Genomic DNA, 229,945 nt, shown 5'->3' on the forward strand with positions numbered 1-229,945 from the left:
AGAGTTTCTCAACCTCATGTTCGCAGTGTTTGCTGAAATCTCTGGCACACATGTGTGAGGACCAGGAAACCTCATTACACAGAGTTTGACTTTTGATCCATCCGGCTCAGTATTTCCTACTCCAGCCGGCAGCAGCCATGCAGGATCTCAGGCAAGATGTCTTTCCCAGCCCTATGTGTTGACAATGGGGACTAAAAATGGAACCTCCTGTATGCTAAGCAGAAAACAAATAAAAATCCTAGTCCTCATGGTTCTGGGGAAAAAAGGGCTGATTTAAACAGAAACATAAGAAGTTGCATTGTAACAAGTCAGGGGGCTATGTAATGTCTGCACTGACTGGCAGCAGCTCCCATAGGTTTCAGGCAGGGAACGTGCCCTGGAGATAGATGCTGGAGATTGAACCTGCAGCCTTCTGCATGTATATTATTATTATTATTATTATTATTATTATTATTATTATTATTACTTGCCCATCTGGCTGGGTTTCCCCAGCCACTCTGGGCGGCTCCAAACAGAATATTAATAACACGATAAAACATCAAACATTAAAAACTTCCTTAAACAGGGTTGCCTTCAGATGTCTTTTATAAGTCAGATAGTTGTTTATTTCCTTGACATCTGGTGGGAGGGCATTCTGCAGGTCGGGCGCCACTACCGAGAAGACCTTATGCTTGGTTTCCTGTAACCTCACTTTTCGCAATGAGGGAACTGCCAGAAGGCCCTTGGCGCTGGATCTCAGTGTCTGGGCTGAGCGATGGGGGTGGAGACGCTCCTTCAGGTATGCAGGGCCGAGGCCGTTTACGGCTTTCATGGTCAGCACCAACACTTTGAATTGTGCTCAGAAATGTACTGGGAGTGCTGCCCCCAGTCGCCTGTCTAGCTGCTGCATTCTGGATTAGTTGCAGTTTCTGAGTCACCTTCAAAGGTAGCCCCACGTAGAGCGCATTGCAGTAGTCCAAGCGGGAGATAACCAGAGCATGCACCACTCTGGCGAGACAGTCCACGGGCAAATAGGGTCTCAGCCTCCGTACCAGATGGAGCTAGTAGACAGCTGCCCTGGACATAGAATTTACCTGCGCCTCCGTGGACAGCTGTGAGTCTAAAATGACTCCCAGGCTGTGCACCTGGTCCTTCAGGGGCACAGTTACCCTATTCAGGACCAGGGAGTCCCCACACCAGCCTGCCCCCTGCCCCCCCAAAACAGTACTTCTGTCTTGTCAGGATTGAACCTCAGAAAGTGGTGGACTCTCCTTCCTTGGAGGTTTTTAAGGAGAGATTGGATGGCCATCTGCCATGGATGTTTTAGTTGTGTTTTCCTGCATTTCAGGGGGTTGGACTAGATGAGCTTTGGTGTCCCTTCCAACTCTACAATCCTATGATTCTATACTGCCTCCCTCCTCCCTTCCACACATGCAGCTGCTTAAACTTAGCACTATATAATCCTGTAATAACCCACCATGAGATGACAGAGTGAAGGGTAGCCTGTAAGTGCAAGCAGGCAGGCAGGCAGGCAGGTAGGTAGGTAGGTAGGTATGTGGTGGTGGTGGGGAGAGAGATTTGCTGCAACAGAACTGCTCATGTGCATAAGAAATACATAAACTAAACAATTAGAGGCCCAGCAAAGTCTGAAGTACCGTATTTTTCGCTCTATAAGACGCACCAGACCACAAGACGCACCTAGTTTTTGGAAGAGGAAAACAAGAAAAAAAATATTCTGAATCTCAGAAGCCAGAACACCAAGAGGGATCGCTGCGCAGTGAAAGCAGCAACCCCTCTTGCTGTTCTGGCTTCTGGGATAGCTGCGCAGCCTGCATCCGCTCCATAAGACGCACACACATTTCCCCTTACTTTCTAGGAGGGAAAAAGTGAGTCTCATAGAGCAAAAAATACGGTAAGTGCTCTCCCCACTCAGCTAGCCACCCACTGTGCCTCTAGATGCCCTGGGCTCCTTCCAAACAGTGAAAATACTCAGAATAGTGACTCACACAGAAACACAGAGCAATTCTGACGCTTTCACACTCAAAAGCCTTTTCAGGTGCAAGGGAGAAATGTGTGTCCAGTTTTAATTCAGGGGGGTGGAATAGCATGATTCAAATCCCTGATATTTTGGCAAATTCTGCATTATAGAATAGCATAAGTGAAAAATATAGTTCTCCGCACTTGAGGAGCTTACAGTTTTTTAAATAGATCTGCAAAGGGTCCAGAGTAAAGGAGTCTGGCTCTGGTTTATTTGGAACAGCTTCCACCTCCATGTGTGTCTGTCTGTGTGTGTCCCTTCCCAGCTAATGAAAACAAAACAGCTCTTTCCAAGGCGTGTGAAGGCAGCTCTCAGATCTCTCCTACTCCACTGGACCACGGTGGCATAATTCACTTTACTGCTCCGCTCTCTTGGCCTCCAAAGGCCAAGTTAAATCAAGAGCAGCCCCTCCCTCCTCTCCCTCCGCTTGCCAATTTTGTGCCTCCCTTGCCAGCTTTTCACAGGTGCGGGAGCTGGGGATGGCCAGTGACATTTCAGTGCTCAAGGCAGAAAACCCAGAGCATCCCTTCCTATGGAGACAATCCCTCAAGGGCATTCTCCTGTGGCAGCCGCCTTGAAATAAATGGCCAGCAGGGAAGGAAAGGGAACCAAGAAATGATGTTAAAAAAGGATGCTGCGGAGGACTGGGGTGGGGGGTGGGCTGGTGGATACGTGTATGGAATGGTGGGCTCTAGGGTGGGGGAGATGATTCAGTCCTGAGCCAGATCACAGGGACTTGTCACTTAGCAACCATGCGGAACTAGGGTGCCCAATGTGGGTTGCACTGCTGGAAGCATCTAAATCAAGCACAAACGAGGAGATGGAATGGGGAGGGCCTACCGGGGGAGAGGCATTGCAAGCAGGGCCAACCAATCCCCTTAGACCGGGGGTGGGGAAATGTATGTCCTCCAGATATTGTTCAACTCCGGCTCCCATCAGCCCCAGCCAGCATGACCAATGGTCAGGGAAGACGGGAGCTGAATTGAACAACACCCCCCACCCCATAAATGGCTGGTTGCTGTTCCAAGTTTCCTGGTCAGAAGGCAGGTATGAGAGTCGGATGCAGCAGTCAGGCTCCCCTTCACAGAGGGTTTGCCAATGATGAGATAATGCGGAGGTGAATTTCAACACTTCAGGAAAAAAATTAAAGCCCCAAGATTTAAGATAAACCAATAAAGAGTTTTAAAGCAAGTGTAGCAGAGAAAACAGTTGACTGTAACTATCATAAAGCCACCAGAATTCAGGGTTTTCCTAAACGCCAATACACATTTCCTTGGGCAGGGCATTCCAAAATATGAGCCCATCACAAAATATCTGTCTGGAAGAATGCTAGACTCAATGGACCTTAGTTTAATCTAGTCAGGCAATCCTTATGAAAATTGTATCCATAATCCTGCCCACCCCCCAAGCTACCAATTCCACTCCACTGGATAAGAAGAACTCTGTGTAGCTCAAAAGCTCTAAAAGCCCTAAACCACAGAGCCTAGGACTTGCTGATCAGAAGGTCGGTAGTTTGAATCCCCGCAACGGGGTGAGCTCCCATTGCTCGGTCCCTGCTCCTGCCAATCTAGCAGTTCGAAAGCATGTCAAAGTGCAAGTAGATAAATAGGTACCACTCTGGCGGGAAGGTAAACAGCATTTCCATGCCTTGCTCTGGTTCGCCAGAAGCAGCTTAGTCATGACCCACATTACCCGGAAGCTCCCTCGGCCAGTAAAGCGAGATGAGCGCCGCAACCCCAGAGTTGTCCGCGACTGGACCTAACAGTCAGGGGTTCCTTTACCTTTACTTTACTTGTTCTGTTGGCTGGGTAACATAACTTAACGTGCTTCCAGTTAGGAGCTTAATATGACAAGGGCAACAGGTTTGGGTTTGGGTTTTTGTTTTTATAAAAAAAAACCTTATTGGATTTTCAGTGGAAAATGTATATGGGATTAAATGGGGCGGCGGGGGGGATTAGAATGCAGGCTGGCATTTTGATGCCCACAATACCACGTGGATGCTATGAAAAACCTGTATGCGTGAGGAGCACCAATCCCACAATAAACACCTTTCCGGCAGCACCCTTAAACCCAATTATTTGGAAATGTGGGAGAGAAACCTTAGGTGTCATTCCTTAGACCACCAGTACCACCTTGTGGCCAAGTAGGAATGCACTTTTACTACTTCTTAATTAAAGGGTGGATGAGTTCAGCAGGCAAAAGTTGGAGGTTCTCCCATGACCCTAGGTTCTATGCCATGGGCTGTTATTCTCAGTGAAGCAGCTTGGCTGTCCATAACCCTCATCATTAATTCAACTATCTTGCTGTCTTATTCATTTAACAAAATTTATATACTGTTCGATTGTAAGAAAACCTCTACCACTGAGCTTCTGCACCACCCTGATAGACGCTTCTTTCTCATCCTGTCCAAACAACCCCCCCCCCATAATCTTGCATCGTCTTCCCCAACCAGATGTTTTGAATGACATAACATGCTGGCTGGGGCTGATGGGAGCCAGAGACCGAAACATCTGGGAGGCACCAGGTTGCGACTCTTAGCAAGATGAAAAAACTGGCAGTTATTTATATGGCATTTATATCCCACCTTTCCCCCCAAGGAGTTCAAGGTGGTGTACCTGGTTCTGTGCCCTCCCTGTTTTATCTTCAAAACAACCCTGCAAGGTTGGCCAGGCTGAGACACCCTGTTTGGCTCAAAGACCACCCTCACACCATGCATTCAAAGCGCTATGGTGCCACTTTAAACAGTATTGACTGCTCCCAAAGAATCCCGTCAACCTGTTAAGGGAGCTGAGAATTGTTAGAAGCCCCTCTCTCTGCCCCCCCCTCAAATAACAGCCAATCCTTCTTCTCAAGGAATTCTGGGTGGGGGAGACCATAGTGGCTCCTTAATGGTATGCCATAAAAAAAAGCTTTGGGCCTCCTCTGGTCTAGTCCCAAGAACAAAAGGTAGAAGATCTGGCCTTCTGTGACAATTGACTAGACCATCTCTAGCGCTGGAGTTTGTAATGCTGGGCTGCCTGCCTGCTTTCTACTTGCCCTCTTAATCTGTGAATAGATATCAAGCTGATAACGTGGGGTGGGGGACCTTTCCCTTCTGTAAACAGCTGGATTCCATGGGGGTGTCGTATGCAGTGCCAAAGCCAGCTGCTGCTATGGGCTGCTGGGGCCACTTTTACAGAGGGCAAATGGGACCCTGCCCCACCCACCCCAGCCTGCCCTCGCTTAGCCTCCACTTCCTTTTATTACTTGCAGCCTGGGGGGAGTTGCCAGTCAGCTTCCTCCTCCTTAGTCTCTGGACTCGTCCACCCTTGCCCCAGGCCTGGCAAGCCGTTTCCCACTTGCCTCGTGCTTTCTATGAATGGCCCTGCCGCTTCCCCCCACAAAACCTGCTATTTTGTGCTTAATCGGAAAAAATGTCACACTGGAGAAAACGCGACAACGCTTGCTCCAATTCAGCAGTGGGCATTGTCCTTTGAGGATGGGCTGGGCATTGTAACTGCCAACTGCAGGTTCTGTGCATCAATCATTCTAGGCTGAGAGGCAGCACTTGCTAGCACAGGGTCTGATCCTGAAATACTTTTTTGCTTGGCACCAATAAGAACTTGCTTCTCTCCAAGGCCTAGAAGGGCTTGGTGCAGGAGGGCCCTTCAGAGCAGATTTGGGGGTGCACAGGGGGAGGAGAGGAAGAGGGAGTCCCCCTGCGCCAGCAGAGCTGCATGTGTGGAGTATTGGACAGACATTCTGGATGACAACTCTCATGAGGGCTGATGGAGCTGGGACTGGGCCAAGTTGGCTGTACTGGGGGTGGGGAGGAGAGAGGATTTCATAATCAGAGAGTTGCATTTCCAAAAAGACCTGAGCTGCACCATCTCTTTGCACCCCTGGCAGGAGACTGGCTAGCCTTTTCCCCATACCAAGCTGCCTCAGGACAGGGGTCGGGAGAAGCTGCAGCCTTCCAGATGCTGCTGGACCCCTATGTCCCGCCGCCCTGACCCACTGGCTGTGCCAGCTGAGTCCAAGGGGGGTTGTAGCCCTGTAGCACCAGGAGGACACTGGGTTGGGGAAGGCTGGGATAAGAAACAAGCAAACCTCTGCATTGTTCTTCAATAAACCAAGTGAAGCAGCAGTAGCAATTCTCCATGGTCACAAAGAGGACACTTACAGCTTGACTCCTTTATTTAACTCCTGGTTTACAAAGAGATCAGAGCACAGCCCCGTGCAAGGGGAGCAACCAGGCAGAAGAGAGTCAAAGAGCCAGACTGCCGATAAACCACCAGCTTAAGAAGAACCAGACTTTGCCCAGTCCGGCCTAAATGGAGCACCTCGCCCTCTCCGCAAACCACAGCAGCAAAGCCCAGAGTGCTTCCTCTTGGGAGAGGAGTCGACTGGCCTAAAATCCATCCCAGAGAGGAATCCAGTTTCTTTTGAGGAGCTTTGGAGCGGTGTGTGTGTCTCTTGAGCGTGCATGGGTGCCTTTCCTGCCCTAGCTGAGCCCTGCTTCACTGCCGCTGTCCTCATCGAGCGGAGTGGAGTTCCTTTCCATGTCCCCTTTCTCCACAAAGTTGAGGATGCGCCGGTTGGCTTGGATCAGGTACTGCTGCTGGCGAAAGTAGACCTTCAGGGCTCCCTTCAGGGCCACAAAAGCAATGCCCCCCTGGCAGGGAAACAGAGAAAAGGAGGGGTAGGTGAAGTTAAGAGCCTCAAACCACCTCTTTTGCCTTCTGAGCATTGGAGAGGCAGGTCCATGTGAACCACCACTCGGTATGGCGAGGAGAGAGCAGTTCCCTCAAGCCCCTTCCTGAGAGGAGTCTGATTGACAGAGGGAAGCAGCCAGATCATCATTATCTGCTCCAGTCCAGGATTTCCTTTTCCTTTAGAACATTTAGACACGGCTCTTCGGCCAGAAGACTCCAGGGTTAAAGCAACCAGTTAAAACAAAACAGCCCTTACCCCCACAGGCTTACGATCTAAAAGGCACAGCACAAAAGAAAAAAGGGCCAGGGAGGGAAGAAGAAAAAAGAAAACATGGGGGCCAATTCTTAAAGTAAAATTGTGGTTCTTATAATGACCAGCTTGAATGGAAACAGTTCTGAGGTGGAAGGTGCCAGGTGTATCTGGTCTTCCATGCTGAGAGGGTGCAATGAGCCCCCTTGCCCATCTCTGCCATGGAGGCAGCCTACCAGGTGAGAGCCTACCAGGTGGAAGCCTAGGATCGAGCACTTTCAGTGGCGCTGTAGGAAGGAGCCCTCTCTCCCACTGAGGCAGCAGAAGCATCACCTGAGGGGGATACCAGAGGGGACTGGCCTTCTGTAACAGCCAACATGGTGCCCTCCCAGTGCTGTGAGACTCCAGCTCCCACCAGCCCCCATCCCCATGGCCAGTGGTTGGGGATGATAGGAGCTGGTGTCTCTCCAAAAATATCTGGGGGACGCAGGTTGGTGACTCCTGGCTTAAGACAAAAGGGATCTACAGGCTTCCTCCAGGTTCTGCAGTATGGAGGCCTCCCCCTGCCCCCTCAGACTGAAAACAACTGTGCTAACATATGTTTTCAAGCCACCTAAAAAAAGAGGGAAGACCTAAATGATGGAGAGGCAGGATATAAATCCAGAAAGAAAAGTGGAAATGTGGAGCTCCTTCTATCGAGTCAGACCATTATTGTTACTTATTAAATTTATATACCACCCTCCATCTGAAGATCACAGTATAAAAACACATGGATAACATAATAATAAACAAAGCAATAACCCCCCACAGTTTAAAACGCTGTATATCGTTCAATTGGCCAAAGGCCAGGGAGAAGAGGCATGTTCTTGCCTGGTGCCTAAAGATATGCAATGAAAGTGCCAGGCAAGCCTCCTTGGCGAGAGCATCCCACAAACAGGTCCATCGGTCCATCTGGCCCAGCACCTTGGCGGCTGCATGCCTTCCTGATGGACTGAACTGCAACTTTCACCAGCCTCAACCAGCACAGCCATATGGCGCCAGGCTGGTGGGAGTTGTAGTCCAAAACTTCTGGAGGGCACCAGGTTGGAGAAGCTGAGTCTAATCCAATGGGCATCATCTCCAACAAAGGTCCTTCCCAGCCTGGCTGTTTGAGATCCTTTTACCCAGAGGTGCCAGTGCACCAAACCTTCTGCATATGAACTATGTGCTGTGCCAGCTAACCCGAGGGCTGTCCCAGCCTTGCCACCATGGCTAGCAGCATTAGGGTGCTGTGGCAGGGATGCTACATCGAACCAAGAATGGGAGTGATTCCTTCAAATACTTGAATTCTGACCCAAGTATTGCACCCAGTTGACTCCAGAGTTCCTATCCCCAGTCTCTCCACTCACCAGGATGGTACGCTGGAGGCTGGAGTTCACCCTGCGGAAGGTGACTCTGCCAACTAGGTTGGCAATGGTGGGGAAGACCAGGGCCCCGCACAGCGTGCGCGAGATGGAGAGGTGGTCACTCTGGTAGCGCGACTCGGCAAGAGGGATGTGCGGAACAGGGCAGCTGATCCCTGAGGATGCAAGAGAGATTAGGAAAAACATGGTGAGAGCTAAAAATCTGTTTAATAAAAATAAGAACAGCTGCAGAATAAAAAAATGCAAACATGAATATTTAGCATGATTTGGACAGACAGCAAACTTTGCTTGGTGCAAATTTGTTGCTGTTGTTGATTACTATTATTCTGCACAATGGAGGAACATGCCTTGCCTCTGCCCTTCCTTCCACTGCATCCTGGCCAAATGCACATGGATTAGAGGGATCAGTTCATGCTGCAGCTCATGGCAATTGCAGTTACTTGTTGTGTGTGCTGCTGTTGCCAAGCAGAACAGTCCATAACTCCAGATGCCATTCAACTCCCACTGGCAAAGCTATGTATACAGGTAGGCTCTTGGCTTACAAAAAGGACAAGGAATGGAGGATCTGTTTTTTTTGTCCTGCTGCCCCAGATGCAGAGCTGTGCTCTGCCCAGTAACTAGTCTGGAAGTAGGATGGCTGTGAGAAATCCATATTCTTGTGAATTCCATGAATAGTTCAGCTTTGTCCAACCTGGTGCCCTCCCACTGCTTCTGACTACAATTCCCACCAGCTGGCTGAGGCCAATGGGAATTGTAGTCAAAAACAGTGGGAGGGCAGCGGCACCAAGTTGGACAAAGCTGTCCTAGGGTGCTGCCAATTGCCACTGTTTTGTAGGAGGGATTCATCCGCATACCATAAATTTTGGTTGGCCCACCTTTCCTTCCAAATGCAGAGTCCAGGGGAAGCCTGCCTCATGCTGGTCTCCCAGCCCATCAACTTCAGGCCAATGCCCAGGCCAGGAGGAGTGAGCGGAGGGTGGCACTCACCTGGCACCAAGGCCTGCAGGGCTTGGAGCTTGCTGGAGTATTTCCGCCACACCCGCAGCACGTAGTCTTCCCAGCGGATCATCTTGCCCAGCACCAGCATGACAGGGATGGTGGGGAGCCCCATGAGCAAGAAAAGGGGGTCTGCCCGCTCCATCACATCCAGGCCCTTTTTATGACCAACAACCTGCCAAAGGAGAAGAGACTGATCAGCAATGCAGTGGGGCGAGCCGGGTGGCTTCTGCCTTCATCAGCGAGGAGAATAAAACTCCATTCACATAACCCAAATGGTCAGATTCTTACTGGCTAGCTTCAGATTCCTAGCACAGCACCGTCTGAAGTACTATGATATCACATTAAACAGTCATTGCTTCCCCCAAAGAATTCTGGAAGTTTTAGTTTGTTAATTTCTCTCACAGAGCTCCAAAGTGGACAGAGTTACATGTGAAGAGGAACTGACTGTTTAACCATGCTAGGAATGGTAGCTCTGGGAACAGGGGTCTCCTAAAAACTCTTAACAACTGACAGTTCCCAGAATTCTTTGCAGGAAACCATGATTGTTTAAGGTGGTATCATAGTGTGAATGCACCCCCCCCTTTTATCCCACTGATTAATCAGTCATAACCTTTGTCAATTCTGATTAAACCATGCAGCCTCATTAAGCTTTCTTGCATATGATTTTATTTCACAAATTTTCTCCACTGCTCGATTATAATAAAATTTCCAAGTGACTTTCAAAGCTACTGACTGAGCTGAAGGCCATCTGATTCATTCTTTCCCTGCACCCCTTTGCTTTACCTGCATGACAGTGACAGCCCCATACGTCACAGCCGACCAGTAGAGTGTCCCCACGACAATGCCAGCTGCAGCGAAGGGGCTCACTTTGGATAAAATTCGGTCCACTTGTTGCAAGAAATACACCAAGGGTCCTACAAAGGAAGGACAGCAGAAACTCAGTGTTGCAGGCACTCAGCTTGGGCTCTCAACAGCCACCAGGATCATGGCCTAGGCATTCAGGCCCCTTCAGAGGTGTCACATCCCTCAGCCACTGAGATGCCATTGAAAGAGGGGTGTGGGTGTGAAATCCCAAGACAGAAGGAAAAGGGAACAGGAAGGGGTCTATCCGCTTCCTTGGTATTCTGGCCCCTTCTGCTCCTGGCTTCTCAAAGTTCCTGCCAATGAGCCCAAATGAGTTCAGTAACCAACAGATGGTAAGTGATTGATTCTTTTTAATTTTTTTCTTAAAATCTAACTTACTTTATTAAAACCAGCTCATAACATATTAGACTACTTCAGGTTTCTGCTATACATTTTAAGCACTATGATACTACTTAAAACGGTCATAGGTAAAGATAAAGGTAAAGGAACCCCTGACCATTAGGTCCAGTCGTGACCAACTCTGGGGTTGCGGTGCTCATCTCACTTTATTGGCCGAGGGAGCCGGCATACAGCTTCCGGGTCATGTGGCCAGCATGACTAAGCCACTTCTGGCGAACCAGAGCAGAACATGGAAACGCCATTTACCTTCCCACCGGAGCGGTACCTAGGAACAGCTACACAACTGCTATGTTGCTGCCTGGCTGTTTTGTTGTTGGCATCCATCTCTCTCAAAAGAAAATGAAATGTGCTTCCAGAGGCAAAGTCAACCATTGTAGCATCACAGCGCCTGCTGTGGCTGAAGACGACAAGACCCCCTCTTGGCCTTGCTGATGTGGTCCAAAGGAAAGCAGAGCAATCCATTTGGCCTCAAGGATTTGAGACCCATTGGCTCCCCTCACCTGGTTTAGCCAGCCAGTGGAAGCCATTCCTGGGGTGTGACTGCTGTTGCCTGCTAGGAGCCAAAGGTGAGAGCTCATCGCAGGGTGGGGACCAAGGGTGGGCAAACTACCGTATTTTTTGCTCTTTAAGACTCACTTTTTCCCTTTTAAAAAGTAAGGGGAAATGTGTGTGCATCTTATGGAGCGAATGCAGGCTGCGCAGCTATCACAGAAGCCAGAACAGCAAGAGGGATTGCTACTTTCACTGTGCAGCGATCCCTCTTGCTGTTCTGGCTTCTGAGATTCAGAATATTTTTTTTCTTGTTTTCCTCCTCCAAAAACTAGGTGCGTCTTGTGGTCTGGTGCGTCTTATAGAGCGAAAAATACAGTACTTCAGAAAGAGTACTGTGTGTCCCCTAGCCCAGTGGAAATCCTTGGCTGGACAGCTCACCTGCTGCTTAAACACACCTTGCCTTGAACCTGGCTTTGCTGGGCAGCTCCACAACTTTGCTAGGGACTCAATCTAGCTACACCAGGGAATGGGGCTAGCCAGGCCACCCCTACAACTCACCTAGTTTGGGGAAGACAATGCGATACTCCGTTCCACACTGTGGGCAGCTCACACTGCCTGTGCTGTTGCCTTTCTGCTTCTCATCCAGCCACCGCTGGAGGCAGGCCTGGTGGATCCATTTGGTGGAGCCTTTGCAGCGGCAGGGGCAGACCCACTCAGCTGAGCGGTCATCGCTCTCTGTGCCAAAACAGACCCAGCAGTGCCTGGGGGGGCGGGAGAGAGAGAGCATAGCTGTCACTTGTTCCACCAGTTTGAAGGGCAAGGTAAGGTTTTAAACTCCCTAAATCATAAGAGTGATATGTGATAGGATTGAGGTAGTATGGAAGGAGGATAAAATTATAAAGGAATTAAATAATTTTAAAAAGTTGAAATCTGTGTTACAAGTAAATGAGAGTTGGAAGATGAAGGTTGTCTTTGCAAGAGTACCATGAGAGCATGTAAGCAAGAGATTGTTATAACTGTTGTAGCCACAGAGATAAGAAAGTTGCAATGCCCCATGGTTAAACCAGTAGAAGCCAGTCTTGCCATATATTGACGTAACTGCCGCCATTGCTTGTGTGTAAATCAGTGGCTCTGAAAGGGTGTGGCAGGAGATGGCAAGTGTGGCAGGAAGATTCAAGAACAAAGAAAATTTAAACATTTCAGAATAGTATAGGATAGTATTAGTGCAACGTAGTGCGCATGCACGCACGCGCGCACACACACACACACACACACACAGAGTGGTACTTCGGGTTACATACGCTTCCAGTTACATCCACTTCAGGTTACAGACTCCGCTAACCCAGAAATAATACCTTGGGTTAAGAACTTTGCTTCAGGATGAGAACAGAAATCGTGCGGCGGCAGCAGGAGGCCCCATTAGCTAAAGTGGTTCTTCAGGTTAAGAACAGTTTCAGGTTAAGAACGGACCTCCAGAACAAATTAAGTACATAACCAGAGGTACCACTGTAAATGAATATGGGTAGATATGAGAGCAAGAGCATCAAACAACTCTCACCTATCATTCAGTTTCTATACATACTTAAGGTACATTTGTAAGAGGCTTGCTTATAATTCTACTTTGGGAATGATTTGTGCTCTTATGTAGCTGCACTATTTTATAATTTCTGGATCATACAGTATTATAAAGTGGATGTCTTCTATGTTATAAATCAAGCACTGCCAGGAGTTGCTTTTTTTTTTGTTTTCCAATATATTTCTTATCAATAAAAGAGCATGTTTTTATTCTGAAAGTCTGGCCCAGAGAAAAGAGCTTGAGAACCACTGGAATACAGGGTAGGCCAGGCTGTGTTTTCCAGGCTCAAGACCAGGACAGAGAACCTTCCCCCGACTTTTATTTCCCTGGGAGAAGTGGGTGGGCCGGGACGGGGCTGCCTATCAGTAGTGCACAGGGCCAAAACTCACAAGCACCATCCATACCACCAGCATGGGCACAGACATGCCCTCTCCTTGCACAGCCCACAACCCACATTCTTCTTCCTTGGGTAGCTTGGGGACAGGGCTCAGCCACACACCCCAGTCTCCACTGCAGAGCTGTTTCCGGGGCTCAGCTGATCAGCTTGAGAGCAGGACACAGGATGGGGAGCTTTAACCACACTGCTCACCTGATTTGAAAGAAAGGTGAGCATCAAGAAGAAATGGCTGGGGCCTTGGAAGGGGCCAGGGGTTCAGATCAGGAGACGCACTGGGACCCATCCCTGCTCTAAAAGGAAAGCCATGGGAAGACAAAAGGGATTTCCCAGAGTCCAGCAGGTACTTGGGCTACAGGATGCTTTCCACATCGTTCAGGAATGTCTCCCTCTGACCACAGCCTGGACAGGAGCCTGTGGTCCCTGTTGGTTCCCCAGTGGTTTCCAAGACTATACCATCAGCCACGGTAATCTTTCTGCACTAGTGCTGAAAACAGGTCCTGAGACATGCCTGAGGCACAGGTGTAGTGCAGGCCGGCACACCCAGCGTGTCCCAGTTACAGCACACAGAGTTTGAGTGTGTAAAGTGCTTTGATAAGACTTCTAGTGGCCCTGTAATGTGATACTGCAGATGAAAGCATGAGGCTTGGGAAAGAACAGGAGCAAATATAGGAGTACGCAAGATCTAAATGTAGGACTTCCTGATTTGTGGCTCCTTGTTCTCAGTCACCTTGACATGATAGCTCACAAGACTCGTTCCCCACAGCTTGGCCATCAACCCCACGATCCTATGCATTTCTGCTCCGACATACCTGGGATTTCCTCCAGCCCAGCTATGTTTATAGCAGGGATGGGGAAACGGTAGGCCTCAAGATGTTGCTGGACTACAACTCCCAGCATCCATGGCAACATCTGTATAATAAAGGGTTACAGCTGAAGGGTTGTATGCAATGCTAGGTCATCTTGGACCCACTGAAATCAGTGGATTCACGGCCATTGGTTACAATGTGTTTACTCGGAGCAGAACTCACAATGGAGACAACCCTTATCGATCTGGATTTCTGCTGCTTGTCCTGAGTGAGACTGTGGAACTTCAGACATCTTTTATATAAGAGGTGCTCAACTGACAACATTTTCTGGGATGGGAAGCTTGCTTTAGACTCACCCTGATGTCTTCCCTCAGCACCAGGCAGCTGAAGGGCATTTCATTTCACCAATTTAGATTTAACATAGGATTGCTTTGATGTGGCTCTTACACCCTACTGTTTAATTACTCTAGTCTTTTATTTATTCTGTTTCTTTTCATTTATTTTATTTTATTTTATTGTAAGCCACATTTGGTATCTATCAGAGGGCAGCATTACCTTTTTATTAATATAAATACGGACAATCAAGCCGGTTTTTCTAAATGTGTGGAAAACCGATTAGAGAGAGGCCTGGGTTCCTAAAAGAGCCTTCCCCAACCTGACGCCCTCCAGATGTTTTGGACTACAACACTCATGCGGTGGCAGTTGGGAGAGAAACTTGGGAAAGGCTGTCCTACGATCTGCTGTAGAGACGCTCATTTGTCTTTCCGGACAAAAAAGCGCTGCGAGGCTTTAAAGAAAATTGGGAGTTTAAATTTCCGTTTCACCCGAGCCCTTTCTGCCCAAGAAGCGCCCGTGGGGCCGAAGCCCACGGAAGGGGCCCTTGGAGCAGCCCCTCTCTCTCGGCCGAGCCGGCTTTCCGGGGCTGCGGCGAAGCAAAGATGGAGGGGCGGCGGAGGAGAGAGCAAGGCCTCTTTCGGCTCTCGGGAAACGAAACCCGAAGCAGCCGCGGAGCCTCTTGGGGGCTTCCAAAGCGGCAGCCCGGCGGCCCCGCCACCTTCGTGCCCGAAGGGCAAGAGAGGCTTGACATCCAAGATGCCCCCCCAACACCCACCTGGGCTATCCCTAGAAGGGGCTGAGGCGGGGGGGGGGAGAAGGGGCGGCCATTGGCACGAGCCCCCCCCCCCGGCCTGGCGCGCCGAGCCCAGCCTACCTCTCCGAGGCTTCCCCGGGGGCTGCCGCGTCTGCCATCAGCCCGGAGATGCGGCCCAGCGGCCGAGGCCTGGCCCGGCTTCCCGCTCCTGCTGGCCTCCGCCTGTGGCCGCGACTGCACACGCAGCAGCTCGGCCGCGCCCGGCTCTTCTCCGCTCGCCAGGAGGAGCTTCACCTCGCCGCCAGGCCCCGAGACGCGCCCAAGGCCGGCTGAAGGCGGCGGGACTCGCTCCCCGGTGAGTGAATGGGGCGAGAATCGCAGCCCAGCCCCGCAGCGGCCGGAACACAGGGATTGTGCCGCTCCTTTGAGTTTCTCCAGGAAAGTCCCCACTCGGCCTTGGTACTCCAGGGGTTGACCTTGGCGAGGATGGACTAGCCCAAGCCTCCTCCTGGAAGGCTTAAAACTGGGCCACGGGGCAGAGTACTTCCCCATTTTTCTTTCTTTTTGTTTCGTGCACCCGTCTAGTCACCTCAAAATAGGCTTTCCAGGTCTCCTGCTTTGACTCAGGACAGTCCTCTTTTGAAGGGCTGCCAGTCCTCTAGGTAAAAGCATCCTTCATTTTTCCAGCACCTGAAGAGCAGACCTTGCAGCACTCAGCTCTCCTGGCCACTCTTTCCCTTCTAGGGAGAGAGTTATTGTATTTAAGATTACTTTTTTCTAATTCTAATTAAAGGTAAAGGGACCCCTGACCATTAGGTCCAGTCGTGACTGACTCTGGGGTTGCGGCGCTCATCTCGCTTTACTGGCCGAGGGAGCCGGCGTACAGCTTCCGGGTCATGTGGCCAGCAGGACTAAGCCGCTTCTGGCAAACCAGAGCAGCGCACAGAAACGCCGTTTACCTTCCCACAGAAGTGGTACCTATTTATCTACTTGCACTTTGATGTGCTTTCGAACTGCTAGGTTGGCAGGAGCAGGGACCGAGCAACTTTTATGCAAAGCATGCTCTCCCTTTTGGATGTGTAAGTGGGGCGCCCTACCTCAAAAGCCCCCTAGAGCAGGCATGGGGAACCTGTTGCCCTCCAGAGGTTACGGATGTTTTAATCTGTTGGACGCCACCCAGAGTGGCTGGGGCAACCTAGTCAGATGGGTGGCATATAAATAATAATTTAGTATTAGTATTAGTAGTATTGGGCTGCAGCGCTCATCTTCCCAGATCATTAGCCACTCTATCTTTGCCCCCAAAAGAGAGCCTTCCAGTAACCCGGGGGCGGCGGCTTTTGGCCCTCCAGATGTTGCTGAACGACTCCTCTAATCAGCTCCAGCATAGCTAACAGCCAGGAAGAAGAGAAGAGTTTGGATTTGATATCCCACTTTATCACTGCCCTAAGAAGTCTCAAAGCAGCTAACATTCTCCTTCCTCCCCCACAACAAACACTCTGTGAGGTGAGTGGGGCTGAGAGACTTCAAAGAAGTGTGACTAGTCCAAGGTCACCCAGCAGCTGCAGGTGGAGGAGTGGAAATGTAAACCCGGTGCACCAGATTACAAGTCTACCGCTCTTAACCACACTGGAAGAATGGGAGTTGTCCTTCAGCAACATCTGGAGGGCCAAAGTTCCCTAGCACCTGCAATAAACCTACCTGGGAATCAAATGAACATTGCAACTCTCATTCCAACCTTGCTTGCTTATTCCTTCTATTGACATTTTATTTGGTTGGAGTTTCTTCCTGGCCCCTCCTTTTTTGTGGATACACATAAATTAAATGGCATTGTTGCACATTCAGAATAGAAAGATGAAAGGTCAGAAAGAATCACAAGCTATCTAAATGTAGAGTGCTGAGATCCAGTGCAGAGTATTGCTCTTGGGCTGGAGAGGCCTAGATTTAAATCCTTGCTCCCAAATTCACTGGTGATTTTGCATGGATCACCATCAATCTGCTGAACCTCCTACACAGATTTGTTGTGAAGGTGGAATGTGGGGAAAGGACATTTAGGCTGCCCTGAACTGTTGGGAGGAGTGCCAGCCTGCAAATGTAGGGAACTCCCTTGCTCCACAGGGCCACCCGCCACTGTGGGAAAGATCCCAGGAGAAGACACCCGTGGGCTAGCTCCTCTCCTCTCTCTACCATCAGCTGCCCAGAGGGAAAGATCCTGATGAGTTTTAGAGTGGATACTGTGAAATGTGGCTATAAAACACACACATTTTAATGTTATTTTTCCATTGCCTGGGAAATATTCATATCCTAAAAGAAGGGATATCAATGACTATACTAGATAAGTATGCTGAATAAAATGGATTCTGGAAGACATGATGGTGATTATTATTTATTATGTTTGTTCACAACTTTTTACAAGACATCTCATAGCAACTTACCGTGAAGGGCGTTTGCCAGGTTTGAAGTGGACTCTGGTCCCCAAAGGCTTATGCCAAAAGAAATTTATTAATAACTGGTCCATACAGAAACGCCGTTTGCCTTCCCACCGCAGTGGTACCTATTTATCTACTTGCGCCAGTGTGCTTTCGAGTGTGCAGGAGCTGGGACAGAGCAACGGGAGCTCACCCTGTCGCGGGGATTCGAACCACCGACCTTCCGATCGGCAAGCCCAAGAGGCTCAGTGGTTTAGACCACAGCGCCACCCGCGTCCCAGGTGAAGCAGAGGCTGTCCCTGCACTCCTGCTGATCTTTGCAGCGCCAATGATCAAGATGGCACTGACTTGTGAGGCCTGGCACAAAGACTGCACTTTATTTACTTGTGATCAGTGAAGAGGCCTCACCAACACTTTGGCATCACAGGCTGCTAGCATTTTTCATCCCCCTGCTCAGTTTTGCCAGGATCCAACTGCCCCCTCGCCCTCCACCCCACCCAAAGCTTTACATCTCCTGTTTCCACCTCCAGTCTCTGGGAGAGGCAGAGAGAAGGCCCCAGGTTCAGCTCCTCCATAGCATCCCCAAGTAAGGATCCCCTCCCCAAAAAAACCAGTCTGAAACTGGGGCCACAGCCAGCCAGTGTAGGCCACATTGAGGTGACGGACCCCTGCTCTGTCGCATTCACTCACCATGCCCTGCCAGAGGAGAAGCCCATTTGCTGAGTTGGTGCGCACTTCCAGCTCGATCGTCTCCGGTGAGTCCGGGAGGCTGCAACCAAGCCAGGTGGAAAAATCAAAATTGGAAACAGAACTGTTAGATCCCAAAACCAAGACTTTGTCAAGGATGTATAACTTGCTGTTGAAATGGAACACGCAGGATGAAACGGTGAAATCTGCTATGATTAAGTGGGCTCAAGATGTTGGACACAATATGATGGCTGACTGGGAACAGTTATGGGCCACAGGTATGAAGTTTACGGCATGCAATGCCTTAAGAGGGAATATTATGAAAATGATATACAGGTGGTTCATGACCCCAGTCAAGCTTGCCCAAGGATTAAGGCTTTTTGGGAGATGATATATAATGAAATGAAAAAGGTATTTAAATATACCTTTCTGAAGAAACCAGAGGCCTTTCTTCTGGGCATGGTCGGCCAATTGGTGTCAAAGAAGGACAGAACTTTTTTTATGTATGCTACAACAGCAGCGAGAATACTTATTGCAAAGTACTGGAAGACACAAGAATGGCAGATGAAGTTGATAGACTATATGGAGTTGGCGGAAATGACCGGCAGAATTCGAGACCAGGGAGAAGAGTTGGTGGAAGAAGATTGGGGAAAATTTAAAGTATATTTACAGAAATATTGTAAAATTAATGAATGTTAGGAGGTTGTTGGAAAGAAGGTATTGGGCTTTCGTAGAAATGTTACTAAGAATTAAGTAAGAAATAGATCGACTATGGTTAAAGTGTAAAATTTAAGGCTAAATTGCGTTAAGAAAAAGTTGGGATTTAAATTGGTGAAAAAGGGAAAGGACTTGCTGAAATAATTAATTGAACTGGAATGCAAAGAGGGAGGTTTGAGGAAGTCAAGGAAATAAGCAAATGTAAAATAAGGATATGAAAACATGGGTTTTTTCTTTTTCTTTTTTAAATGTTTGTGTTTTTAAAATGTTTTTGTCTTTTTGCTGTTTTTGCTTTTCTTTTTCTATATTTTTTTCTTTCTTTTTTATTGTATCTTTTTATTGTTTGTTCCTTGTTTTTTTTGTATTTGTTAAAACTTTAATAAATATTTATTAAAAAAAAGAAGAAGAAGTTTCCACAGTCTGTGTTGATTTGGGGAGCCATGTCATAGCTGTGATCTATTTCTGTGATACAGCGGCATATAATTTATTTTTTAAAATAAATGCATAAAAACATACCGTATTGGCCTGAATATAAGCCGCACCTGAATATAATCCGCACCTTTTAAACTGGGGGGGGATACCTGAATATAAGCTGCTCCCTTCCTCGCTGTTCCTGGGTGCATACTAGGCGGGGAGAGGTGCACTGCGTTGCTGGCGGCCTTCCACTTTCTTCGCTGTCTTCCTTTGGGGGAGAGGATGGGGTACTTCCTTTGGGGTACTCCTGGCTGCACACCGTAAGGTTGTGCGTATAAACTTCACTTTAACTTTTCACGGTCAGAATTTGGGGGGGAAATGTGGCTCATATTCAGGCCAATACGGAGAAAACAGCAAAGACCTGATGAAGAGAGCACAGCAGAGGGTATATTTTCTGAGAATCTTCTGGAAAAACAATCTCTCAAAGGACCTGTTGATGGCATTTTACCATTGTACTGTTGAGAGTGTATTAACTTATGGTCTGTGTGTGTGGTTTTGGAGCTGCATGGTCAGGGGAAAAACAATGCTATCCAGGGTTGTAAAGACTGCGGAGAGAATAACTGGGTGCACTCTTCCCACCTTGGATCAAATCTACGCTTCCAGGTGCCATAAGAAAGCTGCAGAGATAGTGCAGGATAGTGCACACCCTGGAAATGATCAGCTTCGGCCTTCTGGAAAAAGGTCCAGGGTTATAAAGACTAGGACTAGCCGCCTGAGAAACAGTTTCTACCCAATTGCGATTTTGGTTTTAAACGCATTGTAAGGAGTCTGTATGGGAGTATATTGTATTTAAAAATGGGGTATCAGAGTTTTTAGGGGGCTTTCAAGGAGCAGGCAGAGGGTGTTGCTCTTGTGCTGGTGTCCTGCTCCCTGGTTTCCCACGGGCACCTGCTTGGCCACTGAGTAGGGGATGCTGGACTAGATGGATGGGCCATTGGTCTGGTGCAGCAGATTCTTATGTTTATTTTTTTTTGCGGGGGGGGGGCGGGGCGGACACGAACACTGGATGACCTGCTTCTTAGCCATGGCAACCTCTTTTTTGTGAGAGTGCGACCTGTCGCTGACCTCCTTTATCATCTATACTTTGTCAAGGGCTGCATCAACACCTTCATTTTCTGACACGTAACGTGTGAGTGCGTCGCCGGTAAAGCAGTAGCTCACTCGACTGCCCATTCACAATCCTGACCTCAGCATATTTCCATGAAAGCAAACCCTTATGTTTCCCCCCGTGATTTACTTCCGAGGAGGCAGCCGCGACACCCAGCGCGGACTCGCCTCGGGCAGCTCAGGGCGGGGAGCAAAGCGACGCCTCTGGCCCTTTAAGAGCCGCGCTATGACATCACTCCCCCTTCCCCGCTCCCTCCCGCAGCGTGCCCGCTCCACTAAGCTTGATGCGGAAGACCCGCCCCTCGCAGCCGAGCGGGCCAATAGCTTGGCAGCTGTCAAGGCCGGAGCCGCACCCGGGCAGGCGCATCTCCGGCTTGTTGGTGGCTGTCGGGGGTTCTGATTAGGCGAGGGAGCGTGAAGCGGCGCTTGGTCCCGCCTCCCTCCGCGGCGGACACAGGCAGCGGGCTGGGTTGCGCCGCACTGGGTGGTGGTTCCCGGGCCACGGCAGCGGCGGCGGCGCATCGCGGAGTCCTGGGCCCGGCTTGGCCCCGCGGCGGCGGCCCCGGCCATGGAGTCCTACGATATCATCGCCAACCAGCCCGTGGTGATTGACAACGTAAGCGGGGCGGCGGGGCCGGGAGCGCGGGCGCCGGAGGAGGAGCCGGGTCCGGGTGGGGCCTGGGGGCCTGCGCTGGCGGACGCGCCCCGCCCGGCCCCGATCCCGGCGAGGCCCAGGCGCCCTGCTCCCTTGAGTCGGCTGGACGAGCCCGGCTTCCGAAAGGCCAGCGCGGGCCTGAAACCCCCTCAGCCTGGGAGAAGGAGCGGGCCATCGGGTCACGTTAAAAAGAAAAGGCGCTGTTCGCAGCCCGGGCTGTTGTTATTCAATGCCCGTTGTGAGGTGGGGGTGGGGGGCCTTGTTGCTGCTGCTGCCCGAAGAGAGCATCGCCAAGGAGAGCAGGAGCCGAGGACGTTTCCCGCTCGGGAGGATCGGGGCCCCGCTTCCCTCCCGCTGCCGGGGGGGGGGGGGAGCCGCTGCCCGCCAGACTTAAGAACAGCAGCAGCAGCATCTGCTAGATCAGGCCCAGGGCCTCTCTGGGGAGGGGGAAAGGGGATGTTGTGGGACTGCAACTCCCATCAGGCCAGACCATTTGCGGGTAAGGGCTGATAGGAGGTGTAGTCAACAATGTCTGAGGGAACCGCCTTTTTGGCTGCCCCCGGCTTTTCTATTCAAGCCAACAAGCAAGTCATGAAGGGACTAGCTCTCCTGTTCTCCAGTGCTGAAGAGTTTAGGGGACTCAGATCCTGAAAATGGCATATAGCCATCATGGTCATGTAACATAACAAAAAATAGTTTTAGATGTTTTCAAGGTAAGGATTGCAAAGCAATGTACATAAAATCATTAAAACAGTAAATTGCATTTATAGTGTTGGGAAACCCCTTGCTTTGCATGCATTCTTTAAAACCAGGTTTGAATTCCTGTTAAAAGGATCAAGTTAGCAAATGATTGGAAAGGGTCTCTGCCTGAAAGTCTGGAGAGAGAGAATTGGACTAAGAAGGATCTAGGATTTTTGTCTTCACAACTGGAACTCCAATATCTGCTATGGGAATTGAATCTGGAGGATTGTCATGGCACTTCTGTTAGTTTTACAAAATAATACTTAAGTCTGAATTGTATTAACAATCATTACTAAACCATTCCTTATAGTGCTATTGTTGCCGTTATTGCTGTTGTACAGCACATTCTATTAAGAAGTTATCATGCTTAGTTATTAAGTTGTGTAATAACTTTGTTGTTGATACTAGCTTTTGGTGATTAGGACTAAAAGTAACATTAGGTCCAGTCACAATCAACTCTGGGGTTGCGGCGCTCATCTCGCTTTATTGGCCAAGGGAGCTGGCATACAGCTTCGTAGTAGTAGTAATAATTTTATTATTTATACCCCACCCATCTGGCTGGGGTTCCTCAGCCACTCTTGGCGGCTTACAGCACATAAAAAATTGTAAAACATTAGACATAAAAATTTTCCCTAAGCAGAACTGCCTTCGGATGTCTTCTAAAAGTCAGATAGTTGTTTATTTCCTTGACATCCGATGGGAGGGCGTTCCACAGGGCGGACGCAACTACCAAGAAAGCCCTCTGCCTGGTTCTCTGTAACTTCATTTCTCGCAATGAAGGAAACGTCAGAAGGCCCTTGGTGCTAGACCTCAGTGTCCGGGCAGAATGATAGGGGTGGAGATGCTCCTTCAGGTATGCAGGACCGAGGCCATTTAGAGCTTTAAAGGTCAGCACCAACACTTTGTAAGAATATAGTGGGTGGAACCCAACATTGTGGGAGTGGACTTCCACTCATGCAGTGGGAATTTATCCTTTTCCCACCTCCTCAACCCTCCAAACACTGCTGTAGTCATCCAGAGCAGATTTTGAGGGCACATGGGAGACAAGTGGAGAGGAGAAGAAGGTGAAGCCCCATTGCTTGAGCAGCATCCGATGTCACATCCCACAATATAAACGGCAGCTGAAAATCTGCCACTTAGGTAGGTCACCTCAGCCAGCTTACTTGAAGGCTTAACTATATTGTCACTTACTACTCTTGCATTCACCGTTTGTAGGAATCATAATATGTAAAAAATAAAGAAGGAAAACAAGTGCAAAAAAATAATGATACCATACCTTGTATACCATACCATGCCCTTTATTTACTTATTTTTGTTTAAAATGATATTTATTAAGAATTTAAAATTACAGAAAAAAAGGAAAGAGAAAAAAGAGATTAAACAGTACAAGTCAATAAAAAGAAATCAGGGCTTCTCAGTAGTGGCCCCTCCTTGTGGAATGCCCCCCCCATCAGATGTCAAAGAAATAAACAATTATATGACTTTTAGAAGACATCTGCAGGCAGCCCTGTATAGGGAATTTTTAAATGTTCGATGTTTTACTGTGTTTTATGTTTTGTTGAAAGCCGCCCAGAGTGGCTGGAGCAACTCAAGTCAGATGGGTGGATGATGATGATTATTATATTTGCAGTTATCATCTATTCATTATTGCTAAATACCTTATGAATAGAAAATGTACCCCAGAAAAATAAAGATTGGAAATATTTTCAGAAAATTTTCCAGTTTGGATTTGTTTTCACAGAAAATTTTCCGCTGCATATGCATGTCATGTATGGAGAAAAATTGTGTAGGTATTGAATCTTGTCAGAGGTGGAGATGCGATGTAATGCTGTGGCAAAACTGTGGACGTCCTCTTTTTTGTCTGATGGCTGTCTAGCGATGGTTTCCAACACTATAAAGGCAAATTTTGCCTGAAAGAATCCTTATATATACTGACCGAACTCTGGATTTTCCAAAGTACTGCCATCTGGAGTCCATTCTTCAGCTTTGAGATGACATGTGCTCACTAGCTGTACTTTCCAGAAACAATGGAAGACATTTTTGTTTTGAAAAGTTTTCCAGGTAGACAAAAAGCTCTCTGCCTTCGGTATTAATTTTGTAGTTATTGTTTTTAAACTTGTTTTCTGTACTCTTTTAAAAACTATTTTTAGCTGTTTGGGGGTATGTTTGTTGAAGATATAACTTGTAGGAGCGTTCATAGTCTTGGGAATGGAAAGGTGCCTGGAGAATTCCCTGTCTGCAATGTTTCCAGGCTCCCCATGTTCCTTTTGGATAAAAGTACAAGTACAAGAAGAGGGCAAGTACAAGAAGAGGAACACAGAAGAAGTGTCTGGCATTGGATTTTCTAGGAAAGTGACTTTGCTGATGGCTCTTGTCTTCCGATAGCTCTTGTCTTCGGACTGTTTTCCGTGTAAAGGTCTTTGGCCTGTTTATGCTCATTGCTGGGGTGTGCCTGTGAAAGAGACTTGCTTATTCATGCTGCGAAGAAATAATTAGGAACAGGAATGAGAGCAGCCCAGCCTCATAGCTGCTTTTGGAGGCTGGCAAGACTAGTCAGCTGAGCTGCTACATGATCCTCCAGGATGGGCACAGTAGGGTTTTTCACTGACTGCTATTCACTTTTGGGGGGGCACTTGTTCTCTTTTCATTCATAGAAGGTGCTGAATCGTGGACCTTGTCACTAGGCCGGGGTGGGGGGACTGGCTGCCTTTCTACACAGCCATCGGGAATCTTTGTCATTGGCCTGGAGAACTAAGAGGCAGATCTTGTGACTGAAAGAAAATCAGGCTCAACTTCTATTCTTGGTTTGGATTCTTGCGCCATGGGAAGTTATTTCCCTGCACTCCCTCTGCCTTGGCTTCCACATTTCTGAGATGAAGCCGTGATTTTGACCCTTTGGGAGTGGGGCCAGAGGGCCATCTAATCAGGGTCTTAAACTCAGCTTTCCAGGGTTTTGGAGGCAGACCTCTGATCTGAGATCTCTTAATCTTGTCTGCAGCCCTTCCTCTTTTAATTGCCTTTAATTTGGCTTGGAGGAAGCTGTGGGCGGCCACAGTCTATGCCCCCATGGGGTTGTAATTGGTATGGGCCTTGGCCTTGGTTTTACAGAGTGGTTTGGTTTTACCAGCAGGTTAGGAATTTTGGTACTAAGCCCTACTCATGAAAAACATATGATGCTACCTCATACCCCGTGTATCCCAGAACTGTCATCTCTGACTAGTAATGTTCTCTGGATTCTCAGGCCATGATCATCCCCAGCCTTTTGCATAACTGGAGATGCCAGGGACTTCAGCATGCTGTGTGAAGCATGGAGTCAGTCACTGAGTTATGGTCCTTCCCATTGGTAATGTTGGAAGGAAAGGACTTATGTGAGGCATTTGTATGCCTCAAGTGCTTTGCAAGTTATGTGCATGTTATCTTTCAATCTGTGGTGACTCAGGAAGTACCGGTAAATAGAAGCTGAAAGGTGACTTAAACCCAAAAGAGGAACGGAGGTCATGGTGTAAGTTTTGAAGTAATGGCTGCTGGTCAGTCCTCATGAGTTTTAGGAAATGTTTCTCAGAATTTGTCTTTTCCCTTTCTCTCTTAACTGGTTTTTCTTCTTTCTTCAGGGTTCCGGTGTGGTGAAGGCTGGTTTTGCTGGAGATCAGATCCCCAAATACTGCTTCCCAAACTAGTGAGTGTTGCTGTGATATTTGATTGATTGCCTCATCAATAATAAAGTGTGGTAGTTTTTGAAGACAATATGTGCTTAGTGAGGCTGTGTTTTTGTTTTGTTTTAATTTCACTTGCCATGGTTCATAACACTCAACCTGGCAGTGTAGACAGATAATCAGGCTCTTTTTTCTTGTCAGTGTGGGCCGTCCAAAACATGTCCGGGTTATGGCTGGGGCGCTGGAAGGAGACCTTTTCATTGGACCCAAAGCAGAGGTAAAGTCCACCTTGCCTCTGTGTGTGTTTGGGGGGAGGGGGGGTGTTGACTCCCTATTTTGTGTGTGTTCCCTTTGCGTTTGACAGAAACATTTTGTAGCCGTCATCCTGTAGGGTTGTAGCTAACAAAGTCCCACTTAAAGTAGAAAGATCATTAAGAACATAGATAATTGATCGTGGGATGGATATGCATGCCTGCCTGCTGCAAAGGTTGTGGGTGTTGCACATTGCCTAGATAGCCTAGTAGAGAGTGCTGGGGAGGAGCTAGTGGCGCATGTTGGTATTAATAACATGGGGAAATGTAGTCATGAGATCCTGGAAGCCAAATTTAGGTCGCTGGTAGGATGCTGGAGGCTGGGACCTCCAAGGTAACTTTCTCTGAAATGCTACTGGTTCCATGTGCAGGACTAACTTTGTAGTTTCAATGAGTGGATGAGTCAGTGGTGTCGAGAGGAGGAGTTGGATTTGTTGGGCATTGGGGAATATTGTGAGGGAAGCCAGGCCTGTACAAAAGGGACAGGCTCCACTTGAGCCAGGATAGAAACAGACTGCTGGTGCCCAAAATGAAAAAAAAAAAGGTGGCAGAGCAGTTTTAAAACTGATTGGCATTGTGTGGTGGGGGGCTGACAGGAGCGGAGGAGGGTCTGGCTCAGAACAAATCTCCCTTAGGATGAAGAAGATAAAATTGATGAAAATTTAAAGGGGGGTGGCATAGAACAAGGCACTGTGAGTACAGGGGCACAGGATGGCAGCTCAGAGAGACCAAAGCACCACAGTTAAAATGCAAGAGACTTGGAAGAGAGAGACTGGCCAGATATGTGCAAGCTCTAAGGTTAGAAGGCTCCTGGCCAAGATGGGCAAACTAGAGTGCTAGGTCTTAGCAGACAGCACTGGTATAGTGGGGATAACGGCATCCTGGTGGAGTGCAGAGAACCAGGAGGACACAGTTACCTCCACATGTAAACTCTATAGGAAAGACATACCGGAGGGAGTGTCACTCTGTATGTCAAAGAAGGCATTGAGTCCCAGCAAGCTAGAAATCCCCAAAGGGGCAGGCTCCCCCACAGAAGCATCGTGGGTTGTGATACTGCACCCCAAAGCCATTGAGTACCGGGGACATGCCATTATCCTCCTGATCAAAATGCTCTTGCTCCAACATCTTGCTTACTCTTTCCTTGCGCAGGAGCATAGAGGATTGTTATCTATCCGGTATCCCATGGAACACGGCATTGTCCGGGACTGGAATGACATGGAGAGGATCTGGCAGTATGTTTATTCCAAAGATCAGCTGCAGACGTTCTCAGAAGAGGTAATAGTTGCAAGAACAATGCTTCTAGCCAGCCTTTGAATATTAGCATTAGGTGGGGGGCTGGGAAATTGCATTTGCTGTACCTTTATGTGACACTTCCCCTTAGCTGCTGTTTTAGACAGTTACAATGCAGGCAGTCCAGGGGTGAGGTGTGGATTTCATTAAGGAAATCTACATCCCCCCTCCTCATAGTAAGTTGAGTACTGCTGCTTTGGCTTGTGATTCTCTTGCTTGCTTCCCAGTTCGGAGCCTGGTCAAGTGCCAAAAGGAAACATGAGTGATGATGCTCTCAGACTCTCCTCCTGCCAAAATAGGGTCATGGGAAACATGGTGGAAATCCCTTTCACCTGTAAGCTGTGAGCCTGCACAATCTCTGAGGCAAAAGGCAGCCTTGGGATAGATGTGGCTGGAAGGTGACTATCTTCCACTGTCAGTCCTGGAGAGTGTTATTACTAATCCATTGGGTGACCTTCACAGTCTGATCCTTCATGCCCTGAGGAGGACCTTCTTCTCCGGCCACAGGAGGCCTTGAGGAGGCAGTCTTGCTCACGTTGGGGACGGAGGACTGCTTGATGAGCATTCAAAGTCCAGCTTCTTTCTGCATCAGCAATGTGGTGGTCCCTCTGGGAGCTTGGCAGGGCATGCCTGTTTTTTTCAAGGCCTATGACTGTTAACCCTTCCTAGGAAAATAGTTTCTGGCTGGTGTTTTTTTGGTGCCTGTCAAGGAGACGCCAAATTTCTTAATTTTCTGTGTTTAACATGTGGACTTTTAATCTCTTTAACTCAAGGGGAAAAGAACTAGAGGCATATCTTAACAGATAATTAAACGTTCACCCTATCCCTGGAAAGATGTTTGTCGTTCCCTGCAAGTTGATTCTCAGAAGGAAACCTTGAATTCCTTCTGGGGTGGGCAGATATGAAGGCGTTTCACCCTCTGGGTCCTTGTGCTGGTTCTTTACTAATCCTGAAGAAAGGCAGCAGCCACACCTCTGGCTGTTGTGATGCAGGTCTGCTGGGAAGTTGAGGAGACTTGGAGGGAGGGACACTGTATTCCGCAACATCAGTGGATCAAATTATTCCTGGAGAAGAGTAGTTTGATAGAAAGGTCAACAGAACATTTAACAGTTCCCTCGGTTTTAATGGATGTGCTGCATTTAGCATTTTAATGTGTGTATCATTTTAGGAGCCAACAGCTTCTAGTAGTAAAACCAGAGCATCACTTCCTGAAGGGGCTTCTGTGAGGGCAGCTTAGCAGAACTTGGAGCAGGCTACCAGGAAAGAGTGTGTGGACCTCCTCCAGTGAATAGCATGTGGGCATTCAGCCAGTTTTCCCCACGACTGTCACTTTCTGCTTTCCTTCCAGCATCCAGTTCTCCTGACAGAAGCCCCGCTAAACCCCAGCAAAAATCGAGAGAAGGCCGCCGAGGTTTTCTTTGAGACTTTCAACGTTCCAGCTCTTTTCATCTCCATGCAAGCTGTCCTCAGCCTGTGAGTATCCAGCCTGCTGGAAGGTTGGGGAGGTGGTTGCTTCTGGCATTGCTTCACTGTGATGACCAGAAGACTTCGGATACTTTTCTCTTCTGAGCCTAATCTGTTTCCTGTGCTCTGGAGGGCCATGGCCAGACATAGGAAAAGCCTGTCTGTTGGATCAGGCCAAAGGCCCATTTAGTCATTTTGTAGCTCCCAGCATACTGCCTCCGACGGTGGCAGTAGAAAGCTGTTATGGCTAGTTGCCATTCATAGCCGTGTCCGTCATGAATTTGTCTAATTCCCTTTTCTACCCATCCAAATTGGTGGCCATTACTGCATCTTGTGAGAGCGCATGCCATAGTTGTTTGAAGAAGTCCTGAACTAATTACCCTTCTTGTTTCCCTCTTCTCTCTCTCTCTCTCTCTCTCTCTCTCTCTAAGCTACGCCACTGGCCGCACTACAGGGGTGGTGCTGGACGCAGGGGATGGAGTGACACATGCGGTCCCCATCTACGAGGGCTTTGCCATGCCTCACTCGATCATGCGCGTAGACATTGCTGGGCGAGACGTCTCCCGTTACCTCCGCCTGCTGCTACGGAAAGAGGGCTATGACTTCCACACCTCAGCTGAGTTTGAAGTCGTGAAGACAATAAAGGAGGTGAGGTTGGGGCAGATGGATACATGCCTGCCATGGAGGGGGGGCAATATCCTGCTCCTGCCGAGAGACAGTCCTAGGATTTAAATAAGGTGTTTTTGGTTACTGAGCAGCACACTGGACTAGACCTCTAAATCGTTAAAAATCTAGTTCCAGGTGACCCCTGTTAAAAACACTCCTCTGTAGAATTGGAGCAGTAACTGGCTGATTGATTCAGAGAATGTTCCATAAGAGCCTTGTAAATCAGAAAGAGGATATGGTTGAGCAGCGCTATGACAGTCTTCCCAGCTAGATGGTGCCAAGTCTGGTTCTTAAACTAGTGCATTTTCAGTTTACATCTGAGGTCGCAATGATCTTAAAAGAGAAAAGTTCTGATGAACCAGGGGCTTCTTTTTGACATTTCCATCATATACTGAAGAGGCAAGCAACTCTTGAGTTTAATGAGTCAAAGCTGTGTGCTTCTTAAGCAGTGCGACCGCCTGTAGTCAATTTTTCACACATTCTGTATCCATCCTCAGGTATATGTATACAGCTTTTCAGAGCTGTAGCCATGGAAGACAAATGCAGGAGCTAGGAAGTTCTTGAAGCAATTTGCTACATGCTGTCCATAAAATAAGAGAATGTGGTTGTCTGCAGAGAGCAAGAAAACCAGGATAGTTCACTAATTTGGGTGAACTATCCTGGATTGGGTTGTAGTATGAGATTGTGCAAGATAACTGGTCTATGTCATGATCGAAGGTGCATCTGCAGAGGGGAGGCTTGAATTCTGGCCCTCTGTCCAGTTAGCTTGCTGTGGGCCTGGGCGGGTGGAGCTGCTAGGAGTTCTTGTAGCAAGTGGCTTCCAGTACCCAGCTGCCTCACATGCTGCCTTCCTCCTTGCAGAGAGCTTGTTACTTGTCCATCAACCCTCAGAAGGATGAGGCCCTGGAGACAGAGAAGGTGCAGTACACGCTGCCTGATGGAAGCACTTTAGATGTAAGTTTTTGAACTGGAAAAGGGGACTTTCCCCTGGGAGGTGTCAGCAGGAAATCTTGAGGTTTGCATTTTGCAGTAGAGGTGTTTGCAATTATTTCTGGAGAAGTTTTGCAATATTCATGCTGTGTACAAGAAGGTGGTTGACACAAACTTCTCACAGTCATGCAGAACCCCCAAGTGACAAAAAAGACTGTCTTTTGAATGCTGTAGCTGTTGTGGGTTGAAGTAGAGCTTATTTGTCCCCTTGCCCTACTTTGATTGGCACTGTGGCTTTCCTGGCAGGTTGGTCCATCCCGGTTCCGAGCCCCTGAGCTGCTGTTCCAGCCGGACTTAATAGGAGATGAAAGCGAGGGGATCCATGAAGTGCTAGCATTTGCTATTCAGAAATCTGACATGGACCTGCGGCGGACATTATTTGGGAATATTGTTCTGTCTGGAGGATCTACACTTTTTAAAGGTATGGGGGCTCCCCAGAAGAGGTAGAGAGCTTGTTTGTCTTATAAGAGGAGGCTGCTTCACACCATGAATTGTCAGGTAGTCCAACTAGCTGCATATGGTCTATTCTTACTGGGAGAGGCCTGAATGAAAGGTTCTCAGCCTGTGAATGAACTCTGGTTGAGACTGTGGAGAACCATTTCCAGTCAGATCCTGCATGAGATCTGTTTTAGCTGAGGAATGCTAGGAATGGAACTGGGACCTTGTGTATGTAAAGCATGTACCATTCCAGTGAGCTCTTGATATGTGTAGGAGACAAAGTGCTGGTATTAAGAGGCTGGGTTTCTGACAATAGTCTTCCTCTGTGCCCTCTCTTGCTGCCCTGTTTTGTGTGAAAGCTTCAAAGCTTGCACTGTTAAAACCTCTGCCACACCCAGTCTCATGCCCTGCTTTCAGCTGAGCATGTAACTCTTGGGATGAGTCTCTGCTTCTTCCTGTGTCAGTACATATCCAAGTCCCCTCTGCACTTCCCAGTCCTCTGGAGGACCATTTTTGCCCTGAAAAACAGGTGTTCATTGCAGACGATCAAGCACCAGGATCTTGGAACCCTTCAGGCAAGATGACTTCAGGAAGATGTATTAACCTGGAAGAGGGAGGGGTGTTAAAAACTACAATTTTACTGGTCTACCCCCAATTTATTTGGCGTTTCCTACAAATCAAGAATAGTGTTGGTATTGTGAGGAGCCCTAGCAATTACTTAACACTCTTGATAAAGGAGTCCTGTTCCAAACACTCAAAGGTGGTGGTGAGGAGGAGCATATGGAGGCTAATTGTGAATAACTTCTGGGACTCAAAAAGCTTCCCACCCGCTTCCCCAGAGTGAGTTGTCTTATAGCAGAATCTGCCAACACAGCAGTTAAATTGGAGATTCGTAGATCTTCATGGGCACCCGAGCTGCTAAATGGGGCAGGGTATACAGTATATCCAAAGTGTGCAGGGATACTAGATAAGTATCTAAATATTAGTACATGAATAGGAATGAATATGCACACAATACAAACAAGCAGACAAACTTGGATCAGGATTCTACAGTCTATTTCATCTAACTGCATGTGAATCAATGTTAAGGCAAGGCAAGAAGTGTGTAATTGCCCCAAGCAGAGGGCAGTGTCCCTATTACAATATTAATATTTTTTGTGGGATTCAGGGAAGTGATTACCAGAAACGCCATCCAGGCTTTCTCTGGCTTTTGTGTCTTAGGCAAATACTGCCTTAGTTTTTCTTTTCCCTTTCTGAAAGCCAGAGAGTGAATGGCTTTTTTATTTTAACGAAACAAGTTCAATGTCATATTTGGGAATCTGAATTGTGGCTTCCCCCAGGCCCTGTTCTCTACAGATTCCGAGTGCGTTTACTTTATTTATACAATACCTATTCTACTTTTTATACAACACATTCAGAGTGATTCATGAGAATATCAGAACAAAGGATTAAAACAGTTTCTAAAGGATGGGAGGTGGAACAAAGAATAAAAAAGAGCCATAAAATAGCAGAAAGCAATCATCGAAAGCAGTTTGCATCCATCACTCACCAAGAGCCTCAGAGAATAAGGTCTTCACTTGAGCTTTAGACAAGAAGAGTTTGTGCCTGCCAAACCTGGCCAGGGAAACAAAAGTTGTTGCCACCACCACCACCTGGCCTCTGAAGGGGCGGAAGGACGGGGACATTTCTGCTGTGAAGAGATGCTGAAAAGCTAACTGTGTCCAGTCCTTTTTGGGATTAGCATTGGAACGATGAGGCACTGATGTTTGGGATGTACCAACATGAAATGTAGTCGATACTTTACCTCTATGGTACAGCGCCTTGAACTCTAAGCTTCCTCACTTGTCTCTCAACTCCTCAGGTTTTGGAGACCGGCTGCTCAGCGAGGTGAAGAAACTTGCTCCAAAAGATGTCAAAATTAAGGTGAGGCTTTGGAGGAACTCCGGGCCCCAAGGCAGTTTGTGTGCAGTGACCATGGTGGGTGGAGGAGGAGCAGAGTGATCTGGTTTCCAATACACTCTCCATAACGAAGGCTGGCAACTCGCTCTTTAAAGGGAAACACAAAGTGTCTGAATTTTCTTAAGTTGCTAAGCTCTGTACTGGAGGATGCATTCTCTTATTACAAAGGCAAGGATCTCCAGATGTTTGAAATAATGTGTTTCCTGCATCTTAGCAGGTGATGTTCCAGTGGAAGGAGGGGTTGGGCTCTGGTGCTCAGAAGGGCAGTTCCTGTGTGCGCATGTACCCTTGTTCCCCGGAGGCTGTGTCTCTGATTTGTGCTTTCTTCCTTGCAGATCTCTGCACCTCAGGAGAGATTATACTCTACGTGGATTGGGTAAGAGCATTCTGCAGGGAGGGATAAAAACAACCCCTGACCCCTCTGGCACCTCGCATCAGGTGCTCCTATGGGGATTAACAAAATTGGTCAAGTTGTCCTTAGTGCACTGAGGCCTCCACAGAAACAGAGGGCTGTGATGTAGAGGCTTTTTCTCAGCACAGGGAGCCTGATACTGCAGCATGAACTTGGGTTGGGTGAGGCAGCTCCTCCTGTTCTTCCATCTGGAAAGTTCTCCTGTGCTTGGGTTAGTTTCAGAAAATGAACTGGCTGCAAGTTGTGAGTGGCAGTGGAGCCGTATGTCCTGGATCAGGAGCGAGGGTTATACCATCTCTGGTGGGCATTCTCTGTGCAGCAATTGCATTCATTTCTCCTCTGTTTGCATGCCTTGCTTCCTTTGGCCAGGCCTGATGATTCTGTGCTCTGTCCCCCACAGTGGCTCCATTCTCGCCTCCCTGGACACGTTCAAGAAGATGTGGGTGTCCAAGAAGGAGTATGAAGAGGACGGGAGCCGGGCCATCCATCGGAAGACATTCTAGGGCAGGGGCGGGGGGGCAGGGCAGCAGCAAGGCAGCTGGTGCCTGTGGGCGACTCATCCAGGTTGTGTCTTTTCTTCTCTTAACCCTTTCTTGTCCAGGGCTGCTGCATCCCTGCTGGCTAGGGCCAATTCCTGCCTTCCTCCCAGGCCTCACGCTTTCCTGTCTTAGTGCCCTGTCCGATGCATGTTGCTAGCACGCACGCCCTTGGGAGGGAGGTGCAGCTGTATTTTGAGGCCTTGGCTGTGGTGGAGGAGGGCAGCAGCCCCAGCCAGGAAGGAAACTCAAGCTCCATTCCACTTTCTAATCTGTTTCATGAGCCTCACTGCTGCTTTGACCTGGTGCTCATTGTGCCTGTCAGCTGGTAGGAAGGCTGGTTTTTTTCCTGAGCAGGGAGCTGTTGTGCGGCCTCTGGCTGCCCTGCCCTGGGGGAAAGTTGCCTGCCTGCCTGCTCCACGGTTTGTTGCGGAAATCTCAAACGTTCAGATGCCCCCCAAAAGGAATAAGTCAGTTTCTTGATGTGACTGTCTGGGGCAGCTGCATTGCCTGCCTAAAGCATAGGAAAGGTGTAGGCCAGGAGGTGCTATCGTCCCCCTCAAGTTCCCCTGCCTTTTGAGTGGCCGTGTCTGCCAAGCAGTCTTCAGCCTGCTTCTCAGAGAGGTCCTCCTGGCAGGGCCTCACTCAGGGCTGTCAGTGCCAAGGTGTTTCAAGGAGTGCTGAGGAACTCTTGCCTCAGTGCAACCCACCCGCCCCGCTCTCATGGACTGCCAGATTTGGTGAGAAAGAGGATCTTGGTTACCTCTTGGAGGAAGAGGTATAGGAAGGGAAATAGGGCAGGGGTCTCTCCCCACCGTCTCTGCCCTGTCCAGTCCCAGGGGAGTAGGGTCAGCATGCTGTTAGTTTCGGTTAGAAGTCTGTGAGGCAACAGGAGATAGAAGAGTCCAGCTGTGACATCTTCTGGGCCTGGTGGCTTCTGCAGTGTGGCCTAGCCAGCTTTGAAGGGACTATCTGTGATGGCAGAGGAGGAGGAAGATTGTCTGTGCTTCCCCCTTCTGAGAGTTGATCTGCTCATGTAATGCAAGAGAATGTTGTGAACTGGCTATTGGACAAGACAGGATGGGATGACCGCAGTTGGAGGGGCCTGCAAATCCTTTCTCCAGGCCTAGCACTCTGCTGGAGTCCGAGTCAGGGGGCAGATAAGGAGGAATACTCTCACCTGTCTGTCTTTTAAGCTACCACACTTACAGGTGCGCCCTGCATCTCCAGCTTGCCCCTCTTGGGAGTGCCTGCTCCTCTCGCTGGGCTGTACTCCCCTCTCCCTGCACCCCTTTTATCCTTCTGCTCCCTGTAGGAAACGGTGGCTGGGCCTCCTTGTTCACGGACTCTCTGATGTGCATAGGCTTGACCTAAGGTCCCGATTCTGCTGCTGTTCCATTAAAAATTGCCAGGCCATGCTGGGTATGTAGAGAATCGCACTGGGTGGGATTGCAGAACATGGGAGGAGGACTGTCCTGTGGCAGCCAAAGTATATACAAGAGCTAAGATGATGGGAAGCTACTCAGCTGCCTTCTGCTGACTCCAGGTGCATTGCAAAGATAGATGCTCTTTGTAGCCTTGGACTGGAAAGGGTTAAAAACTTTTTTTTTATTAAGGAAATGAATTAATTTAAGAGACCCCCTGTTGACTGGTGGGCCCATGGCTCCACCTCTCCAAGTGTGTGTATATTGGCTTCTCCATCTTATCGACCTATCGTGATCTTATACCAAATGGAGGCAAGAGCAAAGCCCCCCACCCTCCAAAAAACTATAACCCCCCCCCCCCGGGCTGCAATGTACAATAACTTAACACAGTTGCCTGTATTTTTATTTTGTAAATTCATTATAGTAATAATTATAAATTAACAGCCAGTGGCTTTGCATGGGTCTGAGACTGCTGTCATTGCTCAAAGGTGGTGTGGTGTCTTTACTGTGACTAATTGGGAGCAGTGCATACAAGAAAGCAGACTTCTGTGGACCCCAATATGCACTAGGAACACATAGGGCTAAATTTACCAGTGCATGTTTTTGAAAAGGTGAAGGGTTAGAGCAAGGACTGAGGTCAAGAGATAGGTGGCTAATGGACAAAATGGCTCTACAGATATCCGATACTGAACCCTCTGCCTTTTCAGTAGACATTGCACGCAAAACAGGTAAAAAGCTGCTTTGAACTGCTGAAGAGAAAGCAAGGTGAAAATACAACCATATGTGTAGACAAAAGCCTCGTCTACACATTTGAAAGGTGTGTTTTGGTGTAAACTGCTTAAAAGTACGTTTCCCAGTACGTTTCCGAGCACAATTCAAAGTGCTGGTGTTGACCTTTAAAGCCCTAAACGGCCTCAGCCCAGTATACCTGAAGGAGCGTCTCCACCCCCATCGTTCTGCCCGGACGCTGAGGTCCAGCGCCGAGGGCCTTCTGGCGGTTCCCTGATTGCGAGAAGCAAAGCTACAGGGAACCAGGCATAGGGCCTTCTCGATAGTGGCGCCCGCCCTGTGGAACGCCCTCCCATCAGATGTCAAAGTGATAAACAACTACCTAACATTCAGAAGACATCTTAAGGCAGCCCTATTCAGGGAACTTTTTAATGTGTGATATTTTAGTGTATTTTTGTTTTCTGTGGAAGCCGCCCAGAGTGGCTGGGGAAACGCAGCCAAATGGGCGGGGTACAAATAATAAATTATTATTATTATTATTATAAATTATTATTAAAAGGGGTTCATGCTTGTCAGCAGCTTCGTAGGCTACTGTATGTGGAAAACATGCTGGGGATCCAGAATCTCTTACAGCTGTGATAGGCTATATGCAGTTTCAAACCAAGCTGCACAGATTGTATTGTGGCAGATGGAGATGTTCACATGGGCAAAAATGCCTAAAAACCCTTTACTGGGAAAAGGAAACTAGGAACAAATGAGGAAAATTGTGCTAGACAAGATACATCCTCTGCTTTTGTGGTTCTGGAAGAATTCTAATGAAGACACAAAGAGGGAGGGTTGCTTGAAGGAAAGGAACCTGTATTTTCATGGAGCTTTAGAAAGATTACTTAACAGCTTAAGATTTCTTCATAAGTAATGGGAGAGGGGCTTCTCCGAGACATGCATGAGCCATGGGAACCTCTCTTTTGTAGGGGTGGTAATGTGGCCTTCCTGGAACAGCCCAGCTGAATACTGCAGGGAACTTGATGCAGGACTAGGGTCTGAGCAATCCCTACAAGACAATGGCTTGTACTGTTAATGTGACCAACAGCAAGTTTCCACATGCTTGGCCAAGAACCCAATCTTAATGAAGAATGTTTTCAATCTTCCATAGGGACTGCTTAAGTATGTCATAATTTTGGAGAATGTTCTCTGAAGCAAGAGAGGAGGGGAAATGGCTTGAGCTTAAGATATATTGCTGGATGCCAAAGTGCAACCATCTACCCACGCAAACCTAAGTTGCTCTTTCAAGCAGCATCAGCAATGACTCTTCCAACTAATCTGTTCCCTTGAAGCCATGGGTCACTTTCCCACCAAGTTTTGCTTGCTTCCCAGCCTTGGATCAGTTAGCTAGCACATTTTCTCCTCCTGGTTCCTGGAGGCTAGGCTAAATTGGTCTGTAAGGTAAAAGTAAAGGTAAAGGACCCCTAGATGTTTAAGTCCAGTTAAAGGCAACTACGGGGCATGGTACTCATCTCGCTTTCAGGCCGAAGAAGCCAGTGTTTGTCCATAGACAGCTTTCTGGGTCGTGGCCAGCAGGACTAAACCGCTTCTGGTGCAAAGGGACACTGACAAGCCAGAGCACATGGAAACGTGGTTTAATTTCCTGCCACAGTGGTACCTATTTATCTACTTGCATTAGTGTGCTATCAAACTGGTTGTAAGTAGTGTCTGTTCAGCTTTAGAATGCTAAAAATTAGAAAGCTCACATATCGAGAGATAAAAGAACTATGGTCGCTGGTAGATTTGTATAGCTGCCCTTTCAAGAGAAGTGACACCCACTTTCCTCCCAGAAGAGCTGTACCTCACTCAAAAAAAGGAGGGAGGAATACCACCACCCTCTTCTGCTCCAGCACAAGAGGAGCTACAGTAAAGAAAAAAAGCTCCAAGGCACACACAGCTAGTTTTAGCAGCTGGGTTAGACCATAAAGAGAGAATTCATTCACACAATGAGTCAAAGACTTTATTAGGTTTCAAGGAATGTGATACATCGTGGGAAAAAACAGCTACGTAGCTCAGCCCTGTATCCAGAAATCATAAATGGAGAGCTCAGCAAAGCTTTGAAGCCAAATCAGGGCAATTGGTAGCCAACCAACTTGTAATGGGCTCCACAGGAGGGGCAGCGCTGGGGATTTCCCTTGTGCAGCCAGAACCAGATCACAGTGCTGTTGTCCTCTTCACCTGCAATGTGTGGGATAAAGTAGATTAGGCAAGATACTGCAGACACATTGGCAAAATGTACATAGGAATGATGACAGGGGGTTGCATCTAGGCAATACAAGTTGATTCAATAAAAGAGCAAGCACAAAGAAAAAGTTGATTAATAAACTAAATCACCAAGAGTGAATTTAATAGCCACTCAAGCTATTACAGAAACTAGGCAGAGGCCATTTATGAGGCTTGTTTTGTTACACTGATCATGTCTAAAGAGTTCAGCTGCATCTGCAGGCAAGCCAACAATTTGCCTTCACAAATTTTGCAGATGTTCCAACTCAAACATGTCACATCTTCAGCCATATTCTTCCTGCCTACACAAAGGAAGTTCAACACAAATGAGATGCTTCCCCCCCCCAGGCAACACTGATTTCACATACAGATAAATGACTGCACAAGAAAGTTCCCTTGAAATGTGAACAAACAGCACTGAGCCAGAAGCTATTTCTGTATTTAAGAGAGACTTACAGATGCAGCCCACAAGCCTCTTGTCTGTAATTGAAGGGACTATGTTGGGGTCTTCCTTTGTTCCAGCATATCGTTTGGGTGGTAGCATGTTGTAAGGATCCTACAAGCAGCAGGAGAGTTGAAGACCACTTTAGAAACCAAAAAAAATTACTGCACATGTTCCCAGTAACTATTTGCCTTTCCCACCCCTGAGGTTTGTGGCAGCAAATCAGCTTGCAGCCGAATGCCCTAGACATCTCCCCCCCCCTCCAGCCAGTTATTCTATTTGTATCATTTTGTCACTAAAATACCTGATTTCCAAGCCAAGATATGAACTCAACCACACCCAGCCCAGCAAACCTGACAGTTTCTCAGATTCAGTTCAAGTACTGTACTATGGAGCAGATAAAAACCAGTCTCTATCTCTCATTTGATGGAAGCACCAGAATGTTATTTATTTATAAAATGTTCTATACTGCTGTATCATAAAGATATATTGCAGTGGTTTACAACATTGTAAAACAATAGAGTAAAATAATAAAAAATCAGATACAAAAGGGAAAAAACTAAAAACGAGCACCTGTAAATTATTGTGGGGGATCTACTCAATTGATTTCCATTTAGCTGAATACTGAATAAAGAGAGAAAATGTTTAGTGGGACAGGCTGTTGCTGCTACCTAATAAATTCATTTTTAAGCCTAAAGTATTCTAAGTGATCCAATTACAGTGGTATCTTGGTTTAAGAACAGCTTAGTTTATTAACAACTTGGCGCTGCAAACCCGGAAGTAGGTGTTTTGGTTTGTGACCTTTGCCTTGGAAGCAGAACATGTTCCGCTTCCTGTTGAGTATGTTCCATTTGTAAACTGAGTCCCCCGCTGCTATGGGAAAGCATGCTTTGGTTAAAGAACACTTCGGTTTAAGAACGGACTTCCGGAACGGATTAAGTTCGTAAACCAAGGTACCACTGTAAAAGTGCCAGTGTTCTGGGGGAAGTTACCAGTTTTTTACCATTTATACTAAAGGAGCACAATCACAACACAGTTTTATCAATAAAGGTCATTTTCCTTGCTTGTTTTTACTCACCAGCCCCTTCTCTAAAGCTTTCATGGTTTTCCTCTCCATTCCTGTAGCCTGTTCTTCATCACTGGGAATACCTAGGATAGAGAACAACAGTGAACTGTTGGGGATGAAAGAGTCTTCCCTATGTCAGGGAAGACACAAAGTATTTGTTTTACTACCAGTGAGCCTCTTGGCATCTGTGCCCCTGGCATTTACCACTTTGTCCAGTCCATGTCAAGTGATCCAATGACTTTTACCATACCATTTTAAATTGCTTTCCGTTTCTGTTTCCTAAAAGTAGTGTAAGAGAAGGCCCTATATCTGTTTTGAGATCCCAAGTTGAAATTTTGCAGGAAGCTCTTTGAAATATTAATACATTTGGAGGGGGGTGCATTTTTAACCATATTGATTTTTAAATCATTTTTTTAAGTATAAATTTTGTAACTTAACTTAGTGTGCCAAATCATATTAAAACCTATGAAGTTCTGAAGAGATTGGTATTTTTAGTTTTGAAACATCTCAGTTCTGGACTGAGCCATGTTTAAGGTTTTTGTGCAGTCCGGCAAATCCCCCCAATATTAAAAACGGAGAGCTGGGACTTTCTCTTCTACTGTATTACTTTTAGGAAACTGAAAACGGAAGCAATATAAAACGGCAAGGTAAAAGTCACTGGGTCCCTTGGCAGGGAGGCGACCCTGGAGAAGAGTGGAGGCTCCTCCCTGTTTCTGCTCTCCTGAAACGTCCCTCCAACGCGGCCCGCATTCCCCTCGCATCTTCCCGCCACGCCCGGGGAGCCCAAGACGGACAGGCCAGGGCGGCCCCTGCCCTCCGCGCAGCCCCCGTGGCAGTCGCGGCCGCGGCGGGGGAAGGGGCTGGCGGCCGAGAGACCCCCAGCAAGGTCCCCCCGCGCCTCCTCCGCCCGCCGCTCACCTCCGGCGCCCATGGAGCGGGCGGCCCCCGTCAGGCGCAGCGGCCCCCGGCCCAGGGGACTCCGGCCCGCGCTGAGGCCTCGCAGGGCCCCGCACACCCGCAGTAACCTTGACGCCATGGCAACCCTCAGAGCAGAGCGGGAGAGAGGCGCAGAGAGGCAACCTCCCAACAGGATCTCTTCCGCTTCCTGCCCTTCACTTCGCCGCCTAAGACGCCCGCCCACCTAGTTCCGGTGTTAAAAATAAAACAAAGCCCCCATTGGTCGTGACCCCCTGTGGGCGGGCCCAGGGCAGCAGCGCCCTCGCGAGAATGGCCGGGCGGGAGAAAGCGCCGGGCCGAAGAGGCCGCGGGCGGGAGCTGCCATCTTGAAGCCAGAGGCCGTTCCTTGGGAGTGGTCAGCCCGGCCGTAGCAGAGCGCGGCTTGCTCCCCGGGAAGCTCCAGCTGCTCTCCCAAACAAAATGCCCAGCAGCCCAGATGGGAGGGGAGTCCAACACGTGTGAGGAGATCACAGCCCGAGTCTTGACACGCCTTCATTTCTGACAGGCTCACATAGGGCTGCCGTGCGTCCCGACTTTCCCGGACAAAAAGTGATGTCAAGGGCGGGGTTTACGTCCTGGATCTTAGACAAATCAGTCGACAAATCGCGGTGTTTTGTGGCGTTTTTGTATAGAGAAGAAGAAAAGCTCAACAATGTTGGGGTCTTCCTTAAAAAAGCTCCACAACAACTTTTTTCGGGGGTGCAGGTTTTTACTTTTTGAAACATGGCACCCCTCTGCTCACACCAAAGACGCATTTTTCCTTGAGCCCCACACGCCATGTGAGGAGGTTCCCCATCCTGCGCTGGGCGGAGGTAAACCCAGCCAGCCTCCCTCCCTTCCCTCTGACAGAGCCTGGCGCCCCAGCACAGCACTCCGCCCCAGGCAGGGCAGCTGCTCCCGGACTCTGGCCTTGGGCTTCTGCCTCTGCCTCAGTGTCCCCCTTCCTTCCATGGGGCACGTGGGGCAACACATCAGAAATGCCTGCGTGGTTTGGGTGCCTCTGTGTCCGCGTGGCGTGTGAGCGCGTTTACTGGCCTCGCACCGGATTTCTGGCCTGTTTCCAAACATGCTGTGGCTGTCCCTCTGGTTGACTGTTTTTGTATTTCTGTTTTAAAATATATTTCCCCTCTATGCCTGGGCTGAATATAAGAGGAAACACCTAGAATTTCACCATGTCTGTTAGATAATTGCTGCAATTCAGGATTATATATGCCAGCCTTCTTAGGGTCCCCAGCATGGTGCCTGTGGGCAGCAGTGTACCTACCAGTATCTCTTACAGCACCTGTGAAAGGTCTCAGTAAATATCCCCTCACAAATCCAAAATGTATGAAAGACTTTTGCTCTTCCTGCTCAGTTCTTGTTACATTGAACTCTCACCACTCCAAACATGTCCACTTTGCAGTGGGTGACAGGAGTGGATGCCCACTTTCTCTTCTGAACAAAGGGGAGGTGCACAGGGCTTCTCTTTCAGAGCAAGTGAAGTGGGGGGGGGGGTGGCAGGTGTAGTTCCCTTTCTCTCTCACTGGTGAGGGTGGCTGATGCAGGGGCATGCCTGCAACATTTTGTGCACCAATTTCTCTGCTCTTTAAGATGTGGCAGCCATTCTGTGTTATGCAGCACTCCAGTCCTGGCACCCACTTTGTGACTGGCATCCACAGCACTCTCTCAAAATCCCATGTGCTCACTGCTATTCAGGACAACTTGCAAGTAAAACATTAGAAATGCAATGAAATGACATCAAAGTAATAGAAGATGAAGAAAGGTTCAACAAATAAAGCAAATACATTAGGTAGGAAATTATTTATTTGGTAAAACAAAGGAATAGGTAAAGGTAAAGGGGACCATTAGGTCCAGTCGTGGCTGACTCTGGGGTTGCGGCGCTCATCTCGCTTTCTTGGCCGAGGGAGCCGGCGTACAGCTTCCAGGTCATGTGGCCAGCATGACTAAGCCGCTTCTGGCGAACCAGAGCAGCGCTTGGAAACACCGTTTACCTTCCCGCTGGAGCGGTTCCTATTTATCTACTTGCACTTTGACGTGCTTTCGAACTGCTAGGTGGGCAGGAGCAGGGACCGAGCAACGGGAGCTCACCCCGTTGCGGGGATTCCAACCGCCAACCTTCTGATCGGCAAGCCCTAGGCTCTGTGGTTTAACCTACAGCTTGAATTAAAAAAAACCTCTTTACCATCTGATGAAAGAACAAGTGAGGGAGCCAGTTAAGCTTTCTAGGACCAATAATTCCATTATATTTGCTGCAGAAACCCTTCCATATCAACCTGCCCTTACTCTAAGATCAGCAACTGAGGCCCTCCTGGAGGCCCATCCTCAGTATCAGATACCTGGTGTGCTCTCCTGGGCCCAACTCTATATAGTTTTAGGTGGCTAGTTAAGATGCTTCTTTTTGATGGGCACTTAAGGAGAAAAGCTGCAACTACTGCATTAGCAATGATTTGTTGTTGTTGTTTATTAAATTTCTATATCGTCCTTCCTCTGAAGATCACAGGGTGTTTTACAGTATAAAAACACAAAAATACCATAATGACAAACAAAAACAATAACTCCAAACCCACAGTTTAAAAGGCCAAAGATTGTTTAATTTGCCAAAGGCCTGGGAGAAGAGAAATGTTTTTGCCCCTCCAGGAAAGGCTCACTCTCATGTTGCAATTCTCTGGATCTCGTGGAGGAGGTGCACGAAGAAGGGCCTCAGATGATGGTTGCAGAGTCCAGGTAGCTTCGTAGGGGAAAGATGACCCTTGAGGTACTGCTGTTTAACACTTTATTGGGACAAAAAACAGCACTTTGAATTGGGCTCGGAAACTAATTGGCAGCCACTGCAGTTGGATCAGTGTTGTCTGCTCAAACCGTCTTGCCCCAGTGAGCAACCAGGGCCCCAAATTCTGCACCAGTTGAAGTTTCCCAGGTGTCTTCAGAGGTAGCCCAATGTAAAACATTGCAGTTATTTAACCCAGAGGCTACTAGAGCATAGATAACAGAAATTAGGCCATCCCTGTCCTTTGATGTCGTTACATGTTTTTAAAGGCTTGTGTCATTTTGTGGGTTTTTATGGATTTGCCTGTTGGAAACAATCCTGTGCTCTTTCAGATGCCATTCCAATAATAATTTGTACATTTTAGATAATATTTTAAATCTATTATTTAATAACTCCAATTCAAATTTGATTTTGTATATCCAAATCCATTTTTTCTTTTTATCCTCTTTAAACATTTTGTTGACTTGAAGATAATGCAACCAATCATTCACCAAATCTTTTACATCTTCATATGGTTTTAGCTTCCATTGGTTCTCCATCTCTGTTACTAATTGCTCATAGGTGGCCCAATTTTTACCCATGTTTATCTTATTTACACTCATTGCCTCAAGAGGCGAAAGCCATCATGGTGTCTTGCATTGTAATAGATTTTTATATCTGTCCCACACCTCATACAATGACTTTTGAAATACAGTCATACCTCATGTTACGTTTGCTTCAGGTTGAGCGTTTTCAGGTTGCGTCCCGCGGCGACCCAGGAAGTACCGGAAAGGGTTACTTCCGGGTTTCGCCACTCGCGTATGCACAGACGCGCAAAATGACGTCACGCGCAGAAGCAGTGAATCGCGACCCGCGCACTCGCAGGTTGCATTCTGCTCATGTTGCAAACGGGGCTCCGGAATGGATCCCGTTCGCAATCCGAGGCACCACTGTATGTGGTTTCCAAATCCTTTATGAACTTTTACTTTATCATACCAAAGATATGCGTGCTATCTGAATCTGTTGCCAAATCCTTCCAGATCCAAAAGGTCTCTTTTCTCCAACATCCAATCCCTTAACCGACAAAGGCATGATGCTTGCTTTTCTCACTCAGCAAGAAAGCAGCCACAGAAGGACGTGCATCTCCACTGGATGCCCCACGGACTGCGGCTTGATGCACCCCCACCCCCTCCCACGCAAACCACGCAGTGTTTTAGCAGGTGGAGGTGGCATCTTGGAGCCGCATCTCATGAATCCGCTCCAGGCAATTTAAAGCACCCCTTCCTGCAACGGAAAGAATCCTGGGAACTATGGTCTACCCCTCAGGGCCTACAATGCGCAGTACCCTTAAACCACAGTTCCCCGCATTCCGGAGGGGTGGGGTGCCTGTAAGCTTAGGATCGGGCTGCGCGCGCGGAAAGGACCCCTTCTCCCTCCCGAGCCCTCGAGGCGACCACGTGGCTGGCTTGGGATCCCCGCTTGCTGATTGGCTGTCCTTGGCTGGCGCCCCGGGCGACCGAGGGATGGAGCGTTCGGGCTGATTTTTGAATCGGGCTGAAGCAGGTGGGAGTTGGGCGGCGGCAGAAGCGGCCGGAGGAGTTTTTTCGCAGGTAGAGAGCGGGGTGCAGCCTCCCTCCGAGTGCAGCCCCTTCCCAGTTCTCGGGGTCCTTTTCCTCCCCTCTTTTTCGAGGTCTTCGTTCTTGCATCCTTCGCTGGGATCAACCTTCCTCTCCCACGCCTGCCTCCCAAGGCGGTGCAGTTCCCACGGTCAAGCTGCGGCAAAGCAAAACGCCGCTATCGCAAGGTGGCCTCATCCCTGAATGCCCGCTGCCTTCCAGGGTTGCGATGCATTGGCAACGACCTGCCTGCTTGTAATATCAAAGTACTTGGTGAGGTGCAGAAAAGGTGCAAAGATACTGGATCTTGCATGCTGTGGCCTCTAAGTACCACCACCACCTCCTCCTCCTCTTCCTGCTGCTGCTGCTGCTTTGTGCTAGATGCCACTGCTTTTAGCCACGATTCTGAGTTAGCCCCTATAGTAACCCTCTTCCTACCTATAGTTACTCAGAGCATGATATATCACACACATAAAATATCAACACACATATGTTGTTCTCTTCCAGTGGTTCCCAAAATGAGTGGTAGTGCCCCCTGGAGGATTTACCTTGGGGGAGCTAAGAGGCAAGGGGGACCATGGGCGGGTGCTGGAGGTGTAAAGGACCACCAGACTTTGAAAAACTGGTATCTGTGGATCAAGTTCATCCCTTTTGTCAACTTAATTAAACTGAATAGTTTGAACAAATGTGCAATTAATTGCTACTGGTTTGAATTCTATTGTGTTACCTTCCTTGGTGGGTTGTGCAAATTGTTGTTCCAAAAATGCTTGTTCTAGAACAGGGTGGCAGGAGCACTGGGGATGAGTTTATGGAACTAAGGGCATGATGGCTCAAAAAAGTTTTGTAACCACTGTTCTAGTCCTACACCAGCAAGTTATCATCTGAAAGCTGTTTTCACATATTTGTTCCTTAATAAATCTTTAAAAATTTGCGAACTTGCCTGATCTGTCACTGCCTGGCTCCAATGGTGGGTGGATTCTCAAGGACCCCAGAAATGAATGCTTTGGAACAGTAGGGCTCTGACCTTGCTGAGAGATGCTGGAGCCACATTTTAAGCTGTCAGTACAAAATCCTACAGCGGTGCAGAGTGAAAGACCTTGGGACTTTTTAAGAGCAACAAGCAATTGTTGCTGCTTCTTGCGTGTAGATAAGACTCACAGACTCAACTTTCAAAAAGCGGAGGCTGTGTGCGGCAAAATAACCGCCCTATGGTAACTTTTTTCTTCTCGCATTGCCATGATCATTTTTTGATGGAAGGCTTTGCAATGAGGTGGTGGAGGCTTTCAGCCCTGCTGCCACTGTATTCTGGTCATTCAAGTCTAATGCACATGAGTGAGAAGCAGGCCCCCTCCAGACTGGCGTTCTGCCACAGTGTGTTCTGAAAGTCCTTGTGTGCTGCTGCTTCCTGTAATGCAACTGTCACAGAATCGTATAATGGTAGAGTGGGAAGGAGCCCAAAGGGTTAGCTAGTCCAACCCCTGCAATGCAGGTTCCTGGAGTTAGTCCTCAGCCCCTCCAGACAGGTGTTTCATTGAGGTGTATTCTGCAGCGTGTTCTTGCTGACATGATCACAGTACATTAGTGATGGATTTATTCTGCAATGTTTCCTTAGTGCTGCCACATTACTGCTGCTGAGAGAGGCTATAGTGCAACATAAGTGGGACAGCCCACCCCCAACATTTGGGTTATGAAAAGTTAAGGGATTTCAGCAGAAACTTAAAGGACATGCACTGATTGGAAACAAGCAGGATGTCCGCCCCCAAACTTTGCAGACACAAATAGTATTGAAAGTGGGATCACGTATGACTGTCCCAATAGCATCATGAGCACAAAGCAGCATGAATGAGCAATAAAATGACCTCTGGAGATGCCTGCAATGAGGAATAGTCTATTCTGTCTTCCTGAGTGATTCACAAGAGCGAAAACTTTTATTTGTGCTGTAGGTACAAGAATAAAACAAGACGCCCACATTGGGGTGGGGAAGCCTGTAGGCCTCCAGATTGGCTGGACTGCCGTTCTCATCACCCCTGACCCCTGGCCATGCTGGCTGTTGCTCCTGGGATTCATCTGGCGTGTTGGGAGTTTGGGTGCAACTCAGCTTGGAGGAGTTAAGACAAGAGAGGGTAGGCACCCACATTCCTGTACTATCCCTGCCCCTTTCACCTATCAGCTGACTTCTCTATCTCCTTCTTGCTTAGACTGACATGTCTTGGGTTGCATCCTGTTTACCACTTCCTCCTCAGGCTTCTATCTCAGACTTCAAGATGAGAAGTCATCTTTAACTCTTCTATGAGAGAACAAAGGAGCAAGCGTGGCTTTCTTGTTCTTCTCTGGACTAGCTGGATAGAAGTTTCTAGTTCTAGTTTCAGTTATGTATTTCCTGCAATAAACAACTTTACTATTTTCTTCTCTGCAAGCATTTATCTCTGCGTGATTGTGACAGGCAATGTCTCTTCTCTAACCAAGGTTTCACTGGATACCGAAAGGGTTTCAATAAGTCATTCACCAAGTTATCCCAATCAATAGTATTGTTAATGAGTGGCAAAAAATGCTTTAATAAATAAAATAAAGTAGCTTAAGCACCAGACAGATGATGACTGCAATAAGCCACCAAATTGGGGGTGGGGTGGGATCTATTCTTTGTAGCAAGAAGATAAATATTGTTTGCCTCCCTTTCCCTCACTCCAGGTGGCTGGAGGCCTTCCAGAAAGCAGGAGATAAGGCTGCTTTCCCCAGCTGCTGAACTCATTCCTTTAAGAAACTCCAGAGAGCAGGCAGAACAAGCTGGAGGAGACATCAGCAGAGTTAGCCATGAAGAAGGCAGGGAAGCAAAGCCCTGGAGGCTCCTCTTCATCCAGTGACCCGCAGGGGACATCCAGGGATGCATCAGAGCAGATGTGCCCTAACCCACCTTCCCAGGAGGACACCGTCAGAGTCACTTCACTTCCCCACCCAAAACAGCCATCCTACAGCATGGAGCTGTTTAACCCCAACCCCTGGCAGGACCTTCGGTGGTACCAGATCCCCTTGTCATCTTCAAGGAGGCCCAAAGCAGGCCTCTTCAGCTTTACATTCCAGTCCAGCCTGGAGGAGTACCAGCAGCTCCGGAGGTCCAAGAATCTGAAAATCGGCCGGCCCTTCTCCATGCCGCCTCCTTCTTCTGCTCCCTTGATGCTCACTGATGGCTCCCAGGAAGCACCACACAAGAGGGTGAGTAATCCCTGGCCAAACGCGAAGCTAGAATTTGGGGCTTGGGAGGGAGGCGTGTGCTCATGGATTGACTCCTGGGGCTGGCGTGTACTGTTGCCTTTGTTGTCAGTCCAAATAGATATATGTGCAAATAAGTATTATTTTTAGAGTGTCCGAAAGGCACATGTCCTGCCCTTAGGCTTAGACTCTGAGAGGGCAGAAGACCGTCTTGCCCAATGCCTCTTGGAAGCCTCCGGCAAGAGTCTCTCCCATCCCTGCCAAGGGAAGAGGCACTGCTCAGTGGCAGACGGTCCCAGCTTCAGTCCTTAGTATCTGCAGGTAAGGCTGGGAACCTTCCTTGTTTATAATGCTAGAAAACCTCTGCCAGTCAGTGTGGACAATACCAAGCTTGTTACTGAGCAGATGGACCAAGGATCCAACCCTGTGGAAGGCAGCTTTCCATGTAGAGAAATGGTAGAGGGGGAGGGATCCGTTTGGCAATGCTAGGATGCAGAGAGTCCATCCTGCTGGAACCGCAATGTTCTTTACTTGCTGGTGGTCTTGCTGTGATGGAGGTGAAGGGGCTACCCAGCAGCTTGCGATAGGAGCCAGTCCTTCTTCGGCTTGTGATAGGAGCCAGCCATTTCCCTTCCCCAGCTCTCTGCAGCTACGTGGCAACAGCAACTAATAGTCGCAGCAGAGGTCTTTCTGGAGAGTGTGGGGAGGAGAAAGCAAACTCCCTGCAGCTGTTGCGGTTGCCTAGATGGGATCAGGCTGCTCTTTCCCTAGATGTTTTCCTTGGGAGGGAGACCTCCCAAGAACCCTTGGTCATCCTCGGCTGGTAGATACCTCGAGTTACAAACGCCTCAGGTTACAAACTCCGCTAACCTGGAAGAGTTACCTCAAGTTGAGAACTTTGCCCCAGGATGAGAACGGAAATTGTGTGTCGGTGGCGCAGCAGCAGCTAGAGGCCCCATTAGCGAAAGTACGCCTCTGGTTAAGAACAGTTTCAGGTTAAGAATGGACCTCTGGAACGAATTAAGTTCGTAACTAGAGGTACCGCTGTACATCGTGCCACAAATGTCCCAGTACAAATTCTAATTCCCAAGCACCCTGCATTACCATGAGATCTCTGTAAGCATGAATGGGGTCCTATCAGTTTTGTCCCCAGCACAGACAGCCAAACTGCACACACAAGACAGTAGTGCAAAAGCCACAGAAAGCGCTGATGAAGTTGCTGCAGAGAGGCTTCCTTTGGATAATGACACACCTTGAACGGATGTCCCTTTTGTCCTACAGCAAGACGGCCGCAGGCGCTCAAGAGCTGGTGAAGCCAAACGTGGCAAATCCCTCTCCTATATCAAAGGTAATATTTTAAAACAGGGGTGGGCAAGACTTAAGGCTTGTTGGATCTACGCTTCACTTTTCGCTAGAGCCCTGAGATTTATCAAGGAGAACCAGGTGCAAAAGGCACCCAGTTTGAATGAAAGAGCAGGGAGCCTCTGAGCTGAGAGGTAGGTCTTCAGGACTGGGAATGAACTGAGCTCACACAGTCCTCCCCCCCCCCCCCCATTAGCTCTTTACATTTCAGCAGCCTGATTTAAGTTGGATTTCTTTTTCATTGCCCCTGAGTCATGTTGATCTGCTGCAAATCATTCGGAGATCCACCATTATATTTTGATCTACCTTCTTCCCACCCTTGATCCAAAATGTCAGCAGTGACTTTGGCAGTGCAAAGGGATTGCTTCTGGCAGGGGAATCCCCTAAGTTCCTGCTTCAAAGACAGCTCTGCTTTGCTGGACCTTACACCAGGGCAATTAATGGATACCCTTTGCTTTTCCAGAGGCAATGCTAAAAGCACAACAATGGCCGTAGTTGGCCATCCTTTTGCTGTCAGTGTGATGAAGGAGGGTTTAGGGATTCTCACAAATGGTTGGTGGCAGGGGAGTTCACCTGGGTGGTTCTTCAGTGCTCTGGCCCCTCAGTCAGACTAGGCTTGGTGGATCAAGGGTTCCCCCCAACAGGCCAGCTAGGAAACACTGTCTTATGAAACCATCCAATCCATGTCAGCTCCTCATTCTGGGGTTGCTTCCAGATTTGCTTTCACAGAATTTCTGCAGAGGTTTATGCTATCACCACCAAGTGGCTCATGAATGTGTATTTAGCACTTGCTATTTATTGCAATGTTCTTGCCTTTTTTGTAGGATCTCAGCTAAAGCATCCATGGCAGATGGCCATCCAATCTCTGCTGTGGGTTGTGATCCCATGGAGATAGTTGAAAGGGAGGAGTGGATCATACGTCTGATAAATGCAGGCGTAACTCAATTTCTTTCTCAAAATGTAATGCCCCAACAATTCAAAAAGTGTTTTGCATTGGCTTTAAAAATAAATCCAGCCAGCAGAAAAAGATCCATATCCAGTCTGGCAGTCCCAGGCTCTGTTGAAAGGGAAAGTTTTGATGCACAATGTAAGGCCAGGGTAATGCAGTGGTTATACTGTTGGACTAGGAGCTGGGAGACCAGGGTTCAAATCCCCACTCAGCTATTATGCTTGCTGAGTGACCCTGGGACAGTCACTGTCTCTTAGCCTGACCTACCTCACAGGTTTGTTGTGAGAATACAGATGAGGAGGGGGAAAGCCATGTCTGCCACCTTGAGCTCCTTACAGGGAAATGTGAGATGTAAATAAAATTAAATTAAATGTGTTGAAGAGCCATGAAGCTGTGAGTCCCACCACAGATAAAGCCCTCATCTGAGCAGCCTCTGGTTGTACTTTGGATGGCAAGGACACCCCAAGCAGGTCCTTCTCCTTTCCTAAGACATTCTAAGCAAGGTGGGAGGAGGCGCTCACTCCGTTATCCTTGACTGCACCAACTGCCCCTAATCCTGGGGGTCCTCACCTTACTCGTCTTTCATTCTCAGCCCCCACCCATAATATGGAGGGTAGTATTTATTTTAGGACATAAGAAAAGCCCTGCTGGACCAGACCAAAGGCCTGTCTTGTCTGTCTTGTCTTCCCTTCTGCTTCACACAATGGACAACCTGATGCCTGTGAGAAGCCTGCCAGCAGGACCTGGGGCAGCAGGGCTCTCCTGATCTTGGTGCCCTTTGAGAGATTTATCTCCCTGCGGCGTTTGCCTAATCTCCTTTTAGAGCTGTCCATGCTGGGGGCCTGCAGTTCCTTACCCATAGATTTGAGGATTACAGTGGTAAAATTTGTAATCTCAAGCACTTTCTATGCTAAACCACATCCTCTTGGAATGCAGTCTACAGAATCAAACCACATCCTCTTGGAACGCAGCCTACAGAATAGTGATATTTAAAGCACGTGAAACTGGTAGTGCAGCTGTTTTGATGTGGTCAACAGTGGGCCCCTTCAAATGTCCTTTATATTGTCCATTCACAATAAAATTATTTGTGCTCAAGATGGTATTGGGACAATTATATGCAATCCCATGTTCAAGTTTTGGGGGCAGACATAGCGACATTTTTCCACCTTTGCCCCATCAAGCAGTTGGTCCCTTACCTTTCCCGCCCTGACCTGGCCACAGTGATCCATGCGATGGTCACCTCCAGGCTTGACTACTGTAATTCGCTCTATGTGGGGCTGCCCTTGAAGCTGTCCCAGAAACTCCAGCGGGAGCAGAATGCTGCAGCGAGGCTCCTCACGGGGTCTCTGCCATGGGAGCATATTCACCCAGTGCTTTTCCAGCTGCACTGGCTCCCGGTGGAGTATAGGGTCAGATTTAAGGTGTTGATTTTGACCTTTAAAGCCTAGGACCCTCATACCTACGGGACCGCCTCTCCCGGTATGCCCCACGGAGAGCCTCAAGGTCCATAAATAGCAACACCCTAGAGGTCCCGGGCCCTAAGGAAGTCAGATTAGCCTCAACCAGAGCCAGGGCCTTCTCAACACTGGCTCGGCCTGGTAGAACGCTCTGTCTCATGAGACCAGGGCCCTGCAGGATCTGATTTCTTTCTGCAGGGCCTGTAAGACTGAGTTCATAGAATCATAGAATCATAGAGTTGGAATAGACCACAAGGGCCATCGAGTCCAACCCCCTGCCAAGCAGGAAACACCATCAGAGCACTCCTGACATATGGTTGTCAAGCCTCTGCCTAAAGACCTCTAAAGAAGGAGACTCCACCACACTCCTTGGCAGCAAATTCCACTGTTGAACAGCTCTTACTGTCAGGAAGTTCTTCCTAATGTTTAGGTGGAATCTTCTTTCTTGTAGTTTGGATCTATTGCTCCGTGTCCGCTTCTCTGGAGCAGCAGAAAACAACCTTTCTCCCTCCTCTATATGACATCCTTTTATATATTTGAACATGGCTATCATATCACCCCTTAACCTCCTCTTCTCCAGGCTAAACATGCCCAGCTCCCTTAGCCGTTCCTCATAAGGCATCATTTCCAGGCCTTTGACCATTTTGGTTGCCCTCCTCTGGACACGTTCCAGTTTGTCAGTGTCCTTCTTGAACTGTGGTGCCCAGAACTGGACACAGTACTCCAGGTGAGGTCTGACCAGAGCAGAATACAGTGGCACTATTACTTCCCTTGATCTAGATGCTATACTCCTATTGATGCAGCCCAGAATTGCATTGGATTTTTTAGCTGCTGCGTCACACTGTTGGCTCATGTCAAGTTTGTGGTCAACCAAGACTCCTAGATCCTTTTCACGTGTACTGCTCTCAAGCCAGGTGTCACCCATCTTGTATTTGTGCCTCTCATTTTTTTTGCCCAAGTGCAATACTTTACATTTCTCCCTGTTAAAGTTCATCTTGTTTGTTTTGGCCCAGTTCTCTAATCTGTCAAGGTCGTTTTGAAGTGTGATCCTGTCCTCTGGGGTGTTAGCCACCCCTCCCAGTTTGGTGTCATCTGCAAATTTGATCAGGATGCCTTTGAGTCCATCATCCAAGTCGTTGATAAAGATGTTGAATAAGACCGGGCCCAAGACAGAACCCTGTGGCACCCCACTAGTCACTCTTCTCCAGGATGAGTTGTTCCGCCTGGCCTTTGGCTTGGAGCCAATTTGATTCCCTCCCTCTCTTTCTTTTTCCTTTCACCTCCTGTGAAGAGGCTGCATCCTAATGTTTTAATGTTGTATTTTAATCTTTTTAAAATTGTATTTTAATCAACTTGTTTTTATTATTGGTTGTTAGCCGCCCTGAGCCCGGTCTTGGCTGGGGAGGGCGGGGTATAAATATAAATTTATTATTATTATTATTTGTTTCCAGTCAGTGCACCCCCCCCCCCCCGTTGGTAATAATGCAATAGGATTGGGGAAGGCTGGCAGAATGGAGTAGAGTGATATGTGTGGACGGTTCAGGATGAATCCACCAGTCATGCACTGTTATTGCATCAAGCACATGTTGCAGAATAAGCCCACCAGTCTGGTTTGCGAAGTAAACGTCTGCATGGCAGTGGAGGGAAGCAACGCCAAGGGAAACACTTATCTTCTTGGACTGCAGGAGTCAGCAGAGGGCGCTTTCCCCTTGAAAATGGTACTTAATCCCAGGAGTTTTTCACTAAATGAAAGTTGTATTTTTCACAGGTCAGAAAGCCCCTTCTCTCAAAAGATGCGCCTGCCCTTAGAAGCACCAGTCTAGTGGAACGATATAGTAGCATTTCTGAAACTTCTTACAACTGGTCTCCATCAGTACAAATGTGTATAGGTCTGAAGCCGAAACAACTTAGTTAAGGGGTTGGATCTTGACTCAGGAGCGCTGAATATTCCAGCTAAACATTAGGAAGAACTTTCTGACGCTAAGAGCTGTTTGACTGTGAATCAGGCTTCCTCTAAAGGTGGTGGACTCTCCTTCCTTGGAAGTTTTTTAACAGTTTGAATGGCCGTCTGTCAGGGATTCTTGAGCTGCGATTCCTGCATTGCAAAGGGTTGGACTAGATGACCCCTGGGGTCTCTTGCATCTCTACAGTTCTGTTTCTAATCTTTAGGAAGGTTCTTTGAGACCTTCACTTAACAGGTGGGGTCTGTTTGCATCCTGGGCTTATGCAAACCCCTCAAGGTCCTGTGTCAGCATTAACCCAACGTCTACCAGAGCCTTGCCTTGTGAAGGGGCAAGGAACTTAGCAGGGCACAGAAGTCCTGCCCTTTGGCCACAGAAATCTTATCCATCCACTCCTCCGGTGGCTTCTGACTTCTTATCTGACACTGTCCAGGCACTTCCAGTTATATATTTGCAGCCTTTAGGGCCAGATTCTATACACACACACCAAAATAAACGCGAAATTCTTAGAAAGTTGAATTCTGTGCTCAGTCCTCCCTGCCCATTGCGCCTTTTGTTTGTTTGTTCCCCTGTGGCATTGTAGCATGCTAATTGCCAGAGCATTAACTCCTCTCTCTCTCTCTCTTTCTCCCTGTCTTCGGCAGAGCCCCAGGCCGCTTTGCGGCAGATGCAAAAAAGGTCCCAGAAATGCAGGTCATCAGCAGCCCGCTTTTTGTCCAAGAGAGACACAGGCTTCTTGGGAGCTCCCAGCCAGGGACAGAAGAAGGGGCCTGGGGGCAGCTGCAGCAACAATGTGGGGCAGCAAGGCCTCTCTTTGTATGAGCACGGCCTCCCTAATTTGTTTCCCTCTGCACATCCCCTGGAAGAGGCATCCCACAGCAGCCACAGCTCCAGCCTGTGGGGCAACCCAGACTCTCCGCTGGAGGAAGATCAAGAGGACGCCATGTTCCCTCCAGACTGGTCCCCACCCCGGATTGAATTCCTGTACAATGACGAACTGCTGCCCTTGAGCCCTGCCCCAGACCCCGCATCTGAGTACCAAAGCTCGGAGGAGATGCCTGATATCACCCAAGAGCCTGCTGAGCTGCACATGATGGAGTCCACACCCAAGGCCTCTTCCCCCGCTGGGGACCACCCACAGTTCCTAGAAGAGCCTGTGGTCCTGCAGCCAAAGAATGCAACTCTTCAGGAGGCAGAGAGAGTTGGTCCCGTGCTCCCCATGGCCAGTGTCTTTCACATGGCAAGTGAGCAGCTGGAAGGAGCCCCGCTTGAGGGCCAAACCCAGACAAGCACCCAGAGGGCCTTAGAGCTGGAGTCTCCTTTCTTACCCTCTCCTAGCCATCCATTGGCCACACCACCTGCCACCTACCTTAGAAGCAGTGCCTCGACATCCTCCAGTGAGCTTGCTGGGGACCCAGTGAGGCTGCCCTACGATTCAGACCAAGAGGAAGACCCAGGCCCAGAGCATCCCTCTTTTCCCACCCCTGCCCATTTCCCGACGACATCCTCCAGCATCTCAGCCTCCCCAGATGAGCTTTCAGGTGACCCAAGGAGACTGGCTGTAGGCTCAGACATGGATGAAGACACTGATGACCTTGTGTCTCTTGGAGACCTCCTGCAGATGAGCAGTTCAGATCCGGGCTCTGAGGACCTTTACACAGTAGGTAACACTCTGTGGACTAGAGGTTTGGAACAGTGGCGTAGCGTGGGGGGTGCAGGGGGGGTCGGCCGCACCGGGCGCAACATCTGGGGTTAGGGCAAATCCATGGGTTAGGGGGCGCAAATTACTTGCCTTGCCCCGGGTGCTGACAACCCACGCTACGCCGCTGGTTTGGAATGTAATGGCATAGAGTTGGCTTAGTTTGGTTCAGTAGCCCATCTTCCTTACCAGTGTGACTTCGGAGAGGTAGCACCCCACAAGGTCCCTGGACCCCGTCAAGGGCAGCAGGCCGGGTGTCTGATGCAGACTACGCCCCATAGAAATGCACAAAGAGAGACTGCAAAGCTGAAGGCAGGGAGAATAACGCACAGCCCGTGGGTTGTGTGGCCGGGCCAATTCTCAATTTAAAGGGAGAGGTAGTTCCCGTATTTTTTGCTCTATAAGACTCACTTTTTCCCTCCTAAAACGGGGAAATGTGTGTGCGTCTTACGGAGTGAATGCAGGCTGCGCAGCTATCCCAGAAGCCAGAACAGCAAGAGTGATTGCTTGCTTTCACTGTGCAGCGATCCCTCTTGCTCTTCTGGCTTCTGAGATTCAGAATATTTTTTTTCTTGTTTTCCTCCTCCAAAAACTAGGTGCGTCTTGTGGTCTGGTGCGTCTAATAGAGCGAAAAATACAGTAAATGCCCTCTGGTGGACCCCCCCTCCTATGTTGATGGAGCCCCCTGGTGGCAGCAGTGGACACAGTACTGCTTTTTATGATGCAATCTGCCTGCCGCTTAAATTATCTACAATGCTTTCGATGTAGCATTGCTCCGGGGCAAAAATGGTGGCCTGCATGGGCAGCATTGAGATCCCGTTGCTGCCACATGTCATGTGTGTGTCCCTACTGGGTCCTTGGCAGCTGCCCCAGAATGCCAGGTGCCAACACCAGCCTTGTTTAGTAGTTGTGCAGCACTGCTCTGTCCTCGTCTGCTAAAATGACACATTTCTCCTCCACCTGTGCATCCAGATCCTTTCTTCAGAGCCAGACGGTTATCTCAGCAGCCTTGACAAGTTCCTTGAGAAAAGGTAAGGCTCACCCAGGGATGGAACTCCACTGGTGCACGTTGTGTCTTGCAGCTACACCTTGAAGCAACCTGCGCATGCCATGTGTTCATTGCTGCGTGGGTCCCTCCATTCAGGTTTATTGGTGTGTCCTCTGCAGTGGACCCACCCACACATCAGTCTGTTCCCCCCATGTTATCCCCCTTATTGCCACATGGGGGGGGGGCTCCTGGGCTGTAGCAGAACAGAGGCGGGGCAAAAAAACTGGGACACCTGAGGTATGAAAAGGGACAGAATTTCAGCAGAAAGTTACAGGACATGGACTGAGTGGAAAAGAAGCAGTAGGTCCGTCCCAAAATTTCTGCAGGTGCAGTTGAAAGTGGGATTGTGTATAATTGCCCCAATAAAGTCATGTACTCAGGTAATTTTACTGGGAAAGGGGAATCATGTCTAGCACCCCAATACCATCGTGAGGACAAGTCATCAGGAATGCCCAATGAGAGGGGCCCTGCCGTCAGGACACAGGAAGAGACTGGGCTTGGCACATCTCAGAGCCCACTTGCTGTGGGTGGTTCCATGAAGCATCCATCTCTGGAGAGCCCCAGGAGAGCTGCCAGAGAGCTTTTCTGTTTCAGTGCTGCTTTTATTGTAACTTTATGGAATCCTATCATTGGAGGCTGTGATATAAACCAAAGGTGGCTGGGCTTCTGGCTTTCAGGATCTCCTTGGTTTTTACCCAGAACCTCAAGGCTCAGCTGGGTGGACATAGGCTAGCCTTTAGGCCCCAAATTTCTGAAAGAGCACCTCCACCCATACAGACCTTATTGGGTGTTTCTTGATAGAATTCTGCCCCCCCCCTCAGAAGTATGGGGTGAAGAAGAAGTATGGGGAGGAGTGAAATGCTAACATCGGGATTGGTAGCTTGGAAGAGGGCATTCTCTGGGGCAGCCCCTCACTTTTGGAACTCCATCCCCACAGAGGTGCATGCTGAAGATGAAACTTTCTGCCCTGCTCTTCTGATTTCAAATGGTTTAAACTGACTTATTACATTTTTGTATTGTTTATAACCTGCTCTGTGGCCTTGTGGTGAAGGGTGGGTAAGAAATTGAAATAACAGTAAAGGAACTGGGTTCCTCTGAACACATGTTCAGCTCAGGAATTTTTATTCAGTACCAGGATCAAACTCACAATTTCTTTCATGAAAAAAGCCACTCATTTTTTTCACCCAAGCATTCTTTTTTAGCAACCTTAAGGGAGTGAAGGAGGTTTCCCCCCCTCCAGTTGCTGCCACTGTTAAACAATTGGGAGGGAGAAATCCTGGCCAGCCACTCAGCTCTACAAAAGCAGATCCCAGCTTGCCTTTCCCCACTCTTGTTCTATATGCACACCCTTCTCCATGCACTGGCCAAACCTTCCACTGGGATTTCCAGGTTGTTGCAGCCTAGATAACATCCATATTCCTCTAAGTCAGATTGGGGAATGTGTGGCCTTTCAGGTGTTGCTGGACTACATCTCCCACCATCCCTGTCTGCTGGCCATGGTGGCAGAGGATGATGGGAGTCCAGCAACATCCGTAGGGCCACAGGCTCCCCTACGGTCTTGGTGTCTCAAGACTCAGTCAAGAACATAAGAAGACCCTGTTGGATCAGGGCACTGGCCCATCTAGTCCAGCATCCTAAAATCCTAGAATTGTAGAGTTGGAAGGGACACCAAGGATCATCTAGCCCACCCCCTGCAATGTGGGAATCACAGACAGAGAATCCCTGACTGGTGGCCGCCTAGCCTTGGCTTAAGAACCTCCAACCTCTTGAGACTGTCCCACTGTTGAACAGCTCCTACTGTCAGAAAGTTCTTCCTGATGTTTAGTTGGAATCTTCTTTCTTGGTTTGAGTCCTACCCTCCAGAGCAGGAGAAAACAAGCTTGCTCTCTCTTCCATGTGACAGCCCTTGAGATATTTGAAGATGGCTCTCATATCTCCTCTCAGTCTCCTCTTTTCCGGGCTCAACATACCAAGCTCCTTCAACCGTTCCTCATAAGGCTTGGTTTCCAGACCTTCCTCTGCACATGTTTGTCAACATCTTAAACTGTGGTGCCCAGAACTGGATGCAGTTGTATTCCAGGTGTGGTCTGACCAAGGCAGAATAGAGCGGTGCTATTACTTCCCTTGATCTGGACACTAGACTTCTGTTAATGCAGCCTAGAATAGCATGAGCATTTTTATTTTTTATTTTTTGCTCCTGCATCACACTGTTGACTCATGTTAAGCTTGTGGTCCACTAAGACCCCTAGATCCTTTTCACAGGTACTGCTAGTGTCCCCCATCCTATCTTTGGGCATCTGGTTCTTCCTGCCTAAGTGCAGAACCTCACATTTGCCCCTATTGAAATTTATTTTGTTAGTTTGGGCCAAGTTCTCCAATCTGTTGAGGTCCTCTTGAATCTCAGTTCTGTCTTCAGTGGCATTGGCTACGTCTCCCAGTTTGGTGTTATCTGCAAATTTGATGAGCATCCCTCAACACCTTCATCCAACTTGTTTATACAGATGTTGAATGGCCGGGTGGCTCCCTGTGGCACCCCACTTGTCACTTTTTCCCAGGATGACAAAGAACCATTAATGAGCACTCTTTGGGTTTGGTCAGTCATCAAACTACAAATCCACTTAAGAGTAACCTCATCCAGTCCACATTTTCCAGCTTCTCTGAAAGACAATCATGGGAGACTTGGTTGAAAGCCTTATTGAAACCAAGATACATTACATCCACAGCATTCCCCTAGTCCATCCAGGTTGTAACTCTTATCAAAAAAAGAAATAAAATTAGTCTTGCATGCCTTGCTTTTAAGAAACCCATGCTGGCGCTTACTAATCACAGCATCTTTTTCTAATTGCTCACAGACCGACTGTTTAATTATCTGTTCTAGGCCTTTTCCTGGTATGGACGTCAACCAGACTGACCGGTAGTTGCCTGGGCCCTCTCCCCCCCACTTTGAAGATGGGGACAACATTTGCTCATCTCAAGTCCACAGGGACCTCACATGTTCTCCAAGAAGTCTCACATATTATATTCAGAGGCTCTGAGATTGCATCTGCAAGTTCCTGTCCTCACTGTGGCCAGCCAGATGCCTCTCCCTCCTCTGGTTTCCAGCATCTTGTATTCTGAAGCATTACTCCTGAATGTGAAGGCAGAGCTTAGCAGCCTCCACGGCTAGTAGCCACTGATAGCTTTCTCCCCCATGATTTCTGCCATGCTTCCACCCCCTGGTCTGCTTTGCAGTGCACCTGGAGCCCTGCTCCTTGCAGCAGGTGGCAGAAGAGAGCTGATGGAGCAGGACTAGGTGAAGAAAGGGTGGGCAGAACTGCAGCCTCTTCTTGCTTCACTGGGGAGTTAACAGCTGCAGAGCATATTTCTGGGTTGCAGCTTGGCAGCATTGCTTTCCGCGCATCCTGTCGTTGGTAATCTGTACTGTCTGCTCATTGTGTCACAGTCGAAGATGTGCACAGCCGGAAGGTGGCACCTGTTAAGAAAATAGCTCTGGCTGGTTCATGATAGTGAGCCAAGCCACATCTTGTGCTGTGGAGCCCAGAGTTGCTAGCCAGTTTGGCTAGAGGGATTTTGAAGTTGGATTCTCCCACTACTTTTAAAAAACATCCAGACGTTAATACAGCAGAGAAAGAGAACTGAGAATCTAGAATCACAACAGAAACACCCCCCTCAAGTAATTCCCTCTAATAAATATATACCAATTTTATACCAGTTAATAAATTTATACCAATTTTAATAAAAAGTGTCAAATTTCTTGCCCATCCATTTTTCTAGAAACATGGGTTACTAATTTGTCTATCAGAATTAAATCCCAAAGTTGAGACCCAAACAAGTTTGTGTTCAATGTTTTCCTGTACTTGACAATGGTTAGTTTTGCTGCAGTCATTGGGTGGGTGATGGGGTGCTCTTGGGTGGCCACAGAGCAGGATAAAAGGGCAATTTGGGATCAAGGAAGAGTCTGTTCTGCAGTGAGGCTTGCCTCATGAAACACCTTTATCCAAAAAGAAGAAGCACAGCATCACCACCACCACATATGACTAAATGAATCAGTTACATAGCAGTTTATCCAACAGAGTGTTGAGGTTTTTTGGTTATTTTGCTTAAAGGAAGTGGGTGCCTATATCAGCTATGAGCAAGTTCTCCATCATCTGTGCTGAGGTAGATTTAAAAGCCCCCCCCCCCCCGCATTCGTCAGGACCTTTGGCCATGGCCACTCCAGCACTCTCACCATGGCACCACCCAGGCTCTCCAGCTTCAGCCTTCCCTAAGCTGAGGCCTCCAGTCTGGATGTTTTGGACCACAACTCCCATCAGCATGCTATTGCCATGCTAGCCTGGGGCTGATGGAAGCTGTAGTTGAGAGCCAGTGGTGTAACGGTTAGAGTATTAGACTATGGCCTGGGGGACCAGAGTTCAGATCACTACTTGGTCATGAAGCTCCCTGGGTGACCTTGGGCCAGCCACCGTCTCTTAGCTTAGCCATCTCACAGGGTTGTTGGGAGGAGAACAATGTGTGCCACCTTGAGCTCTTTGGAGAAAAGGTGTGATATAAATGTAATAATAAATAAGCAGGCCATCAGGACTGGAGGTTGGCAGCGGGGGCAAAGCTGCTCCACTGATCCTTATGAAGCCTACATATCCCACTCAATCCTCTGCCCGCTGCCCCTATTCTCATGCTGCTGCTGTGGCTTTCTAGGGAACAATCCTGTGCGGATGAGGAGCTGGAAAGAAGCCTGGGGGGGAAACTGCTGCTCTCCAACTCGTTCAGTTTGGTGGAGGCAACGGAAGAGAATGCAGCCTTGTCTCCTGAGGCCCGCAGGTAATGAGCAGCTGGGCAGCAGGGAGTGGGAAGGGCTCAGCGCTTAGAGAAGGGTGGCCCTGGTTTTGGCGCCTTGAGCACTTCAGGTGTTGGGCAGCATCTTCCGAGGACTAGCTGAATGACTGCGGAAAGATAAGATGAGCAGACTGTTGAAAGTCGATAGTGAGAGCAGTTGCTGCTGCTGGGGGCCCACAGAGCATCTGGCTTGCAGACCGAAAGTTCCCAGTTCAATCCCTGGCCTCTCCAGATAGGAAAGGGAGAGCTCCCCTGCCTGAAACCCTGGAGAGGGGCTGCCAGTCAGTGTAGGCAGTGCAGAGCTCAATGGGCCCCATGGTCTAAGCATAACATGAGAAGGAATATACTACCCAGAACGTACAGAACTCAGAGGCTCTGGCTGTCTTCACATTCCCGTTTTACTGTGCACTCCATGGACTGCTCTGGGTTTTTAATCCGTGTTCACACAAGCCCATTATCCTGAATGCATATGTATACTGTACTTTGTTACAAAATACTGCTGTTTGACGTTATTTCTCAAACCAGCTTTGCAGCAACTGGAGTCCTTAAGCTGTTCTTTATTTGTTTCTAGCCAAGACGTGTTCACCTCCTCATATGGTAGAGACATCCTTGGCCCATCATTGGGGGGCAGCAGGGGGACAGCAACTTCACTGTGCTGTAAGCGGCTCATGTGAACACAGCCAGAGCTGAAAAGGAAGCTGGGCACCCACAGCAAAAATTTTGTGGGTGCCGGGGTCCCCAGGAGTTTGCACCAGTGGGCCTGTATATCTTGGGCCAGGGGTTGAATGCTCGCCCAAAGGTCAAACTCCTGTTTGAAAAAAAGGAAAGACTCAGTGGCAAACCCTAGGCTTCCTTAGTTGCCCTGTGATGTTTCCCCAGTGTTACTGCATTGTGGATGTCTGGAGGGGTCACTCTTGCACTGCAGCACAGCAGAAGCAGGACAAAAAATTGACACATAAAAAGTTAACAGGAAATCAGCAGGAAACTGTGAGACACAGCTGGAAGCAAAGCAGTATGTCCGCCCCAAAACTTTTGCAGGGGCAAACAGCTTTGAAAGGGGAATGTGCACAGCTGCCCCAAATCCTACTAAGTTCAAAATGAAAAGGTGCCTGGAGGGACCTGTTGTCTAACTTCCATGTAAGCTTTGTGTGAGCAAGTCAGGATGAGTGCTGATTAAATGGGTCACCCGGAGGAGCCCAAAGAAGCTTTGTGGGCCACATTTGCAGAGAAAGGCTTTCTGTCTACACCCTCCATTTCTCCTCCTATGAAGTTGTTTTCCTGCCCCCATAGGAATGATTGGCTCCATTAGTTCTGACGGGGGGCGGGGCGCAAAATCAGAGGGCAGTGGCTGAAGGCCCCTCTCTTCCCTTGCAGGGCATTCTGGTGGGAAGGGGCTTTCAGATCCCACTTTCCCATTTCGCTCTGGAAGAGTCTTGAGCATTTTGTGCACTGAGTGATGGATTCAACCTCTGTCCTCCATCTTTGGCTTTGATATTCAAGATGGCCACTGAAATGGGCCCGATTCTTTTTCAGACCTTGGCCGGCCCCATTATGTCCCAGACAGAGGCCTTTCTTTCCCAGCCCTGCTGCTAACTGCTGGCCTTCATAGCTTCACCTGCCGCTGGATAATCGAGACCAGGCCTTTCTGCCGTTGACCCACATGAAACACACTCTGCTTGGATTGCTGACCTCAGGCAGAAGTCTTTTCTGGGTGGATGCTGGGGTTTTTGCCTTCTGTATGCAAAACAAAACAAACTCTCTTCCACTGAGCTGAAGGCTTCAGTTCCTTTCATGTTGTATTGCTGCAAATCGAGTTTAGACAACAATTGCAAAGAATGCAGGCACACAACCCCCCGCTTGATGGTAGGAGCTGAACTGGGGGGAAATGTGGGGAACCAGGTTTATGGGCCCCTCTGTACCCTCTTTCAGGAGCCATTGGGTGCCATCCTAAAGCAACCCATCCTGGTGCCCACTCAGCACCAGGGTTGGAGGGCAGTTGCTTTGCAGTTGCCCTTTGCCAGGCAGGCTGCTTGATTGAACCTGGGGAGTGATCCCCTAGGAGCCATGGCAGCAAGGCGGGTGTGCCAGCTCCCCACCCAGCTCTTGGCACTGCAGCAGCAGTCCAATCTTGACGTCTCTTTTGGGGGAACAAATGGCTCTGCATCGGTGGTTGTCGCTCATTATCCCAGCAAGGGAGGTGGGCAATTATCCGGAGACCTGGCAGAAGAGTTATTAGTCTGTCAGGCTGCAGTCAAAGAAAAAGTGGGGGGAAGAAGAGGGGAGGAAGGCAGGAATTCGCAGTTCCTGAGATCAAAAGCAATTAACCCCTTGTGGGATGAGAGTGGCTGCCATTCCCACAGAATGCAGTGAGATGCAGAATAATAATAATAATAATAATAATAATAATAATAATAATAATAATAATAATAATAATAATAATTTATTATTTGTACCCCGCCCATCTGGCTGGGTTTCCCCAGCCACTCTGGGCGGCTTCCAACAAAGATAAAAAATACACTAAAATGTCACATATTAAAAACTTCCCTGAACAGGGCTGCCTTCAGATGTCTTCTGAATGTCAGGTAGTTGTTTATCGCTTTGACATCTGATGGGAGGGCGTTCCACAGGACGGGCGCCACTATCGAGAAGGCCCTCTGCCTGGTTCCCTGTAACTTGACCTCTCGTAGTGAGGGAACCGCCAGAAGGCCCTCGGAGCTGGACCTCAGTGTCCGGGCAGAACGATGGGGGTGGAGACGCTCCTTCAGATATACTGGACCAAGGCCGTTTAGGGCTTTAAAGGTCAGCACCAACACTTTGAATTGTGCTCGGAAACTTACTGGGAGCCAATGTAGGTCTTTCAAGACCGGTGTTATATGGTCTCGGCGGCCGCACCCAGTCATGCTGAATGCAGTAGCCGTTTCCTCAAAACAATAATTTAAAAAGAGACGGATGACAAAGGAGGGACCTGTGAGGAGTGGAAGGTCTTAGGAGCTCTCTACCAGGTCTGGCTATTTCTCCGCCTAACCCAGTGCTGTCTACTCTGACTGGCAGAGGCGCTTCCGTGCCTCAGGCAATGAGAAATCTTTGCTGTTGCCTGCTGCTAGCAAGACAGGAAGATGCCAAATGTTTAAAGCACACTTAAAACACATGGCTTCCCTCAAATAATTCTGGGAACTGTGGTTTGTTAAGAGTGCTGGGAATTGTATCTCTGTAGGGAATAAACTGCAGTTCCCAGGATTTTTCCTTTTGGCTGGGGGAGCAAGACAAGAACCCCCTCTTCTTTTCAGGAGATACCCCTCTTCTGGAATAGTTCTCCTCAGGGAGGTTTGCCTTTATTTGCGGCACCAGCTGAGGACATTTCTCCTCTCCCAGGCTTTTGCGTGTTAATTCCTGTGGCAGCTAGTGGTGCTTTTCTGGGGGATTCCTTGGTGGTGAAGCCTCTGGGGTTTTGGAGGGCTTTGATCATAGACTCCCAATCTGCAAGCACCCTTGGTCCACCTGGCTCTGTGCTGGCACCACACTGACGGGCTGTGGCTCTCCGGGGCATCCGTCTCCCCCAGCCCTCTCCGGAGGCACCCGGATTTCAACCTGGGACCTTCTGCCTGCAGCGCATGATCTCTGTCACAGAGCTGTGGCCCATCCCTGTCCTTTTGTGGGTGGATAGGTGGGGGTGCCCCTTCATGGATCCTGCCTTGTCATGGCAAAGGGGCTTGAATAACTCAGAGAAGCTGTGCGCCATGCCGTTCAAGGCCACAAAAGACGGACAGGTCATAGTCGAGAGTTTAGACTAAATGTGATCCACCTGGAGAAGGAACTGGCAAACCACTCCAGTATTTTGCCAAGAAAACTCCATGGACATAAAAAAAGGAGAAGCTTTGAGAAGAAAGTGAGAGTTTCCAAGGCATGCTCTGGTTCATGGGGTCATGGAGAGTCGAACATGACTAAGACGACTAAGCAACAATGTGGGGGTGGGCTTGCTGCTAGAGGTCAGTGCAGCAGGAGTGCTTGCTGGGGTTTAGGCCCCGCAAAGGGCCTGCAGAGTTGAGCTCCAGAGTTTTTCTCCATGGGGGGGGGGGCAAGGGCAGAGGCTGCCAGCACTGAGCAGGTTTAGTGTTTCCCACTCTGTTTCCCACTGCAGAGGACTTTCCAGTGGGGATGAATGGGGGTGCTATGGAACTTGGGCACACAATAATAATAATAATAAATAATAATAAATTTTATTTATATCCTGCCCTCCCCAGCCGAAGCCGGGCTCAGGGCGGCTAACAACAATACAGTAGTTGTTTATCGTAGGAAGTAAAAGACCTGCATAGAAAAGTTTCCAGTTGTAACCAAGCTAACTGATCTAGAGAAGTGAAAGTCAGCCATGCTTTGCTGCCTCTGTTCTCAGAGGATGGATCCAGGATGGCCTCTCATCTTGAGATCTGAGAGAGGTGTCAGGAGGGGGAAGTTGCAAACAGGATGCCTCCTAAGACATATCCATCTAAATTTTAAAAGCTAGGGAGGTCAGCACAGAGGCAGAAGGTATAGGAGTAGCCTGGGAATCTGGGAGGACTTCCGGGGTGGCGCCATCGGTAATGGCGGATTCCCTCTGACCGGAGGGACTAGCTCCACGGAAAACGGGTCTGTTCCGCTACGGCGAAGCGGGGACCCTTTAAAAAATCACAGGCAGATGAAGCCTGTGACCATGGGACTCGGTGGGCACCTTTCGCCCCCCCCAATCCGTAAAGGAACTCAATTACAGGTTCCGGAGTGAAGAGGGGCAAGTGGCGCGGTGCTGAGAGCCAACTGCTTCTTCCGTGGAGCGAAGCCGCATAGCCGTTGCCGGAGAGCGCTGCCTTTTTCCTGGGACAATTTGGCTACAGAAACAACTACCCGTGAGTAGATTAAATTTGGATAATTGGACTTTAAACAACAAGTGAGCAGAAGGGAAAATTGGATTGAGAGAAATTTTTCTTAAATTGGCACTGAAGCGGGAAGGTCTAAACAGGAAGTCAGCCTTCCGTTTCTTGTAGATAGATTAAAGCAAAGACATGGGAAACTAGAGTTTAAAAAATCGTTTGTAAAGGATCAACTTTCATCATTTAAAAGTACTGAACCCCCTTCGGAAGCAGGAGAAGAGGGGGGATCTTTTCCGGATTGTTAAAACCTGCAGAAGAGAGTGTAAAGAAAAGTAATTTTCCACTGTCTTGAACCTGGGAGCGGGGTGTCAGGACAGAAGTTTTTGGGAAGTTCATTGACTACAGGCAAACGTTTGTGACAGATAGTTAAAAGAAGAGAAACACAGTGATTCCATTGTTCTTCGCATGTTAAAGGAACAAATATTGACAAAATATTTGAAAAAGGAAACTTTGTTGTTAAATCTGCCTTTGAAAAAAGGAAAAAAAGAGATGGGATACAAAGAGAAGTTTTTCCCCTAGAGGGAGCTTGTGAAACTGTTACGAAATTTGAGCTGGGGAGCTTTACAGCTGCAACAGATTAAGACCGTGGGAACTGACTTCTGACCTTGCATAACAATGTATTCAGAGGCTTTGGTGTGTGCTTTCTGTAAGACAAATGCTTTACTGGAACAGCTACATGAGGAGACGGAACAGCTACATGAGAAGACGGATTTGTTGACTGTTGCGATTAGAAATTTTGGATAGGCAGTGGGTATCTATATAGAATCCACTCAGGAACCAACTTGTGCTCTGATAGATCAGATGAGGGAGGATATTGTTGGACCTCGGGTGGCAGAGATGGAGGGAGTTGTGGCCCAGCAGGAACATGAGTTGTTGGATCTGACAAATGAACTTGGAAAAAGCCAGATTTGGAGAGATAGAGTGGTATATGGTTTGGAGATGGGAGGCTGGATAGACCCCCCTATGCAGGGATGTTTTGACTTTTCAAGTCTGGCAATGGGCCGTGGGGAGTTTGGGGTTGTGGGGGTCCTCAACTCTGGAGGGGGTTTGAAACATGTTTTTAAAAATCACATGGAGTTCAGTGTGGGCTATGGAAAAGGGGCTGATCTGTCGAGAAGGGACAAAAATATTGTTAAATTGGAGTTTCCATGAGTGAAAGGAGCAGGAGAAGAAGATCTGCGGAAGGGACATGGAAGAGACTTAAGGGCCTCGGACATAAGATTACCAGGTTAATGAACTAGATGGATGGGATAGAAAGGACTGACTAAACCCGGGACCAGGAGGAAGAGACGTTGGATGAAGATTGGAAGAAAGTTGTTTGTTTTTTTTTTAAATTTATTTAGAATTGTTCTGGAAAATTAATTAATATTAGAAAAATGTTGGAATGAAACTATTTGGCTTTAGCATAAATGTTAAAAAGAACTTTGCAAGAATATGCTATGGTTAGGAGAAATTGGTATAAATAAGATTTAAGTTTTAAATTTTAGGGTTTTTTATGTAATACAGTGGTGCCTCGCAAGACGAAATTAATTCGTTCCACAAGTTTTGTCGTCTTGCGATTTTTTCATCTTGCGAAGCACGGTTTTCCATAGGAATGCATTGAAAATCAATCAATGCGTTCCTATGGAAACCGCCTTCAGACCAGGTCCGGGGACAGTCTGTCCCCCGACCTCTTCTGAAGGCTGGGGGGGGGGCTTTTCTTCCCACCCCCAGCATTTTAAAAAACCCCGGGACAGCGGAGCAGCCTTCCGAAGCCTGGCGGAGGGGCAGACAGACCTCCCCCCCCCCGCCAGGCTTCGGAGCAGCCTTCTGAAGCCTGGCGGAGGGGCGGACAGACCTTCTCCCCCCGCCAGGCTTCAGAGCATCCTTCCGAAGCCTGGCGGCGGGAGGAGGTCTCTCCGCCCCCCTGCCAGGCTTCGGAGCATCCTTCCAAAGGCTGGCAGCGGGAGGAGGTCTCTCCGCCCCACCACCAGCCTTCAGAGGAGGTCCGAGGACAGTGGGGAAGACGCGCTGCGCTTCCCCGCTGTCCCGGAGATTTCCCTATGGGCTTTCGTCTTGCGAAGGAAGCCCATAGGGAAATTCGTTTTGCGAAGCGCCTCCGCGACGGAAAATCATTTCGTCTAGCGGGTTTTCCGTCTTGCGAGGCGTTCGTCTTGCGGGGCACCACTGTGTAGGTCAAAATAGATTAAGGTAATTTAATGACAGGATATTATGAAAAATGGAAAGGATTTGCTGTTATAATTAACAACTAGAATACAAAAAAGGGAGGTTTGAGGAGGTCGATGAAATAAGGTCATGACAGTTAAGAATTTGGGAATATTGGATCTGTTTTTAAATTTTAAATTTTTGTGGTTTATTCTTGTTTTTGATGTGATATGTTTTTTGTTTTTTGTTTTTGATTTTGATTTTAATCGATTTGTATTGTTTGATTGCTGTTTGTCTTTTTATTGTTTTTTTGTTCTTTTCTTTACTTCTTTTTTTCTCTATTTCTTTGTAATCTTTAAATTCTTAATAAATATCATTTAAAAAAAAAAAAAGGAGTAGCCTGAGAATCTGGAGGCCTCTTGCTCTATCTGGTTTTAACCTCATGCAACCCCGTTTCTGCAAGCTGAGTTGCACCCAAATTTCCATCCACAAAGCATGACTGTGGAAAGTTCAGAGGCAGCTGCTTCACCACTTTGAAAGTGGGGTGTTCCCTTCCTCCCCCCCCCCCCCCCATCCCTGGAGTCGTGTCATGGGAACAGGGGACAGCGCTGAACATGAGACGGACAGGCCCGTTTGTGTCGCGTGCCCCAAGACAGAGATGAAATCAGGAGCCTTCTTCCTTTATCCCTCATCTGGGCCAGGATAGACAAGGATAACTGAGCGCAATTGTCCATGCTTATCCGTGTTAGACCACCGCAATGTGTTCTGAAGCTGCTTTTGAGGGCTCCTTGAAGTCTGTTCAACTGCCAGGTTGCTGAACAGGATACATATGAGCTCCACTCATATCAAGCTGGGTCTTCCCAGTTCTGACACCTGCTCCATCCATCCATCCATTCCTCTGACCATTTGCTTGGGCACCCAAGACTTTATTTTGGTGCCCAAGAGCCAGACTTGACATGACGTGGAAGATCTGCGACTGGACCTCCCCATGGGAATGGAAGAGTCCTGGGAGAGAGATTTAATGGTGCTTAATGGTGGGGCTGGCCCCATGCTCTCCCCTCCACCAAACCTTCTTCCCCGCCTCCTCTGTTTTGGCTCTGCACAGGATTGGAGAGGGAAGGCCGCAGGGTCCCTCGCTTAAAGCCACAGTTCTCCTTCCAGGCGAGGCCCCCTGTATCTGGTAGTTTATTGCACCGGCACAGATCTGCAATCGCAACCTGTCAGTGGAGTTGTTTTCTGCATGCAGTCATTGTCCTACTTCTCTTGTGAGTGTTGCTTCAAAACTCTTCAGTTCAGGAGCCCTGCTGGGGCCAGAGATTAAAGGAGAAATCAATCCAGTGGTTTGCTGTTAATCTTCCTCACTTACTCCAGAATTCCAGCCAGAGAAATGCTGGTCAGCACTTTAGGCTAATGGGAAAGCGAACCCGAGCAAAATTGTTTGGTCTTTTTAGCTGCATCATATCATTCCTTTGCCTAGTGCTTTTAAGCCTTGCTACACTTGCTTGGAAAAAAAATCTGTTGTTTTCAGTGGGATTTACTTGCCGGAAAATACGCTCAGTTCAATGCATCTGCTTTTACCGATGGAGCCCTGAGGCTTGCCAAAAGCCAATCAGGGAGGGCATTCTGGTCACAGTTTTCGTATGGATCATTGTTACTACATGCCAACAAACTCTGCCTGCTGGCTTAGAATCTAGACAAGGGCAAGGGACACCCGAGCAATTTGTTTAAAGCATTTATACTCCCAGAGTGGCATGCAGGCAGGCAGGCAGGCAGGCAGGCAGGCAGGCAGGCAGGCAGGCAGATAAACAGATGATAACTCCTCAGCAGCAGAGCATCTGCTTGGCATGCAGAAGGTTGCCGGTTGAATTCCTGGCATCTCCAGGTAAGGCTGGGAATGGTTTCCTGTCTGAAACCCAGGAGAGCTGCTGCCAGTCAGTGTTGGAAAAGCTGTGCTTGATGGACCAATGGCCTGACTGCATTAAGCCTCTTCTGATGTTTCCATACCCAAAAGGACACCCCCCCCCCCGAACTAGAATTTGCAGCCTTTGATCTTTTTGAGTTGCTTAAACATTCATGGCCACCATCCTGCTCTTCTTTTAAGGATGTGCCGGGCAAGGCAGATGCAATGGCGTAGCAAGTGGTACCTGGTGCAGAAACTTTCTTGTGTCCCCCCCACATTGAAATTATTAAAGGAAGGAAAAATAAGATGCTTACAGTTGCAAGTGTTGTTTTCTGGTTTATTTACTTAACATGGTAAGCATAAGCACTTAAAACCATTTCCCCCCTAATTTTGTTCTCTGCAAATTTTGAAATTGCATCGTCAAAATCAGTTCCTTTCGCTACTTGGTTTTCAGTTGACAAGATGGCTAAGCCAGAGAGCCGAGCTTGGCTCACAGTGGACCTAAGATAACTCTTGGCTGAGCATTTTACCCTTACAACATCAACCTTGTGAGGCAGCTTAGACTGAGAGTGAGAGGCCTGCCCAAGGTCACCCAGTAAATTTCTTGGCTGAATGGGGATTTGAATTCTGGTCTCTCAACCAGGTCCTAGCCCTTCACTCAAAGCACTACTGGACCATACTTTTGTTTAGCCGTAGTCTCCTAGAGTGAGCTCCAGCCAAGCCTCATTGGCAACGGCTGTAAAATGGAACCAAGTCCCCTTGCATGTAGTGTGCAGCAGAAAACTCAGGGCAGGGATGCTGCAGCCTATTGTGGCTCTTATCTGAAGAGCACACCTGCCTGAAACATGCATTTCCAAAACCCACCCCAGCCTTACATTTCCCAGTGTACACTTTGCAAAACCCTGAAACCTAACTTTCACTCATCCTAACTGCACTCTGTGTGTTGCCATTGGCTGTCTCTTTAAGAAGCCGGCAGAACCCAAGCCAAGAAGGAGGGATAAGGAAGTTGGGGGGGGGAAACACTTTTTATTAAGTGTAGACTGTTGTATTAGAGAGGCACATCTTTGCTACTCATAAAAAATGTATTCCCACGTCTCTTGAAAACACATAATTGAAGGGGGAGGAAATTAAATCAATGGACTCTTGTGGGGTTTCTGGCAGAGGCAAGGGTTGGGGGCTCTCTCTGTCCAGATAAGAATTGCAGTTGATTTCTTTGCATAAACTGGGTTTTTTTTTGTTTTTTAATGCTGTTAATCATGGAGGCCACTTGGTCCTCCAGTGACAATGCCAGATCCAAGAGCACTCTCAGATTACAAACCTGACCCCTTTAGGCCAGGGTGGTGTAACCTGCTCCAGAATAGGCTGAACACTAGGAGGCTGGACGAGACAAACCACCAACAAATCTCCTTTTTGTCAGGTTTATTGACTATCACAGGGTATGCCAAAGCACAACACAGCCCTTTGTGCTACGTTTCCAACGCCGGGTGAGCAGGGTGGATTTGATTTAAATCACAATTTAGACCACAATTTAAATCACTAGTCAGTAAGACTCAATTTAAATCACTTTTTTTTTTTTTTTACAGAAAGACTCATTCTTGCTGGTATAATCTTAATTTTTACAACCGGATGAAGGTTTCATTTTTGGAACAATAAATGCTACCTACACGGAGGGGAGATGGGGGGCAAAGGGGAGGCCAGCCTGCCAAGCGCCCAGGGCGGCGCTGTGCTGCTCCTCCCAGTGCCACGTGTGGGCAAAATGGGGCTGGTGCCATTGTCCCGCGTGCTCCACTTTCGGAGGCAGCAGGGGCTTCTCGGAGCGAGATCAGGGCCCAAAGGGGGCGTGCGGGACAGGCAGTGTCCTTGGCCTCAGCAGGCCGCTGCAGCGGACTGGAAAGTCGGTCTGGAGGGGAACAAAATGAGACTGGGCTGAGCAGCACCGGCCCTTTCCTTTCCTTCACCTGGCCCCCAGCCTGCAGCCAATTGGCCAGTTGGGTTGGGGGCAGGGCGACGACCCCAAGGCAAGGAGGGTGGCGTCAGGGACCTGGGAAGCCCCGCGCCAGGTTGCAAACCCTGCCTACCTCTTGGAGGGGAGGGCGTTAATTGTTGATAATTTTGTCACACCCCTCAGGGTTGACACCCAGGGCGGCCTGCCCCACTGCCACCCCCTTCCTACGCCTCTGTGCTGGTGAGGAGAGGCGTCCTGTATCCGTGACCCTGTGCCTTGGAGCTCAGTGGCAGAGCACCTGATGAGCATACAGACACCCAGGTTTGATCCCCGCATCTCCAGCCGCAGCTGGGAAGGGGTCTCTGGGAAAGCCTGAAACCCTGGAGACCTGCTACCAGCATAGAGTGCTGTGCTCGAGGGACACAAGGGCCTAAGAAGAGCCTGCAGGATCAGGCCCATGGCCCCTCTAGCCCAGCATCCTGTTCTGACAGTGGCCAACCAGGTGCCTGTGGGAAACCAGGGAGCAGAACCTGAGCCCAAGAGCGGCCCTCTCCCCTCTCGTGGTTTCCAGCAAGTGGTATTTGGGAGCCGAGTCATCATGGCTGGTAGCTGCCGATAGCTCTCTCCTCCAGGATCTGAGTCAGTACAAGCCAGCTTCCTATGTTCCTGCCTCACAGTTTCCCATTTGAAAGCCAGTGTAATTATTTCCTTCTTGCAGCTGTTTCTAAAAGGCTGGTTTTCCTCCTCTTCCCAGGTTCCTCCTGGAGCAGTTCCTTGTCAGCCAGGCCACAATCCCAGCTGTTCATCCCGGCGAATGCATCTTCGTGTTGCCTCCCTACCTGAGGACGGCTTTGACTCTTGACACTGTTCGGCTGAAACCACAGAATCAGCTAGAAAGATATTTCTTTGGGTGAGTTCTCTGTTCAACTGGAAGGTAAAGACTATATTGTGGGCCTCAAGGAAGTCACGGCTTCAGGCCAGAGGGTGCAGGAGGCCTGTTGATGTAGGTCTGGTGTTCACTGAGAGGGTCAAACCTGTCCCTGGTCTGTACCATTTCAGCCTGAAGGTCAGTGAATAGCTGAATGCTCCTCTTTATTAAAAAGAGTATGCCAGGGAGAGGAGATCCTGCCTAGACTTCTCTTTGACATGCTAGCTTTCTGTGTGCAGGGATTCCCACCCAACCCTCCCCAAAGAGAAGAAGAAGAAGAGAAGAGTTTGGATTTGATATCCCTCTTTATCACTACCCAAAGGAGTCTCAAAGCGGCTAACATTCTCCTTTCCCTTCCTCCCCCACAACAAGCACTCTGTGAGGTGAGTGGGGCTGAGAAACTTCAGAGAAGTGTGACTGGCCCAAGGTCACCCAGCAGCTGCAGGTGGAGGAGCGGAGACGCGAACCCGGTTCCCCAGATTACGAGACTACCGCTCTTAACCACTACACCACACTGGCTCTCAGTGTGGCTTCCATCATATTATCCTTCTGCCTGCAGTCTGAAATGGTGTAACTCAGGCACAAGTTGATCACCTCAGTGAGAACTAGGCCAGTCCCTTAGTCCACTCTTGCAAAATTCAGGGGATTCTATTTCTGAATCCACCTCTGGGGAGCAGTATACATTGGTATGGTACTGGAGATTTCGCCATGGCCTTGATCCAGGACTCCTTGGAGTTAGAGTCCTCTAGTCACTGCCACTCCAAAGAGGAGATGGATTCATTACCTGGCCCTCCCCCCGTGTCGGTCTACGGACATCAGAGCCTGTCTCCATTCCCCCAACCCCCCAAAGAGACACACAGACTCCTTGGGGGACCAAGAGAGCCCTTTGGAAAGACCCTCGCAGCTGGGAACCCCATTATCCCGAAGGAGCCCATGGCTGCAGATGTCAATGCTGGTCCTGTGGCTGATCAGGAGGCAGTAGGGCGGGTCCTTCAGTAAGCGACTTCCTAGCTTTGATATAAAGCTCAGCCTATGGCTGCAGGACCTTGCTGAGACAACGTGAATGTAAGGCCTCAGTTGCAGGAGCACTAGCCATGGTCCTGAATCCACATGTTGACCTCCCCCAAAGATGCCTTGCCTTGGGAACCAGAAATGCCCACCCTTCCTTTGCTCAGACCTTCGCCCCTCCTCAAGAGTGAGCACAGATCCCGACATGCTTATTGTGGAAGTAGAAGCTGGAGGAAGATCACCTGTGGATCTTGGGGACATGAGCCTGGAACTTCCTTGACTGAAACATCTCTCCGCTGAGGAACACTGCCTCTTACTGATCACATGGCCTGACCCCTCATCTTTCGCAGCCTCCCGTGGGGCAGAAGTAGCTCTCGTCTCTTGCAGGAGAAGCCTCCTGTCCCCCCCGCCTGCCTGCCAGTTGCTGAGCATTTTACTCGCTCGAGTGAGTGATTTGAACGATGTGGACACAGATGATCTTCCCAGGTCAATGTTGCTTTCCCAGTCACTGGAAATGGGGGGCCTGCGGCCACCGTGATAATTGGCTTCAAAACAGCTTAGGTTTGCTTCCGCTTCTCTTGCCTCTGTGTCGCCAGCCAGCATATTATTTCAGCATCAGAATGAATAACTAATGGCCCTCTGCTTTGCTGGGGCAGCAGTGAGGCCTGGATCCTGGTGAACACATTAAGCCTTGGTGAAATTTGGAAGCAGTGAGGAATTGGGCAGAAGTGAGAATCCGAGTGGCCTCCACCAAGAACGCGGATTCATACTTTCAGTTTGCAAAGATGGGGAGTTTTTCTTTCCTTCTTCCTTCAGTGGAGGAACTGAATCTTTCCAGCTGTGGTGTGGCCCCCCCCTTAAAACCTGGTCCTCTTTTAGGTAGCCCCCAAGGCCCTGGTGGAAACAGAGGAAAATGCTAAGAGTTTATTTTGCTCTTTAAAGTTTTCACCATATGCAGAAGAGGCAGCCAACTTTTAAGAAGCACCTTGCCTCTTCAGTAACACTGCTGTGCAACTGTGTTCTGCAGGGGCCATGGGGCATATGAAATTGCAAGTCCGTGGGTTTCCATGTCAGTGTGATGGTGATTCACATACCAAATAGTCTTGTTTCTGGAGTTGTAAAGGACCTTTTCAGACAATTGAGACAGGAAAATGGCAGAAGCAGACTTAATCTACTGTCAGTTTAGCTTGGTCTATTAATGCAACAAGAACTGTTCAAATCAAAGAACTGGCTAGCCTGGTGTTTTGCCTCTGACAGTGGCCAGCCACTATTGGAGCACACAGTTCGAGTTCAGTTCCCATCGTTCTCTGCAAAGAAGGATTGATTGACAAACCACTCTGAAAACGTAGCTCTGTGAAGGGAGAAGCTGTCTCCGAACACCTCTCAGCACCTTTAAGAACTGCACTTCCCAGGCGTCTCTGGGGAAACCCACAACTGCTGAATGTGGCAGGGTGCCTCTTGAAATGCGTAGTGCAGCTGGGACCTGATTCCTTCCACGGGGGTTTTGCCCAGGGAAGTGGCTGGCATTTCCTTTGCTGCTTTTGTGGGTAGAAATGGCATTAGTGCCTGTCTGCGGATGTTCCTGATTCAGGGTGTGCATCTCTCTGCCCTCCCTCTGTCAACCACGCAACTCCCCTCTTGTCTGACATCCTTGCAATTCCGCTTCCAACAGTGCCGTGCAGCTCCTCCAATTAGCAGAGCCAATGCGCTAATTACTGTCAGAATCTCGTTCAGTGCAGTGGTTTCCAACCCCCCCCCCCGCCCCCCGCCACCACCCTGCTTGGTTGGAGCTGAGCAAAGCAGTCACTTCATTGTTATTCTGGCACAGGCTCCACTATGCTCTGGGGGCGGGGGGGCGGCTCTCAATTGCCATTTATCATAGGGATGCTGTGCGTTACAGGTAACCTACTTTTGCAGCTCTGCTAGAATATTCACGAGTTTGTGCTGCACATATTCCCATACAAATGAGCACATGGGCAAGGCACATGTATGAAACACGCATGTAGAGTGAAATGAAGCACTTTGGTTGCAGTCCATCCTGCCCATAGTGTGCTTCCAGGTGGGGCTCAGTGTTGCCAGCAGGCGTTCTTAATTTTCTGTAGAAAGGATAAATCTGGCTTATATGAGGGGGAAACTACGGGCTGCCACATTGAAGCCAATGGCGTCACATGGGCACTGCAGAAAACCTGTGCCATCCTGTCTCAAAGCTCCTGTGCAATCAAAGGCACAAGCATATTGTCTCTGCATGCGATGAAGATGGAGCCAAGAGATGGACGGATCCATCTGTGTCAGTTTCACATGTGCTCATTCATATAAGCCTGTGCTGTCGTTTTTCTGCAGGGAACTGTTGCTGTGGCAGCAGACCAAGGTGTTCTGGATTAACTAATCCAGAATAAAGATTGTCTTGCTTCAGTGTTCACTGTGTCTTTCTCAGATTAAATTCCCAATCCTGCAAAGGTCTACCCGGCAGTAAACCCCACTGGGTTTGATGGGGTCACACTTGAGTATACAGAGGATTTTTTCATATTTGTATTTTTTGATACAACAGAGCAAAATTGCTCCAGTGCTAGAAAACAAGTGAAGGTAATTCCCTTATGGCTTCGCTGAGCTGTACACACCCACACATATATATGTCGGAAGCCTACCAATTTGTTCTCAGACAGCTGGGGAGAAATTTCTTTTTCTCGTCATGCAACCCAGAAAGAGGTAAAAAGAAAGAAAGAAAATGCAACACGCTGATTTATTTTTATCAAATAAAATACTGCCAATCATTCTAAAATTACATAGGAAGAGGTAAAAAAAGAAGATTTTAAAAAGAAAATAAGCCAAGGAGTAAGGAGAAAATTTACAGGAAGGAAGGAACTGTGATAGGATGCAAGAACAGGGCAGTTTCAGAAGGTCTTGGGGGCAGCATAAAATTAGGTTGAGTGTGGATGTGGCCGCCAGGTTGTAGGCTAGATTGCTGTACTTCCTGGACCATCCTCAGTGGCATTTCCGGTTCACGTTCCCTTCTTCCAGTGATAATCTGTCTCTTACCACACAGGAGCTTCAGCAGCATCTGAGAGAACTTGGACAGAGACTGAGCTTGTCTGTCACTGTCAGGCTCCAGCCAAACCATCAGCACTTTCCAAACTGTGTGTTGCGACATGTTAATGTGTTGGCTGTAGTGTGTAGGTGTGTTGCGCAAAAGCTCCCCATGCTCCTGCCAGGGTTGCAAAGGGGTTAGTTTAAACTCTGGTTTGCTAGTGTAGCAGGAACCCCCCACCCCAATCATTCAGTTTGTACAAACTTCACACACACTCACACTCACACACTACATACACCACGCTTCTGTTATAAATTCATAGAAAAATCAACCATACATCGGATTTGCACTGTTCCACTTTTATTTGACTCCATGAAGGAAGGACTACAAAATGGGGAAGGTTTGATACAGGCCAGCCATAATCCCTTCACCATCCCAGCACATCCACAGGAGCCCTGCCCAGTTGCTATGCCAACCCTGATGATCCCAGACAGAAGACAATCAAGATCACAAAGAACATTGCATGGCTCTCACAAACCTTTCTGGTGCTCCTATACCAAGAAATTAAGGAGCTTTTGCCACTTTGCAACTAAACCAAGTTTTACTGCCTGTGCAGACTTCCGGTTCTGGTCGCGGACGGAGAGGGAGCGCGGAAAAACACGCTAGAGGTTTTTCCGAGTAGCTCAGAGAAAAGGGGGTGTCGCAAGGGCACTGCGCCCCTCAAAAAGTGAAAGCCCAGGGGGGGAACCCCTGGGGGAAGGTTTCCCAGCAGCGCTGGAACGGTGTTTCATCTCCGCGGGTCCTCCCGCCTTTTGCGGAGAGGAGAGACAGGGCGGAGCCGCAGGCGCATAACAAGGGAGAGCGCCGTCTCTGAGCTACGATGCCTCAAGCTCCCACCGAGAAAGGCGACGAACCACTACAGATGTAAGAACGGAATCCCCATCGTGAACGGGTCCAAACAGCACCAAAGAGAAGACACTTAGATGGGTGAGTCCGGGTAGTAGTTGTTTTTATGTATGGTCACCACCCGACGGAGAGCAGAAAGGACGCAGGTTTGGAACTCGCGGCTAGTTAAAAATGCGGAATAACTCATAACGGCCGTGCTGTGTAGGCTCAGAAGGAGGAGGGCTTTCTTTTGCTTTTGGCTAAATAAATTGAGTTAAAAGAACTCTCACTTTTGGAAAGCCAAACGAGCCAAAAGAACTTTCAATTACAGAAAGACTTAAGACGGTTTGCCTGAGTTGGAGGTACTTTCGTCAGGAATCTAAGGTAGACCCACGAATGGATTTTACGTTTGGATTTTTACCGTGGAACATTGCCTAAGGTTTTGGCGACTCTCTATCGGCAATCTATTAAACTCACGTAGCAGTAAAGAACACAGGAAAAACTTTAAGAGGACAGGAGGAGCATAGAGGGGGCAGAGAAAAAAGCCACCACGGCTGCTCCTGAAGACACTTACTGCTGAGAGTTTGTATTGATCCCACACTACGGCTTTTGTTCTATTAAGGACATTGGAGACATTTATTAAGGTCATTGGAGACATTTATTAAGGACATTGGAGACACTTATTGAGAACATTTGAGACATTTGGGACTTTATGAACATATGTAAGAATGCTATGTGAACGGTGAGAAAGATGTTAAAGACAAACAGTCATCGGCACTAGACCGATTAATAACTCCGATTTATTACCGATCAAGACCGATTACTGTTTAAGGTTTTTCTTCCTCCCTTGTGGTCTCCCCCCCTCCCCCTCCCACTCCCGGCCTCCCTCCCTTCCCCTCCCCTTCCCACCCCCAACTAACTTAGTAATAGTTTTGGATCTCTTATAATCACAGCTACATCTGTCTAGCTGCCCTCCTGTTTCCTCTATCTGCTCTTTTTACTTGACGTGTAATATTCATATACCCAACCCATATGGTTCCCCTCCTTCCCCTGTTTTCCTGCTGAATAACCTCCATTTGGTATTTATGTGATATGTTGTCCTGCTAAGCTTCAAACGGTAAGCAGGAAAAGGGGCAACACATCACGATAAGGACTCTCTTGCTGGATTGAAAGAGGTGGAAGAGGCTACATCAGAATCTGAACTCTTCATCTAGGACAACTATTTTAATTATTTGAGCGTACAGATTAGAACCCGTTTGTCTTTCCCTTTTGGTCACCTGGGAATGCGTTAGAACCTTACCCCTACCCCAGTCTTTCTTCAATCGTTATTTAAACGTTAATCAGAGCTTAACTCTAGGGGGTGGAAACTACAACACTCGGGACAAAAGGGCGAGGAGTGCCCGGCATAGAAGTGGTTTGCTGTAGTTTCTGACTGCTCCCTAGTGGTAATTAAGCAGATTATTTGGGAAAAGCTGAACAGAGTGGGGGGGGGGGAAAGGAGATTGTGAGCCCTTAAAGGGAGAGATTAGCCTCGAAGAACATAACGAATAACTAGGATTAAAATGCAGGGGAAGAATGGGAAAAGGGGAGGGGGGACCCCAGGTGAGAGGAAAGTTTCCAGACAAGAAGAAATCAAAGATTTGGATTTTCTGTGGCTTAAAATCAAAGAGGAGCTTAAACAGAACGAAAATCATATAGAAAATAAATTGGAGGAAATGCAAGAAAGAATAGATAAAAGAATAGAGGGAGCCATAGGAGAGCTTGGGAAGAAAGTTCAAGAGTTAACGGTTAAAGCAAAGACATTCGAGGAAACCAATAAAAGAATTCAAAAAGATATGAGAGAGCAGAGAAGGGAGACGGAGAGGGTGAAGGAGGAGATGCGGGAGCTAAACAAATCACAGGAGCAGATCTGGGACAATATAGCGATGGGTGAAATGCGACAAAGGCAAATGCATTTAAAATTCAGAGGCATAGAAGAAGAAGTGAGAGAAAATATCAAAGAAAAAATAATTACGGAATTAGCAAAATGGTTAGAGGTAAAAGAAGAGGAGGTCGCTTACACGATAGAAAACGCCTTCAGGATTAAAATGAGAACATACCAGAACAAACTTAAGAAACCCATTGGGGACTGTTTAGTAATGTTTAACTCAATAGGAATGAGGAACCTGATCCTCAAAACGAGTTACCATAAAAAACTAATAATAGGCGATAGACCAATAATTGTCCTTAAAGAGATCCCGGTCAGATTATTACGTAAGAGGGAAGGATACAGACACATAATTGGTGTCCTGAGAAGGAATAACATTCAATTTAGATGGGAATTCCCCGAGGGAATCACTTTTTTCTTCAAGGACAAAAGATTTAAACTGACCAGTGTATCAGAGGTAGAAAAGTTCCTGAGAAGATACGAGAAGGAACTTAGTAAAAAGGAGGAAGGAGTAACAGATAGAAAGGATGCCAGGGAGGGGGGGTGGGGTGGGGGGGGCGGGGCCGCGGGGGGGGGAGGGGGAGGGAGAGGAGGAGGTAGAGGAGGAGGAAAGCGTAGCGGAAGAGGAGGAAACAGAGGAAGAGGAAGCAACAAGGAACTGAAAACCAGACATAAACGTGATACTTTACCTCAATAATGTCTTTAACTTTTTTAACATGGAATGTTAACGGTCTAAATGAGAAAACTAAAAGAAATAAAATAGAGAAAATTTTGAGAAATAAAAAATGTGACGTGGTTTGCTGCCAGGAGACACACGTGGCCAAAAAACATGAGCATATACTGATTAATAAAAAGTTGGGAATGGAATTTATTAATTCAGAGGAGAATAAAAAGAGAGGGTTGGTCATTTACGCCAAAGAGAAACTGGAACCCAAAATAATATGTAAGGACGAGGAGGGGAGGATCTTAGGGATCCAAATTACACATCAAGGGGAAAGGTTCAATGTAGTCTCAGTCTACGCCCCCAATACAAACAAAACCGAGTTCTTTAAAAAATTAGAACAAATATTATTGGAATTGGAAAATTATAAATTAATTCTACTAGGAGATTTAAATGGAGTCCCTGAACCCGAAAAAGACAGAAGTGAAAAAAGAAGGAAAGGGAAGCAAGGGAAACTCCCAAAAACCTTTGATGACCTCCAAGAAAACTTAGATCTAATTGATATTTGGAGGCATAAAAACCCAACAGGAAAACAGTTCACACACTTCTCTGGAGTACACCAGAGCTGGGGCAGAATAGACCAGATCTGGGTCTCCAGAGAGCTGACGCTAAGAACGCGGAGATGCATAATAGAGCCCAGAACACTATCGGATCATAACTCAATCCTCCTGGAAATAAAATTCATGCCATCAGGACCATATAGATGGAGAATGAATGATTACTTACTGGAACAGGACGAGATTATTGATAGGGCAAAGAACATTTTGAAAGATTACTTCGATCATAACCTGCATCAAGATACCAAAATCAATGTAGTTTGGGACGCTAGCAAAGCAGTCCTTAGGGGCTTCCTGATTCAACAAAACAAATATAGAAAGAATCTGAAAGAAGCAAAGAAGGAAGAACTGGTTAAGCAACTAAAAGAAGTAGAGGAAAAACTAACAATAAATCCTGGGGACGAGAAGATTAAACAACTTAGTAAATTACTGCAAACCCAATACTCAACACTGCTGAACCAGGAAATAGAGTGGGGAATAAAAACGATGAAACAGAAGTATTTTGAATCGGCAAATAAGACCGGCAAGTTGCTAGCGTGGCAACTGAGGAAAAAGAAAAAACAAATGGTGATTAATAAAATTAAATCTGAAGATCAAATAACAGAGGATCCCAGTGAGATAAAAAGAAAATTTCTCCAATACTATGAAAGCCTATACAAAAAGAAGGAGGACGAAGATACAATTGAGATAGGAAGATATCTAGAAAGGAATAGAGGGGAACAGCTGACAGACGAGGAAAAAGCATCCCTAAATGAACCAATAACTGTAGATGAGGTCAGGAATGTAATCAGGAAACTAAAACCTGGCAAGGCTCCTGGCCCAGATGGCCTCTCTCAAAAATATTACAAAATCCTAGAGGAACTTTTGACTCCGGTACTATGTACCGTAATTAACAATATCCTCCAAGGAGGAGAAATACCCGATTCTTGGAGAGAGGCGTATATCACATTAATACCCAAGGTAGACTCAGATATACTTAATATAAAAAATTATAGACCAATATCCTTACTTAACAACGATTATAAGATCTTCGCAGGAATAATGGCGAATAGACTAAAGAAATACTTGAATAGAGTGATACATAAAGACCAAGCCGGATTCCTGCCTGGTAGGCAGATAAGGGATAACGTAAGACACGTAGTCAACATAATTGAATACCTGGATCATAGGATCGATATCCCTGCTGCCCTAATTTTCATAGACGCCGAAAAGGCCTTTGATAATGTATCATGGCAATTTCTTATTAAATGTATGGAGAGGATAGGAATAAGAGGGCCATTTTTAGAAGGTATTAGAGAGATTTATTCAAACCAAAGAGCTAAACTTATCATCAACAGTAACCTGACAAACTCATTTATGATCACAAAAGGTACAAGGCAGGGGTGTCCATTATCACCCCTGTTATTTATTATGGTCCTGGAAGTTATATTGAATAAGATCAGAGAATCATCGGAGGTAAAAGGGATTAAGATAGGTAAAAAAGAATATAAAGTGAAGGCCTATGCCGACGATCTAGTGATATCAATAGAAGAACCTCTAGAAAGGATAAATACAATTATGGACTTAATGGAGGAATTTGGAAAGTTATCTGGGTTTAAACTAAACAAAACTAAAACAAAGATGTTGATTAAGAACCTAGATGAACAATCCCAAAATAAAATCGAGTCGGAATCTGGGATAAAGACGGTAAAAAAGGTTAAGTACTTGGGTATTTGGGTCTCAACAAAAAATATAAACTTGGTGGAGGATAATTATAACAAAACTTGGAGGGAATGCAAAAGAGACCTAGACAGCTGGAGTAGACTACACCTCTCATGGGAGGGGAGAATGGCCGCCATCAAAATGAACATCCTCCCAAGAATGATATTCTTATTCCAAAACATTCCAGTAATCAGGGGCACAACAATGTTTAAGGACTGGCAGAGGACCTTATCCAGATTTATTTGGCAGGGTAAAAGGGCCAGAATTAAATATAAATTGCTCACTGACAGAAGAGAGAGAGGAGGTTTTGCGGTCCCGAACCTGCAACTATACTATGAGGCCTCGTGCCTATGTTGGGTCAAGGAGTGGATAGTTTTGGATAACACCGACCTACTGGACCTGGAAGGCTTTGATGCTAGGTTTGGGTGGCATGCATACCTATGGCATGACAAGGGGAGAGTGCATAAAGGCTTCGCTAACCACATAATAAGAGGGGCGTTGCTGGAGGTGTGGAATAGATGTAAGAACTTGATAGAAAAAGACACCCCATGGTGGCTGTCACCCATTGACATCCTAGTAATCAAGAAACCAAACATGGAAGGTAAAAGGTGGACTTATGCTGACCTTTTGGAAAGATCTGAGAAAGGATGGGAAATTAGATCCTACGAAGAGCTAAAAGATAAATTAACGGGGTGGCTACAATTCCACCAAATTAACTCTTTATGGAATGAGCATAAAAAAGTCGGTATGAGTAAGAACAAGTCCAAGTTCCAGTTAGAAATAATAGAAGGGAAGTCTAAACTCCTAACTAAAATGTATAACCAACTATTAGATTGGGACACAATGGATGAGGAAGTCAAAGAGGTTATGATCAAATGGGCCATAGACTTAGGACACCCCCTAGAGCATGAAAAATGGGAAAAACTGTGGAAAAAGGATATGAAATTTTCAGCGTGTGTCGGACTCCGAGAAAACATGGAAAAGATGATGTACCGCTGGTACATCACCCCAAAAAAACTAGATAAAATGTATAAAACCGGAGATAAGACCTGTTGGAAATGCAAAAAGAAAGAGGGAGACTTCTTCCATATGTGGTGGTCCTGCGATGAAGTGAAGAAGTTCTGGGGCTCTGTTTATGATGAAATAAAAAAGATTCTAAAATATACCTTCCCTAAAAAACCGGAGGCATTCCTCCTGGGAATGGTGGGAAATGAGATTAATAAGGAAGACCAAACCCTATTTCAGTATGCAACAGCAGCCGCTAGGATACTGCTAGCGCAGAATTGGAAAAAGCCTAATATCCCAACAATTAGGGACTGGCAGACCAAGTTAACTGAATATATTGATTTAGCAATAATGACGCAGAAGATCAGGCTTCAGAAGAACACCAAATTTATTAACGATTGGAACAAATTCTTTTCATACATGGAGACGATACTAGGAAATACTAAAATCACAGTAGGCATAATATAGAAAACCGCGAGGTGAAAAAATGATGATTAGTTAGAGACACTGCTGTATATATTGTTGAGATATAGGTCACGTCGTGGTGGTGGGAAGTCAAATAAGGTAACAGATTGTATAATGATTTTTGTACTTTATACTTATTTCTTTCTTTTCTCTTTTTGTTTTGTTTTTCTGTTTTTTTGTCTTGTTTTTCATTGACAATGTATTTGTGTTTTTAGATGCTGGAATAAAATAAAAATTTTAATATTAAAAAAAAAAAAAAGATCACAAAGAACTTGCATATGGGAGTGGATTCAGCATGGACTGAAACAAAGGACAATGATCAGATCTTCCCTCTGGGGGCAGGAAACTGCCAACTCCCCTTTGTCTCCTGGAAGTGACTCATGGGGAGGGGGAAAGGAGGAACCAGCCAGGTGACAGGACACTCAGGTTACCACCACAACTCCTCCCTCAACCCCTCCTTTCTGTAATGTATGTATGATGTTTCTGGGGGTGGGCTTGACCTAGAGGATGGGAATTTCAAAAGTTTTTATAAGGTCTTGCACACCATCTTTCTGGGTCTTTCCTCTCTCTTGCAAGTGAGGGGAACACCCTGTTGCAACAGTTCAATAAAGGCCAAGCCTACAGGCTGCTGTTTTGCTCCAAGTTATCCTGGTTGGTGTCTTTGTTTCTTTGCGCAGGTGCCCTATGTGGCTACAGGTCAAGGCGTCATCTTGGGAAGTGAAGCCCACAACTAGGAAGGGTGATGAAGGCATCCTGTTCAGTCTTGTCCTTTGCCTGGGTGACAGCTGTCTTCCTGCCTCTGGCGTCTTCTCGTTCTTGGCTTGGGATAGGGGCAGGGAGCAGGAATTCAGTTCATTTGCGTTTTTATGCAAACCTATGTAATTCATCCTTCCCCAAACAGTACAGAACTGAAACTTAGCGATCCTTCGAAATTTATGCTTCTCCGAATTTTGTGACGCACTTCTCCAATCAAACAGTGTGTGCCAAACTACACATATTAGGGGAAGTTGAAATGCATCTCTTAGTGTCAATAGTATGCAAAATGAATTATGATAGAATAATTGCTTGCAGAAATGCATATGTTAGGAGAAATTTGCACTAAAATGCTGGTGGATTTTCTTGAGGAAAGTGCAAAAATGTGGAAAACTGGAGTTAGGATTGGAAAAACAAGAAACTGAAATGGAGACATTGGCCTGCTCTGGTTCCTGGCTGCACTGGACACTCAGCTCTGGCGGTGACTGAGCACCCAACATGCAAACAAGCCGCATTGTTACAACGGTGGCCGTCTTTCCCTTTCTAGTATCGCTTGGTTTGTGTGCCAAGTCTCTGACCCCTGGACTAGGACGTTTCTGCATGGAAATGCCCTCCTGACACCCCTCAAGTCCCGACACCCGCTCTGTCATTTACATAGGCTTGCACAGAACATTTCATTAGCATGTGCACCCAAGGAATTTATTTAGTTCAACAAAGGAGAGAATTGGGGGAAAATTGCAAGACAAACAAAGAAGGACAAGGAAGAGGTAAAGAGGCAAAAAGCTAACAAAACGTCGACAACAGGAGCAGTGAAGAAGTCAAAACAGAATTTTTCCTGCAGAGAAAAGGAGCTATGCCAAGCTGACCGGGGCAGGTAGATCTGTAGGGCCAAGGGCAGGGGGGCGTCTCCTTCTCCTTGCTTGCGTGCCACAAAAGCAGCCTCTCACCCCCACTAATATCTCTCCACAAAAGGTGGCAAGCAGAGCTCAGGTGGAGACAGAGCCATGAGACAGACACAGGCAGAAGAAAAAGGCTGGAATGGATCTGCAGCTTCTGTCTGTGCCAACAACAGCAACAATTTATTATTTATACCCCACCCATCTGGCTGGGTTTCCCCAGCCACTCTGCAAGCGGCCTCCTCCCTTACCACAGCTTCCAGAGACAGACACAGGCAGAAGCCTTTTCTTCTTCCTGCCTCTCTCTCTGCTTCCTGCTTCCCTCCTCCTCCCTTCCACCTTTGTTGCTCTCCCCTTGCCATTCCCCACAAGTCGTGGCAACTGAGGGAGCCGAGTTGCCACTCCGTGCTCCTTGCCACAATCCCCAACTCTTTTTGAAACATTAGGATGTGCCTGGGCACACCCTGTGGCCATCCCTATAGTCACTTACTCTTTGACTTCTGTGTTTCTGCCCCCCCCCCAGCATACCCACCTCTGTCATCACTGACCTTGGCCCCAGGTTGCTCTCCTGGCTGTAGGGGCAATGCTGAGCACTGACCCCTAGATACAGATTTGCACATGCTGCCTAATAGGTACAGACGTAACTTTAGTAGTTGAGTTTCACAGAAAGCAAGCCAACTAATTTCCCAATCAAATCACCCTAGGTGAATTCCCTAATTAATCTGCCACCCCAACTCCAGATCGCTCCAAATCAGATCTGCTTCAATGCACTCATATCCCCCAAATGAATCTCTAGATAAAGTCATCCTAATTTATTTCCCCAAATTTAATACCTTATTGCATAACCCAGATGTGTAATATATGTAATATTCAGCGCTTTTACTACTACTACAACAACAACAACCCTGCACACACAACATTTGGGGTCCCATGAGCCCCACCCCTACCAACCCCCCACCCATGAGTCACTTTTCCTTCTTGGATTCTCCTTGAGCAGAATTGGCCTTTGGAGCCTGTGCTCCTGACTAGGCTGATCTAATACCTACACCAGCTCCACACACGCAATTAACCTCTGACCTGGCCTATATTTAAATGCCCTTTCCATTATCCGACAAAGGCCCTTTGGATTCCAATGACACGAGGCAAGTCTGTGCTTTCCTTGTAACTCCATGCTCATCAATCCCCTTTGTGTCAGGATTCAGCCTCGCTCCCCTAAGGGCTGACGCTGGACTGGCTGGGAGACAGGCAAGGCGAATTGGAGGCCAGAGCAGCCTGAGCCCAGCAGCTGGAATTTCGGACAAGTCACTCAGCCCATTGAGAGGCCTCCAGACAGGCAGGAAGTGGGGCACAAGGAGACCAGCTCATCTTCCTTTCTGCAATTAAAAGTAGAGTTGCAGCTGGATGACCCTGAAGTGATTGATACTCTGCAGAATTTGCTGGCTTTGTGTTTGGAGGAAAACAGATTCAACATTTAAGAACAGTAGAGCCCTTTTGAAAGTGCTCTCCCCTCTTTCAGTTCATGTGTGCCCTTTTCTGTTCTGGGGCAAGCTCTGGGGTGGAGGGACTAGTTGTGGAGGGTGCCTCTTGGCTAGTGCCTGTGATAGCGCCAACTCACTTTATGCGGCAATTCCTAGAGCCCCCTGATTCCTTGGTTCCGGGGGCAAAATGAGTTGTTCTTCATGGAGTAAAGTTCCACTGGACCCTTCCTCTCCTCCACCCATCCGACAAAGAAAAAAATGTGTTTGCGTTTCACTTTTGCATGCGTGAATCTGAATGCAAACTCTGCGTTTCAGAGAATAAAGACTCTTTTTTTCCTAGCAAGCCAGAACCGGGAGCTCTTTTCGTTTCCAAATTTGCAGCAATTCCTGCTGAGGAGAAATTCATCAAATTGCCTAGACGCAGTCAGGGAGCGGAATGACAGCCTGCGTGGCCCAGGGGGGAACCATCACTACGGATCATTATGTTCTGAGCAGCTTAAATATATTTTGTCCCAGAAAAGTATGGCATCAAATGCTCCGGAAAGATTTATTTGAAAAACAGCCGCTTTTAGGGGGGCCGCCGGGTGTCTTTTAAATTGTGTTTTCTCTTTAATGCACAAGACTTCTTCCTGCATCTTTTATTTTCACTTACAGGAGTTGTTTAGAAATAATGCTCTGAAGGAGTGACTGGCTTGGGGATTTTTTCCATTTCTGGGGTGCTTTTTTTCTTTGTTTACCTCCAACTTGATTTAGACGGATGGATTTGTGAGCCCCAGGAAAGCTTAGCACAGAATCACAAGAGCCTCCCCCCCCCCCTTGTCAAAAGGAGGCCTGGGGGAAAGGCTTCTCCTGAAGGCTACGTCCCCCTCACTCCTGTCTGAAGAGCAGCCGTGTCCTTTGATCAATGAACAAAGTATGCAGAAGAGGAGCGGAGAACCTGTGGGTTGCAACCCCCCCTTATCCCAGAGCATGGGAGGTGCCAGCTGGGCGGGGGGGGGGGGGGGTTGTTGCAGCCTGCAGCCTCCCAAGGGCCAAAGGTTCCCCTTTCTGGCCACAGAGACAGCTCATTCACAAGACCCTGTTAGGGTGGGAAGGTGGGGTCTGCAAATACAGTCCAATCTAAGAGTTTGCCTGTTCCCAGCAGAAACCCCACACTTCCTTTTTCTTTTTAATAAGATTTTTAAAAGCTTTCTCATCATACAATAAGATAAAAGAAATTAATCTAAATAAAAACTGAAACAGAAAAAAGCATTGAAAACGCAGAGTCCCTTCTCAAAAGTAGCTTGCAACCAGGGCTTTTTTCCCCCAGCGGGAACTTGCTGGAACTCAGTTCCAGCACCTCTCAGGTTCTAAGAGAAGTGTTCATGGTGAGATCCAGCACCTCTTTTTCTAGAAAAATAGCACTGCTTGAAATGCTTGTCTCACAGAAAGTGCTGGACGCTCCTAGCTCTTCTCACCTAGGGGCTTTCCTTTCTTCTCCCAGCCTCTCCCCTCGGGAGGATTCCCTTCCCCATCTCTCACACGGTGGGGGGGCGGGCAGGGTTGCCTTTCTGTGTGTGATCCTTGGATCCCAATAATGGCCCTGAGCAGAGACGCCAAAAGAAAACAAAAGAAGAGAGCAGAGAAAACAGAAGAAAGAAGATAAAAAGAAGCAAATACAGTGGTACCTTGGGTTAAGAACTTAATTCGTTCTGGAGGTCCGTTCTTAAGCTGAAACTGTTCTTAACCTGAGGTACCACTTTAGCTAATGGGGCCTCCCATTGCTCCCGCTGCACGATTTCTGTTCTCATCCTGAAGCAAAGTTCTTAACCCGAGGTACTATTTCTAGGTTAGTGGAGTCTGTAACCTGAAGCATCTGTAACCTGAGGTACCACTGTAATAGAAACAAGAAATAAAAAGAAAAAGGACATCCAATTTTCCATCTGTCAAAACCCCACAATTTCCTCTGCTATTTTGGGAGCCGAGATATAGAACCATTTGGAAACATTTTTCAGTTGTGCCTTCTCTGGTCTAGCTGCAGATGCTTCCTCCATCACGTGGTGGAGTCGGATCAGACCACAGGCCTTGCAGTCCCAGTACTCTGTTTCTGGAGTGTGAATGTGCATCCTCAGGGTCTAATCCAGAGGCATACTGCCCCTGCAGGTGGAGGTTCTTAGCCGTTGTCGTAGTTCGTTCACTTCTGTGTTTCCTTTCTGCCTCTGCGCTTCAGGGGAGGGGCCGTGGGGCGCAGGCATCCACCTTGCATGCAGAGGTCCCAAGTGCAATCCCCAGCATCTCCCAGTGCAGCTGCAAAAGTTTCCTGCCTGAAACCCCAGAGAGCCACTGCCAGTCAGCGTGGGCAGTACTGAGCTAGGCAGCCCCATGATCAGACTCAGCAGAAGGCAGCTTCCTGTGTTGCATTCATCTCCTAAGATGCCCTACCTATCCTGTGGGGGCTGGGCTGAGATTTGAATGATGGTTGTTGGGGAAGCTCACAAGCCTATTGATCCTCAGTACTCCGTCCCTTTCCCCTCTTTGTCTCCAGCGCTCCATTTGCCCTCCAGATGGCGCTCCTCCGAGACGGCTTCCTTGGCGCCCTGTATCATGGCACCTGCCACTGCCCTCAGCCTCTCCTGCAGTGGCTCTTCCAGGTAAGCCAAGCAGCCCAATTGCAGGCAGAAGGCCTTGCCGCTAGATGGCAGCAGTGCCCAAGGTGGGACTGCGTTGGGAGACACCATTCATCACCTTTTGAGCTTCCAGTAGTTCAGGGCACACTGCCGGGACACTAATCAATTAGCATGGTTAATCCACTAAAACGTTAATCACTGGTTTTAAGATGCAAGTCTGGCTAATTGGGCAATGCGCAACAGACGCCTTTGGGCTCCCCAAAGCACCTTTGCTTGACAAAGGACAATTGGGGCAGGGGGCAGTGGGGGGGGGATCCTGTATCTCCCAAGTGCATCAGGACTTTGCGAAAAGGATGTTCAATGCTGCTGGTGTGCCAAACAAGCCACACGTCAGTTGAAGTGGCCAGTGCTAGCAAGCTGGTGCATATCTAGCATCATTATCACGCCTAAAGGACCCTCCAAGTTGATTGAGAAGGAGGAACGGACTTGTAAATAATTGTTTGTCCCCTGTGGGGTGGAACTTGGTATTCATTTTTGTTTCTTTGCATTTTGCCTTCTCATTTTGTATTTTTATGTTGTGAACCACCCTGCAATCTTTGGATGAAGGGCGGCATACAAATTTGTGTATACTGGGGATACTGGGATTTGTGTGACTAGGGATAAGGGGATTTATAGTCTGTGACCTGGAGAGTCCACAGGTTAGTCATGCCAGCCTGATAGGGCATTGCCCGTTTTGCAGATTTGATGGATGCAAAGGTGAAGATGGATGCAATCCTTTCAGAGCTGTGAGGCTGCTTTGGAGCACTCTGTTCAAAGCAGAGCCGTGGCAATGCGGGGGCTAGCTGGGTGTTTTGCCCTGGGTGAAGCCTCCAGAGGCGTGCATTGAGGCTCCCAGCCTGTGTGTGTGTGTGAGCAGAGGCACTGGGTCTTTGACCTGGGTGAAATAAACCCTAGTTTCACCCCTCGTTCAAAACATGCAATTCCTGCCTCCCCGCCCCCGGTTGAGCGCTGGAAAAGCAAAAGATTCTGAACATCCAAAGCAGAAATCGTTTATGATTGGTGCTGATTGGCTAACTCCCACCCTCACGGCAGCTTTGCACTTTTTAAAAATGGTTTATTGTTTCAGGTAGTTATTAAAGTGACAAGTTCATGCAGTGCTTTAAAAGAAAAGGGGAAAGTGGACAGACTGCATGAAGCATTTGAGGAATTTAGTTCACTGACTTGCATGTCTGTCATTGCAATTGCAAACCGGAAGGAAGATTCCCTTGTGTCTGTGGGACGTGCTCATTGGAGCTCTTTTTCAGACTTTATATCCATCTTCATCATCCAGAAATGGCCTTTCCTACGTCATATGGCATGTTAAACCACGCCAAAATAGAATGCTGCAACTTTGCTTTCCTGCCTTTGAGGAAACTGTATTTCTGTGAGGGGTTTGGGGATTTCTAAAGCTTCCTTAGTCTGGGTAGCTCCTTTGTGGGCCTTTTGCTGCCCAGATTCTGCATCTAGGCTGACTCCTCTCCTTCCATTCTGGCTCCTTGATCCCCCAGCCACCTGCTGATAGCACAAACTGCATCCTTTCTCACTTGAAGTTTTTTAGTTCCTGATCTTTCACCAGATTCTCCCTACATGTCCCATAACTGATTCCCCACCCACCCCAAACAATGAAGACTACAAATTTGACTTTCAAACAAACAAAAACAAAAAGTTTAAACAGCTTCAAGTTCTCAGGATGCCAAATTTTGTGTCATAGCAGATGATGATAGAACTGTATCTGTTCAGGCATTGCACACAACCCCTCTATTTGCAGCATGGCTAAGGAAAAGCAGTTCTCAGAGAATATTACCAGGAACTTACTATGGAGTCCCCACACAATGTTCAGGAAGTCCTGTTGCCTTGGTGCGTCCAACTCAAATATCACATTTGGTCTTGGCTGCTTTCCCACTTAGAAACAGGAGAGCGTTGGGTTCAGCTAGCCTAGCATCCTCTTTCCAGCAGTGGCTGTGGGTAGCCGGATATCTCTGGGAAACCCAGAGCAGACCATGGAGGCAAGAGCCCTTTTGGGGTGGACTGTCTCTTAATCTGGTGTTTCTACTTACAGTATCTCTTGTGGCTAGGAGCAGGGGCGGACCCTGGGGTCTCAGATTTCAGTGGCACCCTGTGCAACACCAAAATTCAGTGCCCCTGCCTCTTGCCTTCCATTCTACATCATAGTAGTGGCATGCCCTGAAGCGCCCCAAGACTCTGCACCCAGTGTGCCATGCTCCTCTAAACCCACCTCTGCTGGTAGACCCTGGTAGACCTCTCCTCTTCAAGTTTTCTAGTCCTCTTTTAAAACTACCCTGGACCCCCTCCAGGCTGGTGTCTTTTTGCAGGTATATTCATTCTGCAGCATGTCCCGATAGGCCATTCTGTCCACACATAATTCTGCTTTATTAGTTGTTCTGTGATACTTTCCCAGTATTACTGCCTTGTTGCCATATGGAGAAGCACTCCTGGGCTATAGTGCAATGAAAGTGGGACATAAAATTGACCAGGTCATTTGTGGTATAAAAAGGATCTCAGCAGGAGACTATGGCACATGCACCAATCGGAAACAAAGCAGAGTTTCCCTCCTGGAAATGTTTGCAGGCACAAACAGTGCTGAAAACGGGATAACATAGAACGACCCTGATGCCATCATGAGTGCAAATAATCACAATAAAAGCAATGTCTTATTATACCTTGTGCTGGTGAGTTTCACAAATTCCACAGAATAAAACAGAATTCTCTTTTGTAAGTCCTAAATTGATTGTTGACAAGTTTTATTGAGTATCCCTAATATTATGAGAAAAGGAGAGGGAGAGAAATCTTTCCAGCCTTTCCTATCCAGATGTTTTGGGCTGCAGCAGGACAGCTGGGCTGGCTGGGGCTAATAGGGGTTGCCGTCCAAAACATTCCATCAGATGTGCTGGAAGTCCAGCTGCATCAGGCACCTCCTGCATCCAAACTGTTTTCAGCTTGACATTATAGGAAGTTGCTATGTAACTTAAAGTCCTGGCACCTGAATTGCTTCTCCCTCCCTGTCGCTTTTTCATTTAGACAGCAAGCCTGCGAGCCAGGAGTGTCTTGCCTTACTTGGTTGCATGCATGTGGCCTGCTCTTCCAATGCTGTAAATAAATAGAACATCTGAAGTCTGCTGGGTTGGGGAATGTTGCTGTGACCTCACCCACCCCGTCGTCTAAAGCCCAAACACTTCAGCCTTATCTTGGGGTGGGGGTTGTGCTTTGACATCTTAGTCTTAGTGCCCCCTTTCCCAGCACTGGTCCCATTAACTATGTACCCCCAAATTTGGGATCCACTCCAAACCTGTTCCAAAGTTTTGCAGTTAATTTGCAACATTTTGCAGCGAAAGCCCCGCCCACAGGTGTTAGTTTAAACCCCCGTGTTTGATTACTCAGTTTGTGGGGCTCTACAAATTGTGATGTTTTCACTGCAAAATGCTGCAAAACAACTGCAAAACTTTGGAACAGGTTTGGAGGGGACCTCCTCCCAGTGCATCCCTGAGCAGACTGCAACTATGAGCGACCCCAGCTCTTTTGGAGCTTCATTAACTATGGACCCCAAAATCTGGGATCCCCTCAAAACTGGTGCCAAAGTTTTGTAATTGTTTTGTTGCAAACCCCAGATTTTCCGGAACCCTACAAGTAGAGTATTTTAAACTCAAAATGGGGGCCATGGGTATGATCCCAAAATCTCATGCTTTTCAATCCAAACTTTGGCAAATGTTTTACAGCATTTTGCATTCCACTCATGTCAATCCCGTGTTTTTGCAGCATCCCGCAAATGGGGCAATAGACCCTCAAACCCGGGGGTCACAGGGTCACCCAAAAACCCAACATTGTTTGGTTCACTCCAAACTAGCGCCCTTCTTTTTATTGTATGATAAGTTTAAAAGTTTAAAATCCACATATGTATCAGAGTCAGCAGATTCTGGGGTTCGTAGTTCATGGAGCTGGCTGCAGGCACAAGCAAAGGCCATTTCTCTTTGCCCTTGGCGCCCTCCTGCACATCCTCCAACCCCTGTCCCGCTTCCAGCTCTCCCTGGCTCTGGGGATGTGGGGGCACATTGACGGGGGCTGCCTTTGAAATTCATTCTACACCTCCCTTTCCTTCCTGCCTCACATCACATCCAGCCAGATAATAATGACATGCATTTGCAGAGAACGCTCCCTGCTCCCGGCAGCACTTGGGCAGGCTGTGCTTGTCTGCCCCCCAGGGAGGGAGGCAAGCTGCACTCCGCTTACTTTCGCCAGTGTGCATGGCGAGGTGGATCTCTCGATCTCTCTCACCACCCTCCCTCCCTCCCTCTCACGTGTCATATGTCACACAGAGAAGTGGTTAGAGTGCCAAAGACCTGGGAAACCCAGGTGAATATCTCCCCGCCCCCCCGCCCCCCGGTAGCTGTGATTTTCATGAATGCATTTGTTTTGTTCTGTGGCAAAAAAGCAACTAATGAATTTAATGCTGTAACACAGGGGTAGGCAACCTGAGGCCCGGGGGCCGGATGCGGCCCAATCGCCTTCTCAATCCGGCCCCTGGACGGTCCAGGAATCAGCATTTTTTTACATGAGTGGAATGTGTCCTTTTATTTAAAATGCATCTCTGGGTTATTTGTGGGGCATAGGAATTTGTTCATTCCCCCCCCCCCCCAATATAGTCTGGCTGCCCACAAGGTCTGAGGGACGGTGGACTGGCCCACGGCTGAAAAAGGTTGCTGGCCCCTGCCTTTAACAGGTAAAAGGTACCACCTGTGTCCCCAAATGCTGCAATAATAGTCAAGACAGAACTGAGAGGATGTTTGGAATTCACGCGGGGGAAGGGGAGGAACATGAACCAGCTGCTCTTTGCTTGCATCCCGTTAGCTCAGCTGCGCAGTCAGGAGTGGGCCAAAGCCTCCCTCTTGGCCCGTGTCCCAAGGTGTGCAGGCCCGAGTCAGCAAGTGACGCTGATGGCTCTGCAGCCGCCCCTCAGGTCCAAAGGCAGCTCTCAATTGCCAGCCCAACTGGGAATGCTTTTGCAGGTGACTGGCAGCTTGCCTCTCTGTGTCAGGCACCTGAAAGTGGATGTCAGCTGTGCTGATCCCAGAGAGACCAAACATTCTTGCTGGATCAGTCTGGAGTGGGGTGTCCTCTTTTGTGGGACACTTCTTACTTATAGGAAGCACTTCCTGTCTCAGGGAACTGATCTCTACTTACAGCCATTAGAGTTAAGATGGATGGCCGTCTGCCATGTGTTATAGGAATTTATGTAAAGGTTGGGGGGGGGGGTGTTTGCCCCTCCAGCAGACATCACACACACCGACTACCAAACGCAAAACATCACTCCTGCAAATGTCCCCACAAAACACTTCATCACAGTTTTCCCCTATCTCTATTCAACAAATGCAACAATTCACTGATAAATGTATTTATGTACTGGCTCACTGGGAAAACTTTAGAAAGTCATATAAAATTGCTCCAGTATGGATTTGCGCCATTCCAAATTGGTTCTGTTTGGTAAAGGAATGGTTACCAAGGGGGGGGGGTCTGGAATGTGAGCAGCCATAATCCCTGAAAGCTGGGATAACACACACAGCAGCCTGTTGCACAAGACTGGCGTCCTGGCAGATGGGTGCCAGACAGGCAGTCATCCCATGGACAATGGCAAACCACCCAGGAATGGATTAGGTCCTCAGGGGAAAACCAGGAACTTGTAAATATTCCTATTGTATCACTTGATGGGTATATGGCAGTGGGTAAGGGAGTGAAATATACTCAGATTCGAGTGTGGATTTCATGCTCTTTATTCAGCTCATAGTAGTGAGGAATGGAAGTTCCCCCAGAATGTCTGCTTTATATACATTATTTACACAATGGGCCCCATGTGATTGGCTAATTCCAGGATTCTCCTGTAGGCCAATCAGGTTGTGGATTCACTTCCACCTGGAGCTGGATTGGGTGACTCCTGTGGACCAATCAGACTGCTGCATTCTGGGTCCTATTGTTCTAGGACCAATCAGACTGCTGCATTTTGGATCCTATTCAACTCAGTACATAATAGGGAGGTTGGGGGCAAACCTGACAAACTGGTTTCTACCAGAAAATCCCTCCCTGTTTGTGACATATGTATGATGTATCTGTGATGTATGCATGATGCTTCACCTGAGGTATTTATGGGAAAAGGGAAACCGTATAAAAGAGGAAGCATCCCTTTGTTTGGGGCTTCTTCCTGCTTCTTCTATGGGGTGGCTGGAAGTCCTGTTGCAACAGTCTTTTAAATAAAGGCCAGGCCTGTTTTGCTCCTATTTTCTTGGAATTTTCCTTTTACACATGGATGCTTTAGCTGAGATTCCTACATTGCAGGGGGCTGGACTAGATGATCCTTGGGGTCCCTTTCAGCTCTACAATTCTGTGATTCTATGGTCTACACAGGAACTGAAAGCAGATAATGCTTATGGGGAGGACTTAAAATACCTGAAAGTCCTTCTGTATCCCAGAACTTGTCCACACGTGTAAAAGTATATACTCAAGGAAAAATTGATGCTTAAAATGTGCAGGGGAACTTTGATGCAGGAGAGGGGGCTGTTTTCCAACAAATACCCCCCCCCCCCCATTTTAAGGCAGAGGTGGTACAAGGCAAGCCTGAGAGGACTCTGCTACACGCCCTTCCTCGGTGTTTGAATCACCTCTGGGACATTTCTTCTGATGCATTTTCTCTCACATGCTGCTGGCCGCTGCTGTAAGTAATAATTCCTGCACGATGTTTGGTGGGCAGGGAGCATTTTAAGTTCATAGTGTAGGTGTAATTTATGTGGTTGCTGCGGGTTCATGCATCTTAATCCAGAAGGGGCTGCAACAATGATCTTGTTTCTCCTACACAATTCCAGGCATAAAATTCACCCCTGCTGTTCCGTGCATTGAGACTATTATACTTTAATGACTCAAGAGGTGAACCACAGAGCGCAAAGCTTTTCGCTTCTCCGGCAGATAGATGGAGAGAGTCAGGGACGCTTGAGGTTGGTGCTGGCATTACTATGAGTGGCAGCCAGTGCCATCTTTGCCTGTTGCATGAACTGGCCCAAAGTGAGCCTGCCCCCCCCCCCCAAGGAGCTCCAGGTGGCACACATGGTTCTCGCCCTCCCCATTTCCTTCTCACAACAACCCTGTGAGGTTGTAGGCTGAGAGATGGTGACTGGCGCAAGGCCACCCTGTGAGCCTCATGGCTGAGTTGGGATTGCTCCCCCAAAGGAAACACATCTTCTAAAGAGAGGACAAAAAGGGAAACATATTTGCATAAATTTTACATATGCTCATTTAAAGTTGTAGGTCAAATTTTGAAATAATTACTGTAATTTAAGTAGCAATGCAATCCAAGTCTCCATTCAGTGGCCATTGTGCCTGCTCAGTCTGCTGTCCAGGTGGTGATTTTGGATGGGCAAATTCAAAACTGCTCCCTGCTTTCTCTCCTTCTCTCTTTCACATTAAACCACACTTGGACACGAGCAAAAGACCTCTGGCCTGTGCATAAATCATTTCTCTTCTTGCCTGTGGCAACCTTTCCCCCTTGGGTCTGGTGTGCTCTCACCTGGGGTGGCATTTTGATGAGGATGACGATGTCTGGATGTTGCAACACACACACACACACACAGACACACACACAGACACACACACACACACACACACACACACACACACACACACACACACACAACAAAAGAACCCCTCAAAGGCATGAGCAGCACTGAGTCCACAAGGAATGGCTGTGTGCAAACCCCCTGTAGCCTCCATCCTCAGAACCTAAGAGCCTGTAAGCAACCATCAGCCCAGGAGAGAGTGGTCCCTGCTGCTTCATAGGTGTAGTCCACGGGTAGGCAACCTAAGGCCCAGGGGCCAGATCTGGCCCAATCGCCTTCTCAATCTGGCCCGCGGACGGTCCGGGAATCAGCGTGTTTTTACATGAGTAGAATGTCTGCTTTCATTTCAAATGCATCTCTGGGTTATCTGTGGGGCATAGGAATTCGTTCATTTCCCCTCCCCCCCAAATATAGTCCGGCCCCCAACAAGGTCTGAGGGACAGTGGATCGGCCCCCTGCTGAAAAAGTTTGCTGACCCCTGGTGTAGTCCAGTGTCAATTTATTACTCTGTATACTACACCGCTGCCAGTAGCAGCGAAATCCCCTGAGGAAGATTTGGAGCTGCTTACACTGAGTCTGACTATTCACCCATCTAGCGTAAGGGTTGCTGTTGTGGCACCCATGGGTGCACGTGCTCCCACCCAAGCCTTTCCTGCTGCCTGTAAGTTCTGCTTCCCCTGCTAAAATTAGGCTGGAAAGGAATACGTGAGGTTGCCATGTGTTTGGTGTGTCCACTACAAGTTTCTCCGGTCTGCAACTGTGCCCAATGGCCCCCAAAGGTTAGCAGCCATTGACTAGCCCAGTGCTGTATACTCTGACTGGAAGCTGCTGAACCCCAGCCTGAGGCAGAGTCTTCCCCCCCCCCCCCACACACACATGGCATGTGAGATTTGTTTGGACTCGAGTTGTTCTGAATACAAACCCTGTGGTCTGACTACTGGAGATGAATAAGAAGTAGAATCATAGAATAGAATCATAGAGTTGGAATAGCCCACAAGGGCCATCGAGTCCAACCCCCTGCCAAGCAGGAAACACCATCAGAGCACTCCTGACATATGGTTGTCAAGCCTCTGCTTAAAGACCTCCAAAGAAGGAGACTCCACCACACTCCTTGGCAGCAAATTCCACTGTTGAACAGTTCTTACTGTCAGGAAGTTCTTCCTAATGTTTAGGTGGAATCTTCTTTCTTGTAATTTGGATCCATTGCTCCGTGTCCGCTTCTCTGGAGCAGCAGAAAACAACCTTTCTCCCTCCTCTATATGACATCCTTTTATATATTTGAACATGGCTATCATATCACCTCTTAACCTCCTCTTCTCCAGGCTAAACATGCCCAGCTCCCTTAGCCGTTCCTCATAGGGCATCGTTTCCAGGCCTTTGACCATTTTGGTTGCCCTCCTCTGGACACGTTCCAGTTTGTCAGTGTCTTTCTTGAACTGTGGTGCCCAGAACTGGACACAGTACTCCAGGTGAGGTCTGACCAGAGCAGAATACAGTGGCACTATTACTATAAGTGTGGGGCTATCCCCATGGCACACTGCTGGGGGGCTCCCTCGGGGCATGTGGTAGGTCAGTAGGGTCGACCAGGGACAGTCTGACCTGAGCCATGTTCAGACATAACACTGACCGTTAACTCGGCTTGGGCAAATTAATTTGTGTGCAAGCTGCGTGAAAGGGCACTCACACTGAGAGCTCCTCGCAGGGAAGCAAATCACAAAGTGACAGGCTTGTCCCTGGGTTTTGAGTTCCTTGTACTCCATAAGCTTTTCACAAGCCACCATGTTACAGGACATGGCATTTTTGAGTATAGCTTCCTGGATCTCTGTTCTGGCTCTGTCTCCTTGTCTGTCATGGAGGGATGAACAAATCTATCAGATTTCCTCATTTTCCCCAATCTTAAATTCATTTCTCCACATTCCCACAGTAATTTCCATTTTTTAAAAACATTTAAATTTCCCCTAATATGTATGTTTTTCTGCAATGTTGATAAATATGCATATTTTTGCAAGCAGTTTCTCCATAACTTAATGGATTTTTATATGGTATTTCCACTGATTTATACATTTTATATGCATTTTTTTACACATTACTTGGCTGGAGAACTGCATGACAAATTTCAGAAATGTGTGAATTTCAAAGGAAGGCTGTGTTATAATTCACATATTGTTTCAGAAAGTGTGGATTTTCATCAGTTTGCCTGCAACGGAGAACTGAGTTGAATTGCATCCCCCCCCCAGCCCTCCCCCTATGCCATCATTTCCTTTCCCTTCCTCCTTGTCTCTTTCTCATTTGCTTTCCCACCTCCACTTCACCAGCTTTGGCTCTCTCTCACCTTCCCTTCTTCCATACAACACTGCAGGGAGAGTCTTACACCCACCAGTCTGGCTGCCATCCCAAGGGGATTCGTGCTGCAGGCCTACCCAGCTGCCTAGGACAAGAGGGGGATTTGGAGGCCCTTTGGTCCTGCTGCTGCTCCAAGCTCCCCACCTCCCCACAAGTGGGTTTGCGGGCACACACCCCTTCTCCAGCTGCTGCATCCCTCTGGCTCCCCCTCCGCCAAGCCTAAGAATGGAGTCGCCTAATTGTTTAAGCCACACAGAAAGAGCCATCCAGGTACTAAATTACAGGGTTGGAGCTGCACTGGCAGTCAAACAGCAGGCCTGTGACAAATGCAGTTAAGTGCAGTCTAATGAGCCTGGCCAGATGTGCTCCACCACAGCAGTGTGAAACTGAGTGGGGAGGATGAAAGAGGGAGACTGAGAGGGGCATGAAAAGGAGTCCTGAGGTTGCCCAGTCCAAGCTTAGCGGCTGGTTTGACCCTGGCAGAACAGAGATCAAGAGGTAGATAAAAGAAGGGTTGGGAAAGGAAAATCTTATTAGGAGCTGTGGGAAGAGTGGGATGCTGAGAGCCGCCAGCAGGGACAGCCAGCTTCTGGGCAGGCTCCATTCTCCAGGCAGAGCTCTGCCACGTGGTGGGTCTTGGGTCTTGTCAAGGTTGGCAGGTCTGCCACCCACCACGAGGCAGGAGCTGCTCCAGGTCAAGCACTGCTGGAACCAAGAGGAGCTGCACAAGAGCACAGGAGTTCCAGACCTGAATACTGAACAGAGAAAGCTTATTTACACCACTTCAGAACATCGGCCCATACAGCCCAGTATTACCAACACTAACCAACAGTGATCACTTTCAGGCAACCCTACTTGGCGTTGGGTGCTGAAACCGAGATGTGCCAAGGCTCCCTTGCACCCTGGGAAAGGAGCTGCATTAGCTCCCCGCATCACCTGCCCCCTTAGTAAGGGACTAATAGAACTCGCTGCCAGCCGACTGGGGAGGGCGCCCCACAGGACTGCTGCGATGGCCCCCGCCAGTGACCAGATTCCTTCACTGAGGTGCCCAGAGGAGCTTCAGTATGCTGATGACAACGTAGTGTGTGCACACTCAGAGGATGACCTCCAAGCCATCCTAAATATATTTGCAGAAGTTTACAAAAAGCTTTGCCTGTTGCTCAACATCCAAAAAACCAAAGTGCTGCACCAACAAGCACAAAACAACCCCTCTGCAGCACCACAAATCCAACTGGTGTAAAGTTGGAAAATGTCGATCACTTCTCCTACCTGGGCAGTCCTCTTTCCTCAAGGGCCAACATTGATGCCAAAATCCAGCATCGCCTGAGCTCCCCACCGTGGTTTCCAGCAACTGGTATTCAGAGGCCTACCCCTGCCTTCCGCAGCAGACGCAAAACATAGCAATCATGGCTAGCAGCCTTCCATAGTCTTATCCTCCATGAAATTGTGTAATCCTCCTTGAATCTCATTCATTGTTTTCATTGCCTTTTCATCTTGTGGCAGCCAATTCTATAGTCCAACTATGTGAAGAAGTGTCTCCTCCTGCAGTGAGCTAGCACGGGTGGAGAGAGGTGGTGCTAAAACTTTCCCCTACAAAGTGCTGGTTGTGGAGATTCAAGGTTTTCACACGAGGGAAGCATCACCAACCTGATTCCCCATCCCTGCCCTCTGGTGTTGTGCAATGCACCTGCTGCCTCTGACTTCCAGCGTCTTCCACTGGGATAAAGTGCAGCCAAGTGTAGCCTGGCTCCAGCAGGAAGTCTTGCCTGTGTGAGGTGATAGATCTGGTGGTAAGGAAATGCTGCCTACGGTGTTTGGGTAGAGGTAGCTCCTCCACACTTGCATGTCGTCACTTGAGGTTGCAGCCATCAAGTGATAATACTTGCCAGCACTTACATAAGCCTTTTAGAGTGCTTCACTTGGTGTTTTTTCTGCTGCTTCCTGTGGCTGTTTTTAATATGGAAGATCCACACATGTATTACTGATAGGTCGGCGTTATATGTTAATGTTTTACGTGATTTTTTTTTAATGGCATAATGTATTTACGTTTTTAAATGGGGACCTTTTAGGCAGCTGATAGCTCTGAGTGATGGTGTGTCTCCTGCTTCTTTTGCAGCTGATGTCTTGGAGCCCAGTCGTCTCACCAGGTGCCTTCCAAACCCTCTGGGAAATCAGCACTCCTCAGATTGCCTCAGCCGGTCAGTGTGGGGTTGTGTGAGGGAGCAGTTTGTAAGATGAAGCTGTACTTGTCTGGAAATGGGAGTTGTAGTCTGAAGGGCAGCAGGTTGGGGATGGCTGGGGAAGAAGTTCCAAACTGCTGCAGGCAACTTGAGCCTTTTTGTTTTATTCCATTCCTGCCTGTACTGGGTCTAAGGTCACACATTACACAGCAGTGAACTCGGGTTTCCTCCAGGGCACGTGCTCAGCAGGGAGCCACAACCAACCCCAGCTCCCGGCCTGTGTGAGAGACCACTTTAGGAACACAGACAGTTGGCTTAATCAGAGTCAGAGCAATTGCCCCATCTAGCTCAGTGCTGCCTACACTGACTGGTAGCAGCCCTCCAGGATTTCACACGGGGGAGTCTTTCTCAGTCCTACCTGGAAATGCTGTGGACCTTCTGCATGCAAACCTGGCCACCCACCCAGGGCTGGCTCAAGATATTTTGCTTCTTGAGGTGAAGGACAAGGTGCCTCTCCCTGCCCACACCCCACAGCCACTCCCCGGAACAGGCACTGACCAGACTGGGCAGCTGAATCCAGAGCCTTCGCTTCCGGAGGGCTAGCCAGGCTTTTTGGCCCGGGGGAAACCTCCAGAGGGGTGCCACTGAGGCTCCCAGCCTGTGGGTGTGTGGACGCAAATGCGCGTGGGGGTGCCAATCTGGGTCTTGACGTGGGTGAAATAAAGGCTAGTTTTGCCCCTGGCTGAACCTTGCTTAGCGGGTGCAGAGAGGGCTGAGGCCCCCACAGCTCTGCCTTGCAGTAAAGGGGAGCAGCCAGGCGGCTCAGTGGGCGTAGCTGGGAGGGGGCTGCCGTGGCCTCTCTGCCTTCCACGCGCACACGGGGGGGGGGGGGAGATGCCTCACTCTGCCTGAGGCAGCAGGGGTGGGGAACCTCAAGACGCACGGCCAAATGTGCCCCTCCAGGTCTCTCCATCTGGTCCTGGAGCCTCCTCAGGGCCAGCTAGAGGATGGCTAGGGATGGGTGACGGTCAGTTTTGGTTTCTCTCCCCCTCGCATTTTGGCAGTCTTAAGTTTGGCTCTCCACATTTATGTACTAGTGATTTTGTTTCATAAAGCCCTCTTGAAAATTTGTCAGCACTTTAGTGCAGCTCTTTCCTAATGTACATGTTTATGTGTGCAAGTTTGCCTGAGATGCACATTATTGGTGAGCATTTTTCGTAATGCATTTTTGTAGGTTATTTTCAAAGTGCCAGTTTTTAAGGACAGCTGTGCTTCAGCGTATTGTTTTTGAAAGTGCAGATTAAAATTTGAACTGTGCCGCCTTTCTCCCCATGCCTAGCCCCGCCCTTCCTCAACCCCGCCCCCTCTTCCGAGGCCACACCCCTCGCTCTGGCCACGCGCTAATAGAAACTTTGCCTTTACAAAACTCTCGGTTGCCTTTCAATTCCTCGGCTGTTTTGCAGGAAACCATTTAAACTCATTTCTAAAAGATTTGCTTTTGATGAGATTCGGCAGCAACTCTCTGTTGACGGGGAGGCAGGGAAGATTAGCATCTCGTGTGCGCCGGGGATGGGGAGCAGCCTTTCATTGCCTGTGTGGGCAGCCACAGAAAGATGTCTGATACTGCTTTAGATATTCCGTGCTTCTCTCCTAGGGAATTTGCTTACTTTAGCGAGCTTCTCATCTGTTCTCTGGCTGCTGCTCCACATGCAAACGCTTCCCCACTTCCCTCCGAGCTTCCAGGGCTGGGGTGGGGGAAGAGGAACACTTCAAACAGAAAGAAACATCTAAGGCAGCACCAGAGATGAGGGAGTCTTAATCTCCTGTTTGCTACATCCTCCTCCTCCTCCTCTTCTTCTCCTCCACGGCAATTAACTTCGGTGCCGCAAACAAAGATTAGGAATTCCAGGTGGGGAAGGAGCAGCCAGAGCCAGTGAGGTTATAAGTACCTGAGATTTTTGCTTTCATGCAGTTGTCAGCCGCTGAGGGAAAGGAGAGACACAAACAGGGAGGGAAAGATGCTGTCTCTCATGGCGCCAGACCAGAGCCTCTTGGTCGGGAAGCTTCCCTTCTTAGTAGTGACGCTTCCACATGATCAGAATCTGTGCCCCAGCCCAGTGCTGTTATCCTTGCATTGGCTGGAGCCCAATCCTGTCCCTTTGTCTTGGTCATGCTCCGCACAGGGGACCAAGGTTAGAGACAGGGAAGCGCAAGCCAGCAGCCCCCCCCCAAAGGCAGCCTTGGCAGGATCCCCCTCCAGCCCCAGCCCAGCCTCCTCTGTTTCTGCGCTGGTTGTGGAGGGAGGGCTTTTTCTTCCTTCCTTCCTTCTCTGCAAGGAAATCAGGATCCTGGGAGGAGGGTGTGTGGGTGCATTTCAATCCTTGGCCTGCCAACTGTGGTTCAGATCTGGATTGGGGCCCTGTGCCAGGAATATGTGTGCACGGGCCATTTGTGCAATATCCTGCTGAAGTGAATAGGAGGTATGTTTGCTTTTCTCCGGTACAAATTTGGTGTAGGCAGTGGCGTAGCGTGGGTTGTCAGCACCCGGGGCAAGGCAAGTAATTTGCGCCCCCTAACCCGTGGATTTGCGCCCCCTAACCTGTGGATTTGCCCTAACCCCAGATGTTGCGCCCGGTGCGGCCGGCCCCCCCCTGCACCCCCCACGCTACGCCACTGGGTGTAGGGCCTGTGTTTGTGAATGGTTGGGGTTGTGGGGGGTGTGGGTGTATGAGAGAGAGAGAGAGAGAGAGAAGTTCTCTTCCTCCTTTTGGCCCCAGCCCTGCCTTAGTTTTACAACCATTTGCACAAACTCAGTCACCTTCCTCCTTCCCACAAAGATCTAGTAGCAGTACTTACAGACTTGCTTAATGTTTGCAAGAGTTATCCAACAAAAATCTTGTTTTGCTTCAAGAGTAGGAAACTGCCAACACGTATAGCATTCTTTCCTTGAAATGCGAGGTAACCCACATTGAGCTCCAGTAGTGGTCTACTTGTAAATAACAACCTGCTTTTTATCCCTCCCCTCCTTTCCCCGCTAAACCGAGCTGAATGAGGGCTATAGCATTGGCTTTGAGATATGAGGATGTGCGCTGCCAGCCCAGAGATAAATAACATAAATGTAAAGGTTTACAAATTGACAGCGGAGTGTGCAGGAGAGATGGGGAAGCCCTGAGTTTTGCTAATTCATAATACTGTAATAACCTCACTTTACTGGGGATGCACAACCCAGGAAGGGTGCAGGAGGAATAGAGCCAAGGGAATTAAATTACGTACGTTTTAAAAATTGGAGTTTGCAGAATGGTAAAGGGAGATCAAATGACACTGCTAATTGGATGGCCCCTTTCAATGGAAACTCCCACAGCAAGCTTTAGGTTGCTAGAACTTATTCACACAGCACAGTGTCAAACTATGGAACTCCCTGCCACAGGAGGCAGTCATGGCCACCAAATTGGATGGCTTTAAGAGAGGACTGGACAAATTCATGGATGAAAGGGCTATCAAGGGCTGCTAACCACAATGGCTCTGCTCTGCTGCCACAGTTCTGAACCCCAGTTGCTGGAAACCACAGGGGGGGGAGAGATGCTCTTGTGCTCAGATGCTGCTTGTGGGTTTCCCAGAGGCATCTGGTTGGCCGCTGGTGAGAACAGGATCCCGGACAAGAAGGGCCATGGGCCTGATCCAGCAAGACTTTTCTTAGGTTCTAATGTAGAACATTCTGCATGGAAGCCCCAGGAGGCCATCCACACCACAGACTTCCCTCCCAGCTGGAGACCCTGGGAGTGGTAGTTCTTTGTAGAGAGGCTTGGGGTCTAGAGAGATATTAAGAGTATTCTCTGCACCCTTACCAAACGGCAGGGAGTGAGAGGAAGCCATGGCAGTTGTAGTAGTTTAAGACCTGACATATACTCAGAGTCGCAAAGTGATTTCATGCTCTTTACTCAGCTCATAGTGGTGAGGAGGAATGAATGAAGGTCCCCTCAAAGTATCTGCTTTATATACATTATTTACACAATGGGCTGCACATGATTGGCTAATTCCGGAATTCTACTGTAAGCCAATCAGGTTGTGGATTCACTTCTATCTGGAGCATGATTGGGTAGTTCCTGCCAACCAATCATACTGCTGCATTGTTCTAGGACCAATCAGACTGCTGCATTCTGAACCCTATTGTTCTAGGACCAATCAGACTGCTGCCTTTTGGATCCTATTGTTCTAGGACCAATCAGACTGCTGCAGTTTGGATCCTATTCAACTCAGTACATAACAAGACCCAAACTAGCTAACTATCAGTATGTCAGCACTTGGAAATATGAGCCATTCTTTTGACAATTTTTCTCCATCCCAAGCAGACCTGGAATTGTACTTTTCTGTAAAGGTGCTCAGAACTCTCTCTCATCAGTCCCTGACCCACCTGTGCACCTAGTATTCCTTGCAGGGAGGAACACAAGATTATAAAACTGATTTTAATCTGCAGTGCAGACGTGCACTTTTGCCTGCAGAAGGTATATTGCATGGGTTACGTGGCTGGAGCTGACAGGAGTTGCATTCCAAAATAGCTGGAAAATAGCAGGTTGGGGAGGTTGGTTTATTGCCTCATTCTGTTCTCTCTGGGCAATGCCAAACTTTTTTGTCCTTTTTTGTTGCCATGCTAGTTTGGGAAGTGACAGAACTTTACAGCGTCCTCCTCTTGCTTTCCGTTCTCTCTGATGCCACCCATCCCCATCACCTCTCCCCTGGGCCAGAAAATGCTCTCTTGCTTTCGCCCAAGCCAGGACTTAATTCCCCTTCTCCTTCAAGGTCCCCACAATGGGTTCTGGTGTTCACCACTGCTCATAGCTGTCAACCTTTCCCTTTTCTGGCGAGGAATCCTATTCGGAATAAGGGAATTTCCCTTTAAAAAAAGGGAAACGTTGACAGCTATGCCACTGCTTGGCTGCAGCTGTGCCTACACCAGAGGGAAGGTCTCTGTGTGCAGGCAGCCTCTGACAGCTGCTGTCCACAGGGGAGAGGGTTGGTGCACGGCTGTCAGGAAGTGGCAGAGAGCCTCCAGCTCAGTGTGCTTCTTTTCAGCTGCTTACAGAGTGGCCAGGTGTGTAGCAAACAGAGCAGAGAGGGACGTAACCGATGGTGGCGCCTCACCTATGACTCACATTGGGGGTGAAAAAAGACATGACATTTTAGCAGTGGGCTTGCGGTGTGAGCCTGACTTTGCCACTTGCCTTTCAAAAGCGCATCGCTACAAGTCACGTGCTGCCTCCGCCATCCATCTTGTCCCTCAGCCAGCACCTCATGTGAGCCATTTGCTATGATTGTCATTACTGCATTTGCATGTTTATGCATTCATCCTTTGCCTTAGCTTTAAAAAACAGCAGCACCGAAAGCTGCAAGAAATTGCAAAATTGCTCCAGAAATCAGTATGTTAGGGACACCATAGGAGCTAACTGATTTATATTGTCCTTAGCAGTCTTTCCCTCAGATTTACACACTCTGAAAAGACCAAAAAAATGTGCCCCCTCACCTCCACCCCAGAGTGGAGCCCTGGAGAGAAAAAGGCCCCTTCGGATTCAATGCCACTCACCCTCTGCTCTGAGAAAGTTGCATCTGTTTTCACCTGCCTTTATCCTGCTACGCAGACTCACTGTCCCTCACCCCCTTGCAGACCTTCATATCAGTGGGATACTGCAGCTCAAAGCAGTCCAGCGGGAATGAAAAACAAGTCCTGCCTAGATGATCAACCATGTTGTGCTCACCCCACCCTCTCAAAAGCAAATCCTTGGTCGGTTGCTCTAATACATTGGTAGTGCACCACAGGGAATATGTAGCCACTGAGGACATTAAAAACAAGCAAATACAATTGCTCTCAAAGCCAGAGGCCAAGTATTTGGCTGCTGCTGTTTTTCCAAATTGACTTGACTCTGATCAGCAGCTAGTTACCGTATATATGGGATGATCACTTTGGGAAGAGAGGGTGGAGGACTAGAGCAGTGTTTCCCAACCGGTGTTCCGCGGCACACTAGTGTGCCGCGAGACGTTGCCTGGTGTGCCGTGGGAGGGAGGCGGGCGAGTCGGGCGGCGAGAGGCGGGGCGGCGGCGGCGAGGATCCGCGTCGAGCCGGGGGCGGCTCCACGGTGGTGGTGCCGAGGTTTCTCTCTCCATTCTCCCCTCACACACACACACAGGAAATAACACAGGATCAGCTGACAGGACCCGGCCAATGGGGCGGCGGCGGGGCAGCGCGCGCAAAAGGGAGGAGCGCGAGACAGTGGACGAGGAGGAGGCCGGCATGTCCGGGCAGCAGCAGCAACAACAGCAGCAGCAACTCCCGGCGACGGCTCCTCAAGCCCCGGGCAACCCTACTCCCTCACCGGCCTCGGCCGCCCTCCTGCTCCACCCGCCGCCGCCTCCCCCGCTGCCGCCGGCCACCTCGGCCCCGCCGCCGCCCCCTCCTCCGCCCGCTATCGCCGCCGCCTCAGCTGGGCCCATGCCTGCCAGGAGCGGCAGCAGCAGCGCCCCGGCGCCCTTCCCTCATGGCGGCGACCCGGCCCTGAACGAGCAGGAGAAGGAGCTCAAGCGGCGCCTCAAGCGGCTCTACCCGGCCGTGGACGAGCAGGAGGAGGAGTTGGAGGAGTCCCTCAGTCCCTCGCTTTGCTGCCTCCTCCCCCCCACCCCCAAAGCTTGGAGGCAGTGGCGTAGCGTGGGGGGTGCGAGGGGTGCCGGCCACACCGGGCGCAACATCTGGGGGGGGGGCGCGAGTCCAGAGGGAAGGGACAAGTTCCTTCCTCTGCCGGGCTCCCCACCGCCACTGCCAGCCTTGCGCCCTAGAGCGCGCGCGCCCCCCGCCGCTGCGACTGCGCTCCACACACTGCTCGCAGGAGGAGCAGCCGCTGCAGCAGCGCCGACGCTGTGTGTATAGGCAGAAGCAGGGATGGTTTGTGCTACTGGAGTGGCTTCTCCTGCTTTTGCAAAGCAGCGCAGGCGGAAGAAGGAGAGCGAGAGGCTGGGCAGCGGGCGAGGCAGCGGGAAGTGTGTGTGAGCGAGGCGCCGCCGTTGCGAAGCATGTTGTTTACATGCCAAGGGGTGCCTTGTGGAAACAGGGTGGCGAGGGAGCGCGCAGGAGAGGCAGCAGCAGCGCAAGGCTGACATAGGCTGAGTCAGCAAAGTTGGGGGCTTGGAGCAGGGATGGGGTTGGGGGGTGAGAAAGAGGCAGGCGGAAAAGGAGCCACGGGGGGGGGGGGGGCAGCACAAGTGTGTGAGTGTGAGAGAGGAAGTGTCGGAAATAGTGAACCTTTAACAGCGCCTGGGGCAGTGCAAGTGTGTGCGTGGGAGCCACTAGGGAAAATTGATAGTGCAAGACAAACAGGCTGTGTGCTTGAAGCAGGGCAGGTGTGAGCGTGTGTGTGTGTGTGAGAGAGAGAGAGAGAGAGAGAGAGAAATGAGATGGGACACTACAAATATGTGTGTCTGTATGTTGTGAAATGAAAGCATAATCAATGCACATGCATGCTCTCGCTCTCTCGCTCTCTTTCTCACACAGACACACATAGAGCATGTGTGTTGAAACTGGCAAAGAGGATGTGAAAAGAGGGAGAGAGGAATTTTGTGTGTGAGAGACAGCAAGTGCATGGGTGCGAGTGCGAGTGCTTAAAAAAAATAAATGTTAAAAGATAGTTGCATGCCTGACGCCAGACGTGTACAGGGATATAAATCGCCGGGTTCTGGGAAGGATCGCTCTGTGAGGGGGTCGCTCTGTGTCCCCAGGATGCTTTGGGGGAGGAAGCCATGTTGCTTTACATGTATGGTACACAGAGCCTCAGTCGCTAAACCTAACCTACTTCAGGGGCAGGCTGTGTGCGTGGGAGAACCATGCATGCCAACTTGAAGTGCTTGGGAGGATAAATAACTAACTAGAGGGGAGCAAGGGAGAAACACCATATAGTGATTAAAAAACAACAGCACATGGAGATTGTGAATACATGTAGACACCAATTTCTTTCCATACATCCAGTGGCGTAGCGCCACCGACGCCTGGCCGGGCACAGGCAGCCTCCGCACCCCGACGCCGACGCCATCCCCTCGGCCCAGCCACAGGCGGCGGCTGCTTCTGCCGACTGGGAGGGAGGAGAGCTCCGAGGGGCCTCGTCGCGCCCTGCGCTCCCCAAAACCCTCTGAGAGGAAGCCGGCGGGCGGGCGAGGGTCTCCCAGCGGAAGGGGGCACCGCTGGCTCCGGCTCTCAGCGCAAGTCTCAGCCACAGGGGTGGGGGGAGGACGGAGCACAGCTGGAAGCCCCCGGACCGGCCGGGAGGAGGAGAGGCGCTCGCCAAGCCCGGATCTGGAGCTCCACCTACAGCCCAAGGAGAGGAGGGGGCGGGGAGGCGCCCGAGGGGAGGGGGCTTCGGCTGCTTCGGCCCGCGGGGGCTCTGCAAATAATAAATTTAATAAATTCATGCTGAGCCTTTGGGGGGGGGGTCCTTGGCTCCTTCGCTCGCCCCCAGCCCCAGTGGCGTAGCGTGGGGGTGCAGGGGGACCCGGGCGCAACATCTGGGGGGCGCACGCTCGCACTCGAGTGCTAAAATCCACGGGTTAGGGGGCGCAAATTACTTGCCTTGCCCCAGGTGCTGACAACCCACGCTACGCCACTGCTTGGAGGTTCCCCGGCAAGGGGGAGGGGAAAAATTGAAACTTACACTTTCGTGCGTCCCTCCTGGCGTGACGCTGCGCGCTGACGTCACGGGGCTGTAATGGTGGTGTGCCTCGAGATTTTTTTCATCAAACAAGTGTGCCTTTGCCCAAAAAAGGTTGGGAAACACTGGTCTAGAGCATGGGTAGGCAAACTAAGGCCCGGGGGCCGGATCAGGCCCAATCGCCTTCTAAATCCAGCCCGCGAACGGTCTGGGAATCAGCATGCTTTTACATGAGTAGAATGTGTGCTTTTATTTAAAATGCATCTCTGGGTTATTTGTGGGGCATAGGAATTCATTCATATATATTTTTTTCAGAATATAGTCTGGCCTTCCACAAGATCTGAAGGACAGTGGACCAGCCCCCTGCTGAAAAATTTTGCTGACCCCTGGACTAGAGTAATCCCATTTGCCTGTTAGTCACACACAGAGACACTGCCTCATAGGTTCCCAATAAGTCTGACTACCATAGCCTCTGCTTCCTTCATATTGTTCTGAAAGTTGGGTGCCAACCCTACTCTCTGCCAGGTGTTGGTGAGATCCCAGGGGGTCCTGGGCACTCTCATAGGGTCTGTGCTCCTCTGGAGATTTGAAGAAGTGGCAGAGACTGTTGTGGGGGAGAACAAGGTCTGGGATCCATCTTGGACAGGCTGGCTGAAGGCTGGCTGGGAGAGATGCCCTGGACAGCTGCACGGCTATAGGGGACAACTCCTCTTGAAATGACCAAGCTGTAAGATCTGGACTCTCTCCATGCAGACGGAAGGTGTAAATAGGTGAATAAGCCATAGTTCTTAAATCTACAACAGTCTCTGCCACTTCTCCCCTTCCCACTGATGCCGCCAGGCCAATGGCGCACACACGTTCTGACATGCGTGAGCCAGGAGAGTAAGTGAGTCAGAGCAGGCAGAGGAAAGGGAGCATCTAGTGTGAATCAGCAGGAGGGAGGCCGTGGAGCAAGGAACATGTATGGGTTTGGAAGAGGACTAGGCAAGGTCAGAGGCTGAAAGCAGAGTGGGGGAAGAAAAGGGGAGGGCAGGGGGAGGGTCAGACGGATGAGACAACAAAAAGCAGAAGCCACTTCCTTCTTCAGCATGTGCGGACCAGACTACACCCAGGTGGTGGGGCTGAATGATGAGGTCCTAGGAAGGAAGGAGGACAGAGGCTCTGTGGAGACTGCTTTTGCTCCACTGGTGAGAATTTTGAAATAAGTGAGTGCAAACATACGGAACCTGTTGCCAACGGGATATATAACCTCCCTAGCGCTCTTTGTGTTGCTTGTGGATTTTTAGGAAATCCCTGAGAACAGGAAATACAAGTGGATCACACACCTCCATCCACCTCTCTATTTCAGAACCAAAGTTTCCCATCTCCTCTGCCTAGGATATGTCCATGCATCAGGAGTGTGGCCATCTCTCAGGTGGGAGAGACAGGAAATATATGAATGACAGACAGTTGTAGGGGAGCAAGTAGCATCAACGTCACATCCAAAGCTGCTGTGTGACCTTGGGGAAACCTTTTCCAGCTTCTGGGCAGCCTTCCAGTGGCCCCTTGCCGGTGCTGGTGCCAGAGAAAGAGTGGGTGGAGCAATGAATATACATTGCACACTAGGCTGGTTTCTACATACAGACACACTGTCCTCTTTCCATCATCCAAGAAAGAAAGACGCTTTAGCAGAGTTTGAAGACACTTTCCAGTCAGGCAAAAATGCTCAGGGGTATTTTTGGCTGGGTAGAGAAGCAAACTTAGGGTCCCTTGCGCCTTTGGCAAGGAGCTGTATTGGCATCCTCTCCCACCCCCCATCACTTTATCTCAATAGCCACATTAGAAATTACTACATTTTACGTAGCCCAAGTACTCAAAGCATCCGGAGTGATGGTGAGGGGAGGAGGAAGGTGAAAAGCGGAGCAAGACCGACAGGAAACGTATCCGGCATCTGATCTCGACAGCAGTAGCTCATTGCCAAACACATATACACCATACACTTCATAGTCTGAGAGGTGATTTTTGTGCCCCCTCCCTGCCTGGGCCTCCCCCCCCCCCCCCGTGGGGACTGGTTTCACCAACTCCTAGGTGCGCCTTTGGCTGGGTAGTTTTGCAAGGGCCAGACAGAGAAACCTAGTGGGCTGCATTTGGCCTTGTGCCCGAGCTCCCCCCCCCCCCGCACTACACAAATAGGTTTTTTTTTTGGGGGGGGGTCTTCTCTTTGGAGTGTGTGTGTGTTTGTGTGTTTCTGCTCTGTGCATGCCTCCTTCCATGCCCTTTAAAAGAAGGGCTCTCCTCCTGCAGTGAGGCCCTTTCAGTTCCATAGGAATGGGGATTCAGGTAGGTGGCCGTGTTGGTCTGATGCAGTCAAAATAAATTTATAAATTAAAAAATTGCCCAGTAGCATCTTAGAGACCAACTAAGTTTGTTCTGGGTATAAGCTTTTCATGTATCTGAAGAAGTGTGCATGCACATGAAAGCTTATACCCAGAACCAACTTAGTTGGTCTCTAAGGTGCTACTGGACAATTTTTTAATTTTATTTATTTATTTTGAATGGGAATGGGGAATTTGCAGCCATCAGGGATACAGGAAATAATTATCTTTGTGGAAACAAAAGCATTGTGTGGAAGCCCCATGAATTTTTTTGAGATGAAAAGAGGCATTTCCTCCATCTCAATGCCATGTCCATAGCGGAGGGGCTTTCCTATGAGGCTCAAGTTTGGAGAAGTGCTCAGAGTAGGAGAACATGAGACAAGCCGGATCTAGAGGCCACAATCCACCAATGCATTCTCTTGGAGAAGCCCTGCAGAGAAGCGCATGGCTGTGCTCAGGAGCTTTCCCACGTCAGTTTTGAGACGGAAGGAGCTGTCTCAGATGCCGTGAGCGTCCGCCTCCTGCTCAGCTCCTCAGGGAGGTTGCCCTCTCCGCTGAGGAGCATGTGGGCAGGCGTCAAGTGCTTGGACTCACCCAGCAGATGTGAAAGTAGCCAAGAGATCCGGGGATATAATGGCTTTATCAGAGGGAGAAGGAACTTTCTTCGCTTCCTGCATCCGTTCTCGGGTTTCAGGAAAGCAGCTTTTTCTCATTGTAGCATAAGCTACGGGGGAGTGGGCATGTTTACCAGACTTGACTTTTCTGGCTTTCATGAGCTTCACCGTGGGGCTATCACTCTTGCACAGAGTGGAGAACACCAGCAATAAACATTCAGGAACTAATGGCTTAGCACAGCTGGGGAAGTTATTAGAGACAGTCGGCTCCGGCTCGGAACCACCCATGTGGGTAGCAGTGTAGGCTTCCATGAGGATGCAAAGACCTCAGGCAAATTGGAGATGTATTTTAGTGGTTGTTAAGATTTCGGACAAATATTGTTGCAGATGAGCCTGTATTAGGGCTCATCCACACTCCCATTCATCTTGTGCTTTTTAGGCACGGGTCCGAGAGGTTTTTCGTTTGCTCTGTTGCTTTCCTCAGAAAAATCCACTGTTTACTGCTGAACTGTAAAAAAAGTGAATTGGGTTTTCTGCAGATTGATGTTCTGATTCAGTGGTAAACAGTCCCTGGACTACTGGCCCCTTCCCCAGACCCAATATTGCTAACCTTGCAGCACCAGCTTCCCAGCCAGCGTCTGCCCAGGAGGCCCACAGCTCAGAGACGGTGGTCGTTGTGCACATCTGGCTCCGTCCCTCGTTCATTTCTCCCACTCCTAGCGCTCTTGCGTGTGTGATGCTGCTCTGCCCCCCACCCTTCATATCCTTTCCAGATGCACAGCAGTTTGTTGCTGCTCTTGCGCCCTACCCTGCCCCAGCCAAAGACTCTTCCCACCCCCAGCAACTAAATTGCTCAGGATATGGCCCAGCCAGGCGTCAGGTAATTGTGAGGTGAAGAGGGAATAGTGAGGGAGGGAATTTGCCACCCAGCTCCTAAAAGCGGCAGTTTCCCTCCTCCCATCCTACATGGTAATTAGAGGATCTGTTAAGCTGGCGAAGAAACAAAGGCTGGGGTGGAGGGGGAACCCACCAGCTGCAAATGGCTGCAACAAAGAAAGGCAGTGGTTTGTCTGATGGTAAAGATTTGTTTCCCTCAGGCAATTATGTGCTATGAGGGCTTGAGTCACCCTGAGCAGCCTACTTGCTTATCTGCTTAGACACCGGAAGGGAAGGGGCCTCAGCGCTCTGGGATTTGGGTGGGGGTCTTCTAGCCTTTCTAGCTGAGGTTGTTAAACCAAGTGGCTGGGGGGGGGGCAGCAGAATGGCGACCACACTTGGCCTTGGGGTGGGGGCAAGGCCTGCTTTCAGAAGGCCGTGAGTGAGCAACAGACAGCCTCTCTTGTTCCTTCATCCATCAGGCAGGCAGGCAGGCAGCAGTTCTGGTTTCTTTTGGGACAAAGGTAACAAATTCTTAGTCCAAGTGAGAGGAGCATATAAAATTGCTGTAATGCATACAAATTTTCTGGTCACTTGTGGTTGGTTGTAGCATAGTCCTCCCAACCTTGGCATCAGTGGTGTAGCAGGGGGGGCTGTGGCCCCAGGTGTGACGAGGTGCCTCCATGACAGGCCCCTCATCGTAGCCAGAGCCACAGGGAGGGAAGCTGAACCCAGCCAGGTCTCTGAGGCCTGGCTCTGGCGCGCGAGAGAGCTGCGGAGACAGCTGCTTCGTACAGTGGCCCAACACCCCACCAGCCACAGCTCCATTCCCGGGGCAGGCCTGACCTGGCAGAGGAGAGGCAGCAGCAGTGTTGCCGCCTCTCTCCTGCCCTGGCCTCCAGCACCTTGCAAAGCTGTGCAGGACGGCCTGAGTGTGCCCTTGAAGCAGTGGCGAGGGCTGGGCTGGTGCAGCTGAGTGGGCTCCCTCCGCTTGCCTGCCCTGGGTGGCAGTAGCATATGCTCCGCCGCTGCTTGGCATGTCAAAAACATGCAAGACAATGTACCCACCAAGAGGCCACTCAGAGCATCTGTGGGATGCTTTCCCCAGAGAGTTTCACCTGGCACCTTCATTACATATTTCCAGGCGCCAGGCAATTACGTTTCTCTGTAACCAGGGCTTTGGTTGGGCATTCTGTGACCCTTTCAGTGTTTTTATGGGTTATTGGTTTGCTTTTGTTTGTTCTTTTGTTATGTTGTCAACCACCTTCTTCAGATGAAGGGCGTTGTACATATTTAATGAATTAACAAAAAAGAGGGGTAAATCAGAATTCTTCGAGGGGGAGAATGTGCTTTGAAGGTGCTTTAAAGGTACAGTGTGTGCACTGCTCAAATTTATTGTGGGAAAAGTCCCCCACTGCCAGAAACCTAGGGGCTTTAAATCTGTGGATATCTAACCCAAAAAGCTACTACCCTCAATAGAGAGAAGCTATGAAAGTTAAACTAACATAGAGCTAATATAAGTTTGTATTGTGGATGTGCGCTTATAAAGGTGCTGACTCCTGCAGCACTCCCCCCAACATGAGGCAAGGAGAAGCAAGTGGCAAGGAACATCATCCCCTTCAAGCTTGCTGCTTGAAACTGCAGGAGGAGATGCTGCTTATTCATTTTCCAGACCAAAATGCTCCAGATCAGTAAAAGGTTCTGATACATTGGTACCTCAGGTTACATACGCTTCAGGTTACAGACTCCACTAACCCATAAATAGTGCTTCAGGTTAAGAACTTTGCTTCAGGATGAGAACAGAAATCGTGCTCGGGCGACGCGGCAGCAGGAGGAGGCCCCATTAGCTAAAGTGGTGCTTCAGGTTAAGAACAATTTCAGGTTAAGTACAGACCTCTGGAACGAATTAAGTACTTAACCCGAGGTACCACTGTATTTCTTTCTCATTGGAGAAGGGACAAGGATCTGTTCCTGTGTTCTGCAACTGGACACCTAATGAAATTGGATTCTGGGTGAATCTATGCCTTCATTTGCCCTGCTACTTTCCCCTGAGAAAACCCACAGTTTAGCTCAGAATTGGAACAAACAGCAGACAGGTTTTTTTATGGACTGACATTTGTTCTGATTTAGCGCCAAAGTGCGTTTTTTCAGCAGAAAACAGTGGGGCAAAGAGGTAAAACCAGTGTCTAGAAAGCATGGGACAATCAGAAAACTGCTTTCTAGGCACGGGGCAAGTGGAAGTGTAGATGAGCCCAGAGGTTCCTATTTAAAAGTGAGCCTACCTCATTTGCACTTTATGAAACAATACATGAACAGAAACACGGCCATCCTTCAGCGAAGTTCTCCAGCCACATAATGTATTCAAAAATTCATATACTGGGGTAAGGTGTGCATTAAAATACATATATTCGTGAAAATAAAATACAAAAATATATTCTATTAGGGAAAATTGCTTAGCAAAAATGTGCATATTAGGCAAAGTGAATAGATGTCTATATTACAAGAAAAAATGAAGAAACAAGAAATTGAAAGAACCCCAAATAGACAGATACACTCAAACTCTTTTTCTCTTATTAGCAGACAAGATCCCAGATCTTTGGTGCCCAATGCTGAAGGACATCACACAAGCCTTCTACAATTTGGGAGCCTGTACATCTGCCTTGTACCTTCCTGGGCTTGTTCAGCCAGAATTCAGACCTAAAGACGTAAAGTGAGTTAAGTTTATTTTTGTGGACCATGCTTGAACTCTTTTTGAACTTCTAAAGAGCTTTGGGGAAGGGCTATTGTGGTAGAGCAACTGCCTTGCATGAAGAAGGTCCCAGATCCAATCCTTAGCATCTCCAGGTTGGACTGGGAATGTCTTCCTCTCTGAAACTCCGGGGATTTGCTGCCAGTCGGTCGAGACAATACAGATGGCACTGCTAAGATGGATCACATTGTCTGACTTGGTATAAGGCTACTTCCTATATTCATGTAACTTTTCAAGTCACTGGAGCAGCAGCAGCAGCAGCAGCAGCAGCAGCAGCTCTCTCGTCCTTGGAACCAGTAGACACAGAGGACTGGGGCTGCACTGACGCGTCCCTTTTGACGCAGGACCGAGTGAATGGTCTGAGGTGGCTGATGTAAGCTGTAAGCCTGGCCAGGATCAGAGAAACTTCCTGTAAATCCTTGGGAGATATAAATGTAATATGTGAAAATAAGTAGATAGGTGAGAAAGTAAGACCATCAGATGAGCAAATTGAACCTGCATCCCCATGTGCTGGTTTGGATGCCTTCGAAACTTTTGGAGGTGATGAGCCCTGGATTTTTGTCTCTGCTTCTAAAGCAATAATGTACAGCTTTGCAGATTGTTTCCTGTGAGACATTATGACCATGAGACAATTAGTGCAGCAGCTCCATTTGGCCCCTGGGAAGAGTACCAATAGGTTCCTGCTTCAGGACATTTCTGTGCTGCTTGCTCAGCGCAGAAGCCTTGGGTGGATGATATAACAGGAAAGTTAAGCCAATTTTAACCTGTCTCATAGTAATGACTCCCAGTCAGAGGACCCTGGGAATTGTACATTCTGTTTGCTATCTTTGAAGAAAGGCAAAGCCTAGAAACAGATGGCTGTTTTTCAGAGTCGGAAGTAATTTGAAACAGGGATCATTGCCTATAGTATGTGCTCATCTTGCTTTTGCTGCTGGTAAACAAAATGTGCTGGATTTTGTATTTTCTAACCTGTAGAAGCTGTTTAATCAGAGAGGGAAAGTGGAACAAATAAACACATGTGTAAATTATGGGGAGCAGTGCCACTGCCAAATGACTTTCAGTTCTTCTTGACCATTGGACTCACTCTTGGTCTCCTCCATTCAACCCGCCAGAGCCTGTCTTCGCATGCAGGGAAAGTCCCTAACTCACCAAGGGTTTGGGACCCATCAGCTACCCTCGCCTGATTTAGAGTTTATGGGGTGTTAGGGGAGGGTAGTACCTTTGGTGGGGGGGAACATTGTGCTCCTTCAGGGATAGTTTGTGCACCTTTGGCCCTCATCCTGCTCCCAGCTCTCGCCTGTGGCTCCTAGAATCTGTCAGCAGGCAACAGCAGCCACACCCCGGGAAACAGCTTTAACTGGCCGGCTAAACCAGACAGTAGTAGTAACGTTTTATGTGATGTTGTCCTACGTGAGGTATTCTTGCCCAGTTACTACATCTAGACCAGCCTTTCTCAACTTGGTTCACTCTAGATGTTTTGGACTACATTGCCTATCAGCACCAGTCCAGTGAGCATGAAAAAGGCCTTTCTTTATACAAGCAGATTGGTGTGTGTTGTTGTGGATGGGTTTGGCATTGGGCAAAGCAATGCTGAGATTGCCTCACTAAGCACCCAACTTGTTGTTTCATATCCACACACCCCTAGAGGAATGGAGAGCAGCCCAAAGCAGGTTGGCAGTGGAGCAGCAGAGGCAAGTTGGGATGGGCCTGGTGTACGGGGAAGAAACAGCACAAGTGCTTTACTGACTTTCACGTTTGAGTTTTAAGCCTTCTCCCTGATTTATCTGCACATCCATGAGGACTAGAAAAAGAAAGTGTTGGCTTTTCCCAGTCTGATGGATGTATTGGATTCTGCTCTGACCCCGAACAGAAGTTGACATAATGACAGAACTTTGGGTCTAAAAACTAGGAATGGATAAACCTGCAAAATTTGGTTTCTATCACTTTCTCATTTTTCCAATTGTAAATTCAGTCCATCCCATTTCCACATCACTTTGCAAAAAATATATATAAATAAATAAATAAATGAAAATTTGTGCATATTTTTGTGTGCATCTCTCCTAATTATAGTGCATGCTATTTTTGCCAATATGTGCATTTTGTGCACACTTTCTCTTATATAAGGGGAGTTTTTGTACACATTTTTGTGTTGGAGAACTGCATTGCACAATTCAGAGTGAATTTAGGAGGACAGGTGTGTTTTGATTTGTGTAACACAATTCCTGTCATTCCCAACAATTGACCATTGTGGTGCGAGTTCAAGTCCAAGAACTTGTCAGGGGCCACATGCTCCTCAGCTGTGACTGTCCTGGCTCCTTGTAGGTGTAGTTCTAGGACTCTCAGTCTCACCTCCATGTTATTGGATGTTTCCAATGCGGCAGCAGCATGACTTCAACACCACCGCTCATCAGTGAAGTGCTCCCCTGAGACCAGATTGGACAGTGAGCCAGCCGTATTGTCTCCGCCTCCATTGCCAAGGATGCAACGGCAACTGGGCTGAGCAGACCCAGCCTCCTCCCAGGAGCGCTCTCTTTATTGCCCAGTCCCAGGACTTGGGGTGACAGCCATGCCCACCCATCTCAGAGGGCATGTCAAGTGTTGGGACAACGCCGTCTTAGCTTATGCCTAGCTGTGTACCTTAGAACCCTGCTGTGAGACCCTGAGCCGAGCATTGACTCAGTGCAGCTGTTAGTGCCTGAGAGCTGAAATTAAGAACTGAGAGGGACTGAGAAGGCTCCATGTGTGGGACGCCCAGAGCTGCAATAAGGAGATGGCTGGAGGCCAGGAGGCACACCGTCAGGGCTGGGGGGGGGTGTCTTTCCCGGCATCTGCTGCCACCTGGCCCCAGCTGGCACCTCTCAATCCTTCACTTTTATGAGCCACCAGTTCCTGAACATAGTTTGAACCAGAGCGGGTTATAAATCCTGGTGGTGAGCCGCAGGGAGAGGATCCTGGTATAAATCTTCCTCTTTTAACTCACCTCTTCCAGTTTCCAAAGTCTGGCAGGGGGAAGGAAACAAAAGCAGTTATCCATCTAAATAACACCCCCTCCCTCTATTCTGTTCGCCCACATCAGGCCTGTAATTAACAGGCCGGGAAGCAAAGAAGCAAGTAAATGATGGGAGTCTGGAAAGAGAAGATAGCCAGGTTCATAAAGGCAGCCACAAAGCCAGGGTGGGGAGGAGAAACAGAGGGCTTGCGGGGGCTGGAAGGCTGTGCTGAGCAACCACGTTGCAAGGTGGGCCAGATGTTTCTGGCCTTGTCACATGCAACCAGGAGGGAAGTTTGCTGCCCAGACTGAGTGCAGTCCCAGCTGCAGCCCAGGGCCCTTTCCCAGGAGAGGGTCCGCTTGGTGGCTCACGAGTCGATGGGCTTGGTCCCCTTTCTAGAAGGCTGGAGGGAGGCAAATAGCCCTTTTGCCAAGAGAGGGACCTTCCAGGCGGCATCCTGATTTGCTTGCTCCTTGCTTTCATCGTGGTTAGATGATAGCAGATAGCTACTTATTTATTTTCATGTTTATAATCTACACTTTCATATATAAATATCGCAAGCTGCGTTACCAACTAAAAGCACAGCATTGCAGGAAAACAAGTTAGAAATGTCAAGCACATCGGTCAAAGCTGGTGGAGCTTTTGTTCTTTACAGGGCAGGTACATTAGGTGTCTTCAACCTTTTCAGACCCAGGATCCACTTATTTATTTATTTATTTATTTATTTGGTTTTATAAACAAGAATAACGTTTTACAAATAAGTATCCCAAGTTTTCTCATGTCATTTGTGTATCACAAAAATAGCATATTAATGTGGAAAAATATTTACAACATATGTTTCATTATTAGTGGTCAATGTATAGGTTCTTGGTTCATGAATTTCTTTAAACAATTATGGAGAAAAAAGGGGGAAAGAGGGGGAGGGGGGAATGGTGAGTGGGGTGGGGTGGGGTGGTTATTCTTCTGTTCTACTTAGTGGGGGGGTTGTGTCAGCGTTACTTGTATGGGTTCTCTTACTATTCACTTGTTGTGTTTCCTTGGTGGTGAGGAAGGTTGGGGGTGGCTTAGGGTGTGGTTGGTTGTCTTTGGTTGGCTGTAGTGAGAATTGTTTTTATGTGTGAGCGGAATGTGAGTATGTATTTTTGAATCAGTTTAGCCAGACTGATTCGTATGCTGTCGGCAGATACTTGTCGTTGTCTTGTTGGGCTGTGTACGTGATAAAGGGGAACCATACCAGGGTGAAGGCGCCGTCTTCTATTTGTCCCTGGGTCAGTTTCAGTTTGTTGGTTAGTTTTTCTAATAAGGCCGTTTCCCATACTGTTTGGTACCATTGGTCCATGCTTACTCCTGACAGGTCTCTCCAGTGTCTGGCTATGATGTTTCTGGCTGCTGAGAGTAGGTGGGTTATGGTGTGAGTGGGCATTATTATCTTGGAAAGCGTTTAGTAGGGCCAGTTCTGGGGTGACTTCTAATACTTGTTTAGTTATCTAATACTTGTTTAGTTATCTAATACTTGTTTAGTTTAGTTATTTTGCATATTTCTTGTATGATTGCTCTCCAGAAGAGTTGGATTTTAGGACATTCCCATCACATGTGAAGGTATTATGTGCCTGTGGCGGTGCATCCTCTCCAACATTTTGGTGAGGTTCCTGGGCGTATTAGCACTAGTTTCCATGGTGTTAGGTACCACCTGTAAGTGAGTATCAGAGTGAGTTCTTTTCTTTTCACTGATAAGTGATTTCTTTTTGCTGTTATGGATTTAAAGAGGGGTTTAAACCACATCCTGGTCCACTGAGTGGGGTAATCTAATAGCCTATGTTGTCCTCCCATTGCTTTTTGATTACGTCTAGTGGGGTTTTGGAGCAGTATTTTGTATATTGTGGATATCATCCCTTTGCCATATCTCTTTGTTGTTAGGAGGAGGTTTTTGAAGGTTGTCAAGAGCCTAGTTGCTGCTGATTTTACTACTGAGTTATTTAAAGAGGGCATGTAATTTGGTAGTGTGTTAGCCAGGGGTACACCCTAGTTTGTCTTGTATTTCTTGTGTTGATATGTTTGTTGTTTTTGTAGAAGTCTCCTAGGCGGTATAAGCCTTTGGCTTGGCAGGTTTTTATCTAGAGGTTTTGTGCTGCGTGGTGGAATAGTGGGTCTCAACCACAGGAACTGGCTCCGTGGAAACTGGGTCTTCCCACCGCGGCGAAGGTGGGGACCCGCTAGAAATCCCAGGCGGAGGAAGCCTGGGAACGTGGGGTTCGGCAGGGCACCAGAAGCGCCTCCCCTACTCACGGGGAACCCCATTTTGGGGCTCCGGAGCGAAGTGGGGTGAGCAGCGCGGTGCTGCGAACTGATTGCTACTTTCACGGAGTGAAGCCGCACACCCATTGCCGGAGAGCGCTGACTTTTTCCTGTGGACAATTGGACTCTAAACAAGTACCCGTGAGTAAAAACGGAAAATTGGATCAAGAAACAAACTAATTTGGCATCGAAGCGGGAAGGTTCAAAACAGGAAGTAAACCTTCCGCTTTTTGTAAATAGACTGAAGCAAAACCTTGTAAGCTAATAGCCTGGAAAGTCGTTCACAAAGGTCGAAATTTTCTTCATTTACAACCACTAAAACCCCCTTGGAAGCAGGAGAAAAAGGGGGGATTTGACTGTTTAAGCCTGCAGGAGAGGGAGTAAGAAAGATAAGTTTCCACCGTCTCAAACCTGGGAATGGGGTGTCAGAGACAGAAATTGTGGGAGACGTTCATTGACTGTGAATAGAACATTTTGACAGATAGCTAAAAAAGAGAAACAAACTGATTCCAATGTTACCTTTTGCATTTGAAAGAAACAAAATATTTGAAAAATGAAAGTAACCTTCCTTTGTTGGACTTGCTTTAAAAAGATGGATACAAATAGAAATTGTCTCCTCCAGAGGGAGCTTGTTAAATTGTTGCTGCAGTCTGCTTGGGGACTCTACAGCTGTAAGATTAAGATCGTGGGACCAGTCTTTTGACCTTGGACAAAAATGTGTTGGGAGGAAGCTTTGGTGCTTGCTCTTTGCAAGATAAGTGCTCTGTTGGAGCAGATGCATGAGAAGATGGATCTGATGAATGAAAAGATGGATTTGATGACGGCTGCAGGGAATACTGATACAGAAATCATTCAGGGACCAACTCAGGAACCTGTTTTAACTGGGCAAGTACAAGTGCAGAAGATAATGGACGGGTTTGCGGTAGCACCTCAAGTAATACAAATGGAGAGATCTGAGGCCCTGCAGGAGCATAAGCCGCTGTTTTTGAAGATTGAATTTGGAGTGGGCCAGGGGAAGTCTGGAGCTGAGGAGCCTCTTAATTTAGGAGGGGCTTTGAAACATGCTGTTAAATATTTTCTGGATTACGCTGATGATTGCGGGGAGTGGGACTCTGGGGAATGGGCTGGTCTGATGAGGGGAGACAATTTTGGGCTGGAACCCCCCAGAGACCTACTCCTCAATGAGAAAGGAAAGAAATTAAGAAAGAGACCAACAAAAGAGAAGGAAAAGTGCAAGTATAAACAAGAAGAAGAAGATCTGCAGAAGGGGCATGGAAGAGACTTAAGAGCCTCGGACATAAGATTACCAGGTTGATGGACTAGATGGAATGGACAGTAAGGACCGACACAACCCGAGACTAGGAAGAAGGGACGTTGGATGAAGATTGGAAGAAAGTTTATAAAGAAAAATTGTTATTTTGGGAATTAGTGTAAATTAATGAATATTAGGGAAAATGTTGGAATGAAACTATCTGGCTTTAGTAGAAATGATATAAGGAGTTATGTATAAATAAGTATTAAGTTTTAAGCTTTAAGGTATTTTACGGTAAGATAAGGTTAAATAAATTAAGGCAAATTGATAACAGAATATAGTGAAAGATGGAAAGGATCTGCTGAGTTAAGTAATAGATTAGACTGTTAAGATAAATTATATAATAAAAATTGAGAAAGATGGAAAGAATTTGCTGAAACAACTAATTAAGCTAGAATACAAAAAGGGAGGTGTGAGGAGGTCAATGAAACAAGCAAATGAAAGGTAAAGATATGCAATATGGGATTTGTATTTTTTTCTTTTTGTTGTTGTGTTGTTGTATTGGTTTTTTATGTATTTTTTCTTTTTCCCCTCTCTTCTTTTTTATGTATTGTAGTGTTGTTTCTTCTTTTTCCCCTCTTTCTTTTTGTAATTTTGAAACTCTTAATAAATATTATTTTTTTAAAAAAGGGAATAGTGGGTCCCAGGACCCACTTTTAATCCAAACATGCATTGGAGAACCCATTTCCTAATCTTTCTTACTCACTAGTCAGTACTGACCCACCAGCGGAAGACCAATGAGTTATACAACATAATTCATCCTGATTTGCTTGCAGGGTATATTTCCACAGCTTCCTCATCAATCCTAAACTTTTCAATGCATTTCTCTTGTCACTTCAAAAGGTTAAAACTTTTTTAAAAAGTGAATTTGTTGTGTAAGGATCCTTTAATCCCCTTTACACATAACAGCTGTCTCCTATTTGCCACATTCTTCTTATAGTGTCTTATGTGAGATCAGTTGGACATTTCACACCCCAGGGTTGCCCCCTACCACAGAAACAGAAATTCAGGAAATAGCACCCAAGGAATAGGGCCACAGGATTGGACTGAGACATTTTGACACTTGAGATTTTTAAAAAATCCAAGTTTTGTGCGAGTCCCACTGAGAGGCATGAGTGGCTGCCTAAGAGCAGGAGCTCCTTGCCCTTGCTTAGCTCCACTTCATTTCCTGGGGCTTGTTCAGGAGGACCTTGTAGGGCATTGCAGCCTGGGAGGGACGAATCTGTCAATTTCTCTCTGTTGCTCCTTTTTACAGTTTGAGATCAGTACTCCATATTTCTTCACCAGTTTCTGATTTGCCATTTTTAAAAAGTCCTAATGAATATTCATCAGCATTTTAGAACAAATTTATTCTAATGTTCATATTTTTGTGTGCAGTTTTGACTAACCCATCCATTTTTGCAAAGCATTGTTCTATGTTATTTTCATATATTTATTTTATTTATTTCATAACATTTATGTAACACTTGCTTTTAGAAAAAACACCCTCAGAAAGCTGTTTACAAAAAGAATCAAGCAATAAAATTTTCAATAAAAACAGTTAAGACAGCTGTTTAAAACATTCAAAATAATTAAAAACAAAATAAGCTAAAAACAGATGAAAACACAAGTCAACATTAGGTAGATCTGCCTAAATAAAAATGTTCTGAGCAGGTGGCAAATGGAGCCTGCCTGGCATCACTAGGCAGGGAGTTCCAGAGTGTGGGAGCTGTCACACTCAAAGACTGTGTTCTTACAAATGCAGAATGAGTTTTAGGACTGTGTTTGTAACTGTGCCAGCTCTGCAGATCAACAAGGGCAAGTGGATATTTATGGGGGGTAAAGCCGTCTTGCAGGTGAACTGGTCCCAAACTGTGAAGGGCACACTTGCCCCTTGCAAACACGTATTTGCAGCATCACAGCATTGGGAGAAATGCAAATGTCAAAGGACGGCTGTGTTGCAGTCAATGTTAGAAACTGAGATATGAAAGCTAGGATCTAAAAGGCACCTTAAATCAATGTTAAGGGCGCAACAACAGAATGTCTAGGCACGATTTTTTTAGAATACAAAACTGGAAGTGAATGACCTGCAGCTAAAATATTATGTTCATTTTCCCATGGTCTAGTCCTTACCCTGCCCCCCCCCAATATTTTTAAGAGGGTCTCTTCTTCAATATTCAGTGAGTAGCTGGAAGTGGGCAGGCAGAAAAAGGTCCTCCTTTCCTTCCACTCTGCAGTTTTAATCTGAAATCTTAGGCGCAGTACTGTACCAAGAGCTCAGAAACTACTAACGAAATTCCCTGTCACAAAATGTGCCTAGAACAATGGGAGTTTCAAAGACTGGTTTCAGTTCACATATTGTTTGGGAAAGTGCAAATTAGGTATTTTCACATCACAGTGGAATTCAAACTGTCCTGAATTTCTCTTCCCCCACCCCTCAGTTCCTAATGGTGCCTCCAGGGAGTTCTGCTACTCTGACAAGCAGGCAAAATCCGTCATCTCAGGTGATGACTTCACCTTTGCCTAACGCTTACCATAACGCCTCTGAAACTTGACATCAGCCCAGACGCTGGTCCTTCCATCTCCGGGCAGTGGAGGAGTAGCAAGACATTTGGACAGGGCTGACTGTGCCATTAGTTTTGGGTGGCAGACACTGGGAGGGCAGCCGTGGCAACCCCATGGCTGTGCTCTTTTTGTGTGTGTGAGAGAGCTATGTATGCTATGTGCCTGTTCTGCACTCTGATAACTAGCCAGGGGGGAGGGCCAAGCCACAAAACAATATAGGGTAATGATGCTGCCCTCAGATGTGATAGAGAACACTATTGCATTCAAATATAATGAAATAAGATTCAACTGCCAGGCCAGCTGGCTTCTGTACATAGAACATCGGGGTCTCCATCTTCTCCTTTGCCTCAAGCGGCAAAACTGACTTGCTCCAGCCCAGCTCTTAAAAGTGACTGAGAATCTGAGGCCACATTTTCCACTGTTCAGTAGGAAGAATTTCTGTTCTCGGCAAGCTGTTTTCCCCATCATCCTTTTCCTTCTGATTGCTTTTGTGTGTGTGTCCTTGATAACCTATTGAGTGCACAATTCCCCCCTTTGAACTAGACGTCTTGTGACCCTTTCCAAACCCTTGACCTTGGGCCCAGTGGTAGCCTCTCTGCTCCATTCTCTCAAACTGGGGGAGATTAAAGCCTCTGCGCAGAGCCAGGTGTAACTTCCACTGCCTGGCAGTCAAGAGGCTTCCCACCCACGGGATTAACAGGCGGGTTTGCTTTGTTAAGGCTCTATTGTTGCCAGCGCCTGGGCAGGATGCCAGGTCCCCTCCTGCTGCGTTTGGCCTTTGTGATTTGCTCTGCACCAATCCTCCTCCTCCTCCTCCTCCACCATCACCTGATCACTTTGCACCTGAGCAAGAGTGAATTGAGCTGTTTTTACATCGCAGCCAAGGGCTCATGCCATGTCTTATTCTCCCCTTTGCTCCTTTAGCTCTTGATAGCTCTGGGAGGGGAGAACCTAGCAGCTGTCACGGGGCCTTAGCTGAGCTTCTGGAGAACTGCAATCCCATGGCTGAATGAGCATAACACACAAGGCTCTGATTCCCTTCACACCTTTCCACTTATTTACATGAGCAGAGATAGCTGAGGTCCTTTCAAAGGCTGCAGCAACATAACATTTACCTCTGTGGGAATGTGTGTGTTTGTTTGCTTTTAAGCAATTTGAGCAGAGGATGCGTGGGGAACACGCTGCTCTGGAATGGAAAATCCAGCAGCCGAGGAAGCGTTCATGGGGTTCGTCCGTTTGTTGAATGGTTTATATTGCTGTTTTTGATAAGGTTGTTTTGCTTGCATTTGGTTTCTATAGAAAGAAAAATGGGGAAATAAATATTAAACTGAAATGAAAAATCCTGTTTTGTTATCATGAGGGACGGGCAAAATACTGTGTACTCTTAAAAGATTTGACTCACTCGCATACCTGAAAAATCAAGTTTAAGGCTGCAATCCTAACTACCTTTCCCTTTTTGTAAGTAGACATTGTTAGGATTAATAATAATAATAATAATAATAATAATAATAAGCCAGGCTCAGGGCGGCAAACACCAGTAAAATTACAATAAAAACATAATAGAAAGAAACCAATTTAAAATACAGGTTAAAATGCAATTTAAAATGCAGCCTCATTTTAAAAGTAGCCCATATATAAAAACCTAAGGGGAGGGAAACATAAGGGTCAGACTGAGTCCAAACCAAAGGCCAGACAGAACAGCTCTGTCTTGCAGGCCCTGCGGAAAGATGTCAAGTCCCGCAGGGTCCTAGTCTCTTGTGACAGAGCGTTCCACCAAGTCAGGGCCATTGCTGAAAAGGCCCAGGCCCTAGTCGAGACCAATCTAACCACCTTGCGACTTGGGACCTCCAAAGTGTTGTCATTTGTGGCCCTTAAGGTCCTCCGTGGGGCATACCAGGAGAGGCGGTCCCATAGGTACGTGGGTCCTAGGCCATATAGGGCTTTAAAGGTCAAAACCAGCACCTTAAACCTGACTCTGTACTCCACTGGGAGCCAGTGCACTGGATGAATGTGAACCCACGGCAAGGATCCAGTAAGAAGCCTCACCGCAGCATTCTGCACCCGCTGGAGTTTCTGGGTCAGCTTCACGGGCAGCCCCGCGTAGGGCGAGTTACAATAATCAAGCCTGGAGGTGACTGTCGCATGGATCACTGTGGCCAGATCAGGGCGAGAAAGGCTTAATACGGCGGAGACGAAAAAAATGCCACCTTTGTTGTGGCTGCAACCTGCACCTCCATGGAAAGGGTGGCGTCAAAGGTTACACCCAAGCTCTTGACAGAAGGCGCTGGCACTAACTGATCCCCCGCAAGAGATGGGAGTTGGCCCCCCAATCCCATGTCGTCCCGACCCAGAGGACCTCTGTCTTTGAAGGATTTAACTTCAACCAGGTCCCACGCAGCCATCCAGCCACAGCTTCCAAGCATCTGGTCAGTGTGTCTGGGGCCAAGTCAGGGTGGCCGTCCATCAACAGATAAAGCTGGGTGTCATCAGCATATTGATGACAACCCAAACCAAAACTCCGAAAAGTCTGGACAAGGGGGCGCATAAAGATATTGAAAAGCATCGGAGAAAGGATTGTGCCTTGCGGGACTCCACACATCAAGGAGTGCTGCGGCAGCAACTCCTTCCCTAGCGCCACCCTCTGTCCCCAACCTGAGATAAAGGAGCGCAGCCATTGTTGGACTGTGCCCTGAATCCCCATGTCAGCAAGGCGGTGGTCCAAAAGATCATGATTGACCATGTTGAAGGCTGCCGACAGATCTAAGAGAATCAGCAGTCCCGACCCGCCTTGATCCAGGGGTCTACGGAGATAATCTGTTAGGGTGACCAAAGCTGTCTCGGTCCCGTAACCAGGGTGAAAGCCAGACTGAAATGGATACAGAGCCGATGTCTCATCCACAAACCTGCCAAGCTGTTCAGCAACCGCTCTCTCAATTACCTTACCCAGGTACAGAAGATTCGAAACTGGGTGGTAATTGGATAGATCTAAAGGATCAAGAGATGTTTTCTTTAAGAGCAGATGTACCACTGCTTCCTTCAACTCCCCTAGGAAAGTCCCCGTGCCAAGGGACTGATTAATGATATCACCCAGGGAGACCCGCACCTCGTCTGGACACGTTCTAATCAGCCAGGACAGGCACGGGTCAAGGGGGCAAGTGGTGGGCCTTCCAGCTCGGAGGAATCTGTCCACATTGGCAGGGAGTATCCGGTCGAAATGGTCCAAACCTGGACCCGAGGACAGTCAAGGGGCCTCCAGTTCTGTTACTGTATCCAAATTGGCAGGGAGGTCATGGCGGAGCAGCAAGACTTTCTCTGCCCAAAAGCTCGCAAATTATGCTGTGAGCCACTAAAAATCCCCTGTGTGGAGTTTCATAACCTGCAACTCACAATCCATTCTCCCTTGTGTCAAGGGCTGGATGATGTCATGGATGCTGTGATGAAACAGAGACGTCTTCCCAGTTATGGTTGGCAGAGTAGATAAATTGCAGCTAGGAAGCCAAATCTTGAAATTTTATTTTCTGAAATTAGAATAGAACAGTGTCCAAACACTTGTTAAACTATTCAAAAGCTTTTACCTGTATAACATATAGCTAAAGAAGATATATGCAAAGTATTTACAGTCACATGCTTATCCAAGCATGGGCTTGGTTTTTCTTAGTTGAAGATTACAGCTTCTTCCTTAAACATTCAAACAAGTGGTGTCTTTCTCTCTTTCCAGTCCTTGCTCTCAGCCTTCTGCACATGACCCGCCTTGGCCATGCAGCTCCTTCTGAGAGGTTTCCCCATTCTCCTTCCTGCTTCTTTGGGAGAACATCAACTTCTGTGCATCAACTTCACATGCATTCATCCAGAAACATGAGCACTCCTCTCCTCTATTGCATCTTCTTCCGTGTTCATGGAGATGCCACCATTACAGCCAAGTCACTCACCCACAAAACAAAATGGATAATGAGATACCTCCCATGTGACTAGAGTTAACCAATCACACAAGAGTTGCTGGGGAACATTCCAGAATTAGACGCACAGAGTATGCATAAGAAACACTGTGCAGCCCTAGTTATATTTTCACTGCGTGAATGTGGCTGGTGCAGACAGGAAAGTGGAGGGCCATTTTTATGTCAAATTTGCAAAATTCCCTGTTATTGCATGCCCTCCAACATTTCTCCGATGAAAATAGGGAAGTCCAATTCCATAATGATAATTTGGCTATGTCACAGGCAGACAGATTCTACCTTTCAGCCAAAGTTGAGTTTAGATTCGTATTGCCTACACATTTAAGCCTCGTGTGAAAATGCCTGTGCTTTGGAATAAAGAAAGAGTTAAAGATGGTGCTGCTGTGTGTCGTCCCCCCCCCCCCCAAGGAAATTCAAGAACAGTGCTTGTTTTTATGAGATTTCTCATCAACAGATAAAGGAAGTTATGGTCAAATGGGCCATAGATCTTGGATTCAACCTAGATTACGATAGGTGGGTGAAACTTTGGAACAAGGATATGAAGTTCACAGCATGTGTTGGACTCCGAGAAAATATGGAAAAAATGATGTACCGATGGTACATCACTCCTGTGAAATTGGAAAAAATGTATAAGACCGGAGACAAAACACGCTGGAAATGCAAAACAAAAGAGGGTGATTTCCACCACATGTGGTGGACCTGTGAAGAAGTGAAAAAGTTTTGGGGACTTATTTATGATGAATTAAAAAAAAAATTGAAATATAAATTTCCCAAAAAACCCGAAGCCTTCCTCCTGGGAATGGTCGGAGAGGAAATCAAGAAAGAAGACCAAACAATGTTCCAATATGCAACGGTAGCCGCCAGGATATTGCTAGCGCAAAATTGGAAAACCCCTAATATCCCAACTGTTAGAGAATGGCAAATTAAATTATGCGAGTATATAGAATTAGCAAAGATGACACAAAACATCAGGCATCAAAAAAGTGTAAAATTTATTAACGATTGGAACAAATTCATAACATACATAGAAGCACATTTAGGAAATATTAAAATCACAGTAGGTGTAAGATAAAGCTTGCGACGTATAGATAGAGGTTGTAAAATGATACCGCAGAAAGGTATTGTGGTCACATAGCCCAAAGCCGAGATGGAGGGAAGTCAATCAATGTTATGTTATGAATTTTAAAGATATTTATTAAGATTTTCAAATTATTACAAAATGAAAACAGAAAAAAGAAAGATACAAAATAAAAATGATTAAAAATGATCCAATCCTTCCATTACTTAACTTTCATTTGCTTGTTTCCCGGATCTCCTCACACCTCCCTTTTTTGTATTCCAGTTCATTTTATTAGTTATGAATTGATGTTGGTTTGTTTCTCGTTTGTTTTCTTTGTTTTATGTGTTGCTTTGTCTTTTTTCTTTTCTTTACTTTGTTGTTCGTTTGTATGTTTTTGTTCCCCCACTCTGTATGTTTTTGTCTTAAAAAAGAACTTAATAAAAAGAAATTAAAAAAAGAGAGATTTCTCATCAACAGGATGGTAAGAGTTAAAAATGTGGTATTAAGAAACGAGAGAACTTTCTTTCATCCTGATTAAATTATTCAGTCTTCAATGTAGGTCAAACTTTTGAGCTAAAAACCTTCTAATAATAAAAAGAGGCATTTTAAAAAATCACTTTCAGTTATGAAGAAGAGGAAGAAATAAATAAAAGAGAATGAAAGGCGGGTGGAATCAGAGCTGCCGCCTGATCCTCCATGTTCAGTTTCAGCCCAGAGCAATCTGAGATGGCTGAGAAATTGAGCCTTGAAATTGAAGGTTTCTAATGGGAACGAAGGGTGGGGGCTGAGAAGTGAGGTCCCCCCCCCCCCAAGTTAGATGTGCTGAGCAGAAATCTGGAGCAGAGTGTGAAATCGCCTTTTGCTCCACGTTGCCATGATGAAAGTGTGTGTTGGAAGCCCTCCACTCCCTGGGTTAGAATGAAGTTATTTCTCAAAACAGCAGCTGGCAACATGCCAGACTCAAGTGGTTTCGTGTGGGGAGGGGAGAGGAGGGGGGAGACTCTGAAAAAGCACAATTATTCCAGCTCCGTCCAGTTGAGTTTACTCAGTCCCAATGGAAAGAAAGAGTTGCAAACAGTGCTTTTTTGTGACAGTCCTCACTGGTATGGAGAATAGTCACCTCTTTTTTTCTTTTTTGCTGTCCAAGACCAGCCATTTTGTGTTGACACCTGCAGCACTTTTATCAAGTTATCAGTAGTGGCACCCAATTTGTTGCCAAAAAAATGGGGTGTTGGGGGACGGGCAGTACCTCTGGTGTGGGACACATCATGCTCCTCTTGGGGTAGTTCTTCCACCTTTGCTCCGCACCCTGCGCTCGGTTCTCACCTTTGGAAACAATTTTCGGATTGTTCCCATGCTTAATGGTTGCAAACTGTACTGGTGAATGATCATTTTTTTTAGACTAGAAAAGATAAAGAATGGGACTTCCGGGTTAGCACCATCGGCAATGGCGGAGTTCCTCTGACCGGGAGGAACCCGCTCCGTGAAAATCGGGTCTTGCCGCCGCGGCGAAGGCGGAGACCCTTTAAAAATCCCAGGCGGAGGAAGCCTGGGAACGTGGGATTCGGCTGACACCAGGAGCGCCTCCCCTACTCGCAGGGAAACCCTTTTTTGGGGATCCGAAGCGACGTGGGGTGAGCAGCGCGGTGTTTTGAATCGACCGCTACTTTTACGGAGTGAAGCCGCACAACCGTTGCCGGAGAGCGCTGACTTTTTCCTGTGGACAATTGGACTCTAAACAAGTACCCGTGAGTAGAAACGGAAAATTGGATTAAGAAACATCTTAATTTGGCACCGAAGCGGGAAGGTTCAAAACAGAAAGTCCGCCTTCTGCTTTTGTAAACAGACGGAAGCAAAAACCTTGCAAGCTAAAGTCTGGAAAGTCGTTTATAAAGGTCTAAATTTCCTTCATTTATAACCACCAAAACCCCCTTGGAAGCAGGAGAAAAGGGGGGGGGGACTTTGACTGTTCAAGCCTGCAGGAGAGAGAGTAAAGAAAGATAAGTTTCCACCGTCTCAAACCTGGGAACGGGGTGTCAGAGACAGAAATTTTTTTGGATGTTCATTGACTGTGAATGGAACATTTTTGACAGATAGCTAAAAATGAGAAACAAACTGATTCCAATGTTGCCTTTTGCATTCAAAAGAAACAAAATATTTGAAAAATGAAAGTAACTTTCCTTTGTTGGACTTGCTTTAAAAGATGGATACAAATAGAAATTGTCTCCTCTAGAGGGAGCTTGTTAAATTGTTGCTGCAGTCTACTTGGGGATTTTACAGCTGTGAGATTAAGATCGTGGGACCAGTCTCTTGATCTTGAATAAAAATGTGTTTGGAGGAAGTTTTGGTGCTTGCTTTTTGCAAGACAAGTCCTTTGTTGGAGCAGATGCATGAGAAGATGGATTTGATGACTGAGAAGATGGATTTGATGACTGTTGTAGTCAGTAACTTCGGACAAACAGTGAATACTTATACAGAAACCATTCAGGGACCAACTCAGGAACCTGTTTTGACAGGGCAAGTGCAAGTGCAGAAGATAATGGAGGAGGTTGCGGTTGCACCTCAAGTAATACAAATGGAGAGACCCGAGGCCCTGCAGGAGCATAAGCCACTGTTTTTGAAGATTGAATTTGGAGTGGGCCAGGGGGAGTCTGGAGCTGTGGGGGCTCTTAATCTCGGAGGGACTTTGAAACTTGCTTTTAAATATTTTTTGGATTATACTGTTGACTCTGGGGAGTGGGACTGTGGGGAATGGGCTGGTCTGATGAGGGGAGATGGAGATAATTTTGGGTTGGAATCTCCCAGAGACTTACTCCTCAATGAGAAAGGAAAGAAATTAAGAAAGAGATCAACAAAAGACAAGGAAAAGTGCAGGTATAAACAAGAAGAAGAAGATCTGCAGAAGGGACATGGAAAAGACTTAAGAGCCTCGGACATAAGATTACCAGGTTGATGGACTAGATGGAATGGACAGTAAGGACTGACATAACCCGAGACCAGGAAGAAGAGACGTTGGATGAAGATTGGAAGAAAGTTTATAAAGAAAAATTGTTATTTTGGGAATTAGTGTAAAATTAATGAATATTAGGGAAAATGTTGGAATGAAACTATCTGGCTTTAGTAGAAATGATATAAGGAGTTATGCATAAATAAGTATTAAGTTTTAAGCTTTAAGGTATTTTATGGTAAGATAAGGTTAAATAAATTAAGGCAAATTGAATAACAGAATATAGTGAAAGATGGAAAGGATTTGCTGAGTTAATTAATAGGTTAGACTGTTAAGATAAATTACTTAATAAGAATTGATGGAAAGATGGAAAGAATTTGCTGAAACAATTAATTAAACTAGAACACAAAAAGGGAGGTGTGAGGAGGTCAATGAAACAAGCAAATGAAAGATAAAGATATGGAATATGGGATCTGTGTTTTTTCTTCTTCTTGTTGTATTGTTGTATTGGTTTTTATGTACCTTTTTTTCTTTTTTCTTTCTTTTTTATGTATTGTAGTGTGAGTTTTGTTGAATCTTTTTGTTGTTTTCTCTTTTTTCTTTTTTCTGTAATCTTTAAACTTTTAATAAATATTATTTTTAAAAAATAGAAAAGAAAAAAAATAGAAAAGATAAAGAATGATCTATGGTCACCAATGTCCCAAGATCAGTTTTCTGAACAAAGCATTCTCTGCATAGAGAATGGTAAACTGTGACTTATGGATTTTAATGATATAATTGATGTTTGCATCCAAAAGATCTTGAAAGAAACTGTTCTGTGTATAGTGTAATGTTATAATAACATACGTATGATTCTCCTATGAGTTAATGTGTTAATGTGTTCATTAATCTCATACTTTTGTAAACTTATTAAAGGTTATACATTTATAAACAATCTTTTTATCCATGCTAAATTTTAAACAATGTTCTGCTTTCGTTGCGTGGATAAATAAGAGAGTGATGTTTCATTTCTCATGATCAGACGCTGTTCAGTTTGGCATTCCCAAGGTCTTCAGCCTCGGGACTCCAGGCCTGGTGCTATAGCATCCAGGGTTGCCCTTGGTCTCCCCCTGCTGACCTCCTCCTTGTTCCTCTTGCCTCAAGGGTTTCTGAACACCTTCCTGGCTCCGCAGACACCGAGAGCGAGAGCCTTCCCGAGGGAGCATCTTGGCAGCTCACCTTGACATCAGTGCTTGGAGATATATTTAAGGTAAGCGTCAAGCAAAACACCCGGTGCATCCAGACATAGCTACTCCCAGCTGTCGACCCAGCATGAAAACATGCCCACTGCATTTTGGGCACATGTCCCAATCTCTTCCTCCAGACTGAATTTAGGAGAAGCCTGTTTTTCCAGTCTGCAATGGAAACTGGGTTTGTACAGGGTGGATTGGCAGGCCCTGGTGCCAGCACTCTTCTCAGAGCAGTTTTTCTGGGGTTAAAAAAGCTGTTTGGTTTTTAAAACAAACAAACCACCAAAGAAGAGTTTCATGCAGGGTACTCACAGAGGGGGGGATGGGGGATAAAACAAACAGCTTATCTGAATCATGGGGAGACAGGCGCAGTGGAAGAGGTGGTCATGGTTTGATTTGAAGGCTGTACATGTGAGGAGTGAAGGTAACACAACTCACCGGCAGCATCAAAACCTACACCTGCTCCTGTGTCTGTTCATATGCAACCACCATTTTCTGGCTGAGACACAAGGGGTTTAGATTATCTAAAGCAGGTTCTGGAAACTAACATTACACATGATCTGCTGGGAGGCCCAGAATGTGATAGGTTCCAGAAAGCCTTTTTTGTCAAAGACAAGCCATGTGACTGCCCCAGATTCTGGATGAGGAGGCCCTATTTAATAGCAAAGACCCAAAGCCTAGGCACCCTCAACATGTTTTGGAGTGCAACTCCTGTCAGCCCTGACCATTGGCTGGAGCTGTTGGGCATTGTAGTCCAAAACATCTGGAGGGTGCCAGGTTGGGGAAGACTGAGCTAGGCCTGGAAATAAGGTTTTGACTGGCATTTACTGTATTTCCACAATCTGGTTCTGATGTTAGCTAATCTGGTTTCATTCACCTTGTGTGTGGATTAGCTCCTCTTGCCTCCCTGCAACGGCCTGCTCCTCTGCCTGACATCCTCCTAATCCGCTGTTTGTCACACACCACAATCATCTCTGTGGCAGCTAATTGTGATGCCCCTACCCAGGGGATTAGGATTTTCAAGTGGTGATGGGGGAAAGCACCGCTGAAACCATCACAACCTTAAAGTGTCAGAGCTATTTGTTACACAGAAGCATTCCTGGTGTGACAGCGTGAGCCCAGAAATCTGATGTGCCAAGAAAAATGCTGGCAACAAGGACCAATTTTCCATGACATACTGCTCAGAAACAGGGCTTGGTTAAAAACTTTTAAAAGTAAGCTGCTGAATCAAATGCAAGGGCTTTGAAGCAGGGTGTCATTCCATGGATGCAATTTTTCTTGTTGCTATGAAACTGTGACAGCAGCGCAGTTACATTTGCAGAAAACTGCAACTGATGTGCTAGGTTTCTTTTGCAGGGGGGTGGATAACATTTTTCCAGGGACAAAGATGTGGTTTGATAGCTAGGGAGAACATAACACCTTGCAACAGAAGCACTGTCTTCAGGGAAAGGCACCATTCCTCTACACCAGGGGTCTGCAACCCGCAGCTCCAGAGCCGCATGTGGCTCTTTTACACCTTTGCTGCGGCTCCGGGGCAGATACTAGTGAGAGGAGGAGGTGCATTGTGCGCCCCGACACTCCCCACTGTGGCGGGCGCTGTACTGGCTGTGACGTCGCATGGGGGCGGTGTGTGCGTTAGTCACGCACCGTCCCGACGTCACCTTCCCGGTTTTGCGGCTCCCAGGTTTTTCCCCCTTCGGAAACGGGTCCAAGTGGCTCTTTTTGTCTTAAAGGTTGCAGACCCCTGCTCTACACCATCAGAGGCTCTGGATGTTGGAATTATGATAAATGATGCAAAACAAGCTGGTACGTGTGGGTTTTCCCAATCTGAATCCTTTAGATTGGGAATTTGAGCATGCTTTTGTGCAGAGTTTTAAGACCTGCTTGGCCGCAGAGCACCCATGGCCAGCATAAGGGGAAAGAATCACCATCTTCTGTCTCTTGCGACAGACAAGCAGTCATGCCTGGACACAAAGAGCCTGCCCCTTCCTGGGGGCTCTAAATGGAAAGCTGCACAGAAACTGCTCTTCCTTTGGTCTGGCCTTGCGGAGGTGAAAATGGGTCAATAACTGGCATGGCCAATGCTGACACTTAGCCAAGCCAGACAGCTGCTTGTTTGACGATCCTATGGGACAAACCCTTAATCCACCCTTCCTGTGGCTGTTCTGGCTCTAGGGACTGAAGTAAGGAGGATGTCCTAAGGTTTACACTAGTAAAGGAGCAGCATGTTCTTTCTGTGGGGGGAGCATCTGTCTTCCCCAGGCAAGAGATGAAGACACAGAGCAGGTCTCTAGTTCAGGCTCCTCCATCGCCAGGTCATACAGTCCCCCAACTAAATAGCTCCTGGAGCTCCTCAGATTTACTGTTGAACACTTCAGATATGCTGGACAGATATTGCTTTTTGCATCAGAGGGGAAACCAAGTCACAAAGCGGGTGTTAATCTGCTTGAGAATTGGCAGCAATGAAGTGCTAGAACAGGGGTCAGCAGACTTTTTCAGCAAGGTCCACTGACCCTCAGACCTTGTGGGGGGCCGGTCTATATTTTGGAGGGGGGGGGGAATGAACAAATTCCTATGCCCCACAAATAACCCAGAGATGCATTTTAAATAAAAGGACACATTCTACTCATGTAAAAACACACTGATTCCCAGACTGTCCGTGGGCCGGACTGAGAAGGCAATTGGGCTAGATCTGGCCCACGGGCCTTAGTTTGCCTATCCCTGTGCTAGAACCTGGATTGCCCCATGGTCCACCACTTCCTTTTGTAACTACTTAGACCAACAACTTCATTCCCCGACTTGAATAATTCAGCAAGATACTGCTTTGGATTTCCATCCTTCCTTTCATCTTGGCCAGTTCCACTACAGCCTTCAGCACAGAGACGTAGGCTGCCTCTTGTTACCTCCGCTCCTCCTCAGCAAGGGAGAGAACCACCAGTTCTTTCTCCTTGTATTATGCATCTGATTCTCTTCTTCTGCCAGAGGACACATTCAGATAGACGGCAGCTTAAGCTTTACTGCAATCGTCTGTGATCAACATTTCTCAATGCTTGTCATACATGTATGACATGCATGTCATGCATACTGTCTGTCTCCAATGATACCAGCCAGCCTGAGTCATGTAGATGGTCTCAGTCTTTGCAATCAGAGCAGGTAACTGGGGTTAGCAGAATGTTGAGTTCAGGCTGGAGGCAAGGCTGGTCTGGTCCAGGTCAGAGTCAAAGCAGAAATAGATCCAGGGGCGTAAGGCCTGCTTCCAGACAGGATAATTAACGTCAAACTCCAAAATTTTGGATCCCCTCCAAACCTGTGCCAAAGTTTTGTAGTTGCTTTGCAGCATTTTTTAAGGAAAACCCCACGTTTTGCACCACCTCACAAATTGAGTAATTGACACATCAAACATGAGGTCAGTGGTTAACACCCCAAAATCCAACATTGTCTGATTTACTCCAAACCGGTGCCAAAGTTTGGCAACAGTTTGGCAGCATTTTGCAGTGAAAACCCCCTGTTTTGCAGTGCCCCACACACTAATTGCTCCTCAAACCTAGGGTTAAAGCTATCGCCTCAAAACCCAATAAACAGCCTGTTTATTGAGCATTCATCCTGATTTCCTTGCACAAAGTTTCATGGAGGTTAGATAACACCTGCTATTTATTGAGCATTCTGATTTGTTTACAACGTTGTGTCAAGTTTTATCCTACACTTTCCAGTGCATTTTCCTGTTACTTTCCTTACAGCAAAAGCCCTTATTTTTGGAGGGGGGGCAGTTTCCTGCTATTCCTGTGTTTGCAATTTGTTTTACCTGTTTTTAATACTGAAATTAAAATTGTGACCTGCCCTGAGACCTGCTGGTGAAGGATGCAATATAAAATAATAAACAAACAAACAAACAACCAACAATAATATTAATAATACCACCATATAAAGGTGCAACTAACTTTTTGTTGCACTGCCCACTACGCCCATCCCCACTAGCATTCGGCACCCCAAAAAGAATGGTTAAATATCCCTCAACAAACTGTATCTGTTAATCTTAATGATAGTATGTGATCGTATCTGATGTCAGAACAACATAGTCATATATACAGAACAACAAGCAATATAGGCTGCCATTGTAAAACAAATAAGGCTGATATACAATGTATTTTCTGGACTTGTCCAAAAATAAAGAAATTCTGTTGGGCGATGATAAAAGAAATAGAAACAGTCACAGGGTACAGTGGTACCTCGGGTTAAGAACTTAATTCGTTCTGGAGGTCCATTCTTAACCTGAAATTGTTCTTAACCTGAAGCACCACTTTAGCTAATGGAGCCTTCAGCTGATTTCTGTTCTCATCCTGAAGCAAAGTTCTTAACCCGAGGTACTATTTCTGGGTTAGCGGAGTCTGTAACCTGAAGCATCTGTAACCCGAGGTACCACTGCATACACTTTTAGTAGATCCATTGGTTATCCTTTGTGGATATATTAAAGACCATGTTATAACGGATGATAAAAGACTGGTTTTTAGTTTATTATGCATATGCTCATATAACCATAAGTCATAATTGGGGGGAAATAAGGACCCCTTTGTTGGATAATCAGTGTGGGACATTGTAAATATGATCAAATTAACTTACTTAGTCAAAGTCAGAGCAGGCAGGCAATCTTATTATTGTTTTATAGAAAAATGGAGTGCATTTATAATGTATTGGTGTAATAAAGTACAGGAAAAAGCAAATCCACACATTTTATTAGGTATATGATAATGCATTTCTGTATAATTATACAGAGACTTTATGTAGATCAAGAAAGCAATATGTACTATAAGTTTCCATTATTATACTTTTTTATTACTTCTCTTTTGTTCTCTCAAATTAATATTGTATATACGTGGTGGGGAGAGAAATTATATATAAAGAGAGAGAAAGAGAAAATGCAGCCCTTAGGCTGAAAAAGGTTCCTAACTCCTGGGTAGAAACTACAAGGAGACCAGCAAAGGAGCCCCTTAATAATCAGTCTGAAGCGGACTTCTACAGATAGGACTTCAGACTTATTCGCACTTACTTTTCCTCTGCTCTTTCCAGGCATGCTCTGCACATTTAAGCTCCGTATCTGAGCACTGTGTTTTATTGCTTCACGGAAACCTGCTCTTTAAAGCTCAATCAGAGCAAATGTCAATCCATGGAAAGCCCAAATTGACATTTGCTCGGATTCAGCTTTAAAGAGTGGGGTTTTGCAGGGAGAATTTAGGGCAAAAAACCAACGCTTGGTAAAGCAAGGACCTGTGCCTGCAAAGAGTGGAACTAAAAGTAAGTGTGGACAAGCCCTGTGTCTGGCTTCCTTGGCATGTTCTGTGTTGCGTTCTCATAGCCCCCCTGAAAACGCCCTGGGAGACACTGCCCATCTCCAGGCTATTGCTCTAAAAACACAGTATTATCGTCTGTATTGCTGCTAGACTTTTTCATCCATCTGGCACTTCTAATCTACAAAGTGCTTCTCTATCTTTGTTGTGTTAGGTGACTTGTTCTTTCCACATTATAGAGGGGAACTAATAGTGAGAGATAGTGGCACAAATTCACATTAGAGGTGGTCCCCAGTGCTCAGTGCTTCAGGCCACGCTGATCACTGTGCTGTGGCAGGTTGCAGTTAGAAGTAGGATTGATCTGGGAGCTTGGGTGCCTGCCTGCCGGCTAGCCATGAATGCGTGCCAAATTAATCTGTATGCCTTATCCAACTGGTGTTGGAGAACCTCCGGGAAGCTCTTCTTAAGAGATTCCTGGTATGTCAGGTTTGGGGAAGACCCCCTGCCTCATTCTCACTCTGCCACATCCTCCTGACACTGTTTGGGTTTCTCCTTTCCTTCCTAGTTCCTGACATTGTGTGTGGCGTCCCATCCGCACTCCTACCCTGACCGCCAGCGCTTGGCCCTCCTCGTGTTGCTCTGCCGGCTTGGCCTGGACAAGAACCTGCGGAAGCATCCACAGACAGGGCTTCAGCAACTGCTGGTGGTGCTGTTTGAAGGCATCCAGGACTGGTCAGAAAAGGTAGTGACCTCTCCAGTTAGTACACCTGTGAACAGAGTTGCCTCCCCGTTTTTGCTGACTCTGCTTGTGTGTCTTTAACATTTCCATGTCAGACTTCCCCATGTCCAGAAAAGCTTCACCTGCTGAATTTCTGTCTGCCAGGCTGCTGTCAAAGACAAAGGAGCGGTAAAAGAGTTGCCAGTCTTTCCTGTCAGGGCAGGATGGGATTGGCAGATTTCAGTCACAATGCACAACTAAAATATCACTGGTTTAAGCTCATTACCAATTTTCCTGCCCAAGTGTGGGAAAGGAGACAGATTCTCTCTTGCACAGACTTCCTGTTGTTTTTTATCAAATGGAATGAAAATTATAATCCACTTTAGTTAGCAGTCTTGTCCACACAGGATGTTTAATGCCTATTCGCAGGGGTGGCCTGTCCTGTTTGAAACGGGAATGACATCTTCCTGCTCCCCTGCCGCCTCTTGCACTTCTGTCGCCTGAGGCATGTGCATCACCCTGCCCCATGGGTGGGCCGGTTCTGCAAATCCGAAACTGCTTGTGTCTCAGTTTTATTGCAGCTTCCGCACAACATCCTCATCCAACTGGCAGCTGGCCCTTACTCCCAATTAATTCAAATCTTCCTGATCCACAGATAATCTATTAAGGGAAGAAAATCCAATATAAAAATCTCATGTTACCTCACCATGGATGCACTGAAACACATTGTGTGGATGGTGGTTTCCCTCCGCCCCCAACACACCACACATATGTAATGAATTTTTGCTGGGTGCTACACTTTGCAATGCTTTCTACTTCTGTTTGCTGTTCAAGAAAACACAGCCCTAAGGAAAGGATGCCGCATGCCTGGTTCCACCAGTTGTGGCTGAAGGCGCATTGGCAGTATATTAATACTATAGCCTTAGAAGGAAGAATTTACCACTAAAAATTCTGCACCTTCAGAGTATTCTTTTATTCTGTAACTCTGCATTACTTGTTCTCTGTTACCTGTTCTTTTGGTGCCTACATATTTCTTGAATAATAATAACTTTGAGTATACAGAACAGGAGTGGAATGCCCGGTGGTTTCTTTTTCATGATTTCTGCTCCTGTGCCACAATATCCACACTCTTCCATTCTTCTAATCTTTGGCTTAAAATAATACTACTTTTTGGGGAGGGGGAAAACAAATGTGGGTCAAGCAATCTGAATAAGTGATACGATATAAGGAAGTGTATGCATATTTGCTCAAGATACATGATTTATTTGGGGCTTAGATTTTGGAAGATTGGTTTTCATGTTGGGGGTCTACACATTGTCCTGGTTGTGGATAACAGCAGCAGCAGCAGCAACAACAAGAGCAGAGCTTTTCAGTGTGCAACACTGCACAGTAAGGTTAACCCTGGAGAGTCCCTGCCCATAGGCACTGCTTCTTCCTACAATCCATGTGTACCTTCTTCTTGTCTTCAGAAACCTGCTGCAGCAATAGGGTTCCCCTCCATTGGAGCCCTGCTGATTCATGCTTGTCCTCTGCCTCTTTCTGCAACACAGCCAGCAGCATCTTCCATTCAGCTGCTTAATTAATTGCAAGGCTTAATGAACCTCTGGCTCGAGCTTCGGTTCGGCAATTCCCTGCAGAGCCTGACAGAGCTGCTGGCATTTGTATTCTTCTGTCTGGAGCTGACATGCTTGGCTAGGCTGGGGTCGCAGCAGCCTGCTGGGTGGAGGCAGGCACTGTGCTGAGACTGCTCCAGATCAGATCTCCAACGCCCCCTTCCAGCTGCAGTCTGGCCCTGAACACCCTTCATGGGGAAAGAGTCCCCAGGATTTAATACCAGCTGTTGGTTAGAGGGGTATAACTGTGCAACAGGGAGAAACTCAGGCTAGTTTAATATCAGCTGAGAGTTAGTGAGCAAAGGACATAAGAGGTGCACCGAGCATCAGGTTGGCTCCATGTTGCTTGCATGTCACCATGCAGCTGAGCAGACATCAGGCTCCACAAGAACTTTAGAGTGCTGCCAGAGATGGCCAAAGATCCATCTAGTTTAGCGTCCTGTTCCTCACAGAGGCCAATCAGATGCTTGTTGCATTTCTTCATTCTCTACCCAGGCAAGCAACATGCATTGTGGCAGTTCAAGGGCACATTCCTGTCAGGCAAAAGCACTGGAGGAGGGGATACAGCAGGACCCTGTGAGGGGTGTGGCCTGGGGAAGGACATGTCTCAGGGAGAGTTCAAAGGGCCAGCTAGAGAGGCCTGAGGCCTGAGGTTCCCTGCCCTGGTTTATGGGAAGCTTGCAGGCATAGCCTGCAGATGTTCACTGAAGCTGTTCATCTTGAAACATCACCCACCCACTCCGTCTCCTCCTTCTCCCCATAAGTAACCATCTCAACCCACCTCTCCCGCAACTTCACAACTGAGACATCCTTTTCTTTTGCAGCTGCCAGAATTGTGCAGGTCCCTCTGCCATGTCTCACAGCACCATCACAATTTGGTAGCTGTTGTGCGTTCCTTTCCTGACACCACAGCCAGAGGACGGTGAGTTTGCCCTTGTTCAGTAAGAACGGGAGGGAGGATGACTTGCTGAAGAGATCCTGGAAGAAGTGTGGCTAGATGTCTCTGGAGGCACTAATTATTGCAAGTGCCTGCCATACTCAGACCTGAATGTTTTCAGGGGATGCTTGCTGCTAAATCAGAAACATGGCCGTGCAGTGAAACATGCTGTCATCTGGGAAGTCCCCTTCTCTTTTTCTCTCTCTCCCAGTGCTTCCACTCTGCTCACAGCCTTTTCCCAATTAGAATGCCAGCTCCTTCCTAGCCTCCCCTGTCCAAACAGAGTGTCCGCATGTTGAGAAATGTGTGCTTTGGGAAAAAAGAAGGGGGGCAGAAGTGTCTATTTCAGACCACATTGTTTAGAATGAGAACATGGTGCAACTTAAACCTGATACCACGGGCATCATATTGTGATGCACTGAGGGAGTTGGTGGTGGGACTGATGACAATGTCATCTCTGACATTGACTGGCTTCACCAACCCAATGTCTATCCTGTTGCCGGGGTGTGCTTGGAACAGGCAGAGGATCCTCTACTGTGGGGCAGTAGTAGTAAGAGTTTAGGAAAACAGGAGGCACAGACTGCAATTTCAGCAAGCCTAAGGAAGCACAGAGGACTTGGAAAGGAAGGCTGGAAGGTGGGAGTACTCCAGAGGAACATCAGAAAGGGGAGCAGAAGGACAAGAGAACGGGCAGAGGTGGAAGGCACACATGGCCCCAAAAACAGTTTCTTAAAAAGTTACAAGGCAAGAACAAAGTGATTTGGAATACCCACCCAAATCTCTGGCAGCTGCTGCAGAAGCAGATCTCTAGTGTAAAAAGTGTTAGGATAATGGAATTTGGAGGATTTAGCCCAGAGGCTGTTCCCTATGCAGAGACTGCTGCCATAATCTCTTGCTTGCCGGCCTGTCTCCCTTCTCCAGCTCCTGTACTAACTTTTCAATCCAATCACCATGAAATGAGCATGCCATCCTCAGTCATAGTGTGCCATGATGATAGTCCAGCAGTCATGCTGTGAGAATCATGTCGTTGCACGTGCATGCCAGAGCATTTGAATGGTGTCTTAGACTGCATTCTACTTGAAGTGGCAAATCCTTGCCCTGATCAGAACATACATCTCAGGGCCCCTCCAGATGTCCTTGCTGTGTTCATCATGATTTGTGCTCAGGATGCTATGGGGGCAAGTTATACGCAATAACGTTTCCCATTCCATTTCCACCTGCAAAAGGTTTGGGGCAGTTTGGGGGCAGTCAGCTGCACTTAGTGCGCGCACCGTAGTTTCCTGCTGAAATCCATACCTGTTTCTATACAACAAATGCTCTGCTTGTAGTAGTGCAGGAGTGCCTTGGCAATGTGCAGAAATGAGCTGTATCTGCCTCTGTGTGATATAACCCCTCCCACATACTTCCTGCTGATGCCAAATACTGTGGCATCCTGTAGTGGAAACAAGCTATGGCTCAGCACTGCAGTCACAGCCTGAGCATAAACACTTCAAAAGTGCAGAAATAAAAGTAGGGTGTCATGGCATCCTGCACTCAGAGAGGATATGGGAGAAGATGGGAACACAGACAATAGCATGGACTTCATTAAAGTGTAGGTGCAATAATGCAGGAACACGGGGAAAGCAGCACAGAACAACGGATAAAGCCGTATGAAGTGTGGATGGTCCATGCCAAAGGCATTATTCATGTGTAAGTGATATCTTGCTGCATCCACCTGCGATAAAACACCAGTCTGGATGTGCCCTGAGGAGGCGAGAGAGTGAGTCTGGGTGGTGGTGGAGGCAGCCCCCCATCACTGCTTTCCCCTCCCAAGAACGTATGAGGCAGGGTCTCCTCCACAGAAGCCCATCTCACCCCATTTCCCTCCCTCAGGGAAGGGGAGATTGCATGATTAAGACCTCCTCCTTAAGGCCTTCTCATGACTGGTCATCATGATGGACTGCCCAGCCGGTGGTGTTTGGTACTGGAGACAGCAGCCTGCACACCAGTTGTGGCACCGGCTATGCCAAGACCACCATCCCTGACGTATGAACAGAGAAGCATGGAGACGGGGAGAAATACCAGCTGGTGTAAGAAACATTTGCAGGGAGGGGGGTGTCTTCCATAGTTCCTTAATAGTGCGGTAGGTGGTGGTTGTGCACACAGGAATTTCCTAGCCAAAAGGTTTGCTTGTAGTCCTACAGATCTGATAGACAGATTGAAGTGAAAAGGGACAGGGCTGCCAGGGGCTATGTGTGTTTCTGAAGGTGTTGCTGTTATTCTTGTTTGGGGGAACTGAAAGGGCACTTGGCAGCTTTACGGAGGACCTGAGCAGAAGCTACAACTTTAAGGTTGCTAGATCAGCTTATGGCTCATAGGAAGTGCTACATTCTGTGCATCTCTTGGATATCTAAAGCATTGCTCATCTCCACATTTCCACACATGTCCTCTTGTGGGAGCCGACTTAAGCAGCAGATCTGATGGGGAACAGTTGCTGGAAGGGAGTGGCCCAGATGAGAAACCCCAAAGCATCTGTAACTACACAAAGGCCTCATCTCCTTTCTGAAACTTGCCACTCTTCATGGGGCCCATTTCCTTCTTTGGGAGGTGGGGCAGAAATTTCCAAAGATTGCCTTTTCCTTTGCACTTTGCTTGGGAGAGGAAAGGCATTCAGCCATCCATTCATGGGGTCAAGAGTTCAAGTCCCAGCAAAGGGAAGCGGAAGCAGAGGGGTGAGATGAACTCCCATGGCTTCCTCTGCACACAGGCTGCTTCCACCCCATCCTGCTCACTCCCACCCAAGCCAGCATGAGAGCTCACAAGGGCCTCAGGAGACCAGAGGAGGAGAGAACTAGAGGGGTTTGAGAGTTGGTTTGAATAAGGCCTTGTGACCCTCACTTACAAAAGGAGGCACTGATTTTCAGCCCAGACTTGTGCATGTTTACTGTGAAAGCTATTTGGCAGTGGAACGGTCTCCCTCGGGAGGTTGTGGACTCTCCTTCCTTGGAGGTTGGATGACCATCTGTCATGGATGCTTTAGGTGAGATTCCTGCATTACAAGACAAGGGTTGGACTAGAGATCCCTTGGGGTCCCTTCCAACTCTACCATTCTAAGTTCTATGAGTCAATGGGCTTCTTCCGAAGTATACAGGACCACAACCTTACAGTTTATCCCCTCTCAGTGACTCCTGCTCGTTTCCACGTGCCAGTTCACCTAAATGAGGGCTGTCGAGTGACTGAAGATCTTTTGTGTGTGTGTTATTATCAAAGAGGCTAGCAGTTCGAAAGCACCCCCGGGTGCAAGTAGATAAATAGGGACTGCTTACCAGCGGGAAGAGTAAACGGCGTTCCGTGTGCTGCGCTGGCTCGCCAGATGCAGCTTGTCACGCTGGCCACGTGACCCAGAAGTGTCTGCGGACAGCACTGGCTCCTGGCCTCTAGAGTGAGATGAGCGCACAATCCTAGAGTCTGGCAAGACTGGCCCGTATGGGCAGGGGTACCTTTACCTTTACCTATTATCAAAGAGTAAGCTTCCCTCCTTTTCTCTCCATTCATGTCCACTTTATCTCACCTACCCTGAGACCAAAAGTCTTGCCAAATGGTCTCAGCTCATTGGCACATCTACTTCTTCTTTTGCCTGACCCCAAATGGAGCTGCAGGTGAAACCAGTCACTTGTATGCTTAGCAGTGCCTGGCCAATTCATGGCTACAAAACAACATGAACATGAGCACCCTGGCCTTTCACTAAGGCTCCTGGCTGTACCTGCCGCCCCGTTGCTCTAAAGCCCTGCCCCCCCCCCAATACACAGTTGCTGTGCCTCAATTATTAGCTTGTCGGGAAATGTTAAGCATAATAGTTGCTCTAGGGCATTCTTAGACTTTTGCAGTGGACTGTCTACTTCTGTTACTGTGAAGGAAAGGGCTGCTCATTAATACTCAAGTACATGAAGCCCTTCCTTCTTGGACGGAGCTGAAGTGGAACACTGCATTTCGCAATGGCCCTGACAGTAACATGCCAGTAGGTCAATCCGTTTAAGAGAAGTAGCCCAACCAATGAGAAGTTGGGGGTATGTTTTTATTGCATGGAATATATATATCCTTTCAGAAGACGTTGCTCTTCAGAATCAGGTATGTCTGTCCTCCACCCTGCCCTTAAATGCCCTCAAAATCCATTTCTGAGGAGACCTCCTCACCTTGCTTCATGGAAGGGTTGTGGGGTGGGGTGAGTAAGGTCCAAACAGACCCTAAGTTTCCTTTCTGTCTTTTGAAAAGTTAGGGCAGTTCCAGAGGTTAAAGCAGGATAATAACTCTACTTAGCTTTGTATAATCCTGACAGCTTTGAACAGGCATTAAGTATTTTATCTCCTTTCCACAGGCACAGAGGGGTGAATGACTTCCTTATGTAATGAGATAATAGTCTGAAAAGTGACTTGCCACCTCCTGGCTCCCCATAATTTGCATTCATTCCTCAGCAGCGCTCTTCTAGGGGCCTGGACTCCTGAGTTCTCTTCTCAGCTCAGCTCCCGGTGCCTTTTTACTGTGCATTCATGAAGTTCTGTGCTCATGATGATATCAGGATGGTTACATGTTATCCTGCTTTCAATACAGTTTGTACCTGCAAAAGCTCCAGGGTGGACATCCTGCTTCATTTCCCATCAGTGCATGCCCTGTAACTTCCCACTGAAATCCTGTAACTTTTAATACTGCACATATTGGGGTGGGGTGCCCCGCTTTTGCGGCAGAGTGCCCTTCTGGACAGCAGTGACGCAGTAGCATTGGGGAAGCATTGCAGAGCGGCTAATAAAGGCGAATGGTGTGTAGACGGTCCTGTTTAAATCCACCACTAATACTCTGTTCTTGTGTCAATGACACAGTACACCTCCCAACAAACACCCATCTAGAGGGATCCCAAATCTTCTCCATGGTTTGGAAATCTTCTTTTTGAGAAGTATTTAGACCAGCATTTTAGACAACATATAAATTATTCCTCGAGATCATCTATATTTCTGTCCAGCTTGAATGGCTCTAATCTACACTGTAAGCCTCAGATGAGATGAGATACTGGCCAATGTGGATATTTCTCTTAATTGCGGCACAAACTGGACATGGCAGTAAGGATCCCTTGGCAGCGCATTAGGGGTGAATAGGAATAGGAGCAAGCGGGAGATTTTCTTAGGGACCAGAGTTGCAGGTTAGGAAGGTTTGAGATAATTTCCCTTTCTGAATTTCCCCCTCCAGGACTAACAGCAGCATGGGATTGATTTTTCTTAGGATTATAGTTGCATTGTTGAAAATTTTGTGTGTTTGGGGAAGGGGCTCACACCAGTTATTATATATTTTTATATCCCTGATTTCCTTCTAAGTGACGCATTTAACAGCTTCATGTCTTGTGTGACCCTGAAATGCAGCTGCGAGGTGCTGCAAATCCGAGTGCTTCTTTTCTCCCTTGGGCCATTTATCCCCTCAGAATCAGCCCTCCCCCCATTACTTTTCTATCTATAAGGCAAAAAAGGGGGGAACCCCATATCTTTCCTTTCATGAATGAGAAAGCAGCGGGGAGGAGAGGAATTTTGCTCAGGAAAATAGCCTGGAGGGGAAGGTTAAAGTAGCCCATCCCCAGTTGCCATGCTGCTCCAGGCACATTTTCAGCCCCCTATAACTAAATTTCAGTTGTTGACTTTAGCTGATTATAATGCTGTAGTTATCATGAAGTTTGACAGAGTTCCCATAATACATGCTCTTATAAAGCTTCATTAACGTGTGACTCTCTTATAATATAGTCTTTTTCTGCAGTTTATTCTTGACTAGATCCAATAATAGATGTTTAAACTTTGCTGAGAATGTTGCTCCTACCCTTGAAATCTTCCTCCCACCCAAATTTGAAATGGTTCTCCAAAGTTTCTACACACAAACACACAATTTTCTGCTCTGCAAAAGCAGGAATGCACCTTTTCAGAGGCAAAACCAAAAGCTTTTGAGGGTTAACCAGTTGCTGATAGAAGTGCCTTCCATGCTGCATGATGCCAGAAGCCATGGAGTCTTATTTCCATTTGAAATCTTCCTGTTATGATTATCCTTCCAGTATCCTTCCTCATACACACACTTAAAAAATAATAATCTTATTTTTATTCCTGAGGTTGCAGAATCTTCCGTGTTCTATCTCCCATTGGCAAGCCCCCCCCCCCCCAGTATTTATAGAAAGGTGGTGGGAGGGAGTTGGAGAGAAAAGAGAGGCTTCCAATTAGCATTTTTAAATACCAAAAGAATGTGACAGGAGACAATTATAGCTTTTGTGAAACAATTTGCCTCTTTCCAGGGCTGGCCTGTAACATTTGGGAGAACCCAAAGAGCCCCCATCTCCCCAATGCAGTAGGAAATTGTCTTGTGCAAGCCCCACTGAAACGACTGGGAGATGCTCAAGGGCAGCCACCCTCGTTCATTTCAATAGGATTTGCATGGGAGAACGAACCACTAGATTGTGCCACAAAGGTCTTCTGTCTCCCACTCTGACTCCCTTAGAGGCACCCAAATGGGGAGGGGGTGGGAAATGATTCACGTCACATTTAAAGGCAAACCTACGTAGTGTGCGCTTTTTGAAGCAAAACACAGTCCTCTTTTGAAATTCACATTTCCCTGAATTTTGCAATGCAGTTTTCCAGCCCACTAGATAGGTATAAAATGCACGTGCATATGTAACGTGTACACAAAAATTCATGTATTGGGGAAATGACATTAAAAATGCCTTCAATTCGAGGAAATCGTTTTGCAAAAATATGTGCACAAAGCAAAATTGTATGCAAAAATTTGTATGTTAGGAGCCATTGATGGTGAATTTTCATGAGGTCTTCCCCCCGTGTTTAATACAAACTGATGTGGAAATGTATACAGCTGAATTTAAAATTGAAAAAATAAATGAGAAAGTAAGAGAAATTGAAGTTGTGAGATTTGCCTGTCCGTACATGGCAGATATGTTCCCTGGGCCATTGTGGGAGGTCCACCTCTTCTTGGGACTTCTCCGTGTCCCATGTCCCAAAGCAGGGCTGCCCCTGACAGTTTCTCTCCACTCCTCCAGCTGTGCCTTCCGCAGTGATCCTCCTGTGAGCCCTTGGCCTGGAGCTCCTCCTCTCCTTCTCCCCTCTCTTCTGTGGATCCTGCTGGACAGCAGCCCAGCTGGCTGTATAAAACCTGCTTTCGCCAGAGAGGTTACTTGGAGTTAAGTTTTATTTTTCCCTTTGGTAGCTGGGATCAGCCCACTGGCATGATGCCAGCTGTTTCCCCTGAGCGCAGAGGGGAGGAGGGGAGGTTTGTTGCTGTACGGCTCACTCTCACTCCCTTAGTCTACCAGGCCCACATTCAAAGCAGGGCCACGCTTCCCTCTGAAGCCTTCAGCCCAGCTATGCTGAGACTTCTAGGCCTTTTGGATAATGCCATAAACTTCATTAGCGTTGCCAGTGCATAATAGAAAGCTGAAAATATAGCAGGGGGCGTAGAGGTCCTCAGCTGACGACTTCTAGGCAAGAGACCTGCCCCCTAACCCCAGTCAGGAGTATCCCCAGTTCACATCTCTTTGATGCTTGAAATATGGCAACCCTGGTATAATCCTCCCTCCTGGCAGGTCTTACAGTCCCCAGAACAGCAGTGGGAAAGATGGGCTGTAGAAAGCATCTAAACATCTTTGAGGCCAGTCTTGTCAGTTTATTCATTTTTCTTAGAAAATGAGGTGCCGAAACTCACCGTGAATACTGCCCTCATTTCTTCGAATGGCAAAGGTGGCCACCCTCTGAGAGGACCAGAATGAGTTCCGGTTGCCAAAAAGGCCTGCATTTTGCATTACTTTAAAAATTATTTACTTAATAATATGTGTTATCCACCCTTCATTGTTACAAATGATTCCAGTATGGAGTAAATAACAGATGGTGAAAATGCAGCCCTAAGATTAAAACACAAAACATCTATTCACAGTATCAGCAGCCACTAAAACAGGCAAGTTGCACCAGGCTCCAGCATTAACACCCTGCATATTGTGGAACAAAGAAATGTCCCTTTCAGCTAGCGATAATAAGCTCATCTAAGTCTACGCCAGCTGTAACTCAGAGGGAGAGAGATCTGTAGGTGGGGGGGGGGCACCACTGAGAAGGTTGTGTGGAATTCACTGTCACAAGATTTGGGGAGGAGCATTAGCTTAGATGACCTCAAAATATGTGGCACAATGGGTCAGTGCACCTGGCTGCTAACCAGAAGTTTGGTGGTTCTAGCCCACTCAAGGACAGCTGTAGGCAGGATTCCTTCATTGCAAGGGGTTGGACTAGATGGCCCTCAAGGTCCCTCCCAACTCCACAATTTTTTTTATTCTATGAGTGAAACAAATTTTATAGAGGACAGATCTGTCAGTGAATAAGCCATGGTAGGTCACTAAATGGAACCTCAAAGGAAGAGTAGTTGCTGGCCCTAGTTGGACCCTGCAGTCTTCTCCTGCATGGGACCTTCCAGATGTTTTGGACTGCCCGTTGCCACCAGCCCCAGCCAGCATGGCCAACAATCAGATAGCATCCTCTAGCAACACCTGAAGGGCACCAGATTGTGGAAGGCTCAACTGCTGGGACTGATCCACCAAGGCACTTCTTACTTTATCTACTTTACTAAATTCATACCTCGCAATTGCACCACATGAAACCCAAGGGGGCTTCCTTGTGGTTCACAGATGGTCACCCATCCAGGTAGACCTGCTTCGCTTCAGCAAGGTGGTGGCCTTGGTTGCCTTTAAACCAAAAATAGGTTCTTATGCTCATCCTGCTGTTGTGTAGTCCTAGGATTATTGCACCATGCTCTTTTTTCTGACTGTGTCGATTTACCCAAAGTCAGGAGCAGAGAGTGTGGGAGAATTAAAAGCAAGAGCTAGAAAGATGAAGCTGATATGGAGCTTGACAGGGAGCCAGTGTACGGACGTTCATGGAATGTGTTTATAGTGATGGGAAGATGAGTTTAGCAGAAACATCCACAGTCAGCAGGCAGGGGCAGCCTGGTGGGAGGAAAAGAGGACAAGAATGAGAATGGCCTTTGATGCAAACTCAACTAAGTACAGCTCAGCAACAGAGCCAGTACCCTTCCTGCAGGACCAAGAAGACCTACTCAGCTATGCTCATTTGGTACCTCTGAGCAAGTCACTCTCTTTGTGCTTCCATTAGATAAATGTAACCCACTCCACTGACTTGTTGGGATGATGAATGAGGTATGGAGCGATTCAAGACAGGTTAGGCTGTGAATCTTAAGTCCCATCTGATCGATTAGATACTGGACTACTCTCTTCCATTTATTTCCTGGTGCTTGGCCAAACAGTAATGCACATATAGGCCAAACTTCTTAGTAGGAAGTGGGCCTCCCTAAAGAGGCATTGGCAGTCGTACTGGAGGTATTAACAGTTGCTTCATGGGGAACGAGATCCTTCTCGGTTTCTTGGGTACCTTGACTGAGTCTGTCTAACCTTTGGCATTCGTTGAGGGGACCTCTGTGGCCTTTGGGCACCATGAGCCTAGAACAGGGCCAGAAAGATCCAAAGGTGATTGCTAGGGAGGTGTAGCTCTTCAGACTCAGGCTCTGGGCAGGGGTTGGTGGATCTTTTATATGGTCTGGAGCTAATCTTGTAAGGGGTGTGAGATCCTGTACAGCAGAGCATGAGAAACTGTTGCTGGACTCCTTCAGCACTGATCATTGGCTGTGCCAGCTGAACCTGATGGGAATTCTAGTCCAATAACACTTGGAGGGCCACCCACAGGTTCTCCATTCCTGATGTGTACAGGCTGTGAGGTCAGACAGACGAAAGATATACAGATCGTGCTGATATGTCTGGTTTTAATTTTCTTTAAAAAGAAATTCAAAGTGATTAATGTTAAATTATCAATACAGTATAACTGTTTTTGTTGATGATGTGAACCACCCTATGATCTTTGGATGAAGGGTGTAATAATAATAATAATAATAATAATAATAATAATAATAATAATAATAATAATAATACCCCGCCCATCTTGCTGGATTTCTCCAGCCACTCTGGGCAGCTTACAGCACATATAAAAACATAGTAAAACGTGCAGAATTTAGTAATAATAATAATAATCCGCAGCAGCAGCTCCCATTAATTTCAGTGAGTCTTGTGCAGGAGGACTTGATGGCTTGCTCCATGTTGGCTCCATTGGACTTTCTCCCTACTTCACCTGGTGCCCAAACTTCAGGCAGGACTGAGCTTCAGTCTGGGCCCGGAAAGGGCACCACCATAGAGGGAATGAGATGTCCCATTTATTTCCCACTGAGTTACTTCCTTTAGCAGAAGCCTTAGTAACTCTGTTGGCTTGCATCCTTCTGACCTTAAGGAGAGCAAAGCTCAAGCTATATGCTTATGGGGAAACAGTGGCACGGGTGCCACCAACCTGAGTTTTCCAGAAGAAAATGTGATTTGGGGTGATTGCGTGTGGTTTTTCTGCTTACTTGGCTGCTGTTCATAACAGTGGGGAAACAGGGAAGCACTCATGCAATGGTGTTGTGTGTTTTGTTTTTCTACTGTGCATTACCAGTCAGACGCAGATTGGTGGTGCCCATTAGCTGCTGTTTGGGCTTCAGGTTTTGTATCTGAGCTGTTTCTCTTTGGAAAGACCTTCAGAGAGATTCCTTCAGAGAAAATCTTTTCTTTTCTTTTCTTTTCCTTCTCCTAAGGAGGCACACTCTGGTACACTTTGACACATTCTGATGAGGACCAGTTCCCTCTGCCAAAGTTGTCTCCCACAACCTTTCTCCACACAGAACATCTCCCAAGCTCTAGGAAAACTCCCACAACTTCTCCACCTAGATAACAGACACAGCCACCTAATTCTTTTGCCTTTCTGCTGGATAGCATTTCTTTAGCCTTGCCCTCAGTTGCCCCTCATTCCTCGCCAGGCACTCGCACACGCACACACACACACACACACACACCTCCATTAATTCCTCTGCCTGGGCCTCCTGCCCTTATAAATCTCTGCAGCAGAGTTCTCCAGCCTGCTATTAGGCATGTGCCTGGCCAATTTCCCTCCCCGCCTCAGCTGCCCCTTGTGTTACATTCACCTCATTTTGCTGATGGAGTGCTTTCCAGCAAAGTCCTTAAAAGCAGCTGTTCAGAGATGAAGCCCAACGCCGCTGCTTCAGCTGACGGTTGTCATGCAATGACGATGCTTTGCATTGCCCTGTGTAGAGCAATTTCCACATCTAAGGAGTCCTTCCTTATTGTGCTTGACAGCAGGTGTGGAGTGCATTCAGCTTTTCTGTACGGCAGCTCTCCCCACCCCCTGCCTCGCCTTCCAAGCCAGAACAAAAGTGACATGGAGTTTGACAGCTGCGGATGAATGCATTAGACAGACTGCTGGCATGATCAGCATGTATGTGTGCATGCAGGCATATCTCTCTATATCCACCCCCACCCACGCATGCATGAACACCTCTATGTGGTTAGTTTACCTGATGTCCTGGTCCAGTCCCCGAGATAACTCTGTGGGAATTTGTTTATTGAGTTCTGGATAAGCCACAATAGTGGGGTGAGCATGTGTCTTTTGTATTCACCCTGCTGAGGCACAGCGGCGGCGGCTGCACAACAATATGATTACACCCAGACCAGTCACTTCCTTTTTTTTTTCATGCATAATTTTTATTAAGTTGCATAGTACAAAATACAAAATACAGAAAAAGATTCAATTCTCATTTTCACAGACTTTTGGTATGACTTCCTTCAGCCTTTCCACAAATCATCCGTTATAATCTTTATGAAGGTTCGCATTTCCTGTTTTATATTGCCATTATTCATCACAGTTCTTCCAATTCTCTTTAGACAATAACCTTTTCTTTTTACAGAGCTCCTTTAAAGCCCACTAGTGTTATCTGTCCGTCACTTAGATTTTCCAGATATTTCGTAAAGCTTTCCCAATCCTTAATGAACCTCTGGTCTTTTGAGTATCTAATTTTCCCTGTCATCTTATCCATCTCCGCATAATCTAACAGTTTTGCTCTCCATTCCTCAATAGTCGGTAAGCCCTCTGATTTCCAGTTTTGAGCTAGTAAAACTCTTGCTGCTGTTGTTGCATACTGGAACAACTTATGATCTTTATTCTTTATCTCCTTTCCTACCAATCCCAACAAAAAAGCCTCGGGTTTTTTAATAAAGGTATATCTTAAGATTGTCTTCATTTCATTATATACACTCTCCCAAAACCCTTTAACTTTTTGACATTCCCACCACATATGGTAGAAGGACCCCTCCCTTTCCTTGCACTTCCAGCATTTATTGCAGATTCCATACATTTTGGCCAATTTTGCAGGAGTCATATACCATCGATAGAACATTTTCATTAAGTTCTCCTTTAATGTCACACAAGCTGTAAACTTAAGATGTTTTTTCCAAAGTTTCTCCCATTCTTCGAAATATATATTGTGACCAATATCTTTAGCCCAATGTATCATCACCGACTTTACTTCCTCGTCTATTAAATTCCATTCCAATAGCTGATTGTACATTTTTGATAGGATTTTATAGTTATTGTTCAGTATCTCTGTCTGGAATCTAGAATCTTTATCAGCATATCCTTTGTCTTTAATGTCTTTTCTAAACATTCCATTTATCTGGAAGTAGTGCATCCAATCATAGACTTTCTCTTTGACCTGATCATACGGCTTCATTTTCCACTTTCCTTCTTCTTTCATTAACAGTTGTTCATAAGTGGCCCAATTATTTCTCATGTTAATCTTTTTAACGCTCATGACTTCTAGTGGCCATAGCCAATGGGGTGTTTTAGGTTCTAACATATCTCTATTCCTCTCCCATACCTCAATCAGTGGGCCTCTAAAGATGTGATTTTCGAAGCCCCTGTGCACTTTTTTCTTCTCCTGCCACAAATAGGCGTGCCACCCGAATCTGTTGTTAAATCCCTCTAGGTCTAGCACTTCCTTGTCTTCCAATTTTATCCATGTTTTAACCCAGCATAGGCATGACGCCTCGTAATATAATTTCAGATCTGGCAGGGCAAAGCCCCCTCTCTCCTTCGCATCTGTCAACAATTTAAATTTTATTCTTGGTTTCTTGCCCTGCCAGACGAATTTTGAGATCACTCTCTGCCATTCTTTAAATAACTTTGTACCTTTAATTATGGGGATATTCTGGAACAAAAATAACACTTTAGGGAGTACGCTCATCTTGATTGTGGCTATTCTGCCCCAGAATGACAGTTTCAGCTTGCCCCACGCTTCAATATCTTTCTTAATTCCTTTCCATACTATCTCGTAATTGTTTTTAAATAAGTCTATGTTTTTTGGCGTTACCCATATTCCTAGATATTTTACCTTTTTGACCACCTCTATCTCCGTTTCATTTTGTAGTTCTTCTATTTTATCTATATCCATATTCTTTGCTATAATTTTTGTTTTCCTTTTATTTAATTTGAAGCCAGCCACTTTTCCAAATTGGTCAAATTCTTCGAGTACCTCTTTTATTGAATCTATTGGGTCCTCCATTGTTACAACCAGATCGTCTGCGAATGCCTTGATTTTGTATTCATTCTGCCCAACTGTTACTCCTTTTATCCCCTTGTTTTCTCTTATTGAGTTTAGGAGGACTTCTAACACCATTATAAATAACAATGGGGACAGTGGGCATCCCTGTCTTGTTCCTTTTGCTATTCTAATTTCTGTTGTCTCCACATTATTTATTATCAGTTTTGCCTTTTGTTCCGTGTAGATTGCCTTTACCCCATTAAAGAATTCGGTACCGACCTCCATATGTTCCAATTGTTTCAGCAGGAAGTCCCAGATTATATTATCGAATGCTTTCTCTGCATCCACGAACAACAGCAAGCCTTGTTTATCACACCTATCAGATAAATATTCTATAATATTTACTACATTTCTTGTATTGTCTTTCATTTGCCTGCCCGGCAAAAAGCCCGCTTGATCTTTGTGTATGCTTTCTACCAATATATTTTTTAGTCTCCTTGCCAAGATTCCCGCGAAGATCTTATAATCTATATTTAATAAGGAGATCGGTCTGTAGTTTTTGATCTGCTTTAAATCCGAATCCTGTTTGGGGATTAATGTAATTAATGCCTCCTTCCATGTCTCTGGTATTTCTCTTTCTTTAAGGATGTTGTTCATTACTTCTTGCAGTGGAGTCAGCAAAACTGACTCCATTTCTTTATAATAGCTGCCAGTGAACCCGTCTGGGCCTGGGGCTTTCCCTTTTTTTAGTTCCTTTATGGCTTCTTTTATTTCTTCTACCTCGATTAAGGCACAAAGTTTGTCTTTCTCCACTGTCGAGATCTTTTTTATACTCTTCCCTTTAAGAAATCTTTCTATTTTTCTCAAATTATTCCTTTCACTATTTTTATAGAGTCCTCTGTAGAAGTCCAAAAAGGCCTTCCTTATTTCCTTGTGGTTATTTATCTCTTCACCCTCCACTTCAATTTTATTTATTATATTCTGTTCCTTCCTTTTTTTAAGCTGCCAAGCCATTAGCCTTCCTGCTTTGTTTGCAAATTCGAAGCTCTTCTGTCTTAGTTTCTTGACCTTCCATTCTATTTCCCTATTTATCAGCATTGCAAACTGGGATTGTAAAACCTTGATATTTTCTTTTACTCTCTTATTTTTGGGGTTTTTAGTCAATTTTTGTTCATTGTCCAATATTTGCTGTAAAATTTCTTTTTTCCCTTTCTCTCTTTTTTTGTTCTTAATTGCACTCTGTTGGATGAAGAAACCCCTCATCACCGCCTTGCCTGCATCCCACACCACCTTTATTTTTGTATCTTTACCTAAGTTGTCCTCGAAATATTCCTTTAGCCTTTTCTGAGCTTTCTCTACAATCTCTGAGTCGTCTAACAGGTAGTCTTTCATTTTCCATCTATATGTTCTTTCTTCCAGCCCTTTCAATTCCATTTTTATTGGGTTATGATCCGACCAGTCACTTCCTAATGCTTGGCAGAGCAATAGCAGCATCCCAAGCACAAGGTGGTGCCCAGGAGCTAAGGCTGCCTCTGTCATCCAGCAGCAAAATGGGGGTGAGGGATTGAAATAATAGCCTGAAATCACCTGTTTTGCTGCACTGGACCTTGCACCCAGCATAAGTGGAACAAAAATGTCCTGCGAGTGCGAATGGTCTTATCACCTCGCCCCACTCCTCCTTAAACCATGTCTCTTTAGCCTCCCTGCCCCCCTGCCCTGGGAAGGCCTCTTTGGGCGCTTCCAGGCAGCCTGTTTATGGAAAGTTCATCCTGACTTGTTTGCAGGAAGATTAGACAATGGATGAGCATCTATTCTGATTTGTATGTTGGGAGGTTAGAAGATGCTGCCTCAAAGCAAGTGTTATTATCCTACACTTTCCATGTGCCTTGCCCCATAATAATATTTATTTATTTATTCATACATACATACATACATATATTCATACCCCACCCTCTGGCTGGGTTTCCCCAGCCACTCTGGGCAGCTCCCAACCAAATATTAAAACACAATACAGCATTGAACATTAAAAACTTCCCGAAACAGGGCTGCCTTCAGATGTCTTTTAAAAGTAGGATAGTTGCTTATTTCTTTGACATCTGACAGGAGGGCGTTCCACAGGGCGGGCAGCACTACTGAGAAGGCCCTCTGTCTGGTTCCCTGTAACTTCGCTTCTCGCAGTGAGGGAACTGCCAGAAGGCCCTCGGCACTGGACCTCAGTGTCTGGGCTGAACAATGGGGGTGGAGACGCTCCTTCAGGTATACTCGGAAACGTACTGGGAGCCAATGCAGATCTCTCAGGACCAGTGTTATATGGTCTTGGCAGCCACTCCCAGTCACCAGTCTAGCTGCGGCATTCTGGATTAATTGCAGTTTTCAAGTCACCTTCAAAGGTAGCCCCACGTAGAGCGCATTGCAGTAGTCCAAGCAGGAGGTAACTAGAGCACGCACCACTCTGGCGAGACAGTCTGTGGGCAGGTAGCCTGCGTACTAGATGGAGCTGGTAGACAGCTGCCCTGGACACAGAATGGCCCTGCGCCTCCATGGACAGCTGTGAGTCCAAAATGACTCCCAGACTGCGCTCCTGTTCCTTCAGGGGCACAGTTACCCCATTCAGGACCAGGGAGTCCCCCAAACCAGCCTGCCCCCTGTCCCCCCAAAATAGTACTTCTGTCTTGTCAAGATACAACTTCAGTCCATTAGCCGCCATCCATCCTCCAACCGCCTCCAGACACTCACACAGGACCTTCACTGCCCTCACTGGTTCTGATTTAAAAGAGAGGTAGAGCTGGGCATCATCCACATATTGATGAACACCCAGCCCAAACCCCCTGATTATCTCTCCCAGCGCTTCACATAGATGTTAAAAAGCATGTGGGAGAGGACAGAACCCTGAGGCACCCCACAAGTGAGAGCCCAGGGGTCTGAACACTTATCCCCCCCCACTTTCTGAACACGGCCCAGGAGGAAGGAGAAGAACCACTGTATAACACTTATTGAAAAAGAAGTCCAATCTTTTGGGGGAGCTTTTTTGTTTTTGTTCGGCTCAATACCTCCCAATCAACTGTAATTGAATTTGCCAGTATGTAATTGCATCCCACCAGAAAATAGTGACAGTCTGAAAGCACCTTATATGAAGAAAGCAGATAGGAAATAATACAAGTGTAACCTGCATCCAAGTTCTCTTTCCTCCCTCTCCCCCCCAGCACTCAGCCTTCCATGCCCACAGAGCCTCTTTCATCCTAATTGGGCTGTATGGCGCATATTCCCCTCCCGAGGGTCCTGCCCCTGGAACAACTGTGGTACTTCTATAAACCTTAGGGTTTCCCCAAGTCCACTGATACCTCCCTCTGGTGCAACAGCACTCACAAAATTAAGGTTACTATTATTGGGGTAACTGGCTCAATTACCTATTATTCTTTAGATAGAATCATAGAATTGTTGAGTTGGAAGAGACCACAAGGATCATCTAGTCCATCCCCTGCAATGCAGGAATCTTTTGCCCAACATGGGGCTCAAACTCACAACCCTGAGATTGAAAGTCTCAGACTCTACCGACTGAGCTGAATGACAAGGTCTTCGAAGCCCTTTCTTATACTAAGTGTGCAGTGTTTGCTTAGTGAATCTGGTTAGAGAGTAGACTACACCTGCTGCAGTCTCACACACATAGATGCTTGTAGGTAAAAATAATAATAAAGTTGTTTTTTGTAGGCGATGCATAACTTGGATGGAAAAGGTTTCTAGTTCTAGTCTAACTAGTCTAGAGAAGAACAAGGCAGCCATGAGGATAGTTAAATATGACCTCCCATATTGAGGTCCGAGAGAGAAGTATGAGGAAGAGGAGGAAGCTGTAAACGGGATACTGCCTAAGATGTATCAGTCTCTAGACAACAAAAATAATGAGAGAGAGAGAGAGAGAGAGAGAGAGAGAGAGAAGTCCGCAGAGAGATAAAGGTACAGGGATAGTCTGGTAATTAGGAGGTTCCTTACTCGGTCAGTGTAAACTCTTCTCCTGCAAACTTCCAACAAGAATAAAGAGAACTACTTCTGAGCATGTACCAAGTGCTTTTCCTTCTCCACACTGAGTAAGGAGCAGGGCTTTCCATATAAACCTGAGTACCAAAGATTCTCAGGAAGTTATTTCCATATTGTGCAGCTTTTTGGTGCTCTCACACAGGAGACATACTCAATCCCTAACAGGACTGGCTCTATTATTCGACAGAGAGAGGTGGCTGCCTCAGGTGGTAAGGGCTGAGGGGGAGGCAGTGAAGTGTTAGAAGACAGAGTTGAGGGGGGAATGTTGTGGATAGTAGGAGAGGATATATTGATTAAATATTATCCTTCTTCGCTCACACTAGTGAGCTAGTAGCAGAGCACATTCCCTTTCACATTGCTGGAAGTCAGTTGATAGATTCATTGGAATCGTATAAGTTGAGCAATCCAGTTTGGCTTGTCCAGATTGGATTGTTCCTGGTAAATTTCCTATTTAGTTCCCTCTTAAAAACAGTAATGACATGACAGTCTTCTTTTAAAAGTAATGATCATTACTTACATTCAGTTCACAGTATAGTCCTGAAGGCAGGCATTATCTTGTAGTTACAGTTACAGAGAAAAGTGTGGGTTCATCCTCTGTGAGGGATGAGCCCATGTGCTGCTGGCTGAGAGCCAGCAGACAGCAAAGGCAAAATGGAGAGAAGGGATCAAGAGAGAGAGAGATGGCTGCATGACTGGCCCATTTGTAGGGTCTGCCAGGGTCATGCCCATCTACCTGGTCACACACAGGGGGAGGACGTTCCAGACCAGGTGTGACAGTTAGTCCTTCTGGCTGGAGCAACATTCCTCTGTGTGTCCACTCTGGGCAAACAGGAAATGTTGTATTTGACTGCTTGAGTGATGTTACATCCCACAGTGTGTGCTATGCAGCCTTGCTACAGCAGAGTTGTCCAGTGTGACCTCTGAGCTAGTCCTTTATATTATTCAGTTCCCCCATCTGATATTTGGAAATGGCTTACCTTTTATCAGCAGGCAAGGTGCAATCCTGACTTCAATGGGACTTACTCCCAGGTACATACATATATGCATCATTTAATTTGTAGGCCACCTTTCCATAGCTCAAGCCATGCTCAAGGCAGCTTAAAACATGGGAAAATACATAATTACAAGATAGCAAAAGAAGTTATAAACAATAAATAAAACATCAAAAAATACACAACCAAATTGCACAATTTCCACATATATCATAAGATCCAAACTAAAGATACAAAAGATTAATATCAATAATAAAAACAAGTCCTCCACCACCAACCCGCCCCCCCCCCCCAAGACCCCAGCCCAAGGGTAGGGGTCTATTGAATTGCAGCCTTAAGGTCTCTTGCTGGCAGACCTTAGAAGTGGGGAGTGTCTTCACTGGGCAACTAGTGCCCAGTGATAAAGCTACAATTGCAATAGACTTTGCAGCCATTTCTCTCCTAATCTAACTAATGAAGTAATCATGACTCGAGTGCTGGCAGGGATCCAGGCTGTGTGAATTGCTGAGCTGAGTTGCATGGCTTTGTCTGCAGGGAGCAGTTACCTGGCTCCCTCCAGGGCTGCGGATTCTTCAGGTATCCCTCTTCCCGGTGAATGGTTTTGTGGGTGACCGTATCAGCATGCCAGTTGGCAGACTCAACAACTTTGCAAAAAAATAATTTAAAAAAAATCAAATTTTGTGTCCGGATTTTCACCTTTTGAAATATGGCAACCTTAATTTATTATGTTACTATTGTTTATTAAATTTGTATACCCATAGATCTCAGAGCGGTTCACAACACAAAAGTACAACACAAAACACAAAACAAAACACATAATAAAAATAAGAACAGAAAGAAACCCATGATCTCTCCTTCCACGACATTAAAAGGGCATGTATTCTATGGAAGAACATTCTGAGCCCTCCCAACACAGATATAGACATGGTCTCTATGAGCCAGATTAACGCTGGATAAAAACCATAATTTTCAGGCAATATAATCCAAATTCTGCATGGAGAGAAAAAATGGATTATGTAACCTGTAAATTGAATAATTTATAAATTGTATAATTTATAAATTTATGTATTGTATAAATTGTAAATTGTATAATTTATAAATTGCATAATTTATTGTGCAATGCACATTACTTTGCCCCATTTAATCTAGTTGGAAAGAGCAAAGGGCTGCACAGGAGAAGCTCTACCATGAACTCCAGGAAACTACAAACGCTTTGGCAGTGCAAGAGGAAGTTGCAGCATGTCTTTCCCTGGAGCTTTTCAAGACAAGGTTGGACACGAATCTGTCATGGCTGCTTTATGTCCAGGAAATCCTGTCTCGGGGAGAAGGAGCTTAGCCGAGATGGTTCCCCGGGTTCCTTCCAACTCTTAAAGTTTTTTATGGTTCAGCAAAAGTCAAAGAGCTCAGCAAAAGTCTTGCGGGCCTAAAAAGAAGGCTTCCTCGTGCCCCTGCTTAAGAGCACCAGATCTTTATGCTACTGTTGTGGGCAGACTAAGCTTGTGGTGAACTCTGTGGGAACACCTCCCTTCTCTTGTGGCAGCGAGCTGTTTAAGGAAGGCTCCCCAGGTTAGCAGGAGCAGCAGTCCAAGTCGATGAAACTCCTATTCCACTGAAGTCCTGGATACTCTCGTTGGCTGGCCAGTCTTATGTTCCAGATGTGGGTCTTGGCCCCAGAGGGTAGCGAGGCTCTGGCTAACTTGAGAAGCAGAAGCTCATCCACATTTCCATTTGCGATTTCTAGGCACAGGTCTGTGATTCAGAGGCCTGGGTCTGGGCAGTTTTGTGTGTGTGCCCACCCCAACAATTTCCCCATGCTGTTTACCACTGAATTGGAACAAATGTCAATTGAGTTGTCCATACTCCTTAAGGCCCACCTGCTCCCATGCCAGCCTTCCCAAATCTTTAGCTAAGCTGTTTCTTCAGTTGCCCCAGATACTGGGGGAAAGGCAGGTGGCAACCAACACCTTCCCCAAAGAAGTATACAGTCATACCTCAGGTTGAGTACGCTTCGAGTTGAGTGCGTTTGAGTTGCGCTCTGAGGCAACCGGGAAGTAACGGAGCGCGTTACTTCCAGGTTAGTAACGGAGCGCGTTACTTCCAGGTTAGTAACGGAGCGCGTTACTTCCAGGTTTTGCTGCTTGTGCATGCGTAGACGCTCAAAATGACGTCACGTGCATGCGCAGAAGCGGCGAAAAGCGATGCCATCGCTAGTTTACGTTTGCTTCTAGATGCGAACGGGGCTCCGGAACAGATCCTGTTCGTATCTAGAGGTACCACTGTATCTGGTCACTTTGGGTGCTTCCAGAATGTCACCATTTTTAGGTGGGATTCAGTTACTAGCAAATGCAGGTCGTGCAATTCAGGTTTATTTGGAGCTCTTGCACAACAGACCTGCCCCCACCCGAAACTCCCCCCCCCCCAGCCTTTTTGCAGTAAGGAATGTGATGGGGAAAGGCACTGGAAAGTGTGAGATAACATTTGCTTAATGCAACATCATCTATCTTCCCCGGAAACAAATAAGAATGAATGCTCAGTAAATATCTGTCACCTCTGCTCAACCTTTGTGCAAACACATCAGGATGAATGCTTAATAAACAGGTTGTCTGAAAGTGACCTTAGGCACCAGGTTAAGGTGTGATTGTTCTTTCAGGCATTTTAAACAATTTTGTACTATGTTAAGTACTGGTGTGTTTAATGTGTGTTCCACTCTGCTTTAATGTTCTGATGTATTTCATTTTGCTATTGTTGTTTTAAAGTCTTAAACTATATTGTAAACGTCTCTGGGATAATTTTTTCTGAAGGTTGGTGTACAAATATTCTAAAGAAAATTTAAAAATTAGGACTCTGCACATTATGTGATCCTCTTTGTGCATATTAAAAAAGAATCTGGAATTTGTGTGAAATCTCCATGCCGTGTGTATACACAGTGAAGAAGCTGCCTGTAGGAGGAATCCTGTAGGAAGTGAAGCAGCACTAAGTTGCAGAGTTTCACATGGTGCTAGTAATATTTACACATCACACAAAAGGAACACACCCTCAGCAGAAGAAAACAAAAGAGCTTCTCTTTCAGAAGCAAGAAGCACCACAGAAGGACAAAACCCACAATGAATGCTCAGCGGTTTATTCAGGGATTAAGCACTGTTATGTGTTCATTCCACTCAAAATGTGCCAACCTGGTGCCCTTCCACAGATGTTTTGCCCTGCATCTGCCACCAGCCTCTGCCATAATGGCCATGCTCCCATGCTCCAGCCCCCATACGGCTGGCTGGGGCTGAGGGGAACTGTAATTCAGAACTTGGAGGCGGGGGCAGCAGGCTGGTGAAGGCTCCTCTTCTTCATTTAAACACTTCTTCATTTAAAGCAGGGATTCCCAAATGGTATGCAAATAGAGGGGCTGAAGGGTACCTTGAAACATTATGGATGAAGACATCATTTTGTAGAGCAGCGGGTTCAATTTCAAAGTGGCTCAGCTCCATTCAGTTCAGGCAGAACACCTTTTTCCATCATCAGGGTCAAACTAACAGGGAGGGGGGAATAATACTGCAAATTGTCAGTCAAAGCCAGCTGTGGCTGGTGCTGCTTATGATGCTTGCAATCTGCCCTCATTCCCAAACTCCCAGGACAGCTTTGCATATATAAAAGGAAAAGTTTCTCTTTTTTCCTATGAAGAAGCTGAAGGGCGGGCCTATAAACAGATATCATTCATGTGACACTTTAAAGGCAGGCAGCTGGCTTATGAATTGGGGAAAGACAGAGCCGGTGGCTGAATCAGTGCTCAGTTTGCTGCCACGTAGTCCCATTGCGGCCACTGCGAGCCCGAGAAGAAGCCAGGCTCACACAAGGACTCCTGTAAAGGCTCTGTTTGTATTAGGCCTTCTTTCACCCTAAGCCACCATATTGGGTGCATCCACCACTTTATTTGGCAGGGGTGGGGGGACCCTTTTTGTGACCAAGGGCCACATTCCCTCTTGGGCCGCCTTCCGGGGGCCAAATGGCAGTGGCAGGTTGGGCCAAGGACCAAGGTCGGAGGAGCAGCCTTTCTGTAAATGGGCTCGTTTCTGCACATGCTCACACGTCCCTCTCTAGCCCCTGTCCAAACAACCAAACAACTAAGAGGCATTGACAGAGTTCATGGACACATTTTAGCCAGGCAAAGCACTCGAGGAGGGTGGGAAGCAGGGCTGGGGAGAAGGGTGTGGGCCTTGGCACAGTCCCAAGGGGCAGCAAGCTCTGGAAATTCTGCAGCACTGAATCCCTGGAGGAGGATGCATGGGCTCCTTCCTGCTCATCAGTGCTATGGCCTTCACGGAGGGGAATGTTAACTCCCCCCCCCCACCGTAACACCATTCCCAGTCTCCCACGACTGCTTTTACATCTTGCCTGGCTTGGCCCTCAGGGATCCCCGGCTGCCAGCCTTGTTGCGAGTGACGTCACCGTCAGCGAAAGAGCAGTGTGCCAGTTTGTGTTGTCAGAATGCATATAGCTGATTTAATTTACTTGCTGCTGCTTGGCTTTGGATATAGCCAAGGTGGCTTACTATGACTTGAAGTGAGGGTCAAGAGTTCCAGCCTAATGCTGGGGATGGTAAGAGTGGCCTGTTGGCACAGAAGCTTTTGGTTTGCATGTGGTGCCAGAGTTCTGCAGTGGCCCTCATGCAAGGGAGTAACGCAGCGCAACAGAGGAATCCAGTGCAGTGTTGCGCCAGCAGAGAATCATTGTGCAGCAAAGATGCCAGCAACCTGCTCAGGCATTCCCTTGGGCAACAACATCCCACCAGTAGAGTAAGTATCCCACTAAGCGACTTTAACTTAGCGCTGCACTGGACACAATCCAATTTTTAGACGCCAGGAGAAAACGTTCCTCTTCAACCAGGCCATGGGCTGATTAATATTCTACAGCCTTTTAAATGAGTCTGTGGGAAGGGTGTGCGTGTTGTTGTTGTGCTGTTTTACTTATTTTTATCCTGTGAACTGCCCTGAGATCTTATGATGAAGGGTGGTATATAAATCTAATAAAATAATAATAATACAACCCAGAATACGGAAAGAGGATACAACTGTAGTGCTAACATAATTAGAGGACAGTCTAAATTTAATTAGTAAAAAGAAAATCATGCAAAAGAATGCTCACAGAGTGGCTAGCAAATTAATTAAAGTGGGAGGCAGCGAGGGATAGAGCTCTGCCAATGCTTTAGCAAGAGGTTTGTGGTTCACTCCTAAGCGACACCTTTGCATGGTGCTGGTGGGCTCTGTCCAAGATGGTTTCATTGCCTGAGAGAAGGGAAACCCAAAAGGCCACTCACTCATATGGGGCACAATCCACCCAGTGGTTCTCCTGACACAAATCTCATGGAGTGAATGAAACCTGTGATGGGAGACTGAGGTCTCTCCAGACCAGTGGGGTTTTTGTGGGTGTACTCTGCAGCATGTCACAGATTCAGTAATAGTGCATGAGTTGTGAATTTATACTGGACCACCCACACATCCTCCCTCTTCAATCTCTGCTCTGTGATGCTTCCCCAGTGTTACTATACTGTTGCTGTCCAGAAGGGAACTCTTGTGCTATAGCACAGCAAAAGCAGGGCGAATCCTGTCCCCACCTGAATATTTGTGGTTATGAAAAGTTACAGGATTCTAGCAGGAGGTTACGGGGCAGGTGCTGATTGGAGGCAAAGCAGAATGTTCATCCCAAAACCTTTGCAGACTTAAAAAGTGGGGTTGCATATGACTGCCCCAGTCTCCATGAATGCCCCATGAAAAGGATATCTGGAGGGGCCCTGAGAGCCTTGAAGAGAGAGAAAAAGAGTGGGGATCCTTAGGACTGATCCAAAGGGCACTTTGGCACCTGAGGTATGCAATCCAAATGCTCCTGCCTGCCCTTGTTGGGATGTTGTAATAATTCCATTTGAAAACAGAAACTTTGCTGCCCTTTGGCAACATCACGAATCTGCCACCCTCTTGGCAGAGCAGGTCCATGGCATGATGAAGGAAGGGAAGGCTTCTTGGCATGGGACTGGAGAGGCTGATGCTTTCTCGTCTTTCCTCTAGACAACTGCGCAGGAACCTGAGTCTCTGTTTCATTACAAAGCTGCTGGGAAAGATGCAGACAGCAGTGAGCAACGAGGTTAGTGTGGGGAAACGTGGGAAGAGGGTGAACGGCTTCCAGGTCTGATGATGCTTTCCTGGGATCCTTCCATCATAGAATCAAAGTGTCACAGAATTTTAGAGTTGGAAGGGAGACCAAGGGCCATCTAGCCCAACCTGCAACGCAGGGATCTCAGCTAAAGCATCCATGGCAGGTGGGCATCCAATCTCGGCCTATAAACCTCCCAGGAAGGAGAGTCCACCACTTCCCAAGGGAGACCATCCCGCTGTCAAACAGCTCTTCCCGTCAGACGGTTCTTCTTGAGGTTTAGTCAGAATCGCCTTTCTTGTATAGCAGGAGCTCCCTTGGAATACTAGCTATGGGTTTTTCTGGTAGCATGGCTGGCAGGGATATTGCATCCTGTTTGTGGATGCTGAAACATTTGTGTAGACCAGCAGTTGTCAAAGTTTTGCCTGTGAAAGAGGCCTTTCTATGTCAGCGAGTTGTTGCATGCCTTTCTCCAAGCTCATATACACATTTTGGGGTGCAGACAGAGTGCCAGCCAGGCTTACAGGGCCCCAAGAACTCCAGGTGTGACTTAGAATGCATTCAGAGCTCCCCAGCAGGCTGAGCACTGCAGATGTGCACGTCTGAGCATGTCTACCCAGAAGGGGAAGCAAAGCAGGTGTAACAGAGGGCAGCCTGGCCCTGGCACAGAAGGAGAGCCACATTGTGCCCTGCAAACTCCCTGTCAGCAGAAGGAGCCTTTGCAGACCAGAATTCTGACACACATTACGGCATGAAAGGACAAGTCATTTTATCTTGAGGAATACATTCCTTGGGGGGGGGGGGGAAACCTGCCAGGGAACCACATGCTGGTATTGGGCAGGCTGGGGCCAGAAGTGGGCAGGACACCCCTTTTCTCCCTCCCTCGTTCTCTGCTTTCTCTTCCCCTTCTCTCTATTACAGCCTGTGTTCTCCCTGTCCCTGCCCCTCTGCCACCGACTTCTCTCTCCCCGCTCTCTCAGCCTCTCTCTGCCACCTCCTTTTCTCTCCCTCTCACTTCTCCCATTTCTCTTTCGTTTTCTTTCTTCTCGCCCCTCCCTGCATTTGCGTGGCGAGTTCCCGCCCCCCCAGGATAAATAAAGACACGAGACACCATAATTTAAGGTTAATTGGGCGAATTAGGCCACAACTTTATTGAATTCAGGAATGAGAGGCATTGGCTTAGGCATTGGTCCTAACGACTATCCGGCTCCAGCCCATTTGCTGGAGACACGGGGAAGGGTTAACCTTATATCGGGGGAGTCTCCCGCCGAGGCACGTCGACTAGGAGCTCCCCCGGGTCACCGCTCTGGGGCGTGCCTTTGGCCCTCACCTCCATAGGCTTCGGACAGGGCCACGCCCCCCGGAGTCCTTTAACGGACCACCCTTCGGTCGCTGGGGGGAGGTGATGGCGTTCCTCCCCCCACACACATCCTCTTAACCCCTTCTTACCAATGCCTACCGCCAATGCAGAGAAGTTGTGACGAGTTGCTACGAGGTAGGCGAAAAACCAAAAGGCCAGAAATCGCCAATTGGGAAAAATTCCTACCATGCCCCTTGCGGCGACAGACCGAAGTCCATAGCAAAGTCAATGACCTACCTAAGCCCAGCTAAAGGGAGGGAGGGTGGGAAAACGTGGGGATGAGCCGGCGAAAAGAGGGCAAGCCCCCTCTGTGCCGGCCCTAAATAGGGCAGCCCACACCCCCCAGCCAGCCAGCTGATTGGCTGGCTGGGGGGGCAGACTCAACCGGGATTCCCCTGCTCTCGCGGGGGCTGGGACCAGCCCCCGCTCATGTGGGGTGGGCGTGAAGCCCGCAACCCCACCTCCTGGGCAGGCCCGGAAGTGGCTTTAGTCTAGAAGCAGCCCTCAGGCTGCATGTTGCCCACCCCGGAATTAAAAAGGTGCACCCAGCCCCTTCAGAACCTTCCAAGGTGGCGCACCCTCTAAGACATCTAGAAACCATCGTTTCCTCCAGCAACTTTTCTGCTCTCATCTGGGTTCCATCTCCACGCCCCCCCCCCCACCCAGGGCAGAGGAAGGGAGGAGAAAGGGAGGAGGTGCACACAGTGGTTTTGTGACTGCCATGTGTGACGGGGTTCCAATCCTTCCTGGCTTTGATTTCTCAACTTTGAACGCAATGCCAGAAAATTAATATAGCTGCTTGCGTCTGGGACTGATAAAGGCTGATGGGATCCCTGCAGAGGAAAGCGACACGACAGCAAGGCCGCCTGCTCTTAGCATCCTTTCCAGCAGCATGTGCCCTCCCATCAGCATCTCCCGCACATTGCACTCTTGCGTAGACAGGAGCATGTGTATCTGTCATACATGAGGGGCCAAATAGTCGGATAGAATGTTTTCAGTGTCAAGAGTTTTGATGAATATTTATTTATTCATAAAAGTATTTATATAACTACCCTCACAAAAGGATATCAAGGCCACTGGGAAAAGCCCGTGGGTCTTATGCGCCAGTGCCATAGATGCACTGCTGGGAATCCTGCTGCCCCCAAATTCATTTTCTCCTCCCTCCATATGCCTCCTGGTTAGCAACCAAGCAGGGAGGCAGTAATCAGAAGGGCTGGGTTTGGGGCCCAGCCAGGATGCCTGTTGCTGAAACATTCATAGAATTGTAAAGTTGGAAGGGGCCAAGAGGGTCATCTGGTCCAACCCTGTGCAATGGAGGAATCTTTTTGACCAACCGGGGGGGGGGGCGCTCAGACCCACGTCCCTGAGATTAAGAGTCTCCTGCTCTACTGACTGAGACATTCATGCTGGTTTAAAGCAACCTTCCCCACCCTGGTGCCCTGTCTCCGGCTGTTTTGAACTACAGCTACCACCTGCCCCAGCCAGCAGAGCCAACGTTCAGTAAGGATGGAAGCCAGTACTTCCACATTGGCTGCCCTGCTTCACAGGAGGCTCTGCACCTCAAAGAGCTTTCGGTCGACGTTTTGGCAGGAGGGGCTGGTAGAAAAGCAAGAGAGAGAGAGAGAAGGGGAGTCACATCCACAAAGGCAGTTGCACATTCTGCTGTGTCTTTGCCTTTCACCTGCTCATGCCCGGTCCTTGCAGCACTCCATCGCTCTTGCTTCCCATCCTTCTGTGTCTTCCAGCCGAACTCTCCCTACTCAGTTTAAAGAAGGCTTGCAGGTTTCCCAGAGGCGCCTGGTTCGCCCCTGTGAGGACAGGAGGCAGAACTAGGTGGGCCCTCTTTAGCCTAATCCAGCAGGCTTCTCTTACGTTCTTATGATCTTAAGCAAGCTGAAACATTTTTAAAAAAATCTGTAACTCTGTTTGAATGATGCAAACTGATGAAGACTTGACAGGATCACAAAATGAAGATAAACTTTTTTCTCCTTATGAGCAATACATCAGCCCTTTCCCACACATTTCTGTATATTAGGGGTAGGCAACTGGAGGTCTAGCAACTCAGTCTGGAACCCAGGGCTTCCCATCTGCTCCCCAAGAGGACTCCAAGAACCCTCACAATGTATCTGAGATGCTAGACAAATGACTCTTCAATCCCCCCCCCCCAGTCAGTGAACAGCAGTTCCCTCTCTCAAAGCCCTTGAGCTGCCCTTGCATTATGGACAAGAGTAAAAGGTGAGGTGCCTAAGATTTTTTTGGGGGGGGATTGTGTGCTACCCAGGCCTCTCTTGCTGTGCACCAGGGGCAAAACTAGGCTTTATTTCACCAGGGTCAAAGACCCAATTTGGCCTCCCATGTGCATTTGCGTACACACACACACACACACACACACACAAACACACACGCTAGGAGCCTCAATGGTACCCCTCTGGAGGCTTTGCCCAGGGCAAAAAACCTGGCTATCCCCCCTGTAGCCCCCTGCTGTGCACCAACTTTTACCAACATTGGTGCTCTGCACATGTTTTGGACTACATCTCCCATCGGCTCCAGGTTGGTAAAAGTTTTGTGCGCAATGGAGAGGAGAGAGTTAAGGAGTCCTTTGCATGCAGCTTGGGTTGCAAGGGAATGACTTGACAGACAAAGCCAGCTCTGGCTTTGCTTCCTTCAAAATCAACCCCCATTTTAAAAAATTAGTTGACGTCCAGAGCTGTATACTTTGTTTTCTGCTCCAGCAATTGAAAGTAATTTCGAAATTGCCAACTTGGCTTATTCCAAAGCCCATCACAGCAGAAACTCCTTTGGCTTCTGCACTTTTGCACCGAGAAAGGCGTGCAGGTGGGCGGCTTATTTTTGTATATTTAGCTCTATATATGTTTTGTGATTCATCCCAGCAAGTAAGCTATTGTTTAAATATTCTCCAAGGCTTCTTTTTAAGGAAGAAGAATAAGCAATCAGCAGGCACAATGGGGAGCGATGGGAATGGACGTGAGCGGAGAGGAGATCTGACAGATTGCTTTCCCTCTCCTCCCCCCCCACCGCCCCCTCCCCTCCAGTGCTCCGTTGAAATGAAATTTCTGCTGATTTGTTAACATTCAAACCCACAACGAGGTTATGCAGAGTTAGAAGCACTTGGGAGGTAGGGAAAGAGTGCACACGGAGGAATCGCTTTTACAAGGGCAAGTCTGCACAGGAGCTTGGCAGGGGCAGTGGGGCCCCAGAAGTGCCGACTCAGCCCATCCGATCTGCGCAAGGCGTGCTGCCTCAAGGCTCGGCCAGGGCAGCAGGCAGCTGAGCCAGCCTGGAAACAAAGCTGCACTCAGGCCTGAGGCAGCAAGCAGGCGCTTCTAACCTGTTGGCCAGGCAAGAGCCAGTTTACACCTGGCCTGCCCAGTCCAGTCTGGAGGCCTTATATATGCCGGCCAATCACAAGCACAGATGTGTGTCACATTACCGTTCTTTGAAGAAGGACTTTGTGGCTTGAGCACACGCAGTCCTTGAAAGGACTACCGGGTTCCCAACTCAAGCCTTAGAATTTTGGACTTTATCAGGGATTAGCAGTGGAATTGCCAAAGTTTCTGAGAAGCTGGATCAGTTTTGTGACTCTGCTTAAGCCACCTTTTCCAGTTTCCACCATTTCAAGCTTCTTGCCAATTATTTGTTTAAATGCACAGTCTGACCTGGACCTATGATGTTATTGTGCATTCTTCCTTCCTGGAGCCTTGAGAAATTCAGGGTGGCCTTTACAAGGCCAGCTTGAAGAAGGATCAGTATTGACTTATGGTATACTGAGTCAGCAGGCGTTGTGGAGGTGCAGAAACAAGCACACTTTTTATAGGCAGCTAAAAAAATGTACTCATCAGCATGGCTGGATTATGGGCTGAGCAGAGGAAATAATTGCAACCAACCCCCACTTAATATCTGCATGCCTTGTATTCTTCATCCTTGTCCTGAACAAGCAGCAAAGGTTTAGGTCTGATGATGACAGTAATGAGATACGTCTTGGTTGCTAAAAAGATGGATTAAGTTGCAGGGGAAGAAATAGTATATATCACCCATGTGGGCTAATTAATAAAAGAATGCGCTGGGTGCCTACATCTGAAATGTGGGGCAATCAAACTCTAGTAACAGGGCCAGAGTCCCAGCAGCAAAGTTTTAGACCACAAAAGCAAGCAACAGTATAGCCTAGGAATATACCGTAGGCTGTTAGATTTAACCCATTTACAGCACTTCCCCATTTCTACCCTTCTTGCAATGAACAGATCACACCATTAGCAAGTTTAAATGCATTACTTACAAACTCCAGAGATTAATGTGTTATTCCATGCAGCAGCAAGAAGAACACAGGTAGAAAAAAAATGTTTTACAAAACACAGAAAAATACTTCTCGGCACACAGTCTGGGCTTGAAGCGCAGTGTTGTCTTGGTCAACTTTAGAATGAACAAAGAACCTTTACTTCCATCTTCACCAAAGGTGAAGGGGGAATAACCCCTTCATGCATTAACTAGCCCCAAGCTTGCTAGCTATATTTGACTGAAATTTCCCACAAAAGTAAGGTTCCCCAAGGAGCTGTTTTGGTTTTTAACATGTTCATCAACAGCCTAGATATGGGGGAGGACGGTTAGAGGCCAGACTTGCTGGTGACACCACATTATTCAGGTTGGTAAAAATAAAAAGAATTGTAAAGAGCTCCCAAAGATCTCTCAAAACCAAGTGAATGGGCAATAGCAAACATGGTTTGTTGTAAGTAAATGTAATGTTAACCACATCTTGGCAAATAAAAATAAATCCTAGCTGCATGCATACTGACAGAGTCTGATGTAACAGGAATGGGATCTTGGGATCATGCAGGGTAGCTCGGTCAAAACACTGTGCTAGAGTACACCAGCTGTTTTTAAAAAAGCAAATTTCAGGCTCGAGATCATTAGGGAAGGGATAAAAAAAATAAAAGTTCCAATATCATAGCAACTTTATAAAACTCTATGGTATAACCAGAATATGAATACTGTGTTTGGTTTTTGATTGCCATATCTCAAAAAGAGTTGCAGAAAAAGTAAGCTATAGTGATCTCCACCCCCTGCCCTATTTCCTGCCTTGCGGGTGGCATCAAACCCCATAAATCACTGGTCCCCTCTCCTGGGTCACTCCCCTGGTCCCCTGGCTCTGCCATGTGCACTTTGGAGCCCCGCCAATCCCCAACACATGGCTGCTGGTCACAAACACCCGTTACTGGAGAGCAGCAGCTGGAGGGGGCTACTGCCCTCATGTACCACGAGACATGGGATTCTTGGAGGCTTCCCCAACACGAGAAACAGAATGCTGGACTACACAGACGACTCATCTAATCCAGCAGGGCTCTCTTAGTCTCACAGGCTCCCCCCTTCCCGCTAGCCCCCTTTCCCTCCCTGCTGGAGTCTGGATTTGACACCCACATTGCTACCCCCTCTCTCGTGCCATTTCGATGGGAGACAATGGTGAGGTCAAGGAATGGTGGCTTTGGGTCAGTGTCATGTGAATTGATCCCTTTCAGCAGAAACCCACATCCTATCCTACAGAAGGTCAGGCCTGGCTGGGAACAGAGGCTGTCTTTCTGAGTGGCCTTTTCCGTTCTCTCGGGGGAGTGGGGTGGGATTGGCTTCCTTCCATTTGCTTGCTGTTCCATTGCCTTTTTAGGCTTGAAAACCCAGGCAGGCAGAGACTGTAGCATTGATGGCAGCTCACAGAGCTCAAACAACATTATTCAGGGCAGGCAGGGTGAAGCCTAAGAAATGGAGCTGGAGCTGCCTGCTAGCTTGGGTCCTTATAGGGGTTGAGAAGTGCAGCCCCCGCCCTGCAAGTTGCACTTCCACTTACATGTATGCAAAGGGAGGAGGAGAGTCAATAATCCAGGGAGAATCCAGGGAGCACGCCCGCAAAAGATGAAGCCCATCTCCCAAACGGTTCTTCTGCCCTTGCAAGTCTCCCCTGCAAAAAGGAATGGCACGGAAATGTTGGATTGGTGTCTCTCGTAAGTCTGCCCTTGTGTCCCTAGATTGTTGACTCCTTTTATTTCGGTGTCAGGGTGCCTCCTATTTCATAGGGCTGCCTTTTTCAGGAGAAGGGATGGGATTCTTTTTTGCTGCAAGTCAGTTGGGGGAGCTGAAAACACAGAACTGCTGTCTCTAGTTGCCGGTGAGTGAACTGATCCCACAACTTCTGCCAAGGGAAGGGAACCCGCCGTGCAGCCTCTTCAAAGGGACTTGTCTGAGCCAGGGAAGAGGAGGTTGCCCTGCTTGTTCCTCCCCAGTGCAGCCTCCGGCCCTCATCCTCTGACTACAAGCCCACAAGCCACAGTGCTCACTCCCATGTGACATCTGTGGGGTAGAATCCTTTGGGCTCTGGTTCTGTGGTGTTGGGGCTCACATCATGTGAGCAGCAAGTGGCAGCTAAGACAGGAGCCAACAATCCCTTCTTTTTGCTAACGACAACAAAGTAACTGGAAACAAACGTCTTCACATTGGGGAGAAACATGCAGGGCATTTCTAGGCCAGCCAGGTCTATCAAGCTGCCCCCGCTGCGTGCCAAGCAGATCACACAGAGGCTGCTATTCAGAGTCAAGTCTGAGTAGGCAGTGACGGGGAAACCAGTCCTGCAAGTTGGGAGCAGACGACTCTCTTCCCCAGAGCAGTTTTAAAATAAATAAATAAAAACTTTTTCAATTAATACAGCAACAAGTGACGATATAAAGGCAGGCATTTGTACAGCACTTCTAACAATGTTAAAAGGTATCAACACTCCTGAAGCATGGCAGAAGGGGCAAGGCTGCCAGCTGTGCCAGCCAAATGCCTGTCATTTCATTGGTGAAAGTTGAAGAAAGCCAGGCTGACAAATCTGCTGTGAGCTGTTTCTGTATTATGCCTGTCTTCACCTTTCCTTTCTCCTCTCCCAGTTTTATTTGATTTCCTCCTCTCTCAGGCCTTTGCCAGTATTATATCCTAGTTTGTTTTGAGTGGCTCCAGAAATGTCTTGGGCTCATCAGCTCACTCAATTGCCTCCTGGTCTCAAGAGCTGCAGTGCACAAACTGGCCAGGTCAGAGTCCTTGCATTTGAGAGGCCTTCTTACTGTTTGATCATTTCACCCACCTGCCCTATCACCCTCCCTCCCCATGAGACTGAGCGCAAAGATCTGCTGCAGCTGCTGCTGCTGACTTGCCCAACATCCCTATCATGCTGCCAGATAAGCTCCATGCAAAGCGGCAGAATGCTGTTAGTTCACTTCCCGGGCATTGTTGCTATTTTTGAGTGGGATTCATTCACATACCAGCAAATTCAGGTTTGGAAGCTCTGGCAGAACAAAACGGCTTCCCTAAAGGAAACCGACGGGAAAATGTACTGGAAAGTGTGCAATAACAACAACAGAGGCTTTGACGCTACAACATCTAACCTTCCCGCAAACAAATCACATTAAATAGCCAATGCTGTCTAATCTCCCTGCAAACAAATCAAGTTGAATGCTCAATAAACAGGTTGTCTGGAGGTGCCCACTGACATTGCCATGCTTTTGTGGCCAAGTATGAACCATGAGTTCAGAGCTCAGCCACAAGCAGCTGTTCTCCTGGCCTCAGCTCCTGCATCTGCAATGTGGGAATAAGAATAGTGCTTTTCCTTGTAAGGGTGACTGAAGCATGTGAAGTACTCTGAACAACTGGATACATTCTTTGTATTAATGTTGTATGTATTATTATGAACTGGATGGGGGTGAAGTGTGAGGGGTACCAGGGCCCCGGGCACACAATTTTTGAGTGGGTGCGAACCAGGCGCCTCCATACAGGTGACCCCAGCGTGGCCCGGCCCAGTCCCCCATTTCTGCCCACCAAGGGCCGCGTTGGCTGGCTCCCCCCTGTGTAGGGGGGGGGTAGGCAGCTCAGTGCAGCCCCGCTTTGCTCCAGTGCACACCCATCGCAGGCACCGGCAACCAACACTACGTTGCTGAATCTGGCAATCTTTGGCCCATCTGTGATTCTGTTGCAGGAAAACTGGCTCTGCAATTCAAGACCCAGTGTCCATTGCTGGAAATCTGCCTCTGCCTTTATTATGCCCCCCACCAAGAAAAAGTTGTCCTAAGGCAAAGGACTGGATAGTTCTGCTCTGCTTGTGCTGCACAGCATAGGTCAATAGCAGCATAGCAATTTCTCTATGCCCACGGCTCCATCGCAGAGCACACGACATCAGCAATAAAACCAGTGCACATGTGTGTGCGCCTGTATAGACTGCAGTCTCAGTCTTCTGGTCTAGGGTTTGGAGCTCCTGCAATTTCCTGCCAAACTCTGATATTCTTTGTGTCTTCAGTGGGATGCTGAGCTGTTGTTTGCCGGCAGAATGGGTGAGTCTTGCTGTCAGGCACCCGACAGGCAGCCCTGAGTCACGAGCTGCTAACAACAAACCGGTTGGAGGACAGAGCGGGGGGCAAGCAGAGGCACGACACGCCTGCAAGCCGCTGCTTGAGCAGGCCCCTTGGCTCACACACATCCAGGGCTGGGCCAAGATGTTTTGCTGCCTGAGGCAAAGGACAAAATGGCACACACACACACACACACACACCCTTTCGATGTTCAAAAGGCAACCAGACAGACAGCTGGATCTTACCTTGGCACTGATGATAGGACAGCATGCTGCACTGCCCCTGAGGGCAGCAAGCTAGACCAGCAGGTGTAGAGCTGGCTATAGGGCACCTACAGGTCTTCCCCACAAAGCCTCATGGCTCCCCAGTGTCTGCCAGCGGAGGCGGCTGCTTTATTCTGCCCATTGTTAGGGCTGCATTGCTACAGGGGCCCAAGCTCTGCAGAGGCCCTGGGAGGAATTCCACACATCTCCATGACATATCTTTTTTTAAAATAGTTTTTTATTAAATTTTCTAAATTACATTTCAGAATATTCATTTAAACAATTTTGAATCAATGACTTCCCTTCTTCCCTTTCAGTGGTTCGTTTTGCATACCATACAGCGCTGCATATTTTACATGAACTAAACCATTCAGTAATCCATTGTTACATCTATCAAATCTTATTTACACTGTGAAATTATCTTAATGTTACCAGCGTTTTTAAATGAACACAGTTTTTACTCATATATTCCATAAACATTTTCTAGTCTTCTTTAAACTTGCATTTTTCTTGTTCTCTTATTCTATGTGTTAAATCTGCAAGTTGCCATTCTTCTTTTGTTGGGACCTCACTCATTTTCCATTTTTGGGCTAACAAGACACGGGCTGCAATAATGGCACACATAAATAGTCCTTTTTGACACCTAGGAATTTTCCTCTGAATTATCCCCAACAAAAAGGACTCTTTTTGGAAAGGTACTTTTGAACATTTTTCCCAGTTCATTATATATCATTTCTCAATATTCTTTTACCCTTTTACAAGTCCACTACATATGATAAAACGTACCCTCAACCTTGTTACATCTCCAGCACTTATTTTCAAAGATAATTATGTAAAGATCTAGAATGAAATAAAGAGGGATATGGAGGTATAGGGAAGGATGAATTTATCTTTGTGGGGAAGGATCTCGATGATTAAAATGAATGTATTGCCAAGAATGCTGTTTTTATTCCAATCAATACCATGGTCAGAGGAGCCAGAATACTTTAAGCAATGGCAAAAGGATATTTCTAAATTTATCTGGCAGGGGAAGAAGCCCAGAATTAAATTTAATTGCTAACAGATGCTAATGAAAGGGGTGGATTCTCTCTACCACATTTGAAATTATATTATGAAATGTCCTTCTCTGCTGGCTATGGGAATGGATAATGTTAAAAAATACAGATGTATTAGACTTGGAAGGGCATGACCATAGATTTGGTTGGCATTCATACTTAGGATATGGGAAAACGAAGGTACACAAAGGGTTCCTGAACCACATTATAAGGAAATCAAGTTATATGGTACAGGAAACATATTAAAATTTATTAGAGAATAAAACGTCATGATGGCTTTCCCCACTTGAAGCAATATCTGTTAAAAAAATTAACATGAAAGGAGAATGGACAATCTATAGAGAGCTGTTAACTGAAATGGAAAATCAATTGAAATTGGGAAAAAATCAATCAAAGTTTTGAAGCCCAAAGGTGATCTATTCTGGAAAAAGAATTGTGAATAGAGAAGAAAAATGTGAATTGGCGTTCTAACAGGTGCTTAAAAAGCCATAGATCAATCAAATCAAAGTTGGACACCATATTAAAGAACGCAATTGGTAGTTTCCCTTCCTTTGAGTCAGTTTTCCTTACGGTTCTGTCTGCATCAAGGGAGACCTGACATATCTTTAACCTGTAAAATAAGGCACCCATCCCTTGCTTCCATCCCTTGCTCCCTCCACACCCAGTCTGAAAAGTGCCAGATTCTGCCTGGAAGTGCACTGATGAATCCAGAAAAGGGGTGCCAGTAATAGCGCCCCCCCTCATGTGGAAGAGCTGCACAGCCGAGAACGGCTTCCCAGAACACCTACGTGGTGCCCCCCCTCCCGCTCTTTTCCTTCCAGTCCCTCCCCCCAACTCACCTTTCCATGAAGTCCACGGCCTTCTTCCTCTTCCACAGCCTTCACCTCTTGCTACCTTTGCGGCTCTTCATCCTTGCCTTTGTCAGCAAAGGTTACAGATAGGTAGCCGTGTTGGTCTGCCATAGTCAAAACAAAAAAAATTCCTTCCAGTAGCACCTTAAAGACCAACTAAGTTAGTTCTTGGTATGAGCTTTCGTGTGCATGCACACTTCTTCAGATACTTCATTCTGTGTATCTGAAGAAGTGTGCATGCACACAAAAGCTCATACCAAGAACTAACTTAGTTGGTCTTTAAGGTGCTACTGGAAGGAATTTTTTTTGTTTTGTCAGCAAAGTATCTCAAAGGAGGGACAGCAAAGGAAAGATAGCAAGGGGTGAATCCAAGGAAATGTCCTTAGACAGGGCTTGGGCCTGGCGTAAATTGGGAAGGAGGAGGACATGGGGCCAAAGGCTTGTCCTCAGCCCAATGTTTAGACCCACGTGTTGCCAGCAGTGGGTGGTAAAATGTGCTTGTTTCTGAGCTGTACCACTTCTGGTGCCAGTTGAAGAGTCACATAGCTGAATGCTCTGCCCTGCCAGGGAAAAGATAAAAATCCCAATACACAGAAAATGTGTATGTGGGGGGCAAGGCTGGCTTGTGAGTGTTCTCCTGGACTTATAACTGTGCGCGGATCTGTTTGTTCACATAGCTTTCAATATTGGGAGCACTTTAATTCATGTGAGTCCCCACCTGCAATTCTGAAGTGGTACAGTCCAAACATCTGCAGTTTGTGGGAATGGTGCCAGAGTGAATAGTGCTTCACCCCGTTGATCTCCGCGTGCGTCTAACTCGGTGGGCTTTCGATCTCCGCGGGCCTCTTGGCTGGGCTGTCGGCTGCAGCCCATGGAACTGAAGGGGGTACAGAGTCTGGCCCTGCCTCTATTATTAGGTCGCAGCAAAGCACACAGCTGCTCTTGGCGCCAGGTGTTGCCGAGACAAAGCAGCCGCCCCCCTTCCCATGCTGCCATGGGGCTCAGCTCCTTCTGAAAGGCAGAAGTGGGAAGAGGTTGGCTGCAGCAATGGGGGAGAAATTGCCCTTTGGATTCTTAGTTCGCACTTTCTGAAAACAATACGGGAATTTCACAATACATGAAATTCACATTTATAAACATTTGTATGCAAATAATATGTACAGTGGTACCTTGGGTTACAGACGCTTCAGGTTACATATGCTTCAGGTTACAGACACTTCAGGTTACAGACGCTTCAGGTTACAAACTCCGCTAACCCAGAAATAGTACCTCAGGTTAAGAACTTTGCTTCAGGATGAGAACAGAAATCGCACGGCGGCGGGGCAATGGCAGCAGGTGGCCCCATTAGCTCAAGTGGTGCTTCAGGTTAAGAACAGTTTCAGGTTAAGAACAGACCTCCAGAACGAATTAAGTTCTTAACCTGAGGTACCACTGTACAAAGATACTTATAGTAGGGGGAAGTATGCGTAAAAGAGCAGGTGTGATTATTTTAGCTATTTATTAAGCAAATGTATGAACTACTTTGCAGCATAAGGCCACTGAACTGGTGTACAGAGTGAATAACAGACAATGTTAGTGAAAATACCACATACAAATGTATTTGAGTTGCAGAAATGTAGTGGACTTGAGCTTAAGACTGGAGAAATAAGAAACTGAGAGAACCCGACCCTGACAGATTTGTTGACCACTAATTGGGGGGTGTAGGGGGTGTCCCAGTTGATCGCTTTAGAGCACCGATTCCCATGGTGCTCATGGCAGCCACTAACTCTGAGCGCCTCTCTTCTCCCACAGTTGCAAGAGCTGGTCCATCTCCTGCCCCTCATGAAGCCTGCCCTTTTGAAGCAGGGCCTACAGCAAGATCAGAGGCTTCAGGTGCAGCCTGGGAAAAACCAGCAGGAGGTGCTCGCTGAACTTGACCTGGAGGTGAGAAAAGCAAGGGGGGCTGAGGAAGGCTTTGACCGCCTTCGTTCCTTGCATTTAAAGCACAATGAAGCCACTTTAAACCATCGTGGCTTCTGCCAAAGAACTTGTTAGGGGTGCTGAAAGTTGTCAGGAGACCCCATTCCCAGGGTGCTTTAACAGTCAATCCCTCTTACCAGGGAACTATGGAAATTGTAGCTCTGTGAGGTGAGGGGAATAAGGGTCTCCACACCTTTAACCAATGACAGCTCCCAGAATTCTTTAGGGGAAACTTGTGTGTTTCAAGCAGTATCATAGTGCTTTTAAATGTGTGGTGTGAATTGCACTTATTGGCCTTTGTCAGTGCAGAAGGGTTGTGCAGTGGGGCAGAGCGGCAGCAGCGGCAGGGAATCAAGAAGCAGAAAACATGGTCCGCTGGAGTGTGCAGAGTCCAGACTGACAAAACGGACAGACTTTTGTTGATGTGAAGTGGCTGCAATCTCCGAATAGAACTTGATTTAGTAAATTTGGAGACTTAAAACAGGATCCAGTGGAACACCTGAATGGGCGGGGGAGGGGGGGCTTCCATAAAGAAGGTACCCTGCAGGTGCCTCTTCAACCTTGTGGAGATGGGATGAATAAGCTTTGGAAGGGCCTGTGGAGACCCTTCCCTCTTTGCAGCAGAATGAGGAGTACGAAGGTGCTGCAGATCCAGCTGCCCCTCCAACAAAGCTGGGGGGGGGGGCTGCCTACAAAACTACTTTGTGCCCCTCTAATAAATCTCACATCCTTTTCTTGTCAGTTTGCTGCACTGCTGAATTATTCTTAAATTTAGGTGGTTTTATCTCTTGCCCTCAACTGCCTCCTGGCAGTTTAGAGCTACTGTCCTGCGCTCCATGTCTAAGTGACATTACTGCTCATCTCTTTCCATTTGTAAAAATCCAGCTGGAAACAAATTTTAGCTAGCTAACTGGTTTTCAAGCATTTAACCTTCAGGGACACATTTCCACGTGAACATGCTTGCTTGTTGTGGAACAGCCTTTGCTCATCACTGCAGATTATTTGGGGGAGTTGTTCCAAAGTCACATTCTCAGTTCCTGTGGGGCGATGCCCAGGCCTGCTGACTCTCACTGTTGAACTGAGACTGTATCAGAACAGTCCCAACACATGATGGAAGGAGACTGGAAGACCTCAGGGCAGTACTTTGAAGTTAGCTGATTTTAGGGGCTTCCAAGTGCTGTGTCACCTGATGTCATTGTGACATGGCATGATTGACAGGTGAGTGGGGTCACCAACTCTTCACATTTGATGTATGGGTGGGGGAGGATGGGAAATCAGGATCTATCCCTCTGGCCAGACCGAGCACCTGGCACTTGCTCTAGATGAAACTTATCCAACCCACGTCATGCCTTCCTTGCAGAGGAACCATAGCTCAGCTGTGGATCTCAGAGCGTCTGAGGTCCAGCCTGGCATCTCCAGTTAGAAGGTGACAGAAAAGACCTCTCTCTCTCCCTCTCTCTGCCAGAGTTTCTGGGGAGCTGCTGCCCATCAGAGAATACTGGGCTAGATGGACAAAGGCAGCAACTTCCAATGTTTATCCGAGATGCTTTTATGAGGTGTTTTCAGAATATTTTGTAATTTGTCGACATTCTTCTTGAATTACTGGATGCAGTATGCACAAAGCCAGACTTTTTTTGATGACGTACCTGTACAGTGAGGTGGAACATTTTGATCATGTGAAAGGGTAGGAAATTGTCAGCTATTTCATTAATTTTATTCTACGGAGAAGCATCTTTTCTCGCCTTGTAGATATAAAATAATAGCACTTCACAAAGTAATTGGGACATGGCGAATTCCAGCTGCAAATATTTTGAAGGGGAAATGACAAAACAGCTTCCTCCTGAAGTGGTCCCAACTCCCTCATGTTTTGTTTTGTTTGCGGGTTCATTCAGCAACATCTCATTGACACTCTGTGGTGCAATACATTGCTGCATCAGTGGTGGATTTATACTAGACTTGTCCACACATCATTCTTCTGTATTAGTTGTCCTGAGATGCTTCCCCATTGCTGCTTGGAGGGGCAGTTTTGAGCTATAGCGCAACAGAAGTGGGACGGTCGCCACCTCTGCCCCAGAACATCTGCGCTACGAAATGTACAGGATATCAGCCGGAAGCTACAGTATACACACTGACTGAAAATTAAGTAGTATTTGCACCCAGAAACTTTTGCAGGCACAAACAGTGTTTAAACTAGAATGGCATACTGTCACGAGCACAAATAATCATGAATGTACAATGAACGGGAATTTGGGAGGGGCCCCCAGTCTGTGAGAGAACACATCCGCATGATCACATAGTCGGTCGGTTAGATTTTACTCGGTGCTGATGTCATGGAGCCAGAGCAGTGGGGGTACCATCCTTCCTGCATTCACATTGATGGATGAACATTTTTAATCCCGTTTCACTGGCCTTCCTGAAAATTCGCTGCCATGGCATGGATGCGAGCATATGGGAATCAGTTTTCTGTGGAGTGGATGTTGTTGTTGCTGTTAACCCCTCCATCCTCTGCATCCTCCCTCCCATTTCAGCTCAGTCTTATAAAACGAAAGCCTCCAAAGTTTTTGCCTAACCCCATTAGCTGGTGCTACATCATTTTTCTATCAGATGTTTCATCAGGGTTGAAGAGAAGGGCCAGGGCGTTCTAGGGGGAAGATATATCCAGCTGCGAGAGGTTTGCTGTTAAGGGGTTTGTTTTTACAGGCCTACAAAGGATCTCTTTATTTCTCGCCAACATCAGAAGTTTGAAGTGAGGTCCACGTGGCCTTGGAGCCGGGGCCTCTGGCAGGAGGCATCAAAGGGGGAGAGGAGGGACTGGAGGAGTAGGAAAAAGCGCCTCTTTATTGCCAGCCACTGGGGCTTGTTTGCAAAGGGAAGCCGGGGAACAAGAGAGTACAGAACGGCTCTTTGGTGCATGGCTTTTAATTGCAGGCTGAGGTTGAAGGGAAAGGAGGGCAAAGTGTTGAGCTGCCGGAGCAAAAGCAGAGAGATAAGCAGGCAAAGGGAGGGATGGAGAATGTGCTTGGGAAGAGGGACTGCCTTGCGGTGCCACACGGACAGTCGCACGCTTGGGTGCAACCACCTACCAAGCCTTGAGCTGGATTTGAGCCTAACATTTCACGTAGGACTAGATGGTGCCAAATCCACACTCATAATGACTTTGTATTATTATTACTTTTAATTGCATTTATATCCCACCTATTTCTCCAAGATCCTCAAGCTGCTGTATATGGCTCTCCTCCTCTCCAATTAATCCCCACAACAACCCTGTGAGGTGGGCTAGGCTGAGAGGCAGTGCCTGGCCCCAGGTTGCCAAGAGAGCTTCATGGCCAAATGGGGATTTGAGCCCTGGTCTCCCAGGTCCTTGTTCCATACTCTTGCCCCTCCACTTCACTGACTTGCACAGTAAGTGTTCACTTTGTTCTTGAATAAGTTATTTATCCTAATTTTCCCTTATTTTGTTCATTTATTCAGATTTTTTTAGCCCACCCTGCAATAAAGGAATCTAAAACCACCACCACAACAACATTTGATAATAACCCCATAAAGGAAAAAGCAATAACAACCAAAACATCATCCAGTAGAGAAATAACAGTCTCACCTTATACCTGGCCTACATATTAACACCCAGAGCCTGGCTGTGCAAATAAAAAAGTCTCCAGCTGGAGAGAAGAGGGACGGCACCATGGAGCAGGTGCTTTGCCATGTTGCTGTGGAACAGATCTCAGCTGGCTGTGGAACACCCCCCCCCCCGCCCGCCACCCTGGGTATCTTAGTAGGCGAGCAAGCTGCTGCGGGAGGAGACACTCCTTCAAATATTTAGGTCCCAAGTTGTGTTGGGCTTTGTAATGTATTAAAAGGTAAAGGGACCCCTGACCATTAGGTCCAGTCGTGTCCAATTCTGGGGTTGCGGTGCTCATCTCGCTTTATTGGCCGAGGGAGCCGGCGTACAGCTTCCGGGTCATGTGGCCAGCATGACTAAGCCGCTTCTGGTGAACCAGAGCAGCGCACAGAAACACCGTTTACCTTCCCGCTGGAGAGGTACCTATTTATCTACTTGCACTTTGACGTGCTTTCGAACTGCTAGGTTGGCAGGAGCTGGGACCGACCAATGGGAGCTCACCCCGTCGCGGGGATTCGAACCGCCGACCTTCTGATTGGCAAGTCCTAGGCTCTGTGGTTTAACCCACAGCACCACCCGCATCCCTTTGTAATGTATTACTTAGCACCAATAACGTGGTCCAGTAGCATATTGACAGTAGTAGCAGCCAACGTCGGATGGCTGCATCGATGACCTGCTTTCCGATGCCATACATTGCTTCCGGTGCCAGCTCAGCTGTATACCCATTTTGATGCTCATGCCACCTCACTGTGCCAAGCTCCCTGCTGCCCTCTCCCTCACCGATGCCTGGCATTGGGAAACCGGGGCAGCAAAACCAGCAGCTATTGATTGGCAGCCGGTGGAGCTGCTTCAGGAGAGTGCTAGAAGATCCCAATAGACTAATCCCTACAAGAGCCTGGGGACTGAATTTTGCACTAACTGCAGCTTCAGGCTGTCTCCAAGGGCAGCTCTACATAGAGTGTGTTACAGTAGTCCAAGAAAGCCCTTGCTTTTCTCTGTTGTTGTATCAAAGGCTGGAAACTTACCACAGCCTCTCTTTTCTCCTCACTGCTTGGCTCACCAAAGCAGAGGGCAACAGAAATAAAAAGGGACATTCTAGCCAAGGGTATTAACTGATCTCAAGTGGAAAACAATCTCGTTTCTTCTGCAGCTCCTGTCACTTATATACTGAAACAAGAAATTAGAGGTTTTTGGCTGTACAAAGATCCCTGGACCTAGAGAGTGTCGTCAGCAGGCAAATCTTTTCTCATGTGTAAGTTATTCCATAACCTCACATAGAAAAGTCAGCAGTTCCGTGGCCAAGTATGCAGCAGGCAGGCAGGGCACTGTCCAGAGGGTTTCAATGGGAGATGAGTGGCAGATGTGTCTCCAGCACAGCGAGGCAAACCTGAGCACATGCACAAAGGCCTCCCTCTTTTCTCTCTTCCTGTTAATGCTTTCCAGCCGGCCTGCACATAGCGAGACTCTTCAATGCCAACTGAAGAGTCAGAGTAGTAGAAGCTCCAAGCGCCCACTCTCCGTACAAATGCCATGTGCCCCACATTCACATTAGGATGTCCAACAGGCTATAACTGTGCTGGTCAAAAATGGAGTTTCAGCAGTAAGCTAACCTGTTGGGCTTAGACCAGGAAGGACAGGGTTAATCAGCCCCAAGGTCTCCTCCACCCCCATACAAGCAAAGCCCTCTTTTAACAGGCATGGCTTCCCCCAAAGAATCCTGGGAGCTGCAGTTTTAAAAGGGTGCTGGGAACTGTAGCTCTGTGAGGAGCTCTTCTAATATTTCCCAGCACCCGTAACAAACTACAGTTCTCGATATTCTTTGGGGAAGCTATAAGAGAGCTTTAAATTTGTGGTGGGGATGTGACCTTGGTATTACAGATCACAGATACTAGCGCTAGTAGGATAAAATGGGATCATCCACATGTGTTGTCCCAGTTCCCTGCAGCAGTTGAAAATCTTTGTTTCTTATATTCATTGGGGAGGGGTGCCCTCCATTTCCCTCCCTCCTCTCCCCATGACTAGCAAAGCCAAAATCAATTGCACAAAACAGTTTTAAGATCAGAATTATGCAACCTCAGAGATACCGTGCAAATATGCATAATTTATGTAAACTGCAGAATTTGATTGATCTGAGCACAGAATTTTTGCTTTGCCTATTTATGCATATTTTTATCAGTGGGATTTATACCCTGCCTTTCCTCCCTAAAAGTGCACTCACAGCAGATTTCAATAGAGCAGCCTTCACCCAGCTCCAGATGTTTTACATACAATTCCCACCAACCTCAGTCAGCATGTGTTGGCTGGGGCTGATGGGAGTAATATTTCAAAATATCTGGAGAGCACCAGGTTGGTAAAGGCTGCAATAGAGCACATGTTATCTTCCACATAGTCCTAGCCTGGTAGTTCTGGTGCACTTCTCTTTGGCCCCCATATGTGCAGGATCAGCGTTGATCAGGGACTTGGCCCTGGATGCAAGGTTGGAGGAGGGGAAGTAATGGGAGAAACAGTTGGAAAGGAAGAGCTGTTCCCTGGGCTCAGGGGCTGTTTTCCAGCTCTGGGAAGCTCATCACTTTATCCAGCCTCCGCAGCAGCTCTGACATACGTTGAAAGCAATAGGAGCGCCTGCAGACGGCTGTGTGCAAGGAACCCATCTATTGCAGGTCAGAAAGGAAAGGTGTGGGGTGCGTTCCCCTGTGTTGCGGCGAAGGACCCAGCACACCCAAACAACTTGAGGACAATCTTTTCTGGAGCTAATACTGGAGCTCCTTTTGTTGAGAAAATGGCTTGATGACAAGACCGTTGTCAATTTTAAGTATCAGTTTGCAAGAGGGCAGATCAGAGTTTGTCTCCAATGAATATTTGAATAGGGCTTGGATTGCAGATATCCAGCTTCAGAGAGCTGAATTGCAGTGCTATATTATTATTACTATTATTATTATTATTATTATTATTATTAGGAAATGGTAAGCAAGGAAAATGTTTCATAACCAGCTGGAACTTCTCCCATGAGACAGGCAATAAATAACTGTTAAAATACAGTGGTACCTCGGGTTACATACGCTTCAGGTTACATACGCTTCAGGTTACAGACTCCGCTAACCCAGAAATATTACCTCGGGTTAAGAACTTTGCTTCAGGATGAGAACAGAAATTGTGCTTCGGCGGCGCAGCAGCAGCAGGAGGCCCCATTAGCTAAAGTGCTGCTTCAGGTTAAGAACAGTTTCAGGTTAAGAACAGACCTCCAGAACGAATTAAGTTCTTAACCCGAGGTACCACTGTATCAGACTCCAGGAGACCTTGCTGAATAATATTTCCAGCAGTCAGACGCAGCATATGCAGAAGCAGGACAATTTATGCATAGGAAAAGACGTGCAAAAACACCGATCACAGACTTCAGCTATTGTTATTCTTGCAGAACATGGGTTCCACTAGTGCAGCATACTTAATCTTTTAGCCCAGACTTCTTGCTCTTTGATTTAGGACAAGCACGAACATTTGCTCATATGTGGTCCCCCCTCTCTCCCCCTCCCCCTTTCACATGTTCCCCAAATAGTAACAGTAATGGGAAATGGAATAGCAAGCTCCTTAGCATTCTCCATGGGGGCTCAACTTAGAAAGGCAAGGAAGAAGGATTCCATTAACAAGTAATGACATTAGGCTTTCTAAGATCCAGACAGCTCAAAGGGTTCTTCTTAATGGTCTAGCATTTGCATGCATACAAAGAGGCAGAGGTAAGAGGAGGCGGCCTGATTGCTTTCTAACACTCCTATTTTATGTGCTGATGGATTCAAATGAAAGTTGGAATTCCCTTACATACTAGGCATCCTCAGAAGAGGAGTATTTGTGGCTCCACATAGCAGAGGCCAGTGGTCAAACTGTGACGACGGCGTTTGCAGTGCAAACTCCTTATCCAACCTCTGGCAGTTTATGTATTTTATTATGGTGCAGATTTTCCAGAAGCCTGTTATAATTTCTCAGGTTTCATCTCCTGTCTGCTACACATTAGCCTATACTGCTGATTTCGTCTTGTCTAACTCAGTAAAGGAGGTCAGCAAAAAAGAAACAAACCACAATAGATCAATCATGTTTAGGGAGGAGAATTGCTTCCCTGTGTTGGTTTTGTTCTCCTAAATCAGGGATGTCCAACTCCCAATAGACTGATCTATTCACAGTATTAAAAAACTGGCAGTGATCTACCCATTGTCTTTGGATGGTCCAGAGTTCTTGAGCTTTTTTTAGAGTTGTTGAGCTATTTTGGAACAGGCAAAGTTGTTGAGCCACAGTGGTCCGTCCCCCCTTTTAAGGAAGGGGGAGGAGATCACTGGGGGACCAAAGATCTACCAGGAACTACCAGTAGATCACAATCTACCTGTTGGACATGCCTGTCCTAAATTATCAATAAATGTGCTCCCTCCCTCAAGTGAATTGTGGGAGTTGAGGTTCAGTAGTTGCAAGCGTTGAACTGAAACAGGGAAGTAAACACTTCCTTTAATGTTATTATTTGATTATAGGAAGTTGCTGTTCCCCAGAAAATCACTGGGGCTTTTTCTGCCTGGGTATTTTCTGGAATTCATTCAGTCACTTAAATTAGTAATTCTAGTTTTGTCCTCATCCACTTCCTTGTTGAGTTCTACAAAGGCAACATTGAGATGAAGAAGGAGGAAGCTGAGAGGCAGGTGGGGCCGTCCTTTGGACTGGTTGTAAGTAAAGAGGCAGGTTGGGGGGGGGGCTGGATGAGCGCAGGCCAAGGTCAGTGGGGCAGCCTCCACTAAATTCCCCACCCCATTCTTCATCTGTCATAATGAGGATTCTATTAGCCTTTAGAGTTTATTAAGCCTGTTACCTACTAGAAATTAGGATTTTAACAAAGGCCAGGTGTTCGCTAACTTCAGGGAATTCTGTTTTAGACTGTGTTGCTCCCCAGATTAGTTTCGATAAGACTAATGATTTTGGGAGTGGGGGTGGGGAAATACACATTCTTATTACAGGCAAATTCATGGAGTGCTTAAGGAAAGTTGAGCTTTTGGTTCAGCCCTTGCTGATTAAAGGCTGTCTATCACTCCTGCTCACGGGTGAAACGCAGCAAATGGCAGAAACATGTTTTTTCATGCCATTGGAAATGCAGAGAAGAGGGGAGTGGTGTTTGTGTGTGTGTTTGTCTTTCCCTTTTGGATCAGAGGTTGCTTTCTCCATGCTGGCACAGAGAATATGCATGGTATAAACACTGCCAGAGCCTGGGGGGGACCCCTGTCATGTTTTATTCATCTAGATGAACAGATTTCACAGCCGAGGCTTAGGAGTTTGCTGGCTTCTGGCTCCTGCTTTTGCAGGTTGGATCCCAAATGCAGTGTGTGTGCTTTCCATACTTACTTGCAAGATCCAGAGTGTGCATGTGTATGTGTTAAAGTTACCCTACGTCTTAAGGCCCCAGTTGATCCAGCTTTAGTTCATCATAGAGCCTAGAAAGCACGGGGTTGAGCGGTTGCCTCCTTGCCACACTCTTTCCCCATGGAAAACCTGCTCTTTACTGCTAAATCAGAGCAAAACTCAGTCTGGAGAAAACCAGAATTGCCATTTGCTGCAGCTGAGCACTAAAGAGCGATTTTCCCCAGAGGAAAGCAGTGGGACAAGAGGATAAGTCTGAAGTCTTACTGACTGTTTTTCTTGTGTAACCAATCTGGGGTTCACCCATAAGCATTTCAGAGAGGAGATAGATCAGCACAGACTTAGAGCAGCCACCCTGTGGTTGCAGTAATTTGATAATTGTTGGTTTCTGTGCTGGTGCATTCGGAAAAAATCCCAAAGTAATAGCTGGGTGATACCTACTTCTGTGTGATGCCACATAAAAGATGAGAAAGTAATGAGCAAAGATACTGCTTTCAGTTTTCTTCAACTAAGTGGACCAAAATATAAGTGAGGAAACAGGGAGGGGGGAATTGCAACTGATTTTTAAATGTTTCATTATTTAAGTATCACTTGTTATTAAAACTCAGTAAAAGAAAAAAAGATAGTAGCAAGCAAGCTTTTGCATTCCAGAGACTGGAGTGGGTAACAGGCTTGGTTGCTGCCATGGAGCCGTCACACAGCATTGCTGCCACCATCCACCAGTTTTGGCCGCCTTGTCTGATACTGCCAGCAACTTTCCCCAGATGTGCTCACTCAAGCAGGTGTGGTGGCATATATAGATGAGAGCAGAGCAATGCCCAGCAGGGGCAGCAACAGTTCTGGGCAAGTGCCGAGGTCGGCGTTAGGTCAGCCCACCAGAGACAGATTTAGGGCAGAGGGACTGGTTTGCCCAGACTGGAGGCTGAGCTGAGAGGGTCCTTCAGGGGGTGCGGCAACAGTGACTTAGTACAGAATACACCGGGGGGGGGGCACTGAATTTTGGTGTTGCACAGGGAAGCACTGAAATGTGAAAACCCAAAGCCCGCCACATTACCCACTAAAGTCTGGATCCAGTCATAAAGTTGACGAAAGCAAAAATGGTTCCTGAGCACAGTGAAAAGCTTCCGTCTGCAGTTTGAAAGATGGAGCACTGAATGCGTTGTGCAGATTTAATTAGGTTTACTCCTAATAAAACCTAATATAAAACCTTAATTAGGTTTTATTTTTATTTTTTATTATACCATGCTGTCAATATACATGCCATTTCTGCAGGGTAGGGTAAGCAAAAAAGAAAGGTTCATACCCCAAGGAGCTTACAATCTAATTTTTGGCAGAGGTTGGTGGGGGGAGAGACAACAGACGTAGAGGAGGAAAGGGAGCGTCAAAGGAAGACCGTCAGCAAATGGAGCTGCACAAACTTTGTCTTTGTTTCCGTTGGGGGAGAAGCCAAAGGCTTCATGGCAAAGGGGGATTCCAGGGTGGGGTTTAAAGGGCTTTATAAATCCAGCTAACACGGCTGTGCCTGTGCAGGGGGTGCCAACCTTTCAGTGGCCTCTGGGCACATTTGGAATTCTGGGAAAGTGCCACCGGGATGTGGCATAACACATCATAGCTGCCACATTTAAAGAGCAAAGAGAATGAAATTACAAAATGGGGCAGGCTATGTCCCCCATTAGTCCCCCCCCCATTAATGGGAAAAGGCACCTACATCAGCCACAGCTGTACTCGCAGAGAGAAGCTCTTTGCACCTCCAGCTGAGTCCTTCACAGATGCCATAGGAGGCACCGCTGTGCACACTGGTGCTCATGGGTACCATGTTGGCAACCCCTGGACTATTGCATGGGGAGTTTGCTTGCTCTGGTGCTTTAACATGAATTCAGCAATTGGGAGAAGCCCCCCCCCCCCCGAACACAAACCCTGCCAAAGTAGGGATGATGTAGTGCAGGAGAACCCAGAGTCCTCATCACATAGTTACCATGCCCTAAATCCATTGTCTCCTTCAGCCATTGAGACAAACAGGGTTCTTGTAAGGAGTCCTTCAGAAGATCTTGAGCAATTCAGGAGTTAATCCAATTAGGCAAAGAAAGGCCTTTGTAGAGTGAGCACTTCTGATATGGAGGATTTTTTTTTTCTTTAGAAAGCCCCTTTGTGATATGAATACATCCCTGCCTATAGTGCTGGTAGGGAGAACACCATTGTCCCCAAAAGAGCCCAGCTGCATGTAGACACTTCAAATACTTTATCATCCGCTAGCAGCCTCGCACATTGCTCAGGAGCTCTAAGAAACCAGTGCACTTTTGAAAGGTTCAGTCATTTTGGTTTAAAAGGGTGTCTAACGGTATTCAAACATAAATGAAAATCTGCACTTTGATCTCAGAAACCATCATGCAAAATTTGGTTGTGATGTTTTAAGAGCTGTCCATATGCATAGAGATTCCAAAATGCAACATTCCAAAATGTATCATAGATAGTAATAACAATTAGTTTGCACTTTGAATTTGCAAAGCATTTTACATTTCTGCTCATTCTCACAATCATTTATGAGGTAGGCCATGGTGCAGATGGTGACTTGAGCCTGAAAGATATCAAGTCACCCTAAGCAAGTGGAGAAAGGTTTTAGCCCATTGGTAGAGCACATGCTTTGTGTGCGTAAGGTCCTGACTTCAGTGCTTACAGGCTTCCTCAGCCTCGGCCCTCCAGATGTTTTTGGCCTACAACTCCCATGATCCCTAGCTAGCAGGACCAGTGATCAGGGATGATGGGAACTGTATCTCAAAACATCTTGGGGGGGGGGGGGCGAGGTTGAGGAAGCCTGGCTTAGCATCTCCCTGTAGGGGAGGACTGTCCCTTGCCTGAAACCCTAGGGTCTAGATCATACTCAGTTCCTATGTAGCTGAATAGCCAAGCATTAATTTGAATCCTGAACTTACTGGCCAAAGTCCAGATTTTCTTTGTTAAAGATTGCCCTTTCTGTTTCTGAACCACCAAAGCAGGCGTCAGCAAACTTTTTCATCAGACCACTGTCCCTCAGACTTTGTGGGGGACTCGACTATATTTTGAAAAATATAAATACCCTGCAAACCAGTCCCACAGCTGCTTCCGGACCTGGAGGAGGAAAGCACTCTGCACGCGCTCAGCAGCACAGCTTGGCACCGCCCACTCACCGGCGTTGTTGATGAGCAGCAGCTGCTCCATCGGCCCGTATCCGCGGAGCTCCCAGGCGGCATGCACCATACGCTGCAGCCCGTCGTCTGAGGCCAGGTCAGCGGGCAGGCCATGCACGCAGAGCACCGGGCAGGCGGCGTGCAGCTCGCCCTCCAACTGCTCCAGCGCGGCCGCAGAACGCACTGGCAGCAGCACCAAGCTCCAGCTGAAGCCCTGCGATGAACCCATCATGATGCCCATGGTGTGGCCCAGACCCACTGCCCGCCTGCCGGCCTCTCTGTCCATGGCCGCGCCGGGTTTACCTCAGCCGTGGGCTGTGAGGCTTCGGGTTGGTTGCAGGAACTTCTTGCAGCCAATCTGAAGCCGCTCCAGCGTCACCGCCTGCCCAGAGCCGTCCGAAGTAGAGGCTATTTTCTAGGGTAATAAAGGGGTGTCATAGGCTAATCTATCTATATAGCCACTTGGAAGGGAGTTGGGTGGGCATTCACTGTGGACCTGATGCTTGCACTCCAGAACAAGAGATTTCAGCCAGGCTGGTCCCTCCCCGTCCCCCTCTCCTGCCCCTCCATGTGACAGAAGAGTCCATTGTACAACCACTGAGATTTGTGTAGGCGACATGAGCGAAGGCATCCGAAGGCTGAAGCAGTGAGTGGGGTTCTCAACTCCTGCAGGAGGAAGTGTCAAGGGAAAGATCCTCTAACGCCAGGGATGCAGGAATAGCCAAGGGCAAGGAAGGCACCATCCTGGGTGCGAGGGGGTGTCTGCAGCACAGGCAACTCTGCTCAAGCCATTTGTGCAGTGCTGAGCTTACAGAACTGTGCGAGTGCAGACATTCAGAACGGTGAAGTTTTAGACTATAGCATTATTTATTTGTATTTGAAATTTATTAAACAAGTACTCATGGCGATAGATGCATTTTCAAACAACTCGGCTTTAAAATAGTGCTTTAGAACAATAGCATGCAATAGCATGCAAAACAAAAGCAAAGTCCAGCTAAGCTGAGCTAATAGTCACTTTGCTTAGCTCAAGGGAGTAAGATTCGCAGGCCTTTCCATAACCTTGCAGGACAGCCTTGCACCCACAAATCCAGAATATTGTGAGGCAATTCTGCTGCAGCCTAGCAGAAACTCTTCTCTGCATTCTGAGTAGTGAACCAACTCTCTGTGGGGCCAAGTACGGGAACATACAGATAATTTGGCAGCCAGCTGGGACCTGACACGAGAGGGAGCAGAGGGGAGGTGCTGAGGCTTGTGTGCTCCTGATCTGCCTCAGGGGTAGTGGCTCCAGAGCGAAAAGCCCTCAACATGCAGAGATCTTCAGGAGTCCTGTTCTTGCGTGTTCTCCTTTACTTCCTTGTAGGCAGGAGGAACTGGGAAAGCAAGTTGCTTCTTGGGTCACATTCAGCGACACTTGCAGAACTTCCGAAGCGTGGGGGGGGGGGTCAGCTTTGTGTGCTTGAGTTTAGGGGCAGAGTGCGCAGAGAGGTTGACTCAGCTGGTTCTTTTATCCAGAGATTTACTCTCAGCTGCGCCCAGGGAAATAACAGAGGAAGTTAAAGGCAGGATTCTGGGTCACCTGGATCGCCCATCCACACAACTATGTGAACAAAGGGGGAATAGAGGAGGAGGAAGCAGCCAGCGCCCTTGGGCAGCTGTTGGGCCCAAGCCCCCTGGCAGAGTCCATTGGCACTGAGACCTTGGCTCTCCTGCCCCTCTGTTTCCCTGGCCCCAAACGTATCAGACATTAGCAGCTGGGTGTGGGAAGCTGCCTTCCCTGTCAGGTTTCCCACAGCTCCCTGGCACATCTGATGTGCTGCTTGTCCAGGGCACTGTGGGAAATTTAACATAGCAGGTGGCTTTCCATCTGCTGCCATCAAATAAGGATATTACTGCTGCTACTACCACTAACCCACAACAACCCTGTGAGGTAAATTAGGATGAGAGAACAGTCACAGGACTGGCCCAAGGTCACCCAGTGAGGGGTGGGGGTTTTGATGGATACTTTGCAGTGTGTGTCTTTAAACCAGCCATGAACCCTGCTGAGTGCATCCTTTCACAGCATGACCTGTGCAAAACCTTTGTGTTTACTAGGTTTCAGCTCAGTTAGGTCACATCCACACCATACATTGGCTCCCCCCCCCCAAAAAAAAAAATAGTCCCAGAAGCTTGTAGTTTGCCAGGGTTGTTGAGAATTGTAGCTCTTTGAGAGGTGAACTACAGTTCCCAAGATTCTGTGTTGGGAGCCATGGCAGTCTAAGTGATCTGAAAGTGCTTTAGACGTATGCCGTGACAATGCGCCCTCATTTTAATGTGCTACTCGCCCTTTCGCATGCTTTGGGCAGATTTGCAGCATCGCAGTAAAAACAGACAGTGCGGTGAGATGCCATCCAAAAGAGCATGGAGAGCCGGGGGTGGGGGGGTAGACAGCCTCTGCATGAGCGCTCAGCAGGGTTGGTGCAGGTCTGCCGCAGCGTCATTCATAAGGGACGCCTGCCCCATGTCCCTTGAGAGAAGAAGCGCAGGCTGCCCCTGGCCATTAGCCAGTTCTCCTTTGGTGCCTTGGCTGCCCGGCTGATGCTGAGGCTGTTCCCACAAGAAGCTATCACACCACTCCTGGTGATCTGCTGTACTGGCACTTCCTCCTAAGAAGCCGGAAGGGGAAAGAAAATGCATTCCCCCCCCCCCCCTTCTTACGCTCATGGCCCTTAGGCACTGTCAGTTTTTGAACACCCACATTTCCCCTGCCAGCTGCCAGAAGTTAAGTGCCTTGGAATTTGTCAGCTTTATCCAGAAAAGGGGTGCAGAAAAAGGAGAGGGGGGTCAGGGCAGAGTCGGCCAGGAGCGGCTTTGGTTCCTGCCCTGGCGCATGAAGCCATGCCACATAAGATGCCTCTGAATAAACAATGACATATTAAAAGGTATGCTCAATACAACAATAATACTGTATGTGTACATATGAGATGGCCATTGTGCATGTGCAAATAACACGCACAAATAAATGAATATACTGTGTTGTCATTTTTGCTGTTTGCATAATTTATTTTGGTTTTGCTGACCATCAGAGGAGAAAGAAGACAGATATCTTCCTCGCTGCTCTGCTGGAATTCTTATGCAACTGCCCTTCTGGCTGCTGAGATCTCAGCAAGCATTGCCCCCCCCCCCAAAAAAAAAATATATGTCTGCAGCCATGAGGGCTAGAATCTTGCTTTGTTTTTAATATAAAAAATGCAGTTTTAAGAAACAGCATTTTGTGCCTACTACCATTTTCAGTGTCCTTTCAAAACAATGGCTATAGTGGTAGAAGTTTAGAAAATGTCTACTTTTGGCTTCCAAAGGGCCCCCATTGTAGCTTTAGGTTTGGAAGGGGGAAAGCTTAACGTTGTGTTCTCTGAAGTGGTGAGCACAGCATCACACCACCAGTTGTGTGAAAATTCTTAAATCAAAGGCCGAAATGATATGCATGCCTACCTAGGAGTAAGCCCTGGTGAATGGGATCAGGATGCACAGCTGATTGTGCTCACCTTCTGCCCCACTGGACCTGCTGTGGGCTGGCCGGCTGCCTGGCTTGGAGTCTGCCCCAGTGCAGGGGTGGCAAACAGGCATCGCTTGCCAGCTCTCAGTCAGCTCAATTCCATTAATACTCTGTTGGCCTGACAACGTACTCAAGGGTTGCCAAACTATATGAGGACAAATTGTAATGAAGGTTGCTCCCAATAAGCAGCATTCAACCCTAGAATGTCTCCTGCAGCAGGTTTAGTCATTTTCATCCCTCGCTGCGGCTGCTGGCGTGTATCACCGGGTGGAGACAGATCTGTGGAGCAAATGGCACTGCTTTGGAAGTGCCCTTGCCCTGTTCTGTGCAAAGATATATATTTCTCTTTGGGGTTGTGCTCTGAAAAAGGAAGAAAATAAATCAGTTCTGTAACTGTGCAGTAAGCCAGCTGCTGCTGCAGATTTTCTGGTGCAAGGGTGAGACGCCTCTGTCCCGCAGGCCAAAGGTGGCCCCCCAGCCCCCCCATTTGGCCCTCCAAACCATTTCCCCAACATCGTGCCCACCTGCCCATCATGCCCACCTGCCCATATGTGACATCAGGTGTGTGGCAGGTTGAGACCCATTTACAGAAAGCAGGATTGAACTCCCCAGGTGCAGCGAGATCAGTCCAACTCGGACTGAGCACACCAGCTGCTTCTCTCCTGGAACTGGCTGGCCTTGCAGAAAGCAGGATTGAATTCAGTCCTGCTTGGGCAGTATCTCCCCCCTCCCCTGGAGGCCAACTTTGAGAGATGCGTGGCCCCAGCCCCTGCTAATGTTGGCCCGCTAGGGTGGGGGAGATGAAGATCTGGCCCGCTGGGCCAAAAAGGCTGCTCTCCCAAAAAGGAGTGTGGTGGAGTCTCCTTCTTTGGAGGTCTTTAAGCAGAGGCTTGACAACCATATGTCAGGAGTGCTCTGACGGTGTTTCCTGCTTGGCAGGGGGTTGGACTCGATGGCCCTTGTGGTCTCTTCCAACTCTATGATTCTATGATTCCCCTGGGCTTGTGATGTCAGCAAGACTCCTCTGCTCCCTGCACTTTGCCAAACCCCAGGACTCTTCAACTGCTGTTGCTGTTTAAATACGACAGTCTATGAATGGGTAAACAGATGAATTTACATGTTTGAAGAGCGTATTTGAAACATGCTGGGTGTGGGGAGGGGCAAGATTATGATATGATATTATTTTATTTACTATCTTTATAGGTGTATATGATTTGCAGAGAATGAGAGAACAGCTCTCTGTTGCAAGGGCTTACAGTCTGAAAATAGCTCCCACAGAAGCAAGAAAAGGAAGGCGAGGGAAATGGAGACAGACATGAATGGGACAAATGTGCCATTATTTCTGTTATTGTGTATTTAGGATTAATTAGAGAAGGCTACAGGCGCTGGAAGTTGGCAGCAGGTCCATTTTATGTGTGCCATGCAGATGACAAAGCTGAGAGGGACCGTAGCTGCAGGTGGAGAACCTGCTGTAGCTTCTCTTTAAATGTGATGCCTCTCTTCTTAAAAGCCTGCACTGGCTCCCTTCTTTCGGAGGAGCACAGCCCCAAGGAACCTTGATTTCCCTCCAGTACTTCAGCCGTGCGAAAGAACTGGGGATTCTCCCTCCCTCAGAACCCCAGATGTCCTTTTACTCCACTCATCCTCTCAGCCCCTCTCTAACCACTAGGCAACAAGGTACTGCCAGAACTGTTGTCCAGGATCTTTGTTTTGATGGTTGTTCCTGCACCCGGCTTGGGAGCAATTATTCCAAGGGGCAGGGAAGGGTGTAAAGTGGGAGGTGGGTCACATGTGGCAAGAATTGTAGAGTTGGGAGGGACCATGAGAGGTCATCTAGTCCAGCCCCCTGCCATGCAGGGATCTTTTGCCCGACATATCAGTGGGCTTGTGCAGCAGGAACATGTCGCAGAAGGACATTGCACCTGGGGCGGGGAGGCTTGGGGGCTCTCACCAAAATGGGACCCAGCCTCCCCTTCCTCTCTAGGAGTGCCTTCCAGAATCAACTGGAGAAGTTTAGCTTCTGTCCTTCATTTTGGGATCTCCAGAATATTTGTGCTAGGAATCATTTTTATTGCATTGCATTTTGTCTAGCTGGGTGGCTTCCTCATTATCTCCATCAGCTTGGCCTGGGAAGACATTAATCCCGATAGAGCCGTGTCTCACTTTGGATCATGCATTAACACGTTGAGAAGGCACGTTCCTTATGATTGATATTCATTACAGTGAAGCCTCGAGGCGCTATAATGTTCATAAACAAAATGGGAGGGGGGAAGGGGTGCACTAGAGACTCACCTAAATTCTCTATTAAGCTATAGGGGTCAGCAGCAGGAGGTTCCAGGGCCAAATCTGCCTCTTCCAGTTGCCCATCCAGAGGCAAGTATAGGGGCACTGGTATCTAAGACAACTTTCTGGCCTGGGGTGGGGAAGGGGTTTATCCAGGTTTATCCTCTACCCCTCATTCCCATTTCAGCCAGCAACACATGAATGTTTCCCATATGGAACCCTATGGAACCTGCCCAGTTCCTGAAATTGTCCCCTGAGGTCTTTCTCTGTGTGCCACCTCTGGCGGAGGTCCAAAGGATGGCGGCGAGAGCACAAGCCTTTCTGTTGTAGCTCCCGGCCTATGGAATGCCCTCCCCAGGCATGCCGGCCTGGCACCAACTTTGTAATCTGCTTTTATTTTCCCGTGCATTTGTGCAGCAGCAGAGCTTAGATATTTGACAGTGGAATGAACTCCCTTGAAAGGTGGTGGACTCACCTTCCTTGGAGGTATTTAAACAAAATGGCCCTGTGTCAGGGATTCTTCAGCTGTAATTCCTGCATGAAAGGAAGCTGGACTCCATGAGCCCTGCGGTCCCTTCCAACTCTACAGTTCTGTGTTTTTATTCCAACTGTGTTTTCAATACAGCTACATCTTTTTATTATTGCATTTCATTCTTGTTGTTAATCGCTTTGGGACTTTTCGTAGCATTAAATTCAACAAACCTAACCAAACCAGCCACCTGGTGAAGCATGGCAGAGGCAAAAGGAGGGCATTGCCTCTTCTGCAGTTACCATCCCACTGACATTTAGGCAAATGTCCAGTTGGTGGGTCTGCCCTTTCCATGTCTGGGATATGCAGCAACCTCCAAATGGCCCTTGCTCAGCTTTTGCAAAGGCATCGTGTTGATGGCTGCAGTCAGTTTGCAACACCCTGGAATGTCTGGGTGCTTCTGGCAATTAAAACTCAGATTAAAACTCCAGCGATGGACCATTGTGGCAGGGGTGCCTGTTGACCCGAATTCCTTGCTCCTGCTGCTCAATAGAAAGGCTTTATTGCCGTCTCCCTGTGCACAAAAGAAGCCTTGCAATTAAAGAGCCACCTCAAGGGAACCCCCAAGGCCCTAGGCAGGCTTTTTGTTGGGCCTCAAGAAGCAATGCCAATGGCGTGTCTCCTTGGCTCTGCAGCATGATACAGGCAAGACGAGAGCCTGCCTGGAGGGCAGTTTCATGCAACCACGCTCAATTACTTTTTCTTTTTCTTTCTTTTTTTGGTCTGTACTTTTGGAAGTGGGAGAGGCCACAGTGGCTACCTGCTCCACTAGCGAGCCCAGATCTTAGTCTAGCAGGCTGCTACTGAAATTGCTGTGTTCAGCCCCTCCACAGTCAGGCCAAATTGACCAAGAAATCAGGGCACTGGGGAGGAGAATACACATAACGAAAAGGACTGAGACCCTGTGAGCGTGGAACACCTCTGCTCAGACATCTGCACTGGTAGCCCATTTGCTTCTGGGCCAAGATCAAGGAGTTCCTGTTGGTATATAAAGCCCTTAACAGTTTGGGCCCAGTTTACCTGCAGGATCACCTATCCCTAAATGTGCCCACTTGATCTGCAGAACTGGCACTGTGACATAATACTCATTCTGCAGTTGTAAGAAATAGATCTTTTAGTGTGGCAGGACCTACACATTGGAACTCCCTGCCTATGGATATCAAGCAGGCAGCTTCACTGAATTCTTTAAGTGCCTGCTGACAAGATTCCTGCATAGGCAGGTCTGTCCAGATATGTGGAAGTTGCATGTGTTTTACCTCTTTTTAGCTGCTGTTGATTTGAACGTTTTAAATGCCTGTTTTTAACTGCTTTTTATCAAGAATATTAATGTTCTATTTTATATATTTTTAAACAATTTAGAGGTTTTCTACCAAGTCAGTAAATAAACAAAATTTAAATGTATACAAAAGTAGCCCTGTGACCCTCCAGAGCAGTATGACTTGGTGACGACACAACCAGAAGTCCATAGTTTGACTCCGCTGTGTGTGCAGAACCAGCTCATTTTCCTTGTCCTGAGCTTCCCAACACTCAGCTTCATAGGATGGCCCTGGGTTCTAGAACTATGGGGCGAGAAAAAAGTTCCTTTCTCTGCTCACTTTCTCCACACCACGTTTAAACTTAACCACCTCTATCATGCCCCACCCCACCCCACCTACCTTTTCCAACTTTGCAATATCTTTTCTGAGGTGAGGCAACCAGAACTGTACACAGTATTGTTGCTAGTGTGGTCTTACCCTAGTTTTGCATAAGGACATTGTGGTATTGGAAGTTTATTTTTAGTCCCGTTTCTAATGATCCCTAAAATGAAGTTCACCTCCTCCACAACTACTGCACACTAGATTGGCATCATCGTCACTGAGCTGTCCACTGTGACTGCAAGGTCTTCTTCCCATCAGTCACTGCCAGTTCAGTCCCCATTCATGTGCGTGTGAAGTAAGGACCCTCTCCACTCTTTACACTTGCTTACAATGAATTGCCTTCACCATTTAATTGCTCACTCATCCAGTTGGAAGAGATCCTTTCGGAGCTCCTCACAATCCTTTTTGTTTTAGCCGCCCTGAACAATTTGGTATTATCAGCACATTTGGTTACATAACTCCAGATCATTTCTGAACAGTCATAACATCAGATGAAGTGCTATAATATAGGTTGTTTGGAAGAGGGACTGGTGCTCATTGTGGTATATTTATCCTGTGTTTGCCTCTGTTAACCAGGTCTTTCAGCTTTTTCTATTGTTTCAAAATCCCACAAGAGACTAGAGATGGCAGGCAGGGAAAAGAAATCAGTGTTTGTAACATCAGGGCGAATCTTCTCTTCAACCACTTCCAGCTCTCTTGTAACCTGTTGTTGGTCTCCAGCCTCATCCAAGAATGCAGATATTCCCATTGCATATATTCCCATTTTATTTTTATCCCATTTGTACAAGTGTCCTTCCAATAGCAGAGCTGGTCTTCCAACCTTTAGGGAGTAAGGAAAGGGCTCAGGCAGCAGTGCCTTCTGCTACTCGTCACCTCATTCTCAATCTAGAGTTTAAGCCACCCCCACCCCCAGTTTGTAATCTAATAGCTAGAAGCAGCATAAACAGCTGGGAGCTGGCTCCAGTCTGCAAGGCCAGCCTGAACATCTGGTTCCGCACTGCATGCTCTCCCCCCTCCTCCTTGGCGACAGCAGCTGCCAAGGCTGGTGAGGAGGAGGAGAGCCAGGGAAAGAGGGGGCATCGGAGTGACTCAACTCCCTGCTTTCTGATGAAATGAGAAGTTTTCTTTCCCTCACTTTTTAAACTCTCAGTCAAAGGGGATTTTCCCTCCTGAATTTCTACATCCGCGTAAAAAGCAAGCAGAGCAGCTAAGTAGGCCATCTGCCAGTCCCAAAAGGCCAAGGAATTTTTCAGAGGTTTGCCAGTTTTTCGGCTGGGGAATGGCAGAGTTCCCAGTGTGCTTGAGTTTACAGGTAGAGTTTCCAGTTGAGTGGGGTTTTTGTAGTTCTTGCTCCTTTTTAACAGCAACACGGTCAATAGAGATTTAGCTGTCCAGGCTTCCCCGTCACAGCACCTCCATGCCCACAAAAGCTTCATCTGTTTATGTATCCATGTCTCACAGTTATTCAGTGAGTAAGACCCCTGCCAGGGGGGAAATGCAGCAACCCTCACTTACCTTTCCTCTGTGCTTTCCTGGCATGCTCTGTGCTTTAAACTCTGGTACTTTGTTTTTGTTTGGTTTTGGGGTTTTCTGCTCCAGAGCTTTCCCTGCAACAACCCCACTCTTTACTGCTGAATCGGAGCAAATGGCAAATTGCCATTTGTTCACTTCAGCTCTCAAGAGTGGGATTTTGCAGGGAAAGCTCTGGGATGAAAAAGTTCACCTGGACTCAGAGGTTGTTTTTTTAAAAAATACTTTTTATTAAGTTTTCAAAAGCAAACTCAAAGAAGAACATAAGTCAAATTTCCAAAAACAAAGTCCAGTTAAACATAAACTCTTGCATCCAGCATCTTAGTGTTTTCTTATTTACACTGTGCTTTGTCCCACTCAGACTTCCTTCCTTCCCTGCTTCGGCTTTCACAAATTAACACCTACTCCTACAGATTCTTATTTACCCTCCACCCACATCACAAGATTTAAGTTATTCCTGCTACAGTTTTTTGTTGTTGTTTTTTTAAGATATTTATTAGAATTTTACAACATGAAAAAAGAAAAAAGAAAAATACAAAATCAAAATAGATAAAAAACAATTCCATCTTTCCATCACTTTCTTTCATTTGCTTATTTCCCGGACCTCCTCACACTTCCCTTTTTGTATTCCAGTTCGATTTATTAGTTCAGCAAATCCTTCCCCTCTTTGTTTTATCCTAATCTCTAATCTTAAAATAAAGTAACATTAAATTTTTGTCTGTTAATTGTCCATTTTTTTCCCATACTCCTTATAGCGTTATAGCTAAAAACCACATAACTTTTCATCCAAAATCATTCTAACATTCATTAATTTTACAATATTTCTGTAGGTAGTTGTCAGGGGTTCAGGAGCAGAGGCGAGGGCAAGGGAGGAAACAGAGAGCGAGGGGGAGGAGTCCGAAGAAAGGATGAGTGATGACGACGACCCGAGATCTCCGAGTCTTTCCAGTGAATCGGAAGATTCACAGAAAGGAGCGCCAGTGGCCAGAGCAAAGGGGGGGCCTAGGGGGACACCCCAGGAGGAAGGGACCAGCGGGGGTTCAGAGGGCAGCAGTTGGAAATCGGGGCCAGCGTCCCCACCAGAGCGCAGTGGAGAGGAAGGACGTCAGGGATCGAGCCCTGGCAGCTCGCAGCAGGGAGGAGGGCATGAGTCAGGAGTGACCACACCCCCATCGGGGAGCGAAGAAACGGTCAAGCGGAAAGTGGAAGGCTGGGCGCGCGCGCCAAGTTCAAATGCACGGGAAGGCGGCGCAGTAAGCAGCCCGGAAAGGGAGCCAGGTCCTAAAGCCCGACGCAAGGAGACAGGAGGGTCCGGGGGGTCAGCGTCAGAGGAGTCCCGGAGGGAGGAGACCACGGGGGGCAGAGGGACCCAGAGAAGGACGGTCAGGCGGAAAAGGTGGAGTAAGGCGAGGATATTAAGTTGGTGTACGAGGGGCGGAGATTCAGACGGAGCTTCGCCGGTCTAGCCATAAGACGTAGAGTTGCACGCAGCAGCTTGGAAATGGAAACTGTAACTCAATAAAGACTTTTATAGAGCGAACGCTGGCTAGCGTGATCCTCTGTGAGCTGGGATCGGAGAGCAGCTCTGACAGTAGTCTTTAAATTTCTTCCAATCTTCTTCCACCAACTATTCCTGCTACGGTTTTTAAACTTCTACAATTATTCCGTATATATACAACAAATTTATTCCACTCCTCTTCGAACTTTGTTGCTTTTGGATGTCTAATCTTATTAGTCATTTTCGCCAACTCCGCATATTCAAACATCTTCACTTGCCACTCCACTAATGTTGGGATCTCCTGGGATTTCCATTTCTGGGCCATGGGAATCCTAGCGGCAGTCGTAGCATATACAAATAACTTACAATCCTCTTTTTTCACTTCATCTCCTATTATCCCTAGCAGGAAAGCCTCTGGTTTCTTTGGGAATGTATATTTAAACAGTTTTTTCATTTCGTTATAAATCAAGTCCCAAAAGTTTTTCATTTTTTTCACAAGTCCACCACATGTGGAAGAGTTCACCATCTTTTAATTTGCATTTCCAGCAGGCTTTGTTGCTCACTCTGTACATTTTAGCTAATTTAACCGGGGGAATATACCACCGGCACCTCATTTTCTTTAAATTTTCTTTTAAGGTAGAGCACGCTGTAAAACTCATACCTTCGTTCCATAGTTTTACCCAGTTGTCATAGTCAATGTTATATCCAAAGTCGACTGCCCATTTTATCATGACTTCCTTTATCAGTTCATCTTTTGTGTCCCATTCCAGGAGAAAATCATACATTTTGGATAGAAGTTTTGTTCTACCCTCTAAAATTTCAATTTGGAATCTTGACTTTTCCCCCACTAAAACCTGTTTTTTTTTTTGTTTTTTTTTTTGTCTTCTGTTAATATTCCATAAACTTGATGGTATTGAAGCCATACTGTGAAAACGTTTTCTATACTTTCATAGGGTTTTTGTTTTTTAAATCATATTTATTGAAATTTCCAAAATACAGAAAGTAAAAGTAAAACAAAAATAAAATACATTTGAAACCTTACTGTCATTACCCACTTTCTGGGACTCCCCCCTCCCCCATCCCTACCATATTCCCCTTTCATAACGTTGGTTCTACAAGCTCTCACTCCCAATTTAAAACTTAATTTGTTTAACCCAATATTCAAATTTAAATTTATACAGTCATCATCATTACCTTAAATAAAAATCAAAGATTCTCCCCCCAAAGTCCACCCCATTTTCCTTCCACGAATTCCCTTTTTTTTTTTTAATAAAGACTCCCCAACAAAGTATAAAAAACTATATAAAGATATAAAAGATAAAAAGTATATAAAAAAAATTCCAGAAAATAGTTACCCAGCCTTTGGATTCTAAATCTCCCCCCCCTCCCCGGTTTAGATTCCCCATGTCCATCAGTCTGTCTGTTGTCTGCCTGGAAGTCTTAGATCCATAATCAGATTTTCCCCCAGTTCCTTGCCAGCTTTTTTAAGGTTATTTTTATAGTATTTAACTTCAAATCTCCAATCCAAAAACGGCCCCTAAGGGCCTTTAGTTTCCTTGGTCTTTAAGGCTCCCCCCATTGTTCTTTCCATGTTGTAGTCCAATTTCTTGTCTTGTTCCGCTGCTAAAACGTTCTAATTCAGAAATTTAGTAGCTCTACAGGGGTTGTTGTTATTCAGGAACGAAAACTTGCGTTCAGTCCCTTCCTTTCTTCAATAGAAAATTCTATTGTCTCCTTTAATGTAAGCACCCCTGTAGACAAAATACTAATTCAGTTTTGCAGCTTTCCCAGGAGATAACAAGTCCTGTACAATTCCAAGAGTATTTTTCCACTTACGACCATCTTTGTAATGTCCCGAACCCCCTCTAGGGGGATTGTAGTAACTTTGTTTCCTCTGATCCAAAAGACCGATTGTTGTTCCATATTTTCAACATTTTGTATCCAAATCGTAGCAAATTGTAACGAAATTAACTAGCAAAGTCCTCATAGCAGAGTCCTCTTTAAATTTTCCGACTTTGACAACTACTTTGACAGCTGTCAAAGTCTCCGTCTCTTTTCACCAGGCTGTCTCACAAATCGCCCCGGTTCCCGGGGGGGGGTTGCGTTTTCCTTCTCCCTCCACTCTTCTCCTCCAGCACAGTTCTTGTAGTTTTCCATCGTGGAATTCTTAATTTTTGTCAGAAATACGCTTCTTTTTAGACCTTGGTTACCCAGTCCTTGTTTTAAAATGTTTACAGTAGGGAGGGGGACTGACTTCCTTTTTGGATCCCCCCCCCCCCCCGCTCGTGCCAAATCCAAAAAAAGATTCCTTTTTTCCCCTTTTAAACCCGGTTTCCCAATTACTCACGGGTTGTTGTTAAAAGTCCGAATTTTCAATGGAAGAAGTCAGCGCTCTCCGCCGGATGGCATGCGGCTTCGCTCGGCAGGGAAAGCAGAGTACTCAAAGCACCACGCCACTCCCCGGCACCCGATCCGCAGCCTTTAAAAAGGCTCCTTCACGAGTCGGGAGGGCGCTAACGGTGCCAGCCGAGTCACCCATGTCCACGGGCTCCGTGCCCGTGGTTTTTAAGGGTCCCCGCGTCGCCGGCGCGGTAGGACCCAGCCCCTGCCGAGCAGGCTCCCTCCGGAGCTCGGAGGGAGTCCGCCATTCGGCGATGGCGCCAACCCGGAAGTCTATACTTTCATAGGGTTTTAACTTCCACCCATCCTTGGTTTTCATTAAAATGTCTTCATAAGTTGCTCTTTCCCCCTCTATATTTAACTTTTTTACTGTTAACACTTCTATCGGGGACTCAGCGTTTTAAAGTGCGGACCGCTGTGTAGACAGTGTGGGGCAAGAGGTAAGTGTGGATGAGCTCCTAGTCCTGCCATCCATTGACACATCTGTGTGCTGGGAAACAGTCAGGGCCTCTGAGCACAGGTTCATCCAAATGCTAGGATTGAGCCTCACAACCTAAATAAACACACCTTTTTTGGCCTGCCAGGGGTCACACGAGGCCCTGCCTCTGACCCACTTCCCTCAGTACTGACCTCGCCACGGCTCCATGGAAAACAAGCCTAATCCTGACCGTAAGAGGATGAGCTGCTTGAGAGTTGCCAGCCACCAGGCAGGATTGGGCAGGTCTGGGGCAGCCCCTCTTGACGCGTCTCCAGGAGCTATCAGGTTGCCCGGCTGAGGCAACGCTTGAGCTCCGTGCAGAAAAGCAGGGACCTGGTTTTAACTTCTTGCAGTTCCTCCTCTTGACCTCTTCTCTGTTTCAGGGAAAGAGGCAGGAAAAGGGCTGAGTAGTGATAGGTCAGCATTTTTTTTTATCCCCTTGGCTCTGAATGATCCCTGCCGGGAAAGAGGCAACAACGCCTGTGCTCTGCTCAGTTGATAAGCCTGTTGGGCTTCCATATGCTTATTTGAGGATTGTTGTCTTCACTTGTGAAAAATGTGAGACAGACCTAGAGAAACCTTGAGGCAAAGGCTTAAAAAACACCAGATTGAGGGGAAACTAGCAATCTGTATTTCACCACACACACACACACACACACACACCCCTACCTCCTTATTCCTGAGTGTCCAGTATTTTTGCTGCCAACATTTGTGCAATGTGGGGGGTGAGAGCTAGATTACTACTAGAAAAGAAAGAAAGAAATTGGGATTCTCCTGAGTCCAGCAATTTTTTTGCAGATGTACAGATATGCCCCAGGGACGAGCCACCTACCCTCCATGGCGTTTCTCTGTCAACCTCACCTTTTTTAGTAAAGAAGCCTTTGATTTGTAGCTGTGATAACAGTTTGTGTTGCCAGCTGATCTGCAGGAGAGGAAAATCTGCTTCTGTGACTGAGTGCGGTTTGAGCAGCAGAAACAAAGAGGTGAAGCTTATTCATAGCATGGGCTTAAGGATTATCTCCTGCTAATCAAGCTGCTATTAAAAACACAGAAGTTAAAAGCAACAAACAGCAACCCCAAAAAGTAGTGGTCAGCTTTTTTGTGCGGGGCAGCAAACAATGTCCCTTAGACTTGCCATCTTTTCAGCCAGGCAGTGTCGCCCCCGCCTTTAACAACAGATCACGCTCTTAAGAGGTAAGGCACAAGAGTGAGCTGGCGGAAGGAGGGTGCTCCAGTCAGTTGTTGCTGCTGCTGTTAAGACACATGTGCAGTGGCCAGTTCAAAGACTGGCTGTGCTAATGTGCCCAGGGCTTGTATTTGTGCAGCAAGCCTATTGTCTTGTGTTTTTATAAATAGGAACATCTCATTCTCCTTCTGTGCTGCCCTTAGGATCCATTTTAAGGCTGGCTGCTAGACCTGTTCCCATGCCTTAAAGTGCAGCAGGAGATGCAGAAAATCAGCAGGTGGTGTTCCTCCTCCCTTGCACCTCCAAGCAGCCACTTTAGCCACAAAATAAGGCTTTTTGGGAAGTCCCACATAGGGGACATCATCATCATCATCATCATCATAAAATTTTTATTTATATCCTGCCCTCCCCAGCCGAAGCCGGGCTCAGGGCGGCTAACAACAATCAAATAACCCAACATTCTAAAAACATTTCATTATAAAAATTAATTAAAATCAAATTGATGGCAACCATTAAGCAAAAATTCTGTGCAGATTGCCAGAGGAGGGAGTCAGGCTGCGCCCTGACCAAAGGCTTGGTGGAACAGCTCTGTCTTGCAGGCCCTGTGGAAAGATGTCAAGTCCCGCAGGGCCCTAGTCTCTTGTGACAGAGCGTTCCACCAGATTGGAGCCGCAGCCGAGAAAGCCCTGGCTCTCGTTGAGGCCAGCCTAACCTCTCTGTGGCCTGGGACCTTCAGGATGTTTTTATTTGCAGACCGTAAGTTCCTCTGTGGGACATACCGGGAGAGGCGGTCCCGTAGGTACGAGGGTCCTAAGCTGTATAGGGCTTTAAAGGTTAAAACCAGCACCTTAAACCTGATCCTGTACTCCACTGGGAGCCAATGCAGCTGGTATAGTACCGGATGAATGTGATCTCGCAGCAAAGACCCCGTAAGGAGTCTCACTGCAGCATTCTGCACCCGCTGGAGTTTCTGGGTCAGTCTCAAGGGCAGGCCCAGTAAGCTAGCACCTATGCCTTTAATAGCAGCTTAAAATAGCAGAAATAAGTAGGTGGGATTTTTCACAGCCTGAAGAGGAACATGAACACCTGCTAGTGCCAGCAGCACATCAATTTGCTGGCAAGGGCAGAGCAACAGAAGCGTGCTGAAAAGCTGGCAACCCTCCACTGAACATATTGATGCCACCATATGCACACTTCTGGATTGCACCATTTCCCCCTTCTTTCTGTATCTGAAGGAAAGCAAAGATTGCCAGGAAGCTGAACTTCCAGTGCCAGAGATGTGTAGAATTTATCCCGCTCCTGTTTCTGTATGTGTGCATAGCTCTGAACACAAGGAAGTTTTCATCTTGCAGTTAGTAGATGGCAAGACTACACTCAGGGCTTGAAGGATGATTCTGTAATTTCCTTCTCTCCACTCCCAACCCAGCTATCCAACAACTCATTACTTTAATTTGCCTTGGTTTTTTATTTTCTTTCATGCTTAATTAGAGCTCTTTTAATTGCTCAGAGATTCTTGGCTGGAAGGCAACTGGGGAAAGTATAGGATTAGAGAAAGGAGGAGGGTGGAAAATGATACATATTTATTAGCATTTTCTCTCTACTCAACAAAACAGACTGCATTCCAACATCTATTATTGCATATCTCTGTTTGGGCAATTAAAAATAACCCTCCCCAACCTCCCCCTTTTATCCTCAGCTGCCTAATTAATTATCCCTTCAAATAATTGCACTTAACATTTCTTAAATTATATGTGGATATGTGAAGATTACACATGAGAAGAGAGGCAGGCGCTTGGCATGTGCTGGTCCTTTGAAAGCAGAGTTGTCTGGGATACACTCCTCAGAGATGTGCCTGGCAACAGCTAGGAAGAGGGGGGTCTGCTGCTGGCAGAGCAGAGAAGGTGGTCTTTGCTGGCCTTTGCTTAGGGCAGCTTGAACACACACACACACACGGAAGGGGTGGGCAGATTTTTGTGCAATAATATCATACCCACGAAGATGGTGTCATGTGTGTCACATCCTGCGATCTGTCACTGGGGTTTGCGTACTTTGGGTTCTTAACATGAACATTTCTACTGCTAAGAAGATTAGAAGTTCCCTTTATTAGTCTGGCTTCCTGCGCTTCCTTCTCTGTTATCAGACCCATTTTATTTCTGTGTCTTTTAACTGCTGAATTAGCGGGAGACAAACCTGCCCATATCCTGTTTGCTTGTATTCTGTCTTAACTTGTACCAGACCCACAAGGCAGCTGAGAAAAGCAAGAAACCCACCATTAAAATACGATAAAAATGTGCAAGGTTAAGATCAGCACTGAAACAGTTCAGTCAGTAGAGCGTAAGAGCCTCTTTCTTGCCTTGCACAGGGTTGGATTAGATGACCCTGGTGGTCCCTTTCAACTCTACAAATCTAGGATTCCAAGTTTCCATGGAAAAGCACCCAGAGCTGTGCAAGTGGTTTCAGTTTTATTTATTTATTTTGACAGTTTACGTACTGCTTAATTGCAGTTGCCTCTAAGCAATGTACAAGAGTCTCAATACATTGAAAAGAAAAATCAGTTAAAATTATAAAGTCAAAATTCAGTTTAAATGCCTGCTGGGATTTTTTTAAAAGTATTTGTTTATTTACTGCTTTCATTAAAAAAATGTCAAAGCAGTTTACAACAATTGTGCATAAGATGATACAATAAAAACTATATTTAAAAAGTTGAAATCAGAAATCAGTTGTTATGGGAAGATGTATTCTTCATTGCCTGCATATATCTGACTGAACAGAAATGTTTTCAGTAGGCGCTTAAAAACTGACACAGAAGGTCTTTATTAGGTGCTGGAAGTTCAGCAGGGAGGAGGTCTGTTTGACCTCAGCTGAAATGGGCCCCAAGCCCTTCTGGCAGACATGCGCCAAACAGCTGAGCCATGGGGGACCCCTAACAGTGACTCCCACCCCAAAGACCTCAGCAATAAGACAGAGATATAAGGAATCAGGGGTCTCCCTTGGCACTTTAGGGAACAAAGAGGTCTTCAGTGTTTATCCATTATGAGTGGGCTTCTCAGGCCTCAATCCTGAGCAGGTGGGATGCTCTCTACCCCCTCCCCCCCCCCAGTTGTTTTTCATTCAGTTGTTTCTGATGTTGGAGCTCAGCAAGGAAGAAAAGCAGCCATGCAAGGGTTCTTTCTCTCTCTCTCTCTCTCTCTCTCTCTCTCTCTCTCTCTCTCTCTCTCTCTCACACACACACACACACACACACACCTGCCAGCTCTCTATGAACCTGCCTCCCAGCTACCAAAGGAGGGGGGGGCTTGGGAACCCTGTGTTTTGCTCCTAACATCTATTCCCTCCACATGCCCAAAGTCTAGCTGGGTCTAGTGAGAGCCAGCCCTGTGTGATGCCTAGCTCCATCTGTCTGCCTGGGCTTTCTCCTCCCATGCCTCCACTTCCCCTACTTGGACAGGCTCCAGGTAAAACCTTCCCCTGCACTGCACAATAGCATCCTGGAACGTGTTAGCTCTGGGGCTGGCAACTCCCGACCTGCTCCCCTTTCCGGGTGTGGAGGCGGAGAGGAGGCAGGGTGTGAAAAGGCAAAAAGGCACCACTCCAGCAGTCGGGAGTAGCCTGGCTTCTCAGATGCTCTGTCTGATTCATGGGCTCCCATGTCTTACGGAGGCAACAGGGCTTTGTTTTTACTGGTTGGTGTTTTGCAAAAGAGGCCCATGTCTACAAAGAGGCCCATGCTGAAACTCAGAGAGCGATCTCTATTCACAGCTGGACTGTGATTACTCAGTGGGGATGGGGACATATTCTCAGAGGCACTCTCAGCATCTTAGAATGATAGAATCCTAGAGTTGGAAAGGACCACGAGAATAATCTAGTCCAGCCCTCTGCAATGTAGGAATCCTTTGCCCAACGTGTGGATCAAATCAGCGCATGACCCTGAGATTATGAGTCTCAACTGAACTATACCTCTTCCTTATTTCTTCTCATATTCCAGCCATGCCTTCCAAAAAAAGGCTCCAGGGTTTTAAGTCCTACACAGGAGCGCAAAACATTTTCATAAATGCAATGCTGCTTTTTGTCTCAGGAACATGTGCTACCTCAGTTAGTAAAGGGTGTTTCAAAATGTACACTTGGAAGCTGAGACTGTTCCCTTCATCCAGTAAAGATCACGGCTTTCTTCCAAAGCATTCTCCATAGAACTGTGGTCCACAATGTTTTTTCAGGTGATCTGTCAGTTTACAGGGGTCGGCAAGGTTTACCTCACCTGGGCCAGTTCACTCCAGCAGAGATCCCTCCGTGGGCCGGATCGCACGTGCGCATGGCTGCGATTTTCGGCGCCTGAGCATGCGTAGATGAGATTTCCGGCACCGCGGAAGCGAGTCTCCGCGCTGTGCCGGTTTAATGCAGTTTGGGGGCGACTTGTGGGCTAGTTAAACGACCCCCATGGGCTGCTTGTGGCCCATGGGCCTTAGGTTGCCTACTCCTGGTTTACAAAATAATCCTAATTATGTAGGAAAATGTTGGAGGTAAAGATTTTTAAAAGGGGGAGGTTCCAACTTAGACACATGCAATCCTGCAGAGGCAAACCACTTTGCAGTTTTATACTGACAATGGGCTAACTTATTCTGCAGTGCAGGGATGCAGTTGGTGAGATGTTCAAATGAATAAATAGGAGTTATTTTTAAGGTGGGGGAACCTGAAGTTGCAGACTTTTCCAGTGCCAGATGGTAGCATGTATCAGACAAGGGACTAGCTGATACCACTTCTGGCACTTGGGAGCCGGTAGGTAAAGGGAGGATTGTCTCCCACCTCTAAGCTTAATCCTGTTTGTCTTGCAATCTCTTAATGCAATTTGCTGGCGTCCCCACAGCAAACAGCTTACCTGCAAACCCCTTTACCTGCTGACCTCTTCTGCTAAGCTTGTGCAAAACAGCACACAATGCTTCACGGTTCCCTGTTGGCTACTGGGTTACTTGCTGGTTGAAAGATCACCAGCATAGGTTAAATCTTCAAAGGGACTTACTAGAGGGAATTGGGACAAACATCACCCAGCTAAATCAGGAATTTCCACAGAAGAACTGACTCCCAGGCTTGTGCAATGTGCAGCTATGCAAAGCTGGGGGAGGCCAGAGGGGCTGGGCCAGCTTTTCAACATATTTAGCCCAATTCAAAAGCTGGAAGGTTTCCGTATTGCTCCCTTCGCTCACCCACAGCTCTCTGGCATGTATTCTGACTAATTCACCGCTTGAATTCCCCACGACCTTGATGCTACCAGCTGCTCCAGCTGAGATTGCTAATCAACATCAGCAATCACATTTATAAAACTACAGGGAGTTTTGTGGCACTATTAAAGACTTACAGGTTTACTGTGGCATAAGATTTTGTGAAGGAAAGCCCAGTTTGTTAGAAGCATGAGGGTATCCCCAGTTGACAGAGAAACACACAAACCTACAGAAGATGGATTGTCAGTCTGGGGCCAGGAGGCCGTGCAATGCAAGAGGAACAGCAGATCTGTGGCATTTCCAATCTATGCAAAGCTTGTATGTATGTAAGATAAGAAGCTAGGGAGGTTGCCTTATCATTAATTACTCCTGTTGCAAATGGCCACCATGCTTCTCTTGCAGACATTGGAGCTTTGCATAGAAATGTATGCTGGGTGAACCTCTTGCTTTGCTTGGCCTTTTGGCCCACTGTCTACACACACCCCAAACACACCTGTTGTGTGTGTGTGTGTGTGTGTGTGTGAGAGAGAGAGAGAGAGAGAGAGAGAGAGAGAGAGAGAGAGAGAGAGCGCACTAAGGATAATGTGTCATGTATCAGACAAAGTGGGCTCTCATCCAAGAAAATGTAAACTAGATGTGAGGGCTATCTGGCTGCGACATCTGTCACCCCATTGATCGCCAGGGTTGATTCGGCTGATCTGGCTGGCTAGGCGGGTGTCCCCTTCCTCCCTCACCGCTCCATGTGCGTCCCTCCCGAAGCTGCGCGCTCGGTGGAAGAGGACGACCATCCCAGATAGAAGGAGTGTACCGTTCTTCGGTCAAGGGTATACGATAGCTGCGCTCCCCTGCTAGAACCTCCAAACAAGCTCAAGGTCCATTTGTAGGAGAACGTAGGGTAGTCAAGCTTCCAAGACTCCAGACACATCCAAGTAAGGCGCTGCATGTGGCATTTTGCCATTCTTTTTTTTTTTTAAAAAAAAATGTAAACTAGAAGAATTCTACTGCTTTTTCTGGTGCTGTAAGGTGTTTTTATTCTTGCTGCAAAAACTAGCATAACCATCTCTTTGGAATACATAAAAGTAAGGCGGAGCTTCAGGATCCCATGAGTTACACACTTCTACTAACCTTTAAGTCCCACTGAGTTCCATGGGGCTTGGCCACAACAAAGTGAGCACAGGATTTCAGCCTTGGGACCTCCATCCTAACCCTGGAGCCCTGCCACTTTGCGCCAGCAAGAAAAGCTAAGGTTGCCATATGTCAAAATGTGAAAATGTTGAGCTTTTTGGGGTCAAAGTTGAACTTTTGAATGAAAAATGAAGTTGTTCAGATATTTTTAAGGAAATTCACCAAAATCTTGACTTTTGACATGGGTTGCCATGTCTGGTTTTCCCAGACATTCAAGTGATTTCCGCCCAGACACTGTTTCAGAGTGCTGTATGTCCAGGAAATTCTGGATGCAAGGCAGCCCTAAGAAGAGCAGGTAACCAGCAGGCCTGGACTGGCTGATGATCCAGTGGATCTTTGGGCACAACTCCCCCTCTTGCCTCTGAAACACGCCTTTTGGGGGCTTTGCACTGGCTGCCACTGGTTGGGATGCCACCAGCAGTAGCTCCAAGTGGTGTGTGCTTTTAGGCAGCTGAGTCTCCCCATCAGTGAAATCCAGCACAGCCAGGCAGAACTGAGCAGAAAGACATGTCCTCTGCCTCCAAACACCATGCAGCACAGTGGATCAGAGGCTAGATTGCTTTGTTCAGGAAGCAGGCAGGCTAGAAACCTGCATTCCTATACTCACTTACTGGCAGGCAGCTCCATGGAACTGAATGGAACTTACTGACTAAGTTGACCTGTGTAACTTCTGCTGAAGGAAAAGGTGGAAAAGGTGGGAGAGGGAAGGAACTCGTAGAGGCTGGATGGCCGTCTACTGCTGAAGATACTCTGAATATCTTGCAGTGAACGGAGAGTTTAAGCAGATGGCCTGCCAGGCCTCCTCCCACTCTAATCGCTCTGTTGTTGATACCTTTGGAAGCAGATACGTGGTTTAACACACACACCTACCCTGATCTTCTTTTCTCCATTGCCCTGCAGTAAGTTGGCTGCCGTCTTCCACAGCTGAAGCAACAGCTGAGGAGTTCTGCTGCGACGAGCTGAGCTGCAGGACATCTGTGGGAAGGACGGTTTGCACAAGGGACTCCATGAAGTCTGGCATAGAAGCTGGGGAGACTTTCAGGCCTGGACAGGTGGCACTGGCAGGGACAGGTGTGGGGGCAGAGGCTGAGGCAGGAGCACGGAGCCTAGGGTTGCCATATTTCAAAAAGTAAAAACCAGGACACCCCAAATATTGCTGAGCTTTTCTTTACAAAAACGGCAAAAAAATTGTTTACTTGCCAAAGATCCAGGACAAACTGATGCCTTCCGGAAATTGGAAATTCCCCTGGATGTCACTTCTGCCTTTGAAATCCCGGTAATGTCCAGGAAATCCCAGGTGTGTGTCAGCCCTAACAGAGCCACACCCCTTCCCTGCTGCACTATAAGGTGGATTTCAGCTTGGGAGAAAACAGCTGCAGGGCTGACTCACCTGGCAGCTGCAAAGGGCTTGGATAGATTGTGGTTCTCCACTTCTTTGCAGGGGAGACTGAGTTTCCACTCTTCCGGGGAAATCAGACTCTTGCTGTAAGGAAAGTGACAGATAACACTTGCTCTGACACAGCATCCTCTGACCTCCCCACAAACGAAAAGGAATGAATGCTCAGTGCATAGCTGGCATTGTCTGATCTCCCTGCACACAAATCAGGATAAATGATCAATAAACAGGTCATCTGGAAGCAACCACAGTGCTAAAACCCTCTAATGCTCTGGCTCTGTAGTAGTAAAGTGTGATCGTACCATTGCATTAAAGCCCTGTGCCACCTCTCTTTCATTATAAACTGGGAAAGGGTTTTTTTAGCAACAATTAATGTCACCCACTAGCCGCAAGCGTTTTACGGAATGGGTGCTAAGTTTCAAAGGGCTCCACCCACAGCAGTAGCATCACTCCTGCTAATGTGGAGAGAACGTAGTGGGGGGGGGGGCACAGAAAAACTGCAGTAATGCAGAAGCTCAGTTGCAGTTCTACCACAGAAGAGCAGCATCTGGGTAGTGAGAGAGTATTCAGTCTGGAAACACATCTGCTTCTTTCTTTCTTTCTCTCTGGTGAATGTTGCATGAGCTGGTGTAGTGGTTAATATTCTGGGCTGGGGCCTGGGAGCCCAACCATAAAGCCCACTGGGTCACCTTGGGCCAGTCGCTCTCTCTCTCGCTAGTTAACCTACTTCCAAAGGATATGCCTCTACCTCCCTCTCTCTTCCAGGCCTGCTACCTCTGCCACAGCCTCCTGACGCTGGCCAATGTGGTTGTGGGAACCACGGCTGTCCCTCTGAGAGATCAGGTGAGTCAGGATCCCGGAGCAAGGACAGCAGAGAGCGGCTATGTGGAAAAGGGGGCTGTGCCCAGGCCAGCTAAGAGAACAGATCGCTCACCAGGAGAAATGAAAACTGCACTGTGTGTGACATTTAGCCTGGTGTGGTGGAGGAGAAGGCTGGAGGCAGGCCAGCTTTGTGGGCAGCATAAACTGCAGCTTCACGGCTTTGCTGGAGCCAGCTCACACACACAACACACAGAAGCAACAAAAAGTTCTAGCTCAGAGCAAAGAGCAACCGTGGGGCTGGGAGCGGCACAAAGCAGAACTCAGTTGTGGGGCTGCAGTGGTAGCTGAATGGTAGCCTAGCAGCCCGTGGGAGGTGCGCTTGGGCAGAGAAGTGGCTCTCAATACTTTCCCACTCCCAAAGGAGTCCAAGCAAAAGCAAGAGGGAAGCAAAGGGGAACTGGGGTAAAGGTCTGGACTGAGCTACATATTACACACAAACCTGTCTTAAGCCTCCCTCAACTGTGTAATGTATGGCTTGGTCCATACCTTCTCCCAGTTCTCCTTTTCTCTTGTTTCTCTTCAGACTCCCTTCGGAGGCAGCCCTGTGTTGATACAACTAGCAGAATCAAGTCATCATGCTTTAAGCATAGCAGCAGCATTTCTGATTGACGGCCGCCCCACTTTCCTGCACATAAAACTTCCCTGCACGTGTGGGAGAAGGTTCACCTCCATGCTATCTATTTTAATTATATCTAGCTAAAGGCCCAGCGGTCTTTGTAAGCAGGGGCATGGGGCAATGCTCAGAAAAAGTATTGTTGTGGGGAAATACAGTAAACAGTATTGAAGGCAACAATAGCATCATGAGTACAAATCATGAAAAAGTGCAATGAAAAGGATGTCTGGTACCCAAAAATAATTTATTTATTTTTCCCATTATATTTGCATACCACAAAATAAAAACACAAAATGCATAATAAAAACAAGAACAAAACAAACCAATAACCCCCCGTCCCACAAACACATAAAGATATAAATGTGCATGATTTGTTCAGGCTGCAGAATGTGGCTTTCCCTGGATGCAGGATATCATCTACCCTGGCGCAGAATTCTGATATATATATATATTAAAAAAACACAAAGTTGTTCTGCACTCTGCTAATGCTTCACCAGACGAGAGCAGCTTCTGCTCCCTGATAGATGCCTCTCTTCCTGCCTTTCTGTTCCCTTGACTCTGTGCTCCCCTTGCTCCCGCACCAGAGGCACCTCCAGCAGCTCTGCATCCAGCTGCAGCAACACATCACCACAGGCATACGGGAAGACGTTGGCCTCATGTACCGCACGGAGCTCAAGGACCTGGCTGCCCAAACCTTTCTCAAGTGGGAGGAGCTGCATTCTCGGGGCTGGCTCAAGAGAACCTCCCTGCAGGTAACTTCCATGTAAAGAGGGACCTGGAAAGACGTGGGAAGGGGTGAGTGAGCAGGTGGTGAGGCAGAGGAAGGGTCACAACTTCTCTCCCTGTCCTGTATTCAGGGGAAGGTGTGAAAGAGCCTCTGTGCACACAAAGGATCCTGACTCCACGGATGGAGCGGATGCACCGGCATTTTGGAACATGGATAGGCTCTTTTACAGCTTTCACCAAACAGAAGAAGCTGCCTTGACATGGGTCCTTCTAGCTTAGTATTCTCTACACTGGCCAGCAGCAGCTCTCCAAGGTTTCAGGAAGTCTGGAGGTGCCAGGGGCTGAGCTTGGGACCTTCTGCAGGCAAGACATCTGCTGTACCACCGAGCAGAGCATCCAGAGCTGAGCCAGGCCAGCAAGCTCAAGCAGGTGCAGCCCTGTTCACACACTCACACAAAAGTGCAGTGGAACAAAACATGTGAAAGGAGCTAAAATGGCACCATGAGGCAAGCTGAAGATGATGGGAGGGTGCCCTTAAGGGCAGTACAATAAGATACAGACCAGTCTGACCACAGCCACTGGGAGGACCAGGAGAACTCTTCTGTGCAGTGTGTGTGTGTGTGTGTGTGTGTGTGTGTGTGTGTGTGTGTAAGGGGGATGTCATTTGGATAGTCCACCAAAAGCCTGGCAGTATTTCAAGCCAGCCTGGGATGCATGGGACCCTGGCAGCTGTGGCTCCATTTCCAGCTGTCTGTGGCTAATCACACATGACACACACACCCGTCCCTGCTGGGTGGCAAGAAGCTCACAGCTTGGAGCCAGCAGAACAAGGAGGAAAGGGATCAAGCGTGCCAGAGCTGTGTCTGACTTGGAATCATAGAATTGCAGAGTTGGAAGTACCCCAAGCGTCATCTTGTCCCACCCCCCGCAATGCAGGAATCACAGCTCAAGAATCCCTGGCAGATGGCCACCCAGCCTCTGTTTAAAAACCTGCAGGGGAGGAGAGCCCACCACTTTCCCAGGTAGCCTGGTCCACTTGGTGCCATTTGTGCTGCAGGTCAGCCAAGAAAGACTTCACTTGTACCCCAAAGCAAGGAGTGGGCAAGCTCCCAGCAGTTCCTGCTTTGGTCCTGGACAGCTCCAGAATATTAACCAAAACCCCCACCTGGAGCTCGTGTGTACTTGTGGTGCAAGAAAACCACACTTTCCCTTGCTTTCCACCTCCCCGTCTCCATTACTCCCAGTGACTGCAGGCCACAGCAGCACCCCCTGCACAACCCCCCAGGAGAGGAGCAAAGCAATCTCTGCAGGATGCAGACCGGGCTGGAAAAGCGCTTCCCTGGTCTGGGTGAGGGGACTCCAGGCTCTGTTTCAGATTTCCGTAGGAGGGTACAATGAGATTTTAGTATGATGGTGCAAGATTATGAGGTTGGAAAGGCTGCTCCCTGTTCAAGATTAAATTACAACACATTGGTTTATCTTCAGAAGGTTCCTATCTTTTAAAGAACTCAGTATGACTATGGCACTATTATGAACACAGGCTAGACAATCCTTTGTTTGTTTGTACACTGGCCCATTTCATAGATTAAAGCAATTGCCGTTCTGTGCTTGAGGCCAGCTGAGTTGCCAGAAGTCTAGGCGTTCCTGGGAAACAATCAGATGTGGCCTGAAAGGTGATGAGGCAAGGGACTGGCCGCTCTCCCATCTTCACTAAATCTTGTTCGGCGGGGGGGAATGTTGCCTGAAGCCAACCCCCTGTAAAACATATCCTTGCAAATCCTGTCATCTTCCATTCTGTGGACATGACCAAGCCAGCATAGACGTCACTGAGACAGAAGCAGGGTATTTTTTCAGCTGGAACTCGCCAGAACTCAGTTCCGGCACCTCTCAAGTAGGCACCATTGCCATGATAAGAGAGTTCTGGCACCTGTTTTTCTAGAAAAATAGCACTGGGCAGAAATGCAGACATGCTGGGAATGTGGACTCGGATCTGCAGGGGGCAGGTCAGATGCACAGCTGAACATGCACAAAACCTTGGTGCGTTCAAAACTGTGCCAACTTAGTTAAGTGCAACAATATGATATTGCCAGTATACCAAGGAATTGTGGGTTGACTCCAATGCCAGTCCTACTTAGACCCATTAAAGTTAATGAACATGATTAACTTAGGTTCATTCATTTCAGTTGGTCTACTCTGAGTAGAACTCAGATTCTATACATTTTGAGTTTTCTTTGTCCATATTGCTGTACAATTTTTGAATCTTATTTTAGTGCACTGGCTCTAGAGGGAAAGAAAGGGTTAATAAACTCCCCCTTGGGAAAGAGTGCCATGCCAGGGGAGACTGATCAGTAGCTTTGGGCAGAGATTTGCAGGAAAGGGCCTCACTGGGGATAAGACCCTTTGTCTTCTGTGCAGGCTTACAAAGCCAGAGAGAGCTCCAGCCCTGCTCAGGCAGGTTGGCCTGGCTGCAGGATCCTGGGAGCAGAGTCCAGGGCACCACAGCAGAGGCTTTCTGACCAGGGAAATTAACTACAAAATTTTGGAACTCTTCCAAACCTCTGCCAAACTTTGGCAGTTGTTTTGCAGCAAAAAAAAACCTCTCTGCATTTTGCAGCATCTCACAAACTGAGCAACTGATACAGCTAACATGGGGTTTGTACTTAACATTAACTACGAACCTCAAAATTTGGAATAACCTCCAAACCTTTGTGACCCATTCCTGCACCCAGGAAGCCCAAGAGGGCTGCCTAGCACTCCCACCCCAATCCCTGATTTACGAGCTGGGATGATGCTTACATCCTTTTGTGCAAACGTGATGGGAAACAGAAGCACCACTTCCATGACTCTTCTCCGCCTCCGTTGCTGAAGGACTGACTCACCCCAGGAGTTAATGCTGGCTGGGCCCTTTCCTGCTAGTGTGGCCTGGGGGAGGGGGGGGCCGTAGAGAGGAAATGATCTTCATTAGCGGGCTCAAATCAAAGGGGTTCAGAGCTGTTACTGCCCACTTAATTACTAAACAGAGTTTAATGAGTTGTCTTTCCTTCCTGACCTGGTGGCTGCCCTCTTTTAATCCAATCAGCCAGGACAGGAGGAGAGCGCTGGATGCATCAATAGCTGCCTACGGGGCTGGGGTGCGTGGACACCTCGCGAGTTTCAGCATTGTGAGCAAGTGTTCTTTAGGAAAGGGACACACTGAATTATTTGTAATACAGTGCCATCCATGCAAATGGCACTCTGCAAAGTTTCATAAGCAAATTTTTTTTAAGCTGGCGATATAAATTCCAGCAGTGCTCTTGCACAGCTCCTGTTTATTGTAATGTGCTGAGAAACTTCACTTTATGTTTTATGCCTCATGATGTCTCATGCTATTGTGAGGTGGAAAATGCCATTTGCCTCACGCCCCCAGATGCCTTTGGGTGACCCCAGTCCTCCACAGGGGGCACAGGAGAGGCTGTCACTTTGGTGTTCAGGATCTGTGTGTCTTGGTCTCTAACACCACCAGCTGTTCCCAGACCATCACCCCAAATCCCTTCCCTTTTTCCACAAGGGAGAACAGAGCCAGAATCCCTGTCCTGTCACACAAAATGTGAATCTGCAGAGGTTGGCTGCTCACCCCCAGCCACAGGGTTTGCCATGTGTGCAGATTAATGTGCTTTTGCAGACCTGTCCTTGGCATTCTCCTCCTGCCTGACAGCCTTCCCTGGCCCCCTTCCCCCACCTATGTTGCAGGGGCCAGGAGAGGGAGGAAGTTGCCTGTAGGGGTTACTTCTGAGCCACACCATGTCCTGCTTGCTCATGCACTAGAGGACCCAGATGTGCTGATAGAAGCTCCCCCACAAGGGGTTGGTTGACTATTTTGCTGCCTGAGGCAGAACCTCAGTACCTCAAGGATCCTGCGATCCTCCTCTTAGGCCCTTCTCCACGTGCCTCCTCCACAAGAGGTACAGGGGGGGGGGCAACGCAGGGTCTGTGGTGGCTCCCCATTTGTGGAATGCTTTCACCTTCATGGCATATCTTTAGGTGCCAGGCAAAAGCATTTTTATGTAATCAGGCTGACAATCTATGGCCTTTTAAACTGTGGAGGGGAGGTTTGTTTTGTTACTATGTTGCTTTTCGCGTTTTTGAACTGTAAACCACCTTTGATCCTCAGATGAAGGGTGGTATATAAATTTAATTAATTAATAAAAAACAAACAAAGCAAAAACCCCTGCAGCAGATGTGCAACGCCCTTCCTGTCCTGACTACCTTGTGCATCCATCTGGAAGGGAAGAGCCCCACTCCCCCCCCCCCCGCTACTCAGTCAGCATATGCTGCCTAGAGCCATACATTTTAACAGTAGCCGCAGCTACTTTGGACTGTGTTCTTGGAACACTGCAAAGCAAAGCAAGAGCAAGCGCTCAGTTTCTAAAAAGAGAGTTGCCAGGGCTCAGCTTGTGTGGAAGCGTAGCTATCTGCTCTGGAAGGAAGTTCTGTTCCTTGGAGATAGATTTCCGTGGGGGCCAAGGCTACCCATGGCTGTTAGCCCCACTGGCTGGACTTTGCCTCTGCAATCAGAGGGTTGCATTGTTGGCAGCCACAGGAGCGGAGAGTTGTTGGAAACCCTCAGGTTTTTTTTGCACTTGGGCAAAAAAAATGAGAGGCACAAATACAAGATGGGTGACACCTGGCTTGAGAGCAGTACATGTGAAAAGGATCTAGGAGTCTTGGTTGACCACAAACTTGACATGAGCCAACAGTGTGATGCGGCAGCTAAAAAAGCCAATGCAATTCTGGGCCTCATCAATAGGAGTATAGCATCTAGATCAAGGGAAGTAATAGTGCCACTGTATTCTGCTCTGGTCAGACCTCACCTGGAGTACTGTGTCCAGTTCTGGGCACCACAGTTCAAGAAGGACACTGACAAACTGGAACGTGTCCAGAGGAGGGCAACCAAAATGGTCAAAGGCCTGGAAATGATGCCTTATGAGGAACGGCTAAGGGAGCTGGGCATGTTTAGCCTGGAGAAGAGGAGGTTAAGGGGTGATATGATAGCCATGTTCAAATATATAAAAGGATGTCACATAGAGGAGGGAGAAAGGCTGTTTTCTGCTGCTCCAGAGAAGCGGACACGGAGCAATGGATCCAAACTACAAGAAAGAAGATTCCACCTAAACATTAGGAAGAACTTCCTGACAGTAAGAGCTGTTCGACAGTGGAATTTGCTGCCAAGGAGTGTGGTGGAGTCTCCTTCTTTGGAGGTCTTTAAGCAGAGGCTTGACAACCATATGTCAGGAGTGCTCTGATGGTGTTTCCTGCTTGGCAGGGGGTTGGACTCGATGGCCCTTGGGGTCTATTCCAACTCTATGATTCTATGATTCTATGATTCTATGATTCTAGGTCCTGCTGGAGGGTCTCCCAAAGCCACCTGGGGCCACTGCGACTGGAAGGGCCATTGGCCTGATCCAGCAGGCTCTGCTGATGTTCTTAGCGGTGAGGAAAAGTCACGTCATGCCTGTTTACTTGAAAAAGAGACGCAGATGAGAGCCGTGCTCAATGGGTGTGGGTGTAGAAGGAGAACCAGTGTGGTCCAGTGGTCAGAATGTTGAGGTAGGACCTGGGGGGCCAGGGTTCAAATCCTGAAGCTCACTGAGTGGGTGTACCATGGATCAGCCACAGTTTCTCCACCTAACCTACCTCACAGGGTTGTTGTGAGGATAAAATGAGAGGTGGGAGAAGCACCTACACCACCTTGAGATCCTTGGAGGACAGCTGAGCAATAATGGCAATAATCAAGGTGGAAGGGGGGGGGGGACAACAGGCCAAGAGTGGCAGTGTCTGCAGGAGGCTTTGCTTATGTAGCTCATAGCTGCCCCCCAGAGCTGACGTCTGCTGCAAAATATGTTTCTGAGAGTTTGTCCTTGTGTTTTCCTCCCCTCTTAGGGCCAGAATGAAAACATCTGATGGGACATATCCCAAGAAACCAGGGCTTTGCCAGAGGGAGCAGCAGCAAGGAGCCCAGCAAAGCAGTTTGGTGGAGTGAGGCAGGCGCACAACAGTTCCCCCCCAGTCCCCCCCCCCTTCCTAGTTCCTCAGCCGCAGGGGCATTTTAAACTTGGGTTTCAAACCTTTTTTTCTAAAGGAGAAAAGTTCTTTCAAGGGCTAAGCTAACAATGTTTGCTATTTATTTGCACAACCTTGTGCCTTTAAGAAGTGTGCCTTTCAAAGCAAAAACGCTCAAGGAAGGAATATCCACCCCTCTCTGCACAGAGGAGGCCAAAATAAATGTCATTTTTAATGGATTTTATTTCTCTCTTCCTGGCTGTTCCCTGAGGTTGTAACAGTAAGTGCTCTAGCCTCTACTGCATGGCGATGGGCCACATCAAGGGTGTGGAGAGGACTCTTAAAAGCATGCTGGATTCTTGTTACTTGCCGGGGAGATCAGGAAAGGGATCTGGAGGAAATGGAGGCTGTACTTCCCGAACTGCTGGTGGGTCTACAGAACCACCAGGCGTTTGCTCAGCGGAGGTCAGTGCTAAGAGGCACGCATGATTCACCTGCAGCAGGCTCTGGGTTCAATCTAGCATATCAGGTTGAAAGGACTCAAGGCCTTGCAAAGCTGCTACAGGCTGGCGTCAAGGGTCAGCATCTGCCAAGGGCTCAGCGCAGGTGAGGAGAGTGCCCTGTTGCAAGCAGGTAGATGCAGGGAGGGAGGGGGGCCCTGGAGAGTGTCTTGTCCAAGGATCCTCCAAAACATGGAGTCGATGCATGCTGCTCGCTTGCATGACAAAGCAGGAGGAGTCACTGCTCTGTCTAAAGCACACTAGTGTGCAGTTCCAACCCACCACCATCTTTTTGCTTATTGATCTAGCTCTGAGGAGTGTCTTGGCTGGGCAACAAGAAGCAGCTGTAGAAAGCCAACTGAAAATAGAAAAGGGGGTGGGGGGAGTCACAAGATAACCCTCTGTGACCCAGGCACTGTGACCTTACAGAGTCATTTAAGTTGGCGGCCGCCATGTACCACTCCCCAAATGTCACTCTGAATAGGCAGGCGAGAGAGGAAGGGACACATTTGCAGACTCAGGTGGGCAAGATACATGAGTGACCCCGCTCCTCTCCGCTTCCATTCAAGAGACTTCTCTGGCCTCAATATAAAGGGACCTGAAAGAGCCAAAGAGCTGCAACCCGCTCCCAACCACTCGCTCGCGTGGGGTTCAATCCACCAGGAGGTTCTCTGGAAGCGGCTGCTGGGTGTCAGCTGCCTTATGCCAGGCCATTGCTCCATCTAGCGCAGCATCGGGGACTCCGCTGTTTGGGGTGGTGCTGTAGACGCGGCTGATGCGAAGCTGTAGTCCAGAACACAGTTCCCAGCAGGCGGGAGGAGGCTGGTCTGCTTCAAGTGGGAGCAGCTCTCCAGGGTTTCAGGGAGGGGCAAACTGGCGCTCCCCCCTGTGCTTAAGCATAGTCAGCCTTCCACCCTGGCGGCCGCCCACCCAGCTCCTGCCCCCAGCCAAGCCTGGTTCTCCTCCTCGAGGGGCAGCTGCAGCTGGAGCACATTCACCAGCAAGAAGGTCCTGCGCTCTGTGGCTCAGTTCCCAGGAAGCAGCCCTGTGGAGGGAGAGTCGCTTCCCTGGACCAGACTGAGACGGGAAGGCCTGTCTCCTTAGAATCATAGCGATAGAAGGGACCCCGAGGATCATCTAGTTCAACTCCCTGCAACGCAGGAATCTCCGCTAGATCAGACATGGAGAACCATAGAATAGTCCTCCCTTTAAACAGCGACTGGGTGCCCAGAAATCAGCAGGTGATGGTTTTCATGGCCCCGGATGGAGGCTTTAGCTTGTTGAACGACGGAGGCGCTGCAGCAAGGGGTGCAGGGGAGGGCTGGAAGTGTGTAAGTAAGTAAGATCTGCCTGGCTCAAACAGGGAGGAAAGGGCTTGGATCAGGCCCGGGCCGAAGGTCACCAGGCAGGTGGGCAGATACGGCAGGCTGCGCCCCGGCTGCAGGGACGCCTGATCCGCTGCTCTTTGCTCGCTGTCCGCCCCGCCAGAAATCAAGGCGATCGCGCCGATCCTGTTAGAGGATTAGCTGCCCCTGACCCGCCTTTTCTTCCAGGCGCCGCCTGATCGCCGGGAAGGAGCTGCCTTCGGGGCTCGCTCAACCTCCGACGCCGCTGCCGCGGGGTCTCTCGCCTCGCCGGCCTGGAGCCCAGAGGGCGGTCCGTGCGCTCAGGCGCCAGGCTGCGAGAAGAGTCCCGAGAGCGGGCCGGGATCTTCGCAAGAAAACGTGCGCGCGCACCAAAGTCCATCACCAAGCGGGCTGCCGCGGCTGGAAGGCGGGGAGCTGCCCCGGTGCCTTCAGCAGCCATGGCGATGTAAGAAGTAAGGATTGCCCCACTGGGCCACGAGGCTGGAGAAGGCAGGTCCAGTTCAGCATCCTGCTTCCGCATCAACCAGCCAGATGCGCCTTGGTACCTGGGAAGCAGATGCTGTTAATTCGATGTCAAGGTGGCCTCACTAGCGAGGTCCTTCCAGCAGGGATGAAGCAGTAAATTAAAATAGCCTTCCCTTTGGAAGACAAAACAGCCAGGAGGAAGGATGGTGGTAACTCCATCGCCAGCAGAGTTAAGAATCTACAGTATTTTAATTTCGTAAAGCCATAGGTGGTTTATTCATATGGCGGGGAAATGTTATTTGAAACATTTATACCCTGCCTTCTAAAGCAAGGGATATTTAACCAGAAACCTCAATAAATTGTACCTCCACAACTACAAGCCCCTGTGGCGACAAATTAACAAAGCCTAAAGAGATGGAATAACATGAATTTCACTCTCTCAGACAAAATAGCCATGATCAAAATGATCACACTCCCAAAACTAACCTACCTATTCCAAACCCTCCCAGTCTGGATCCCCCCAACCCAACTCCGCAGTTGGCAGAGAAAACTACACTCTTTCACCTTCTCACATAAAAAACCAAGAATAAGCCCCAAATACCTGCACCTCCCCACCTCAGAAGGAGGATGGGGAATCCCCAACATAGAAGCATATTACATTGCCAACCAAATACGCCATATAATCCCATATATACGAGAAGATGAGACAAAACAATGGGTACACCTAGAGAGGGACACAATTGAAAATACCTGCACCACAACATACCCACTCCTCCCAAACAAACTAAAGAAAATTCCCACAACACTTAACAGGTACACACAGACCATGCTCAAAGCATGGAAAACACAAATAGGCAAACTATCCCCAACCCCATCCCCACTAATCCCCCTGGCGTACCACCCATTATTCCACCATGCAGCACAAAACCTCCAGATAAAAACCTGGTGAACCAAAGGCTTATATCGCCTAATAGATTTTTATAAAAATAACAAACCCTTGTCAACACAAGAAATACAAGACAAAATAGAAGACACCCAAATGCCCTGGTTAACACAACACCAACTACATGCCCTCTTAAACAACCCAACAGTAAAATCAGCAGCAACTAGGCCCCTGACAACCTTCGAAAACCTCCTCCTAACAACAAAGGGAAACGGTAAAGGGACGGTATCCACACTATACAAAATACTACTCCAAAATCCCGCAAATCCCCTAGACGCAATCAAAAAACAATGGGAGAATGACATAGGCTATGAGATTAACCCCATTCAATGGACCAGAATGTGGTCTAAACCCCCCTTTAAATCCATATCAACGAAAAGAAAAGAACTCACACTGAAACTCACCTACAGGTGGTACCT

The 229,945-nt window shown here is 47.6% G+C and overlaps 4 protein-coding genes across 5 annotated transcripts; 2 read left to right on the plus strand and 2 right to left on the minus strand.

The window, feature by feature from the left end:
- Positions 1 to 6,175: 6,175 nt before the first annotated feature.
- Positions 6,176 to 15,758, minus strand: LOC114602426 (E3 ubiquitin-protein ligase MARCHF5-like). 2 transcript variants are annotated; one of them, XM_028740621.2, is made up of 6 exons: positions 15,577 to 15,758; positions 11,677 to 11,879; positions 10,147 to 10,277; positions 9,352 to 9,535; positions 8,350 to 8,519; positions 6,176 to 6,671 (listed from the first exon to the last, which is right to left on the minus strand). In XM_028740621.2, the coding sequence occupies exons 1-6, from the start codon at positions 15,657 to 15,659 to the stop codon at positions 6,501 to 6,503; spliced, it is 942 nt and encodes a 313-aa protein (XP_028596454.2). In that variant the 5' UTR covers positions 15,660 to 15,758; the 3' UTR covers positions 6,176 to 6,500. The 2 variants fall into 2 exon arrangements, with proteins under 2 accessions (XP_028596454.2, XP_028596455.2); XM_028740622.2 differs by lacking the exon at positions 15,577 to 15,758 and adding an exon at positions 15,108 to 15,499.
- Positions 15,759 to 20,853: 5,095 nt separating this feature from the next.
- Positions 20,854 to 35,399, plus strand: ACTR1B (actin related protein 1B). The gene is made up of 11 exons (XM_028740620.2): positions 20,854 to 21,014; positions 25,406 to 25,470; positions 25,649 to 25,724; positions 26,908 to 27,033; positions 28,397 to 28,521; positions 28,944 to 29,160; positions 30,040 to 30,132; positions 30,415 to 30,589; positions 32,468 to 32,529; positions 32,901 to 32,941; positions 33,378 to 35,399. Exons 1-11 carry the CDS (start codon positions 20,967 to 20,969, stop codon positions 33,478 to 33,480), a joined length of 1,131 nt encoding a protein of 376 aa, XP_028596453.1. The 5' UTR covers positions 20,854 to 20,966; the 3' UTR covers positions 33,481 to 35,399.
- A 2,247-nt stretch (positions 35,400 to 37,646) lies between these two features.
- On the minus strand, positions 37,647 to 40,560 carry COX5B (cytochrome c oxidase subunit 5B). Its single transcript, XM_028740618.2, has 4 exons — positions 40,358 to 40,560; positions 39,452 to 39,522; positions 38,388 to 38,487; positions 37,647 to 37,886 (listed from the first exon to the last, which is right to left on the minus strand). The coding sequence occupies exons 1-4, from the start codon at positions 40,473 to 40,475 to the stop codon at positions 37,777 to 37,779; spliced, it is 399 nt and encodes a 132-aa protein (XP_028596451.1). The 5' UTR covers positions 40,476 to 40,560; the 3' UTR covers positions 37,647 to 37,776.
- Positions 40,561 to 41,233: 673 nt separating this feature from the next.
- FAM178B (family with sequence similarity 178 member B) lies at positions 41,234 to 226,490 on the plus strand. The gene is made up of 20 exons (XM_077930955.1): positions 41,234 to 44,752; positions 46,702 to 46,881; positions 47,447 to 47,968; positions 49,247 to 49,313; positions 54,339 to 55,354; positions 56,366 to 56,424; positions 59,320 to 59,355; positions 61,137 to 61,259; positions 72,920 to 73,075; positions 90,039 to 90,144; positions 102,232 to 102,313; positions 117,401 to 117,530; positions 135,814 to 135,919; positions 141,747 to 141,923; positions 144,337 to 144,434; positions 169,006 to 169,081; positions 182,789 to 182,920; positions 218,757 to 218,834; positions 220,071 to 220,238; positions 226,132 to 226,490. Exons 3-20 carry the CDS (start codon positions 47,570 to 47,572, stop codon positions 226,150 to 226,152), a joined length of 3,030 nt encoding a protein of 1,009 aa, XP_077787081.1. The 5' UTR covers positions 41,234 to 44,752; positions 46,702 to 46,881; positions 47,447 to 47,569; the 3' UTR covers positions 226,153 to 226,490.
- The last annotated feature ends 3,455 nt before the right edge of the window (positions 226,491 to 229,945 follow it).

The sequence above is a fragment of the Podarcis muralis genome, chromosome 7 (genome assembly GCF_964188315.1).
Source record: "Podarcis muralis chromosome 7, rPodMur119.hap1.1, whole genome shotgun sequence".
In the NCBI taxonomy this organism is placed as follows: Eukaryota; Metazoa; Chordata; class Lepidosauria; order Squamata; family Lacertidae; genus Podarcis; species Podarcis muralis.

What these genes read in the sequence shown, in the direction of transcription:
- ACTR1B (XM_028740620.2), top strand. Translation starts at nt 20,967, where the DNA reads ATGGAGTCCTACGATATCATCGCCAACCAGCCCGTGGTGATTGACAAC. An exon ending in TCGTGAAGACAATAAAGGAG is followed by an intron (nt 29,161 to 30,039) that starts GTGAGGTTGGGG and finishes TCCTCCTTGCAG; the next exon opens with AGAGCTTGTTACTTGTCCAT. An exon ending in TTATACTCTACGTGGATTGG is followed by an intron (nt 32,942 to 33,377) that starts GTAAGAGCATTC and finishes TGTCCCCCACAG; the next exon opens with TGGCTCCATTCTCGCCTCCC.
- FAM178B (XM_077930955.1), top strand. Translation starts at nt 47,570, where the DNA reads ATGAAGAAGGCAGGGAAGCAAAGCCCTGGAGGCTCCTCTTCATCCAGT. An exon ending in TCCAGGACTGGTCAGAAAAG is followed by an intron (nt 141,924 to 144,336) that starts GTAGTGACCTCT and finishes TTTCTTTTGCAG; the next exon opens with CTGCCAGAATTGTGCAGGTC. An exon ending in GACACCACAGCCAGAGGACG is followed by an intron (nt 144,435 to 169,005) that starts GTGAGTTTGCCC and finishes TCTTTCCTCTAG; the next exon opens with ACAACTGCGCAGGAACCTGA.
- COX5B (XM_028740618.2), bottom strand. Translation starts at nt 40,475, where the DNA reads ATGGCGTCAAGGTTACTGCGGGTGTGCGGGGCCCTGCGAGGCCTCAGC. An exon ending in CCGCTCCATGGGCGCCGGAG is followed by an intron (nt 39,523 to 40,357) that starts GTGAGCGGCGGG and finishes TCTCTATCCTAG; the next exon opens with GTATTCCCAGTGATGAAGAA. An exon ending in AAGCTTTAGAGAAGGGGCTG is followed by an intron (nt 38,488 to 39,451) that starts GTGAGTAAAAAC and finishes TGCTGCTTGTAG; the next exon opens with GATCCTTACAACATGCTACC.
- LOC114602426 (XM_028740621.2), bottom strand. Translation starts at nt 15,659, where the DNA reads ATGCTTTTACCTAGAGGACTGGCAGCCCTTCAAAAGAGGACTGTCCTG. An exon ending in CATTGTCTTCCCCAAACTAG is followed by an intron (nt 10,278 to 11,676) that starts GTGAGTTGTAGG and finishes CTTCCTTTGTAG; the next exon opens with GACCCTTGGTGTATTTCTTG. An exon ending in GGGCTGTCACTGTCATGCAG is followed by an intron (nt 9,536 to 10,146) that starts GTAAAGCAAAGG and finishes CTCCTTTGGCAG; the next exon opens with GTTGTTGGTCATAAAAAGGG.